At 42.8% G+C, this 260298-nt stretch overlaps 2 protein-coding genes across 3 annotated transcripts; one reads left to right on the top strand and one right to left on the bottom strand.

Moving 5' to 3' along the window:
• Nucleotides 1-14161: 14161 nt before the first annotated feature.
• Nucleotides 14162-46119, top strand: LOC137320971 (protein-lysine 6-oxidase-like). Its single transcript, XM_067983018.1, has 7 exons — nt 14162-15343; nt 15517-15625; nt 16606-16743; nt 29520-29676; nt 36711-36806; nt 36885-37000; nt 41526-46119. The coding sequence occupies exons 1-7, from the start codon at nt 14554-14556 to the stop codon at nt 41530-41532; spliced, it is 1413 nt and encodes a 470-aa protein (XP_067839119.1). The 5' UTR covers nt 14162-14553; the 3' UTR covers nt 41533-46119.
• A 1583-nt stretch (nt 46120-47702) lies between these two features.
• Nucleotides 47703-233835, bottom strand: srfbp1 (serum response factor binding protein 1). 2 transcript variants are annotated; one of them, XM_067983019.1, is made up of 8 exons: nt 233755-233835; nt 172197-172285; nt 165894-165966; nt 102886-102957; nt 60835-60916; nt 52021-52741; nt 51857-51891; nt 47703-50087 (listed from the first exon to the last, which is right to left on the bottom strand). In XM_067983019.1, exons 1-8 carry the CDS (start codon nt 233785-233787, stop codon nt 49903-49905), a joined length of 1290 nt encoding a protein of 429 aa, XP_067839120.1. In that variant the 5' UTR covers nt 233788-233835; the 3' UTR covers nt 47703-49902. The 2 variants fall into 2 exon arrangements, with proteins under 2 accessions (XP_067839120.1, XP_067839121.1); XM_067983020.1 differs by lacking the exon at nt 102886-102957.
• Nucleotides 233836-260298: the final 26463 nt, after the last annotated feature.

Genomic DNA, 260298 nt, shown 5'->3' with positions numbered 1-260298 from the left:
CGCTTCATCAGTGTCTTTATGATTGCAGGAATAGGAATCCCACAACCAAAGGGAGAGGCTAGCAACTGGTGGAAGCATATCCAATCTAAACCCCTAACCCACCTGGAAGAATTAACTTTGGAGATTGTGGGGTGACACCCTATAGATCCCATAGGAAAGGTTCATGCAAGTGGCCTATCAATATGTCACACTCTCAGACAGTCTGTCAACAATAAGCCCAACATAGCATGAAATATTTTAATTAGTGAAATGTGTTTTAAGGAGTGTCTCATTGATAGCAATAAATGCTGCTTCCCATTGTGTTTCCTGGCTGAGAAGCAGTACCTTGCAGGACCAGATGATGCAGAGGCTTCCACCTTAGCACACAGAAGCACTCACTCCACTGCTGCAAGCATCGATCCAGGACTATCCACTCTGGTGTTTCAGATTTTGTGTTAAATTAAAGCTGGGGACACCGGGTGAAAGACACAGCACAATTGAATAGGAACAAATACAGGTGGCAGCAGAAAACCAACTCGAAGCTCAGCTGTCAAGTTTCAGGATTGGTTTGAAAGAATCTGTTTTCTGAGCATTGTGTCCTGTACAAATCATCCTGTGAGGTTAGTACAGAGGAGTCCACTAACTGTATGTATGCAGCATTGTCTGGCCACTTCACAGACAGCAGTTTACTCTGAAATGTATGGTACCTCCAGCATCTGGAGCAGAAGGAGGCTAGGGTTGCTGTTTCTCAGGGCAACTTTCCATCCATGCCACCCAGCTGCCCCACTCAAATGACTCCTGCAGAAGCAGAAAGTGGGCCAGGAGCAGGTAGCCAACAAGTGGCAGACAAAGCATCAGCATTGCAAGGCCATATTATGAGCCAGCTAAAGGAGGAACAGAGGCACCATAATCCAGGGAATCACTCAGGGACATGCATTAATCATTTACCTCACTTTCTTCTACATTGAAGCACATAGGATGAGCACTAAAATAGGCAATAGAATACACAAAGGGAAAGCATCAGTGTTAGAGACACTTCCAATAATACATATTTGGATTTTGACTTTGTGCAGAGTTCATTTGTCCTGGCCTCCATTTCTGCATTAGGAGGTGAGTGAGGTGTAGTGCACGGTCATTATATTATTTGGGTTCAATGTACCAGTTCATTTGGAACATGAGACAAGAATAGGAATCCCACAACCAAAGGGAGAAGCTAGCAACCAAGTTTAAGTGAAATGGTTGTCCAATCAATGTTGTCAGATTTATCATCTGTGCTGCAGCTCCAGTGGAGCTGGCAACTGCTTGGTCTCAACCTCAGTCTCAGTCTCCACTCCAACTCCTGCATCATGACTCCTTCCCAGATAACATAATTGAAGAGCGTACAGCACATTGCTACCATTTTGGAGACTTTTTCAAGACAATAGAATACTCCAGATCTGTCCAGAGTAACAACCACAACCACAACAACAATTTGTATTTATATGGCACCTTTAATGTAGTAAAACATCCCAAGGTACTTCACAGGAGCTATTATCAAACAAAATTTGACACGAGCCACATAAGGGGATATTAGGACAGGTGACCAAAAGCTTGTTCAAAGAGGTAGGTTTTGAGTAGCGTCTTAAAGGAGAGAGAGGTGGAGAGGTTTAGGGAGGGAATTTGAGAGCTTAAGGCCTAGGCAGCTGAAGGCATGGCCGCCAATGGTGTAGCGATAAAAATCGGGGATGCGCAACAGGCCAGAGTTGGAGGTGCGCAGAGATCCAATGCCTATTGCTTGCTCATATTTGGTTCCTTATGGAGGCATGAGTCTTATTATATTTTCTTTCTGCTGCAGTTCTTAGATTCACCACTGGTGTCATCAACCATGGCTTGAGGAGGTATACACATTGCCCATCCATCTAGGGCAGAAAGCCTTGAAATAATGGTGGGACTGTTTACTGGCGTAGGATAAATGCATTGTGATAGCTTCCAGGGGACCTTACATATTCCTGCATAAATAATTCTGGTGATCAGATACAATCCAGACATTGACGGAAAGGAAGCCTTGCCTATTCATAAATGCCATAGCATTGGGGAAAAGAGCTACATGGCCACATGGCTTCCATCAGTTAGATTCTTGGACAGGCAGCCACTCTGAAAAAGTAAAGAGCTCTTTTTTGTTATCCTTAGGAAAAATTATGAAAGTCTTTGCCCTGGCACACGATGCATCGATAACCTGATGTATGCAGTGGTGCACAGCAGACTGGTTCATCTCTGACAGATATTACCTGAGGCAGTTTGATTGAAGCCATGCAAGTTCAAGGCAGTAGTGACTTTCATCTTCACAGGCAGAGCCGTCCCAGCTGGTGCCAAAATTTGGAGGTCTGACAGCAGGAGCTGCCACAGTTCCAATAATGCCTCCCTGGTGAACTGTAAGCAGCAAAGATGGACATGCCCAAGTAACAGTTAAATTGACTGTACACCTGCCTCATTGGGTTGGAGCGAGTTGGCTGAGCTGACCTCCACTGCAGCCCTGCTTGCCTGTAGAACTCTCTCTCATCCTCTAGCTCTCTGGGGACAGGGGGAATTCCCAAAGAAAATCCCACCCCAGGCATAGGGCAATTCCTTGAATGGTTGGTGCAGACTCAAAAATATAAGCAAAACTAACCAGTAAACTGAGAGCTAGCCTAAAAAGCAAGGAAACCTAAAAAGGGCAACAATAACTAACCCAAACATCCAGAAAACACAACATTCCTTGTCAATTGCAATTTCTTCTGCAGTCCAGGAAGTGGGTAAGCTCCGTTGCTGTTCTGCAATCCTCCCCAACCGATTTTCCTCTATACCCTCCACCCAGGTGATTATTTAACATGTGAGCACAAAAGTGGAAAATCTACTTGGTGGCCAGAGCCTGCACATTCTGTTGTACTTCATCAGTCCTGTGAGGAGGCTAACTGGTGGGTGGATGTGACAGAAACCACAATACGTGAGATCATGTTTACGTTGAATTCAGAGCCATAATGAGTCACGGGTGCTTTGGGGTACTAAATAGTGCATTGGATGAATAGGGTGTTGAGCAGATCTCAGGTTTTAGTGGCCCATAATGTGGGGAGCTGGTACCTGGTGTACATCAGTGCTACGGGTGAAGAGTATTACACCAGCAGAGCCTATAAAGTATTGTTTCTTCCAGAAAAATATACAAATCAAAGAAAGGTAAATTGAAATATGTAATATAATTGCTAATTTAAAATCCTTGCTATTTTAACATAATACTAATTTAATAGTTGATTTAAACCATGTCAAAAATATAGATGCCGATTTTCCAGACCTTCTCCCCCCAGGAAACACCTGTTTCCCGATGTAATGGTGAGGAAACAAAGGCAGGGATCAATTTTGCTGGTTCTCCACATCCTTTACATTACCTTAGGATTTCTGGGGCTTCCCCAGGGGGCGATGCTGGACTTGTGCCTGCAATAAGCACAGGTCTAGTATTATTATGGAAAAAGCTCCAGCATTATTATAGAAAAGAGACGGGAGGCGACGGACCAGGTACTTCCGCCTCACTTTCCTGCACGAGTGCCGATGGGGGGGCCAAGCAAAACAAGCACACCAAGAACAGACTGAAGATCTCCATCAGCAGTAAGAAGGCCTCTCTCAGACTGTAGTCAAATTTGAGGTCCAATCTCTAGGCGCAAGACTCAATCCTGAGCCTTTGGTGAACTGCTGCTGTCCAGTGCTGGGGCCAAGAAAATTGACGTGTTGTTTTCTTTCAGGCCCTTTACGGTATATATACAAAAAAAAAATCAAATAAATATTTGAATTAATGCCTAGAAATTCTTCCCCTTTTGGAGGTAGAAATCGTAATTCTTTCTTCCACCCATCTCCCCTCCACCCTGACGCCATTATCAGAGACATGACTGCCAGGATCCCGGGTTACTCCAAAAATCCCGCCAGTTATGCCTCCTGTACAGCATGTGATATGTGTGCCTGCATGAAGCAGGAAAGCTTGCTGTACTGGGCCATATGTGGGCCCCACAATAATGATTGTCATTTGAATATAGTATCCACTATATATATAGCAATATCGCATGTGAAAAGAAAATGTAGTCCATTTAAATCTTTAACCAGACCAGCCTGTTCCCTCCCCCACCCCCATGGAGTAGCGAGGTCTGTACAAAAAGCAGACAGCTGGCAACAATACTTACGGGTAAGTCAATGATTTCTGAAAAATTACGGGCTGGATTTTGCTCATAGAAACTCACAGACTTTCTATGGGCTTTTGCACAGCAAGTCGTTATCGACGGGACAGCCACATGTGTGGCGTCCTCTACAGGGCATCTGAGACCTGTGTGAACAGTGCAAGCAGCTGTGTATCTCCTTAACCAATCAGATCAAAGCATCAGAATAAGCCGTGAAGAGGATGAATCAGGAAGTGTAAGTTAGAAGAGTGAATTCAATGTCAAATCAGGTACAGAAAGCGAAATATAGGGCTCGAATTTAGCAGGCCTGCGGGTTCCCAGCGGGTGGTCCTCCGGGAGCGTCGAAAACGCGAACGGCGAAATTAGTGGGTTGCCCACGCGATCGTAGCAGGCAATCCACTAATAGGATCCAATTACCTGCTCCTCCGGGGTCCACGGCGCTGGCCTGCGCGTCGGGCGGGCTGCGCATGCGCAGTACGATCTGTCAGCTGGAGGCTCTCTAGTTAAAGGGGCAGTCCTCCACTGACAGATGCTGCAACCAATGGGACAAATTGCAGCATGGAGCAGCCCAGGGGGAAGGCTGCTCCCAGTTTAATGATGCCTCACCCCAGGTATCATCAGATGGGGTGAGGAGGAGGGGGAGGACACAGATCTTCCCCCCGGCGGGCGGGAGGAAGCGGCCTGCCTCTGCCACCAAGAAGGCCTGGCTCGAGGTGGCAGAGGGGGTCACCTGCGCCACCAACATATCGCCCACCTGCATACAGTGCAGGAGGCGCTGCAATGACCGCAGTAGGTCAGCCACAGTGAGAACACGAAGTCTTTCCCCTACACTCCGTCTGCCACAACACTGCCCCCACCCCAAATCTCCTTCGGCACCGCCAACACTATTCTGTCACATCACCCTTCATGCCCACTCACACCCCATCCTCATCTTACCTCCACCTACTCACCTCGCCAGTACTCATCCTGCCACTAACACGCGACCCAATCCTCATACAATCTCATGGCTCCATCCCATACTCACCCTCTCGTGCATCTCCCTCACGGCCAGCCTCACTCAACCTGCCACCACCTGTGCTGCAGCCACAGGGCATGCATCACATATGTGCAGTAGGCAGGGTAAGGCAAACGTCTCGTCAGCATGAAGGGGGTGCACAAGGGTGTCTGAGGGTTTGTCATGGGTGTTACCCATATTGAATTTCAGAGCCACAAACAGCACACATTATATTGACACCACCACTGCCATGTCTCCGCGAATCCTGTCCATTGTGTCCAATAATGCCCGCTCCTGGGTATCACTATGAGGACCCACCACTGATGCCACCCATCGTGTTACTGCAGAGTAGGTGCAGGTGTATTTGCAGGGCTCGTCCGCGCAGACAACTGAGAGACATCGGCGGTGTTGCCGGCTGCACCCTGGAAGGATGCGGAGGAGAAGGTGTGGAGGACAGTGGTGACTTTGCCAGCGACAGGTAAGCAGTTGGTGCTGGGGCCAGCCAGGAGCAGCTCGGCATGAAAGAGGCTGCAGATCTCCACGACTACATGTCGAGCGAATCTGCGCCTCCCTGTGCACTGCTGCTGGGAGAGGTCCGGGGAGCTGCGCCTCGGTCTGTGGACCCTGTGGCGAGGGTAGTGCCCTCTGCGACGCATCTCTCTCTGCGGTAGCCCTCCCTCCTGCTGTGCAGGTGGGCGTGCAACCACACCGTGTTGGGGGGATCCACGTCTCTGCGGCGGACGGCGTGGACTGCGAGGCTGCTGGTGGTGGTCATGCTCTTCGTCCTCCGAGGGTGTCCACACACCACCCAACTGGCAGGTGTTGGTCTGAGGGGTTGTGCAGGGTAGGTGTGTGGGTCCTCGGACTGGGGCTGCGGTTTCGTGTCGGTCTGTCCTCTGGCTTGGCCGGGGGGTGGTGGGGGGCAGGGGTTGCCCTATGTGACGCGGTGGCCTCCTGCGTGGGTGAGGGCGCTCCCCCGTGGAGCGCACCTTGGCACCTGCCACAGGCTGCTGGCTGCAACACGCCTGGTTTGAAGGGTCCTGTTTCCCCCAGTGTGGGAAACTGACTGCTTTGAACGTAAAATCCCACACTTCCTCTTTTGACAGCTGCTTCAGCTCATTAACTGACCACAACGAGCAAGTTAAGTACTCTCAAGTGGAACCCCGCTGGCTTTAATTGCCTGCGGGATTCCCACCAGCGGGGCTTGCGCGCGCAGCCCCGCACGTCAGCGCGGTACCCGGAAGTGGCCGGGATTTCGTCCGAATCCGGTCACGTGATCGGAGATCGGGATTTTCGGGGCCCCCCCGCTGGAAACCCGCAGGTAACCCGACCCTAAAATCGAGCCCATAGAGACGGAAAGAAAGATTGAATTAAGAGACAGAGATAAAAGAGACAAAAAGAAAAAGTAAAAAAAATGTATTTAATTTTTTTAAAAATCCAACTACAATTAAAATCTGAAGGAATGAGACTCCACACTTGTTAAAGTTAATTTTCAGTGCCAGAGAGGTTGTTTGGCAGCCATTAAGACTTACCTCACCATTAAAAGGGTACTTCCATCAGAATAGACAAGCCCTAACTTTTTCTGACGAGATTAGCCCCTATATACGATGTCAGTGCAGGAACTTCACGCTGTTCAATGTATTTGAATGGGAAGCCAGAAAGCGAGATGTCGCTTTTGCAGGGCTTACGGAGGAGGGTCGCATCCGGATTTTTGCGTTTAACTGCGCATGTGCGCTCGCCGGAAGTTGCTGTACGATTTGCACAGAAATTACGATGAGCGCTGTTAGCCTCACCTTATTCTTACTGTAAAATCCAGCACAATATATGTTAGAAATGTCTCTAACATAGAAAGGCACAAATATCTGATTCATTTCATGAAGGGATACTATTATTATAACCCCAAAAAATGCTATTGTGCAAGTGGTGAGTCAACTCCCATAAAAGTAAGATGCTCGGACAACTTACAGGAGGGACTGACACCACTGAACTTGATAAGGTATCTATGGCAAACCCTAATTTGTAACCATGATGTGGAGATGCCGGTGATGGACTGGGGTTGACAATTGTAAACAATTTTACAACACCAAGTTATAGTCCAGCAATTTTATTTTAAATTCACAAGCTTTCGGAGACTTCCTCCTTCCTCAGGTAAATGTTCAGGAGCTCCTCGAAGCCTACGCATTTATACATATAGAACAATACATGGTGTTTACAGAATGCCCCTGCAACTGCCCGTTGCCAAGGCAATCACCGTGTTCAGACAGAGAGGTGTCACCTGCAGAACCCCCGAATACACATTCAACAAAAAAACAAACAGGAAAAAAAACAGAGAGAGGCAGAAACATCCGGAAGGCAGAGAAAGCCAGCAAATGACCCATTATATTAAAAACAGATAACATTTGTTCGCTGGTGGGGTAACGTGTAGCGTGACATGAACCCAAGATCCCGGTTGAGGCCGTCCTCATGGGTGCGGAACTTGGCTATCAATTTCTGCTCGACGATTTTGCGTTGTCGTGTGTCTCGAAGGCCGCCTTGGAGTACGCTTACCCGAAGGTCGGTGGATGAATGTCCATGACTGCTGAAGTGTTCCCCGACTGGGAGGGAACCCTCCTATTTGGCGATTGTTGCGCGGTGTCCGTTCATCCGTTGTCGCAGCGTCTGCATGGTCTCGCCAATGTACCATGCTCTGGGGCATCCTTTCCTGCAACGTATGAGGTAGACAACGTTGGCCGAGTCACAGGAGTATGAACCATGCACCTGGTGGGTGGTATCCTCTCGTGTGATGGTGGTATCTGTGTCGATGATCTGGCATGTCTTGCAGAGGTTACCGTGGCAGGGTTGTGTGGTGTCGTGGACGCTGTTCTCTTGAAAGCTAGGTAATTTGCTGCGAACGATGGTCTGTTTGAGGTTGGGTGGCTGTTTAAAGGCGAGTAGTGGAGGTGTGGGGATGGCCATAGCGAGGTGTTTGTCCTCATTGATGACATGTTGAAGGCTGCGGAGAACATGGCGTAGTTTCTCCGCTCTGGGGAAGTACTGGACGACAAAGGGTACTCTGTTGGTTGCGTCCCGTGTTAGTCTCCTGAGGAGGTCTATGCGATTTTTTGCTGTGGCCCGTCGGAACTGTCGATCGATGAGTCGAGCGTCATATCCCGTTCTTACTAGGGCGTCTTTCAGCGTCTGTAGGTGTCCATCGCGTTCCTCCTCGTCTGAGCAGATCCTGTGTCTTCGCAGGGCCTGTCCATAGGGGATGGCCTCTTTGACGTGGTTAGGGTGGAAGCTGGAAAAGTGGAGCATCGTGAGGTTGTCCGTGGGCTTGCGGTAGAGTGAGGTGCTGAGGTGCCCATCTTTGATGGAGATTCGTGTGTCCAAGAAAGAAACTGATTCTGAGGAGTAGTCCATGGTGAGCTTGATGGTGGGATGGAACTTGTTGATGTTATCGTGTAGTCTCTTTAGTGATTCCTTGCCGTGGGTCCATAGAAAGAAAATGTCGTCGATGTATCTGGTGTATAGTGTTGGTTGGAGGTCTTGTGCAGTGAAGAAGTCCTGCTCGCACTTGTGCATGAAAATGTTGGCGTATTGGGGTGCGAATTTGGTCCCCATGGCTGTTCCGTGTGTTTGGGTAAAGAACTGGTTATCGAAGGTCTTTACCCAAACACACGGAACAGCCATGGGGACCAAATTCGCACCCCAATACGCCAACATTTTCATGCACAAGTTCGAGCACGACTTCTTCACTGCACAAGACCTCCAACCAACACTATACACCAGATACATAGACGACATTTTCTTTCTATGGACCCACGGCAAGGAATCACTAAAGAGACTACACGATAACATCAACAAGTTCCATCCCACCATCAAGCTCACCATGGACTACTCCTCAGAATCAGTTTCTTTCTTGGACACACGAATCTCCATCAAAGATGGGCACCTCAGCACCTCACTCTACCGCAAGCCCACGGACAACCTCACGATGCTCCACTTTTCCAGCTTCCACCCTAACCACGTCAAAGAGGCCATCCCCTATGGACAGGCCCTGCGAATACACAGGGTCTGCTCAGACGAGGAGGAACGCGATGGACACCTACAGACGCTGAAAGACGCCCTAGTAAGAACGGGATATGACGCTCGACTCATCGATCGACAGTTCCGACGGGCCACAGCAAAAAATCGCATTGACCTCCTCAGGAGACTAACACGGGACGCAACCAACAGAGTACCCTTTGTCGTCCAGTACTTCCCCGGAGCGGAGAAACTACGCCATGTTCTCCGCAGCCTTCAACATGTCATCAATGAGGACAAACACCTCGCTATGGCCATCCCCACACCTCCACTACTCGCCTTTAAACAGCCACCCAACCTCAAACAGACCATCGTTCGCAGCAAATTACCTAGCTTTCAAGAGAACAGCGTCCACGACACCACACAACCCTGCCACGGTAACCTCTGCAAGACATGCCAGATCATCGACACAGATACCACCATCACACGAGAGGACACCACCCACCAGGTGCATGGTTCATACTCCTGTGACTCGGCCAACGTTGTCTACCTCATACGTTGCAGGAAAGGATGCCCCAGAGCATGGTACATTGGCGAGACCATGCAGACGCTGCGACAACGGATGAACGGACACCGCGCAACAATCGCCAAACAGGAGGGTTCCCTCCCAGTCGGGGAACACTTCAGCAGTCATGGACATTCATCCACCGACCTTCGGGTAAGCGTACTCCAAGGCGGCCTTCGAGACACACGACAACGCAAAATCGTCGAGCAGAAATTGATAGCCAAGTTCCGCACCCATGAGGACGGCCTCAACCGGGATCTTGGGTTCATGTCACGCTACACGTTACCCCACCAGCGAACAAATGTTATCTGTTTTTAATATAATGGGTCATTTGCTGGCTTTCTCTGCCTTCCGGATGTTTCTGCCTCTCTCTGTTTTTTTTCCTGTTTGTTTTTTTGTTGAATGTGTATTCGGGGGTTCTGCAGGTGACACCTCTCTGTCTGAACACGGTGATTGCCTTGGCAACGGGCAGTTGCAGGGGCATTCTGTAAACACCATGTATTGTTCTATATGTATAAATGCGTAGGCTTCGAGGAGCTCCTGAACATTTACCTGAGGAAGGAGGAAGTCTCCGAAAGCTTGTGAATTTAAAATAAAATTGCTGGACTATAACTTGGTGTTGTAAAATTGTTTATAATTTGTAACCGTAAGCTTTCAACTTTGACTTAAATGTACCTTGAAATGGAGCTACTTGAGATTGATTTTACAGATGCAATACAATATTAAAATCAGAGAAAAAAAAGCTGGATTTTTCTGAACTAGAGACTGAAATTTACAAGCAGCTACAATTACCCAAATTTACTCATTTAAAGTGTCTGCCCATAGAGAGTGCTTGAGCAGTGGCCTTAAAGGGTCTGGCCAGATTAGCAGCTAAACATCACGACTTTTCTCCAGACCGTACGCTACTCATGAGCAATGCTCAGGTAGTAAGATAGTAATTGTCATAGGAAAGGTAAATCTGGAACATTACTTTAAATTAAACCATAACAATTGGACAAGAACACAAGTTCAAATGAGTAAAAGGCAAATTTAGAACTGATGTCAGGAAGTTCTTCACAAAGAGTGATCAACATGTGAAATAAGACTTCCAGGTTGGGTAGTGGAAACAAAATCCTTGGAATGATTTAAGAAACAGCTGGACTGTAAGATACTTATGTGAAATCAGATTAGGCAGTCTTAATCTAGTTCTTAGTGGCCATGTGTCTACAGCAATTGATTCCCCTCAATTCAGAACAAATTAGCAAATTTAGAGAGGCCACAGGACAGCTGGTGGATTGAGGTTGAGATTAAGGCATGCTGTTGGGGCAGATTGGTAGGTGCTTTACTCCTTATCTGATTATCCTATAGATAACCAGGGGCTGCTTGATGTTGACAGTGGGTCCTTTAAATGTGAAGAATTCCATTCCCTAGCATCAACATTCCTCACCTTGATGAATGTAAAAAAAAATTAAACAGTTGGATGCTGTGGTGGGGTAGCATAAAGACTTTTTGGAACATTGTGATGAGGTAACTGGCTTTCCTCATCTGTAACAATTTTATGATCTTGTGAACATACAAAAGATGTGTTTAATGATGGCATCCCCATATATTAATGGTTCTACCTAAGTATGACAACAGTGCAAGATTGTGAATGGAAGGCAAAAGGATAATATTTCCACATATCTTAAAATGTAAATGATGATATTTCATAATAGCAACATCATATCTAATAATGAGAGGTTTAGTTTGGTAGATTTTAAGATGCAGAGAGGTTAACTTCATGAACTTTAATGTAGTCAAAATATAATTTCAATTTAATGATTTTAGCGAAACAGTATATTAAAGTCATTGTTCCGAGCTTGGCACAAGAACCCCCAGGCTGACACTAGGAATCACCAACACACATAATCTCATAAAGTAGAAGCATTAATCAATTGGTCCTATGGGATTTATTTCCACCTAAAACTTGGCTGACAAGCACACCGCTCCTTCCAACACTAGATGGCACAACACACTAAACAGCAACGAAGTCGGATATCTCAAAGAAACAATGTAAAAAAGTGCTAAAATTACCAGCAGTGATAAACGAGTCGAAATCAACACCCAAAGTTGTTACATGCTACTACAACTGTTAACAGCAAAGGGCAACGCTAACCCTCAAATAGAAAGAAATATCTGCCGTCAGACATCTTTGCATAACACTCAACACTGTGGTATTTCCAAATGTTTCCGGAGTGTACAAATTCTATTGACAGCTGCGGATAATTTACCTGCCAGAATACCACAATTCCTTTGGGAATTATGTAAGGAACTACCAGAAGCAAAATCTGAAAAGGATAGTCTGTCTCCCTTCCTACTTGTCCTTATGTTTATTGTGGGTTTTTAAAATTTACTAGAGCAAATTACAAATAATAATGTATTTTTTTGAAGATGGATATTGAATAAGCACTGTTAGTGATCTATGGTGTAATAAACGTACGTTAAATCGCACATATGTAATCAAAGTGGTTGAAACAAAACAGATATTTTGGGCTAAAATATGTCCCTACAGATCGCAGAGCTGCGAAATGGAAACGCAACCAGTAGTGTATTACTGGCATTAAACATTGGGTGGCGTAAATGTGGATGGCAACATACTCACCGGTAAGAGAGAATGTGGAAATACAGAGTGAAGCTGAGGAAAGATACTGGTTGGAACTGGTTCAGATTTTCACTTCAAACCATATTAGATTAAAATTAAAAGATATTTTACTTCGTTCAGTCTACTTTAAAATCAGCACAGAGATGCTTTATCCTAGTGATTATTGGTGGTGGTTTTGGATAGATAGTGTTTCCGCAGTTAAGGGTTGAACACAACTAAGAGATGTTGCGTGATCATGTTTGAACAGGGATTATTTTTGCAGAAAATTGAGGGAATCACGGTAAGCATTTAACATTTTAATGAAAGGTCTCGAATTTCTTCTAACTGAAGCGAGGACTTGCCCGTCTAAATCCTTTCTACGGCAGAACACGTATCTCCCAAGATTTAACCTCTAAAATGCCGTTCAACGAGCGATCTAAGGATTGTGGATGTATTTTCTGTCAAGATTGATCTGATTTACACTGAAAATAATTGACAAAATCAACAATGACCGTATGGTTGGATTGCAAGAGTGGAGAAATATTGTATATTAAGTGTCATGCCTATTTGTATTATTGTTACATGGAAATATAGATGTTTCTGACAATATCGGTACCTCCATGCTTTGTTCCAGTCCTTATCTTTCGCCATGAATTTCCACACTTGAACCTGCACGGGTTTCCTAAACTTCACTTTACGACTTTCATAAAGGTTATTTTGGCGGTTCTTTTAACTGAATTACAATATTTAGATCATGAAGTAAAGACAAAAATATTGACCCCTTTTTCCAGGGATTGTTGTTTGTCCTGTCTATTTGCAGTGCAGATTCAGACGTAAACAGTAACCAATTATATTCCACATTTTGTAACTGATCATTTTCTATTCCTGTAGAAAGCAGGCACTCCCTTCAAAAACATGCAAATTCTAAAAATGGGGAACAACATTTAGATCATTTCGTCATAGGCGCCCATGTCTGAAAATGACAAATATCACCAAAAAGCAACAGATGATTTTTGCGAACATAAGAATTTATAATCACAGACCTACTTGAAAGGTAATTTTTTTAAATCCAGAATCACAATTTACAGATTTATTTACTTTCTTAACAAATATAAATGTAAGCAGACCATTAATTCGATATGAAGTTCCTCAGATCTGAAGTGGCCAGACATTAATTGTAACTGATGGGTGGTCTAATGTTTGCTTCGCGTGAGATTCCGTTCTGATTTCTCCAATTCAAAAACGAACATAGATCCAATCCAATCAATTTTAAAATCTGTTTAAAGATAAACCTATAGGTATCAAGGGAGTGTTTATTTTACATGGACTTAAAATATTTCTCTCTGTGTGTATATATATAGATAATCCATGTTTACGGTAAAATTAAGAGAATAAGAATATCAACAGCAGATAAGTCAAATTGGGGAAAGCCAGCGGACATTTATGAGGAGCTAAGTTCTTCAGTGAGACTAAACTTTCAATTATAGAACACAACCCTTCCCCTTAAAAATGGGTAAAACGGAGATTGCTTTAAAATTAAGGTACATGAACCACAAGACGACCACATACTGTTTTCCGTCTCTAATTTTCCCTGGCTGGTGTTCTGCTTTCTGATGGCAAGGCAACATAACATGGCACATGCAGCGATCAAACCTCAGCTACAGCCGCCCTGAGGCACCCCTTTAACTCCCTCAAACCTCCGCGCCATGTGTTATTAAGTTTTGCCTGGATCGGCATGCTGTTCCTCATGATGATCTAATTTTTTTTGTACATACTTTGGCACAACCCACCGGTTAGTTGGCGAGCCGCAAAACTAACGGATAGTTGTCTGGGGCCATGAAATTCCTTCGTGTCGGCTGGAGTGGAGGAAGGGAACGGGAATGGAGAGGAACTGTCAAACTGCACGTTCCTAGGCATTACGTGAACAAATAGCGAGTAGCCTGGGAGCAGGTTGTGTAACTTTGCTAAGGTGCCAGCAACTTTAAAATCCCTTCCTCCTTCTCCATTCCAGACAGTACCAAGAAAATGAGAGACACTCTATCCAGCTGCAACTTTTGGCAAGCCGGCTTTTGAATACTCTTTGGTATATTTTGTATACATAGATATATACACATATAATATTTAGAAGAATTACGTTGACTTTTACATTTAAAATATATTTGATGGAAATATAGACTTTTTGAAAATTATTTTCTGAGCAATTACACATTGCATTTTTCCTCGTTTGATTTAAAAGAAGATGAATTATCAAACGTTAATGTATTTAGTAAAACTGTTTGGTCTTTATTTGACTTGCCTGCTTCGAGACGTCGATGGACAGCAGCGGCAACGGCAACAACAGGAGCAGGAACAGGAGAGCTCGGCGGCCGCCGTTTGGCGCCAGCGAATTCAATGGAAAAACAACGGGCGCGTTTACAGTTTGCTGAGCCTGGGCTCCGAGTACCAGCCGCCCCAGGGCTCAAGCGGGAGCAACAGCCTCTTCCTGCTGAGTGATACCAACAACACAGCGGGCAGCGGCAGAGCAAGTGGTGCCAGGAGGAGACCTTCATCCTCAGCCCGGTCCCCCCCAGCCTCCTCCGGAGCCCGCGCAGCCCGACAACCGGGAGACTCCTCTTTATCCCCGTCCCAGCAGCGCCCGTCCGGTGCCAGGCAGGCAGGGGCCAGTCAATGGTGGCGGAGCACAAGCAGCGATAATCCTAGACCTTCCGGATCCCGGGAAAACTCGCAGCCTGCTAGGGCATCGGGAGCTCGGGGCAGTGGAGCCAGCGGGGCGCCTAGGCATGGGGCTCAGGTGACTCCGGCCGCTTCCTCCACCAACCAAGACACCGGAGAGCCACCTGCAACTCGCCAAAACACGTCGAGCCAGAGTAATGGCAGGGCTGGCAATGAGGATGTCATGGCTGGGGACGATCCCTACAACCCCTACAAGCAAACCGATGACAATCCCTACTACAATTACTACGATGCATACGAGAGACCCAGGACTCGGACCCGCAGACCCGGATACGGTACCAGGTACTTCCAACATGGTAAGCCGGTTGCTCAAAACTGTAATTTATTTTCTTAAAAAAAAATCGTAGTTTTTCTTTCTGAATATAGGAACAATTAATTGATTGGAAATAAACTCTTATGAACACCATGTTTGTTTTGATTACTAATACAGTACTGAATTAAATCCATGCATTGGTTTTTGAATCTGTAGGTTTACCAGATTTAGTCCCAGATCCATACTATATTCAAGTCTCAACGTACGTTCAGAAGATGCACATGTACAACCTTAGATGTGCCGCAGAGGAAAATTGCTTGGCAAGGTACAGTCTACATAATCAGAAACATGTGCAACTCATTCTTGCATCACCATTACATTCTTAACTCGTTTTCTTTCTTCGCGTTATAACTACCCCTGCAGCTTCTCATAACCCAAGATGTTTAAGCATTTAATTCCGTGTCCTACTCCACTTAGATTTCATGTACAAAACCGAAGATTGCAGACACTATAATTATAATGGAAACTATGTGAAACAATCTCAGAAATTGGTAATATGGCAGCTAAGGCTGCATTTACGCAACACTTGTAACATGGGTGCGAAGTGGTTTGGTATAAACGCTAAGAATGTGTGTCGTAAATTCGGAGTCAGGATCCTGCTTGATTCCAGAGCTAAGGAGTGATGCGAGAGTGAGATTGAGAGCGCTTGCTCCTATGCTATAGTTTAGAGGAAGTGCAGTCTTATAGGAATTACCGTGGGTCACTATTGTCTCCGCTGCCCGAATTGGATTAGTTTCTGAGTAATACCAGCTCCATTTTGGGATTTGTGGTGTGTATTCGTGTTGAGGGTTAGACTTCCCTCCCTATTTCGACAAATGTTATTAAACAAAAATCGCATTTCTATCAGATGGCTAAGAGAACGCCTGATACCCGAATGCATTTGGATAATTTCTTCTTTCTAACTTGTCTAAGTGACAGCAATGAAGAATTGAAGACATGAAAGAATGGGAATGTGCTTGGTTTTCCAAAAATCAGCTAATGAGAAAGTACAACTTAAAAAGTTATAATTGTAAACGTGGTAGCTTCAGACGTCGAAAGGTTTTGTTCTGCACAACTCTTGGTTTCCCGATTTAGCTTGCATCAGCTGCAGTGCTGCTGCAGCAGTTGTGGCTCAAAATGTCATTTTGTTCATCTGTTGAAGTTTGATAGAGATTTTGGGGCAAACACGATATAGAGGTTTATACTTTGTGTATACTTTCAGCGTGTGATGATGGTACAGTCTCTCTTTCAAATGTTACGTTGTAGTTCAGCCTATAGTGGGGACGTCAGAGACTATGATATGCGAGTGCTGCTGAGATTCCCACAGAGAGTGAAGAACCAAGGCACAGCTGACTTCTTACCAAGCCGACCTCGTTACTCATGGGAATGGCACAGTTGTCACCGGTAAGTGGGAACTGCAGCATTATGTTCACGCAGTGCCAGTATCATATTCTAAACACATTTGTTGATTTCTCGGCGGGATATTAATGGCATTTAATTGTTTTACTTTGCTTGCTTGATCTTATCCTTATATTTGTAAGGCAACTGCGACGCCATTATATTTTCCCCATCTCTTCCCCCTTTTCTTCTCCCTTCAGTTGGTCTCTTACAACTGTGCTCTTTGTTACTCCTCTGATGCAACTGGAGGCAAGTTTGAGGGATATGGCAAGGTCCTCAGCCATCACTTTTTCCATCTCTCTGGAATGACGTGCTGAGAATGGAGTGACTTCTCCTTTAGGACTGTCAATGTCAACCTACAACAGTGCAGAGCTTTATTAAGTATCCAAGATGGTAATGATGTTAGCAATGGCTTAACACACTCTGAGGACCCAGGACTGCAACATACAAATTCAACATAGTTTAAGTAACATGGATATGTAAAAAAAGAGAGCTCAGCTAATTGTGGTTTCGTGTTATTGTCCTTGATACATAGTATGATGTCACACTGCTCATGAGGTCACATCAAATTTATTAATGCATCAAAACAACAACTTGTGCAGAACTACATCACTATTGGAAATAAGCCACCTCCACCTAAGCAAGTATACACAATAACATTTGTTGGCAATTATGTATTTATTTTCCTTATTCCCAAGGCAGAGATCCAACTTACTCTATATAACCCTCATTGGTCTGAAAAATCTTTTCAACAAGTGCCTTTCTCACTGAATACAACAACCGCTCCTTCCTGATTCTCATTTGTGTGACCTTGCCATTTTTTTCTTCAGTCAAGTCACTGGTTATGAAAACTTGCATCATACTGATATGGAGTGAGATTACTCATTATTATATTTGCTTTATCAATAAATGTTAGACTATATGTTTCTTCATTATTCTCACCTTCACTGCTAGCAGGAGTGCTGACATTTCTTAGCACTTTAAGTATGAATGTTATTTACTTACCACCAAATTTTTCCACAACTAGTGACTCAGCTGAAGAGGAAAAGACATAGAAAGCTAAAGATATATAAACATGAATATAAAGATACCAGGAGAAGAAATTGAGAACCAGAGTGTGAGAAAACACAAGTATCATTGACACAAATATAGAGAACTAGGTTCATCCCTTCGTGACAATTTTAGGAAAAAGTGGACATCCCAAAACAGTAATGTATTTGTGGTAGAAAACACTAATGGACCATTAGTACCAGTTTAGTGCTTTGAAAATTGCTCCTGTCCAAAATGGGGCTTATGAAAATTAATAAAACATGGAGGGGGAAGCAGACTTTTGCTGATTAAGGCCTTGTTAAAGATCAATTATGAAAGAAACTTGTGCAGAATTACTTAAGAGTGGGAGAAAATTATAAACCGAATATTTAAGTTCAGTTCAGACCCAGAGTTACTGATCTTAAGGAATAGGACATTTTGAAGTATAATCCTGGGAACCAGGCCTGTAATATAGGAGTAGGGAGTGCCTTAGGGTAAGATATTCATATTTAGGGTGAGCCCAGACTCCCTTCCTAAATGCCCTTGTCATTTAAAACCAGATCACAAATGTAATCTGGGGAAAATTGATTTTAATAAACAAACATTATTTAAAAATTAACAATTTTTCAATCTTTTTAAAATATATTTTCATTGGGATGGGGATTTCCTGTCCCTGTGGTTGGGGTAAAGGTTACATTTTTTGAATGCTGCTTATGAGGCAGGTTCTGTCATAACACATTGTACTTCATTTTGATGGTTGCCTTGAATAATATTGCAGTGTAGGGATGGACTGACCATGAGTCCCCAGGGATGTGAGCTAAGTACTGAGGGAGAGAAGAGGGGACTTCTTCCCTTAATATAAACATTTTTAATAGGATTGTTTAACAACAATACAGGATAATTTACCCAGGTGTTCTTCAAGAGATCCAGTTGGGTGACAGGTAGAACTACAACTGAACTGAATGGTTTATATTATACTTCTGAGCAGCTCACCTGCTACTTGAGGTAGGGTTGACAATATTTTCAGTGTAAAATGGATGCTATTGAGCACTGTATGGAACTGAGCTGGATAGGGAGAAATTTTTAAAATGTATTTAGTTATTGATGTTTTTAAGAAGCAACTGTGGAATATCTCTGTATAACTGGCAGACATGGAGAATTCTCCCTATTATTTAAGGACTTGAATTACCTGCAGCATTTCCATTTATGGTTTTCTTGACTCTCAGAATATGATTCCATGTGTAAAATGTATATTGCATGGCAGTTCTCATTTTTACCACACATCGCACACACACTGCACTCCTGCACCCTCAAACCATCGCAGTTGCATCCCTCAATTCCATCTGTATGACTCTCTTTCTTTCCCTTCCTGTCACTCATTTTATGTATGTCTTTATCTGTTTGCTTGGTGTCTTTAACTATATGTGCCTGTCTCTCCCTATCTAAGCTCTGTATCCTCCCATGTCTTTCTCCGTCTGACACTATCTCTTGCACAAATACACTGTGATTTGCTTCATGTTTCGGCTTCTCGTGCAGACCTACAGCAACGATAGAAGGGTCTCATGGGCAAAGTGTTTTTTTTCTGCTAGCCATTTCACACACGTATTGTGCACTCTACCTTGAATTACTGGATTTTTACACTGGATGAACAGCACATTGGCTGGTTCAGAAGTATTAATGGATCAATATTATCAATGCATCATGATTGACTTTTTTTTGTTCCTGCTATCTTGAAATTGAATTAAACAGAAATGCACATTTTAATACAATGTGCATTTGAGATTAGGTTAGAGGTTAGCAGGTTGAATTTTTTTTTTAAATGGGCATTTAGCTCATTTATTGGTGAGAGGCAGTATGGACTTAGAAATCAAAGAAAAAAATACAAGCATTGGTTACCTGGATATTCTAGTGGTTACCAATTTATTGGCTGGATGAACATCAGGTAAAAAGTTAAGTCTTTCTCTGAGGCATTTGAAAAAATGTTGAAGAAAATTATATCTGCAAATTCAATCTGATTATATTATGCAGTATTCCATTATTTAGGTTGGTAACTATTAACATACTAGTGTAAAAATGCAGCAACAATTTTGATGGTTGGCTAAGGGGACAAATTAAATACAATATAGAAAACAATGGAAAATTGGATAATGAATTACTAATGCCTATACAGTCTCTCACTGGTTTTGGACTTGTATGTGCACTCGTGGCTTAGCTATTCTAGTTTGCTGATTGACAAAAAGCCTCCCACAGGGGGAGAAAGTAGTTTTCCCTTATATTTCCTAAATATTTAATCAGAATAAAATATTCCATGTGTGGGAACACTGGGAGACTAATTGTTCTGTAATAAAACTTCAACCACTAAAATTATAGCTTTTTGGATATAGCACCAGTTGGCACCTGCAATGGAAAAAAATCAGTTATGCACCAAAGATGAATCGTCTGATTTGGCAACGATGACAAAGAGGGTATTAATGTACTGAGGGTTTTAATATGGCAGCAGATTATTCTGGCATAAGTTGAAGCCAATCCCGCTTTAAAAAAAAATCAAGGTAAACTCCTTCCATTTTTGTTCCTATTGCGTCTTCCCAGCCCATATACCAGCTGTGGCCAAGATAGAGACTTACTTCCTGTGGACCAGAGGTTTTGTGGTGGTCCACAGGGCAGCATAAAGATTAAAGTAACAATTAACCTATTTTGAACTCTGCCACTCTTACTAGCTGCACAAACTAACTTCAGGTTGAGAACTCAGTGGCAAGTGGATTGAACTTGCATCACCCCACTTCGTGGCATCATGTGCTAGTGCTCCAGTATGCCACTATATCATCCAAACTAATCCATTAAAAAAATAATATTAAACTTGAAACTTTAACAATCATTATTTGCATTAACCAATGAGTAGAACATTTAAATGCTGGAACACAGATAGCTGAATTAAATATTGTAGGGTTGATTTACCTTACCTATAGCCTGGGAAACTCCCATTTCCTGGACGCAAATCAGCAAAAAGTGTGCAGTGACCTATTTCATTGGGTTTCTGCTCACTTTATGTTGCCCCAGAATTTTTGGGTCTTCCTCATTGTAGACATATAAATAAAGCAGGAGGAGGTGTTCCAAGACTCTCGCCTCACTTTTCCTCTTTGACAGCCCACGGGGTGCCTAAGTGGAAGAGTGCCTGAAGAAACCAAGATGTTCAGGCTTGCTCAGAATCCCTGTGGACCAGAGGGTTTGTGGTGGTCCACAGGGCAGCATAAAGATTGAAATGGCGAGTAGCAATTAACCTATTTTGACCTCTCCCTCTCATGATCTTAGCATCTCGGGGCCTCCAGCAGCAGCCAGAAGGCAATGACACTGGGGACCAAGAAATGCAGCTGCAGGCCTTTTGTCATTTCTACCCCCTACTAGGGGATGGGCCTCCGGGTGCCGGCGGGCCATGTTAATGGCTCAGGACATACCAGTGCTTCTGGGCCTGTTCATATGCAGTACATTTTGGGTGCACTGTCCCTATCCTATGCTAGGACAGGGCAGGAAATTAGCCCCTCTACTGCAACATTCTCAATTGATATACTTTTTACGATGGAGCGATAGCCAATTGCTGTACTGATACCGTATTTAATTTGATCTAATGGGCAGTAATTTAGCTTTTCTTACATGTGGTATTACACCACCACTACATAACATGTCATTGCTATACTGTATTATACAAACACATTATGAAAGAGAATCTCTTGATGTTGCAACTGTTGTCTTATGATCTCATAATGCAGCCTAACTACCATACACATGTTGTTGATAATCAAAAGTCATTCTGATCTGTCCTTATGCAATCTTGAAGGTGGTTACACATAGTGGAGTTGGGAGAGACTGAGGAACAGGTTGTTTGATCGGATCCTGTTTTGTGATTGCATAGCTGTAACTAAAACCAACACTACTGGGGGAAATGGCGTTCGGCAAGCTACAGGGGTGAATAATAACTGAAAGGGAAGATAAAAGAAATAATAGCCCCGATATTTACAGGGAGGGTGCATGGGAGGGTGAAAACGACCACGGAACACGTTGAGGCAGTGGAGATCCTGCTGAATTTAACAGCACGATTTCATTATCATTTCTTTTCTTCCAAAGGTGGCCGTCTGCCGGGCGGGAAAACCAGCGGCAGGAAGCCACAGCTAGGAACCCTTGGGGACGATTCCGTGCAATCGGGAGAAGAGGGAAGACCGGAGATCAGTGCCGGGGTTGGGGGGGGTGGGGGTTGGCCTGCTCCTTTTGGCCCATAAAGGAGTGCTGTAAAAGGCACTTAACTTCTTTAGCTTGCACCTCCCACCTCCCTTTTACTGCTGGGTTTCCTGGGACCTGGGAACCTCACGCGACAACTATTAAATTTAAACCAGTCCCTCAATTGCTCCCAGAGCTTGATTTAAATATGTTAATGAAGTGCTCCGCCTCTCCACGGCGGGACACTCGCACGCCACAAAACCCGCCGCCATGAAAACGAAGGCAGGCGCGTACACGGTGGGTTGGGGATGAGTTCTCCATTTTAAACATTTTATCCCCCTGCCCCCCGCCCTCTCCTGCCTGTTGTGGGGGGGGGGGGGGGGTGGGGTAATATTGAGGCCAATGTTTCAGTTATCTTAATTGACTGTTATATTATTTATCTAAATGTTTACACATGGCTTAATAAGAATACACAATTGGAAATAATAGGATAAGGGGATGTATTACTGGTTCTTTCTTAACTGAATGAATGTCTAGACCTCATTAACTTAAATGTAGGGGGCGTGATTAAGAAGTTTGCAGATGATACAAAAATTGGCCGTGTGGTTGATAGTAAGGAGGAAGGCTGTAGACTGCAGGAACATATCAATGGACTGGTCAGGTGGGCAGAAAAATGGCAAATGGAATTCAATCTGGAGAAGTGTGAAGTAATGCATTTGGGGAGGGCAAACAAGGCAGGGGAATACACAGTAAATGGGAGGATGCTGAAAGGTGTAGAGGAACAGAGGGACCTTGGAGTGCATGTCCACAGATCCCTGAAGGTAGCAGGACAAGTAGATAAGGTGGTTAAGAAGGCATACGAGATACTTTCCTTTATTAGCTGAGGAATAGAATGAAATAGCAGGGATGTTATGCTAGAACTGTATAAAACACTAGATAGGCCACAGCTTGAGTACTGTCTACAGTTCTGGTCACCAAATTACAGGAAAGATGTGATTGCACTAGAGAGGGTATAGAGGAGATTTACGAGGATGTTGCTGGGACTGGAGAATTTTAGCTATGAAGAAAGATTGGATCGGCTGGGGTTGTTTTCTTTGGAACAAAGGAGGCTGAGGGGAGATTTAATTGAGGTATATTAAATAATGAGGGACCTAGATAGAGTGGATAGGAAGGACCTATTTCCCCTAGCAGAGAGGTCAATAACCAGGGGCATAGATTTAAAGTAATTGGTAGAAGGATTAGAGGGGAGCTGAGGAGAATTTTTTTCACCTAGAGGTTGGTGGGGGTCTGGAACTCACTGCCTGAAAGTGTGGTAGAAACAGAAACCCTCATCGCATTTAAAAAGTACTTAGATATGCAATCTACAGACTACAGACCAAGTGCTGGAAAGTGGGGTTAGGCTGGATAGCTCTTTTCGGCCGGCACAGACATGTGGGCCGAATGGCCTCCTTCTATGCTGTAAATTTCTATGATTCTATTGCCACTGGCATGGTGCTCTTCTCATCTTATAGCTGTGTGGCTCTATAACGGTATGTTTATATAGATTCTGGAACACTCAGGCTTCTGATGTCAAGTGTTATTTCACATGCAAAATTGATTCTGGGAGCAGTAAAGTTACTGTTCCTACAGACAGGATAAATTGAGTTTATCCTACTCATTGGAAATACTTTTATGCTTCACATCTGCCTAAAGCACTGTTCCCAATTATGTAGAGTGTAAACAACAACTTGTATTTATATAGTGCCTTTAACAAAAGAAATACGTCTCAAGGCACTTCACAGAGGCATATGGAAAAAGGGATGCCAAGCTAAAGAAGGAAAATTAGGAGAAGTAACCAAAACCTTGATCAAAGATGTGGGTCTTAAAGCAGGCGAGGGAGGTGGAGAGTAGAGAAGTTTAGGGAGGGAATTCCAGAGCATGGAGCCTAGGTGGCTGAAATTATGGATATCAATGGTGGGTCCAAGGGAGTGGGAGGCACAAGAGACTGGAGTCAGAGGAATGGAGAGATGGGGAGGGGGTTTCTGGGGCTGGAGGAAGTTAGAGATAGAGAGGGGCGAAGCCATGAAGGAATTTAAATATGTAGGTGAAATTTTCAGAAGGCAGCCTCACCAAGCTGGACAGTGGTGGAGAGACGTGTGATCAATTGTGCCAAAGGCTGCAGGGAGGTCAATGAAGATGAGGAGGGCTACCGTAACATGGTCACAGCCACAGATAATGTCATACGTGACCAGTTAGGGATGTTTCAGTGCTGTGGGAAGGGTGGAAACCTGACTGAAGGGATTCAAACAGGGAACTGTGGGAAAGATAGGCATGGATTTGAGAGATGACAACCCATTTAAGGACCTTGGAGAGGAAAGGAAGGTTGGAGGTGGGGTGATAGTTAACGAGGACAGAGTGGGGTCATTGGTGGGTTTTTTTTGAGAGAGAGGTGATGGCGGTTTTCAAAGAGAAGGGACAGTATATTTACAATGTTGGCTAACAAGGGGCTCAGGAAGGGAAATTGTTTGATCAGCGGTTTAGTGGGAATGGGGTCGAGAGCATAGGAAAATAGGAATAGGAGTAGGCCATTTAGCCCCTCGAGCCATTTCCGCCGCCATTCAGTGAGATCATGGCTGTTCCGTGACTTAAGTCCATGTGGCCGCCGTAGCCCCATATCCCTTAATACCTTTGGTTAGCAAAAATATATCAATCTCAGATTTAAAATTAACAATTGAGCTAGCTGCTTGCAGAAGAGAGTGCCAAACTCCTAATACCCTTGGCGTATAGAAGTGGTTCCTAACTTCACTCCTGAAAGTCCTGGCTCTAATTTTTAGGCTATGTCCCCTAGTCCTAGACTCCCCAACCAGCGGAAATAATTTCTCTCTATCTAACCAGTTTCCCTTAATATCTTGAAAACTTTGATCAAATCATCCCTTAATCTTCTAAATTCCAGGAAATACAACCCTAGTTTGTGTAATCTTGCCTCGTAATTTAACCCTTGGAGTCCAGGTATCATTCTAGTAAATCTACTCTGCACTCCCTCCAAGGCCAATAGATCCTTCCTAAGGTGCAGTGCCCAGAACTGATCACAGTATTCCAGGTGTGGTCTAACCAGGGCTTTGTATAGCTGTAGCATAACTTCTACCCCCTTCTATTCTAGTTCTCTAGATATAAAGGCCAGCTTTCTATTAGCCTTTTTGATTATTTTCTGTACCTGTCAATGACATTTTAATGATCTATGTACATGGACCCCTAAGTCTCTTTGGACCTCCTCTGTTTTGAACTTTTTACCATTTAAAAAATACTCTGATCTATCCATTTCAGGTCCAAAGTGGATGACCTCACACTTGCCTATATTGAAATCCATTCGCCACAGTTTTGCCCATTCACTTAATCTATTAATATCTCTCTAATTTTATGCTTTCATCTACACTGCTTACAATGCTGCTTATCTTTGTGTCATCGGCAAACTCGGATATATAGCTCTCTATCCCGTCATCTAAGTTGTTAATAAATGCAGTGAATAGTTGAGGCCCCAACACAGATCCCTGTGGGACACCACTAGTCACATCCTGCCAATTTGAGTATCTGCCCATTATCCCTACTCTCTGCCTCCTGCCGCTCAGCTAATTGCCTAACCAGGTCAATAATTTGCCCGCAATTCCATGAACTTCAACTTTAGCTAACAATCTTTTATGAAGGACTTTATCAAATGCCTTCTGGAAGTCCATATAAACAACATCCGTAGACATTCTCCTGTCCACTACTTTAGTCACCTCTTCAAAAAATTCAATCTGGTTCGTCAGGCATGACTTATGTGTTGCAAATCTATGCTGGCGCTCTCTGATCAGCTGAAAATTTTTATGGTGTTCAGTCACTCTATCCTTAATTATAGACTCTAGTAATTTCCCGCCAACAGATGTTAGGCTAACTGGTCTATAATTCCCTGGTTTCCCTCTCTCACCTTTCTTAAATAGCGGAGTGACGTGCAATTTTCCAATCTAAAGGAATGGTTCCTGAATTAAGGGAACTTTGGAAGATTACAGTTAGGGCTTCTGCAATGTTCTCACCTACTTCCTTTAAAACCCTGGGATGGAAACATGCTGGTCCTGGGGATTTGTCACTCTTTAGTGCCATTATTTTCTTCATTACTGTTAATTTGCTTATGTTAATTATGGCGAGTCCCCATCCTTGATTCAAAATTAGTTTCCTTGGGCAGGCTAGTCCCATAGAATCATAGAATGGTTACAGCACAGAAGGAGGCCATTTGGCCCATCGAGCCTGTGCCGGGTCTCTGCAAGAGCAATTCAGTTAGTCCCACTCCCCTGCCCTTTCTCCATAGCCCTGCAAATTTTTTTCTTTCAAGTATTTATCCAATTCCCTTTTGAAAGCCATAATTGAATCCACTTCCACCACCCTTTCAGGCAGTGCATTCCAGATCATATCCATTCACTGTGTAAAAAAGTTTCTCCTCATGTCTTTGGTTCTTTTGCCAATTACCTTAAATCTATGCCCTCTGGTTCTCGACCCTTCTGCCAATGGGAACAGCTTCTATACTCTGTCTAGACTCCTCATGAATTTGAACACCTCTATCAAATCTCCTCTCAACCTTCTCTGTTCCAAGGAGAACAACCCCAGCTTCTCCAATCTATCCATGTAACTGAAGTTCCTCATCCCTGGAACCATTCTAGTAAATCTCCTCTGCACTCTCTCTAAGGCCTTCACATCTTTCCTAAAGTGCGGTGCCCAGAATTGGACACAATACTCCAGTTGTGGCTGAACCAGTGTTTTATAAAGGTTCATCATAGTCTCTTTACTTTTGTACTCTATGCCTCTATTTATAAAGCCCAGGACTCCATATGCTTTTTTAACCGCTTTCTCAACCTGCCCTGCCACCTTCAGTGATTTGCGCACATATACCCCCAGGTCTCTCTGTTCCTGCACCCCTTTAGTTTATATTGCCTCTCCTCGTTCTTCCAACCAAAATATATCACTTTGCACTTCTCTGCGCTAAGTTTCACCTGCCACGTGTCCACCAGCGAGTCTGTGCCCTCTTGAAGTCTATCACTATCCTCCTCACTGTTCACTATACTTCCAAGTTTTGTGTCATCTGCAGATTTTGAAATTGTGCCCTGTACACGCAAGTCCAAGTCATTAATATACACCAAGAAAAGCAGTGGTCCTAGTATCGACCTGGGGAACACCACTGTATCCAATCTGAAAAACAACCGTTCACCACTACTCTGTTTCCTGCCACTTAGCCAATTTCGTATCCATGCTCCCACTGCCCCTTTTATTCTGTGGGCTTCAATTCTGCTGACAAGCCTATTATGCGACACTTTATCAAACACCTTTTGAAAGTCCATATACACATTAATCGCATTGCCCTCATCAAACCTCTCTGCTACCTTGTCAAAAAACTCAATCAGGTTAGTTAAAACACAATTTGCCTTTAACAAATCCGTACTGGCTTTCCTTAATTAATCCACACTTGTCTGAGTGACTTGTTAATTTTGTCCCGGTTTCTAAAAGTTTCCCCACTACCGAGGTTAAACTGACTGGCCTGTAGTTGCCGGGTTTATCCTTACACCCTTTTTTGAACAAGGATGTAACATTTGCAATTCTCCAGGCCTCTGGCACCACCCCCATATCTAAGGATGATTGGAAGATTATGGCCAGTACTTCTGCAATTTCCAACCTTACTTCCCTCAGCAACCTAGGATGCATCTCATCCAGACCAGGTGACTTATCTACTTTAAGTACAGCCAGCCTTTCTAGTACCTCCTCTATCAATTTTTAGTCCATCCAGTATCTCAACTACCTCCTCTTTTATTGTGACTTTGGCAGCATCTTCTTCCTTGGTAAAGACAGATGCAAAGTACTCATTTAGTACCTCAGCTATGCCTTCTGCCTTCATGCATAGGTCTCCTTTATGGTCCTTAATCGGCCCCACCCCTCCTCTTACTACCCGTTTTCTATTTAAATGCCTGTAGAAGACTTTAGAATTCCCTTTTATATTAGTTGCCAGTCTATTCTCATACTCTCTCTTTGTCCCTCTTATTTTTCACTTCCCCTCTGGACTTTCTATATTCAGCCTGGTTCTCATGTATTATCAATCTGACATCTGTCATGGATGAGATGAAATTGGAGAAGGCATGGGGTAGGAGACAGACAGACAGACTGACACACACACAAACAGCATTCAGGGCTTGGGTAGGAGCGGGTCTGGTCATAGGTTTGTGTGGTGAGCAATGTGGTGGGGGGGGGGTGGGAAAGTAGCAGAGGCAGAAGAACAGATGGCCTCTATCTTGGTGACAGAGAAACTGTGAGCACCTCGTACTTGTTTTTGGAAGTGAGGATGGAAGGGGCAGGGAAGAGGGGTTTAAGGAGGTAGTTGTTTAGAAGAGATAGGGAACATGGGTTATCTTTGCCTTCCAGGATAATCCTAAAGTAGTGGGTGGTTTTGACAGAGATTGATAGATGCCCAGTAGATCCAAATGCAATTAAGCCAAATCTAACAATGGATGGTTAATCCAGTTGTGTGCCAGGTACACTCAAGTTTGCAACCCTTGGACTTGAGGGAGCAAAGATGGGGGTTGTACCAGGTGGAATGTCTGGGGTGGGAGACTGTAAATGGTTTTCCATGAATGAGGGCTTCGAAGGTGGAGGTGAACTACTGGTGAGCTAATCAACAGCAGCCATGATAGCATAGCAGATGGAAAGGCAAAGGCTAGGCAGTTGGGAATTAGCATTTGCAGTATACATTTAAGTGCATATGTGTCAAATAGATTCTTAATGTACCAGTTGTAGTCACAGAGGAGATTGTTATTATGAAAGATAATATGCACTTTGGTCTCCATATAATCACCCAAAAATAAGATATCACCATAGAAAAAAATATTGTTCTTGTATGAATGTTAAAGAAAAAAATTGATATAAAGTGCAAGGATTCAATATTATAACTGAATTGCTAAATGACTTAGGCTATGAATGTTTCTAGCCAATTACCAAATTGTTCAGTTGGCAAGCTATCTAGCCAAAGCAAATAGTGAAATTTTCCTTTCACAACTTAATTTGACATGCCCATGTGGCCTTACTTGCTAGATCACCATTACAAATCTGCCGTGTTATTCATCATTTCTGTTCTGCCTTACATCAATCCTCATTTTATCGACTTTCTTTGTATAGTCTTGAAGTTCAATGTGATTGCAAAGTCAACACTGTCACAACAGCTTTTATTTGGGTCAGCTGGATGCCTGACATACTCAGAAATCCATCACCAAGTTTAAGAGTCTCCAAACCAACCTACTGAAAAATCCACTTAGGTAGAGTTTCGGAGTGCCAGATACGGAGCGCGCACTCTCTCTCCATAGGGGCACATCCCACTAATTTAAACCTAGAGAGCTTAGCCACAGTTTGGCAGAGTCAAAGCTTAGGGATCCCCATGTGTATGCAGGAGTACTGCTGGAGTTTAACCAGCTAAAATCCCACAGCCAGAATACTGGTGAACTTCCTATCACAACTATTATAAGTGCAGTAGTAGTAAAATAAACTTTCTATCGCAGGCACTACCACAGCATGGACGAGTTTAGCCATTATGATCTCCTGGATGCCTCCACCCAAAGAAAAGTTGCTGAAGGACACAAAGCTAGTTTTTGCTTGGAGGATACCTCTTGTGACTATGGGTATTACAGAAGATATGCTTGCACAGCACATTCACAGGTACGTGAGAGCTAAATTAGTATCATACAGCAGCCAACCAATGTTTATAACACAAGTGAATTAGACTAAGCGGATCATACGGATATAAACACCACCGCCAAACGACTTGTTTCTGAGCTGTAGCATTCTATGATTCCATGAATCTGACGACATAACCAAAGAATGCTAAGTTGTTTTTGCAAGCATACCAATAATAGTAAATAAAGGGGCAAAGGGGAGGGAGGATCTAAAAGCAACCACTATCACTAGAGAAAAAGTACTAGGCAAACTAATGGGTCTGCAGGCTGACAAGTCCTCTGGACCCAATGGCTTGCATCCGAGGGTCTTAAACGAAGTAGCTACAGAGATAGTGGATGCATTGGTTGTAATCTTCCAAAATTCACTAGATTCTGGAAAGGTCCCAGTGGATTGGGAAACTGCAAATGTAACACCCCTATTCAAGAAAGGAGGGAGACAGAAAGCAGGTAACTGTAGACCAGTTAGCTTAACATCTGTCATTGGGAAAAAGCTAGAATCGATTATTGAGTTAGTAGTAGCAGGACATTTAGAGACTCAAAATAAAATCAAGGAGAGTAACATGGTTTTATGAAAGGGAAATCATGTTTGAGAAATTTATTGGAGTTCTTTGAGGGAGTAATGAGCAGGGTGGATAAAGGGGAACCAGTAGATGTTGTGCACCAATATTTGCATTTCCAAAAGGCATTCAATAAGGTGCCACATAAAAGGTTACTGCCCAAGGTAAGAGCTCATGGTGTTGGGGGTAATACATTAGCACGGATAGAGGATTGGCTAACAGAAAAGAGAGTTGGGATGAAGGTGTCATTTTCAGGATGGCAATCTGTAACTAGTGGGGTGCCGCAGGGATCAGTGCTGGGGCCTCAACTATTTACAATCTATATCAATGACTGTGGTGAAATTTGCTGATGATACAAAGATAAGTGGAAAAGTAAGTTGTGAGGAGGACACAAAGTGTCTGCAAAGGGATATCGATAGGTTAAGCGAGTGGGCAAACATTTGGCAGATGAATGAATGATTTTTATACAAATGTGATTATGTACTGTGCAGGCTAGGGGGCTCAAAACAAATAAATCATTAGAGGTAGATGGTACTTATCCCAGGGTACTAAAAAAAGACAGGGAGAAGATTTGAGAGTCATCATGAGAGAGTTAAACACTGGGGAGAAACCAGTAAGTTGAAATCTGGCTAACCTGATGCCCACTTTCAAAAAAAAAATCAGATGCAGGCAGCTACATACCCATTAGTCCTACTACTGTAATGGAATCAACCATCAGGAGTAAACCGGAGGATTATCTGCACTAGGTTAGCCTAGTAAACAACAGTCAGCTTGCATTCTTGACTTTTTTGAGGAAGCTGCATCTCAAGCGGACTGTTGAAAACCCTACGATTTAGTGTATCTAGACTTCCAAAAAGCATTTGACAAAGTTCTGCACAAAAACCTATCCGTTAAGCTCAATGCAATGAAGATTCAGAGTAAACTTTAGGAAAGGATAGAAATTTGCTGAAAGGTAGAAAATAGTAGGGACTTGTTTGAGGAGTTATGTCAGGTTGGAGGAGGGGTGCCGAGTTGGGTTCCCCAAGGATCAGTATCGGGACCACTATTGTTTCTAATTTACAATAATGTTTATTATCTTACTAACATATATAAGATAGCATAAGGTAGATCTGGAAAATTACATCAAACTAAATTGAGAGTAGGACAAGGAGACCAAGGTTCAAACTGGAAGAAGAAAATTTAGCAGGTAGAGTAGTAGAGGTGAAAATCTTGGAAATATTTAAGGAATAGTTGGATGCAGCAACTGTTACTGGGGAATAGGCTGTAAGGAACCTGGCCTGAGAAAGTGCTCAGTGGGAAGAAGTTGAACAGAGCAAAAGTCTAAGAAAAACTGCTAATTTGAACAACACACTGCAGAGTGAAACCACCTGAGGATTTGCAAGGTATCCAGGGAGGAGAGGGGGATTGCTGATTTTACTTCTTGCTTTTGAATTGCAGTATATTACTTGGAACTACCAAACTGCTCAATCACACCCTCACCTTTGATATACTGGTCCCCATTAAAACCATTACTCACTCTCACCCTGGTTGTTCCCCCTGGCATGGCCCTCATCTCCGCTCCCTGAAGTCCAAGGGACGCAGACTTGAACATTTATGGTGGAAAACTGGTTTAGCCATTCATTGCCAGATTTGGCTGGACCACAAAAAGCACTAACGGGTCCTGCTCTCCTCTGACAAAACTGCTGACTATTCCAGGACCATCCTGGAATGTAAAGATAATCCCCAGCTTCTCTACTACAAACCATCTTCTTAAACCCCTCTTCCCTGCCTCCCCCAACAAGTGCAAGGAGCTCATAGACTACTTTGTCACTGAGACCATCTGTTCAGCTGCCTCTGCTGTTTCCCTCCCTTCCCCTAGTTCACCAATCCAAACTTCCCCTATGGCTCCCCCCCACTCCCTGCCCTGAACTTACATCTTTCTCTAGTTTCTCTCCTATCTCCCCCTCAGGCCCTCTCCGAGCTCATCTTGACCAATGAGACCCGCTTCCTGCTCCCACGACCCAATTCCCACCAAACTGCTGGCCACTCAACTTCCTTTCCTGGCCCCCATGTTAGCTGATATTGTTAACGGTTCCCCCTCCCCTTCAAATCTGCCATCATCACCCCCCTCCTCAAAAACTCCACCCTTGACCCCTGTCTTTGCAAACTACTGCCACATCTCCAACCTCCCTTTCCTCTCAAGTCCTTGAACGTGTTGTTGCCTCCCAAATCCATGGCCATTTTTCCCACAACTCCGTGTTTGAATCCCTCCAATCAGGTTTCCGCCCCTTATCAAAGTCACAAATGACTTCCTACGTCACTGTGACCATGGTAAACTATCCCTCTTCAACCTTCTCAACCTGTCTGCAGCCTTTTGACATGGTTGACCACACCATCCTCCTCCAATGCCTCTTCTCCGTCGTCCAGCTGGTTGGGACTGCTCTCGCCTGGTTCCATTCTTATCTATCCAGTCCTAGCCAGAGAATCACCTGGAATGGTTTCTCTTCCCGCTCCTGCACTGTTACTTGAGTCTCTTGGGATCTATTCTTGGACCCCTCCTATTTCTCATCTACATGCTGCCCTTTGGTGACATCATCTGAAAACACGATGTCAGGTTCCACACGTACGCTGACGACATCCAGCTCTATCTCATCATCACCTCTGTCGACCCCTCCATTGTCTCTGATGTGTCATACTGCGTGGATGAGCAAAAATTTCCTCCAACTAAATATTGGGAAGACTGAAGCCATTGTCTTCAATTACTTTGCGTCAGTATTTACAGTCAAAAAAGAGGATAGCATGCCTGAAATCCCAAGAAAACTTATATTGAATCGGGGACAGGGACTCGATAAAATTAACATAAGTAAAGCAACAGTAATGAATAAAATAATAGCACTAAAGAGTGACAAATCCCCAGGACCAGATGGTTTCCATCCCAGGGTTTTAAAGGAAGTATGTGAGCACATTGCAGATGCCCTAACTATAATCTTTCAAAGTTCTCTAGATTCAGGAACTGTCCCTCTAGATTGGAAAATTGCACGTCACTCCGCTTTTTAAGAAAGGAGAGAGGGGGAAACCGGGGAATTATAGACCAGTTAGCTTAACATCTGTTGTGGGGAAAATGCTGGAGTCTATAATTAAGGACAGGGTGACTGAACACCTCAAGAATTTTCAGTTAATCAGAGAGAGCCAGCATGGATTTGTGAAAGGTAGGTCGTGCCTGACAAACCTGATTGAATTTTTTGAAAAGGTGACTAAAGTAGTGGACATGGGAATGTCAATGGATGTTATTTATATGGACTTCCAGAAGGCATTTGATAAGGTCCCACATAAGAGACTGTTAGCTAAGATAGAAGCCCATGGAATCGAGGGAAAAGTACGGACTTGGTTAGGAAGTTGGCTGAGCAAAAGGCGACAGAGAGTAGGGAGAATGGGTAGGTACTCACATTGGCAGGATGTGACTAGTGGAGTCCCACAGGGATCTGTCTTGGGGCCTCAATTATTCACCATATTTATTAACGACTTAGATGAAGGCATAGAAAGTCTCATATCTAAGTTTGCCAATGACACAAAGATTGGTGGCATTGTAAGCAGTGTAGATGAAAACATAAAATTACAAAGCGATATTGATAGATTAGGTGAATGGGCAAAACTGTGGCAAATGGAATTCAATGTAGACAATGGTGAGGTCATCCACTTTGGATCAAAAAAGGATACAACAGGGCACTTTCTAAATGGTAAAAAGTTAAAAACAGTGGATGTCCAAAAGGACTTAGGGGTTCAGGTACATAGATCATTGAAGTGTCATGAACAGGTGCAGAAAATAATCAATAAGGCTGGAATACTGGCCTTTATATCTAGAGGACGAGAGTACAAGGGGGCAGAAGTTATGCTGCAGCTATACAAAACCCTGGTTAGACCACACCTAGAGTACTGTGAGCAGTTCTGGGAACCACACCTTCGGAAGGACATAATGGCCTTGGAGGGAGTGCAGCGTAGGTTTACTAGAATGATACCCGGACTTCAAGGGTTAAGTTACGAGGAGAGATTACACAAATTGGGGTTGTATTCTCTGGAGTTTCGAAGTTTAAGAGGTGATCTGATCGAAGTTTATAAGATATTAAGGGGAACAGATAGGGTGGATAGAGAGAAACTATTTCAGCTGGTTGGGGATTTTAGGAGTAGGGGGCACAGTCTAAAAATTAGAGCCAGACCTTTCAGGAGCGAGATTAGAAATCATTTCTACACACAAAGGGTGGTAGAAGTTTGGAACTCTCTTCCGCAAACGGCAATTGATACTAGCTCAATTGCTAAATTTAAATCTGAGATAGCTTTTTGGCAACCAAAGGTACTAAGGGATATGGGCCAAAGGCAGGTATATGGAGTTAAATCACAGATCAGCCATGATCTTATCAAATGGCGGAGCAGGCACGAGGGACTGAATGGCCTACTCCTGTTCCTATGTATTTGCTGCTGTTTAAATTTTTATCTTTTACTTTTTATTGGTGTCCTAACGTTTTTGGTTATATTTTATGTGTATAGCATGAGATTTAGGTCAAAATAGTTAAGGAATTTAATTTTGAAATGTGTTTGGAATTCCTAGAATTAGTTTTGATGTGGAGATGCCGGTGATGGACTGGGGTTGACAATTGTAAACAATTTTACAACACCAAGTTATAGTCCAGCAATTTTATTTTAAATTCACAAGCTTTCACTGAAGCAATTCAAGGAGATCCTGAACATTTACCTGAGGAAGGAGGAAGTCTCCGAAAGCTTGTGAATTTAAAATAAAATTGCTGGACTATAACTTGGTGTTGTAAAATTGTTTAGAATTAGTTTGACTGAGGTAAAGCATTATGTTCTGTTGGTGGTACAGAATTGGGGCTGTTGTTTGAAGGTCTATTTATATTACAGACCTGCACTTCTGAAAGGCAGGCTTGCATTGCTGTCCTGATCTTGTATAAAACACCCCATTTATATTGTGGACCAACTTTTACAGCAGTGATTCACTTAATTTACACCATGTCATAGGGGTTTTCCACAAATCACATGGGATGTCACTTCCTCACAAAAATTGGAGAGATTAGTTAGGCAGGATCTTTCCATCTGAATTCATGTTGACTGCTTAAAGTATCTGGGTATGCACACGAATATTGTTTTCAGTTGTTTGCAACTATTTAGCCAGTGGTGGTATTTTCCTCAATGGCTGGTAAAGATCCATGCAAGTCAATAATTGCAAAATTGCTTCAGTTGCTTGTAGAGGCTTCAACCTATCAGCATGGCTGTAAGGAACCTGGCCTGATCAACTGTTCAGTTTAGTATATGGCAGTGGGAAGAAGTTGAAAACGGCAAACATCGGGGTCAACACCAGCAACTCTCCTTATTGCTGTTAAAGACAGCATTGCTATTGGAAGTGCCAACCAAAACTAGCTCTTCAGGTAGCAGCAAAGCGTTGTTTACTTGCCACTTCGCTGCCAACCCATGAGCAATCTTTGGTGTAAATGTTTGTGAAACCATGGTAAAGTACTTGATTATTGTAATAAATTTGAGTGTACACCATTGGCTGTTACATGTGGTCACCATTGAAACAAAACACCTCTGCAACATTGTAATCAGCAAGGATGATGCCAATGCTCTATAGATCAGACCATGATGTAAAAATAGAAAAGCTGTTTATATGAAATTTCTTTGCTTTGAACAAAACTTAACTGGTGAACAGTACAGAAGTCCCTTCTATAAATAGTTTTATTTAAGTGGCTGGATGAGGACTTTCTAAAACCAAATCCCTGGAAAACATGTATTTTACAGATTTAATGAGTTAAAATTTATTTTAGCTTCTTTAACTTTTGCTGTGGGAGAAGAAAAAAGTTTTAACATAAAAGGACCCTAACACGTTTGCCCTTGTATCATGCAGAGTCAGTGAAATAGATCAGACTACAGGGTGGCATAGCCAAGCATATAGGAGTTTCGTGGTTATGATACTGGACTAGCAATTCAGAGGTCATGAATACAAATCCCACCAAGTTGAGAATAAATCTGCGACTTGATAAAGTGGCTATGAAAGCTGCCAAATTGTTGTAAAAACCCAACTGGTTCACTAATGCCCTTCAGGGACAAGCCATCCTACTTAATCTGCCCCACATGACTTTAGTCCCACACTACGTGATTTACTTTTAATACCCTCAGGGCAACTAGGGATGGGCAATAAAACATCCAGAGAAGAAAAAGTGGCAGATTTGCTAATTCTACTGCTAACGAACCATCTCTGCAGGACAGTTGATTCAATGACAGAATTCTCCATAAGGCTGAAATTTGTCACAAGGCATAATTATTAAACTCCAAGACTCTGCTAAATACTTTCAGCTCTTAAAAATGGAATTAATTTAAAAAGGCAAATACAGGGAACCAAATACAAGGCATATTTATTAATTTGTTAATACAAATTGTACATTTTTCTCATACTGTTAACTATTGCTTGCAGGGACTGAGTCCAGGGTGTTACGATACCTACAATGCTGACATTGACTGCCAATGGATCGATATTACTGATGTTAAGGCAGGAAACTACATACTAAAGGTAAGTGATATTAAACAGTTATCACTGAAGAAAAATCACTTCATGGGAATTTTTACTGACATCTTTCTCATTCCACAGGTTGCAGTAAATCCCAGCTATTTGGTACCAGAATCAGACTACGGTAATAATGTTGTTCGTTGTGACCTTCGCTATACAGGCCATCATGCATATACCTCGGGCTGTAGAATTTCACAGTAAGTGCTCATGAAATTAAGTAAATCCTAGGTAATTTACCAATTTGAAGACAAAGCAAATTTTTGCATATGTAAAATGTCAAAGTTGGTATAAAATATGCCATTGCATATTACAACTTCAGTAAAAAGGTACTTATTGAATAAGGATTGCACTAATGCTTGACCTGTTTCATTTAAACTAATGATTCCTCTTCCTTGTGAATTATTGTAGACATAAAAGCAAGTGTTTATATCAAAGCAATAATATTTTTAAATCACCTTCCTTACAAAAAGGTAAAGTGAAAGATGATGAAACTAGTGAAACAGATTGCAGTACTTCAAAAATGTTTCTGAAGCTGCCGTTGTTAGTTTCATTGTAGTCAGTCAATCACCAAAGTATTCAATGACTACACAAAATTAGAACCATATGTATTTAACATTGGATCAGTTACATATATTTCTTTGGGTTAGTCTTAATAGATGAGACATTATAATATGCACATTTTACCAGCAACTTTCTGCACATTCCTTGAACACAGCCTAAAGAAACAAGTAAAATATATCACAGGCTTGGCTAACCGATGATTATTTTGTCACTTCATTCTCTGGCATTATAGTAACATTACAGATGTGAACAGAACTAGTTATTTAGTACTGTATTTTGAATGGAAAAGCAAACCAATCAAATCCACAGGATTGGGAACAATTAAAAACTCTGATATTCTGTTCCCTATAGTGACATTAACCTGACACTTTTGAATCTTGGTGATCCAATTTCTCTGCTAATTGTATTAAAATCCTGGATTCGTAGAATTAACTACTACTACTCATCTCCTAGTTATTGTAACAAATATTTCAGCGTGGCTTATGCTGGAATGGGGAGTCTCGGCTTTTTTCTTCGATCAGCTCTCTGTATCCCATGGGTGCCGGCGGGCATATACTATGTAGTTTTCTTCTGTAAGGGCTACACAGGGGATGTCCAATCCTTTGTACCAACGTTGCGCTGCTCCTCTCCCTCCCGATGTTGAAATGCTCCGCTCCCTCCCCTTGGCTCCAGATGTTACACTGCTGCTCTCCTCACCACCCCCAAACCCGGGTCCCGATGTTGAAATGCACCGCTCTCTCCCCCCAGCTCCTGATGTTGAAATGCTCCTCATTCTCCCCCAGATTCTGATGCTGTGCTGCTCCTCTCCTCCCTGTGTGTCAGTGTTGTAATGCTGCTTTTCCCAGCTGAATTCAAAATAAATGAATTTGATTTTTTTTAAAGTGTTTAAAACACCATGATGAAGTTACTGAACAGATTCTTTTATTTAAAAAAACATTCCTGCAATAATGAACTTTACGGAATGAATATCAGGGACAAAACTATGCATGTTGTCAATGCTATGAAGGAAGGTAATTGGTTATGTAGGATCAGTGGAGGAAGGGGGGAACAGGATAGCTGGGTGTGTATTTTTCTGACTACAGAACTACCGTTCGAGCAAAAAACACGCTGCAGCATTCATTAGAAGATCATGATCCCAATATAGCAGAGCTCCAGAGTTACGACAATCAAGAATATCAAATAACTTTATTTTATACTATATATATGTACAGAGATCTTACACTTGTTTTCTTACTTCTGGGCTTTACCCACCATCTCACATCTACCTCTTGTAGAATACCCTGCAAAAAAACACACACCGTAAACAAAATACGTCTTGTTTGGTACTGTAAATTAGGCAACAGGGATGGTCTTTTGAGAATCCTTTGCTGCTTTTCCCTGGTCCAACTACTACGTTTACTCATGTCTGGTGAAGTAACTGATGTTATTCTAGCTGGCATGAAAGGTTTCACGTCTCACTCTTCCACTTCCATCAGGTCTGCCACTACATTTTTATTCAGTAATGTTCCTAGTTCTGCTGTCTCTTGTAAACTTTATCCATCATACCTGGCATCTTGATCAGTATGAAAGCATGCTGAGCCAACTTTATCTCTACCGGGAACCTCCAAATCTGTTGTTGTGAACTATTAAACATAGCTTGATTGAAAAGTGTCAATTGTTGTTTTCTTTCCCCTCCCGCAGTTAATTCCTTCTGACCCTTTGCTAAAGGTCTCTTAAATTGTATGCAATGCCTCCATTCTATCCTTCTGGTGCTAGCTCTCCTAAAGAGCGAGCTGTCCTTTTTGGCTGTTTTTCTATTTCAGCTCTGATTTTGAATGATTTAGAACAAAATGCAGAGGACTTTTGCCACTCACTGACCAATATAAAGTTTTATTTGGTCTGTTGGATCCTCCACTCTCTCAGTGCCAATAAAAACTCTGGTCCTAATGGTATCTCATATTGTTCTCAAGATGTGTAACTCTCAATTTACCTCTATTTTATACTGTCTATAGTCTCTCCTATTCCCATTTCACGTGACCTTCTCTTTTGAACTTTTGCCATGTCCATCCTATCTCTAAGTAAGAGGATGCTTTTTGCCCTTACATGTATACTTTGTAAAGTTATGGAAGCTTCTGTCAACTTTCAAATTAACCATCACGTTGAAAGTTCTGGCCTAATTCATGATTAACAGTATGGAATTTCAGCATAGTCTTTGTATTGCTGATCTTCTTGCCTATGTTATATACATTTGGAACTTTAATCTTTTGTGATGCATTTGTCATTGCCACGGACATAACCAAATGTTTGGCAGAATCTGGCACTTTCTAAACAAATTCCAAAGCTATGTTCAGAGCTATGTAGTTTCCTTTCAAATTACTATCTGTGCTGTAGTTGATTGCTTATTTTTTTAATTTTGATCCAGGCCTCTTGATCTACTCCTTCAATGGACCAACAAACATCGCTTTTTCCAATTCTTCAAAAACACAATTTCTTCGTGTCTCTTGCATCTCAACTTTGATAGCTCCAACCTCAGTCTTTTTTCATCTATTGATACTCTTGGCCTCATTATCTTCTTTGATTTCAAATGAGACTTCCATATCTCATTCATTGCTTCATCACTAAAGCTGACTCCAAAAAGTTTGGTTTCCTCTTCTGTACAAACAATTTTCTATAAAACTTAAGCCTGTTTAAGACTCGGATACTGCTCCCACATCTGAGGACGCTCCACAAGGAAAAGTTTCTCATTTGATAGGTGATTTTCCTTTTGCCTCCAGCCTTTGTTAAAATAATTGCTCTTTCTGCGATTTTAACTCATTCCTTTCCTGGGATCTCAAATCAATGGAACACCTTATTTCCATTAGTTTGGGTGTAACTTAATCACAAATTCTTGATTTAACATGCTTTTTGTCCTATTTGTTTCAACCATTGCACTGCATATGGGCTAGTCAGTAAGAATCCCCACCCAGTATAGCTTTCTACATCAATTAAAACAAACAATTGCATCAAGTGAATCCCACACATTTAGAAATATAGGGTGGAACTTTCAACTTTGTTGGGGCACAATACAGGCAGCAGCAGATCAGCTGTCCATTATATACTCTGCTCGGAAAGGAAAATTGGGCAGGATGTACACGGGCAGGCAATCCGCTGCAGCCTGTTTTAAGCTCCCGCCAAAGTTGAACATTCTGGCTGCAGAATACTCTACCCAATGGGAAATGTTTTATGTTTAGCGAGGTCCACTGCTCTATAAGTATCACATCACAATATTGATAAAGGTCAAAACTTTGTCTAAATATTGTCAGTGTTAGTTTTAAAGAATGGTTTGTGTAACCACGTACTTTTGTAGAGGGAGACCACCACCAAGAATGCCATGTCGTGTTCGGATAGTTTCGTTTTTGATAAAATGCCAATCATGGTCATGATCACCTATTACTTTAACTGTAAATAATTAAAACATGCATTTCTTTACTGCAAAGTCCTCAATTGGATCTGCAGTGTCTTTGTCAAATTGCACCATATTTAAAAATCCAATCATAATTCAATTGGCATCTTGGGAATTTCAATTTTTCTTGATAAAATGCTTTCTGGAGCGCATTATAAATATATTGGTATGTAGAAGTGATTATTTGTAGTACTATATTCTAAATGTTGGCTAACAGTTTAGCAACAGAGTAAGATATCTTGTTTTGGAAACAGTTTTCATACAAAGCACTGCACTATGCTCCACTTAGAGATGCTGTGTATGTTGCATTAAACTTCCTCATTTCCCTTTTTTTAAATACTTTATTTGAGCTTCTTTGTCCAGCTGCGATAATGGGATGATCTGAGCAGTTTACTTTCCTACTGTTAATGCTGTGCCAGTTACTAGACTGCCACTGGCACCTATTCTTTGAAATCTTTAGAACGGAAGAACATAAAAAAGGTCGAGATTGACAAAAGGGCACTCAAACCATTGAAGTTCATTCCTTTGATACTCTATATCTTCCATCTTAACACCCAATCATTTTTAAAGATTACCAATGTTTTTTCTCTACTTCCCTGCAGATGAATTCAAAGATTTAAGACTGTTTGAATATAGAAGTTCCTCCTAATATCAGCTTCACACCTTTCATAGATCTTTGCTGTGGAAATAATGTGTTTGGGTCAGAGTGAAATTCACCTGAACTCAATTTTCCTTTTCAGATACTAACTTCACAAAGAACAAGATGTGTCAAAGAATGGATTGAATCAATAACATTTACAAGTCACAAAACAAGTCAAGCTTCAGTCTCCTTACCTGGCACCATTTCAATTTAAACAACCCAAAACAGGTATTATTTGCAGAAGATGTTGAAATCTGCGAGAACAAATTTTTCCATCTTAAAGTAACACTGTGTTTGGGGCCTCTGGAACCCAACAATACTATTGCAGCGGAATCAATTTTGATACTTTAACTCATTCACTACCCACTGCTATTGTGAAGGCACTTGCTACAGTTTACATCCATTCTGCATAGATGCATTCTCCCGGGACCAAGTACTGCAGTGGGAATAGGGTCAAATGGTACCTATTAGTGAATGAGTTAAGAAAAGTTTGGTGTGGTTAGACTATATGTAATCTGTTGTGATAGACATTTTATATTTTAAATTTATTAAACACATGACTATTCTAACTCATTCACCCCAAAGAAGGCTATATGATATGATAAAATATAGGACCAGGCTTGTATCATAAAAAAGTGGATGAGTTAAAAGACATGTGATTATGAATAATACTGTGTTTACATTTAACAGCGATGCAGTTACATTCCATTGTTTTCATCCAAACAATGAATCCTTTGTTTGTTATAGGATGATTGCCTGTTCCCTTGCACATTTGACTACACAAGTTATAATTACTGCTGAAACATGAGAATTATTTCTGTTAGTCATTGTGCATTATGTGCCAAGGAGGTGTAGAAATATTAATTTGCTATTGCAATGCATTCAAGATCATCAGCAGGGATCCTGTTAATATATATGTTTTATGCACTATTTGATCCCAAATAATACATTATTGAATGTCACTACATTCAATTGGTTAAGGATACGTGTGCCTTTTTGTAAATTTGTGCCTGACTCTTCATTGCAAGTTCCCCAATGACTGGTTAAAATTTATTCCTGTGGAATAAATTTTAACGGCATTTCATTTTTTTTGTTCTACGGTAACAGCTGAGCAGAATTACAAATCCAGGTTCTAAAATCTAACCATCATCATATCAAACTATGAAAATATGAATTTAAGCATTTAAGACTGAAATAACTTATGATTCAAGGCCCCTATTTCTAAAATTGATGCTCGAAGGACAGTTTGGTTTGATAACTACATTAGCTCTAAAGATATTTTGCTGTAGAAGAATATCCTTCCAAAAAAATAGCAACATTTAATTTAAGTGTGTAAAAAGTATTGATAGTAATGAAAATGAAATGTAACTGTCAAGTTGATGTAAATTTTCATTTTTACATTTAGTGCAATTTTTGCTCACTGAAAAAAATTAACAAAAGACATATCTACAAACAAATTGAACTTTTATTTAACATTGATTATAAATTTTACCAATGAAAGTTAGAGATGAAGATAAAAGATGAAGACTTAAAATAAAAATATAATAAAACTAATAATTAAATTCAGAAAAAAAGGATTAGATTTAAAAATCAATTCAACCATTAAAGACTGGGCCTTAAATTTGGGTCAAAGAACAGATTAAAACAAAATGGCTCATGTCTCTGGAATTAACATTTAAAACTGTATTGGGATCCCTGATGAGCTCCATATATATTTCAGGTTAAAATTAGTAGCAATTATGTAAATAAATGTGAAGAAAGAACACCAAAAACAGAGTAATAAAAAGTCTGAGGGTTTGATGTCACAATGATGTAAAACACCAGCATCTCAAAAGACAGTTCAAATCCAGACTAAGATAAAAGATTATCCTTCATTCCTATCTATTAAGTGCAGAGATAGTCATTAGAACATATATAAGAATGCATGGGTTACTTATACACATTGATGATTCAAACACAAAGGCAGCCGGTCTCACGTAGAATGGTGGGCATTTAGAAGTATCAGCAAACTTTCACCATACGTATTCAATGTGTGTTCTGTAGAAGTGGGTCGCTTAAATTCTCTGGTTTCAGAATAGTATAAATAGTCCACAGTACACTCTGATTTTAGTCTAGCATATTTAATTCCAAGAGGTCTGTGCTAAAGGCATTGAAAAATGGATCACACAGCAAAGATATGAAGTTGCTTAGTACTGTCAATAAAAATGACTCATAAAAATGATCCATTTTCTAGTTTAAAAAAATTACATTTGGATACTCCACCCAAATTACTAAGCATCCCCTCCTTCTAAAGTATTGTATAAATGATATAAACTGCAGCTTAGCTGACAACTGTATGACTGAAACACTGACAACAGTGACCTAACTTAATACATTTGCTACAATTAACATAATTGGTGGAAGATGGTGATGTTTGCTTCATTTACTGTATTTATTGCATATCAGCATGACGTGAACTGAGAACAATCTGAATTGTAAGGCCCAGCTATAAAGTGGATTGTACTACCAGTATTAATGTTCAAATGAAAACGAACAAGTCAGCTAAAGATTCATTAATATCATAGAATCACACAGCACAGATGGCGGCCGTTCAGCCCATCATACCTGTGCTAGCTCTTTAAAGAGCTATCCAATTAGTCCTGCTCTCCTGCTCTTTCCCCATAGCCCTGCAAATTTTTCCTTTTCAAGTATATATCCAATTCTTTTGTGAAAGTTACTATTTAATCTGCTTCCACCACCCTTTCAGGCAGTGCATTTCAGATCATATCAACTCGCTGTGTAAAAAAAATTCTCCTCATCTCTCCTCTGGTTCTTTTGGCAATTATCTTAATTCTGTGTCCTCTGGTTACCGACCCTTCTGCCACTGGAAATAGTTTCTCCTTATTTACTCTGTGAAAACCCCTCAATTTTGAACACCTCTATTAAATCTTCCCTTAACCTTCTCTGCTCTAAGGAGAACAATCCCAGCTTCTCTAGTCTCTCGACATAACTGAAGTCCCTCATCCCTGATAAATTTCTTCTGCGCTCTTTCTAAGGCTTTGACATCTTTCCTAAAGTGTGGTGCCCAGAATTGGACATAATACTTCAGCTGAGGCCTAACCAGTGATTTATGAAAGTTTTGCATAATTTCCTCGCTTTTGTACTCTTATGCCTCTACTTATAAAGCCAAGGATCCCGTACTCAGAAAAGCATTAGGGGGAATTATAGCCCACCCCACCCGGCATGATCGGGGTGGGTACACAGCTAAACTGGCTGTGCAAAGATATACCCGCCCCCACCTTGACTCCCATCTGTCACCTTTTTTTTTTTAGGTGGCCTAAATCTGATCTAAAGACGATCTGACCCCCCCATCCCTGCAACTTACCTTGGTGACAGGTAGGCGGCCTCTGCTGCCCTCAATTTTGACCCGCTTGAAGCCAGCCAGCTGCCTCTTTCCACCTGCTTTGGGTGGGCAGCTGGCCGGCAGGATGTAAATGAGGTCTAGCCTTTAAATTCAGCTGAGGCCTCCCATAGAGACTCTCAGGCAGGAAGTTAAAATCCATCTTGTTGTTTGTCTAAGTGCTGTTTCAAGAGGTTCAGTATTTTGAAAAATTTAACTTTTAATTCGCATACAAGATAAGCAATCTTTCAAATTGGTCACGGAAATTTCAACACAGATAATAGCCAGTAATAAATCTACACCTACACAATTCAATACTGTTAGACGAAATGGCACAAGAGATCTTGGCAGTACACTAAGCATTATTCTCTTTACACAACCAACTTAAATAGTCTATTCCAATCGCACAATCGTTATCTTTTCACTAGTATCAACAATGCACGGTTTGGCCAGTAGTAGTAGTAGTATCGCAATTACCTGTTAAATGCTGAAAACTACTCTGAAAAGCAGAGAAATTATCACTTTCGCACTGTCCATTAATCATGTGGTCTAGGTGTATTTTTTCCCGGTACAATGATATCAAAGCCTTTGGACAGAAAGCCGCAAAAAAAAATCACAATTTAGCGAAATATAATTTTCCTCCATTTGTGTGCTGATAGTGGATAAAGTTACATTAGTTACCGTTGTTAGGCTTATTCAGAGATCCTCATAGCTGAAGTGCAACATCATTATGGAAGACAATAAACAAGTACATTTATAACAATAAAAGTTATATTTACTGGCCTCTTGGGGAAATGTTTCATCATAAGCAGCCCCAGAATGAATGCAATAATTTTAGGCTAGTCAAAAATTAATGGTATAGGCTATGGTCTACAACTGAATAAAAGAACAACGTCCATTGTAATGGGTTTTATTCTCAAAGATTTTGTATAATTAATATGCATCTTAGAACAAAGGGTGCTATTTCAATTTGGAACTTGGAAAAAAAAACCTTAGTTTCATACAAAATGCAAAGAAAATGCTATTGCTGAAATAAGTTCAGTGGTAAGTAAAAAGTGAAATGCCACTAAGTTTACAAGCCTGTTTAGGTGCTTTTCACCATATGTATCTGCTTCATACTAAATTTCATAACTTTTAGCTGCAGGTAATTTTTATTTCTAGAAATCATTGTATCTGTACTTGAAGCTTATAGTTACTGTATAGAAATAATTTGTAGACAGTAGATATGTAATGGTTATTGCAGTTTTATTATCCAGAGTTATTTGCCTATATCAGATTGTGAGACCTAAACTTGAATAAAAATGTTTTCAACTAAGTGATATTGATTCATGATTTTACTTCGAGGCATCTAATTCACCTTCAAATATATCGCATAAAATTAGTGAAGTGATCTAAATAATGAGATCTTTGTAAATGTCTTACTTCATGTCCACTCTACATTCAGCAGTGATGGCAACACCAGTCACTTAATAATGATGGTTTGTCCATTGTTGTCAATGATGACAGCCTATGATTCATCTCCAATTTAATACAGGTTGTGGGTTCTCATATGATTGTAAAGTCTGGTTTTTCCGAGAAATGTTTTCCCAAACACAAAACATCGGATGTCAGATTGACCCAAGGACTGATCTTTCCTTGATTTCCATTGGGCTCTCTTTTCTTTGGCTAGCTGGATATGACTTGGTTCAAGAATCATCTTTTGGCACTTTTTCCTGTCACAAGCATCATGTTCCCATGTGTCAGTTGAAATACTACATTTTTTTTTAAAGACTGGTCCTTAGGTAATCCCTATATCTTTTGAGCTGATCACCATGAGAGCTTTTACCAAGCTTCAGCCCATATAGAATACCTTCTTGGGTAGTCCAGTATCAGGCATTCGGACTAGGTGAGCAGCCAAACTTAGCTGCGCCATTACTATCATTGCCTCTATGCCTGGCATATTTGCTCTTATGAGGACCTCAGTGTCAGGAATCTTGTGCCACCATCAAATTTTGTTGATAGGGAGACACCCACTTCCCTTTGTAGTGTACAAAATCTACCGTGGGGGGCCATGTGGACCCACAGATATGCTATTTTTTTCCGACTGAGAAAGCACAGTAACAAAGCTATGTTACTAGTCGAGGTCATCGGTACGGGTGCATTAGGTACCGTAGGCCATCCAATGCAGCTGACTTCATCTGCAGCTGCCTCGTCTCTGTCTTGGCAATGGGTCTAGATGAAGGAAGCAGAGAGCGTGAAGCAGACCCTGCGCAAATATTCCTCATTATAATCCAATTTACATGGTGTCATTTTCATCACAACACCATACTACTTCCCAAAGCCCTGTGACGATGGGCTAGTGGCAAAGCAACAGGTGTGAATTCACTGGAAGTTGCAGTTGCGAACTTGCACGCAGATGGCTCAAGGTATAGTCATTCCCCACTGGACCGAAGCAGCAGTGGAGTTCGGCAGCTCTGAGTGACTGAGTAGTCCTATTTAGGATCACGCTACTCACCTCCGTAGTATGAGGAAGGGTTTAGAAAAGGTGCCCTAAACAATGTTTGCTTCACTAACTCCTCGCCAGTTTATTGCAGCTGACAGGAATCCCACGCAAAGCGGTCGAAACAAAAGAACCAAACACTTAAATCTAGCAGCTTGGAATGTGAGAACACTTCTGGACACGGAGTCAAGTAAACCTGAAAGAAGCAGTGTGCTGATCGGTAGGTTAACTAAGACTGTACAATATCGACATCATTGTTCTCCACGAAACCTGATCCACTGAAAGAGGTTGTTGCAGGCTTCACCTTCTTCTGGATAGGGTGTTTCAAAGAGGATTGTTGAGAAGCTGGGGTTGGCTTTGCTGTGAAATACAACATGCTATCTAAGCTTGAAAGTCTTCCTAAAGGAGTCAGAGACTGCTTGATGTCTGAGAGTTTTATTGTCTGTCACCACTATTAGTACCTATGCACTGATGAAAACAAAAATAAATTCTATGAAGAAATAGAGCACGTCATCTCAGAGGTGCCAAGAAGGGACAAGCTCATTATCATGGGTGACTTCAATACATGTGTAGGAGCTGACCACCAGTCCTGAAAGGGAATCATCGGTAGACATGGCATAGGGAAGTACAACAGTAATGGAACACTGCTCCTTAGGATGTGTACAGAACACCATCTCACCATTTCAGTCATACTCTTCAGGCTTCAGGCAAATACAAAACTACATGGATGCACCCTCGTTCTAAACATTGGCACCTGATTAACATCCCTCTGGTGGACCATTATGTAGTCAAAGATGTAAACATCACACAAGTCATGAGGGGAGCCGAGTGTTGGATGGACCACAAACTTATCCGAATCACTCAATAATTATCATTATAAACATACCATCTTTGTGGTATTGTGGTGCAATGTTTTTTAATGTAAAGATAAACGTATTTATTTTGGGGAACTGTTTCCAATTGATGTGGTTCTGCAAAATGCAAGTGGTCCTGAATCTGCCTTGCTTAAATTGAGGGGTGGCAACAGGGAAATAAACACAGCTGTTGAAAATCTGTGACTAAGTTTCTGGCCATGAGCCTTCCTGAATGTTGGGGAAAGGTCGATATAGGCTCGCAATGCAAAAATCGCATTGCTGGGCTGTATGTTCAGCCCATCTGCAGCCAGATGCATTTCATGTCATTGACCATTTATGTTTTTCCATCAGTGGCATTGTGGTGTGGAGAAAATTCACTTCTTGAGGTGATAATCCATGCACCAGAGACACTGGCAATATCTCATTTATGTTAGAAAGTGCAGACACTAGCATTTAGGACTAAACAGGTCCTCCTATCAGGTGAATAAATAGAATCACAATTTAGATTTTCAGAACGGGAAGTATTCAAAGAGAATCCCGTTATATGACTATTGCAACCATGGCAACAGAATCTTATGGCACTGTTGTGTTGTGTTTTTTTATTATTCAAAATTCTGTGATGCAGAAACACAATGGGTGACATTATAGAATTTTGAATCAAAACACCAACAAAAAAACAAAACAAAGCAGTGGCATACGATTTTGTTGCCATAGTTATAATGATTACATAACAATCGAATATCTACAGTTCTGAGAATCTACATTACACCATTGTGGTTTAATGGAGTGAACTAATCTAATGGATGTGTAAGCAATGATGTTCCAGAGTCTAGATAATTTGCAAGTAACACTAAGCCAACATTCAGTCCGCGTAGTACTATAAATCACAAGATCAATAAAAAAGGCTATTCCGCCTAACTTAGTTCATGGCTGGCCCCAGGAATCTGAAATTCTTTGGAGCTGGCAGCATTCTAAGAGTTAATCAGCATTTGAAAATTAGAAATTCTCTACAGAAAAGTTCCTGGTCAGTATCCATGATTTTTGTTTTTGGTTTATAGTCAAGTATTAACCTTTCTGAGCACTCCAGTAAAAGGTTTGCATCAAATTGACTATTGGCAGAATTTATTCAGAGAACCCTGAGAAACACTATCCAGTTCTCTTGCTAACATTCATCATTACAAAAAAAAAGTGTCTTTCAATATTCAAGGTTAAAAGATTTTCCTGTTGTGGGAACAATTCACGAAAGATAAAGTAGGAAATTATGACATGGATGTGTTTTTACAACTTGACCAAAACAATGAATATCACAAATTTAAATAATTAACAAAAAGCTGGATGAGTGGATACACCAAATTATCATCTATAATTACAGAAATTATTTTAAAAATTTAATTCTACAGCCAGACTTCAACTGTTCTTTATTTGCATATCTTGAATATCTCCAGCCTGAAAAATATAAAGTTACAAGAACTCCTCATCCAAAAGCATTTCCCAGATTATGTATTTAATATTTAACAGATCTTGTATGTTAATATGATATTACTAAATGTTTAGTCATAAAGAGTACTTTTAAAAAAAAAACCTGAAAACTATCTTGTGATAAATAAACAGCACTAAAATGAACTCTGCAATTCCTTTTGGTATAAAAATACAAGACAGATGTTTGATAGCTATGTGATTACTGTCCTTACCTTTTAATGTGGTTTTAGAACTGTCTTTAATACAGAACAATGTAATACAATGTTATTTCCCTGTTTAAAAAAAACTAATCATCAAATCTGATCTTTTTTCCCTGAAATGCAAGGATCTGGGTCTGCTCTTTCCGCCTTCTACTTGCTTCCCAAGAGGGATGAAGTGATTGTTGTGGCTTTGGAATTGTAACTCCAGGCCTCCCACATGATCCCTCACGAAAGGGCAGGTTTTTGTTCTGGGGCTTTTTTTGTATAACAGCTGTACAGGCAAAAAAAACCACAAGAGTTACGAGTTGCAAGCAATCAGAACTCATTTACAGTACAATGCACTTATACCACACAAGAGATTTCAGATCCATGTGATAAGTTCATTATATTACTGTAGCAAAGGTATTATTACATTTTAGTATGAAATAATTCTTGTGTTGTATAGTCAACATGTCATTCTCTCCTAATGTTATATATTTTAAAATGTATCAGTTTTCACCTTTTAACAGTATGACATAAATAAGCATTCATTCTACTCTTGGGAAAAAGATGACCCTCTGCACAGCACCTGAATTTTTTTTGAAAAACATCTACGGGACCAGAAATAATAAAATTAAGCAATTTTGTGCGACTTACTGAGGGCAGGAAATTCTAAACTTAATTACAGTAGCAAGTAAAGTGGAATGTTCAGAGATACCAAATTGAGTGGGATGTTTGTTGTTTTAAAAATGATGTCTGAAGGCTATACAATGGTCCAATCCATTCTTCATAAAAATATTTCCCCACCTCCAAGGATTGGGTAGTGCAGTGAGTTAGCAATTTACCGTTTCACTTCTAAAATCTGCGTTAGAATCCAGACCAGGCTGATGGGATGAAAATTTATTTTGCCTGCCAGATTTAAGGGTTTTACATGGAATGAGCTGGGCAGTTTCAACCCAGGTCCTAATGAGCATGACTTTGTAGTTCATCAGTGGGGCCATGAAGATTGAGGTATGAAAAATTTACACTTATGCAATAGGGATGCTTTTCTCATTAAAACACATTTTTGAAGCACAGTAGAGAAATCCTTATTCTGCACCTGTCCTGTAACACATCTAATGAAAACATTGGATGACTGAAGTGAGAAAGTGTTTAATTTCCCAGCATGGATGGGCACTATTTTAAAAAAATGTGATGATTAAAAAAAATCTTAATAAAACGTAAAACATTTCATATTTTTTCTAGTGAAACCTGACCTGACAATGCTTATCCTCAGATATCTAGCACACCGCCTTGCTCTGATCATAGGAATCTCAAGGAATGCAATGCTTTAGGGTTCATTACTTGAAGGTGGATACCATGAAGATTTTTGCTTAATTACCCTCAAGGGCAGGGAAAATTTTCAGTTTTCATATTTTGGAAATCTGAGATTATTAACCTCCATCAGGAAACTGAACAAATTAGAGGGCAGTCCTTGAAGTGATCTGTTAGAAGAGACATAAGCATTGGGCTAATTGACCTTGCTTATTCTTTTCTTTTATGAAGATGTGACCCCTCTCTCTACAAAGTTATTTTCTTCCTCTTTTTTCCTGCTTTTCCCAGGTGACTCTGTAGTCTGCTGCTTTAAATAGGTCCTTAGGAGGTGCATGAGGGTAGCCTGGTTCCCCACATATTGCATAAGTGTAAATTTTTCATACCTCAATCTTCATGGCCCCACTGATGAACTACAAAGTCATGCTCATTAGGACTTGGGTTGAAACTGCCCAGCTCATTCCATGTAAAACCCTCTTCCCCCCTGCTTTGTTCAGCATTTTCCCACAAAGACACATGCCAACAGTTTATGGTGCCACAAATTGGTGATCCCAAGTACTCCACCATGCTGTATCCTCCTTACTTGCTTGCACACTTCTAATGGTGTGATACTCCTCGGTGCATTCACAACAAAGTATACAACAGCAGCATGAAATTCATTTTCAAAATTAGGGCAACAAATTGCTTAGATATATTTAAGAGATACTGATTGGAGTCAAAATGATCATAAAAAACAGTATCTACACTGACCTGATTTCTTGTTCTTGATATTTCCTTGAAAGTTGCTGAGAAAATATAGACAATGGTTTGAAACAGTTTATCTTGCTGTTGGGCAACAGTATTTACTTTTTATATTATTTATTACAATTTAATTTAAAAACATATTTGAAACTGAAATTAAACCTGGATCTTACCTCTTCTGCTTTGATGCATTTGAACCAGACAAACTATTACAAAATAAAGATTCAAATTTTGTTTTTGTGCTGGTGTTCTTTTTTCCACCAACACCAATGGGATCACTCTTTGCTGCCTTCATGCTATTTGGCACAATTTTTTCCTCTTCTTTCACAGTGTTGGTTTCAAGAGCTGGATCAAATTCTTGCTTTTTTTTCATTGTTCTTTTCACCTTTCCAATGAAGAAATCGTCATCCCCGCTGTCATCACTAGATATCTGATTGTAAAACCTCTCCTCAGTACTATCGTCAAAATATTCCTTTTTTTCATCACTGGAGACATCTAGATCACTAGCATCTGCTTCAGTGGGTTTTATGTTCTGCGACTTAATGAAAACTTGTAATTTTTTCTGTGTATTTGACAGGGTTGACTTTTTTTCTTCAATATCTTGAGAAGCCAATGACACTTCTGCAGCTTGGATTATGGAGGTGTCATCATGATTGAGATTCTCTTCATTCAAAGCTTCAGTTTCAGATTTATCTGCAGTTGCACTGGTTTGTTTGATGGCTGTTTTTTTGGTTCTCTCACCTGTAGTTTCATCCTCTTTTATCATATTTGTTTTATCGGGTGAATCTTCTTCTGGACTTGTCTGTTGTAATGATTCTGCTTCCAGATTAGACTCACTGTGCAATCTCTGCCCTTTTGTTTTTTGTCTAGCTTCTTTGAATGAATTTACAGCAGCTGGAAGAAAACATGCAAAAACCGTCACTTAAACACACTACTCTCATTTTTCCCAATAAACTTCTTTCACAAAACTGGTTTTAAAACTATTTTATATCACATTTACTTGCTCTTCAGAATTCCCACGTCAACTGTTATTCCTCAACGGAGCTTTTTAGAAGAGCTGGAAACCCATTAGTAGGAGTGTGCACTTAGAGAATATTTTGTCATTTGCTAGTGCCACATACAACTGGATAAACAGAATACTTTGCTTGCTATCAGGGTGTTCCCAAGTGGTGATTTCTATTTAGTTGTTTCGTGGTGGGAAGGAAGAGGAGAAATGTGTTAAGATAAAATCTTCTCAAGCCATTATCTTAAAACATTTTTACATTTTTTATAACATTTAGTACTTCTTTAATCCAGTCCTGACATTAAATTAAAAAATATAATACTTTATAAAAAGTTAGCAGTTGGTTACAGTAACACTTTTGTCTTTTTGCCTTTTGAAAATTGGAATGGGACACATACACCAGTATTTTAGTTCTTGTGATTGGAGGCTTTGAAAAATTAAGTATTGTGATCCCTAATCTCATCTAAACATTGTATTTTATAATTTCTAAATGTGTGCCTATTTTGTTCATATTCTGGCTCAGTTCAATGCGAGTGACATATGTAAAGACTATACATAACGTTTACTATAAGAATATTTGATTGCTTATTTCCTGTGCACCATATATAGCTTTAAGTGTAATCCAAATCTTAATGGTTCTTTAAGGCTGCAGTTATACTTGACTACCAGATTGAAACCTATGAAAGGGGAAGTACATCCAGCAAGACCCAAATCACCAGGAGAGAGCTCTATGCATGCCTGCTTACATGCAAACACATAACTACACAACCCTAGCAGGCTTTAAAAAAAAATAATCCACCCAATGCAAACTCAAACCTGTAAGAGTTGGTTTCTGGATGTGGGCCTCAGGTCTCCCAAGTCTAGTGTACTCAGGAGTCAGATCGGAGACTTGACTCCCAAGTTATACTGCCGCTGTTGCATTGATATTTCCTCCAACTGCTTTGCACTGATCTGAAATTGGCAGTTACGAATGGGATGGATAAGTAGTATCTCACCTGCCTGTGACCTTAGCCATTATAATCTTGGTCACTGTATCGGATAATGCAATATATATGCACAATACTTTGTATATTTTCATTTTAAATGTAAAGAATGTTTCTGAGTATGAATGGTTTTAGTGGTTTGTGATAATTTTTGCCTTTTTAGTGTGAAGATTTATTTTGAAGAGGGAAGGTCTTAATTTGCAAAAATGAGAAAATATCCCCATGAACCTCTGAATTTACCATTGTTGATCAACACTGCAAACATTTGTTTGAAAGCATAAAAAGGCAACAGATTAAGGGATGAACAGCAGCATTGAAGACGGATGGTAAATGTGAAAGAAAAAGCATGAATTTTAACTGCAAAGCCAAACAATAAAGCCTTCATAACACACTAAACATGTATCCTTTTAACACATTCTGTAAAACTAAAGTAGCTTTTGAAGTATATTCATTGCACAAGAGCTATGGATATTTACTTTTACAGTATGCAGCCACATTCTGTACATCCACTTGCAGGGTAGGGGGAATAAAAGAAAATTATCCAGCCATGCAGCCTACTAAAAAACTCCAAATACTCAAAGCAGAATTTGATACACTAATGTTGTGGGTTTGCAGCTGGTCACTAAACTGCAAACCTTTTTCAATACACTTTCTTGGCAGAATTTTTATCTGGAGTTAGATGAGACCAATTGCTCCCTCAATTTTACCTTCAGCTGAAAAAGCACCAAGGATCAGTGCAATTTGAGAGTGATAGAAATATATGATGGAAATGCCTCTTCCACTATATTGTTAGACAATCTACAACTACTACTTGCTGTAACAAAGAAATGCATAAACATTCCTGTTCTTGAAAGGTTATGTTAAATCTCCTTGTAGACGACCTAGTTATGTAGATGTACTGTGCTGCTGCAAGAATATTGTCCCTCTTCTTCGTGATCAGTGATCTTCCTATGCTATTATGAAATGTTCTTACAAAATCAGACATTATAACACTAGGGAGGCTATTCAACTCATTAGCCTTTATTTCTTGATACTGTAAACACCACTGTAGAGTAGTCTGTCCAAAACTGCAACTTAGTGATTTACAAAATTCTTCATCACGGGCTTGGTTAACAAATCCCTGCTTTCCAAACAACTTCTATGCCTTTCTCAAAAAATAAAATATCTTCATTGCTCTTATAGCAGACAATTACCAAACATTACAACCCACTCTGACGACCATACTCATTAACTGTACTGAAACGTTCATAGACTCTTAGTCTAGTTTACACAGAGCTTTCCTCTGAGTGATGAGTTCCCTGTTCTGTTACATCTTACAATGAACCTGCCTCACCAGAAGAACCTGAAGCAATAAAAGTATAATTTAGTGCAATATGCTACCATCATTCCAAGTATTGGAAATTTTGTTAATCTAATGACATCCATAAACCACAGTGCAGGAAAGAACTTTCTATTGTGTATGAAGGGTCCCAGTTTACGACAAGGTGTACAGAATATATGTGTGATCGCAATAGATTCTTGCCTGCTAGCCAACTCACTGCTCCACTTATTGGCCCCTCAGGTCCATTCTCACTGCTCCATTTATTTGCCCCTCAGGTCCATTCTCACTGCTCCTTTTATTGGCCCCTCAGGTCCGCTCTCACTGCTCCTTTTATTGGCCCCTCAGGTTTACTCTCACTGCTCCTTTTATTGGCCCTCAGGTCCGCTCTCGCCGTGCCTTTTATTGGCCCCCAGTGTGTGTGACCCGTGAGTTGTGGGTGTGCGGCCTGCAACAGTGGTAATGTGTGAGGGTGATTGGATGAGTTGAGTACTGATTGAAAGAGTTTGTTGGTAGGTGGGTGATGGGGGGGTGTAGTGTGTGGAACAGTGGATACAGTTGATAGGATATGCCACTTGACAGTTGAACTCACTCACCGTGGCCAATTGTGTCAAATCATTGCGCTTCTTCCTGCACTGCATCCATGTTTGTGATGCTATGCTCTGGCATTGACCTCATCCCCTACTGCCTCGGGAGCATATGTCTGGAGGGCCTCATGCCCCCCGACGGATATAACGGATGCCCTTCCTTCTGTCCACCTCTTGCATCATTAGAGAACCTTGGTGCACGCTCTCGTGCAAGCCCGGTACAAACTCAGATTGGCGGTGTCTGGCGTGCAGATTGGAGGATGTGGGATGTAGTTGTGAGCAACCTTTATTCAATGTTTTAAAATAACTCAACAGTTTGTATTAAGGGATATGGGCCAAAGGTGGATATACGGAGTTAGATCACAGATCAGCCATGATCTTATCAAATGGCGGAGCAGGCATGAGGGGCTGAATGGCCTACTCCTGTTCCTATGTTCCTATAAGGATGGGACCTGCATCTGCGTTTTGTGTGTGTGATTGTTGATCTCCGTTCAGACTCCATTCAGACCCGTATCTTATATTTTGAAAATATAAGAGTCCTTCAAACTTTGAGCAGTCAAGTTGTTGCTCATTAAAAATTCCAGAGTTCCCATCGTCAACAAGCTTCACAGATTCACTTCACCACTGACTTCCACCATTTCCTGCAGCCACACGGCACCTCCCCTTTAAGAGGTGTAGGCTGCTTTTAAGTGGTGCTAGCCACTCACAATATCTGGGTTCCCTGCAGGTGAGCAGCCACTCAACAGCGCAGGTAGTGCTGGCTGCACACAGCAATCATGCAAAACAGCATGTAGTATGAATGTTATGTGCTGCCTACATCTCACGACTGGGCCTGGGTTAATCACGCACCACGATCCCAGCACCCGTTTTCGGGGGTTCACTTCATTAGATATCACACACACCTTTGTACCAAATCCTGGAACTTAGACAAAAATTCTAACATTTTTTCTTAATGTACAATTATTTTGATGTATTTCTTATAGGAAATCAAGTCACTGTAGCCAATTGCAGCTTTTTCAACATTAGTTACTTCAAAAAAAAATATGCTTATATGTCTCAACTTGAGCGCAAACCAGATCGATGAAATTTACAGATTTCATCCACATAGGGGCCTGTTACAAAACTGGATTCAGTGTTTGAACTTGACATTGCTTGGGAACTGAGTGAAGTGGATTTTCACTTCGAGCACTTTGGTTTGAACCCAGGCATGAGATGAATGTCTCTCCTACTGGCTGAAAGGTTACAACATAAAATTAATTTGCACAGTCTTGACCCAGGTCCACAGCATAAAAGTTCCCAAATTGAACAAACATAAGGATGACTAGCGTGTAAAATGGAAAAATTCACAATGGGGAACTTTTCTGAGGCTGTGATAAAGGCACATTAACAAGGCAGAGTACAGAATTTTACTCAGTGTCTAATACATCCTGTACTTACACCTCAGAGTGTTTGACAGATACTGGATGTGAAAATGGAAAGATGTTCCATTCCACAGAATTGGCACTTGAGGCAATGATAAAAAGAGAACTGTAAGAAAACAGGATAAAGTATAGGAAAGGGATAATAACAAGAAAAAGACATGGAGAACAATAGAAAACTGGCATTGATTTACAAGCCTGAAATTTAAGTGAAGGGTTTGATGACATCAAGATGTCTTCTCCTTGAACCAATGCATTCCATGTGGTGATGGAGTTACCACAATGGTGTTAAATAGGGAATTCCTGGATTTTGACACGGCAATGATGAAGGAATAGTGGTAGATGTCCAGGTAAGGATGGTGTGTGTGAACGTGGAGGTGATGATACTCCCATGATGTTGCTGCTCATCTTTCTCAGTGACTAGAGTTTGCGTCGCTGGTAGGTGCTGTCAAAGTAAGCTTAGTAAGTTGCTGCAGTGCATCCTATTGATAGTATAAGAACATAAGAAATAGGAGCAGGAGTAGGCCAATCAGCCCTTCGAGCCTGTTCCGCCATTCAATAAGATCATGGCTGATCTGATCCTAACCTCAAATCTAAATTCATGTCCAATTTCCTGCCCGCTCCCCTAGTAGATGCTGCATCTACATTGCACATTGGAGGGACTGGATATCAAGTCCAGGGACAAAGGAGCGGATCAAGTGGTCCTGGATGGTGTCAAGCTGCTCGAGGGTTATTGCAGCTGCACCCATCCAGGCGACTGGTGAGTATTTCATCACGCTCTTGACTTCAGCCTTGTAGGTGGTGGAGAGGCATTTAGGGATTAGAGGGTGGGCCACTCATCGCAGACTACCCAGTCACTGGCATGCTCTTGTCGCCAAGGTGCTGATATTGCTGATCCAGTTAAACTTCTGGTAAATTGACGTGTGCCCCTCCCAAGATGTTGATGCCAGGAGACAGGACGATGATGCTGCTGTTGAAGGTCTGTGGGAATTGGCGGAGCTTTTTCTTGTTATAGATAGTTATTATTTGGTAATTAGGCGGGGCAATGGTCACGCACCATTTGTCAACCCAAGATTGGATGTTATCCAAGTCCTACAGTAGGCCAGCATGGGCTGCTTCCTTACTGGATGATTTGTGAATGGACCTGAACTCTGTGGAACCATCAATAAATAACTCTACTCCTGATCTTATGATGGAGGGAAGACCATAGATGAAGCAGCTGAAAATGGTCGGGCAGAGGAACAAATCCTGTAGCGATGTTGTGGGACGGGGATGATTGGCCTCTGACAAACACAACCATTTTCCTGTATGTCATAGGAACATGAGTAAGCCATTTAGCCCCTGGAGCCTGTTCCACCATTCAATGAGATCATGGCTGATCTGTGACCTAACTCCATATACCCGCCGTGGGCACATATCCCTTAATACCTTTGGTTAACAAAAATCTATCAATCTCAGATTTTAATGATCTATGTACATGGACCCCTAAGTCTTTTTGGACCTCCACTGTTTCAAGCTTTTCACGATTTAGAAAGTACTTTGATCTATCCTTTTTAGGTCCAAAGTGGATGACCTCACACTTGCCTACATTGAAATCCATTTGCCACAGTTTTGCCCATTCACTTAATCTATTAATATCTCGCTCTAATTTTATTCTTCCATCTACACTGCTTACAATGCTGCCTGTCTTTGTGTCATCGGCAAACTTGGATATGTGGCGCTCTGTCCCGTCATCTAAGTCATTAATAAATTCATTGAATAGTTGAGGCCCCAACACACATCCCTGTGGGACACCACTAGCCACATCCGGCCAATTTGAGTACCTGCCCATTATCCCTACTCTCTGTCTCCTGCTGTGTAGCCAAGTTCCTAACCAGGTCAATAATTTGCCCTCAATCCATGAGCTTCAACTTTAGCTAACAATCTCTTATGAGCGACTTTATCGAATGCCTTCTGAAAGTCCATATAAACAACATCCACGGACATTACTCTGTCCACTACTTTAGTCACCACTAAAAAAAAATTCAATTGGGTTTGTTGGGCATAACCCAACCGTTACAAATCCATGCTGGCTGTCTCTGATCGGCTGAAATTTTTCAAGGTGTTCAGTCACTCTACCCTTGATTATAGACTCTAGTAATTTCCTGACAACAGATGTTAGGCTAACTGGTCTGTAATTCCCTGGTTTCCCTCTCACCTTTCTTAAATAGCGGAGTGACATGTGCAATTTTCCAATCTAAAGGAACGATTCCTGAATCGAGAGAATTGGTGCCATACTCAATCAAATGTTGCCTTGATGTCGGGCACATTTGTTTAGGCACCACTTGATAGCACGATTGATGGCTTCTTCCATTTACTGATGATTGGGAGAATATATGATAGTAGTTAACTAGCTAGCCTTCCCACCATCTACAAGGCACAAGTCAGGAGTGTGATGAAATAGTCTCCACTTGCCTGGATGAGTGCAGCTCTAACAACACTCAAGAAGCTTGACACCATCCAGGACAAAGCAGCTCGCTTGATTGGCACCCCATACACCACCATAAACATTCACTCCGTTCATCACTAGCACACCGTGGCTGCAGTGTGTACCATCCACAGGATGCACTGCAGTAACTCGCCAAGGCTTCTTCGACAGCACCTCCCAAACCCGCTACCTCTACCACCTAGAAGGACAAGGGCAGCAGGCACATGGGAACAACACCACCTGCACGTTCCCCTCCAAGTCACACACCATCCCGACTTGGGATGAAGGACACCATTACTTCATCGTCGCAGAGTCAAAATCCTGGAACCCCCTACCTAACAACACTGTGGGGGAACCTTCACCACACGGACTGCAGCGGTTCAAGAAGGCGGCTCACCACCACCTTCTCAAGGGCAATTAGGGATGGGCAATAAATGCTGGCCTTGCCAGCGACGCCCACATACCATGAACAAATAAAAGCTAGGTTAGGTTTTTGGACAGGACATATCTAGGAAAGTTTCTTATTTGTCAGACACTGCACTGAAACAGACTATTGTCTATTCTTGTGCCATTTGAGTTAGGATTTTTGGGTCAAGCTGATCCAAATCTACAATAATTTCAGAAACAATCTCCTCCTCATAGTACATGAGGTATAGAGTGCAAGGAGTTTTCATCGGCTTGTGGAACCATATTAAGATATAATCAATAAGATCTATTTCCTTATTTATTGAGCATGCCCCAACTACAGTTGGGAGGACGAACAGTCTACCAAGGCTTGTGTCAGAACTGCTCATAGGCATGTGAACATGACCCCAAAACGATTATTGCTATAATTTTACTTCCTCTCATGCCAAAATCTCTTTAGAATAGCATGGCCAACATCAGAAACTCAAAACTGCATTTCACCATTCTATGACACCACTCTCAAGACTTCTTTCTCACTATAACTCTTCTAGTTGTTGATGTACAATATGAAAGTTCAGAATCCTGGCCACTGGCTGAAAATTCAATGAAACTAAATGATAAGCCAAAAAATCTTTTTGCTTGTAGACATTACAAATCATAATTCTTCAAGTTTAGCTTCTAAAGAATAGACAGCAATCTCACTAGAATGAGAAAAATGGGGTTCTTAAGTGGTAACAGATATGTAAATCATGAATACTGAATTTGTTTTCTTCACTACTTCTGTTTTACAGTAATCTTTATCTTACCTTTAATAGCTGCAATTTTGTTGCTCACTAGTGGATGTGAAGCTATTCGTGCAACTGCTCGTTCAGCTACTGTGGAGGAAGGCTGTCAAGATCAAATAATAAAGAAAACTATTAGTAAGTTGGTGAACAATCATTCAAGGATATTAATCGCTACAGCATAAACAAGTAAACACAGAAAATGCTGGAAATACTCAGCAAGTCAGGCAGTATCAGTGGAGAAAGAAACAGAGTTAATGTTTCAGGTCAATGACCCTTTGTCAGAACTGAAAGAAGTTGAAGGTTAAACAGTTTTTAAGCAAGTATAGAGCCAGGGGAAGTGGTGGGAGGAAGAGGAGGGGAGGAAAGAACTAAAGGGAAGGTTTCTGATAGAGTGGAGGGCAGGAGTGATTAAATGATAAAAGGGATGATGGTGGAAGGCAAGGAGGGCGGTAATGGGACACGTAAAGAAACAAAAGATGGGCCTAGACGATCATCTGGAGGATGGGTTAAGAATGCAAACATCAGCCTCAATGAAAGCAGATGGGTCGTGTGCTTTAATAAAAGCAGAAAATGCTGGAAATACTCAGCAAGTCAGGCAGCATCGGTGGAGAAAGAAACAGAGTTAATCTTTCAGGTTGATGACCTTTCGTCAGAACTGGAAGATGTTGAAGATTAAACAGTTTTTAAGCAAGTACAGAGCTAGGAAAAGGGCGGGGGGGTGGGGGGAAGAACAGGTGGGGAGGAAAGAGCAAAAGGGATGGAGGGCAGAAGTGATTAAGTGACAAAAGGCATGATGGTGCAATGCAAGGAGGGTGGTAATGGGACAAAGAAAGAAACAAAAGATGGGTCTAGAGGAGCTGTAAATGGCAACATCAGAACCATTAACAGCACCTGCTGTCCGACAAAATAGGAGCAGTGGTTATGACCTGACGTTACTGTAATCAATGTTGAGTTCAGAAGGTTGTAAAGTGCCAATCAAAAGATGAGGTGCTGTTCCTTGATCTTCCGGTGAACTTCATTGGAACAGTGTAGGAGGCCAAGGACAGAGAGGTTAGAGCGGGAGTGGGACGGGGAAAAAGGAAGACTTCCGATATATTTTCCTTTTTCCTTAACCAAGGAATCCCCTCCACTGTAGTTGACAGGGCTCTTGACTGTGTCCGTCCCATTTCCCACATTTCTGCCCTCACCCCTTCCCTCCCGTCCCAGAACCATGATAAGGTCCCCCTTGTCCTCACCTTCTACCCCACCAGCCTTTACGTTCAACCTATCCTCCTCCGCCATTTCAGTCACCCCCAGCGTGATGCCACCATCAAACACATCGTCATCTCCCCTTTCAGCATTCTGAAGAGACCGCTCCCTCCGCGACACCCTGGTCCACTCTTCCACCACCCCTAACATCTACTCTCCTCCCCATGGCACCTGCCCTTTCACCTCCTCCCTTCCCACCATCCAGGGCCCCAAACACTCCTTTCAGGTGAAACAGTGATTTACATGTACTTCTTTCAATTTAGGATACTGTATTCGCTGCTCACAATACAGTCTTCTCTACATTGGGGAGACCAAACACAGATTGGGTGATTGCTTTGCTGAACACCTCCGTTCAGTCCGCAAGCATGACCCTGACCTGGCGGTCACTTGCCATTTTAATTCCCCATTCCACTCTCGCTCTGACCTCTCTGTCCTCGGCCTCCTACACTGTTCCAATGAAGCTCAACGGAAGCTCGAGGAATAGCACCTCATCTTTTGATTGATCACTTTACTACCTTCTGAACTCAACACTGATTTCAATAACTTTATGTCATAACTACTGCTCCCAATTTACAGCTCCTCTAGACCCATCTTTTGCTCCTTTACTTGTCCCATTACCGCCCTCCTTGCCTCGCACCATTATCCCTTTTATCATTTAATCACTCCTGTCCTCCACCCTATCAGAGGCCTTCTCTTTTGTTCTTTCCTCCCCTCCTCTTCTTCCCCCCACCACCAGCCTTTCCCTGGCTCTGTACTTGTTTAAAAACTGTTTAATCTTCAACTTCTTCCAGTTCCGATGAAAGGTCATCGACCCGAAAGTTTAACTCTTTCTTTCTCCACAGATGTTGCCTGATTTGCTGAGTATTTCCAGCATTTTCTGTTTTTATTTCAGATTTCCAGCATTTGCAGTATTTTGCTTTTGATTTGGCATAAACAAGTAGCTGCCCCATCATAACAAACTTCCCCCACTTCCCCGTATAATAGGGAAATCATATAAAAAAAGCCTTTGCTATAGTGAATTGTTCCCTGAGATGTAGGTCAATCTCCAACAGTTGACTGCGCACATAGGAGTAGTGCATTCCAAGATCCTTCTGAAATCTGCTAGAAGTTCCCAAAGCAAAGCCTCAGGCAGTAACTTTGAGCAGCCCTCTCACAAGGGTTTCAGCAAGTGGACATGTGAACTTTTTGTGCCATGTCCACTGCAACTGTGAAAATACCCAGGAGTGTAAACATAGATGTTAGCCATTCAAATTTGAGTTGTTTCTTGGGAGAGTATTTTGAACTATATAACACTAGGGTGGAAGCAATTTACAGTGAATTAAAAGTATCATACAACATTTAAGTGTACTGTTTAAGTGCAATTTTTCCTCAAGTGCAGTAGTATCAATTTTATTATTGAACAAATAAGTCCAGTGGCCACACTTTTTGACAACCATCTGGTTTAATTTATACAGTCAGCTAAGTAAATTATAATCTTTAGTCGTGTTTTTAAAAATTAGAAAAGTTATTGCATTTGCTAGATTGAGGAAGGAGCTTGCATTTATTTCACTAAGAACAATGGGACTGTAGGAACATAGGAATTAGAGTAGGCCATTCAGCCCCTCGAGCCTATTCTGCCATTCAATTAGATTATGGCTGATCTGTATCTTAACTCCATCTTCCTGTCTTGGTTCCGTAACTCTTAACACCCTTGCCTAACAAAAATCTATCGAGCTGTGTTTTGAAATTTTCAATTGACTTAGTCTCAGCTGCTTTTTGAGGGAGAGAGTTCCAGATTTTGTGCGAAGAAGTGCTTTCTGACATCACCCCTGAATGGCCGAGGTCTAATTTTAAGGTTGTGCCCCCTTGTTCTGGACTCTCCCATTGGAGGAAATAGTTTCTCTCTAATGCACTCCATCAAATGCTTTAACCATCTTGAACACTTCAATTTGATCACCCCTTAATCTTCTGTATTCAAGGAAATACAAGCCTAGTCTATGTAACCTTTCCTCATAACTTAATCCTTTTAGCCCCAGTATCGTTCTGGTGAATCTGCTCTGCACCCCTTCCAGGGCCAACATATCCTTCCTGAGGTGTGGAGTCCAGAGCCGAATGCAGTACTCCAGGTGGGGTCTAACCAGAGCTCTGTACAGCTGTAACATCACTTCTACCCCTTTGTATTCAGCCCTCTCGAGATAAAGGCCAACATTCCATTCGCCTTTTAAATTATTTTTTGTACCTGTCCACTAGCTTTTAGTGATTTCTGTACTTGGACCCCTGACTCTCTCTGCTCATCCACAGTTCCTAGCTTCTCGCCATTTAGAAAATACTCTGATCTATCTTTCTTAGGTCCAAAGTGGATGACCTCACACTTTCCTACATTGAACTCCATCTGCCATAGTTTTGCCCATTCATTTAAGCTATCAATGTCCCTTTACAACTTTCTGCTCCCATTTACACTACTTACTGTGCCACCTAACTTAATGTCGTCAGCAAACTTAGATATACGACTCTCTATTCCTTCATCCAAGTCACTTATAAATAAAGTGAAAACCTGTGGTTCCAGTACAGATCGCTGGGGGACATCAATAGTCACATCCTGCCAATTTGAGTACATACCCATTATCCCTTCTCTCTGTCTCCTACCTCCTAGCCAAGTGTCTATACAAGCCAATAGGTTGCTCCAATTCCATGTGCTCTCATTTTTGTTAACAGTCTCTTATGTGGAACCTTGTTGAATGCCTTCTGGAAATCCTTATAAATAACATCCATAGACACTCCCTTACTTATCACATTAGTTACCTCCTCAAAAAATTCAACTAGGTTCGTTAAACATGACATGAATATGAAATGCCCACAAAATGAAGTTCCAGCAATACATGTGACGTTTGATAAAGGTGTCATCCTTGGCTCAGTGCTAGCACTCTTGCCTCAGTCAGAAGGTTGTGGGTTTAAGTTCCACTCCAGAGACTTGAGCACAAAATCTAGGCTGAAACTCCAGTGCAGTACTGAGGGAGAGCTGCACTTTCGGAGGTGCCGTCTTTCCGATGAGACGAGGAACTGAGTTTGCCCTCTCAGGTGAACGTAAAAGATCCCATCCTATGGCTTTATGTTGAAGAGCAGGGCAGTTCTCCCCATGTCCTGGCCAAAATTTATCCCTCAACCAACTTCACTAAAAAGAGATTATCTGGTCATTATCACATTGCTGTTTGTGGGACTTTACTGTGCACAAATTGGCTGCTGTGTTTGCCTACAAAACAAAAGTAATTTATCTTTCTTAGGTTCAAAGTGGATGACTTCACACTTTTCCACTTCAAAAGTAATTTATTGACTGCAAAGCACTTTGGGATGTCCTGAGGATGTGAAAGTTCTCTATAAATGTAAGTCTGTCTTCTTTTTATTTCTGTCCTCCTGCACTCCTTTAAATAATCAAGGCATGAATAATATGATGGGTTTCACTGGGTGTGGAGATTTCAGGTGTGTTCCTTAAGTTAAATGTGATCTACCATCTATTCCTCAGGCCTCACCCAGACTGCCACAACCTGGTCATAATCATACCAAGGATGTCTTGTTTGAAGTAGCAGGAAGACGTAATCATCAGCCAATAAAAATCATAGAGATAATGCTAAATTACTGTTAAAAGAACTAGTGTAACCGGCCTGGTGACTGTACCAAGGATTAAATCATGATTCATCACGAGTCAGCTTTACTGTCTGCATTTCTAAACAGCAGTCTGCACATTAATGCGGACAACTTATATCAGTTACTAGCACTTAAGATATACCTGCCTATACTAGTACTTAAGGTGTACCTGCCTATTGTTTATACTTTGCCATCTGTAGCAGGGCTGTCTAAACTTTTTGTCTTCATGGGCTGCTTAATGGCTGGGCTTTATGGGTCCGATTGGCAGGCTTACATCGTACATGGCCCACAGGAAATAGTTTGGACATCTCTGATTTACTGTATAGAATATTTCTTACTAGAGACACAGACAATGAGCTAACATAGAACTGCATGTTAAGTACTGTAACATGATACAATGAAGAACCAGCGGCATCTCCATAATACATGTACGTGATTTGTATTACTGGATAAATTGTAGAACAATTCAATCAGTTAATTTCTAATCGGAATAGAGCATGGTTTTTTCTTTCACACTCTCCGGCGGCTGAGGCACAAGTGATAGAGATGAAATTAAAGTGGTACTCTTCCGTTTTACCCTTTTTTATCTTCTCTTTCACTCCCTCCTTTTCCTATTTCTCCTTTCATTTATTTTTATGTTCTCTATTTTCCTGTTCATTGTGTTTTTTGTTTCCATCCCATGCCTTGATTCCCTTTGACATTTCCCTACCTGCCGTACTATTCTTTTTCTTTTGTAAACAATTTTACAACACCAAGTTATAGTCCAGCAATTTTATTTTAAATTCACAAGCTTTCGGAGGCTTCCTCCATCGTTCACCTGACGAAGGAGGAAGCCTCCGAAAGCTTGTGAATTTAAAATAAAATTGCTGGACTATAACTTGGTGTTGTAAAATTGTTTACAATTGTCAACCCCAGTCCATCACCGGCATCTCCACATCATTCTTTTTCTTGTTCTCTTTTGGATTTTCCTCTTTACTTACATTCCTCATTTGAGCAAAGAGGCACCATTTTGCGAGTAATATTCAGTTTTGGGTCCCTCAGTAGCTCCCTGCTATTGACTGTATAGATTTACATTTCCACTAAGTTCTAATGCTACATTTATTCTCTTGACTTGCAGCTAACAGTAATTGCCTGGAAGGTAAGAATTCTTTCACTCTCCCCAAAACTGGCACAAACCAGGATGGTTGCTAAAAAAAAGTGAAATTCTGAGCAAGTTTTCATGAATTCATACTTTGAGCAAATTTAGAAAAATAAAGTAATTTTAGGATGGCATCCTTTCACCAATAAACAAAGCCCATTTCTCTAATAAAAATATTTTTAAAAATGCACTTCTCTTCGATATATTAAAATCTTTCATACAATATTATTGGTCACTGTTGCATGTTGGAAGAACATTTTAGGTAATTCTACACCATCAGCCAATCAGAACAAAATATGCTGTGTATTTTAATGCCTAATAATAATAAAATTGTTCCACACATTTATGACATGACGACATCACCACAACTTGAAACACTTTCACTTCCTCAACATCCAATTCCATATATACAAACAGTAAAATTAAAAGTGAAATGAAATAAAATCAAGCAGTTAATGCTCTTCAAATCAACTGTTAAAAGGGTGATCAGATAAACTGGGTTATAAATAGCACCTTCCGTACTAACGTTTTATGATATCTTTATCTACAGAATATTTTCTTCTGCAATGAACTAGTAAACACAATTTAGCTCCCTTACACTCAGATAAAAACTGCCTTACAATTTGCCGCTTCTTGGATCTGACACTCAGTGGACCAACTTACACTCCAACATTCTGTTTGTCTTGGCAACTACTACTATACAACTCAACAACACTTTCAATGTCTGGTTCACTCACACAGTCAAACCTTTTTCCGTCTGCACTTTACTTAATGTTACAGTCACCACTAGGTAACCACATTTATTATTTTTAGCTCTAATAGGTAAAACTGAACATTTAACTTTAAATATCATTTGATATTTCACCTGCCAGGTTGCTAAGTGCCTGACTGATGATAATCTCTTTGGAACACCTCATATTCCCAAGTAATTTTTCATTGTCTACAAATTTAAAACATTCTATTTATGGCTGGTCTCAAAAATGAATACCTTTCAATTGCTCACTCACTCAATTATCTATCTTATTTTCTCCTAAATTTTCCACATGATCAGCCTCCCTGTGCAGCCTGATCCACTCATTCAACATCCTCTGTATAAAGAAATTAAATCTAAATTGTCTGTACACCTTCCATGTTCTAAGTTTAAGTGTATCATGGTTCTAGAGTTTATGGCAATCTCAAACATATCAGGATTCAATTTATCTATTCCCCAAGATCCTTGGAATACTAGTTTATCTCTCCTGAGCTTTCTCTTCAGAACAAACAACCCCAGGCTTTTCGACCTGTCCTCATAGCTCAGATACCTTATACTAGGTATCAGTTTGGTTGCCCTTTTCTGCACAACCTCCAGTGCCTGGATAGCCTTGATGTAAAACAGCGACCAGAACTGTACATAGTACACCAGCTGTGGCCATATCAGAGGTAAACTCTCATCTGCACACTCCCGGTGCAGAGCTTTGCATGCCAGAAGCGAATATTGGGAACTTGGGCACGTATGTCCCACGATTTTCCATCCAGATTGCTAATTTGTGCTCACCCAGAAAGTCTCAGCACTGGGAACTTGAAGACAAAAAATTACCCAATAACCATCTCCTGGAATTTGTGCTCTATCTCTCTGACTGTACATCCCAAGATCTGGTTAGCTTTCTTTACTGCTGCTGCACACTGTGCTGTTAGTTTTAATGAGTTAGTTCTCCCAGGTTGCTAGCAGCAGTGCCTGGGAGATTCATTCCCCATTCTGGGAGCAATTTGGAAGGGTTGGCAACCCTATCAGCACAGCTCTAATGTTCATGGATCACTTTTCCTGTAATCTATGTATTTTAAACCCTGTATTTTCTTGATTGCTTTATTGTTTATTTTCTTCCTTTTGCATCCACAGAACAAAAAGTATGCGGGGAGATAATTTTGTCAAAATTAAAGCTATACAATATTTACACTGGGTTTAGATTTGCATACCTTGTTCTTGGATATATACTACTTCACAACAGAAATTGCTTCCCCATTTTTCTCTCCATAGTTGTAGACATTTTTTTTAGTAAAATACAGAAAATGGGAATACTAAGCAGTTGCAGTCAACAAATTCATATTCACGAACATCAGAAGGGAAGCTCCAAGGTAAGTTGGTGGTTCCTGGGACTGTTCACCCAGGCAATTACCTCCCCACCCCCCCCAACCCAGCATAAAGCAGCTTTTAGGAATTCAGCATGTCTACCATTAGCTTTCCCATCCATATTCATGGCAAGATTGAGAGAGCGATCATCTCACGGTCTCTCTACTCCCATGGTCTTGATCACTGACAAGGCCATCACTGACCAATTCCTTGTATCCCTCACCACCCACATCTCCCTAACCTCTTTCCAACCCCACTTCCTTCTGTACCCATTCCTGGGAGGAAAAAACCCCACCATTTACAAATGCAGTTTCAAATTCCCAACTGCCTAGTCTTTAGATCTCCATTCACTGCAATACCTCTGCAGGAGTTGATTTGCTCAACCATTCTTTCGCCCCAACCTTTGATGTCCTCGTCACCAGCAAAACTCCCATCCTGATCGTTCCTCTCCATCTCCGCTCCCTCAAGCTCAAGGGGTGCAGACCTGAACGTATCTTCCACACAAATGCTTTAGCCAGTCATCACGCGATATGGCTGTACAAGGCCTCTGTGTCATCTTTGACACGGTTGAACATGGCTTCCTCCTCCAATGTTCAGCTCAGTAGGACTCCCCTTGCATGGTTCCACTATTATCTATCCGATCGTAGCCACAGCATCTTCAGCAATGGGTTTGCTTCCCATCCCACACACCATTACCTCCGGAGTCCCCACGTGGATATACCCTTGTCCCCCTCCTCCTCTTCATCTACATGCTGCCCCTTGGCAAGGAGTCAGTTTCCACCCGTATGTTGATGACCCAGCTCTACCTCCCCGCCACCTCTAACGACCCTTCACTGCTTGCCCGACATCCCGTCTTGGATGAGCCGCAATTTCCTCCAGCTAAACATTGGTGAGACCGAAGCCATCATTTGCCTCCACCACAAGCTCTGTATCCTCGCACTCAATACCATCCTCCTCCCGATCACTGTCTCAGGCTGAACCAGAATGTTCGCAACTTTAGCTTCTTATTTGACATTGAGCAAAGTTTCCAACCCCATACTCTCTGCATCATAAAGACTGTCTACTTCCACCTCCGTGAAATCACCTGCCTCCGCTTCTGCCAAGCTACTGTTGCAAATTTCATCCTTGCCAGCCATCTCCATACTTGTTTATTCCAATGCTTCCCTTGCTGGCATTCCATATGATGCTCTATAAACTTCAGCTCATCCGAAACTGCTGTCCACGTCATGTCAGAATCATCCATCACCCCTGTTCTCACTGACCTACATTGGTTCCTGATCCCACAACACCTCCAATTTAAAATTCTCATTCTTGTGTTTAAATTTCTTCTTTGGGCTCACCCCTCCGCCTCTCTGTAACCTCCTCCAGCCCTATAACTCCCTCCCACCCCCAACTCTCCATTCCTCTGATTGTGGCCTTTTATGTGTTTCCATGCCCCCCCCCCTCCCCCAGGCACGCCTTAAGCTGCCTAGGCCCCATATTCTGCAATTCCCTTCCTGAACCACTCCGTCTCTCTACCTTTGAGCCTTTTCTTAAAACCCAGCTCTTCAACCAAGCCTTTGATGACACTTCCTAACATCTCCTTCTTTGGCTCAACATTCATTTTTTTTGTTACATCCTCTATTTTTTTTCTATGTTAAAGGCAGTTTATAATGCAAGTTGTTGTTGTAATGATATTCTCCTGGTTTAATTAGTTTTATATATACCTTTGCTGAGCAATGATTTTGAAAATCTTCCTCGGAAAAATGAAACCAGACCTAAATCATGGCTTTTTCACAACCCACAAACCAATCAACCCCCACTGACAACAACACTCATATGCTCACAAGAGGCCCAGACTCTAATGAATTTTTATATATTTATTTTTAATCCATGAGCTAAGGATCAAGTAATTTAATTTGAACTCATAACCCAGTATAATTCATTTGTTTTGTATTTTCCCAGCATCTACTTTACTAGAAATACAAAAGGTATGCTGCAAGACGATGAATTCCTGTTATCAAAATAAAGTTCAGCTTTTACTGATCGCCTGCTGATTTTTATACAGTCTTAGCCTAGCAACAGTCTTGGCCAATCAGTACAGTGGGAGCCATAATAAGAAAAACATTTACTCACAAAAAATGAATGAAAACCCTAAATAGCGATAAATTAAAACTGAAAATTCCAGTATTTGATCAATTTGAAATTTTTGTTCCTCATGTACCAATACAACATCTTGGGGGTTAAATTGGATAACCCCCAAAAATGGGCACGGGGATCGAGATACACGATAAACCTGCGCTCATTCATTGCGTTGGAGGCAGCACGTTAATTCCGTGCTGCCTGCTGTTTTACATGATTGCTGCGTGCAGCCAGCACTACTTGTGCTGTTCATTGCCTGCACGCTTCAGCAGGGGGCCCGATATCGCGAGTGGCTAGCACTACTTAAAGGCAGCCTGCATTTCTTAATGGGGAAGTGCATTGTGGCTGCATGAAGTGGTGGGAGTCATTTGAAAACTGAATCTGTGCTGTGATACTCTGAGGAACGGCTGAAAATGTGAGAGAGCGTGCATCAAGGTTTTCTGATAATGCACTGGAGGCCTTGGTGCAGGAGGTGCAGAAGAGGAGAGACATCCTGTATCCGCAGGAGGGCAAGAGGCCCTCGAGACATATGCTCAGGAGGCAGTGGAAGGAAGTAGCAGTGGAGATCAATGCCAGGAGTATAGCTCCAAGAACATGGATGCAGCGCAGAAAGAAGTTTCACGATCTGATACAAGTTGTCGAGGTGAGTGAGCTCAATCTTCAAATGGAATATCTTACCAACTACACCACTATCCTCATCCACTGCTCAATTCACTACACGCCCATCACCCACCTACCAACAACCTACCTCAACCCTTCAATTCATATGCTTCACCTCACTCTCACACACTTAGCAATGTTGTAAACCTCACACACACTGGCAGCTATTCAACCATGACAGCCACATCACCTAAACATCTCGCAGGACACTCACTGACACACTTCACTCTTTCTTGCAGAAAAAGGTGGTGCATAACAGGAGGCAGCAAACAACTGGAGGAGGACAAGTGCGCCTATGCATTTAACCCCCATGGAGGAGACAGTGCTGGCCATCGTGGGATGGGGCATCGTTGAGGTCACTGGGGCGTTGGAGATATCAATGATGCAGGTCTCTGTTGTCCTAATCCTCCTTCTCTCTTCCCACTTTTCCCTTATGCCACAATCTTTTCTGACTCACAAGCTGTAGATGGTGTAAGCACCCACTTCTTAATTTCTCCACACCTCTCACCACAACCCAACCCTTGTCCCTTTTTTTATTTCAGATACCCAAGAACTGGACCCTTCCTAGTCAGGAGGAAGAGGAAGACGACAATGATGATGAAGAGACACTATCACTTGATCTTACACTCAGAGACTGACACTGTGTGTATTTTAGAGGATAGAGGAGGGATCTGTAAGTGGTGAGACACCAGGCAACATTGCGCAGGAGTCAGTGCTGGTGGGTGTACACAACTAAATGCTTGGTGCACTGGAAAGCCTGCACACAAAGTCAGGGAGCATGGAGGAGGCCACCTCCAACTTGGCACAGGGCTTTGCGCAGAGCTTGGAGCCCATCCTTTTCAACATGGAATGTTTGGTCATCTCCATCAGCATACCTGTGGAACCCACCATAATGCAGCGTCTGATGACTGATGTCACAGCTTCCATCGAAGCTCACACAGCTGCCATCATGGCTCTGGATACCACTGATGAAAGGGACTTCCAGGGCTTAACAGCAATTTGTTCTCTAACAGATCACCAGGATTGCTGAGGCGCCACCCCAAGAGAGTGGCAGTGACTCCATGAAACAGGAACCTGCTGCCCTCTCTCAAGGTGACAGCATTCCTGCTCTCACCCCTGCCACTCTGCCAGTCCCTTGCTATTGCCTGTCAGCCAGCCAGCCCAAGGCGAGATGGTGCAGGCAGAAGCCGGGCCCCCTCGGCCCAGAGCTGCTTGAGGCCATCCTCCAAGGCCATCTAAAGTTTCCTCAATTGAAAGACAGCAGCCTTCCACCTCCCATGCTGCAGCCACAGGAGCACTGGGAAAGGTAAAGGCACACATAAGACAAGCTCTAAGAGAATGCATATGGGTAATTAGTATCATTTTGTATTCATTATTTCATGATTGAATTGATAAATTTAGATTTGAATTTGCATTTGGTGGTGGTTTTTATTTCTGTGGTGAACTGAGGGAGGAACCAAATAAGTGTTGTCAGAAAGAGGACGATGTGATGGTCAGCGATAGAGGAAAAGCAAGGAGTGTGGGACTATTGGTGAATGGGGATGTGTAGTTGACGTTACTGGTATCGCTCATGAATAATCTGATCACGTAGAGCCTTGGCGGAAAGGGACTGTCTACATTGTAGCCTCCCTTCCTCTTCCTCCATTTCCTCTTGCATTCCCTCCTCAACTTTTCGCTTGATAGATGGTGTCAGGGAGTGTTCCCTCATAATGGCCAGGTTGTGCAGCAGACTGCACACTACCACAAATCTCGATACCAGGGCAGCTGAGTACTGCAGGGCTCCTCCAGAGCGGTCCAGGCAGCGGAATCATTGCTTGAGGACGCCGATGGGTGCTCTATGATGTTCCTTGTGGCAGCATGGCTCTCATTGTAGGCCTGCTGTCCTTGCCCTGCTTTGAGACCACAGTTGTGGCTGCAGCAGTCAACAGATTTCACTCATGACCTCGTTTGTGAACCGAAGATGTCTGATGCACTGGTCGTCGCTGAAGTTGAGGTAAGAGAATTGCTCCCTGAAAACCCTCCTGGTGAGTGCCCTGCTCCTCCTCCTCCTCCCTCTTCTAGCAGCTTGTCCTGCACTGCCTGGAGCCCTGGCAGAAAGGGACAGTGATCAGATTATTCATGAGTGATACCAGTAATGTCAACTACACTTCCATTCTTCATTCTCCCAGTCATGTTCAATTCTCAGAGGAAGCCCTACCAGGCCACCTATGTCTGGAAGCAACTTTTTTTCAGCACAATATTTGAAATGGCACAAAAAATACTGCAAGACTAGCCTGTAGAATACTTAAACTTTAGCCAAGTATAGGAAACCTCCAAAAACAGGTACAATTGCACCAGCAGCCAGAAGAAATAATCCAGCAACTAACCTGTAAGTACTTCATGATCCCTTTAAATAGCTTTGGTGAGGGGTCCTTCATGCATTTTAATGTCATGTTCAGTTGTGCGAGGTTAAGACGGGGAGTTGGCTGGAGTGAGGAGTTACAAAATGGCAGTGGTGGCTTCAAATCAGCAATGCGCACTGATTCGCGTCATGATCTCGCTGCTCTGCATTCTGCCAGCAATCATGAGGCGCGCGCAAACCCCTTTAATAAGATGGCGTCCTGTGCACTTCCCGTTGGAAGTGTGCGCGCACATCTTGGACCCCATTTTCGAGTCTTAGTTGGCCGCATAGCACCTGAAACACGGGCGCTACACGGCCCAATTTAACCACCAATTTCTCCTGGGTGCTTTCTTGTGCAGCAACATGTTTGTAGTTGCACATCATTCCTGTTCTCAGTTGCCTCCTTGAGAGATTGAAACTGTTTATCATAAATTTCAATTTCTAAGACAGTAGCTATCTTATTTTCTGTGCATTTACTCACATCTGTTATTCAAACTAAATTTGGCATGGCTTTTTTCACAAGCAAGGTGCCAACCTTTATTTTAATAACTTTTCTGCCTTGTTTCTAGTGTTAATGCATTGAACAATAGCTTTTATAGTATGAAATTTGGCACATCCCATTCATTTCATCATCTTGGGCATGTAATTTTATTTTTCAAAATTTTCTTAAGAGTAAAAAAAAATCTAAAGGTATTACTATACTACGACGTGCTACATAACTGGCCTAACAAGTTACAGTACTGTCAGTTTATTGCATTCTGCTCAGCAACACATTGGACTACTTGGGAACTCAAGTTTTACTGCAGCAAGAGTACCCCCAGAGGTGGCTGCTTATCACTTGCCTTTAGTGCACTCAGGAGTTGGAGTGCTGTTAAGAATCCTGAATTACACTGTCGTTTCCACATCAATGGATATCGGAAACCACCATGTGAAAGTAAAAGTATAATGATATGCAAAAATAAATAAGTGCAAATACTTAGTTAATTGTTACTGATCACAGAAACCTAGGCCAAAAAAGGTCACAACAGTGCAATTCTTTATGTAAAAAAAATGTATATTGACGAAGCTGTTGGAGATGGATAGCATGGGTTTGAAAACATTATACCTAGTTACTTTCTAATATGAAAAGCAAAAATAATAAGATCCATACTATCAGATGTGATTAATGTTAAAGCACACTCTGTTCTATTATTGATATGAGAACTGAAGAATTTCACAACATTCCAGCTTTGTTCCTTTGGCAGCCCATTTCACATTTTAAAAAAACTACTTTTAACTGTAGACCATCAGCAGAGCTTCCAGGAGGAAGGACACAAACCTAGCCATAAACTGAACATATCAAATTTCCACATATGAGTATGCCTCCATCTTTTCAGCAGTGTTAAGAGTTTAAACAGTTCAGTCTGTAAACTTAATAAGTGTTCTAACTGAAGGTCATACGATTTAAACTATTCAGATTGAACGTTACAACATTATTTAATGTCTAAACAAGCCCATTAGCATTTCCTTGGAAATATTTTAACAGCTGTGTTTAAATGAATCAAAATTTAACTTTACTTTCTTCAAGTTATTTTTTCACTAAAAAGGCAATTCAATGCAATATGGGTGGGGAATTGCAAATGAATGGTAGAAGGGGGCATGTTTCTAGAACCTCAAGACCATTAGTCTGTTCCTAAAAGCTCTCATGCTGCTGTGGTGGTTGGACACAAATTTCCAACCTCAGCTGTATCATGAGTGAAAATCAGCTAGGTGCTTGCTTAAAGGGTCAGTCACCTCGAGGGCACCATTAAGCAATGTTTTTAAATAAAAAGACGTATTTGTTAAAGGAAAAGGTGTGCGTGTGAGAGAAAGAAAAATAGTCACAAAACATCAACATTACATACCGGTTTCAATCTGCTCATTCCGCACACAGAAAAATATCGAGTCATCCCTTTTTACAGGATTGGTCCAAGTACTAAAATCTAAAAAAAATCAGTACTCAGGACAATCCTGACGGAGAACTGTTCAGGTCAAGCTGGCAAACCATTTTTTATTTATTCGTTCATGGGATGTGGGCGTCGCTGGCGAGGCCAGCATTTATTGCCCATCCCTAATTGCCCTTGAGAAGGTGGTGGTGAGCTGCCGTCTTGAACCATTGCAGTCCGTCTGGTGAAGGTTCTCCCACAGTGCTGTTAGGTAGGGAGTTCCAGGATTTTGACCCGGCGACGATGAAGGAACGGCGATATATTTCCAAGTCGGGATGGTGTGTGACTTGGAGGGGAACGTGCAGGTGGTGTTATTCCCATGTGCTTGCTGCCCTTGTTGTTCTAGGTGGTAGAGGTCATGGGTTTGGGAGGTGCTGTTGAAGAAGCCTTGGCCAGTTGCTGCAGTGCATGCTGTGGATGGTACACACTGCAGCCACTGTGCGCGGTGGTAAAGGGAGTGATTGTTTAGGGTGGTGGATGGGGTGTTAATCAAGCGGGCTGCTTTGTCATGGATGGTGTTGAGTTTCTTGAGTGTTGTTGGAGCTGCACTCATCCAGGCAAGTGGACAGTATTCCATCACACTCCTGACTTGTACCTTGTAGATGGTGGAAAGGCTTTGGGGAGTCAGGAGGTGAGCCACTCGCCACAGAATACCCAGCCTCTGACCTGCTCTTGTCGCCACAATATTTATATGGCTGGTCCAGTTAAGTTTTTGGTCAATGGTGACCCCCAGGATGTTGATGGTGGGGGATTCGACGATGGTAATGCCGTTGAATGTCAAGCGGAGGTGGTTAGACTCTCTTTTGTTGGAGATGGTCATTGCCTGGCACTTGTCTGGCGCGAATGTTACTTGCCACGTATCAGCCCACGCTTCGATGTTGTCCAGGTCTTGCGCATGCGGGCACGGACAGCTTCATTATCTGAGGGGTTGTGAATGGAACTGAACACAATCATCAGCGAACATCCCCATTTCTGACGTTATGATGGAGGGATGGTTATTGATGAAGCAGCTGAAGATGGTTGGGCCTAGGACACTGCCCTGAGAAACTCCTCAAGCAATGTCCTGGGGCTGAGATGATTGGCCTCCAACAACCACTGCCATCTTCCTTTGTGCTAGGTATGACTCCAACCACTGGAGAGTTTTCCCCCTAATTCCTTTTGACTTCAATTTTATTAGGGCTCCTTGGTGCCACACTCGGTCAAATGCTGCCTTGATGTCAAGGGCAGTCACTCTTACCTCACCCCTGGAATTCAGCTCTTTTGTCCATGTTTGGATCAAGGCTGTAATGAGGTCCGGAGCCGAGTGGTCCTGGCAGAACCCAAACTGAGCATCGGTGAGCAGGTTATTGGTGAGTAAGTGCCACTTGATAGCACTGTCGATGATACCTTCCATCACTTTGCTGATAATTAAGAGTGGACTGATGGGGCGGTAATTGGCCGGATTGGATTTGTCCTGCTTTTTGTGGACTGGACATACCTGGGCAATTTTCCACTTTGTCGGCTAGATGCCAGTGTTGTAGCAGTACTGGAACAGTTTGGCTAGAGGCGCGGCTAGTTCTGGAGCACGAGTCTTCAGCACTACAGCTGGGATGTTGTCAGGGCCCATAGCCTTTGCTGTATCCAGTGCACTTCGCCTTTTCTTGATATCACGTAGAGTGAATCGAATTGGATGAAGACTGGCTTCTGTGATGGTGGGGATATCGAGAGGAGGCTGAGATGGATCATCCACTCAGCACTTCTGGTTGAAGATGGTTGCAAACGCTTCAGCCTTGTTTTTTTGCACTCACGTGCTGGTCTCTGCCATCATTGAGGATTGTAAACAATTTTACAACACCAAGTTATAGTCCAGCAATTTTATTTTAAATTCACAAGCTTTCGGAGGCTACCTCCTTCCACATCGTTCACCTGAGGAAGGAGGTAGCCTCCGAAAGCTTGTGAATTTAAAATAAAATTGCTGGACTATAACTTGGTGTTGTAAAATTGTTTACAATTGTCAACCCCAGTCCATCACCGGCATCTCCACATCATCATTGAGGATGGGGATGTTTACAGAGCCTCCTCCGCCCAAAAGTTGTTCAATTGTCCACCACCATTCATGACTGGTGTGGCAGGACTGCAGAGCTTTGATCTGATCCATTGGTTGTGAAATCGCTTAGCTCTGTCTATAGCATGTTGCTTCCGCTGTTTAGCATGCATGTCGTCCTGAGTTGTAGCTTCACCAGGTTGGCACCTCATTTTCACCATCTCCAACAAGAGAGAGTCTAACCACCTCCCCTTGACATTCAACGGCATTACCATCGCCGAATCCCCCACCATCAACATTCTGGGGGTCACCATTGACCAGAAACTTAACTGGACCAGCCATATAAATATTGTGGCTACAAGAGCAGGGCAGAGGCTGGGTATTCTGTGGCGAGTGACTCACCTCCTGACTCCCCAAAGCCTTTCCACCATCTACAAGGCACAAGTCAGGAGTGTGATGGAATACTCTCCACTTGCCTGGATGAGCGCAGCTCCAACACTCAAGAAGCTCGACACCATCCAGGACAAAGCAGCCCGCTTGATTGGCACCCCTTCCACCACCATAAACATTCACTCCCTTCACCACCAGCGCACCGTGGCTGCAGTGTGTACCATCTACAGGATGCACTGCAGCAACTCGCCAAGGCTTCTTCGACAGCACCTCCCAAACCCGCGACCTCTACCACCTAGAAGGACAAGAGCAGCAGGCACATGGGAACAACACCACCTGCACCTTCCCCTCCAAGTCACACACCATCCCGACTTGGAAATATATCGCCGTTCCTTCATCGTCGCTGGGTCATAATCTGGAACTCCCTTCCTAACAGCACTGTGGGAGAACCTTCACCAGACGGACTGAAGTGGTTCAAGAAGGCGGCTCACCACCACCTTCTCGAGGGCAATTAGGGATGGGCAATAAATGCTGGCCTTGCCAGCGACGCCCACATCCCATGAACGAATAAAAAAAGTTATGACACTATTGCACTACTGGTGTAAGTCAGCCTTTGCTCTGTGATAGCACTCTCATCTTTGAGTCAGAAGGTCATGGGTTCAAGCCTCATTCCAGAACCACGAGCACATAATCTAGGCTGATACTTCAGTGCAGCACTGAGTGATTGTTGCACTGCCAGATTTGTCTTTCATATAAGACGTTAAACGCTTTGGGGCGCCCTGAGGTCAGGAAAGGCGTTATATAAATGCAAGTCTTCTCTTTATTTACTACATTTTTTTTAATCATGAGAAAAAGACCCAAAACTAACTGTCTCAGGGAAGTTGTCCTCTTTAACTTATAATAACTGACTGTGTTTAATCTGGTCTTCTAATTCTGTAGATTAGATTCAAATCTCCAAAATCACAGACCACCTCGAAGGCAAGAATCGGAAAAACCCAATTCACCTAGCTTACCCTTCCATTAAAGCCCCTGTATAGAAATAATAATAAAGTCGAACGAAAAAGAAGTTATCCAAATGGACTTTTGAATTCTGAAAGAAAACATTCATTTCATCATAACTGATCTGTTGCAGGCAAGCCTTCTGGAGCTAAAGATTGCAATAGCCTCAAGTCCACTGCCTGTATTATGGGATTTTGTTTGAAGACCAATGGAAAATTAGATAAATGCATTTCAGTGGTAGCACTCAGGACTGTTACTGATAGAAATCCAGTACTGTAATTGTACAGTAACCAAAGTGCTGAATAGCTAATGTCACTAGTCCAGGAAAGTCATCTGCGATTACGTATCAGCTGCTGCACTTTCCCCAATGGCTGCAGAGGATCTGAACAGGCTACAAAGTGCAAAACTGATTTGCTGACTTGTCCATGTGAACTGGAAAATATGTCTACTCTGAATTTGTTTAAGTTGCAGTCCAAAATGATACTGCCTTCAAAGATGCTCAGAAAGATTCCCCTTTGGTACTTTACAGTTGCAGTTCTAGTATCAGTGCAGTAAAATAAATATGCTATTGTGAGTTGCTATGTTAGTATGGTTTTTTAAATCTATCCTAAATATATAATATAGTTTACACCTGTTAAATTTAATTGAAAAAGTCACTTAAAATCTTCAAGGGCAAAGTGACAAAATATAAATATCATAAAAAAGTACACAACCCAAAAGCTAACTGCATTCAAAAACAACCAAAAAAAAAGTTATTTTTGCATTACTGAAAATTGTGTTTATCTGCGTGCCTTCTGGGACTCTAACAATCCTAAGGCTGCAATGGATTTACTCAAACCACAGCTTCCTGAGAATTTTACATTGTAAACATCAAGTGCTAACTTTAGCAACGAGAGCTGTGGTTTTCAACAAGATTGCAAGAAGAAAAGTTTCACGGAAAGATCAGTTTCAGTCTTTTTCTCTTCCCTCTGATGAGTAAAGAAATTCCAGAGTCCTAGAAATTATATTCCTGGGTTCTATTGAATGTGGATGCATGTCAGAGGACTGGAGATTGGCCAATGTAATATCCATTTTAAAAAAGGGAGACAGAGATAATCTGGGTAATTACAGGCTAGTTAGCTTAACATCTGTGATAGGGAAAATTTTTTGAGTCTTTAATTAAGGATGAAATTACCATGTGTCTAGATAAAGAGAAAATAGTTGAAGTAGGCAGCATGGATTTCAAAAGGGACGATCATGCTTGACAAACCTCATACAATTCTTTGAGGAGGTAACAGACACTGTTGACGGGAGAAATGTATTGAATGTAGTGTACATGGAGTTTAGAAAAGCCCTTCTCAAGGTACCACACAGGAGACTACTAGAGAAAATTAAGGCATATGAAATTAGGGGGAAAGATAGCAAATTGGATTCAAAATTGATTAGAAGGGGGTTGGAGTACAAAAGTAGGGAAGTCTTACTACAATTGTACAGGGCTTTGGTGAGACCTCACCTGGAGTACTGCGTACAGTTTTGGTTTCCTTATCTAAGGATGTACCTGCCTTAGAGGCAGTGCAGCGAAGGTTCACTAGATTAATTCCTGGGATGAGAAGGTTTTCCTATGAGGCGAGTTTGAGTAGAATGGGCCTATCCCCTCTGGAGTTTAGAAGAACGAGAGGTGATCTCATTGAAACATATAAGATTATGAGGGGGCTTGACAGGGTAGATACTGAGAGGTTGTTTCCCATGGCTGGAGAGTCTAGAACTAGGGGGGGGGGCATGGTCGCAGGATAAGGGGTCGGCCATTTAAGACTGAGATGAGGAGGAATTTCTTCACTCAGAGGGTTGTGAATCTTTGGAATTCTTTACCCCAGAGGGCTGTGGATGCTGAGTCGTTGAATATATTCAAGGCTGAGATGGACAGATTTCTGGACTCTAGGGGAAATCAAGGGATATGGGGATCAGGCAGGAAAGTGGAGTTGAGGTCGAAGATCAGCCATGATCAGATTGAATAGTGGAGCAGGCTTGAGGGGCCATGTGGCCTGCTCCTACTTCTTATGTTCTAGAAGGGAGAAAACAGAGAGGAGTTATGTGGCATTTTTCAGAGTGGTTGGAAGTGGGTGGTGGGTATCCCACAAGATTCAGTTCTGGGCCACTTTTGTTCTCTGTATATTTCAACGATTTGGATATCGGTCTAGAAGGACTAGTGTTGAAATTTGCAGATAATACCAAAATAGGAGGTCTGGTTAATTCTTTAGAAGATCAAAGGAAGCTGCAAAAGTATATTGAAAAGAAAGAGAAATGAGCTAAAAAGCAGCAGATGGAATTCAATGTCAGTAAGTGTGAGGTGATACATTTTGGTTAGAAAAGCAGCAGTAATTATATCTGAATGGAAACAGGCTCAGTGTTATGGAAGGTCAGAGGATTTTGAGGGTCCACGCTCACAGGGCATTAAAGGTGGCACCTCAGATTGATGTGGTTGTAAAAAAAAGCTAATGGAATTCTAGGTTTTATCACAAGCGGTATAGAATATAAAAACCAAGAGGTAATGAGCCTATATAAAACCTTGGTAAGACCTCACTTGGAGTACTGTATGCAGTATTGGGCTGTATTGGGGAAGTTGATGGAGGATTAAGCGGAGGATACTGGGATTGAGTGGGTAGTTCTGCAGGGGAAGAGGTAGAGGCAGTGACCAGAATAAGGACGTGTAGGAAAGGGAACGGGTGGTAGGAAGGGGAACGGCAGTAGGAAAGTGAATGGGTAGGGGACACAAAGTTGGCGAAAGGGGTAGGGGACATGAGTGATTGGAGGAGGACAAGGGAAGACAACGCTGAGGGCTGTAATTTCCCTGTAACCCTCACCCCAAATCCACACTGCAGTCATTGGCAGCTCCTTTCCCTGCCTCACAAAAGATAGGAAGAAAAGAAAAAGACAGAGAACCAAAAAGAGTCAGGGGCTAGAAGAGACGAGAAGGGGGGAGGGGAATAGAAAAGAGGGGGAGCGAGCGAGGGGAAAAGGAAGGGAGCGAGCGAGCGAGGGGAAAAGGAAGGGAGCGAGCGAGCGAGGGGAAAAGGAAGGGAGCGAGCGAGCGAGGGGAAAAGGAAGGGAGCGAGCGAGGGGAAAAGGAAGGGAGCGAGCGAGGGGAAAAGGAAGGGAGCGAGCGAGCGAGGGGAAAAGGAAGGGAGCGAGCGAGCGAGGGGAAAAGGAAGGGAGCGAGCGAGCGAGGGGAAAAGGAAGGGAGCGAGCGAGCGAGGGGAAAAGGAAGGGAGCGAGCGAGGGGAAAAGGAAGGGAGCGTGCGAGGGGAAAAGGAAGGGAGCGTGCGAGGGGAAAAGGAAGGGAGCGTGCGAGGGGAAAAGGAAGGGAGCGTGCGAGGGGAAAAGGAAGGGAGCGTGCGAGGGGAAAAGGAAGGGAGCGTGCGAGGGGAAAAGGAAGGGAGCGTGCGAGGGGAAAAGGAAGGGAGCGTGCGAGGGGAAAAGGAAGGGAGCGTGCGAGGGGAAAAGGAAGGGAGCAGAGGCTAGACAGAGAAATAGGAACTCAAAGACAACAGAGACATGTAAAACAGTGGCCATATCCTTCAACTTACCAAGTGCAACATCATTGTAGATTGATTACTAATAACAAAAATCTTATGTTTGCATGCACTTCCTGACAACATTTCCATTATAAATTCCTATGTCCACATTTATAATGCAAATTGCCTATATAAAATTGTCACGCTGTAATTACACCTTTGCGAACCACACCACCACAGACAGGAGGTTGCAATTACAGAGTGGCAAGTTTACATAGGCAATTTCCATTCTAAATGTGGACATAGGAACTTATAATGGAAATATAAAAATAAGGACAGAATGTATGACTTTAAATGGGAACTGAATTACATCAGTGGGCCCTCTTATTTCCTGCCCTCTAACTCCACTTGGTCACGACTCTCCAATGTGTTACCTCACAAGAAATCGACTGGCATTAGAAATAATTCAGCACCACTGAAAATGACAATACAAAAGTCAGAGCCCCAGCCAAAGTTCTTCGGATGATTCAGTGGGTAATCAGGCCAAATGGCATGCTAGAATCATACAGATCGGGAACATATATGGTCTGCTGAGTAGGTGATCTTAGCTCGGATGTTGGTGGGGATACAATTGAAGTCTTTGATGTGAGGCAGAGGGAGAAACATGGACAGATTTCCAATTCGGATTGCTACCAAATGGTCCCAATTGGAAGTGAGTGACCATGGACATCAGATGAGGACAGTCTCAGCTGTGAGGGCCCCAACATTGAATAGCCAATAGAGCCTGGTCACTGTCCAGGCTCACACATGAAGAATGGTCACTTGGATGAGGGCCACTGTGGGTCACTGCCTTTAGTAGAGGTAAGCAAAGAAAATCAGATAACAGAAAAAGAAATCTCAGACAGAAGTCTAGAACCAGGAACAGTGATGATCTGCATTCCTACAATAGCAGTTAACTATTGATAGACCAACAGCTCTTTTTCCTCGGTGACTGATCTGCTGTGCTGGGTGTTGAGTTCATTAATTTTTCTGCCCCCAAAAACTGTGCATGTTAAATCCAGAGATTACAACAAAGAAAATGATCTGAAAATCTGGAAATGTCTAGAGAAATGGGAGTTCAATGGAAACTTTTCTCTAAGTAGATAATAAATTCATTGAATAAGAGACCATAGCATTTTTTTTATTCGTTCATGGGATGTGGGCGTCGCTGGCAAGGTCAACATTTATTGCCCATCCCTAATTGCCCTTGAGAAGGTGCTGGCGAGCGCCTTCTTGAACCACTGAAGTCCGTGTGAAGGTTCTCCCAGTGCTGTTAGGTAGGGAGTTCCAGGATTTTGACCCAGCAACGATGAAGGAACGCCGATATATTTCCAAGTCGGGATGGTGTGAGACTTGGAGGGGAACGTGCAGGTGGTGTTGTTCCCATGTGCCTGCTGTCCTTGTCCTTGTAAGTGGTAGAGGTCGCGGGTTTGGGAGGTGCTGTCGAAGAAGCCTTGGCGAGTTGCTGCAGTGCATCCTGTAGATGGTGCACACTGCAGCCATGGTGCGCCGGTGGTGAAGGGAGTGAATGTTTATGGTGGTGGATGGGGTGCCAATCAAGCGAGCTTCTTGAGTGTCTCAGGCAGGAGCGGACCTGGGGGAGAGCACAGGACTCGGAGACTGCTAAAGGCTCAGACTCGAAGGTCCACCCGCACTCAGAGCGGAGCTACAGGCGGGAGCGGACCTGGGAGAGAGCGCAGGATTCGGAGACTACCAAAGGCCCACCCGTACTCGGAGCAGAGCTACAGGCGGGAGCGGACCTGGGAGAGAGCGCAGGATTCGGAGACTACCAAAGGCCCACCCGGACTCGGAGCAGAGCTACAGGCGGGAGCGGACCTGGGAGAGAGCGCAGGATTCGGAGACTACCAAAGGCCCACCCGTACTCGGAGCAGAGCTACAGGCGGGAGCGGACCTGGGAGAGAGCGCAGGACTCGGAGACTACCAAAGGCCCACCCGTACTCGGAGCAGAGCTACAGGCGGGAGCGGACCTGGGAGAGAGCGCAGGACTCGGAGACTACCAAAGGCCCACCCGGACTCGGAGCAGAGCTACAGGCGGGAGCGGACCTGGGAGAGAGCGCAGGACTCGGAGACTACCAAAGGCCCACCCGTACTCGGAGCAGAGCTACAGGCGGGAGCGGACCTGGGAGAGAGCGCAGGACTCGGAGACTACTAAAGGCCCAGGCTCGAAGGCCCGCCCGCACTCAGAGCGGCAGAGAGGCAATCTGTGAAAAAACAAGGAGTGACATCATAGGACAGCAGATAGGTGATTGGCTGGTGAGTATTAGTTTTTTTTCTCGAGTCAGGGAATTGGGTAAAATTGAATTAAAAGCTAGAAGCGTAAAACTACTGGTAGCTCATTAAAATTAAAGCTTAAACTACTTAACTAGAGTAATATAACCAAAAATAACTATTTAAGGCTTAATTTGTTTTTGCTTGGTTTAAGTTAATCTAATAAATTAAGGCATGGCAGGGCAGCTCAGACCCGTGGAATGCATGACCTGTGCCATGTGGGAACGAGAGGACGCTTCCCGTGTCCTGGCAACCACATGTGCAGGAAGTGTCGTCAGCTGGTGGAGCTCGAGGTCCGGGTTTCGGACCTTGAGCAGCAGCTGACGTCACTGCAGTGCATCCGCGAGGCTGAGAGTTTTGCGGATAGCACGTTTCAGGAGGTGGTCACCCCGCAGATTAAGAGACTGCAGGCAGAAAGGGACTGGGTGACCGCCAGACAGACAAGGACGACCAGGCAGGTAGTGCAGGAGACCCCTGAGGGCATCTCACTTTCCAATCAGTATTCAGTTCTGGGTACTGGTGGGGGAGAGGGTTCCTCTGTGGAGTGCAGCCAGAGCCAAATCCAAAGCACCATGGGTGACTCAGCTGTACGAGGGGGTGGAGGAGAAAGGTCAAGAGATCAATAGTGATAGGGGATTCTATAGTTAGGGGAGCAGGCAGGCGTTTCTGCGGCCGCAAACATGATTTCAGGATGGTATGTTGCCTCCCTGGTGCCAGGGTCATGGATGGTACATATCGGTACCAACGACCTAGATAAAAAGAGGGATGAGGTCCTGGAAGCAGAATATAAGGAGTTAGGAAATAAGTTAAAAAGCAGGGCCTCAAGGGTAGTAATCTCAGGATTACTCCCAGTGCCACGTGCTAGTGAGTACAGGAATAGGAGACTAGATCAGATGAATTCGTGGCTGGAGGGTTGGTGCAGGAGGGAGGGATTTAGATTCCTGAGGAATTGGGACCGAATCTGGTGAAGGTGGGACTTGTACAAGCCGGACGGGTTGCACCTCAACAGATCCGGGACTGATATCCTTGCAGGGAGGTTTGTTACTGCTGTTGGGGAGGGTTTAAACTAGAGTGGCAGGGGGATGGGAACTTGAGCTGGGAGTCAGAAGAGAGTAAAGTTGAGAGAAGCAAGAGAGGGGAGGACACAGGGGAAATGTACAATACAAATAGTTGTTCAAGAACAAGTGAAAGGGAAAAGCGTAGAGCAGCAGAAAGAAAGTATACTTTAAGCACTAGAGATAAAGTGAAAACTAGAAGGTGCAAAGTGATTAACCCAGCATCAAAGCTGAAGGTCAGGCTAGGGTGTGTGGCCCAACTAAGAGGTCTATATACAAACGCATGGAGTATAAAGAATAAATTAAATGAACTACAGGCACAAATTCAAATTGGAGGGTATGACATGATAGCTATTACTGAGACATGGCTGCAGGATGGTCAGGATTGGGAACTAAATATACCGGGTTATAAGGTCCACAGGAGAGATAGGGAAAATGGAAGAGGGGGAGGAGTAGCCTTAGTAATTAGAGATGAAATCACTTCAATGATAAAGGAGGATATAACGAGGGGTAAGTGGCCAACAGAGACATTATGGGTTGAATTGAGAAATAGGAAAGGATCTAAGACTATTGTGGGAGTTGTGTATAGGACCCCTGGCAGCAGCTCTGAAGTGCTAGATTGTATAAATGCAGAGATTAGACAAGCGTGTAACAAAGGCACAGTGGTCCTAATGGGGGACTTTAATCTTCACATAGATTGGGAAAAGCAGACTAGCAACTGTCGGAAAGGTAGTGAATTTCTTGAGTGTGTCCGGGATAGTTTTCTACAGCAGTATGTCCTAGAGGCAACAAGGGGGCAAGCCATACTAGATTTAGTAATGAGTAATGAACCAGATTTAGTTAACGGCTTAACTGTGCGTGAACATCTATTCAATAGCGATCATAACGTGATCGAGTTCAAGGTGGTGTTTGAAAGGGAAAAAAGTGAATCAGCTGCTAAGATTCTAGACTTGGGTACGGCCGACTTCAATAGGATGAAACAGAGACTGTCCACAGTAAACTGGGCAAATCTGTTAATGGGTAAAACGACTGACGATCAGTGGGAAATGTTTAAAGAAATATTTAACGTGATACAGAATCTGTTTATACCCGAGAGGCAAGAACTCTACTTGCCAAAAAAAACCCAGCCATGGACAACTAAAGAGGTAAGGGACAGTATAAGATAAGGAAAGGGCATACAAAAAGGCAAAAAATGGCACAGATCCTGGCAAAGGGGAAAGATACAAAGATCAACAAAGGGTCACAAAACAGATAGTAAGAGCTACAAAAAGAGAGTACGAAAAGAAACTTGCAAGGGATATCAAAACCAATACGAAGAACTTTTATAGTTATATTTGGAAAAAGAGGGTGGTCAGGAGCAGTGTTGGCCCCTTAAAAACTGAAAGTGGGGATATTGTCATTGACAATGGGGAAATGGCGTACATGTTGAATAATTACTTTGCGCCAGTATTTACAGTTGAAAAAGAGGATAGCATGCCGGAAATCCCAAGAAAACTAATATTGAATCGGGGACAGAGACTCAATAAAATTAACATAAGTGAAACAACAGTAATGAAGAAAATAATAGCACTAAAGAGTGACAAATCCCCAGGACCAGATGGTTTCCATCCCAGGGATTTAAAGGAAGTAGGTGAGCACATTGCAGATGCCCTAACTATAATCTTTCAAAGTTCTCTAGATTCAGGAACTGTCCCTCTAGATTGGAAAATTGCACATGTCACTCTGCTTTTTAAGAAAGGAGAGGGAGAGAAACCAGGGAATTATAGACCAGTTAGCTTAACATCTGTTGTGGGGAAAATGCTGGAGTCTATAATTAAGGATAGGGTGACTAAACACCTCGAGAATTTTCAGTTAATCAGGGAGAGCCAGCATGGATTTGTGAAAGGTAGGTCGCGCCTGACAAACCTGATTGAATTTTTTAAAGAAGTGACTGAAGTAGTGGACAGGGGAATGTCAATGGATGTTATTTATATGGACTTCCAGAAGGCATTTGAGAAAGTCCCACATAAAAGACTGTTAGCTAAGATAGAAGCCCATGGAATCGAGGGAAAAGTACGGACTTGGTTAGGAAGTTGGCTGAGCGAAAGGAGACAGAGTAGGGACTCACATTGGCAGGATGTGACTAGTGGAGTCCCGCAGGGATCTGTCTTGGGGCCTCAATTATTCACAATATTTATTAACGACTTAGATAAGGCATAGAAAGTCTCATATCTAAGTTTGCCGATGACACAAAGATTGGTGGCATTGTAAGTAGTGGAGGTGAAAACATAAAATTACAAAGGGATATTGATAGATTAGGTGAATGGGCAAATGGAATTCAATGTAGGCACTTTGTCATCCACTTTGAAACAAAAAAGGATAGTACAGGGTACTTTCTAAATTGTGTGATAAAGGGCAGTTCGAAAGATTATCTGTAATCACCAGGCATTGTTCTCTGACTATATATGCTGTGCCTTTATGCAACTCTTCACTCACCTGACGAAGGAGCAAAGCTCCGAAAGCTTGTGATTTCAAATAAAGCTGTTGGACTATAACCTGGTGTTGTGCGACTCCTTACATTTGTCCACCCCAGTCCATCACCGGCATCTCCACATCATTCTAGGAGTAGGGAGCACAGTCTAAAAATTAGAGCCAGACCTTTCAGGAGTGAGATTAGAAAACATTTCTACACACAAAGGGTGGTAGAAGTTTGGAGCTCAATTACTAAATTTAAATCTGAGATAGATAGCTCTTTGGCAAGCAAAGTTATTAAGGGATATGGGTCAAAGGCAGTTATATGGAGTTAGATCACAGATCAGCCATGATCTTATCAAATGGCGGAGCAGGCTCGAGGGGCTGAAGGGCCTATTCCTGTTCCTATATTCCTATGTTGTTGGAGCTGCACTCATCCAGGCAAGTGGAGAGTATTCCATCACAATCCTGACTTGTGCCTTGTAGATGGTGGAAAGGCTTTGGGGAGTCAGGAGGTGAGTCACTTGCCACAGAATATCCAGCCTCTGACCTGCTCTTGTAACTACAGTATTTATGTGGCTGGTCCAGTTAAGTTTCTGGTCAATGGTGACCCCCAGGACGTTGATGGTGGGGGATTTGGCAATGGTAATGCCGTTGAATGTCAAGGGGAGCTGGTTAGACTCTCTCTTGTTGGAGATGGTCATTGCCTGGCAGTTGTCTGGCGCAAATGTTACTTGCCACTTATCAGCCCAAGCTTGGATGTTGTCCAGGTCTTGCTGCATGCGGGCCTGGACTGCTTCATTATTTGAGGGGTTGCGAATGGAACTGAACACTGTGCAATCATCAGTGAACATCCGCATTTCTGACCTTATGATGGAGGAAAGGTCATTGATAAAGCAGGTGAAGATGGTTGGGCCTAGGACACTGCCCTGAGGAATTCCTGCAGCAATGTCCTGGGGCTGAGATGATTGGCCTCCAACAACCACTACCATCTTCCTTTGTGCTAAGTATGACTCCAGCCACTGGAGAGTTTTCCCCTTGATTCCCATTGACTTCAATTTTACTCGGGTTCCTTAGTGCCACACTCGGTCAAATGCTGCCTTGATGTCAAGGGCAGTCACTCTCACCTCACCTCTGGAATTCACTTCTTTCCTCCATGTTTGGACCAAGGCTGTAATGAGGTCTAGAGCAGAGTGGTGCTGGCGGAACCCAAACTGAGCATCGGTGAGCAGGTTATTGGTGAGCAGGTGCTGCTTGATAGCACTGTTGACGACACCTTTCATCACTTTGCTGATGATTGAGAGTAGACTGATGGGGCGGTAATTGGCCGGATTGGATTTGTCCTGCTTTTTGTGGACAGGACATACCTGGGCAATTTTCCACATTGTCGGCTAGATGCCAGTGTTGTCACTGTAGTGGAACAGTTTAGCTAGAGGCGCGGCTAGTTCTGGAGCACAAGTTTTTAGCCCTACAGCCGGGATGTTGTCGGGGCCCATAGCCTTTGTTGTATCTTGTCCACTTAACCATTTCTTGATATCACGTGGAGTGAATCGAATTGGCTGAAGACTGGCTTCTGTGTTGGTGGGGATATCGGGAGGAGGCAGAGATGGATCATCCACTCGGCACTTCTGGCTGAAGATGGTTGCAAATGCTTCAGCCTTGCCTTTTGCACTCATATGCTGAACTCTGCCATCATTGAGGATGGGGATGTCTACAGAGCCTCCTCCTCCCGTTTGTTGTTTAATTGTCCACCGCCATTCACGACTGGTTGCGGCAGGACTGCACAGCTTTGATCTGATACATTGGCTTTGCTCTGTCTGTACCATGTTGCTTCCGCTGTTTAGCATGCATGTAGTCCTGTGTTGTAGCTTCACCAGGTTGGCACCTCATTTTTAGATACTCCTGGTGCTGCTCCTGGCATGCTCTTCTACACTCCTCATTGAACCAGGGTTGATGATCTCCTGGTTTGTTGGTCATGGTAGAGTGAGGAATATGCTGGGCCATGAGGTTACAGATTGTGCTGGTATACAATTCTGTTGCTGCTGATGGCCCAAAGCGCCTCATGGATGCCCAGTTTTGAGCTGCTGGATCTGTTCTGAATCTATCCCATTTAGCACGGCGGTAGTGCCGCACAATACGTTGGATGGTGTCCACAGTGTGAAGACGGGACTTCGTCTCCACAAGGACTGTGCGGTGGTCGCTCCTACCAATACTGTCATGGACAGATGCATCTGTGACAGGTAGATTGGTGAGGATGAGGTCATGTCGGTTTTTCTCTCGTGTTGGTTCGGTCGGCCCAGTCTGGCAGCCACGTCCTTCAGGACTCAGCTAGCTCGGTCAGTTATGGTGCTACTGAGCCACTCTTTGTGATGGACATTGAAGTTCCCCACCCAGAGTACATTCTGTGACCTGGTGCAGTGAAAGTTTACAATGTTAAACTGATTAAAAAAGAGAGAAACTGGACAGGTTCTTGGATACGAGGTGAAAGATAGAAGCTTGTTCCACAGTAAACTATAAAATAGCACATTAACATCAGTACTGGGAAGAGCAGCTGTAGCAATGGTCCAAAGAAATGGATTACAAACAGCAGATGCTGGATGGCCTTTTCCCGTATATATTGATCTGCTATTGTTATTATAACTGCTTAGCAAAACCAGGTAAACATCTGCTGTGTAAAAGAAAAATGTATAATTAGTACGATGGTCAACTTGTGGCCTGACATTGGGTTGAACCTCACTGTCTTAAAAATGGTGCAGAGGCATATCTTGGTTTGGAGTAAAAGCATTATTTTTGGTGAATGTCAAACATGTGTTCTACCTATGGGATACATGTCTAATTTTATGCCAGATTCCCATTCCTTGAACCGCTACTGGGGATTTTTATGATGGATTGGTCCAGTGTTCCTGTCAATAGTCTCTCTGGATCATCGTACTTCTAAGAAAAATGTCTATGTTAAGAGCTGAAGATGATGTACAGTTGGGTTTCACCAGCCAAAATCAGTTAACTGCATCAACTTGTCTGGGTTGGTGTTTTTAATTTATAACTGATGGAAAGGTTCGAATTAGATACATTTATGACGACTAGCAGGAGACTTTTCTGAAGCTTAAGTGTTAGTCATGCTTGAAACATGTTTCAAAGTAACAAACAAAAGCTACTGAGTAATGATCCATCATTACTATGGCAATCAATTAGAGCTTTCTTTTATACTCTAGAAAAGTTTGCTATGCTAGATAAATCCTAACGTTGGGGGAAATAACCCACAAAAAACACAAGCCTCTTTCAAACAAATAAATAAGAAACAGATGGTGATTGTCAACGATATGCAACTGTTCAAAATAAGCCAACGTGTTGAGCATTTATGTCAGTGGATGGGGTGTGACTCTCATAATGATCATTTGGGTAGCCGGAATTGCACTATAGATTTATGGTCAGGCTAACTTTAGAGCTGTTTACCATTACTGAAAGGGAGATACTTTTTTTTTACTAAATTTGACATCCAATTTTCCTTTATTGAAAGTGGGATTTATGCTAATCAGATGACTTTTTAAAAAAAAGTCAATTTTAGCTTTAACCCACTAACTGTAATATCGCTGCGATTAGTGCTCATAATAGTGATGCCCTGTCATAACATTCCATTTTCCATGGAAATGTTCACACAGCAGCACTTCATTATACAGATAATTTCATAGCAATTAATAATTTTTGAGAGAAATTATCTCAGTAACACAGTAATGTGGCACAAGGTGATAAGACACAGACTTACGCCTGAGATTTTCCATTCAGCAAGTTCCCAATCTCAGTCATGCCATTAGAAAAGGATGCTGAGAAAAGGCCAAGTGCATTCCCACAAGAAGAAAAAGAAAATTGTGTGTCACTCGAGGCATTTCTGCACACTTCATAAAACCAGTTACAAAGCAATGGGATTACAGACTCGGGAACAAGTCTGTGTTCTTGACTGGGCAGTTATATCCCTTCCCACATACCATATTTTCTTATAAGATTTAATCTGAATTAACAAATGACTAAACAATAAAGTGCTAACCTATATTGTCAAAATTATTATACTGTATTCTATATATAGTTATCAATGGTTATGGGGACAGGAATTGCAGAAATTCCAAAAAGGATGCCACATTCTGGAAATTAGCATGAATCCAGTATCATTTTAAAACATTGAACACAATGTAAGAAAATGGTTTAGTTGATTTGGGGCTGAATATTCCTTCTAATGAAAATCAAGAGCATTACAGTCACTGATTATTAACTTGCTTGAAATGGTGAAACTGGTTTCCATCAACTTTCCAATTTTCCTAACGATAGGAGTAAGAAACCATCTCTCGAGCTTAGTGAGGCTCGTCTAGAAGCAAACAGGTTGACAGAACTAATGGTCTATATCCTGCTTTACCCATTTTCAGAAATGCATTTAAGGATGGTCTTAACTCTGCATTGTACTTATTGTGTTGTACTCTAAGGGAATCAAAGGATATGGGGATCAGGAGGGTAAGTGGAGTTGAGGTCGAAGATCAGCCATGATCTTATTGAATGGCAGAGCAGGCTCGAGAGGCCTATGGCCTACTCCTGCTCCTATTTCTTATGTGAACCTTCCCCTTCAGACAACGCAAGCCCTGATTACAGTACTGTAAAAAAGACCATCCAATTTTAAGAAAACACTGTTTATATATACAATCTGACAAACATGTGAGGCTTTGTGCCAGAGTGGAGTCTTGCTAGTAGCAATTCTGAGTCAGAAAATTACAGCTTTAGTACTAGGGCGATCATAGCCCGAACACTGACCTGTGTTTGCACCGAGTGAGGTTCTGCACCAGGAACTGAACCTCACAATTTCAGCCTTATAGTTGTGTGAACAGTTTAAATGAAAAAAGATTGCCTAATACAGCTTGCATTGCCTAAATTATCCCAATAAATGATTATCCTGAGGGAATTCATCTAATGAACAGCAAAAAAAAGCCACTGTGTAAACCTACCTAAACATCGCTCATATTTAAAGCATATTCCAAATACAGAATATGTTGGAAAACAAATGTGTTTGTATTTAGTATTTAGCATTAAGGTAATTGAAGTTACCTCGAGTTAAGACATGTAGACAGTCACGTAATGTTTGACATACAACCAGCTAGAAAATGGGAAAACATGTTTTTGAGCAAATCAGCTAGAACTGAAAGATAAGGTTAAGTAGCAGAGTAATAGAAATTAGTGGACAAAGAAAGAAATTAATTCAGTCCACAACTTTGAGAAAGCTCAGATAAGAATGAAGCCTTTGCAATAATTATAGGTCTACTTCCATGTTGTGAAAGGAAGTCATTGCGCCACAGCTGGCTGAAAAAGATAACAAGAATGATTGTATAAAGGAGAGGGAGCAGATTAGTTAGCTAGCACTTAGAGGGAACAGGATTTGGATTGGGAGTTGGATTCTAACCAGGGCGAGGTGTCCAGAGTTGTGAGTATGCAGTGGCTAGAAGGCTCATAACTTGGCAAACAATAGGTGCCATAGAATTGTAACCTATGAATGTAATGCTTAGTAAAGTTAGGGTGGACTTAAGACCTAATAAAGTTACACATTGAGCCAAGTGTCATGTGAGTTTCTTGAATCAAATAATGTGCCATTTGATGCAGTCAATACAATATAAAATAAATGGCAGAGTTGAAACAGACTGAGCATTGGACAAGTTTGAGATATCAAAGAGAGTCAGCATGGATTTGTGAAGGGTGGGTCATGTCTAACTAATCTAGTTGAATTTTTTGAGGAGGTCATTATGTAACGATCTAACTGAATGACGGTACAGGCTCGAGGGGCTGAATAGCCTACTCCTGTTCTTACGAAAGCATTTACAGCACATATCTCTGGGTCACATGACATTACATATTTACAGAATCTGTGCAACATCATGAGCCCAATCGTCTAGCTGCTTATTTCACTTTCAGCACATCTTTCTCCTATAGTATATGCATGGTACCATAGGGTTGTTTAGACATTGCATGCACAGCAACTGTAAACAGCTTTACAAAATAACTTTTTTTCACCAGATTATAATTGTAGTACCAAGAAAGATTAATATAAGTACGGTATTTGTAGTTCAAATATTTTTGAACCGCACACAACTGAAGATTGCAATGCTTATGGCAGTTTTTAAAAACAACTTCAAGACTGCGGTCAATTAAAGATATTGTAAGTTACTTAATACCGGTTTCAGTAGCATAGTGGTTATGTTACTGGACTAGTAATCCAGAGGCCTGGATTAATAATCCAGAGTCATGAGTTCAAATCCCACCACGGCAGCTGGGGAATTTAAATTCAATTAATTAAATAAAATCTGGAATTTAAAAAAAACTAGTATCAGTAATGGTGGTCATGAAATGACTGGATTGTCATAAAAACCCATCTGGTTCACTAATGTCCTCTTGGGAAGGAAACCTGCGTCCTTACCCGGTCTGGCCTATATATGACAGCAAGGTGGTTGATTCTCACTTGCCCTCTGAAATGGCCTAGCAAGCCACTCAGTTGTACAATCTTGCTACAAAAAGTCATACTAACAATAAAACCGGACAGACCACCAGGCACTGGACACGACAAAGGCAAACCAAGCCCAGTATACCCTGCCAATGTCCCAGATTCTTCCATCACTATCCCTGGGTATGTCCTGTCCCACTGGTAGGACAGACCAACTAGAGTGACAGTGCAGTCAGGAGGGAGTGGCCCTGGGAGTCCTCAACATTGATTCCAGACCCCATGAAATCTCATAGCATCAGGTCAAATATGGGCAAGGAAACCTTCTGCTGATGACCGTCCTCTCAGCTGATGAATCAGTCCTCCTCCATGTTGACCACCACTTGGAGGGCGCACTGAGGGTAGCAAGGGCACATAATGTACTCTGGGTGGGGGACTTCAATGTCCATCACCAAGAGTGGCTCGGTAGCACCACTACTGACCGAGTCCTGAAGGACATAGCTGCCAGATTGGGCCTGTGGCAGGTGGTGAGCAAACTAACACGAGTGAACCTACTTGACCTCGTCCTCACCAATCTACCTGTCGCAGATGCACCTGTCCATGACAGTATTGGTAGGAGTGACCACCGCACAGTCCTTGTGGAGACGAAGTCCCGTCTTCACACTGAGGACACCATCCAACGTGTTGTGTGGCACTACCACCGTGCTAAATGGGATAGATTCAGAACAGATCTAGCAGCTCAAAACTGGGCATCCACGTGGCGCTGGGAGCCCTCAGCAGCAGCAGAATTGTATTCCAGCACAATCTGTAACCTCATGGCCTGGCATATTCCTCACTCTACCATTACCAACAAACCAGGGGATCAACCCTGGTTCAATGAGGAGTGTAGAAGAGCATGCCAGGAGCAGCACCAGGCGTACCTAAAAATGAGGTGCCAACCTGGTGAAGCTACAACTCAGGACTACATGTTCGCTGATGATTGCACAGTGTTCAGTTCCATTCACAACCCCTCAGATGATGAAATAGTCCGTGCCCACTTGCAGTAAGACCTGGACAACATCCAGGCCTGGGCTGATAAGTGGCAAGTAACATTCGCGCCAGACAAGTGCCAGGCAATGACCATCTCCAACAAGGAGAGTCTAACCACCTCTCTTGACATTCAATGGCATTACAGTCACCGAATCCCCCACCATCAACAGCAACTGGGGGTCACCACTGACCAGAAACTTAACTGGACAAGCCATATAAATACTGTGGTTATAAGAGCAGGTCAGAGGCTGGGTATTCTGCAGCGAGCGACTCACCTCCTGACTCCCCAAAGCCTTTCCACCATCTACAAGGCACAAGTCAGGAGTGTGATGGAATACTCTCCACTTGCCTGGATGAGTGCAGCTCCAACAACACTCAAGAAGCTCGACATCATCCAGGACAAAGCAGCTCGCTTGATTGGCACCCCATCCACCACCCTAAACATTCACTCCCTTCACCACTGTTGCACTGTGGCTGCAGTGCGTACCATTCACAGATTGCACTGCAACAACTCGCCAAGGCTTCTTCAACAGCGCCTCCCAACCCCGCGACCTCTACCACCTAGAAGGACAAGGGCAGCAGGCACATGGGTACAACACCACCTGCACATTCCCCTCCAAGTCACACACCATCCCGACTTGGAAATATATTGCCGTTCCTTCATCGTTGCTGGGTCAAAATCCTGGAACTCCCTACCTAACAGCGCTGGGAGAACCTTCACCGCACTGACTTCAACGGTTCAAGAAGGCACTCGCCACCACCTTCTCAAGGGCAATTAGGGATGGGCAATAAATGCTGGCCTTGCCAGCGATGCCCACATCCCTGCAATGCTGTCCTTTAAACTTCATATTCATAATTGATTTATTCCTATCGTTTTCCTGCTCCTAGATGTGCACAGAAAAACTCGTAATGGAAAGGAAATTCCCAGTAGTTGGGAGGAATACCAATAAGCATCTTGTTTATTAACACATTCAAAGAGCTTACATCAATATTACAAAGAGTGTAAAAGCAGCTCACTTATAAATAATATAAATGTTTCCTTTGACTTCAAATATTTTGCATTTAAATCCTCATAATTAATGGCAACAAAGCAGACCAATGCAGTCATAAGAGGTAGCTTTATGTGACTATACATTTATGCTGTCAAATTGTTTCAAAGGTAGAAGGAATACTACAAGCAATCTCCAGTGACTGCTCTGGCACCAATGGAATAAACCAAAAATCAGAAACTACATGAAAAAAATTACCATAATCTGAAAATGATTTCAAGTTACATTAGTGCAAGAATTATGAATACTGTAATAAACCTAATATTGTGTTTGAATAATATATCAAGTTATATATCTAAGAAATTACCAGTGCATTTTCTGTAGTGTTATTCAGGGTAAGTCAGAAGATACTTTGTATCATAATTACTGGATTGTTATACCATGAAATGGAATATAGACAGTTGATCTCTCATTGCAATGCTTACAAAAAATTGCATCTCTTTTTCTATAGCTGTTGACTTGTCTTCCCGCCTTCCTTTGTTTATTTTCCATTTTTTCCCTGTATGCCTCTCTCAAACTTTCACGATGATCTCTGGCTCTCTCATTTACTCTCCCTTTGCGCTGACCTACTCTCTATTGTATGCCTGTTTTTTTCTTCGAATCTCTCTTTATTTAGCTCTGGTGTTCTATATGCTTTTAGCATATTCTCTCCCTCATTCGGCTTTTCGGTACCTTCTGTCTTCTGTATGTTTCATGTTCTCTCTTTTTCGTCTCACCTACCAGATAGATCTGGGATTCCATACCTCTGACAGCCACATAAATGATCTCATCTCTCACTCAGGCTCGGGTGCTAGGATTAAGCAGGAGGCTAGAGTTTGTGGCTAGAATAAGGCAGGTCTGGGGTTGCTGGTCTGGCTGTATTATTATTTTTGCTGTGCACTCTTATCTGTATTTATTTATGTCTGCAGGAGAGTTCTCCCCAGTGTCCTGGCCAATATTTCTACTTCAACTAACATCACTAAAACAGATTATCTGGTCATTATCACATTGCTGTTTGTGGGACCTTGCTGTGCACAAAATTGGCTGCCACATTTCCTACATTACAACAGTGACTACACTTCTAAAGTACTTCATTGGTGTAAATCGCTTTGGGACGTCCTGAGGTCGTGAATGGTGCTATAAGTGCAAGTCTGTCTTTCTTCTATTATTACTGGCTATGCACGGTTTTATAATTATTACAATATATATTGTCGGGAAGCAGTTTTTACTTGCATCTATTATTACTGTGGGCTGCTTACATTATAGTGCCATCAATTATTATTGCTGGCTGGAAGGGCTGGGTTCTGGGCTATGTCTGCATGGATCCAAAAGTTGAGACAAGTACAGCACCAAAAGTCAGGAGTCTATGAGGTCAAGGTTATGGAAAAGGCAGCAGGGTCTGTTGAAATAAATAAGTTAGGAGTTTGTGTTATAGTTTTCTTCCCAAACCACTGAACCAGACTGTTCACAACATCGGTGTACTATGACCCCAAGCTGAATTTCCAATCCCATACCCCCTCCATCACACAAACCATCTATTTGAACCTTTAACATCAACTGCCATTATACCTACATCTGCCATTAAAACCCTTACACATCACCTCCAAACTAGATTACTCCAGTTCTGTCCTGGCCAGCCTCCCATCTTCTACAAATGTTAGCTCATCCAAAACTCTGCCGTTCGTATCCTAAACTGCTCCAAGTCTCACTTGCTTAACACCCTTGTCTACAAAGGCATACAATAGCTCCAAATTTAAAATTCTTATCCCTATGTTTAAATCCTTCCATGGCCTCGCCATTCCCAATCTCCTTAACCTACAATACCCCTATGACCTCCCCTTTCTTCTGATTCCAGCCTTTTGTGTTCCCCCTCCTTCCTTCACCTCACCATTAGCAGCCATGCCTTCAGCCACCTAGGTTTCGCTCTCTGGAATTTCCTCCTTAAATGCCTGTCTACTGTCTGCTCAAGACCCTCCGTAACATACACTTCTTTGAACAAACTTTTGGTTATCTCTCCTAATTTCTCTGCGTTTAGCTCAGCGCCCTTTCCTCACACCTCCCTAAAGCATCTTGGGATATTTTTCTACATTAAAAGGTGCAAGTTGTTGCTGTTGCTACTCATTGCTAATTGGTAGCTTTTGCTACCTGCCTAGTGAATGGAACTTTCTTCAATTGGCTAAAAGTGAACAAATTGGATATCTGAGCCAATCAGCGTAGTAGTTTAATTTGCAAATCGTTCAGTAGTTATTTGAGCAAATCAGGATTTCTTTGGCTACAGACACATGATGCATTTGAAGTGCAATGCCTTTGAGAGGAGCAATGCTATAGACATAAGCTAAACACAAGAGTTTTAATTATATAAATATTAAAAGTTATGCAACTGAGAGGGATTCAACATAATAGAAGTTTAGCACCACAGGATATTGCTCCAGACCACAACTTTCCACTTCCTGTCAATTAGGTTTTGATTTCTGAAGTTCCTTTAGATGAAGCACATCAGTGATCATGTCTTTTTGTAGCAGGATTTTACAACCAAGTGGCTTACCAGGCCATTTCAGAGGGCAGTTAAGAATCAACCACATTGCAGTGGGTCTGGAGTCACACATAGGCCAGACCGGGTAAGGACGTCAGGTTTCCTTCCCTGAAGGACATTAGTGAACCAGATGGGTTTTTATGGCAATCCGGTAGTTTCATAGTCATCATTACTGATACTAGCTTTTTAATCCAGATTTTATTTTAATTAACTGAATTTAAATTCCCCAGCTGCTGTGGCGGGATTTGAATTCATGTCTCCGGATTACTAGTCCAGTAACATAACTATTATGCTACCATACCCATTCTTAGTCAAACTCCCTCTTTGCATTAACTATTTGGATCTTTTACTCACTCATATTTTTCTGGCCAGAGTTCATGGTTGAACTAATCTGTCTTTTGTGACATAATCTACAAAAAATTGAAAAGTCGATAAATCCCAATGACCTGATGATCAACATCCCAAGGTTTTGAAAGAGGTGGCTATAGAGATAGTGGATGCATTAGTTGTCACCTTCCAAAATTCTATAGATTCTGGAATGGTTCCTGCAGATTGGAGGGTAGCAAATTAAGAAAGGAGGGAGAAAGAAAACAGGGAACTACAGACCTGTTAGCCTGACATCAGTAGTAGGGAAAATGCTAGAATCTATTATAACGGATGTGATGACAGGGCACTTAGAAAATAATAATAGGATTTGGCAGAGTCAACATGGATTTATGAAAGGGAAATCATGTTTGACAAACCTATTGGAGTTCTTTGAGATTGTAACTAGTAGAATAGATGAGGGGGAGCCAGTGGATGTGGTATATTTGGATTTTCAGAAGGCTTTCGATAAGGTTCCACATAGCAGATTGGTGAACAAAGCTAGAGCATATGGAATTGGGGGTAATATACTGGCATGGATTGAGAATTGATTAACAGACAGTAGGAATAAACGGGTCTTTTTCAGTTTGGCAGACAGTGACTAGTGGGGTACCGCAGGGATCGGTGCTTGGGCCCCAGCTATTCATATTCTATATCAATGATTTGGATGAGGGGACCAAATGTAATATTTCCAAGTTTGCTTACGACACAAAACTAGGAGAGAGTGTGAGTTGTGAGGAGAATGCAAAGAGGCTTCAAGGGGATATAGACAGACTAAGTGAGTGGGCAAGAACATGGCAGATGGAATATAATGTGGAAAAATGTGAAGTTATCCACTTTGGTAGGAAAAACAAAAATGCAGTGTATTTTTTAAAATGGTGAAAGATTGGGAAAGGTTGATGTTCAAAGGGACCTGGGTGTCCTTGTACATGAGTCACTGAAAGCTAACATGCAGGTGCAGCAAGCAATTAGGAAGGCAAATGGTATGTTGGCCTTTATTACAAGATGATTTGAGTACAGGAGTAAAGATGTCTTACTGCAATTATATAGGGCCTTGGTGAGACCGTACCGGGAGTATTGTGTGCAATTTTGGTCTCCTTACCTAAGAAAGGATATACTTGCCATAGAGGGAGTGCAACAAAGGTTCACCAGACTGATTCCTGGGATGGCGGGATTGTCGTATGAGGAGAGATTGAGTAGACTAGGCCTGTATTCACTCGAGTTTAGATGAATGAGAAGTGATCTCATTGCAACATACAAAATTCTTACAAGGCTCGACAGGGTAAATGCAGGGAGGACATTTCCCCTGGCTGGGGAGTCTAGAACCAGGGGTCACAGTCTCAGAGTAAGGGGTAGGCCATTTAGGACTGATGATGAGAAATTTCTTTACTCAGAGGGTGGTGAATCTTTGGAATTCAAGACCCCAGAGGGCTGTGGAAGCTCAGTCATTGAGTACATTCAAAACAGAGATTGATAAATTTCTAGATATTAAAGGCGTCAAGGGATATGGGGACAGTGCAGGAAAATGGTGTTGAGGTAAAAGGTCAGCCATGATCTTGTTGAATGGTGGAACAAGCTCGAGGGGCCAGATGGCCTACTTCTGCTCCTATTTCTTACGTTCTTATTCTAGGGGCAGAGATTTCTTGGGTATTGAGTGGGGAGAAGGAAAATATCAGAGTAATTAAATTGAGGGGAAAATGTGAGTAACGTAGTAAGACAGTTCACCAGGTTGGGGGCGGGGGCTGGAGAAAATCAGGCAAGGTTTCCATTCATGATTGCTATCCAGTGATTACTTGCTGGATCGTGAATGCATTGTGGGTACCAGGTAGGTGATGCAATTGGTCTGACTGCAATGCCCTTCAACTGTCTCAGCTCCCAACACGAGGAATGGCCAACTTGCTGCGAGGTACCAGAGGCCCCCAAAGAGCCGTGGAAACTGTACTCCAGCGAGGAGGCAGCACCTTCAGCAGCAAAGGGAAGAAACTATCGAGAGATGACCGTTGCACTTTCTTTTTAAAACCGAGGGCTGAAATCGCTTCTGTTTTTCTTCTTCTCCAAGTAGAAGATCCAGTTCCTCCAACTGCCGAATGGATAACCTCATGCTAGGCATCCCCCCATCCCTCTCAGCCTGTTGCTGGGAGGCACACTTCAATCAATCCCAACAAAACCTCCCACTTGATATAACCTTAATACCTCCCCCAAGTATTGTGACTTAGGAATCGGGGTATTGATCTGTGTGAGAATCTACTCTGCCCCATATTTGGTGCTTTACATCTGCCCTCTCAGGCGGATGTAAAAGATCCCATGGCAATATTTCAAAGAAGAGCAGTGGAGGTCTCCTCAGAGTCCCGTCCAATATTTATCCCTCAACCAACAACACAAAAAGAAACAGATTAGCTGGTCATTTATCACATTGCTGCTTGTGGGACCTTGCTGTGCGCAAATTGGCTGCTGTATTTCCTACATTACCACAGTGACTACACTTCAAAAGTACTTCATTGGCTGTAAAGTGCTTTGGGACGTCCTGAGGTCATGAAAGACGCTAAATAAATGCAAGTCTTCCTTTTTCAGTTTTGTTGCCCTTTAAATATATGCACAAACTCGTAAATTTATAGACACACATCGGATCATTGCACTTTTTCCAACATGAACAGCTCCATTTATTCAGAAGTCTTACCTTTTTGCAGACTTTTTCAAAGTTGAGGTTTCTCTGAAGTGCAGTTTTTGAAACATAATCTGGTTTCAAATCCTATGCCAAAAATAAAATACATTTTAGTTTTGTCTTTAAAACTGTTATAGTCTTTACAGTAAAACACTAGATTATGAAACTCCATTGTCATTACAACATGCATCTCTTTTACTGTAATAAAAATACAACAGATCCTCTCCATAAGGCCTTGGCTGAAGTCTCCAGGGTCGATACTATAAGCACATTCAAATTTACTAAGGGTGATTAAAATAGTTTCTTTATTCACTCTTGGTGATGGACATCAATACAATTTACATTTCAGGGCTCTACTGAGTGTGGATGTGTGCTGGAGGACTGGAAAGTGGTCAATGTAGTATCTATTTTTAAAAAGGGAGCTGCAGCTAATCTGGGTAATTATAGGTCTGTTAACTTAACATCTGTGGTAGGGAAAATTTTAGTCTTTAATTAAAGATGAAACTACCATGCATGTGGATAAAAGAAAATAGTTAGAAGTAGCCTGTATGGATTCCAAAAGCGACAGTCATGCTTGACAAACCTCACACAATTCCTTGAGGAGATAATAGACAAGGTTGATGGGAGAAATGCAGCGGATGTAGTGTTTATGAAGTTTAGGAAATCTTTTGACAAGGTACCACACTGGACATTACAAGAGAAGATTAAGGGATACGGAGGATGACACCCTGATTTAAAATGGGAGAATGAGAGCATAAGAGTAAAGAGAAGCTTTTCAGAGTGGGTGGAAGTGAATAGTGGAGTCTCAGAGGGTTCAGTTCTCAGACCACTTCTGTTCACTGTGTATTTCAATGATTTGCATACAGGCCTAGAGGGAGTGGGGTTGAAATTCGCAGATGATATCAAAATAGGAGGTATAGTTCATTCTTTAGAAGACCACAGGAAGCTGCACAGGGATATTGATAAGTTGGAGAATGTGCTAAGAAGTGGCAGATGGAATTCAATGTCAGTAATTGTGAGTTCATGCATTTTGGTAAAATAAACATCAGAAATTAGACTCAATGGAAGTAGGCTCAGAGCTGTGGAACAGCAGAGTGATTGGGAGATAGTGAAGGATATTAAAGGCAGGAGGAGACAGTAGAGGTAAGAATGTTAACTGATGAAGGAGGACGAGGAGTGGAGTCTTCAAAAGTAAGCGATGATAGCTGTTGGTTGGATTTTTGATAGACAAGAATAAACTGTTGGTTTGAAATTAACTTAAGTGGTATCTTAACAGTTGCTAACTGCAGGTTAATGACCTTGTTAAAACAGCATACATAGGAATTTTATGCACTGCGTTAACCAGTGCACTAAAAATAGTGCTCAAAGGAACTTCAGTCAGTCTCCAAAGAATTGAAAAAAACATTGTCCAAAAAAATTGTTTTCATTGTCCCAAAGGCCTGGAAGTCTACGTGTAGTGATTTAACCTCTGTACTGTGAACAGAATTGAAGGTATGTACACTGGCAACATATGATCTTGAAGCAAGTTGATGAGTGTGGAGTGAATCATCTACATGAGTAGATAGGGTAGACTGATGAATATTCCTTTACAGCAAATAAATTACATTTAAAAAGCACCTGCCAAATTTGTATCATTTTGGGATACGTAGGACTGGATTTTCCTTTTTGGGGTGGTGTAACGGTGGAGCGGGACTTCTGCCAGACTCGCCAAATCTGCCCTCCGTTAGCAGAAATCGTGGCATTCCTGCTGCTACCTGAGGCCTACCACCATCTTTCTCCAGGCAGTCCTGGGGACTGACATGAAGATGGACAAAGAGGAAGAAAATCAGCCAGGAACCCAAGTCCCACCCCCTCGCCAGCATTTGAACATGGTGTGCAGGGAAGCAGCAGCTAGCAGAGGCAGGAAATAGAGGTCGGGCTGGGGAGGTGGCGGTAGACTTCAACATCCCAATTTCCCTCTGTTTACACTGCTATCCTGCCCGAATTCAGGCACAATAGCACAGGAAAGTTCACAATCTCTACGATGTACACAGTTATGGATAGTTCATAAAATACTGAATAATGAAAATTAGGACCATAAGACAACCAGCAGATCTTCTTAGCTTTCTCATCTGAAGCAATGGTTGACAGCATATGAGAAAATGTTTCACAGATTTAGAAAGTCACATCATGAGGTAGTAAAAAGTTTCATCCTACTATGTTCACATATCAGAAGGAGAACTCACCAAAACTTAGGACAACAACTAGAAATTTTGTTTTTTTATTTGTTCATGGGATGTGGGCATCGCTGGCATCCCAAAGTGCCCTCGAGAAGGTGGTGGTGAGCCACCTTCTTCAACTGCTGAAGTCAGTGTGAAGGTTCTCCCACAGTGCTGTTAGGAAGGGAGCTCCAGGATTTTGACCCAGCGATGACGAAGGAACGGGGATATATATCCAAGTCGGGATGGTGTGTGACTTGGAGGGGAGCGTGCAAGTGGTGTTGTTCCCATGTGCCTGCTGCCCTTGTCCTTGTCCTTCTAGGTGGTAGAGATCGCAGGGTTGGGGGGTGCTGTTGAAGAAGCCTTGGTGAGTTGCTGCAGTGCATCCTGTAGATGGTACACACTGCAGCCACTGTGCGCCGGTGGTGAAGGGAGTGAATGTTTAGGATCGTGGATGGGGTGCCAATCAAGCGGGCTGCTTTGTCCTGGATGGTGTCGAGCTTCTCGAGTGTTGTTGGAGCTGCACTCATCCAGGCAAGTGGACAGTATTCCATCACACTCCTGACTTGTGCCTTGTAGATGGTGGAAAGGCTTTGCGGAGTCAGGAGGTGAGTCACTCGCCGCAGAATACCCAGCCTCTGACCTGCTCTTGTAGCCACTCTCTCTTGTTGGAGATGGTCATTGCCTGGCACTTGTCTGGCGTGAATGTTACTTGCCACTTATTAGCCCAAGCCTGGATGTTATCCAGGTCTTGCGGAATGCGGGCACGGACAGCTTCATTATCTGAGGGGTTGGGAAAGGAACTGAACACCGTGCAATCATCAGCGAACATCCCCATTTCTGACCTTATGATGGAGGGAAGGTCATTGATGAAGCAGCTGAAGATGGTTGGGCCGAGGACACTGCCCTGAGGAACGCCTGCAGCAATGTCCTGGGGCCGAGATGATTGGCCTCCAACAACCACTACCATCTTCCTTTATGCTAGGTATGACTCCAGCCATTGGAGAGTTTTCCCCCCGATTCCCATTGACTTCAATTTTACTAGGGCTCCTTGGTGCCACACTCGGTCAAATGATGCCTTGATGTCAAGGGCAGTCACTCTCACCTCACCTCTGGAATTCAGCTCTTTTGTCTGTTTGGACCAAGGCTATAATGAGGACTTGAGCTGAGTGGTCCTGGCGAAACCCAAACTGAGCATTGGTGAGCAGGTTATTGGTGTATAAGTGCCGCTTGATAGCACTGTCGACCCACCTTCCCATCACTTTGCTGATGACTGAGTGTTGACTGATGCGGTGGTAATTGGCCGGATTGGATTTGTCCTGCTTTTTATGGACATGACATATCTGGGCAATTTTCCACATTGTCGGGTAGATGCCAGTGTTGTAGCTGTACTGGATCTGCTTGGCTAGAGGCATGGCTTGTTCTGGAGCACAAGTCTTCAACACCACAGCCGGGATGTTGTCGGGGCCCATAGCCTTTGCTGTATCCAATGCACTCAGCTGTTTCTTGATATCACGTGGAGTGAATCAAATTGGCTGAAGACTGGCTTCTGTGATGGTGGACATCTTGGAATAGGCCAAGATGGATCATCCACTCGGCACTTCTGGCTGAAGATGGTTGCAAACACTTCAGCCTTGTCTTTTGCACTCATGTGCTGGATTCTGCCATCTTTGAGGATGGGGATGTTTACAGAGCCTCCTCCTCCTGTTTGTTGTTTAGTTGTCCACCACCATTCACGACTGGATGTGGCAGGACTGCAGAGCTTTGATCTTATACATGGTTTGTGGAATCACTTAGCTCTGTCTATACCATGTTGCTTCCGCTGTTCAGCATGCTGTTGTTGCTTCACCAGGTTGGCACCTCAGTTTTAGGTATGCCTGGTGCTGCTCCTGGCATGCTCTTCTACACTCCTCATTGAACCAGGGTTGATCCCCTGGCTTGTTGGTAATGGTAGAGTGAGGAATATGCTGGGCCATGAGGTTACAGTTTGCGGTGGAATACAATTCTGCTGCTGCTGATGGCCCACAGCGCCTCATGGATGCCCAGTTTTGAGCTACTAGATCTGTTCTGAATCTATCCCATTTAGCACGGTGGTAGTGCCACACAACACGTTGGATGGTGTCCTCAGTGTGAAGACGGGACTTAGTCTCCACAAGGACTGTGCGGTGATCACTCCTACCAATACTGTCATGGACAGATGCATTTACGACAGGTAGATTGGTGAGGACAAGGTCAAGTAGGTTTTTCCCTCGTGTTAGTTCGCTCACCACCTGCCACAGGCCCAGTCTGGCAGCTATGTCCTTCAGGACTCGGCCAGCTTGGTCGGTGGTGCTACCGAGCTACTCTTGGTGATGGACATTGAAGTCCCCCACCCAGAGTACGTTCTGTGCCCTTGCTACCCTCAGTGCTTCCTCCAAGTTGCTCAACGTGGAGGAGGACTGATTCATCAGCTGAGGGAGTGCGGTCGGTGGTAATCAGCAGGAGGTTTCCGTGCCCATGTTTGGCCTGATGCCATGAGATTTCACGGGGTCCGGAGTCAATGTTGAGAACTCCCAGGGTCATTCCCTCCTGACTGTATACCACTGTACCACCACCTCTGGTGGGTCTCTGTCCTTCCATCACCAGGATGGTGATAGAAGAGTCTGGGAGATTGGCTGAAAAGTATGATTCTGTGAGTATGGCTACGTCAGGCTAGACTAGTCTATGGGTCAGCTGTCAATTTTGGCACAAGTCCTCAGATGTTAGTGAGGAGGACGTCGCAGGGTCGACTGGGCTTGGTTTGCATGTATATGCTAGGTTTTATTCTTACTGTGACTTTCTGTAGCGAGATTGTACAACTGAGTGGCTTGCTAGGCCATTTCAGAGGGCACATATAGACCAGACCGGGTAAGGACCGCAGGTTTCCTTCCCTGAAGGACATCAGTGAACCAGATGGGTTTTTACGACAATCCGGTAGTTTCATGGTCACCATTACTGATACTAGATTTTTTAAATTCCAGATTTTTATTTAATTAATTGAATTTAAATTCCCCAGTTGCCGTGGCGGGATGTGAACTCATGACTCTGGATTATTAATCCAGGCCTCCGGATTACTAGTCCAGTAACATAAACCTCTATGCTACCGTACCCGCTCTCTGCTTGTTCTCTCCCCATGAAAACCGAAAGTGATACTGGGGATCTATGTGGAAAACTTGAAAGGCTGATAGTGGTAATTTTATTTTTGTAGTCTTGGGGTGGAAGTTGCAAATCAGATTTTAAGCAGTAATGACCCCCTAATGCACAGATTTGCTTCAAGTAGAAATTGTTAGCCCAAATTCATGAATTTTCTTTAGGCCCTGATGGCTGGGGTTGGCTCATAAAATACATCGATGGGAAAACCGCATTTTTGGCCACTACGGGCAGCCTGAATACTCAGCCTGAACATGATTTTATCTAACTTGTATTAAAAGGATTTGAGCACATAATCTAGGTTGATATTCAATGCAGTACCGAGGGGGTGCTGACATTAAACTGTGGCATGATGAACCTGTTCTGATAGACATTAACAATCCAATGGCACTTTGCAATTTCTACATATTTCTAGTCAAAGATAATGAGAGAACTCTCCCAGTCTTCTGGTCAACATGCTTTTCTGAACAAATACCACCAATAAAAGATTAACTGGTCATTCTCCAGAGGACTGGGGAATTGCAAATGTTACAACCCTTGTTCAAAAAAGGGTGCAAGGATAAACCTGGAAACTACAAGCCAGTCAGTTTAATCTCGGTGGTGGTAAAGCTTTTAGAAACGATAATCCGGAACAAAATTAACAGTCACGTGGACAAGTGTGGATTAATTAAGGAAAGCCAGCATGGATTTGTTAAAGGCAAATCGGGTTTAGCTAACTTGACTAAGTTTTTTGATGAGGTAAAAGAGAGGGTTGATGAGAGCAATGCGGTTGGTGTGGTGTATATGGACCTCCAAAAGGAATTTGATAAAGTGCTACATAAATGGCTTGTCAGCAAAGCTGAAGCCCATGGAATAAAAGGGGCAGTGGCTGCATGGATACGAAATTGGCTAAGTGACAGGAAACAGAGGTTAGTGGTGAACGGCTGTTTTTCGGACTGGAGGAAGGTATACAGTGGTGTTCCCCAGGGGTCGGTACTAGAACCACTGCATTTTTTTGATATATATTAATGATTTGGACTTGGGTGTACAGGGCATAATTTCAAAATTTGCAGATGACAAAACTTGGAAGTGTACTAAACATTGAGTAGGACAGTAATAGACTTCAAGAGGACATAGACAGGCTGGTAGAATGGGCGGACACATGCAGAGAAGTGCAAAGTGATACATTTTCGCAGGAAGAACAAGGAGAGGCAATATAAACTAAATGGTACAAATCTAAAGGGGGTGCAGGAACAGAGAGACCTGGAGTTTTACATGCACAAATCTTTGAAGGTGGCTGGATCAAGTTGAGAAAAGAGTTAAAAAAGCATATGGGATCCTGGGCCTTATTAATAGAGGCATTGAGTACAAAAGCAAGGAAGTTATGTTGAAACTTTATAAAACACTGGTTTGGCCACAACAGGAGAATTGTGTCCAATTCTGGGCACCGCACTTTAGGAACGACGTGATGGCCTTCGAGAGAGTGCAGAAAAGATTTACTGGAATAGTACCAGGGATGAGGGACTTCAGTTACGTCGATAGTCCGGAGAAGCTGGGGTTGTTCTCCTTCGAGCAGAAAAGGTCGAGAGGAAATTTGATTGAAGTGTTCAAAATCATGAAGGGTTTAGATAAAGTAAATAAAGAGAAACTGTTCCCATTGGCGGAAGGGTCGAGAACCAGAGGACACAGATTTAAGGTGACTGGCAAAAGAAACAAAGGCGACGTAAGGAAAATCTTTTTTATGGAGCGAGTGGTTATGATCTGGAACGTACTGCCTGAAAGGGTGGTGGAGGCAGATTCAATCGTGGCTTTCAAAAGGGAATTGGATAAGTACTTGAAAGAAAGAAAAAGATTTGCATGGCTACGGGGAAAGGGTGGGAGAGTGGGACTAGCTGGATTGCTCTTGCAGAGAGATGGTACAGACTTGATGGGCCAAATGGCTTCCTTCTGTGCTGTAACCATTCTATGATTTTATTTCAGCAAAGCTGGTTATGTCACATAAAACATTTAAGCTGATGGAAAAGAAACCTGAGTCAGTGAAAAATATGAAGGCAATATGTGTTATATTCAGAACTCCAGCCAAAACTTTTAATAACTGCTTTGTATTGCAGCTTAATACAATGTACATGTTCCATATCATGGCCTAAAGGAGTTCCCATGGACACACATGGAATTTATTCCACTTTCAGTAAGTATCAATCAGTTGAAAAAACACATGTACATCCATCTTTCACTGCACGTTCTGACAATAAAATGACACCAGATGAATCTCTAAGCATTCTGGGGCAGCACCAAATACTACTTGTTACTGTTTTGTTGATTTATTTAACAATACCAAAATCACACACACATACCTAGTATCACACAACTAGAACACTACACATGCAATTTGTTTTTACTGTACATCATGAATTATGTAATGTCCTTTGTGCATAGAATAAATGCTGCATTTCGCAGCTTTATGTGTGGTTTCCTCCATTTTTCTGTTTTCTAATTACCACCTTCAGCCTCAAGCTGCCCACCATCTCTGATCATTAAAGCCAAGATAGTTACAAAAATTATTTGAGGATAAATTTCCTCTTTTCCCTCCCCTGTCATACACCAACTATGGTTGATATGGCAGTTAAGCAATCCACTCCCTTAGGACCCTGCAAATGCCACTCTATTACCAGCTGCTAGAAGCTGAGATCGGAAACTAAGTACGTGATTGCAAGTGTGAACCATGTCCCACTACAACAATAATGGGCAGGATTTAACTGTGAAAAACAGGTGGATTGGGTGCGGGCGGCATTGAAAATTGCAACAATTTCAGATCCGCCTCCAACCTGCCCATTTCTGGTTTTCACTGGGTGGGGGGGAAACGAGGGGCAGGCAACCAACCCGCTGCCAGGAGGTGGGTTGGTCACTAAAACCGTTCAAGGTGGCTGCGGGCCTCCATTTTTTCAGGTTTTGCGATTGCAACCCCTGGGGGCCAGAATTCCTGGGGCTTCTCCTTCACGCCATATCACAGGAGGCAAGAAGGCTCGAAACAGAAGTTAAGTGTCTTTCTGGCACAGCTTGTGGGACCGGAGGGGCATGAGTGCTTTCCCCAGGCCCAACAAGCCAACCTGCACCGATCCCCCCAACGATCGCGGACCCCGGATCCCGACCCCCTACCTTGGTGATTGACACCCAAGCCTCCACGTCCCGCCATTCCCATGCCGATCGGTGCATCTGTGCCCACCCATGCCCCACCCCCATCCATACAATCTAATACTTATCTGAAGCCTTACCTTTTTACGTCCTCTTCCTTGCCCTGCTCCCATTTGACTGAGACCAGCCTGTCAATCAGGCCGGCCTGTCGGGCAGCAAACCAACAAAAAAAATAAAAGACGTCCTTACGAACCCGTGCTTCCGGGTTTCCCTGCCGCGATTTGACCCCCCCCACCCCCCGAGTCAAAATTCTGCTTTACAACTTGCACTTATATAGCGCCTTTAACATAGTAAAACGTCCCAAAGCACTTCATAGGAACATTACCAAACAAAATGTGACACCGAGCTACAAAAGGAGATATTAGGACAGGTGACCAAAAGCTTGGTCAAAGAGGTAGGTTTTAAGGAGAGTCTTAAAGAAGGAGAGAGAGGTACAGAGGCGGAGAGGTATAGGGAGGGAATTCCAGAGCTTAGGGCCTAGGCAGCTGACGGTACGAACAGCAATGATGGAGCGATTAAAATCGGGGATGTGCAAGAGGCCAGAATTGGAGGAGCGCAGAGATCTCAAGAGGGTTGTAGGGGTGGAGGAGGCTGCAGAGATAGGGAGGGGTGAGGCCATGGAGGGATTTGAAAACAGCGATGAGAATTTTAAAATTGAGGCGTTGCCGGACCAAGAGCTAATATAGGTCAGCAAGCACAGGGGTGATGGGTGAATGGGACTTAGGATTCAGGCAGCAGAGTTTTGGATGAGCTCAAGTTTATGGAGGGTGGAACATGGGAGGCTGGCCAAGAGAGAATTGAAATAGCCCAGTCTGGAGGTAACAAAGGCACAGATGAGGGTTTCAGCAGCAGATGAGCTGAGGCAGGAGTGGAGACATGTGATGTTACGGAGGTGGATGTAGGTGGTCTTGATGATAGAGCGAATATGTGGTCGGAAACTCATCTCAGAGTCAAGGTTGTAAACGGTCTGGTTCAGCCTCAGACAGTGGCCAGGGAGAGGGATGTTGTTGGTGGCTAGGGATTGGAGTTTGCAGTGGGGACCAAAGACAGTTGCTTCTGCCTTCCCAATATTTAGGAGGAGGAAATTTCTGGTCATCCAGTACTGGATGTCGGACAAGCTACGTGACAAATTAGAGACAGTGGCAGGGTTGAGAGAGGTAGTGGTGAGGTAGAGCTGGGTGTCGTCAGCGTACATGTGGAACCTGACATTGTGTTTTCGGATGATGTTGCCGAGGGGCAGCATGCAGATGGGAAATAGGAGGGGGCCAAGGATAAATCCTTGGGGGATTCCAGAGTAATGGTGCGCGAGTGTGAAGAGAAGCCATTGCAGCTGATTTTCTGGCTATGACTGGATAGATAAGAATGGAACCAGGCGAGGGGAGTTCCACCCATCTGGACGACGGAGGAGATGCGTTGGAGGAGGATGGTGTGGTCAACCGTGTCAAAGGCTGCAGACAGGTTGAGAAGGATGAGGAGGGATAGTTTACCATGGTCACAGTCACATAGGATGTGACTTTGACACGAGCTGTTTCAATGCTGTGGCAGGGGCTGAAACCTTATTGGAGGGGTTCAAACATTGAGTTGCGGGAAAGATGGGCACGGATTTGGGAAGCGACAACATGTTCAAGGACTTGAGAGGAAAGCGAGTTTGGAGATGGAGTGGTAGTTTACAAAGATAGAGGGGTCAAGGGTGGGTTATGAGGAGGAGGGTGATGACTGCAGATTTGAAGGGGAGTGGGACTGTATCTGAGGAGAGGGAACCATTAACAATATCAGCTGAGATCAGGGCCAGGAAGGGAAGTTGGGTGGTCAGCAGTAATCAGTGAGTGCCTATGAAAGTTGCTAATTTTTTTTTGAGAAGCAGAAGTACCGAAGTCCATCCAGCACGGAGTGTATAGTTGATTGTTGCTATTGAGAGATTTTATTCTTGTTTATCTCCCACCCAAATTTTCTCATCTCTCTGAAGGCACAAAGACATGCTAGTTCCACAGACAGTACTTAAATAATTCGCCCACTGAGTTCGGCTACTCAGACTGATCCTGTCACCATGCAGCATTCACAAATGCATACTTTCTAGCAATCAGGAGTGGGAACCCGTGCTCATTTTTGCCCTCACCACCATCCCAGCTGAGGTCAGCTAACTGAGCCCAAACCGGGGAACGAACCCGGGGAATGATCGTAACTTTGCGATCTGTATAGCACATGGTACATTTTCTCACTGAGCAATTGGACGAGCCTGTTGAAGTATTAAAAAAAACGGAGTTAGCTACTAACAACGGAAAATGGAGTTTGCTACTAATAATTGAAAATGCCGATGGCAGTAATGTCCTTATCACCCACCCACTGCAAAATCCAGTTCTTGAAAATTTACTGCTACTTTTTCTTCAACTTATTTTTAGTTCACGCTGAAATTTCCACAATATAAATTAATGGTCAGATTCACTGGGTTTATATCTAGTCCAGAGTGACCCATTAAATGCCTCTCTGTAACAGCATGCAAAAATTTACACTGCTGCGGGATGTTATTCCGAGACTGTGATCAAGGCACGTGCAGGTGTATTTTTCTCCAGTCCCTAATAAAATGGGGAACCCTGTTTTTATACACTTAGCAATGTTCTTGCTTGCATTAATCACAGGAAAAAATATTTGGTAGTTGTGGAAATTGTTTTGAAGAAAATTTGCTCTTCCATGACTTGTGTTATATCTGATCTAAGGATACATGATATTGTCACTGGTGCAAAAAGTGTTCCATTCCCCAGCCCTGACATCTTGATGTGCAACACACCGGGGGCGGGGGGGGGGGGGAGGTTTGTTCAAGGTTTCTTCCCACCCTGTCCAAAAAAATTGCTAAACCTCTGATAACCCCTTTTCTGAACAATAATTATGTTTTTTTTTATGATGGGCATTTTGATTATAATATGTAATTTAATATGATTGAATTCAGAGGGTGAAATGTATAATAGTGATAAACAACCTTGTCCTAGGAATGAACTTGAAAAATCTTTTTCCTCCTCTTTACGAACTACACTGGGTGAAATGTTTACCACTTAATTACAACATTTACTGTAGAGTCTGCATGATAGTCATGCATTTGATTTCTACTGATTATTTTAAAAATGAAATGTCAGCCATAACTATTGATGTAATTAGACCCAGATGGTAGTAGGTGCTGCTTTGATGAGTTTCTGTTCCACACAGAATTTCAAAGCAGTGGAATATTATTACACAGAATGGAATATCTGAGTGGAAAATTAGTTTGATCTCTGAAGGGGAGCCTATTTACACTGTTCCATTGATCCATTTTTAATGTGGAATTGTGGAAAAATCACTTTTTACTATTTGTAATTGGCTATATTATAAAAAGTACCGTAGGGTAGTTCTGCTTGATAAACTTATAAAAGAACATTTTCCCCAGAAAATGTATGATAAATTGAATGAATAAAGGTGCAAGATGGAGTGAGCATGTACTTGAGGTTCCTCACATGGCAAGTTATGATGGTGAGTTCCTGGTCTGGGGTAGGTGGTGGGTTTAGGAGTGGGGGTGGGGGTGGGGGGGGGGGGAGTGGGGGTGGGGGGGGGGGGTGGGTGGGTGGAAGAGAAAGCGGGGGGTGCAGAACATAGACAGGGCATTTTCCCCAAACGATGAGCAAGAGAGGGAGGAAACAATCAGCCAAATCATCCCAAGGCAATCCGATGCAATTTCTATTTGCTATTTATAGGGTGAAATTGACAAAACCTGGGAGGGGGCTGTTTGCCTGCCTCTTGATCACAAAATAGTGTTTGCCACAGTGAGCCCTAAAATGAAATGGTGAAAATTATTTTAAAGCATGGAGAGGAGATATTTTTAATAAAATCAAATAAACTTGATTCAAAACCACCCTGTTTTGAGGTTCTAATGGGTTTAAAGCCAACATCTAAATAGATATGGGAAGACGTTATAGTTACTGATGATTGCCATCCAGACTTGAAAACCTGGTATAAATAAATCATGATGGTCTTTATTTCCACCCTGAACCTACTCATCATGGCTTCGCAGTTAAACCGATTTGAATTGGATTTTCCCCTCTTTTCCATTGTAATATGTCAAGAACAAGTGCACTATTTTCTAAATCAAATTGTCCTGTTAATGGGGCATTGTCTTTATTTTTAAAAAGTATTTGATAAACTGACAGGAAAAAATTACTACAGTCAAGAAAAGGCAATTGCAGCACAAAAAATGCTTCAGACTTTTCTGCTGTTCTCCATTTCCAGCAACTAAAGCATGAGCTTTTGGTTGTGTCAAACATTTAAACGACTGCTTTTTTGCTAGGTTTTGGATTCAGTAACATACCTACATAATGCCTAACAATGCCTCTTGTACCTCTCTAGAGGTGGTTAGCTCCAATCTTGAAAATAGCCTGAACAAATTAAATAAGATTGATATGGTAACAAATACTAATTTGATAATCTTGTCAATGAATTTGTATGTTCTACACCACCAAAAAAAAGTCTCTTACTGCTTCACTTCTGTACAGCAAGATGCAAGTGTGGGAATGTTATCATAAATCTGTCTTATTCAGGTGACTTAAAGCATTACACATTGAGTGACATAGAATTAGATAAGCTAGATTAGCCTCAGAAAAGCACTTTGGGACGTCCTGATGATGTAAAAGGTGCCAAATAAATAGAAGTCTTTCTACTTTCTTATGAGGAGATGGGGAGGAGGAGGACAAAATGGATCTGGACAAGTACTTGAAAGGAAAAAAATTTGCAGGGCTACGGAGATAGGGCGGGGAAGTGGGGCTAGCTGGATCGCTCTTGCATAGAGCCGGCACGGACTCAAAGGGCCGAATGGCCTCCTTCCATGCTGTAACCTTTCTATGATCATGGTGTGGTCCATAAACTTGAACCCACTGCCAAACTTCCCCCAAGGCTCCCCCCTGCTCTAGCCCCGAACTCTCAATTTTCTCACACCCTCTCCGAGCTCATATTGTCCATGAGACCCACCTCCTGCTCCCTTGATCATATTCCCAACAAATTGCTGACCACCCAACATCCCTTCCTGGCCCTCATGTTAATAGGGTCGAGGGAGCAGGAGGTGGGTCTCATGAACAAGATGAGCTCAGAGAGGGCATGAAGGGAGGGATGCGGTAGAGGCAGCTGAACGGATGGATGATTTTTTTCCATGAGCCGTCACAGAAGGAAGTGGGGTTGGAAGGGAGGTATGAGTGGTGAAATGGCCTTGTTTGTAATGGGAAGAGAAGCCACGTTAGATAGCAAGGTCAAGGAGGTGCCTGTGAATATGGCTAGGTGAGTTTATATCGATAGGGAGGTTAAAGGAGGACAGGAGAGCTGTGAACTCAGGAGAGGGCAAGGCGAGTTGAGATGGAGGTTGAAATCACTGAGGATGAGAAGTCACTCGGTCCAGAGGTTGAGGGAGGAAAGCAGTAATTCAACTTAATCCAACAAACAAAAGCAAGAAAATAGCACAGAATCACATTGCGAAAAGAAAATGCAACTTCAGCTGTTAATCATATTCTTGCGGTGTCCTTTGAAAATGGTGCATTCTAAATTGCTTCATCATCTAGTACATATTTTCTATGCACCATCACTCTCTCAATACCAGCCCCCAAAAAAAGACCAAAACAACTAGAGGGTGGCAAAGAAACAAATGTCTGCAAAATTATCATACAACCATTATATATGCTACTTAAAGTAGACGACCTGTACAAAATCTAGTAGGCACATTATAAAACAAATGACATGGTGGATCTGAACCCCCAAAATTATTCTGGCATCTGCAAAACCAAATAATTTAATCTAGATTAAGAGGTTTACCATACCCTACCATATCATTATCCCTCTGTAAACTCATCTTAATTTCTATTATCAAAGCCCTGCGTCTCCACTGCCAAACACTGATTACACAACACCAGACTATGAGATAGCAGAAATCAGTCAGAAAAACAGCCATTAGCTGTCAATTAGATCTTTTTTTAAAAAGTGTGAATAAATAGCTGGTCAATGACGGTGATATAATTAGATACATCACAAACAACTGCAGAAAAAATAGTTTATTCTTCAAGTTAATTGTATGGTCTTTCTCACAAGTTTAATAAGATGTGTGCTTAACCATTATGCATAGTTAAGCATATAGGCACACACATACTGATGTGAGTGATTTTAAAACAAGGAGGTAATAAGAACTAAGTTGTTTTTGTCTAACAGTCAATAGTTGACATCATCGAAAAGGTACAGACTGGAAACCCACGGGATGCATCATGTGGCAGGCCTAAAATGCAATGGCCTCTGCCTATCAAGTCTTGATAGTAGCAGCAATAAAGAGAGACTGAGATGTCGGCAAGTGGCAAAATCAAGATGGTGGGAAAATCATTACAGTGTCAACTATCACAAACTGAAGATTTTATGTACCCATTAAAAACACTCATGGAGAGCAGAAAATCTTTGGAAAAAATGGTACAATTCCTTAATTTTAAAAAAGTGTACTGTCTGGGAATCATTAGGTGCATGTTTTAATACTTTCTGTGAAGTCATGATGCACCTCCAGGTGGTCAGATAATCTTTTGAAACCCAGGCTATGTCTGTCATGCAGAGTGGATGGGCTCCAGGACAGAGGAAATTATTCATATTAAATTAACAGGGAACAAAAGTCTTTCTTTTCTATGCAGCTGCAGCCTTTCTAAAATAAAATAAAATTTAAAAAGTCGGTAATTTATGGATTAGAAAACCAGCAACAGGTGGTTCCAAACCTTTTTTCTACATGAAAATTAAAAAGTAATTATTTTACAAGAGATCTTTTTGTTGCATTTTCTATATATCAGGGGAAGGGGAAAAACCACATTGAGTTGTGATTTTATCACGGTTTAACTACATTCCATGCAACACTGCAAACGGACAGTTGTTTTTAAATCTACCTGCTGTACACAGGTCAAGAAAAATCAATAATCTGAAAAACTTCCCCAATCTCCATTTCTGTTTCCAATCAAGTTCCCCTCCAGCCTTTTTGGAAGTGTTTTCTCAACTGGAAGAGGTTAGCCATAAGATGGGTAACGTCAATATGCAGAAAAGTTAAAAAAAACACTTAACAGATTTAAATTGAGTACCTTTATTTTTTAAGCTGGAGGAGAGCATTTACTACTGGTAAACAAGGTGACTTGTATAAGCTTGTTAATAAAATAGGATGGTTGGCACAGAGATGATGTCATTCCATTTCAATATAGTCCAATGTTGTTTGTGATATACCCCATAAAAATAAGCCAAAGGGTTTCAAACCACAGTCCTAGGTCCACAAGAGGATCCCAGAGTTCCTTGAGGTGATCAGATTTCTGTATTTCAGCCTATTTCCGTTGCTGTGTACTACTAAAAAAAAATGTTTTCTGCAATGATGACCCTTTTCCTTCAGGTAGCAGACACTGTTCATCGGACATCCCTGGTGCGTGTGTCTCTATTTGCAGGGGGTCCCTCACTTGGGCAGGCTTGAAAACCACTCAGACAAACAGATAATTTGGATACCCGATTGCATATTAATTCCGTGAGAAAACTGAAAGTCCAATGAAATGATTCTATAGTAGTGTTTCTCCCCTCCTCTTATGCTGGCCAGGTTTTTCCCCTCTTGGAGACGGAAATTCCTTTTTGGTGTATAGTTCCACAGCGCTTGCGACACTCTCCAGTGGCTCACCCAACTGGCCATTGTTGATGCAAAAGCCTTGACAGGGAGTTTGTAAGTAGGCTGTTCAATCACTGGTTTCATCACAGCCAAGCACAATCCTGCTTCATCCAATCTTTGGGCACTTTTTTTTTTAAACACAGAATTACATAGAATGTACAGCACAGAAACAGGCCATTCAGCCCAACAGGTCTATATGCCCATATCCAACATTCACATTTCTGGTCATTAGATTGTGATCAGAAGCGGGAACCCTGGATGATTTTCCCTCCCTAATCCAGTGGCCCCGAGCCCAACTGTCCATCCTGGACAAGATCAACGCAAACTGAGAACTGTATCGGAGGCCTTTCTGGTGTGGAAGGCTCAGCTATTCATAGGCTTAACTCAATATATCATTGACGGAAGCCTCACAGCAGTGTTCTTGAAAACGGACAACTTGTAGCCCAGCTTTCCTTCAGCTGCCAAGTCACCCTATGTAACTCGGTTTACCAAAGTTCATTCACACTATATTGGCTCCAGAGCTTATTACGGGAGGAATTCATACAATCTGGTGTTATGTACACCGTTCCCTGTAAGCTGCGCACTTGAGTGACCTCGCAGCAGTCCGTTGAGCGCCGCACACTTCGGCACTACGTCCGTGCATGGCCAGGACCAAAAAGAACCTCGTGACATAAATTCCTAAATAAAAAAAACTCATGATCCAATGGAATTACTCCAGGTCGGCGACAAACTGGAAAAAACACTTGGGCCAGGCCTCCCAAGAGCTGGATCGTCATATTCGGCAGGAGCATGTGCTGGAGTTTCGTAGGCCCCGGTTGTTGTTCAGAATCGGATCCAGCTCTGTGCGCACCAGGGAACATCAGTTCAAGGTGGGTGTTTGGAGTTCGGGGGCACACGATGTAATAACGGAAGGAGCTGCGGTTTTGACCTCAGATCACCACTAGAAGAAGTTGTGTTTCTCTGTGTCGTTTTGTTGAGCAGCCTGTGTTGCATGACAAGCTTTTGTTCACACATTCTTTACTGTTGGTTTTATTTATTCCAAACAGTTACTGCATGCTGCTGAATGATGCATCTTAAGTGTAAATCATAGAATCATACCAGCATAGAATGAGTCCATTCGGCTCATCGTGCCCATGCCAGCTCTCGGAAAGTCCTACCAATTAGTCCCACTAGCTTGCTCTTTCTGCATAGACCTGTGAATTTTCCCTTTTTAAGCATATATCTAATTCCCTTTTGAAAGTTACTATTGAATCTGCTTCCACCACCCTTTCAGGCAGTGCATTCCAGATCACAACAAGTCACTGAGTAAAAATAATTCTCCTCATCTTTCCCCTGGCTTTTTTGCCAATTATCTTAAATCTATGCCCTCTGGTTACTGACCCTCCTGCCAGCGGAAACAGTCTCTCTCCATGTACTCTATCAAAACAGTTAATTTTGATCACCTCTATGAAATATCCTCTTGAACTTCTTTGTTTTAAGGAGAACAATCCCAGCTTCTCTAGCCCCTCCACATAACTGAATTTCCTCATCCCTGGAACCATTCTGGTAAATCTCCTCTGCACCCTCTCCAAAGCCTTGAAATCCTTTCGAAAGTGAGGCTCCGAGATTTGGACACAAAACGCTGTTTAGACCTCAGTTAGAGTATTATTAAGGTTTACCATAACTTCCTTGCCTTTGTACTCTATCCCTCTATTTAGAAAGCCAACGATTGTATTTGCTTTTTTTTTTAAACAGTTTTTCAACTTATCCTGCCATCTTCAAAGATTTGTGCACGTGAGCCCCCAGGTCCCTCTGTTCCTGCACTCCCTTTAAAACGTTGCCATTTAGTTTATACTGGGGGGGCCGGGCCTCTTTGTGGCTGGGCTGAGTTTTGCCCTTTGGTGATTCTTGTTGCGGTATGGTTTCACGTGTGTAAGCCTAACCGTTGGGGGCAATGATGGCTGCCTGACTGGGCTGAGTTTTGTTGGGGGCACTGATGGGTGCTTGGCTGGGCTGAATTTTATTGGAGGCACTATATCAATGATACATCGCTTGTGTGTGTCCACCAGCACCTACAGCTAACAAAGCCCCCTTCCCAACAGTGTGTGTGAATATAAAAAGTATAATAGGTATTTGATTCATGATTATCTGAATATCACTCTTGTAACTACAATCACTCCTGCTTCACTCTTGTAGATTACAGCATTTCATGAATTCTGAGGTACATTATTGGCATACAATCAACTTGGAGTTCCATTATTATTTTAGATTTTGTAATTTTAGAATTACCCATAGTGAAGTGTATGTGCTGTTTGTGTTTATGGGTACATGATTGCTTTTGCCCTTTGGTGTACTTAAGATGGTGATTCTTGCTGCGGTGCGGTGGCACTGGTGGCTGCGCTGAGCTTTGTTGGGAGCACTGGTTGGGCTGAGTTGGGTTGGGGCTTCGCAATGTGCATGACCAAACTGCTTCCTGACTTACATAGAGGCGGACAAAACTAATGAGATCTGCAAGATGTACAATTGCAATAATTTTTTTAAACCCTGTTGAGGATTCAATGGAGCGGGGAGGGGAGCTTTAATTAAACTATTCCCTATCCCCAAATTCACACTGACTGATTTAACAGCTGTTTTGTATTTGACTCAATTTACAAATTGTGATTACACACGATTTATTTCTGTTTCAATCAGAGTCATTAAGCTGATTCAAAAGCTCAGGAGTCGTGAGTCACTGCAACACCATACAGTCATGCCCATGTTTACGCAGAAGGCAATAGCATCAGCCAACAATGGAGCCAGAGCTAAGAAGAAATCGTGTCTTGCATTCATAGAACAGTGGCTAGATGAAATTGTAGAGGCGAAATCTCATGAATCAAGAAGCAAGGTCTGTGTACAACTGAAGGAGATATTACAATATAGTGCAGATATGGGCTTGATCTGCTAAATGTGTGCTGGAGCAAAAATATCAGGTGATTTCTCCACTAGCAAGAAATGGGAAGACAGATGGAAGTTAGACTATATGAAGAGGCATTTATCAAGCAAATCTCTTGAATTTGCTGAGTTTGTTCTTAAAAGCAGAATTCTTGCCCACTGGGATTCAGCTTGCAGAAAATGTGAACAAAAATTGCTGCTGCTGACAGAGAGAATAGAATGGACCTGACGGCGAGACCACGATCGAAGCCAGATGAAAAAGATTCTCGTAGACAATGTACTGCCTGGAGTAGAAATGAACAACTTCATGCACTCTGTGCAACGTACGCACGACTACATGGCTAAATATCTCCAGGTACCAACGAGCTGGCATAACAAAAACTATGGGCCCGATATTAGCACCCGCTATCGGGTGCGTTCCTGGCAAGGTGGGGGGGGCTCCGAAAATCGGGGAAACCTGGAGCGGGTCGGGAGCCCGGCTCCAACCCGCCCACTTCCGGGTTCCCCACAGGCACGCTGACGTATGCGCGCAGCCCCCGCATGTGGGACTCCCGCAGGCAATTAAAGCCGGCGGGGTGCCACTTGACAGTTTTTATTCAGGTATTTCCGGTCATTAACAGACCTGATTAAGGGAATATGTCAGGAGGGGTGGGATGTTAGAAACAACTGGGACTGTTTCCCATACTGGGGGAAACACTCCCAGTTGAAATGGACGTGTTGCAGCTATCAGCCTGTAGCAGCTGCAAAGGTCCATTTGACAGATTTGGGGTGGGGGGTGGGGGGTGGGGGGGTGGGGGGGTGGGGGGTGGGGGGGGGGGGGGAAGTCCTTCACTCATTGCAGGAGGCCACTCTATTACTTTGGACAAAGTTTGGCCTCCACCACCCTCCTCCTAACAATAAAATTCACCAACTTGCACACTTACCCCGATGTCCAGAGACATGTACCTACCTTGCGGACCCCCTCAGATGTACATCTTCTGGATGGGGGCCGCCGTAGCTGCAGTCATGACCTCCTCGGAGGGCGAACAGCATCACCAGCTTCGCCGGCCACCTCTGACATGTGGAGCTCCACAACACAGTGCTGTGACACATCCACCTGCACAGCAGGAGGGAGGGCAACCACAGAGAGAGATGCTTCACAGAGGGCACTACCCTCACCACAGGCTCCACAGACCGAGGCGCAGCTTCCTGGACCTCTGAGGAGCAGTGCACATGGAGGCTCAGAGTCACTCGACATGTAGTCATGGACATCTGCAGCCTCCTTCATGCCGAGCTGCTCCCGGTTGGCCCGAGCATCATCTTCTTACCTGTCGCTGTCAAAGTCACCACTGCCCTCAACAACTTCTCCTCCGCATCCTTCCAGGGTGCCACCGGGGACATCGCCGACGTCTCTCAGTCGTCTGCACAAGAGCCCTGCAAATATACCCACACCCACTCTGCAGTGACACAATGGGTGGCATCAGGTGTAGGTCTTCATTGTCATCCTCAGGAAAGGGCATTATTGCACAAACCAGACAAGATTCGCAAAGACGTGGCAGTAGTGGTGACAATATAATGTGATGTGAGTTGGTCAGAAATTAAATATAAGTAAAAACCATGACAAACCCTCAAACACCCTTGTGCATCCCCTTCATGCTCACGACACGTTTGCCTTACGCTTCCTACTGCATATATGTGATGCATGCCCTGTGGCTGCAGCACAGGTAGTGGCAGGTTGAGTGAGGCTGACCGTGAAAGAGATGCATGAGAGGGTGAGTATGAGATAGAACCATGAGATTGTATGAGGATTGGGTTGAGTGGTAGTGGCGGGATGAGTACTGGCGAGGTGAATAAGTGCAGGTAAGATGAGGATGAGGTTTGAGTGGGTGTGAGGGGTGATGTGACAGAGTCGTGTTGGCAGTGCTGAAGGAGATGTGGGGTGGGGGCGGTGATGTGGCAGATGGAGTGTAGGGGAATGAGTAAGTGTACTCACTTTGGCTGACCTACTTAGGTCATTGCAGCGCCTCCTGCACTGTATGCAGGTGCTTGATACGTTGGTGGTGCTGCTGACCGCCTCTGCCACCTCGAGCCAGGCCTTCTTGGTGGCAGAGGCAGGCAGCTTCCTCCCGCCAGCTGGGGGGGGGGGGGGGGGGGGGGGGGGGGAGATCTCTGTTCTCCCCCTCCTCCTCACCCCATCCAACGATACCTGGAGTGAGGCATCATTAAACCTGGGAGCAGCCTTCCCCCTGGGCTGCTCCATGCTGTACTTTTTCCTATTTCTTGCAGCATCAGTCAGTGGAGGACTGCCCCTTTAAATAGAGCTCCTCCAGCTGACAGACCTTACTGCACATGCGCAGTCAGCCCGACGCGCAGCTCAGCAGTAGGGGACCCAGAAGACCAGGTAAGTGGATCCAATTAGGCTGCGATCGCGCACGGGGGGCAGACTGATTTCACCGGGCGCGTTACCCACGCGCCCAGTCGCCCCCCCCCCCCAACTGCGAACCCGCAGCCCTGGTAATATCGAGCCCTGTGCCTTTGAATTTTTAGAATCAATCTACAGTGTCGCCCATGCAGAAATTATGTCAGAGATTCGCCAATCTTTATTTCATACACTAATTTTTGATGAGAGCACGGATATTTCAGTCAACAAGTTGATTATCATTTATTTCAAGTTCAGGGAAGCGGCTTCTGCCGTGCACAAGACAGTGTTTGGTGGAATTGTTAAATTAACTTCTTGCAATGCACTAGTTATTACAACAGCAATCAAAGACTTCTACGCTCTGAATCAGCTGGGCATGATGAAAATGGCGATGTTCACTTCAGATGGTAGTTCTGTCATGCTGGGAAAAAAACAATGGCTTTGCCACACGGCTTAAGCAGTCCATTCCACATTTAGTAGAGCAACACTGTGGTCCATCGAGAAGATTTGGGAATAGTTGATGCCTGGAACAAAGTACCACTGATAAAGGAAATAGAGACATTGCTGAGAACTATTTAAATAGTCTTTGCAGATCTTCAGTTCGAAAAGGACAATTTGAGGAAATTGCAAATGTCACAGAATGTGAAGCTGTGTCCTTTCGACCACTAAATGAAGTGAAATGGCTATCGAGACATTTTGCTGTTAGTGCTATGATGTGCAATTACGATACTCTTCTTCAATATTTTGAGCATGAAAAAAGAGAGAACAATGACCCAGTTGCCAAGTACTGCCTGAAGAAGCTCTCAGACTCTACTTATTGTATCACCATAGCGGCATTGAATAATATTCTGTTTGAGCTAGCAGAATTGTGCAAATGCTTTCAGAAGAGCTGTTTAATAACAACCGAAGCTGTACAGTTAACAAGGCCCAAGATCCGCAGGATCAGAGGATAGTATCTCGGCGAGACAGTTTTCTGGTGCAATAAAGTGAAAAATCTAATTGCATCATGCACAAGAGAGGTACAAGGGAGATTCCATTCTGACATTCATATCCCTACTCTGTGATCATCTGGAAAAAAGGTTCCCAGAAAATGAACTCAATGAATGGTCCGCTTTCGATTTTGCTTCACTTGCACCACAACAAATCAGCTTTGAAACATATAAACACTGGAAGACACGGAGAGACAGAAGAGAAAAACATCCAAAACAAAGACAGCCACCCTCTTCTCCATCATCTGGCCTGACATCTACAGACTCTGGATCTCAATCAGGATGTCCCCATTCCTCTGGTGACAGTGTTTACTTCTGAGATTTCTATAACCAGTTTTGTTTAATTAAAAATCCATGACAGCTCACCTTGTTATAATTATCCATTATTTTGATGTGGAGATGCCGGTGATGGACTGGGGTGGACAAATGTGAGGACTTGCACAACACCAGGTTATAGTCCAACAGTTTTGTACATTTGTTCTGTTTGTTATGTACCCTGATTAATGTTTTTGAAAAAGATCTTCTATTCAAAGTTGTGATTTTTTTTTTAAACAGTGCACAAACCCAAATTCATTCCGCACATGACCGAAAAAATGAGAGGACATTGGTTATATATCCTTTTGGCTACAGGTATGTTGATATGGCATAAATCTGGTACAAAATTGGTAGTATAGCAAGATATACCTCCAGTGAAGAGATTATTGAAGGAATGGGTTTCTAATATGCATGCATACAGAGTGAATTGGTCTTTAATGAATTTAGTGTAGAAGTTTCTCCGTATGGATGTCTATTAACGATCCAGTCTTAGATGACGAGATGTTTACAGCGAAACATTCTTTTTCCAACCCACACATTTAAATTTAATGCCAACTAGGGGATTCACCCATTATATCCAAAATCTATATATGGGTCACCACATTCCATTTCAAAATCCATTGCAAAGTATTCTCATTGAGAAAATCGATTATTAAAGTATCCACATTTACATGCAGCACCCACTACGCGAGTAGGTGGCACTATGATAGTGCTTTTCAATGTTAAGCGTGCTGCTTGTAATCTAATGTTACATGACTAGCTTTCTTTTTGGAGGTCTATTTCAGTGCTACCTTTGTTTAAGCAAGGCCAGTAAAAGCTAGAAAATACACGAGAAGCAGCAAAACCTATTTCGTAAGGGTCTGACTGGGAGCTGGGAGGATGATGACTCTCTTTTCCTCTGCTCCACCCTGAATGTAGAATGGGCAAATAGGAACATGTCTTCCCACATCCACCCGCTCATATAGTTTAATATCCCCATCTAATGAGAGGCTTTGTTAATACCTAGCCCCCAATGAGAGCTCCCCCTACCAAGACAGTCTGTACATCCCACCCCCCCTCCCCCAGATAGTGTTTGCTAAGCTCTTTTTTCCCTTACCGCCGCACAAACCCCAACAAGAGAATTCGTCAGGCCCTCTCCCCTTGGCTGGGGATGGGGGAGGAGGGCTGGTGAAGTATTTTGAGGTCAGTGAGGTGAAAGGTAACTATTTACTGACAAAGGGACAGAATTATAACATAAATTACCCACCCCTCTGCCACACATGCACGCATGTATGCGTACACCCGTTTTTTTCTAGCACAGTAAGAGAACAAAATTCCACATTACTACTCTGCAAGAAAAAAGGTTAACAGAATGTCTCTCCAAATGGATTTTTTGCCATGAATCTCAAAGCCAGAAAGCACAAATAGTGCTACAAATCGTAGAGTTTGAGATGGGAGTGTATCAAACATTCTTTGAGCTCTGTATAGAATGCTTTTTCTGTTTTAGTAAAGTATAAACAGATGAAGTGGGTTAATATTATTAATTTTCATCTTTTAGATGTAAAAGCTTTTATAATTCACTGGCACAAAGAGGTCAGATGCATTCCAAGTGCAGTATACTGTTCCGACGACGAAACTGCTCCTGCAAACAATTAACCCAATTCCTGTATCCACGTTGCTAGAATTCTTAACTGCTGTCATCCGCCACATACAACACAAGAAAGTAGCAGATTTCCAAATTCTGTTATAAAAAAAGTTTTAGGAAGTGTTCTAGGCTTTACTTGCTGAAGATGGTTATAGTTTTAATGGACTACTGCATTACCAAAACACACTAATCATCCCCAGAGATGATCATACATTCTAAATATTGTGCCAAACCACAAGCGTGTAAAGCACTTGATGGATAGCTCTTGGTAAACAAAATGTTCCCTAGGCCGTATGCCAGCTGCACATCTGCCCCAAAAATGACCCATATATTCTGTTAAATGTGAACAAGTGAAAAAACACTCAATATTGTTCAAGGGTCGCCTGGCAATGATTTATTCTTAACCTCTTTGAAGCTGAAAATCTTGAAACATCACACATTCTGAATTCTGTAGTTATTAACATTTAAAGAAATCCATTAGAAATAACAAAACAGTTTATATTAAACCCTGCATATGTTTATTTTTTTCTTTATTTTTACATTTTTTTTGTGCCTGAAGTGGGGAACATTGTTGCTGGGAAATATAATTGTTTCTTTTAATTTTGTCACTCAGAATTAGCATCAAGCATTTTCAGGTCAGGCACAAGCAGGGCCAGATGTAGAGTAAAGCTCTGCTCTTATAACGTGTTCTTAACACACCCTCGGGAGAGAATACCCTATTGTACCAGCATGACATTTTCCACTTTCTATCAGCCATGATCTTTGAGATTGCCAATTATGTGGCAGTTGAGTCTGTGGCCTTATGTTAATTTTAGTTTTGAATGGATAGGTTAGGCTGTCAAAAGATATAATTTTTTTTTACTATGTACTGCAAAATGAGCATTGTACCAAGAGAAGAATGCAACTACTGTCATTTGGAAGCAGCTTAAAATCTTTAAATTATATTTTCACCCCACAATTTAAATGACTATCATTCCACTGTCATAAATGGAGTGGCAGACAGGGGATATTGATGCCGTGCAAGCAATTTTTTTCAAATGTGCTCGCACAATGCATTGCTTCCCAACGGAAAGGTCGGACCAACCACTGTGAATGCTATTCTGTAACTGACCGTTAAGGAGCGAATATAAAAGCGCACTAGGGCAACTCTCTCCAGGCTGTTGTATGCTTGTTGAGAAATATCAGACCTCAGTTAAGCAACTTCACCCTTATGGCATAACAAAGATTGTTAACTCACTAGATACATATGAACCCACTTCTTTTCACCACACAGGAATACTGGAACATAAATATAATGTGCCACCCAACCAGTGCACCTTTATGTAAAACAAAATGTTAATTCTTAGTTCAGTTCCCCTCCACAATTGCAACTCTAAATCTATAACTAAACAAAGATTGGTCAAATTAATTAAAAAAAAATAAAGACTGTAGAATTAATGGAGATGGCAAAACAGTTAAAAAACATATTCAGGGTACTTGTTTGTGATTTAGAGTCCATATATATTACAAATTTTTGATCTTATTGATGCGAAATTGTGGAAGAGATGGATTTGCATATTTCAGTGCTACTTTTCTTTAAGGGCCAAAATCCCAAGCGGTGTTTTGCTTGATAGCCATTTTTATAAGCATTCCTATACTGTTTCACAGAGTAGTAGGGCACAGGCTTATGTCAAAAATGTCCCTATACAGTGAACTCCCAATAATAATTGCGCCACACAGGGGAGGAGCTACAGTTTTAATAGCCTCATCCATTGTACCATTGATGCTGGGCTAGCCCTGCATCTTAACAGCATTCCTTGTCTTGGTCGAGAGGGAGTAGTACTGAATCCCAGAACTGCAAACATCTAGCAGCCAGGTGGCCAGAAATAGACACAGACTGAATGGCAGGTTTGTCATTTGATGGTTTGGACTTGGCCTAGAATGTGATACAAGAGACTTGACGCAAAGTCAGCTACTGGTTGCCTGCATTCTGTACAAATATAGACTGGAAACGGAAAGCAAGTAAAAATAAAACGAGACTTGACTGTGAGTCACATTCCATTTGTGTTGACAATCCCAAACTCTATTTTCCCTCTCACTATTTTGTGTGTCTGACTTACTGTCAGCGTTTCTCACCATTTACTGATTTGTCCATGTTTCTGCGTTGTAATTTCTATGTAGATCTATTTCCTAGTTCTATCCCAGATCTATTTCTTCGCCTCTCTGTATCTTTCAGCTTCTACTTGTTCACTTATCATCTGGAATAAACCTCAGTTACTGAAAAGTCAACTGAGGTTTATTTCTTTTAAGGGAAAGGGTATGGGGAATGGAACTAAGTGGCTAGCTCTTTCAGAGGTAGCACTCTCACCTCTGTGACTCCAAGACTTGATCACTTCAGTGCAGTAGTGAGGGAGTGCTGCAATGCTGGATAAGACATTAAACCGAAGACCTGTCCGTCCACTCAAGTGGATGGAAAAGATCCTATGGCATTTTATTCGAAGAAGAATCAGGAAATTCGCCTCATGTCCTGGCCAACATTTATCCATCAACCAACACCACCAAAACAGATTAATTGGCCATTTATTTAATTGCTGTTTGTGTGACCTTGCTGTGTGAAAACTGATTGCCAGGCTTGCCTACAAAACCACAGTTCAAAAATAAATTGGCTGTGAAGCACTTTGGGACATCCATGTGAAAGGCGCTGTATAAATGCAAGTTCTTTTTCATGGCACCAATGCAACACTTACTGAAAAAATAATTAAAACCATTGAATAAATATTACAGTGCAGAAACAGGCCATTCAGCGTTTTAAGTATCCCCAGACTGTTTAATATTCCTCCTTTTCAAGCAACTAGTTAATTCCCTTTTAAAATAAATTATGGACTCTTCAACAGCTTGTGGGCGGGAATTCAACATTCTACGTACACTGTGTGTGAAGAACCTTTTCTCTAACCTCCCCTTCAATTCTCTGTGAATGGAGAAGATGGAGAAATTTTTTACGCAACGAGTTATGGTGATCTGGAATGCACTGCCTGAAAGGGTGGTGGAAATTCAAGAGTAACTTTCAAAAGGGAATTGGATATATACTTGAAAAGGAAAAATTTGCAGGGCAATGGGGAAAGAGCAGGGGAGTAGGACTAATTGGACAGTTCTTTCAAAGAGTTGGTACAGGCACAAAGGGCCAAATGGCCTCCTTCTGTGCTGTATGATTTTCTGATTATTTTAAATTTGTGTCCTCTCATTATTGTCTTGCCAACCAACAGAAACAATTCATCATTATTCACCTTATCAAATCCTTCTATAAACTTAAAGACATCTCTTGGATGGGAAGGTGTTATTTTTCCTTGAACTATCACTCAATTGATGTAACTTATTCAGGGGATTTTAGTCAACAAATAATACATGCAACTCCTGTTTAATCTCCGAAACAGAAAATGCCTACAATTCAAACAGCATACACTTCACCCCAGTTCTCAGCTTAAGTTTCCAAACAAAAACACTCATCCTGGAGATCTTGACAGGAGTGAAGAGGATCACCAATTCAAGTTCAGAAATTTAGGAAGGATAAAAACAATTCAGAAGGAAGACATTCACTGGCACCTACCAGTATTCCCTTAACTAAGATTCCAACTCTACAATTATAACATATATTAATCCACAGCATTAGTGAAAAGGACAGACCTCAAAGGGTTTCAATTAAATTTACTCTGGAAAGGTTTCCAAACAAAACACATTTTCATTGTCTAGCAATTCATTACTTCAACCTATCAGCTTCTGAACTATTTCAACCAGATAGCTAAGCCCACTGATTTAAAAATTGCAGAGGATCCCATGGGATGTCCAAGTTTCTAACAGCATAACCAGCCAGTGTAGGAGGTCATTTCCTTGCAATAATTCTAATCTGAATTTCACCATACCATAGTGAAACATTTGCTGATGAAAATTTCACAGAATTACACAGCTGTCTGACATCTACAGACTCTTTTAATGATGCAAACCTACATTTAAGTTTGAACACTCTACTTCATATAGTATTGACTTCCATTTTTAAAATTTATACTGCTACCTTTATTTGGTATTAATTACATAATACCATATCTGTTTAACAGATTGATGCACAGATAATTCTAACATATCTCAGTAATTAACAAGAAGAGAATTGGAAAATCAAAGCAACCAGAATGTAATGCTACAATGTGAATTCTGCATCACCATAACCGGTCAGTGAAAGGAATAGGATCACGCAGAATATTAGTATTGAAGCCTGAAATTTATATCCTCACAAATTGCACATGGAGAGTCAAGACTAAGCATAGTCTTCACGTGAAGCAGGGTTAGAAGGCATTGGGAGTGAGGGGGGGCAGGGGGGGGGGAAAGAGAGGGGCATGCAAATTTAATTTAGTCCCAAACTTAAAGTCAGAGATTCTGTCTTTATTTTTATATTTCCATTACAAATTCCTATGTCCCCATTTATAATGGAAGCTGCTTATGTAAACTTGTTACATGACAATGACACCCTCCCACCAGTTGTGGGGCTACAGCATCTCCACTGGGGGAGGGTTTAATTCAACACCCGTTGAATTTTGAAGCCAACTAACTATCTCCATCTATTTAAAGGGGAAGAAATAGAGGGAGTGAAGGGCTGGTAGGAAAGGGAATTGCGGTAGGGGACTCGGTGGAAGTGATGGGGTGGGGGGGAAGAATGAGAGATTGTAGGAAGGAATAGGAAGGTAGCCATTGAGATCCACATTTTTCCCATAGCCCCCAACCCAAATGCAGCCTGCAGCTGTTGGTGGTAGCTTCCCTGTCACACCATTTCATATCCCTGACCACATCCTACCCTAAAGGAAAGAAGGAAAATACTGAGAGAAGCAGAAGTGGACAGAGAAAGAAATATCCTACGTCCTATTGGAAAATGCCTATGTAAGCATATCAAACTGTAATTAAACCCTCCCCCAGTGGAGATGCTGTAGCCCCACAACTGGTGGGAGGGTGTAATTGTCATGTAACAAGTTTACATAAGCAGCTTCCATTATAAATGGGGACATAGGAATAGGACATAGGTCTCTCTTCTTCTTTCACTTTTTAAAGTTTACCGGTTGATCTCCTGTAACATTACACATGGGGAGTCAAGAGCTTTTTCCTTTTTTCAGTTCAAGCAGGTCAGAAGGTGGAGGCATGATAACCTATGTAGAGAAGAAAAAGAGGGATAAGGAGAGGGGAGGGAGTAGCGAAAGAGAGGAGGAGGAGGAGTGGGAGAGAAGAGAGGAAAGGAGGAATTCAAAGGGGAAAAGTGGAAGGAGTGATTTCCAATATTCCCCCTCTCCCCTTCCTTTTCACCCCTCTCCTGTCCCATTCCTCTCCCCCAAGCCCATGGGAGTGGGAAGGGGGAGGGGAAGAGAAGAAACAAAAGTGAAAAAGGAGAGGGAGGGGAGAAAGCAGAGGAGGGTGAAATGAGGGAGGAGATGGAGAAAGAAGAGTAAGGGGGAGAGCAGAGAGTCAGGGGAGGTGTCAAAAAAAATCAGTAGGGGTTGAGGACAGAATGTTCCTCATTGGGGGAGCCAAGAGATTCTTTGAAGTGGGGGAGGTGCTTTTACTGTTTTCTGGAACATCATCCTTAGTTCGTTTGCTTTACTGACTAGCCAAGAGTTCCAACAAGCATGATTCAGTGCGACAAGGGCCAATTTCTTTAATGCAGTGACTACACTGCTTTCCTTGTGCTAGAACACTTTAGGATTCACTTATGAAACATTTCCACAATGAAGGGGCCAATATTTTACACTGTGGATTCCTGATGTTAATGATATACTTATGTCTCCATTCAGTTAGGTCATCAGCCATTTAATTGCACAGAAACTGAAGGCTCTTCATGCCTGTACTTCTCAATTCAGAGGGGAAAAAAACTGAATTTGGGGACACTTGAATTTTTTTTTTGCTGGTTTAACAGAGTTTGTGCTAGTAGAAGAGTTTCTGAGGTCATTTGATGAAAGTTGGTTTATAAATAATGAGGTTAACTGGCATTTCTGGATTTCTGAAAGGGGTGGAAGATTACAGCAGCCGGTCACATAACATTAGGGACAGTCCCACTTTGTTAAATGGATCGTGTAACATTGTGCTCATAGTGCTATATAGAGGTGCATACTATTAGAATGTTGTGACAACTCACCCTTTTTAATGCATAATGGGTGAACAGGTCACAAAACAAAGGCTACAGCAGGTCAGCAAGCCAAATGACCAACTCTGGTTCAGCATGGAGTGTAGAAGAGCATGCCAGGAGCAGCACCAGGCGTACCTAAAAATGAGGTACCAACCAGGTGGAGCTACAACACAGGACGACATGCATGCAAAACAGCAGAAGCAGCATGCTACAGACAGAGCTAAGCAAACCTACAACCAATGGATCAGGTGAAATCTCTGCAGTCCTACCACATCCAGTCACGAATGGTGGTGGCCAGTTAAGCAATTAACAGGAGGAGGAGGAGGATCCATGAACATTACCATCCTCAACAAAGGTGCAGACCAGCATAAGTGCAAAAGACAAAGCTAAAGCGTTCACAACCATCTTCAGCCAGAAGTGTCGAGTGGATGATCCTTCTCAGCCTCCTCCCGTGATTCCCATCATCACAGAAGCCAATCTTCAGCCAATTTGATTCACTCCACGTGATATAAAGAAACAGCTGAGCACACTGGACACAACAAAGGCTACAGGCCCTGGTAACACCCTGGCTGCAGTGTTGAAGACCTGTGCTCCAGAACAAGCCGCACCTCTTGCCAAGCTGTTTCATTACAACTACAAAACTGGCATCTACCCGACAACGTGGAAAATTGCCCAGATAAGCCCTGTCCACAAAAAGCAGGAAAAAATCCAACCCGACCAATTACCACCCTTATCAGCCTACTCTCAATTATCAGCAAAGTGATGGAAGGAGTCATCAACAGTGCTGTCAAGCGGCACTTACTCACCAACAACCAGTTTGGATTCCTTCAAGACCATTCGGCTCCAGGCCTCATTATGGCCGAGGTCTAAACACAAGAGCTAAAAACTAGAGGTGAAGTAACAGTGACTGCTCATGACATCAAAGCAGCATCCAAACGAGTGTGGCACCAAGGAGCCCTAATAAAACTGAAGTCAATGCAGACCAGTGGTTAGTCATAACTGGCACAAAGATGGTTGTGGTTGTTGGAGGCCAATTATATCAGACCCAGGACATCAATGCAGGAGTTCCTTAGAGCAGCATCCTTGCTCCAACTATCTTCAGCTGCTTCATAAAGTAAGATGTGGGGCTGTACACTGATGATTGTAGTGTTCAGCTCCATTAGCAATTCCTCAGATAATGAAGCAGTCCATGGCTGCATGCAGAAAGACTTGGACAATGTCCAGGCTTGTGCTGATAGGTGGAAAGTAACATTCACGCCATATAGAAGTGTCAGGCAATAACCAGCTCCAACAAGAGGGAGCCTAACCACCTCCCCATGACCTTCAACCACCACCAAATCCCCCTCTATCAACATTCTGGGGGGGGGTTGCCACTGACCAGAAACTCAAGTGATGATGTGGAGATGCCGGTGATGGACTGGGGCGTACAAATGTAAGGAATCTTACAACACCAGGTTATAGTCCAACAGTTTTATTTGAAAATCACAAGCTTTCGGAGGCTTTCTCCTTCGTCAGGTGAGTGTCGAGATTCATTGAAAATCACCGCATATATGGTCATAGAACAATGCCTGGTGATTACAGATAATCTTTCCAACTGCCCGTTATCAAGGCCATCAAATGAATTGAATAGTGTTCAGACAGAGAAACCTTAGATACCCCAGACAACTGAATATACAAACGGCCAGAACCAAAGAAAGAGAGGGAGAGCGAGAGAGAAACATCTGAAAGGAAGAGAAAGAGAGAGACTGACCAGTTGTATTAAAAACAGATAACTTTTTCTTCCCTGGTGGGGTTACGTGCAGCACGACATGAACCCAAGATCCCGGTTAAGGCCGTCCTTGGCTATCAATTTCCGCTCGACGATTTTGCATTGTCTTGTGTCTCGAAGGCCGCCTTGGAGAACGCTTACCCGAAGATCGGTGGCTGAATGTCCTTGACTGATGAAGTGTTCCCCGACTGGGAGGGAACCCTCCTGTCTGGCAATTGTTGCGCGGTGTCAGTTCATCCGTTGTCGCAGCGTCTGCATGGTCTCGCCAAACTCAAGTGGACCAGCCACATAAATGCCACGGTTACTAAAGCAGGTCAGAGGCTGAGTAATCTGCGGTGAGTGGCTCACCTAATTTCCCAAACTTGTCCACCACCTACAAGGCACAGATCAGGAGTGTGATGGAATAATCTCCACTTGCTTGGATGGGTGCAGCAACAACAACACTCCCGAACTTTTGAAATTTGGCCCTAACTTTTCTTCAAATAATTGAAAAACTTTTCAGCACAAACTACCAGAAGCTAAAAACAATATTCATCAGTATAGCTGACTTAATGGTACTAATGCAGCATTGGAAATAGGTGTACTGCACAATCCAAATTCAATTTGGAGGAAGGAAGAGGAGTGTTCCCAATTTGCGATCAGAAGTTAAAACTCTGGCCAATATTGCCCCCAACCCAAGGGTATTGAGCTCAATTTTAACCCTGGTTGAGACCTGTTGTCTCAACACAGTTGGGAATTTAATGAGGATTCTTTCAGGTCTGTATGGCTCAACTACTGTCTTAACCACCAAAGCTACGGGGAGTGGGGACAAAGGTACGATTTGACAACTCCATTTGTCTTGAAGCAAGTTAGCTTTATTAACATTTAGTGCTTTACTGAAGTTTCACCACAAGACAAGTTTCACACACAACTTCTTGTCAAAATGGGAATTCCCCCTCCCACCCTCACCAAAACAACAGTGGAATTTTAAAGGGACCTGTATATCAGACATATTGAGTAAGATGGAAATAAATCAGGAGACTATCAAAACTACCGTTCTAGAGTTACTTTTTTTGGTAAGTTCTATTTTTTTCTGTTTGTGGGACTTTATCCAGCGACAATATTTAGTGTCTGTTGGTAATTATGAAATAAATATTCTGGATCAGTCGCTGTTCCCTACATTTTTTCCTCTTTTTACAACATTGCCACCGTGTCTTGTTAACTTTGTCCCACTATTAAAACAAAATAACCTTTCAGTCATTTTTTTCCCTCTCCCGTGGTGTTCCAGTTGCTCACTTGCCAAATTCATCTCCACATTTTTCACATTTGCAGTTTTGGTTTTATGCCCAATGCCAGCATTCCTGATTTCTGGACTCTAGCCACAGTGTGAACCATTTTGATCTGAAGGATTGGGTAACTTGCTATCCTTCGGAAAACAACATAACAAAAATAGGTAGCGGGACAACTGTGCAACATGCCAAATGAATGAACTGGATCAATGAAATGGATTTTTTTTAAAAAAGGTTGATCTGCCTTTTATTGGTAAACATGATAATATTTGTGAAACACTATGTTCTTTTCTAACCACTGGATGTCCTCTCAGTCTCGCCATCATAAACGCCAGATTTCAAAGAGAAAACAAAAAGGTAGATCATACTGTTCTCATGAATCACTCTGCATAGTCTTCACAAAAACCTTTTGTTCAAGGAAAGATGTGAAAGGATAAAGGATCTGCCCAGTTGCACTGTTTAGACTTTTACAAGATTTTCTTTTAGAATCACCAGCATTAGTTATCTTCTTTAATTACTTACCAAAATTGAAAAGGCAGGAGAAAAATTACTTTTTCTTTCCAAAAACGATGCTACAAATCAAAGGTTATGAAGGGGACTGACAAAACTCATCCAGGCAATTTCTTCAATATGGCGAAGGGTTCAAATATAAGGGGGCACGTTAAAAATTAGCAAGTCAAGAGTTATGAGAAGTTGGATATAATTTTTTCACCCAAAGGATAGGTAATTAAAATGAACAATATAATATTGAAGAGTTTGAGACACAAATAGGTTAATTTCTGGGGAAGAAAAGGATTAAGTGGCATGGTGAGAAGCTATGTTGGCACGTTAGAGGAGAAAGTGATGAGCTTCTTGGCCTAATAGCTTTTTTTGTGTTTCTTACCTTCTTAATTAAATGGAACCAAGGCCACGCATAAAACTAATGGGTAAATATTTACCTCTGGACCTTTGTTTTAATGTTTATATCATGCATGCCAGTAATTGGAACTATCTGGACTATAAATGCAAAACAAGTAGCTTGTTGCCATCTGAACCTCAAGATGTATTAAGGCTATCTATCTTCAGCCTATGTTGTTGTTTATAATGGGGTTTGTAGTGGTACTCATGCAACATTTGTTTGTTTGCTTTTTAAAAAAAATGGTAGTAATTGTCATGGTGGATAGCAGGCTCGTAAAATTAAATTATGTGATTTGAATTGCAGTGCTATTTCTCTGCTTGCCACAGGGGAATAGAAAGCTTTGTATCTAACTATCTTATTAAAAAACTTGCATCTGCCAGAGCGTATGACTGCAATGTTGTCTCTAACCTTAGAATCATAGAAATTCACGGCACAGGAGGCCGCCATTCAGCCCATCGTGTCTGTGCCGGCCAAAAAATAGCTATCCTGCCTAATCCCACTTTCCAGGACTCCGTCCGTAGCCTTGTAGGTTATGGCACTTCAAGTGCATATCCAAGTACTTTTTAAATGGGTTTCTGTCTCTTTCACCTTTTCAGGCAGTGAGTTCCAGACCCCCACCACCCTCAGGGTGAAAAAAATTCTCCTTAGCTCCCCTCTAATCCTTCTACCAATTACTTTAAATCTATGCCCCCTGGTCACTGACCCCTCTGCTAAGGGAAATAGGTCCTTCCTATCCACACTATCTAGGCCCCTCATAATTTTATACACCTGAATTAAATCTCCCCTCAGCCTCCTTTGTTCCAAAGAAAACAACCCCAGCCTACCTTTCCCCACAGCTAAAATCCTCCAGTCCTGGCAACATCCTCGTAAATCTCCTTTGTGCCCTCTCCAGTGCAATCACATATTTCCTGTAAGGTGGTGACCAGAACTGTACACAGTGCTCAAGCTGTGGCCTAACTGGTGTTTTATACAGTTCCAGCATAACCTCCCTGCCCATTCTATGCCTCCGCTAATAAGGGAAAGTATCCCGTATGCCTTCCTAACCACCTTATCTACCTGTCCTGCTACCTTCAGGGATCTGTGGACACGCACTCTAAGGTCCCTCACTTCTTCTACACCTCTTAGTATCCTCCCATTTATTGTGTATGCCCTTGCCTTGTTTGCCCTCCCCAAATGCATTACCTCACACTTCTCCAGATTGAATTCCATTTGCCATTTTCCTGGCCACCTGACCAGTCCACTGATATCTTCCTGCAGTCTACATCTTTCCTCCTCACTATCAACCACACGGCCAATTTTTGTATTATCTGCAAATTTCTTAATCATGCCTCCTATATTTAAGTCTAAATCATTAATATATACTGCAAAAAGCAAAGGACCTACTACTGAGCCCTGCGAAACAGCCTTCCAGTCACAAAAAATACCCATCAAGCATTACCCTTTGCTTCCGGTCATTGAGCCAATTTTGGATCCAACTTGCCACTTTCCCTTTGATTTCATGGGCTTTTACTTTTCTGACCAGTCTGCCATGTGGGACCTTGTCAAAAGCCACATCAAACACATTACCCTCATCGATCCCCTTGTTACCTCCTCATAACATTCAATCAAGTTAGTCAGACACGACCTTCCATTAACAAATTCATGCTGACTGTCCTTGATTAATCAGTGCCTTTCTAAATGACGATTAATACTGTCCATCAGAATTGTTTCCAATAATTTGCCCACCACCAAAGTTAGGCTGACAGGCCTGTAATTACTTGGTCTATCTCTTTCTCCCTTTTTAAACAACAGTACAACGATAGCAGTCCTCCAATCCTCTGGCACCACACCTGTAGCCAGGGAGGATTGGAAAATGGTGGTAAACCTCGTTGATTGGCATGGAACAAATCAGATACTGGGGAACATTTTCAACCCATTTTTGGTGATCACAATACTTTGCTGTCTCTCATCTGTTAATCCTCCTCCATAAGCACTTTACCCAATCAGGTGATCAAGAAGGCCAACGGAATGTTGGCTTTTATTGCTAGGGGGATAGAATATAAAAACAGGGAGGTATTGCTGCAGTTATATAAGGTATTGGTGAGACCGCACCTGGAATACTACATACAGTTTTGGTGTCCATACTTAAGAAAAGACATACTTGCTCTCGAGGCAGTACAAAGAAGGTTCACTCGGCTAATCCCGGGGATGAGGGGGTGGACACATGAGGAGAGGTTGAGTAGATTGGGACTCTACTCATTGGAGTTCAGAAGAATGAGAGGCGATCTTATTGAAACATAAAAGATTGTGAAGGGGCTTGATCGAGTGGATACGGTAAGGATGTTCCCAAGGATGGGTGAAACTAGAACGAGGGGGCATAATCTTAGAATAAGGGGCTGCTCTTTCAAAACTGAGATGAGGAGAAACTTCTTCACTCAGAGGGTAGTAGGTCTGTTGAATTTGCTGCCCCAGGAAGCTACATCATTAAATAAATTTAAAACAGAAATAGACAGTTTCCTAGAAGTAAAGGGAATTAGGGGTTACGGGGAGTGGGCAGGAAATTGGACATGAAGCTGAGTTCGGATCGGTCAAGGCCCTGTGGGTGGCGGAGCAGGCCCAGGGGCTGAGTGGCCGGGTCCTGTTCCTACTTCTTGTGTTCTTTAGATTTGAGGTTAGGATCAGATCAGCCATGATCTTATTGAATGGCGGAGCAGGCTCGAGGGGCCGATTGGCCTACTCCTGCTCCTATTTCTTATGTTTAGGTTTCTGTCCCTGCCACAGTACTGAAACGGCCCTTATCAAAGTCACAAATGACATGCTATGTGACTGTGACCATGGTAAGCTATCTCTCCACATCCTTCTCGACCTGCAGCCTTTGACACGGTTGACCACACCATCCTCCTCCAACGCCTCTCCTCCGTCATCCAGCTGGGTGAGACTGCATTCGCCTGGTTCCATTCTTATCTATCCAGTTATAGACAGAGAATCACATGCAATGGCTTCTCTTCCCGCTCCCTCACTGTTACCACTGGAGTCCCCCAAGGATCAATCCTCGGCCCCCTCCTATTTCTCATCTACCTGATGCCCCTCGGCGACATCATCCGAAAACACAATGTCAGAGATGTTGACGACACCCAGCTCTAGTTCACAACCACCTCCCTCGACCTCTTCACTGTGCCTCATTTGTCACATTGCTTGTCCGACTGGATGAGCAAAAATTTCCTCCAGCTAAATATTGTCATTGGTCCCCACCGCAAATTCCGTTCCCTAGCCACCGACTCCATCCCTCTCCCTGGCTGCTGGCTGAAGCTGAACCAGACCGTTCGCAACCTATTCGACCTTGAGATGAGCTTCTGACCACAGATGCGTTCCATTACCAAGACCACCTACTTCCACCCCCGCAACATCACCCGTCTCCGCCCCGCCTCAGTTCATTTGCTACTGAAACCCACATCCATGCCATTGTTACCTCCAGACTAAACTATTCCAGTGCTCTCCTGGCTGGCCTCTCATCTTCCACCCTCCATAAACTTGAGCTCATCCAAAATTCTGCTGCTAGTATCCTAACTTACGCCAAGTCCCGTTTACCCATCACCCCTATGCTCGCTGACCTACATTGACTCCCGATCCAGAAACGCTTCAATTTTAAAATTCTCATCCTTGTTTTTAAATTCCTCCATGGCCTCTCCTCTCCTTATTTCTGTAATCTCCTCCAGCCCTACAACCCTCCGAGATCTCGGCGCTCCTCCAATTCTTGCCTCTTGCGCATCCCCGATTTTAATCGCTCCACTATTGGCAGCTGTGCCTTCAGCTGCCTAGGCCCTAAGCTCTGGAATTCCCTTCCTAAACCTCTCTACCTCTCTCTCCTCCTTTAACACGTTCCTTAAAACCTAACTCTTTGACCAAGCTTTTGGTCATCAGTCCTAATACCTCCTTACGTGGCTTGGTGCCAAATTTCATTTGATAACGCTCCTGTGAAGTGCCTTGGAACGTTTTACTACGTTAAAGGCATGATACAAATGTAAGTTGTTGTTTAGCCTGACCACCCCTCCCTTTCAAGAGTGCCCTGGGTACTCTGGCTCTAGTTCTACTCCCACTACTCTCCCGCTCTCAGCACTTTCCTCAAACCATCTCTGCAGCCTATGCTAGGACCGCTCTGGCAATGTAGACTTCCTTGCCCTCTCAGAACCCACATTGATAGCCCCACTTCTACTAGCTACCTGTGCCTCCCCACTCAGTCCTGCTCTCACTCTCTGCCTCAATCCAAGTTCTCTGCTCAACTGCAGCCCTCGTCTCAGAATTCTTGCTGTCTCCCAGCCCGTCCTCCAATTCCCACACTCAGAACCCACAAAATGCCTCCATCTTTCCTTAAGTGAGCAGTTATTTCAGAACCAACGAAGCAAGGGTCAACTGCATACATTGAGACTAATCCATGTCCTTCTTGTATGCATTAATTCAAAAAGGCTGTGATAGATAAATAAACAGATAAGGGGAGATGTTCCTCAGGTGAGCCGGAGTGCATGCCTGTGAAAGAATCACCTGATTTTCTTACAGTTAAATTGATGGAGGAAAATCAGGTGGGTTGCTTTACAGGCATGTGGTACAGCCCACTCTACTTTCCGATAGTCACAGTGTCTAGAAGATCCAGCGCACCTGGACGCGGACCCAGGAAAATCTACCTCACAATTCTCTCTTTGAACCACATCAATAATAGTTTCTTTCATGCTGAGTGAGATGGCATTGCTACCTGATTCCAGAGAACTGCAACCACTCTGACATGCAGTAATTATAATAGAATTTTCCCTTTTGTAGTCCAAAAATAACCCCATTGGCTGTTATAACAGCTTAAATCTGATCCGTGAACATCCATCACATACAGTAGAATCTAAGTCAATCCCAAAAAACTGAAATTAGGAAATAATTGATGAAATGAATAAATGGTAAGAATATACATTCTGAAGCTTAACTGAGACCAAGAAAGTAGGAAATTAGTCCATTTATTCAAGGTCTTGATTTTACTCCCCACCCCCAACCATCCCACTGATGTAAGCAATTTTACAACACCAAGTTATAGTCCAACAATTTTATTTGAAAATCACAAGCTTTCGGAGGCTTCCTCCTTCCTCAGGTGAATGTCAAGAAATCCTCGAACCTTTCGCATTTATAAATCACAGAACAATACCTGGTGATGACAGATAATCTTTCCAACTGCCCGTTGCCAAGGCAATCAAAGTGTTCAGACAGAGAGGTGTTACCTACAGTACCACCGAATATACAAACAACCAAAAAAAAAACAAACAAACAGAGAGAGAGGCAGAAACATAGAAACATCCGGAAGGAAGACAAAGACAGCAAATGACCCGTTATATTAAAAACAGATAACTTTTGTTCGCTGGTGGACCCACAATTCGCTGGTGGACCCACCAGCGAACAAAAGTTATCTGTTTTTAATATAACGGGTCATTTGCTGTCTTTCTCTTCCTTCCGGATGTTTCTATGTTTCTGCCTCTCTCTCTCTGTTTGTTTGTGTTTTTTTTGGTTGTTTGTATATTCGGTGGTACTGTAGGTAACACCTCTCTGTCTCAACACTTTGATTGCCTTGGCAACGGGCAGTTGGAAAGATTATCTGTAATCACCAGGTATTGTTCTGTGATTTATAAATGCAAAAGGTTCGAGGATTTCTTGACATTCACCTGAGGAAGAAGGAAGCCTCCGAAAGCTTGTGATTTTCAAATAAAATTGTTGGACTATAACTTGGTGTTGTAAAATTGTTTACAATTGTCAACCCCAATCCATTACCGGCATCTCCACATCACCCCACTGATGGGCAGTAGAGGGGGTGAAAAATATAGGGATCGAGTAACCTGACCACAAACCGACCCCATTCCCGGCTGTTTAAATTTTAACAAACAGAAATCAGGCCATCCCGCAAAAGGTAGGCGGGGGCCTAATTAACATTCCAAAGTTGTGGCAAAGGTGCATTTATTGCCTATCCCTAGTTATCCTGAAAATGTAGCTGTGGGTCTTCTCCTTGAACTGCTACAATTCTTATGGCGGTGATGCTCCCATAGTGGTGTTGTATGCTGGAAATACATATGTCATGTTTCTGCCACAATTTGCTTGGCCTTGGCCCCCGCCAATGAGGTCTAATGTCAATGGTGTTATCTTATTGTCTTCAGAGGTTGCTGTCCAATAACTTCTTTTCAGATCAAACTCAGTGACTTGAAGAGAGGCAGACTGATAAATCTCTCCAAACAGTAACTGAAGTTTTGTGAATTTAATAACTGTCTGTTTAACTCAAAAATCTGACTAGAGACAGATCTGAACAAATCAAAACACACATTTATATTTGAATGGACTAAGTTACACCTTCCCTAAAGTAAATTGCACAGAGGCCAACTAAACAATCCTTGCAACTTTGTATTCGGTTAAAAGCAGATTTCTGGTTGTTAACCCCTTATGTCCTAAGACAGAAATGAAAGAAGTTAAAACTTAAAACAAAAATGTATAATTTTTGTCATAGAAAATATGGTCTAAATAGTGAAATGTTAGTGGGTAGATGAATAAATGTTTTTAGTGATCCAACAACAACTTGCATTTATATAGTGCCTTTAACATAGTAAATAGTGCCTTTAACATAGTAAAACGTTCTAAGACGCTTCACAGGAGAGTTATCGAACAAAATTTGACACCGAGCCACATAAGGAGATATTAGGGCAGGTGACCAAAAGCTTGGTCAAAGAGGTAGGTTTTAAGGAGCGTTTTAAAGGAGGAGAGAGAGGTAGAGAGGCGGAGAGCTTTAGGGAGGGAATTCCAGGGCTTAGGGCCAAGGCAGCTGAAGGCACAGCCACCAATGGTGGAACGATTAAAATCAGGGATGCGCAAGAGGCAAGAATTGGAGGAGCGCCGAGATCGCGGAGGGTTGTAGGGCTAGAGGAGATTACAGTGATAGGGAAGGGTGAGGCCATGGAGGAATTTAAAAACAAGGATGAGAATTTTAAAATCGAGGTGTTCCCACACCAGGAGCCAATGTAGCACTGGGGTGATGGGGAACGGGACTTGGTGAGAATTAGGATACAGGCAGCAGAGTTTTGGATGAGCTCAAGTTTATGGAGGGTAGAAGATGGGAAGCTGGCCAGGAGAGTATTGAAATAGTTAAGTATAGAGGAAACAAAGGCATGGATGAGGGCTTTAGCAGCAGATGAGCTGAGGCAGGGGCGGAGACAGGCGATAATACGAAGATGGAAGTAGGCGGTCTTGGTAACGGAGCAGTTATGTAGTCAGAAGCTCATCTCAGGGTCAAATAGGATGCCAAGGTTGTGAATGGTCTGGTTCAGCCTCAGACAGTGGCCAGGGAGAGGGATGGAGTCGGTGGTTAGGAAACGGAGTTTGTGGTGGGGACTGAAGCCACTGTCTTAGGTCTTCCCAATATTTAGTACGTAGATATCCAAGTATATAAATCAATCAAAGCTAGCTTAGAGGCGGTGATCAAAAAGGCCAATAGGGTGCTAAATTGCATTAGAAGAGGTTAATTACACGGAGCTCTGGTTAGACTTCATTTGCAATATTGTATACATTTTGGGTGTCTCGCCTCAGAAAGGATATATTGCCCTTGCAGAAGATCCAATGATGATTCACCAGGGTGTCATGTGGGCTGGAGGGACCAATTTATGACAAGAAACTGGGTACATATGATGTTGCATCATTGGGTTTTTCCTGCCCTTCTTATTCTAGATACTTCAGCTTCTATGTGTTAAATTACTCTCAAAAAGGTGAGTATTAGCTCCCGACAGTCTTAGGAGTATCATCATTAGCCGTGTTAACTGGGTAGATTTCTGACATTGAGCCCAAGTTAACGAACAGGAAAACTTTTGTATAAATTGCTTCAGCTACTGAATCTGTCCTGTATCTCCACTTGACCATCTTCCGATTTTGAGAAAGGGTAGAGCATCACAAAATCAAATCTTGTTTTAGACTTCAACTAACAAGCACATTTATTGAACAAAAGGTGAATAAACAAATATATAAATCACAATGCATATATTTACAGTAGATATTATACTAACCAGCTCTTTGAACAAAAAGTAAATGGCTGTAACATGAAGACTAAGCTGTTATCTTGTAGATTGTGTTCTTTTTGACTGCAGGAGCTGATTGACCTAACCTCTCTCACTTTAAAGGTTTCAACTAACTTAACACAACTTGTTGAATTCCTGCTCATTGAGTACCCCCAAAACACAGCATCTGAGGCTTCTTGGATTTAAATAACTGTCAGCTACATTTCAAAGTAGCTGCCAGTCAAACATAACTAAACAAATCATATGGTATTTGTTTGACTGTGGCTTGGCTCCACCCTCCAAGCTTTGGAGACAAATACATGCAACATTTATAACAAGTAAGGTGGAGGACATAATTCTGACTGCAGCTGATTTTTAAACTCATTGCGTCTTGCGGCTGACTTAGAGGGTCCAGTACAGAGCTGATTTGACAAAAATGCTCCATTGTGGTCACACTTGGGTTATCAAATGAATTTTAACATCCCCGCTCCCTCCCCCCCACAACCCAGCAGAAAGTGGTCAGGGCGGCGGTTAAAATGGAGCAGGAGACTTTTCTGCTGGCCTCTCGCCTGGATCTGGCCGACTTCAATTTTAAATTGCAGGTGCCAAGGGCACCCACGTGAAGCTGGTGGGGTCCCTCTTTAAATATGCAGATCGGGCTCCAATTACATCAGGGCCCAATAGAACTGAACTGCAGGAGTGCTCCTCCGGACCCTACAAGGAAACCTTGGACTTCCCCGCCCCTCCCCCGACCGCAATCCCCACCCAAACTTCTTCCTGACCACTTACTTCAGTGCCGGGGACCGTTCCCTCTGGTCTCCAGTTGATTTTAATTGCTGGGCATCCGAATTCCCAACGTTTTGGTTGGGAAATCGGCAGCAGCATGTTAATGAGGCCCGATTGAGCTGGCTGCTCACTTGGCCAGGGAGTTAACATCAACCCCATATTCCCTGGAGATAAGGGGTGATCCCACTGAGCGATTTATAATAATGAAGGGAATTCCCAGCGTAGATAGGAAATGACTCTTCCCTCTAATTGGGGAATCCAGAACAAAGGTACATTATCTTAGAATTTGAGCTGTCCGTTAAAAGTGAATCCAGGAAAAACGCTCTCATTCAAAGGTTGGTGAGAATGTAGATCTTATTGCCTTAGAAGGCCATAAATGCAAAGTCAGTTGAGGTATTTAAAATGGGGGTAGATACATACTGAGGAAGTGGAGAAAAAGCAAGGAAACAGAACTGCTACAGTTAACAAAAATGGCACTGCAGGCTCAATGGGATGAATTGAATGGTCTTTTTCAGTTCCTATAGAACAATCATGTCGAATACACTCCAGCATACAGGGGAGTGTGAACAAGAAACAGGGATAATTTAATTTCCTTGCCTGTTGTTCGGATTCATCGAATGTCCGAGTGGCATGAGTGCTGGTGGCCAGTGATGTTCTCACTTTTATTGAGGCCAACATATTTACTAAAACAAGGAACCTGTTGTAGAAAAGCAGAAATTAAGCTGCAACGTAATCTTACAATTCAGATGACGTTAAAAACTGTTGGGTTTCACTCTTATGGTTTAGGCTGTCAGAACCCCGCAATTAAACTACACCCTTATTACTCACTCCTAACCACCCATAATTTTACTTTTTTTAAACTTAAAATAAAGTAATATGAATGGTTGTAATTTTAAAGCAATACAGGAATTTGGAGTAATAGGGCACAACTTCAAGGTCTGTGGAAGATAGATGGAAGATATTCATGGTTGCTTGGGAATATATAGTTCCTGAACTATGCAACATGGTTGTGGGGCAGTGCTGGGCTCAAAACAGCAGTACTGCAAGAATATATTGCTGAATACTCCGATCTTAAAAATTACTGAAAAGCATTTGCGTGAGATTTTGCTTCAGCATTACTTGAAGTTAAATGATGTAACAAGATGAGAAGCAACCACATACTATTGTAATATCCCCCTTTATTTACTGTGATAGAAATGGATAAGGAATATGATTCTTTACTATGTACAATTGAACTGAACTTGCAATTTGATACAGTTTTAATCTGGATTTAGTCAAACCAGCAGAAAATGCGGAAACAGCATAGATGCACTAAGGAGTTGGTCATTATCATAGTAGGTACAGCACAGGAGGAGACTATTTGGCCCATTGTGCCTGTGCAGGCTCTATGAAAGAGCCCTCCAATTAGTCCCACTCCCCTGCTCTTTCCCCAAAAGCCCTGCAAAGTTTGTCCCTTCAAGTAATTATGTAATTCCCTTTTGAGAGTTACTACTGAATCTGCTTCCATCACTCTTTCAGGCAGTGCATTCCAGATCATTAAAACTCACTGTGTAAAAAAGGTTTCCTCATGTTGCCTCTGGCTCTTTTGCCAATCACCTTAAATCTGCGTCCTCTGGTTAACGACCCTTATGCCACTGAAAATACTTTCTCCTTACTTACTCTATCAAAACCCTCCATGATTTTGAACACCTCTATCAAATCTCCTCTTAACCTTCTCTGTTCCAAGGAGAACAACCCCAGCTTCTCCAGTCTCTCCACATAACTGAAGTTCCTTATCCCTGGTACCATTCGAGTAAGTCGCTTCTGCACCCTCTGCATATCCTTGACATCCTTCCTAAAGTGTGGTGCCCAGAATCGAATACAATCTCCAGCTGAGGCTTAACCAGTGTTTTATAAAGTGCTTTTGTACTCTATGCCTCTATTAATAAAGCCCAGGATCCCATATGCTTTTTCAACAGCCTTCTCAACTTGTCCTGCCAACTTCAAAGATTTGTGAATGTGCACCCCCAGGTCTCTCTGTTCCTGCACTCCCTTTAAAATTGTACCACTTAGTTTATATTGCCTCTTCTCTCGTCCTACCAAAATGTATTACTTCACACTTCTCGGTGTTAAATTTCATCTGTCATATGTCTGCCCATTTCACCAGGTTGTTTATGTCCTCTTGAAGTCTGTTCCTTTCCTCCACGTTGTTTACTACATTTCCGAGTTTCGAGTCATCTGCAAACTTAGAAATTATACCCAAGTCCAGGTAATTAATATATATCAAAAAGAGCAGTGGTCCTAATTCTGACCCCTGAGGAACACCACTGTATACTTCCCTCCAGTCTAAAAAAACATTCACCACTACTTTCCCTAAGCCAATTTTGTATTCACGCTGCCACTGTCCCTTTAATCCCATGGGCTTTAATTTTGCTAATACATCTATTATGTGATACTTTATCAAATGCCTTTTGAAAGTCCATATACACAACATCAACCATACTACCTTCATCAACCCTCTCCATTACTTCATCAAAGAACTCAATCAAGTTAGTCAAACGTGATTTTCCTTTAACAAATCCATGCTGACATTCATTTATTAGCCCATACTTTTCCAAATGCCAATTAATTTTGTCCTGGGATTATTGTCTCTAAAAGCTTACCCACCACCGACGTTAGGCTGACTGGCCTGTAATTGCCGAGTTTAACCCTCTCCCTTTTTTTGAACAGGGTTTTAACATTTGCAATCCTCTGGCACGGTGCCCATATCTAAGGAGGATTGGAGGTTTGTGGCCAGAGCTTCTGCAATTTCCACCCTTACTTCCCTCAGTAACCTAGGATGCATCCCATCTGGATTGGGTGACTTTTCTACTTTGGGGGTACTGCCATTCTTTTAAGTACCTCCTCTTTATCTATTTTTATCCTATCCAATATCGCTACTACCTCCTTTACTGCTACAATGGCAGCATCCTCTTCTCTAGTGGTCCCATCCTTTCTTTGACTACCCTTTTACTATTTATATTTTTATAAAAGACTTTTGGGTTCCCTTTTATGTTAGCTGCTAATCTATTCTCATACTCTCTCATTCCCATTTTTTAGATCTCCTCTGTACTTTCTGTATTCCAGCCTGGTTCTCTACTGTATTATGAACCTTACATTTGTCATAAGCCTCCTTTTTCTGTTGCATTTTAATCTCTATTTCTTTAGTCATTCAGGGAGCTCTAGCTTTGAATAGCCTTCCTTCTCCCCATCCCCCGTAGGAATGTGTCTACCCTGTACCCGAACCAACTGCTCCTTGAAGGCCTCCCATTGTTCAATTTCTGTTTCGCCTGCCAATTTTTGATTACAATCCACCTGGGCAAGATCCCTTCAGTAGCAAAATACTGCGGGTGCTGGAAATCTAAAAAAACCAGAAATGCTGGAAACAGAGTTAATGTTTCAGGTCAAAGACCTCTCGTCAGAACTAGAAGAAGTTAAAGAGTTACAGTTTTTAAGTAAGTACAGAGCCAGGGAAAGGGGGTGGGGGGAAGGAAAGAACAAAAGGGAAGGGGTGCGACAGGGTGGAGGACAAGAATGATTAAATGACAAAAGCGATGATGATGCAAGGCAAGGAGGGTGATAATGGGACAAATAAAGAAACAAAAGATGGGTCCAGAGGAGCTGTAAATAGCAACAGCAGAACTATGACCAGCACCTGCAGACCCACCAAAAAAAAATGGGAGCAGTGGATATGATCTGAAGTTATTGAAATCAATGTTGATTGACTTTAGCAGTTTCCAGTTTGCCAGCCCTAACCGTCTCCTTTTCACCATGGACGTCCAGTCCCTCTACACGTCCATGTCCCACCAGGATGGCCTGTGGGCCCTCCGCTTCTTCCTTGAATGGAGCCCCAACTAGTTCCCATCCATCACCACCCTCCTCCGCCTGGCTGAACTTGTTCTTACGTTGAACAACCTCTCCTTTGACTCCACTCACTACCTCCAAATAAAAGGTGTCACGACGAGAATCAGTATAGGTCTTAGCTGTGCCTGCCTTTTTGTGGGATACGTGGAACATTCTTTATTCCAGTCCCACTCAGGTCCCCTCCCTCACATCTTCTTCCGGTACATCGATGACTGTATCGATGCCATTTCCTGCTCTTGCCCCGAAATGGAAAATTTCATCAACTTTGCTTCCAATTTCCACCTTTCCTTCCAATTTCCACCTTTCCCTCACCTTCACATGGTCCATCTCCAACTCTTCCCTTCCTCAACTTCTCTATCTCCATTTCTGGGGATAGGTTGTCCACCAATATCTACTATAGACCCATTGACTACCACAGCTACCTCAATTACACTTCCTCCCATCTCACTTCCTGTAAGGACTCTATTCCCTTCTCCCAGTTTCTCTGTCTCCATTGTATCTGTTCTGACGTTGCCACCTTCTACACCAGTGCTTCCGATATGTCTTCCTTTTCCCTCAACCGAGGATTCCCCTCCACAGTGGTTGAGAGGGCCCTCGACTGTGTCCGTCCCATTTCCCGCACTTCTGCCTTCACCCCTTCCCCTCCCTCCCGGAACCATGATAGGGTCTCCTTGTCCTCATCTTCCACCCTACCAGCCTCCACATTCAACATATCATCCTCCGTCATTTCCGCCATCTCCAACGCGATGCCACCACGAAACACATCTTCCTCTCCCCTCCCAGCATTCCAAAGGGACCATTCCCTCCGCTTCACCCTGGTCCACTCTTCCATCACCCCCAACACCTGATCTCCTTCCCATGCGAGCGCAGGAGATGCAATACCTGCCCTTTCACCTCCTCCCTTCCCACCGTCCAGGGACACAAACATTCATTCTAGGTGAAACAGCGATTTACTTGTACTTCATTCAATTTAGTATACCATATTCACGGCTCATGATGCGGTCTCCTCTACACTGGGGAGACCATACGCAGATTGGGAGATCGCTTTTCTGAACATCTCCGCTCAGTCCGCAAGTGTGAGCCTGACCTTCCGGGCGCTTGCCATTTTATTTCTCCGTCCCACTCTGACCTCGGCCTCTTAGACTGTTCCAATGAAGCTCAACAGAAGCTTGAGGAACAGTACCTCATCTTTCAATTAGGCACCTTACAACCTTGCGGACTCAACATTAATTTCAATAACTTCAGATCATAACCACTGCTCCTATTTTTTTTTGGTGGAACTGCAGGTGCTGGTCATGGTTCTGCTGTTGCCATTTACAGCTCCTCTAGACCCATCTTTTGTTTCTTTTCTTTTTAAAAAAAAATTCGTTCATGTGGGCGTCGCTGGAAAGGCCAGCATTTATGGCCCATTCCTAATTGCCCTTGAGAAGGTGGTGGTGAGCCTCCTTCTTGAACCTCTGCAGTCCAAGTGGTGAAGGTTCTCCCACAGTGCTGTTAGATAGGGAGTTTCAGGATTTTGATCCAGCGACGATGAAGGAACGGTGATATATTTCCAAGTCGGGATGGTGTGTGACTTGGAGGGGATCGTGCAGGTGGTGTTTTTCCCACGTGCCTGCTGACGTTATCCTTCTAGGTGGTAGAGCTCCCGGGTTTGGAAGGTGCTGTCGAAGAAGCCTTGGTGAGTTGCTGCAGTGCATCCTGTGGATGGTACACACTGCAGCCACAGTGCGCCGGTGGTGAAGGGAGTGAATGTTTAGGGTGGTGGATGGAGCACCAATCAAGCAAGCTGCTTTGTCCTGGATGGTGTCGAACTTCGTGAGTGTTCTTGGAGCTGCACTCATCCAAGCAAGTGGAGAGTATTCCATCACACTCCTGACTTGCGCCTTCTAGATGGTGGAAAGGCCATTACCACTCTCGTTGCCTTGCACCATCATCTGTTTGTCATTTAATCATTCTTGCCCTCTACCCTATCAAAGACCTTCCTTTTTGTTCTTTCCTCCCCACCCTTCCCTGGCTCTGGACTTGCTTAAAAACTGTTAACTCTTCAACTTCTTCCAGTTCTAACAAAAGGTCTTTGACCTGAATCGTTAACTGTGTTTCTTTCTCTACAGATGCTGCCTGACTTGCAGAGTATTTCAAGCATTTTCTGTTTTTAGTGGGCAAGATCCCTCCTTCGCTCCCTGAAATTAGCCCTCCTCCAGTTAACTATTTTCACATTTGATTGTTCCTTGTCCTTTTCCATAACTATTCTAAACCTAATGATATTTTGATCACTGTTCCTCAAATGCTCCCCCACTGAAACATGCTCCACCTGGCCACTTCATTCCCCAGAACTAGATCCAGCACTGCTTCCTTCCTGGTTGGGCTGGAAATATACTATTCCAGAAAGTTCTTATACACATTTCAGGAATACCTCCCCCTCTTTGCCCTTTACACTGTTACTGTCCAGCCTATATTGGGATAATTGAAATCCCCCATTATCACTATGCTGTAGTTCTTGCATTTTCTGTAATTTGATTGCAAATTTGCTCCTCCCTCTTTCCCACTATTTGATGGCCTATATGATACACCCAGTAATAGGTCCTCTATTGTTCCTTAATTCTAACCAAATAGATTGTGTCTTTGACCCCCTCAACTACATCATCCCTTTCCAGGGCTATAATGGTTTCTTTGATCAATAATGCTAACCCCCTTCCTTTCTTTCCTTCCCCATCTTTCCTGAACACCTGGTAGCCAGGGATATTCAGCAGGTGGGGGGGGGGGGGGGGGAAGAGAAGAGAGAGAGGGGCGCCGAGGAGGGGGGGATAAAGAGAGAGAGAGAGGGGCGTCGAGGAGGGGGGAAAAAAGAGAGAGAGGGGCGTCGAGGAGGGGGGGGAAAAAGAGAGGGGCGTCGAGGAGGGGGGGGAAAAAGAGAGGGGCGTCGGGGAGGGGGGGAAAAAGAGAGGGGCACCGAGGAGGGGGGGAAAAAGAGAGAGAGAGAGAGGGGGAAAAAGAGAGAGAGAGAGGGGGAAAAAGAGAGAGAGAGAGGGGGAAAAAGAGAGAGAGAGAGGGGGAAAAAGAGAGAGAGAGAGGGGGAAAAAGAGAGAGAGAGAGGGGGAAAAAGAGAGAGAGAGAGGGGGAAAAAGAGAGAGAGAGAGGGGGAAAAAGAGAGAGAGAGAGGGGGAAAAAGAGAGAGAGAGGGGGGAAAAAGAGAGAGAGAGGGGGGAAAAAGAGAGAGAGAGGGGGGAAAAAGAGAGAGAGAGAGGGGAAAAAGAGAGAGAGAGAGGGAAAAAGAGAGAGAGAGAGGGAAAAAGAGAGAGAGAGAGGGAAAGAGAGAGAGGGGGAAAGAGAGAGAGAGAGGGGGAAAAAGAGAGAGAGAGAGGGGGGGAAAAAGAGAGAGAGAGAGAGGGGGGGAAAAAGAGAGAGAGAGAGAGGGGAAAAAGAGAGAGAGAGAGGGGGAAAAAGAGAGAGAGAGAGGGGGGAAAAAGAGAGAGAGAGAGGGGGGAAAAAGAGAGAGAGAGGGGGGAAAAGAGAGAGAGAGGGGGAAAAAGAGAGGGGCGTCGGGGAGGGGGGGAAAAAGAGAGGGGCACCGAGGAGGGGGGGAAAAAGAGAGAGAGAGAGAGGGGGAAAAAGAGAGAGAGAGAGGGGGAAAAAGAGAGAGAGAGAGGGGGAAAAAGAGAGAGAGAGAGGGGGAAAAAGAGAGAGAGAGAGGGGGAAAAAGAGAGAGAGAGAGGGGGAAAAAGAGAGAGAGAGGGGGGAAAAAGAGAGAGAGAGGGGGGAAAAAGAGAGAGAGAGGGGGGAAAAAGAGAGAGAGAGAGGGAAAAAGAGAGAGAGAGAGGGAAAAAGAGAGAGAGAGGGGGAAAGAGAGAGAGGGGGAAAGAGAGAGAGAGAGGGGGGGAAAAAGAGAGAGAGAGAGAGGGGGGGAAAAAGAGAGAGAGAGAGAGAGGGGGGGAAAAAGAGAGAGAGAGAGAGGGGAAAAAGAGAGAGAGAGAGGGGGAAAAAGAGAGAGAGAGGGGGGAAAAAGAGAGAGAGAGAGGGGGGAAAAAGAGAGAGAGAGGGGGAAAAAGAGAGAGAGAGAGGGAAAAAGAGAGAGAGAGAGGGGGAAAGAGAGAGAGAGAGAGGGGGAAAGAGAGAGAGAGGGGGGGAAAGAGAGAGAGAGGGGGGGAAAAAGAGAGAGAGAGGGGGGGAAAGAGAGAGAGGGGGAAAAAGAGAGAGAGAGGGGGAAAAAGAGAGAGAGAGAGGGGGAAAAAGAGAGAGAGAGAGGGGGAAAAAGAGAGAGAGAGAGGGGGAAAAAGAGAGAGAGAGAGGGGGAAAAAGAGAGAGAGAGAGGGGGAAAAAGAGAGAGAGAGGGGGGAAAAAGAGAGAGAGAGGGGGGAAAAAGAGAGAGAGAGGGGGGAAAAAGAGAGAGAGAGAGGGGAAAAAGAGAGAGAGAGAGGGAAAAAGAGAGAGAGAGAGGGAAAGAGAGAGAGAGAGGGGGAAAGAGAGAGAGAGAGGGGGAAAAAGAGAGAGAGAGAGGGGGGGAAAAAGAGAGAGAGAGAGAGGGGGGAAAAAGAGAGAGAGAGAGAGGGGAAAAAGAGAGAGAGAGAGGGGGAAAAAGAGAGAGAGAGAGGGGGGAAAAAGAGAGAGAGAGAGGGGGGAAAAAGAGAGAGAGAGGGGGGAAAAGAGAGAGAGAGGGGGGAAAAGAGAGAGAGAGAGGGAAAAAGAGAGAGAGAGAGGGGGAAAGAGAGAGAGAGAGAGGGGGAAAGAGAGAGAGAGGGGGGGAAAGAGAGAGAGAGGGGGGGAAAAAGAGAGAGAGAGGGGGGGAAAGAGAGAGAGAGGGGGAAAAAGAGAGAGAGAGGGGGAAAAAGAGAGAGAGAGGGAGGGGGAAAAAGAGAGAGAGAGAGGGGGAAAAAGAGAGAGAGAGGGGGAAAAAGAGAGAGAGAGAGGGGGAAAAAGAGAGAGAGAGAGGGGGAAAAAGAGAGAGAGAGAGGGGGAAAGAGGGGGAAAAAGAGAGAGAGAGGGGGAAAAAAGAGAGAGAGAGGGGGAAAAAAGAGAGAGAGGGGGGGGGAAAGAGAGAGAGAGGGGGGAAAAAGAGAGAGAGAGGGGGGAAAGAGAGAGAGAGAGAGGGGGAAAAAGAGAGAGAGAGAGGGGGAAAAAGAGAGAGAGAGGGGGAAAAAGAGAGAGAGAGGGGGAAAAAGAGAGAGAGAGGGGGAAAAAGAGAGAGAGAGGGGGAAAAAGAGAGAGAGAGGGGGAAAAAGAGAGAGAGAGGGGGAAAAAGAAAGAGAGGGGGAAAAAGAGAGAGAGGGGGAAAAAGAGAGAGAGGGGGAAAGAGAGAGAGAGAGGGGGAAAAAGAGAGAGAGAGGGGGGAAAAAGAGAGAGAGAGGGGAAAAAGAGAGAGAGAGGGGGGGAAAGAGAGAGAGAGGGGGGAAAAAGAGAGAGAGAGGGGGGAAAAAGAGAGAGAGAGGGGGGAAAAAGAGAGAGAGAGGGGGGGAAAGAGAGAGAGAGAGAGGGGGAAAAAGAGAGAGAGAGGGGGAAAAAGAGAGAGAGAGAGAGGGGGAAAAAGAGAGAGAGGGGGAAAAAGAGAGAGAGAGAGGGGGGGAAAAGAGAGAGAGGGGGGGGAAAAGAGAGAGAGGGGGGGGAAAAAGAGAGAGAGAGGGGGGAAAGAGAGAGAGAGAGAGGGGGAAAAAGAGAGAGAGAGAGGGGGAAAAAGAGAGAGAGAGGGGGAAAAAGAGAGAGAGAGGGGGAAAAAGAGAGAGGGGGAAAAAGAGAGAGAGAGGGGGAAAAAGAGAGAGAGAGGGGGAAAAAGAAAGAGAGGGGGAAAAAGAGAGAGAGGGGGAAAAAGAGAGAGAGGGGGAAAGAGAGAGAGAGAGGGGGAAAAAGAGAGAGAGAGGGGGGAAAAAGAGAGAGAGAGAGGGGGGAAAAAGAGAGAGAGAGGGGGGGAAAGAGAGAGAGAGGGGGGAAAAAGAGAGAGAGAGGGGGGAAAAAGAGAGAGAGAGGGGGGAAAAAGAGAGAGAGAGGGGGGGAAAGAGAGAGAGAGAGAGGGGGAAAAAGAGAGAGAGAGAGAGAGGGGGAAAAAGAGAGAGAGAGAGAGGGGGAAAAAGAGAGAGAGGGGGAAAAAGAGAGAGAGAGAGGGGGGGAAAAAGAGAGAGAGGGGGAAAAAGAGAGAGAGGGGGAAAAAGAGAGAGAGGGGGAAAAAGAGAGAGAGAGAGGGGGAAAAAGAGAGAGAGAGAGGGGGAAAAAGAGAGAGAGAGAGGGGGAAAAAGAGAGAGAGAGAGAGGGGGAAAAAGAGAGAGAGAGGGGCGCCGAGGAGGGGGGGAAAAAGAGAGAGAGGGGCGCCGAGGAGGGGGGGAAAAAGAGAGAGAGGGGCGCCGAGGAGGGGGGGAAAAAAGAGAGAGAGGGGCGCCGAGGAGGGGGGGGGAAAGAGAGAGAGGGGCATCGAGGAGGGGGGAAAAAGAGAGGGGCGCCGAGGAGGGGGGGGAAAAGAGAGGGGCGCCGAGGAGGGGGGGGAAAAGAGAGGGGCGCCGAGGAGGGGGGGAAAAGAGAGGGGCGCTGAGGAGGGGGGGAAAAGAGAGAGGGGGAAAAAGAGAGAGAGGGGCACCGAGGAGGGGGGAAAAAGAGAGAGAGAGAGAGAGAGAGAGGAAAAAAGAGAGAGAGAGAGAGGGGGGAAAAAGAGAGAGAGAGGGGGAAAAAGAGAGAGAGAGAGGGGAAAAAGAGAGAGAGAGAGGGGGAAAAGAGAGAGAGAGGGAAAGAGAGAGAGAGGGGGAAAAGAGAGAGAGAGGGGGAAAAAGTGAGAGGGGGGAAAAGAGAGAGAGGGGGAAAAAGAGAGAGAGGGGGAAAAAGAGAGAGAGGGGGAAAAAGAGAGAGAGGGGGAAAAAGAGAGAGAGGGGGAAAAAGAGAGAGAGGGGGAAAAAGAGAGAGAGAGGGGGAAAAAGAGAGAGAGAGGGGGAAAAAGAGAGAGAGAGGGGGAAAAAGAGAGAGAGAGGGGAAAAAGAGAGAGAGAGGGGAAAAAGAGAGAGAGGGGGAAAAAGAGAGAGAGGGGGAAAAAGAGAGAGAGAGGGGGAAAAAGAGAGAGAGAGGGGGAAAAAGAGAGAGAGAGGGGGAAAAAGAGAGAGAGAGGGGGAAAAAGAGAGAGAGAGGGGGAAAAAGAGAGAGAGAGGGGGAAAAAGAGAGAGAGAGGGGGAAAAAGAGAGAGAGAGGGGGAAAAAGAGAGAGAGAGGGGGAAAAAGAGAGAGAGAGGGGGAAAAAAGAGAGAGAGAGGGGGAAAAGAGAGAGAGAGAGGGGGGGAAAAAGAGAGAGAGGGGGAAAAAGAGAGAGAGGGGGAAAAAGAGAGAGAGGGGGAAAAAGAGAGAGAGGGGGAAAAAGAGAGAGGGGGAAAAAGAGAGAGAGAGGGGGAAAAAGAGAGAGAGAGGGGGAAAAAGAGAGAGAGAGGGGGGAAAAGAGAGAGAGGGGGGAAAAAGAGAGAGGGGGGAAAGAGAGAGAGGGGGGAAAGAGAGAGAGGGGGGAAAAAAGAGAGAGAGGGGGAAAAAGAGAGAGAGGGGGAAAAAGAGAGAGAGGGGGAAAAAGAGAGAGAGGGGGAAAAAGAGAGAGAGGGGGAAAAAGAGAGAGAGGGGGAAAAAGAGAGAGAGGGGGGAAAAAGAGAGAGAGGGGGGAAAAAGAGAGAGAGGGGGGAAAAAGAGAGAGGGGGGAAAAAAGAGAGAGAGGGGGAAAGAGAGAGAGAGGGGGGAAAGAGAGAGAGAGGGGGGAAAGAGAGAGAGAGGGGGGAAAGAGAGAGAGAGGGGGGAAAAAGAGAGAGAGGGGGGAAAAGAGAGAGAGGGGGGAAAAAGAGAGAGAGGGGGGAAAAGAGAGAGAGGGGGGAAAAAGAGAGAGAGGGGGAAAAAAGAGAGAGAGGGGGGGAAAGAGAGAGAGAGGGGGAAAAAGAGAGAGAGGGGGAAAAAGAGAGAGAGGGGCGCCGAGGAGGGGGGGAAAAAAGAGAGAGAGGGGCGCCGAGGAGGGGGGGGGGGAAGAGAGAGAGGGGCGCCGAGGAGGGGGGGGGAAAGAGAGAGAGGGGCGCCGAGGAGGGGGGGGGGAAAGAGAGAGAGGGGCGCCGAGGAGGGGGGGGGGGGGAAGAGAGAGAGGGGCGCCGAGGAGGGGGGGGGGAAGAGAGAGAGGGGCGCCGAGGAGGGGGGGGGAAAGAGAGAGAGGGGCGCCGAGGAGGGGGGGGGGAAAGAGAGAGAGGGGCGCCGAGGAGGGGGGGGGGGGGAAGAGAGAGAGGGGCGCCGAGGAGGGGGGGGGGAAGAGAGAGAGGGGCGCCGAGGAGGGGGGGGGGGGGAAGAGAGAGAGGGGCGCCGAGGAGGGGGGAAAAGAGAGAGAGGGGCACCGAGGAGGGGGGGGGGAAAGAGAGGGGCGCAGAAGCGAGGGAGAGCAATTAAGATTATTTTTCATCTATGTCTGGAAACTAACATTTATTGTGTCGGAGATAAATGTTCACTGTTGTGAACTATTCCAGAAAGTTCTTATACACATTTCAGGAAATACTCCCCCCCTCTTTGCCTTTTACACTGTTACTGTGTCCCAGCCTATATTGGGATAATTGAAATCCCCCATTATCACTATGCTGTAGTTCTGTGATTGCCTCATTTTCTGTCTTGGTTCTAACATGAAATAATTTTATTATTGAGCACAGTTTCTGCCAGCAGTATTGACTATTTAACAACAGACTGGAAAAGAAACCAAATAGTAACCCAACAAACTTCACTTCTGTAAAATATCTCTTAAATTGTAATGCTGCTCACAAGACTTAAAATTACAAACACAATGCTGTTCAACAAGGACAGTGCTTATCACAGTTGCTTTGGTAACAGAAAAAAGATAATAAAGGCAGATAACACTGCAGGAATTTGTTGTGTTGGCAGAAGGCAGAGTATGAAGTCATCCTCTTCTACATTTGCCAGAGTAGAATCAAACAGCACATCATTTTTCATGCGATATTTACCATCCCTCAAAATGTAAAGTTGCAAATGCACAGTGTCTCACAACTGTGCTTTTAATTTGGCTGTTAACATGGAGTTTAAATAGCCCTGTTCCCTTAATATGCACAACAGTTGAAATGGAAAATGTAACGAGGATGAGACTGGAGTTTTGAACATTCCAGATATATCAAAACAGTGTTCAAACTCAACTGAAGTGTATTTTTTTGTTGGTTTGCTTCCATTCTGGTGTTTATTTTGAGTTGTACCATAGACAAAAGTAGTCTGGAGGATGAGTTCATGGAATGCATTCGAGACAGTTTCCTAGAACAATACGTCATGGAACCAACCAGGGAACAGGCAATTTTAGATCTTGTATTGTGTAATGTGACAGGGTTAATTAATAATCTTAGTAAAGGATTATCTGGGGAAGAGTGATCATAATATGATAGACTTTCACATTGAGTTTGAGAGTGACATCCAAAAATCCAAAACTAGAGTCTTCTACTTAAATAAGCCATTATATAGGTATGAGGGGCAAGTTGGCTAGGGTAGATTGGGAAATTAGATTAAAAGGTATGACGGTAGTTAAGCAATGGCAAACATTTGAAGAAATATTTCAACATTCTCCAAGAATATACATTCCATTGAGAAATAAAAATTCCACAGGAAAAGTAATCCATCCGTGGCTAACTAAAGAAATCAAGGATAGTATTAGATTAAATGTTGCGAAGAAAAGTAGTAAGCCTGAGGATTGGAAAAGTTTTAGAAACCAGCAAAGGATGACCAAAAAATTGATAAAAAGTGAGAAAGCAGAATATGAGAGAAAACTAATAAGAAATATAAAAACATTGTAAGAGCTTCCACAAATATGTAAAAAGGAAGAGAGTAGCAAAAGTAAACGTTGGTCCCCTAGAAGCTGAGACAGGAAAAATTATATAATGGGAAATGGCAGAGACTTTTATCAAACATTTTGGCCCCGATATTAGCAGAGAGGCAGGATGGCAGCAGGGGGGAGTGCGATTGGGCCCGTGGGTAATCCGCCCAATAAAATCTGTCCATTCCTCACGCAATCACTGATAAATTGGAACCACTTAACGTGGCTTCCAGGTTTGGCGTCTGAAGCCTGCGCAGCTGGCCGACTGCGCACCCGCATCACAGGCTGTCAGTTGGAGGAGCTCTATTTAAAGGGGCAGTCCTCCAATGGCTGCTCCTGGAAAAAACACCCAAATAGAAAATGGAGCAGCCCAGGGGAAAGGCTGCTCCTAGATTCAATGATGCCTCACTCCAAGTGCTACTGGATGGGGTGAGGAGGAGAAGGAGTGTGTTCTACCTGGCGGACGGGAGGAAGTGGCCTGCCTCTGCCACCACCAAGAAGGCCTGGCTCGAGGTGGCAGAGGAGGTCACCAGCAGCAGCAATGTCTCCCGCACCTGGATCCAGTGCAGGAAGTGCTTCAATGACCTAGAGTTCAGCCAAAGTGAGTACACTTACTGATTCTCCTACATTCCGTCTTCCACATCACCGCCCCCACCCCCCAACTCATTGTGCACTGCCAACACTACTCTATCACATCACTCCTCACACCCACTCAAACCTCATCCTCAACTTACCTGCACTTCCTCATCTCCCCAGTGCTCACCCTACCACTACCACTCAACCCAATCCTGAAATAACGTCACGGCACTGTCTCACACTCACCCTCTGATGCATCTCTTTCATGGTCAGCCGCACCCAAACCAATGCATTCAGCGGTTGGCCACGTTACTATCCCACATTCACGCGTCTGTACTTTCTCCCCTTATAGAAGAGAGCCCAGAATACATGGGAGAGGACGAGGACCGGAGAGGGGCCACAACAGATAGTCGTGCTCACAGACGCGGAGCAGGAGGCGCTGGAGCTCAGCCGCACCCTCGAGTGCCTGTCCGTCGGGAACACCGTGATTGGCACGCGACAAACGTTTGGTGACAGAACTTTAACATTCAACACATACAATATGAATTGATGTTAACATGACTAGTCATCTTCAGCACCTCAACATCTGTCATATTGCCTTCTGTTCTCATACAGGGCCTTCAGCGACCGCTGTTATGGCGGAGGGCGATTCCTCAGAGGACCTGCCGGCCTCAGAGAGCCATCCACCAGCGCAGATACACGCACCTCGGTGGGACCCCGTCCGCAGTTAGTTGGGGTCGTGCATGGTGAGTTACCACACACGTGAGCATGAGCAGACACTAGTGGCAGGGGCAGCTGTGGAGAGTCCGCGTCGGTGGGAGCACTCTTCTCCAGTCTCTGCTCAGCTGGACACAGTTGCTGAACCCTGGGGGCCATCCATGAAAAGGAGAATGATCGAGGGGCAGCAGCATATTTGCAAGGTGCTGGAACAGGTGCCACGCGCACTCTCCACAATCGCACGGAGGATGGAGGAGTCCAACTCCTGCATGAGTGGAGATAGTGTCACGGGTAAGTGCGGGAATGTCTGCGATGGAGGGAAGGCTAGCCTCCATGGAGCTTCAAGCATGGCTCACAAACGAGCCCATTCAGGCCCTGACAACGGTCGTTCGGACTCAGGGTGAACAACATCCTGCCGCCTTAAACAGGCGGGCAGATATACTAGCACTGGCCTTACAAGGCTTCACGCATGTCCTCCAAACTGTCATCCAGCACAATGGTGGGAGTGGTGTGGGCCTGGCCCAGTGGAGGGATGATGGCGAAAGGGGGCAAGGATGTGGGAACGCCACTCAAAGCGTCTCCATGTCTTACCGTTGTCCCCTTCTCAACCAGTAATGCTGCCTCCTATCCAGGTTGCCGAGTCTGTCCCTGCACAGGTGCAGGTGGAGCAGTCATTGGAGGGGCCCTCATGGGCACCGAAACCCAGAGGGCGTAGAGCCAAAGCATCGAATCGGTCAGGGCATGAACAAGAGCAATCTGCCACTATCTCTGCTGCAGCCACAGGGGATGCACCATGTAGAAGTAGTCGGAAGCGAAAGGCGAAGGTTTTGTAAGCACAAAGGGAATGCACAAGGGTGTTTGACGGCTGTTCATGTTTATTTATATTTGCTTTTTGTTAAACGCGCATTAAATATTATTATTGTCACCACTACTGCTACGTCTTGGCCATTCTTGACTGGCTTCTGTAATAAGGCACTTTCATGAGGTTCACCATCAACGCTCACACTTGATGCCACTCATTGGGTCACTCTACAGTGGGCATATGTGTAGTTGCAGGACTATTTTGTGCAGGGAGGAGGGGGGGGGGTGGGTGGGCTGGGCTGGTGTGGCCACTGCTCTATCCAAGTGGTGAGAGGACTGGACTCTTCACGCTGTCTGATGTTAGGAGAACACATATCAGTGATTCCCTGGCCTCACGTGCAGCCAGGTAAGCCCCTGTTCTGCCCATGGGTTGCTCCTCCTCCTCAATGTGGGTGGCAGATGTGGATGGGGCCTCAAGCGGCACCCTCTCTTTTATGCCATGTTGAGCAGGGCACAACATACGACTATAATGCACCCCATTCTGTCTGGTGTGTATTGAAGCGCTCCCCCACAACGATCAAGGCACCTGAAGCACATCTTGAGCAGCCCCATAGCATGCTCAATTGTAGACCTGGTAGCAATGTGGCTATCGTTAAATCAACACTGTTGCTTGGTGGTGGGGTTCCTCAGAGGTGTCATGAGCCACGTGTGCAAGGGGTATCCCTTGTCCCCGAGGAGCCAGCCCTCAAGGGTGTTCAGTGCTTGGAAGAGGGGCGGGATGTTGGACTCCCGGAGGATGAAGTAATCGTGGCAGCTACCAGGATATCTGGCACAAACGTGAAGGAATCTCTTGCGGTGGTCACAAATGAGTTGAGTGTTGATGGAGTGATAGCCATTCCTGTTGATGAACAGTCCTGGCTCGTGTGGAGGTGCTCGTATTGCTATATGGGTGCAATCTATTACACCCTGCACCAGTGGGAAGCCAGCCACAGCGTGGAATCCCACTGCCCTCTCCGTCTAGCTGCGGTCGTCCGTCGGGAAGTTGGTGTAGTGCAAGGCCCTGCAAAACAAGCTGTTGGTGACCTGCCTTATGCACTTGTGTGCAGACGCCCGAGACACCCTGGCGATGTCCCCGGTGGCACCCTGGAATGATCCGGAGGTGAAGAAGTTGAGGGCAGTGGTGACTTTGACAGCGACAGGTAAGGAGATGCTGCTCGGCCCTGCCGGGAGCAGCTCGGCATGAAGGAGGCTGCGATGTCTGCGACTACCTGGCGGCTGACTGAGCCTCCGTATGCACTGCTCCTCAGAGAGGTCCAGGAAACTGAGCCTCTGTCTGTAGACCCTGTTGCAAGGGTAGTGCCTCCTGCGATGTCGCTCTCTGTTGTTGCCCTCCGTGCTCTTGTGCAGGTGCCTGTGGCGCAGCACTGTTGTGGAGCTCCACATGGCGGAGGTGGATGCCATGCCTGGCGAGGCTGGTGATGTTGCTCGTCCTCGGATGAAGTAACGAACGCAGCCATGGCGCCCACCCCACCATCTTGACTGTGTGAGTTTGAGAGGGTCCGCAAAGTAGGTAAATATGTTTGCACAGCAGAGTTTTGGGTGGAAAGTAAGAATTTTGAGTGAAAACACAAAGGTCTTGCAGCCAAAACTTTGTCTGAAGTGACAGAGTGCCCTGCTGCAATAAATGAGGTTTTCTCCCCACCTGTCAAATAATCGATGCAAATCATCAAAAATCAGCCACTAGCTGAAACACCTCTGTTGCAACAGGGAGTGTTTCCCACAGCATGGGAAACACGCTGAGGATCCTTCAAAATTGTAACCCTGCCAAAATGTCTACCGCAATCAGGTATCTCAAGTACTTTAACTATGTGTAAAAGTATGTAAATTATCATTCCGCCGGCTTCAATTGCTGGTGGGACTTCCGCATTTGGGAGGCGTGCGCGTAACCGAACGAGTCACTGGGGAACCCGGAAGTCAGCGGGTTGGAGCCGGGTTCCAAACCCGCTCTGGGTTTGCACAATTTTAGGAGCCTCCCCCGCCCCCGCTCCGCCATCCGAAAATCGGCCCCTTTGTATCTGTCTTCACAGTGGAAGACACAAAAAGCATACCTGCGATAGTGGGGAACCAAGGGGCAAATGAGAGTGAGGAACTTAATGTAATTAATATCAGGTGAGAAAAAGTCCATCATGGGACTAAAAGCCAACAAATCCCCTGGACCTGATGGCCTACATCCTCGAGTTCTAAAAGAGGTGGCTGCAGAGATAGTGGATGCATTGGTTGCGATCTTCCAAAATTCTCTAGATTCTACAACGGTTCCAGCGGATTGGAAGGTAGCAAATGTAACACCGCTATTCAAGAAAGGAGGGAAAGAGAAAACAGGAAACTACAGGCCAGTTAGCCTGACATCAATCGTCAGGAAAATGCTGGAATCCATTATTAAAGAAGTGGTAACAGGGCACTTAGAAAATCATAATATGATTAGGCAGAGTCGACATCGTTTTATGAAAGGGAAATTGTGTTTGACAAATTTGAGAGATTTTTGAGGATGTAGCTAGCAGGGTAGATAAAGGGGAACCAGTGGATGTGGTATATTTGGATTTTCAAAAGGCAATCAATAAAATGCCACATAAAAGGTTGTTACGCAAGATAAGGGCTCATGGGTTTGGGGATAATATATTAGCACAGATAGAGGATTGGTTAACAGACAGGAAGCAGAGAGTCGGGATAAACAGGTCACTTTCATCTTGGCAGGCTGAAACTAGCGGGGTGCCACAAGGATCGGTCCTTGGGCCTCAGCTATTTACAATCTATGGTAATGACTTAGATGAAGGGACCGAGTGTAATGTATCCAAGTTTGCTGACGATACAAAGCTAGGTGGGAAAGTAAGTTGTGAGGAGGACACAAAGAGTCTGCCACGGGATATAGACAGGTTAAGTGAGTAAGCAAGAAGGTGGCAGATGGAGTATAATGTAGGGAAATGTGAGGTTATTCACTTTGGTAGGAAGAATGGAAAAACAGAATATTTTTTAAATGGTGATTTTCAAAGCTGCTTGGGTGTCCTCGTACAAGAAACACAGAAAGTTAGCATGCAGGTACAGCAAGTAATTAGGAAGGCAAATGCCATGTTGTCCTTTATTGCAAGGGGGTTGGACTATAAGAGTAAGGAAGTCTTGCGACAATTGTACAGGGCTTTGGTCGGACCACACCCGGAGTACTGAGTACAGTTTTGGTCTCCTTACTTAAGGAAGGATATACTTGCCTTAGAGACAGTGCAACGAAGGTTTACTAGATTCATTTCTGGGATGAGAGGGTTGTCCTATGAGGAGAGATTGAATAGAATGGTCCTATACTCTCTGGAGTTTAGAAGAATGAGAGGTGATCTCATTGAAACATACAAGATTCTGAGGGGGCTTGACAGGGAAGATGCTGAGAGGTTGTTTCCTCTGGCTGGAGAGTCTAGAACTAGGGGGTATAGTCTCAGGATAAGGGGTCAACCATTTAAGACTGAGATGAGGAGGAATTTCTTCACTCAGAGGGTTGTGAATCTTCAGAATGCTCTACCCCAGAGAGCTGTGGATGTTGAGTAGTTGAATATATTCAAAGCTGATTTATATCGATTTTTGGACTGTATCAAGGAATATGGGGATCGGGCGAGAAAGTGGAATTGAGGTCGAAGATCAGTCATGATCTTACTGAATGGCGGAACAGGCTCGAAGGACGTATGGCCTACTCCTGCTCCTATTTCTGATGCTCTTGTGTTATAAAAGCACATTTTAAAAAGCCCTCCACATCTGAACACCACAAGCAATCATTTTACAAACTTCCTTCTGCAACAAATCTATCTGTTGAGTGTCCTCAAACCAAGGTTTGAGCAATCATGAAACAAAAACATTTCTGGCTTGGGGATGGTTCTACATAAATGTATAATGCAATACCTTCATTGTGTGGATATCCTCTAGTAGTCTTTCTGCACGTCGCTGATTCTTCAAGATGGCATCCTGTGTTCCCCTGCAGACACACCCAGAATAAAATATTAGTTCAGTTTGTTTATGTCGACTTGTCTCAATTAGGCAAAATTATCTTCTGCTACACTGATTTCCCTCCCAAAAAAACTGAACGGCCACACCAATGTCACAGTTGGTAACTGAAATTATTTTCTGCAAGGCCAGAATGCTTCCAATATTATTATAAAAATCAGGTGATTCTATCACAACAGAATCATGTACCACCCTCTCAGTAACCTAGTCAAGTGCCATAACACTCATCAAAACATATATATCTGATTAAAACGTTTTTTTAAAAAAAATCCTAAAGGTACCATTTCCAGACAAATTCTTGTTTGAACGTATCTAAATTTTGGGGAAAAAATTGCTAAAATTTGGTTTATCACTTGAAGCTTCTAAACGTGATGTTTGTAGTTGACTAATGTTAGGCCACTGATTGATTCATTGGGTTATATATACAAATCACAAATAGCAACACTACAAGAAAGTTTCATTTTACTACAGGTATTGTAGCATTGTAATTTTGTTACTATTTGAGGATACATTGTGGTATTTTAGGTATGGTTCAATTTGTAATCAACAACTTTCAATCGGAATCCAGGGGAATGTGTGTCGGTTCTCTGCCCATTCTCATCAAATGGCAGTTGAGAATTCAAACCTTCAATTCACCTACCAAAAACCACTGATTGACACTGTTGCAGACAGCACTTTGAAAGACAAGTTCCAGGAAACAAAAGTCCATGTAACAATTCTGGATTAGTACTGAAAACAAAACATCCAGAGCAAATTCAAAGTAGAAAAGTCACCCGGCCCAGATGGGATGCATCCTAGGTTGCTGAAAGAAGTAAGGGTGGAAATTCCAGAGCTCTGGCCACAGTCTTCCAATCCTCCTTAGATATGGGAGTGGTGCCAAAGGACTGGAGGATTGCAAATATTACATCCTTGATCAAAAAAGGGGAGAGGGATAAACCTGGCAGTCAGCCTAACATCAGTGGTGGGGAAACTTTTAGAGACAATAAACTGGCACAAAATTAATTGGCACTTGGAAAAGTATGGGTTAATAAATGAATGTGCTGTCTGCAACAGTGTCAATCAGTGGTTTTTGGTAGGTGAATTGAAGGTTTGAATTCTCAACTGCCATTTGATGAGAATGGGCAGAGAACCGACACACATTCCCCTGGATTCCGATTGAAAGTTGTTGATTACAAATTGAACCATACCTAAAATACCACAATGTATCCTCAAGTATGGGTTAATAAATGAAAATCGTGTTTGACTAACATGAATGAGTTCTTTGATGAAATAACGGAGTGGGTTGATGAGGGGAGTGCAGTTGGTGTTGTGTTTATGGATTTTCAAAAGGCATTTGATAAAGTACCACATAATAGATGTTAGCAAAATTAAAGCCCATGGGATTAAAGGGGTTATTGGCAGCGTGGATACAAAATTGACTAAGGAACAGAAAGCAAAGAGCAGTGGTGAACGGTTGTTTTTCAGACCAGAGGGAAGTATACAGTGGTGTTCCCCAGGGGTCAGTATTAGGTCCACTGCTCTTTTTGATATATATTAATGACCTGGATTTGGGTATACAGGGTATAATTTCAAAGTTTGCAAGTTATGCTAAACCTTTATAAAACATTGGTTAGGCCTCAGCTGGAGTATTGCGTTCAATTCTGGGCACCACACTTTAGGAAGGATGTCAAGGCCTTAGAGAGGGTGCAGAAGAAATTTACTGAGGAACTAATGGTACCAGGGATGAGGGACTTCAGTTATGTGGAGAGACTGGAGAAGCTGGGGCTGTTCTCCTTAAAGCAGAGAAGGTTAAGGGGAGATTTGATCGAGGTGTTAAAATCATGAACCGTTTTGATAGAGGAAATAAGGAGAAACTGTTTCTGGTGGCAGAAGGGTCAGTAACCTGAGGACACAGATTTAAGGTGATTGGCAAAAAAACCAGAGGTGATAAGAGGAAACATTTTTTTTTATGTAGCGAGTTTTAATGATCTGGAATGCACTGCCTGAAAGGGCAGTGGAAGCAAATTCAATAGTAACTTTCAAAAGGGAATTGGATAAATACTTGAAGGGAAAAAAATTACAGGGCTATGGGGAAATAGCAGGGGAGTGGGACTAATTGGATAGCTTTTTCAAAGAGCCGACACATGAATGATGGGCCGAATGCCTCCTTCTGTGCTGTATCATACTATCACTATGATAACAATTGAAAATGTGATTTCTTTCGTGACAACCTAATTATACAAGAAAAATTTCTCTTAGCTGACCTTTAAAACAAAAGAGCAGAACTATCTGAGTACCAACCCTGCATTTGAGGGCTACAAATAACAACTGACCTTTAACCTCAATAAACACAGGTCTATTTTACTGGTAATGTAGTTTTTTAAAGAAACAAACATACATTTGTGTAGTTTTATTTATGTTATGTAAGTATTTATATTTTTCATGGTATACTGGAGGGGTGACAAGGGAAAGCACTACAGATCGTATCAGACCAGACACGAAAAACCAAGGAACTTAAATTACACTGTGGAGGACTAATAAATGAACATTCTGCTCTCAACTATTTTAACACCTCCACTTAAATGTCAGTTAGAGGAATTTCAAACTTGTTAATTGTCGTCCACCAATATTCCATAGAGGAATTTCAGGACCTATGCGCAACTGCAAGACAGAAAGAAAGACTTGGATTTATATAGGGCATTTCATGATCTCAACATCCCAAAGCACTTTACAACCAATTAACTACTTTTGAAGTGTAGTCACCGTTGTAATGTAGGAAATAGGGCAGCCAATTTGCGCACAGCAAGGTCCCACAAGCAAAATGTGATAATGATCAGATAATCTGTTTTAGTGACGTTGATTGAAGGATAAATGTTGGCCAGGACCGAGGAGAACTCCCCTGCTCTTCTTCAAAACAGTGACTTGGGACCTTTCACATCAACCTGAGGGGGCAGATGGGGCCTCAGTTTACCATCTCATCCGAATGACGGCACCTCCAACAGTGTTGCACTTCCGCAGTACTGCACTAAAGTGTCAGCCTAGATTTTGTGCTCAAGACCTCGGATGGGGACTTGTCTCTGAGTCAGAAGGTTGTAGTTTCAAGAGTGCTACACCGTGAAAGAGGCACAGAATTGGATTTTGAGAGAATCTCAAAAATGATTTCTGAAAATTGTGTGGGTTGTCGGTTAACATTCAGGATAAGTTGCTGACTTTCACCTAAAACAGTTTTAATTTTCAGGAATTTAGCTGCGAAAGTCAGCAAAAACTGAAAATCTAACATACGTTAAATTAAAAATATTTCTTTTTAAAAAAAAGTTCATAGGATGTGTGTTGCTGGTAAGGCCAGGATTTATTGCCCATCCCTAATTGCCCTTGAGAAGGAGGTAGTGAGCCACCTTCTTGAACCGCTGCAGTCCGTGTGGTGAAGGTTCTCCCACAGTGCTGTTACGTAGGGAGTTCCAGGATTTTGACCTAGCGATGATGAAGGAACAGCGATATATTTTCAAGTCAGGATGGTGTGTTACTTGGAGGGGAACGTGCAGGTGGTGTTGTTGCCATGTGCCTGTTGCCCTTGTCCTTCTAGGTGGGTAGAGCTCCCGGGTTTGGGAGGCATTGTTGAAGAAGCCTTGGCAAGTTGCTGCAGTACATCCTGTAGATGGTACACAATGCAGCCACGTTGCGCCGGTGGTGAAGGGAGTGAATGTTTAGGGTGGTGGATGGGGTGCCAATCAAGAGGGCTGCTGTGTCCTTAGTGTTGAGCTTCTCGAGTGTTGTTGGAGCTGCGCTCATCCAGGCAAGTGGAGAGTATTCCATCACACTCCTGACTTGTGCCTTGTAGATGGTGGAAAGGCTTTGGGGAGTCAGGTGGTGAGTCGCGGCAGAATACCCAGCCTCTGACCTGCTCTTGATAGAGATGGTCATTGCCTGGCACTTGTCTGGCGCAAATGTTACTTGCCACTTATCAGCCCAAGCCTGGATGTTGTCCAGGTCTGCCTGCATGCGGGTATGGACTGCTTCAATATCTGAGGGGTTTTGAATGGAACTGAACACTGTGCAATCATCAGCAAACATTCCCATTTCTGACCTTATGATGGAGGGAAGGTCATTGATGAAGCAGCTGAAGGTGGTTGGACCTAGGACACTGCCATGAGGAACTCCTACAGCAATGTCCTGGGGCTGAGATGATTGGCCTCCAACAACCACTACCATCTTCCTATGTGCTAGGTATGACTCCAGCCACTGGAGAGTTCCCGCCACCTCCCCCCGCAAGTTCTCATTGACTTCAATTTTACTAGGGATCCTTGGTGCCACACTTGGTCAAATGCTGCATTGATGTCAAGCGCGGTCACTCTCACCTCACCTCTGGAATTCAGCTCTTTTTTCCATGTTTGGACCAAGGCTGTAATGAGGTCTGGAGCAGAGTGGTCCTGGCAGAACCCAATCTGAGCATCGGTGAGCAGGTTATTAGTGAGTAAGTGCCACTTGATAGCACTGTCGACGACACCTTCCATCGCTTGCTGATGATTGAGAGTAGACTGATGGGGTGGTAATTGGCCGGATTGGATTTGTCCTGCTTTTTGTGGACAGGACCTTCCTGGACAATTTTCCACATTGTCAGGTAGATGCCAGTGTTGCAGCTGTACTGGAACAGTTTGGCTAGAGGCGTGGCCAGTTCTGGAACACAAGTCTTCAGCACTACAGCTGGGATGTTGTCTGGGCCCATAGCCTTTGCTGTATCCAGTGCACTCAGCCGTTTCTTGATATCACGTGGAGTGAATCGAATTGGCTGAAGACTGGCTTCTGTGATGGTGGGGATATGGGGTGGAGGCAGAGGTGGATCGTCCACACGGCACTTCTGGCTGAAGCTGGTTGCAAACGCTTCAGCCTTGTCTTTTGCACTCACGTGCTGGATTCTGCCATCATTGAGGATGGTGATGTTCACGGAGCCTCCTCCTCCCGTTAGTTGTTTAATTGTCCACCACCATTCACGACTGGATGTGGCAGGTCTGCAGAGCTTTGATCTGATCCGTTGGTTGTGGAATTGGTTAGCTCTGTCTATAGCATGCTGTTTCCACTGTTTAGCATGCATGTAGTCGTGTGTTGTACCTTCACCAGGTTGGCACCTCATTTTTAGTTACGCCTGGTGCTGTAAAGGCTTTGGGATATTGAGGTCGTGAAAGACGCGATATAAATGTAAGTTCTCTCTCTCTCTGAATGCTTGTTCTTTTAAATTTAATTTCATTCTTGGTAAAAATACACACGTCAGTGTAAACATTCTGTGAAGTATTTGTTAAAGAAGTCATTCCAAAATTAATCTAAAACACCTAAACATCCATGTCCAAGTGTGCAGAAATTTTAAAAAGACCCTACTGCAACAATAAGATCAGAGTAAAATATTCTATTTCCAAGAACTGTAACACCAGTGTTTAACACTTCACCAAGACCCTTAAAACAGACAGCAGGCAATTTGGCCTTGATATTAACACCCCACCCACGATGGTCAGGAGAGGGTCAATAGGGTGGTTATAAATGAAAAAGAAGGAACGTGTTTCCATCCCACCACATACGTTGCCGTTCTTACGGTGGGTGGATTTCTAGGTGTCCAAGTGCCCCGCCGTGGAGAAGCGGAAAACTTCATTAACATATTCAAATCGGGATCCCACAATGCAATTGGGAGCCAGATTTAAATTTTACAGTTGTCAAGCAGGTTTCCTGGGGTCGGGAAATCCGGCAGTGAAAGGGAGGGGGAAGCTGCCGACTCCACAAGGTGTGCCTTGTACAGCACTCCTTGTGGGCCAGGAGGACCCTTTGGCCTCCCCTCTGCCGATCGCAGCCCCTCTCTTCCCTCGCTGCCATCTCTGACCTCCCCCAAGTCCCGATGGCTTCGATCTCTATGCCGCAATCACGGCCGTTGCCCCTCCCCCCAAACCCCAAACTCTGACCTTCCTCCCTACCGATTGCTGGGGACCGTCCCCAAGGGTCCCCGACTGCAGCCTCCTGACATCGGATCTCCCGTCCCGCAGCCGGTCAGGCTGTCAATTTGGCCGGCTGCCAGGCAGGAAACGGAAGATAAAAATGATGTGGTCCTGCCGTTAAATTCGGCAGGACCTCCACGTCCCTGGTCTTGCAGGGTTTTCCCTGCGCTACCGCACTCCCTCCCCACCTCCCCATAAATATCGGAGTCATTAAGTTTCAAATAAAAGGAAGACTTCAGATACCAACTTTTTTGCTTTTAGCTGGGCGATGTTTCTTGTTAGTTTCCGGATGATTAAAGCTCTTGCTTTCTTTACATCTTTTCTCAATTTAACAACCTAAAAATGAAAGATGATTTGGTTAATATTTTCAGTTTTATAATAGTTTGGAGAAGTTTGAAGAATGCAAACATGTCTGATTTTTTTTTCTGTCTGAACATTCACAATAGCTATTAAATGTAACAGCTTATACTTCAGTATCAAATAGTACATTACCAGGCCCAATTCCAAGAACCTTTCTAATGGCTAAAAAGAAACAGGCTTTGTAGGCATAAGCATGCCTATCCAGTTATGTTTTGAATGTTATTCTTGGATCTTCTATGACAAAATGCAGAACATAAGTCAAAAGTTATAATATTATTTTAAAAATTTATAAATTTGTTAAAATTACTGACAAATACTGTGTTAGAAATGCAAATTTTGCTCTAAAGTTTCAAACATAATGTGTGATGCTTCAAACATATTTTATTACAAAGATTCAGCCACTCAAAATGTTTTAGAGTAGTTAGGCCAAATCGACAAAATTGCCATTCAAGTGAAAGAACATTAAGCAAACTAAGCAACTTCATTTATTTCACACCACTAACCTTCAGTAACAACTTAGTCGACACTTTTTGCTGCTAAATGGCCCTCCCTTTGCACCATCATTGGTGCTGAGTCTTCCTGCTGCCTTGGTTCCAATCTGGAACTTCCTCCCCAAACCCATCCACCACTCTCTACCTTTAAAATCCACCTCAAAATTAACTTCTTTGACCAAGCTTTGCTCACCTAATTTCTTCCTTCCTGTTCCGATGTCAGTTTTCTTAAGCCTAGTTGTGAAGCAGCTCGGGATATTTCTTTATATTAAAAGGTGCTCTTTAATTGCAAGTTGTGTTTACGGTAGACCGTTCTTTACATTCTCAACATAATATACTCAGAGTAATGCAAGCACCTTTGCCTTAAATATCTGACGCCCATATACTCATAACCCTACTTCAAGTTTCATCCACCCAGCAGTAAAATGCATAATTCGTTAAAATCTTAAGTACTGTATGTAGGAAATTTTGCTGCACTGAACATTGTTTGTAGACATCTGTTTTGGCACACCCCACTTTAAACTCATTAAATATACAAGTAGTGTATTTCAACTAATCATATTTACTAAACTATCTGTTTCTATCTAGTCTTGCATCTGGTGTCAAAAATATGTATAGAGAGAAAGAACGGCAGTCCTGCGTTTTAGTTTTCTTCTAATCGTGAACTAAAAATTTAGCAACACCTGCCAACTCAAAAGCTTACCCTCACTGACAGCATGGGGGTGATTTTAAACCCCAAGAACGGGTGGGTGAGAGTTGAAAACAGTTGTTTTTTTGGGTCGCAACCGCAAAATTTTCGGACTTGGTATTCCCAGTGGGAAGCCTGTACTTTTACGCGCCGACTATAAACCCGGAAATAAGGCCGGCTTGTGGTCTTAACCCAAAAAACAACTATTTTCAACTCCCACCCGCCCCCAACCCACCCATTCTTGAGGTTTAAAATCACCCCCATATGTCTAGTTACTTCCCTTTCCTCTCCAAAGTCCTTGAACGTGTTGTTACTTCCCAAATCTGTTCCCATCTTTCCCACAACTCCATGTTTGAATCCCTTCAATCAGGTTTCCGCCCTGCCACAGTACTGAAACGGCCCTCATCGAAGTCACAAATGACATTCTATGTGACTGTGAAGGTGGTAAACTATCCCTCCTCATCCTTCTCCACCTGTCTGCGGCCTTTGACACGGTTGACCACACCATCCTCCAACGCCTCTCCATCGTCCAACTGGGTGGGACTACACTCATCTGGTTCCATTCTTATCTATCCGGTCATAGCCAGAGAATCACCTGCAATGGCTTTTCTTTCCGCTCCCGCTCTGTTACCTCTGGAGTCCCCCAAGGACCTATCCTTGGCCTTCTCCTTTTTCTCATCTACATAATGCCCCTTGGCAACATCATCCAAAAACACAATATCAGATTCCACGTGTAGGCTGACGACACCCGGCTCTACCTCACAACCACCTCCCTTGACCCCCCCCCACCACCCCACCTCACTGTCTCTGATTTGTCACAATCCAGTACTGGATGAGCAAAAATTTCCTTCAACTAAATATCGGGAAGACCGAAGCCATTGTCTTTGGTCCCCGCCACAAACTCCCGAGGCACCGACTCCAACCCTCTCCCTGACCACTGTCTGAGGCTGAACCAGACCATTCGCAACCTTGGCGTCCTATCTGACCCGGATATGAGCTCCAGACCACATATCTGCTCCATCACCAAGACTACCTACTTCCACCTCCGTAACATCGCCCGTCTCTGCCCCTGCCTCAAGCTCATCTGCTGCTGTTTCTATAAACTCAAGCTCATTCAAAACTCTGCTGCCCGTATCCTAATTAGCACCAAGTCCTGTTCTCCCATCACCCTGTGCTCGCTGACCTACATTGGCTCCCGGTGCAGGAACACCTCGATTTTAGAATTCCCATCCTTGTTTTCAAACTCCTCCATGGCCTCACCCCTCCCTATCACTGTAACCTCCTCCAGCCCATCAAACCTCAGAGATCTCTGCGCTCCTCCAATTCTTGCCTCTTGTGCATCCCTGATTTTAATCGCTCCACCATTGGCAACCGTGCCTTCAGCTGTCTAGATCCTAAGCTCTAGAATTCCCTCCCTAAACTTCTCCACCCCTCTATCCTCCTTTGAGACGCTCCTTAAAACCTACCTCTTTGACCAAGCTTGTAGTCACCTATCCTAATACTTCCTTATGTGGCTCGGTATCAAGTTTAATTTGAAAACGCTCCTGTGAAGCGCCTTGGGACGTTTTACTAACTTAAAGGTGCTAAATATATGCAAGTTGTTGTTGTTGTTGTTTAGAGCAATTAGACTTTGTATCTATAAATACTACAGTGGGTCCCTCATAACGTCGGAGGGGACAGGCCAATTGAAATATAGCTCCACCTTTGCAACAGAATTATCACATTTTACATTACTTGGTACGTGGTTGTTGGAGGCTAATCATCTCAGCTCCAGGCCATTACTGCAGGAGTTCCTCAGGGCAGTGTCCTAGGCCCAACCATCTTCAGCTGCTTCATCAATGACCTTCCCTCCATCATAACGTCAGAAATGGGGATGTTCGCTGATGATTGCACAGTGTTCAGTTCCATTCGCACCCCCCCTGATAATGAAGCAGTCTGTGCCGGCATGCAGCAAGACCCGGACAACATCCAGGCTTGGGCTGGTAAGTGGCAAGTGACATTCACACCAGACAATGACCATCTCCAACAAGAGAGAGTCTAACCACCTCCCCATGACAGTCAATGGCATTACCATCACCAAAGCTCCCTACCAGCAACATCCTGGGGGTCACCATTGACCAGAAACTTAACTGGATCAGCCACATAAATAATGTGGCTACAAGGGGTCAGAGGCTGGGTATTCTGTGGCGAGTGACTCACCTCCTGACTCCCCAAAGCCTTTCCACCATCTACAAGGCACAAGTCAGGAGTGTGATGGAATACTCTCCACTTGCCTGGATGAGTGCAGCTCCAACAACACTCAAGAAGCTCGACACCATCCAGGACAAAGCAGCCCGTTTGGTACCCCATCCAGCACCCTAAACATTCACTCCCTTCACCAACAGCATACCATGGCTGCAGTGTGTACCATCCACAGGATGCACTGCAGCAACTCGCCAAGGCTTCTTCAACAGCACCTCCCAAACCGTGACCTCTACCACCTAGAAGGACAAGGGCAGCAGGCACATGGGAATACCACCACCTGCACGTTCCCCTCCAAGTCATACACCATCCCGACTTGAAAACATATCGCCGCTCCTTCATTGTCGCTGGGTCAAAATCCTTGAACTCCCTATCTAACAGCACTGTGGGAGAACCCTCACCACACGGACTGCAGCGGTTCAAGGCAGCGGCTCACCTCCACCTTCTCAATGGCAATTAGGGATGGACAATAAATGCTGGCCTTGCCAGTGACACCCACATCCCACGATCAAAAAAAAAATTGGAAATAGCAGAAAGATCAAGGATAAATACATATATAAATATGCAGCATCAATTTTATTTTGCACATTAGGTTGCATAAGACTATGATGATGCCCAAAAGCACAAAAAGTCCTAAAGAAAGCAGTGTGGAGGCAACAATAGACAAATCAAAATTTCTGCTAATTTAGCTCCCTCGATGGCCAAGTTGATAAAGGCAGTAGAAGGTTCCAAAATCGACTTCTGGTGTGTGCTGAGTTAGCTTGATCTCAGTAGGGTGATATTTAGGGTTGGCCTTAGAGTTCCTGGTTCCTGAGGTAAAAGGCCAGTATCAAATCTACTCCCCACACCATCCTCCTATTTTATGAATTATGCACCTTTTACAGTAATTACTCGACAGAAAGTTACCCATCCTCAATTTAAAAAAAAAATCCGGCCTCCCTAATGACGCCAATACGTGGATATGCATTTTTTTTAAACTGCATTTTAAGCCAAGACAATAAGTAATGTCTACACTCAAAATATGGCTGAAAATTGTTAGTTTGCACCGTTCACTGAGTCCGTTGATAACCAGAAATTTTAAAAGAAAAATCTTTATCTAAGTTGTACACTGTTGTTGGCTCATGCAAAACGTGGTGCTGAACTACAAGGCTTCTGGACCAATATGCTTATCTCTAAAAATGCAAGTAATTTAGTGAGCTTGCCTGCCTGGAACACTCATTATGTTTACTGGGGCTTTCAAGTATCCTTTGATCATTTTCAGGAAGAACAATATTTCATCTCAAAAAACTAGTCTTGTTGTAAGAATCAGCAAGTCAGCACAGACCAGTAGTAAAACCTGGAACCTTCTTGGTCTATAAAACTTAACTGTATGTATACATTGATTTTACACTTTAGATTTACTAGAATGAATCCAGGGATGAGGGACTTTAGTTATGTGGATGGACTGGAGAAGCTGGGGTTGTTCTCCTTGAAACAGAGACAGTTGCGAGGAGATTTGATAGAGGTATTCAAAATCATGAAGCGTCTAGACAGAGTAGATAGAGAGAAACTGTTCCCATTGGCGGAAGGGTCAAGAACCAAGAGCCGCGTGGACTCGATGGGCCGAATGGCCTCCTTCCGTGTTGTAACCTATGATTCTATTTCTATGATTCCATGTTTCTCTTTTTAAAAAAATGTGTACAATGTCTATTTATTGATCACATAATTAGCTTTTATTACCCTTATCTCCCCATTATCCCTTCATGCCCATGATATTTGCTGTCAGTCAGAAAAAAGGGGTGAACCTTTTTGTAAATGCATATCCTCAATATATCCCTTATGTTGTGCTTAAGAAGATACAGATTTTTTTTTAAATTACACAATCCCTAATGATTCAGTAGATAATAATCAAGAAGATCATAAGTTCGGTCCCTGGTCTGTGCTGGGGGTGCTACAAAGTTTTTTTTGAGGGGAGTGGTGGGTGGGGAGGAGGGAAAGAGAAAGAGAACGAATGAAAGTGAAAAAAAGTTTCTGTTTCTGACCGCTTTCCAGATTACCATGCTGGAAAATGCACGTGTGGACATCATGAGAACATGTTTGGAACTGACCAAAATGATCCCTATGCCAATAGCCTGATACATTTACTTCATTTTTTATACTGAGAAACCAAGGCAAAGGGCTAACCCATATCACAGCAACGGTTGAAACGAATAAATCAGGAAGTTACAATTGGGGGACTGCCAATCAGGTTTTAAAAACCTGAAGATAATAGGAAGAGAAAAATACCGAGGTCGGTGTTAGGGGAAGAAGAGTTAGTAAAGAAATACATTTTGTAAATGTAGAATTCATTTTATACTAAGTCCCTAAAGTTAAAAGCCTGTAGAACTCTGCAGATAGTGCAGTCCTCACAGAGGTCACAAGCAGCTTGATCTAGAGGTTGGGTTACGCATCGATTACATTTAGATCTGTACTCTTTTTGCATGTCAACAGACTTGCGTATCTGTAGTGTAGTTGTGATAGTACTTTCTAAACCTTACTAACCCTATACAACAGCAGCGTCTGTTAGCCTTCGGGACCATGGACATCAGAAAGAAATGCTTTGGGTGACATGTTTAGAGAACCTGAAACTTCTTGATCAAGACTGGTACAAGCTGGTACAGTGTGTGTAAAAGTTATATAATGTATATGGATTAATAGTTAGAAAAGGGTACAAAAACAGCAAGATCATAGTCAGAAGTTAGAAGAAGAAACAGAAGGACGAGATCTAGAAAGTTGAGCTCAACGACTGTAACTTGTGATCTTCTACAGCAAAGCATCGCCGTGTGTTCCGGGGGTGTTGTCTATGTGAGCATGTTCATGTAAACCTTAATAAACTTACAAGTGTTTGACACCTGCATCTAATTTCCAGTACATGGACAAGGACTGTAGACCTGACTATCATCACAGTAGGTAAGGACTTCCACAATATTAAGATCCTGGAAAAAAATGAGTTTAAATGAAGGGAGAAGGATTGTGTGGGGTGGCTTTGTTGGAATTTGCTAGAGACGACAGGAATGTTCAGAAGTGCACTGAATAAAGCAGTTATTGACAGAATGAAGAATAGAAAAAGACAAGAACAGCTCAAGGGAGAGCAAAAGGTTGTGGACCAGAAACAAGAGATATTACCTGCCTAATATGGACTTGTTCCATCTCCAAATGAAATGCATCCTTCATATACTAACCACCCAAATCTACAGGAATGGATGGAAGAATCGTGTTGTGTGGAACGTGCAAGTCATTCAAAGGATGTAGACAACCCTACCAGGTAAGTTATCCATCTTTCCGCTTGATTCTATAACCTCCATACATCATGGGAACATACCACAGTAGCACAAATTTAGGAGGGGGAACCCTGCATGGTAGCTATTACATTAGCCATCAGGACAGATCTGTTAAAGGCATGATTATGCGTTTCAGTCAAATCGAGAAGTAAAGTTTAATAATTTTGGGGAGAATGGTTTATATGGCAGGCTTGCAAAGGCTCTCAATTGGAACTGGATTGAGAGATGTCCTGGAAGCAGAAGTGGAATGACTCTTAACTTGCTGCATGGGCTTCTGTGCGAGATGGCAGACCTTCCATTTGAGTGTGAACTGTGAGACAACTTAGTGTCTGCTGCTATGTTGTCTAACATAGCTAAATGTTGAATAAACAATTTTACCTCATGATCCAGACACCTATTTACCAGCAGGAGCTTACCAACCAGAATATAAGCATGTCCCCTTTGCTCGTTGATGTAGTAGACAGCGCAGTGTTGTCCGGCCACCACATTGTGGCTCTCTTTGTATTTATGGTCTTAGCTGTGCCTTTAGTTCCAATTGCTTGATGTGCCAGGTAGACTGCTCTATCATTTATTTGTCTCGAGCCCAGCTCCCTCTCAAATAGATGCTCCAATCTATCAGATATGTATCTGCTACAACTGTCAACTATGTCACAAGGAATTGAGTGGTCATTCTTTACTGATTGGGAAAGGAAAGCTCTGCAGGGAGACCATTAGCTGAGCAGAACCAACTGAAGTGGTCACGTATAAAATTAGGCAACAGGAACTACAAAAATGGCTATTGCCACCAGGGCTTGAATTCCTAAATAAATTGTTGCTAGGATCCACAACCCTTCTTGTACAAGAGATATCAGATCCCAGAGTACGGTAAACCGATCTGACGGCAGAAATAAGTCCTGCTTTGTAGTTCAAAGCAATAGCTTTGAGACCATTCGCTCTTAAATGGGTTAAAGCTAGGATTTCTCATAATAGATTGAATCCCTGCTCTTGGACAGTATGGAGTGTCTGCCATGTAGCTGTGCTGATAAACTAATCATCAACATATGGATATATACAGATGATGTATTCTGACCATGGATAGATATGTTATGAAAATCTGGGGTGCGGATAAGAGACAGAAGGGGAGTATATGACAGTATGGAAATATGCATTTTTAGTTCTATCACAGCTAATCAGTACTTTGGGCATACTGTGGTATTGTGACAATCTTAAATTTCTCCTATTTTAGCAATTAGTTTAAGGCTCTGTGGTCTAGTATTGGGAATATGCCCTGTCTTTTAGGCAACTAAAAAAATCTCATTAGGATGAGCAACTTCTTGGGCTCAGTAATGCTCAGGCTGTTCCAGGATTAGAAACTGATGACTTGCATATATAGGCACACCTTTGTGATTATGGTCCATAAGAATGTGACCATAAAGAAGTCCATGAAAACCACCGGAAATATCTATTAAGTATTTAACCTTGGGGTCAGGGAGTCTTGGAGCCACCACATACTGGCTCGCTTTGTATTATGGTCTTAAAGTGTTCCAGAGCTAGCTGTGCCTTTAGTTCCAATTGCTTGATGTCCCAGCTAGATCACGAACCTTTGGGTAACTCTAATATTAAATGCAGCTATGTATTTGGAGCTTTGGTTTAACAATGCAATCTCAGGCAATTTGGTCATAAGTCTCCCTCCCCCACGTCTACCCCCTCTTGCCAACCTGCATCTGAACTCTCTGAAGTTAGAAAATGAAGAGCAAGTGTACCTCATATCAAGTAAACAAAAATTCTCTCTGTGGATTTCTTAGTAGCCATCTTTAGAGATTCTTAAGCATGGTAATGGGTTTCAGTATGCGTCAGACACCTGGCTGGCCAAAATAACACGTCTGTGGATGGTCTCAGAGGGAGAAGCCCCAGTGAAAAAGATGTGAACTAGAATTGTACCCATGCTGGGGTGGTAGGCTGAGAGCAAATACTGAAGACACTTTTGAGTTATGATTTGGAAGCCCTCCTGTGTGTTTCAAAAAGAAACCCTCATGTTCAATGGCATTTTAAGCAACTTTGTCTGCAGGTGCACTGGAAGACGCAAAATGGGTAGCTAAGAACGCCAATGATAGCAGTCTATGCTCTTAAATCTAGGGCATTCACCGTTTCACAGTGATTCCTTGAAACAACAGGGATGAGTTCCTTATCTCATAAGAGACACTATGGGGTAATTTTCCCTTTCACCGCCTGGGTGGTAATCTGGAGGAGAGGTTCACCCGCGCATTGTAGAACCCACCCGATTTTCATCCCATTGACTTTTTGAGGCGGTGAAGGTGAAAATTATGTACTATTATGCCATCCATAGCATTGAGTATAATTGGTAGTACATCAATTGCATCTGGAGTGAGAAGACTTTCTATGCCATCAAACATAACATTTTGGTCCTTGACTGGGTAAATCGATTTCTTAAGTTCAAGTAGTATCCTGGAAAAATGATTGCCACCAAAATTCTACTTTAAAGCATAAAAATATCAAATTTTAAGACCATACATTTAAGAACATTTGAAATTTGCACAGCAATAAAATGAATTGTCTTTTTTCTACACAAAGTTTTGAAATGCTTGAAATTCCGATGGCTCAAGCATTGTTTGTATTATACAGTAATAGATTACAGTAAAAATACTAACCAAAAAATAGGAATGAAGCAGAATTCCATTACAAAGTCAAATGGAATGTTACAATATATGGGAATCTGAAAAGTTTCCTAGAACTTAATCCTTTACAGCTTAACCATATTTGTTTTCAGTGACCTTATATTTTCTGCCATACAAGGAAATAGTCCTGTTTGAATTTATAATCTATTTGGATCTGTCAACTCATCAATCAACACTTTCCAGCTATCAAAACATATTCATACAGAGCTTGTTTTTAAATCTATATAGTTGCACATTTTAAACAAATAATAATTGCAGCATGCTAATAAGACAAATAGTTGGACAATATTACTGATCTCACCATACAGTTACCATACTTTTTAGGCAAAGAAGAAATGACTCCTCAATAAGCATAGTTACTGCATGATGTAACATAGACCACTTACACAAACTACTGAAACTAAATAAAAACATACCAACTTCAGTAGCTTAACTATCACACTGTCTTTAGCTCTTCATAAATCAATTGTAAAATATCCTATTGCTGGTCAGTATTTCACATGTGGTTAAGAATGTGTTTGTATTTCAGGCTATTAGCATCAAAGGATCACTGTGAGCAAAGGAATGAGATGCTAGCTGTTCATTTAGCACAGGTTACAAAACATCCTCCTGGTAGCTCTTTGTAGAAAACTAACAGGAATGTGTTACAGCATCGAGGGTATTTAGTCCAGACTTCTCAGGAAGAAGCAGACAATTATCAGGAATATAGATAGTACAGACCATGCTAATTATAGAGAGGTAACAGTTGGAAAGTAGTCAAATCCACAGGAAAACACAATGCAGGTATAGCTAATTTTTTTTTACTAAGTCCCAACTTGTAACCCAAGTAATGTATTTTTATGGATCGGTGTACATATCAATAACACACAGTTTTTCCTAATGATATGAAACTTGAGGACCAATAACAGATTGCAAAGACAAAAGTCTACAGTCGCTTTACTAATTCACTGCACAGTTTCTACAATATATACTGTAGAATTTCTGTAGTTACTTCTATTGAAGACATTTTAAGATATAAAACTTGAGGACTAAAAACAAGCTAATCACAGCCTGTTATTAATCATCGACTTACATACCATACAATTGCTTTAATAGAAGTATTTCAGAATTGTTTTACATAAGAACATAAGAAATAGGAGCAGGAGTAGGCCAATCGGCCCCTCGAGCTATGATTAATGCACTTAAAAGCTGATAGGGGTAAATGGAATTGGGTCTTGCAGTACTAAGTGTTAGGGAAAGTTGAGGCTTTATATGAGCCACTGGCTCAAGTATTCAATGGCTCATTGAAATCTTGGTTGGTTCCTTTGGATTGAGGGGTGGTCCCATGAGGTCGCATTTTTTTTTAAGAAGGGGAAGAAATCAGAATATTTTTTATTATAGGCCCATTGAGTGTGATATTGGTTTAGGAATGCTGTTGGGAAGCATTGTATGGATGAGATTTATGATCACTTGGACCTCAATGAGCTAATGAATCATTTGGAGTGTTCAATGTTTATTAGGGATTCACAGAATGTCTTTAGGAAGTGTAGGTCCTGCTTCATGAATTTGATTGAACACTTTGAGGAAATGACCAGAATGGTGGATGAAGGTAGTTCCAGTGATGTTGCATACATTGACCTCCAAAAAGTATTCAATAAAGTTTGAGGTAAATCTGCACCACATACAATACTGCAACTAACCAATAAAGATTACCAATGTGCTGGAGGGAGGAACTTTGTTCAGGATCTGAGCAACATCTTGGATACTTTAGTTCTCATTTCACACAGACATTCCACAAAAGTTCCTTGCTAAATCATTTGCAAAATTATGACCAATCAGAATGATAAGTTGGTACTTTCCTCTCCTCAACCTCCCTATTATTTTCTTTTACATTTGTTAAACAGTATTTATTGGGTCGCTTCAGCGATTACTAAACACAGAATGCGTACACAGGCAGTTCTTGGCAAGCCTGTTTTTAAAAAGCACATCACCTGGCAAGAGGAAATCATTTATAAAGGTTGGCTCAAAAGTTGATGAAGCATGTTTAAGTTTATGGAAGGGACAAACAGAATATGGATAATCAATAAACAGAAGTACAGCATTATAATAGTGTCATAGATCAGTTTTTCTGAAATAGGTCACAAATAATTGCCAAAAGAGCACAGGTGCTGACTAACGACTCTTTAAAGTAGCCTTATGGCACCAATTTTCTTCATCACATCAACATATATGGGCACTGCCCATATTACCCATTAGAATTCTATGAAAGTTGTCCAAGTTGAGGAAGGAGTAACAGGAATACATAATAAAACATTTTAATTAACATCTGAATTAAAACCTATATATAGATGCTGTCTTGCTGATTTTGGCACATCAAATTTGCAGTTTCAGCAGCAGAAAGCAGACATAACTTTAAAAAGATAACATAATACAAAGATTTGGTACCAATGTTAATTTAACAAAAAGGGACCAAATTCTTTGAAGTAATACTACCCATAGCAACCCGACGGCTCAGTGGCTAAACTGCCCCACACATTATGGCAACGGACCATAGAAACCAGGAAGGTTCCAAGTTAGGTTCCTAGTTTGTTTTGGCTTTGCTGATCAGACAGCACTGCAGCACCAAGAAAGAAGATATATACTTTTTTAAAAAAAAAACAGTACCAAGCTGGTTAATTCCAATTAAAGAATTTACATTTACAGCCTTTCATGACTTCTGAACGTTATGTCTGCTTTCTGCTGCTGAAAGTGTGCAAATTTGATGTCCCAAAATCAGCAAGACAGCATCTATATATAAGTTTTAATTCAGATGTTAATTAAAATGTGGTGTCATTATGTATTCCTATTACTCCTTCCTCAACTTGGACAACTTTCATATACTGACAATGAAGTACTTTTGAAGTGCAGTCACTGCAATACAATGTAGATATAATAGGCAAATTAAAGCCTGCATGCAGCACTACATGCTCCACTTCTGCTGCTCTCTTATTGAACTACTCCACACGTTGTTTGCGGCCATTTTGAACAGAAGCTAAACAGGAGAGCAGCAAATATGTCACTTTCAGCATGAGTACATTTGCTGTGTTTGTTAAGTGCATAGGTACAGAAGGCAGACTCTACAGAACCCTCACCGTCCCCGGCATTAGATACCTACCAGACCGTCCCCGGCATTAGATACCTACCAGTGTGTCTCCACTGTTTCAGGGCCAATTCTATGGATAAGTTGAATCATCTCTTGACACCTGATCAGCAGAGGCATATAGCTTTAAAAATAACTATTTATGCTTCTGGTTTCTTCCAAGCCGCCATGGAGTATTGGATAGGAATTAGCTGACCTTGGTACAGCAAAGTATTAACAATGTCACCAAGGATCTGCTGAGGCATGCAACCTGCTATGTGCACAGCACTCATCTGCTTAGCAGAAATGCAGGCAGCAAGACTTGTTTGATATCAACAGTTTCTCAAGGCTGCAAGGCATCGATTGCACATCAGTGCCTACTTGGGCTCCATCAAGCCAACCAGTTCACCACAAAAAAAACAGAAAAAAAGCTATTACACAGTCAACATGCAGATAGTTTGTGATGTCAACATCAACATCCTATACATTAATGTCAAGGATCTGGGGAACTGCTATGACTCTTATTTATGGCGACAATCCAATATTCAGAATCTCTTCCACAGAGATGACAAGCTGGATAGATGGGTACTGGGTGATTCAGGTGTAACTACTTTTACCGTAGCTGATGACATCAATCGCTGTGGCATCCAATATGGCCGACAAGTGTGAAATAAGGCCTGTGCCAAAATCAGGGTGTTCACTGAGCAGTATATTGGGGTTTTGAAGTGAAGATTTCATTCTCTGAAATCACTTACGAGTGCCTTGGTGTGCACAGGCGTTGTGCAAAATAGTGATGGTATGCTGTATGCTGTATATTATATATAAGCTGTATAAGCTTTTTTCATCCCATCATTGCAATAACACTTCTGATCATCTCTCCTAATTCTTCAACTTCTGTTCAGTTCATTATCTACTTGAAGGCCCCTGAGACATTTTATTCAAGTGAAAAGGCGCTAAAAAAAGTCAGTACTGTAGAAGTGGTTTTTGAAGGGGGACCCAAAGATGTGGCTGTTGTGGATGAGGTTTTGTTGCCAAGCATCCGGTCGTAAGAGACACTTGCCATATTGTTCTGCTGACGCCACAATACCTCAGGCCCGGGAGTGTAATCCAAGATGCTGTCAAATGTGCTGCAGCCTGATGGCTGCCAGAATGAAAGAGAGACTGCTGCCTCTGTGCATAAACAACTCCGAGGGCCTTTCACTCAGTCCTGGCCAGGGATGCCTCTTCTTGCAAGGAAAAAGCTATCCAGACAGTGATTCAGAATTTCAGGACTGCACAGGAGGTTCACCAGTATAAGTGCAAATGTGACATCCTGTGATCTGCCCTGGATACACACCATGACCTTGTGCTGTGCTATCATCTTGCTCAAGAAGTGATGTGCTCATGTAGCTAGGACCAAAGGAGGTGCTCTGTGAAAGGGACTGCAAAAGTGACTGTGTGGGGTCAGTGGATATATAAGGCTCTTCCATGCCCCTGTGTCACATGCACTGGATACATCTCCAGCTTAAAATGGGGAAAAATAAACTGGTGATCCATAGCATTATTACTGATATAGAAGCAACCTTTACCAACACCTGACACCTTTCCTGCAAAAGCAGTTTGATAGCAAAGTTGCTTTTATACATGTAACACACATTATACTTGCCATATGCTTAGTTACAAATCTGCTGCTTTGGTTAAGCGGCCTTCAACTTCTCTCAAAGTTCAATTTTCCAATCTATAATTCTGCAGTAGCTGTATTGACATTTACAATTTAGCAACCCATGCCCAATTGTATCATTACATCAGCTATTTTTCTCCTTGGGAGGCATACTATATTTGTCAGCTATGGCTATGTAACAACATGTGACTTTTCTAAGTGCATTGACTACAATGTAAAAGGAATAGTTGTGAATGTTGTAAATGACAGCATTTAGCAGCAAAAGCAAACACTTTTTTAGCAGTGGGGGGTGGGGGGAGAAGAAACTTGGTAGAGTTCTTTGTATTATTGGCAAATTTAATTTTTAACATGGAACCTGAAATGTATATTTTTTTAAAATTAGATCTCTATCCCTCTCCCTTTTCTCTCAAAAGAACAACAGTATTTACTCAATGAAAGTGCTGACAACTGAGTAAATGTGGAACTTAGTGACAAACTGCTTCACCCTGTGTGAAATGCTATAGTCAATAGTGACTAACTGTTATAGAGCTCCTAGTTCTTGTTCAATCTTTTACCAAAATGCTTCTAAGTGGTACTGTTTAGCTGTGAACATCTTCCTGTGAACTTTCCTTGTGTGCAGTTAAAACATATGCAGTCTAAAATGATAGAGAAAACACTGCACTTTGCTGCTGTAATAGTGAATAATAAATATCACCCATTTCCTATCAAGTTATCATTTCACGGCTAATTTATACTGGAAGTCCTCGCCCCCTTTATCTGGAGCCCAATGCTCCTGTATTAGGAATGCTTGCATCTGCTGAGACAGGATAGGTCTGCATCAACAGCACAGTATTTGTTCTGGGCAGCAAGTGAGGCTTTGCTATGCGCACAGGAATCACTCTGCTATCTGAGATTCCTGCAGTAACTATATTTAGCAACAATTTAGTGTCACACAGAATAGTCTGCGGTATGTTCTGTTAAAAAAAAGTCGGGGTGAAAGGGTTGAAAAAAAAGTTTGTGCACTTTAAATACAGGTTGTTTTTTTTCTGTAATGGTTCTCACATCCCTCTCCCAAACCCAAGCTACAGTTTATTTGTAATTTTATAAATTATGCATGTTCAACATATATTTAGCTGAAAATATACCATTAGACTGCAATCTGATCATTTTGGCGGTCAGTAAATTGACCATGTCCATCAGAATATAAAATGCAAGGCATGTTGTTCAAACCCAACTGGTTGTAAAAAGTCTAAAATGTACAGTAGTATTGGCTTTGAGAATATCATAAAAGGTTACATTTATATGGCACGTTTCATGACCACTGAACATTCAAAGCACTTCACAGCCAATGAATTACTTCTGAAGTGTAGGGACTGTTGTTTTATAGGCAAATGCAGCAGCCAGTTTGAACACAAAGATCCCATGAACAGTAACAAACTGAATGACCAGTTAACCTTGTTTGATGGTATTGGTCGAGGGATGAACGTTGGCCAGAACACTGGGAGAGATCCCTGCTCTTCTTTAACAAAGTGCCATTGGATCTTTTACATCCAGTGAGCAGGCAGACAGGGCCTCAGATTAACATCTCATCCCAATGACAGCACCCCATCAATACAGCACTGAAGTATTAGCCTAAATTGTGTGCTCAAGTCCTAGAGTGGGGATTTGAAACCACAATATTCTGATTCAGAAGCAAAAGTGTTACAAACAGAACCAAGCTTACACTTAGCACAGGCTTTTCAAAAGAATTACAAAAGATCCTAACCAAGCAAAAGGATTAGCTGGTCAATCTAATTTCTACACCAATTCCTGACAAGGGAACCTCTGACTAAATAATTTTTGTAAGGAGTCGCACAACACCAGGTTATAGTCCAACAGCTTTATTTGAAATCACAAGCTATCGGAGCTTTGCTCCTTCGTCAGGTCAAGCTTGTGATTTCAAATAAAGCTGTTGGACTATAACCTGGTGTTGTGCGACTCCTTACGTTTGTCCACCCCAGTCCATCACCGGCATCTCCACATCACAAATAATTTTTGTTACTTTTGATTTATGACTAAAAAATGTGAATTTTTCACCATTAGATTTCTTCTTTTAAAAGATTTGCTGATGCTCATTTGAAACTGCAAGGACTTAAATTAAACCAGACATCAGCTTATCATTTAAAGTGTAAAGCAAACTGAAAGAATACTGATTACACTGTTCACGTGGAGTATGGTCGAAATTTAGCTCACCATGAAACTAATTGGACATCGTAATTAGTATCCATTTTGAAAGAAAAATGAACTTTTTAAGCCTAATTTCAGACAGCATGCAGCAATAAGAAACATAAATCACATCTGTGATCCCGCACATTTGATTTGCAAATATACAGGTTTTGTGAAAATGTTAACAATCTCATATATACTTTATGCATCACATGTGGAGGACTATAAATGAATTACAGTGTTTGTGTTACATGGCTAATTGTAGTTTTGATTGTAAATAAAAAATGAGACACAGTCGTTGGGCATGTGGTCTCAATACTCATATTTACATGGTGTATGCATGCATACTTGTAACTTTTGTGTGTAATTGTTGGTAAAATGGTAAGACAAAAAGCAGTGTGAGAGTGTATTTCGATCATTGTGTGCACTTTTCTTCCTTGGTTACTGCTTATTGGTTATCTGCTAAAATGATGTGCAATACAGGTGAAAACGCCAGACTTCAACACCATGGAAACACCAGCAACATTGTATAGAGAGGGGAGCTGTCATCGTGCTCAGCTCGATCAATCGGAATAATCGCTCCATGCCAGTAGAAGAAAGTAAACCCAACCTATAACGAGCAACTCCAACAAGGCACATCATGGCAAAGGTCAAGCAGCATCCAATCATATTCAGGACAGGGAGCCCGGGGGGGGGGGGGGGGGGGCGGTTCTGGAGCATCTTGTGTGAGTCAACAATCTCAGCAATCACTCTGCTGAAGTCAAAGACTGCTCGCAACTGCTGGTCAAAAACCTAGAAGTTGCACTAAGATTAGTTGTTATCTGATGAATTCATGCCAGAATTCCAAACTTCGGTGAAAGAAAAGGACTGCAAAGTTTCATACTGAATGGTAGTAGTTGTCTGTTATGTAAATATACACACAAAGTACATTTACCAGAAGTGTGTGCAAGGTGTTCTCTGCTAAAATTAGTGCATATGGCTAAAGTGGTGTCACCATAGCCACCCCTGTGCCTAGTCAGCAATTTCTATCAAACAACACTGATCTAAATTAGGGAATCCTGAACTAATGCTGCAAAATTTACATCAACATACTCTTTAAACCAGGTATGCAAATGCCAAGTTCTGTAACCAATTCCGCTGCAAAACACAATCTTTGGCAGAAACGTTGTTTAACTTCATCGCTTTAAAATGGCTTCAGTTAATTTATGGAACACTGCGGTTTTCCCAAGTAAATCTTTTAGAATTTTAATAAATATTTTCCAAACAGGTCAGCCTGGACAGCTTAAATCATTTAGCTGGCGCTAAATCATTCTTCAGCATAGCAGAATTACTTCGAGGAATTATGCTGCTAGCAGATGAATAGAACTACATGGATTTTAGATAAATCACGGAAAGTTCAGTTGAATCTGTACAATAGGTGCATCTTTGCCCACCAGCGCATGCACCAGAAACACTTACCTGGGGATGCCTTATATTAGTGAGAAAGCCATAAACAACAAATGGTGCATTGGTGCCAATAGTATTCCAGTCTTTAGAAAGGGTGTCTACTATGATATTACAGCAGTGAAGAAATCAAAATTGTAGCTGGCCAAAACATTTATGATACTGTATTGCAAGAGCTATTACAAGAGCAAACTGCTCTGTGTTAATTGCGAATTGGGGTGGGAAAGATTGAAACTAACATAGCTAACATAATTTGCTGATGGATTAAGACCTTCCAGTAATATTTTTAAAGCAAGCCAATTGAGTATATTTGTGAGGAATAGAAAGGAGTGTATTTACTGAGTAGCTTCCAGTGAACACTTCCACACACACTTCTAAAATACGCATATAAAATATACACCATCCTAAGTTCAATATACCTCCCCTCGCTAAAATTCACTAACATGCCTGCCCTCCTAACTGGACTGATACTCTGTGTGGTCACAATTTTGAAATATGGCTTACTGTGTATCCTGAGTTTTTAGCATTCCCTCTCCATTACTTATGATTTGATTCTCCCCTCACTTGTGCTGATACTGACACCCACTCTATAAACCAAAAGACTTGATGTATCCAGAAGCCACAAACCCTAAACAATGTTCCTATCATGAATGGAAATGGGTAGTGTGGTTTGAAGAAAGGTGAATAATTTAATTTTTTAGACTAAGTGAGCATTCAACTTTACACAAAGTTTCGTTGAATTCACTACCAACCTTAGCTTAATGGTATCACTCTTGCCGTAGGCGGATGTGGGTTCAAGCCCCACTCCAGGACTTGAGCACATAATTTTAGCTGGCACTTCAGAGCATTAATGAGGGAGCACTGCACTGTTGAAAGCATCACCTTTTAGATGAGACATTAAACAGAGGCCCAATCTGCCAGCTCAGATGAACGTAAAAGATCAGATCACATTATTTAAAGTGATGTCCCTCAACCAATACCACCAGTTAGCAGTTTCATTTATCTCACTGTCATTATGTAGGCTCAGCAAGATGCCACAAACAGCACTTCTAATACAATTTAATTGGTTGCAAACTACTGTATGACCCCCTAAAAGGTGTTAAGTAAATGGAAGTTCTCTTCTTTTTTCTATCTCACAGGAATTTAAAATTAGGTTTTTATGAGAATAGAGAACATGAGAAATGAGAGGGAAAAAAAGGAAAGAAAAAAGGTGCCTTTCATGACCTCAGGACATGCCAAAGCAAATAAAGAACTTTTGAAGTGTAGTCATTGTTGTAATGTAAGTAACGCAGCAGCCAATTTGCACACAGCAAAGTCCCACAGACAGCAATGTGATAATGTCCAGATAATCTGTTTTTAAGTGATGTTGGTTGAGGGATAAATATTGGCCAGGACTCTTCTTCGAATAGTGCCATGGGGTCTTTTACGTCCAAAGAGCGCCGGAGATCTCAGATTAACAGCTCATCCGAAAGATGGTACTTCCAACAGTGCAGAACTTGCTCGGCACCGCACTGGAGTGGCAGCCTAGATTTTGTGCTCAAGACTCTGGAGTGGGACTTTAACCCACAACCCACTGAGCCATGGCTAAAAAGTATAAGGAAAGCAAAGAGGGAGTATGAGGAAAGAATCTGAAAAAATATTAAAACGAATATTGAAGTATTCTACAAATAGATCAGTAAAAAGAGAATCGTTAAATGTGAAATGGGACCCTGAGACGAGAGAGCAGTGAGTTAGTAGAGGTTAAATGGAAATTGGCAGGAACTCCATCACCATCCCCTATAAAGCCTGGTCCAAGTTCGGCAGCGCCTTCAGCAAGTACGCCGAGGAGATGAAGGAGATCCAGGACAAACATCGGGACAAAAAGGAAAAAGCAGGAACTAAGTGTCACAAAACATATTTGAAAGTTCTTTATCTGAATGCACGTAGCATTCGTAACAAAATGGACGAGTTAACGGCACAAATAACTACGTATGGGTATGATCTTGTGGCCATTACAGAAACATGGCTGCAGGGTGACAACGACTGGGAATTAAATATGCCAGGGTATTTAACAATCAGGAAGGACAGGCAGGAAGGAAGGGGAGGTGGGGTGGCTATGTTAATAAAGGAAGGAATCACTGTAATACAGATAAATGATATTGGGACAAAGCATCAAGATAATGAAACAGTTTGGGTAGAGATAAGGAATAATAAGGGGAAAAAAACTAGTGGGCGTAGTATATAGGTCTCCTAATATTTGCAACTCTGCTGGAAGAAGTATTAATCAGGAAATAGTCGGGGCATGTAATAAGGGAACAGCTATAATTATGGGGGATTTTAACTATCATATTAACTGGACAAATCAAATTGGGCAGGGCAGCCTTGAGGAAGAGTTTATTGAGTGTATTGGGGATGGATTTCTTGAGCAGTATGTAACTGAACCTACAAGGGGGCAAGCAACCTTGGACCTGGTCCTGTGTAATGAGCCAGGATTAATTAATAATGTCCTAGTTAAGGATCCCCTTGGAATGAGTGACCATAACATGGTTACATTCCATATCCAATTAGAGGGTGAGAAGGTTGGTTCTCAAACAAGCGTACTGAGCTTGAATAAAGGAGACTATGATGGTATGAGAGCGGAATTGATCAAAGTGGACTGGAAAAATAGATTAAAGGGTAAGACGGTACATGAGCAGTGGTGTTCATTTAAGGAGTTATTTTACAACTTTCAAAACAAATATATTCCACTGAGGAAAAAAGGGTGTAAAAGAAATGACAGCCATCCGTGGCTAAGTAAAGAAATTAAGGATAGTATCCGACTAAAAACCAAGGACATATAAGGCAGCCAAACTTAGTGGGAGGATAGAAGATTGGGAAGTCTTCAAAAGACAGCAAAAAGTAACGAAAGGATTGATTAAGAAAGGGAAGATAGATTATGAAAATAAATTAGCAAAAAATATAAAAACAGATAGCAAGAGATTCTATAGTTATATAAAAAGAAAAAGGGTGACTAAGGCAAACGTAGGTCCCTTAGAGGATGAGACCGGGAAATTAATGGTGGGAAACATGGAGAAGGCAAAAATGCTGAACAAATATTTTGTTTCAGTCTTTACGGTAGAGGACACTAAGAATATCCCAACACTGGACAAACAGGGGGCTCTACGGGGGGAGGAGCTAAATACGATTAAAATCACTAAGGAATTGGTCCTCAGTAAATTAATGGGACTCAAGGCGGATAAATCCCCTGGACCTGATGGCTTACATCCTAGGGTCTTGAGGGAAGTGGCAGTAGGGATTGTGGATGCTTTGGTAATAATTTTCCAAAATTCTCTGGACTCGGCAAAGGTCCCGGCAGATTGGAAAACTGCTAATGTAACACCCTTATTTAAAAAGGGTAGTAGGCAGAAGGCTGGAAATTATAGACCAGTTAGCCTAACATCTGTGGTGGGTAAAATTTTGGAGTCTATTATTAAGGAGACAGTAGCGGAACATTTGGATAAACATAATTAAATAGGACTAAGTCAGCATGGCTTTATGAAGGGGAAGTCATGTCTGACACATTTGCTTGAGTTCTTTGAGGACATAACATACAGGGTAGATAAAGGGGAACCAGTGGACATAGTGTATTTAGACTTCCAGAAGGCATTCGACAAGGTGCCACATAAAAGATTATTGCTCAAGATAAAGAATCACTGGATTGGGAGTAATATTCTGGCATGGGTGGAGGATTGGTTATCTAACAGGAAGCAGAGTGTTGGGATAAATGGTTCATTCTCGGACTGGCAACCGGTGGCCAGTGGTGTTCCGCAGGGGTCGGTGCTGGGTCCCCAACTCTTTACAATCTATATTAACGATTTGGAGGAGGGGACCAAGTGTAACATATCAAAGTTTGCAGATGATACAAAGATGGGAGGGAAAGTAGAGAGTGAGGAGGACATAAAAAACTTACAAGGGGATATTGACAGGCTGGGTGAGTGGGTGGAGATTTAGCAGATGCAATACAATATCGGAAAATGTGAGGTTATGCGCTTTGGCAGGAAAAATCAGAGAGCAAGTTATCATCTTAATGGCAAGAGACTGGAAAGTACTGCAGTACAAAGGGATCTGGGGGTCCTAGTGCAAGAAAATCAAAAAGTTAGTATGCAGGTGCAGCAGGTGATCAAGAAGGCCAACGGAATGTTGGCGTTTATTGCTAGGGGGATAGAATATAAAAACAGGGAGGTATTGCTGCAGTTATATAAGGTATTGGTGAGACCGCACCTGGAATACTGCACACAGTTTTGGTGTCCATACTTTAGAAAAGACATACTTGCTCTCGAGGCAGTACAAAGAAGGTTCACTCGGTTAATCCCGGGGATGAGGGGGCGGACATATGAGGAGAGGTTGAGTAGATTGGGACTCCACTCATTGGAGTTCAGAACATATAAGATTGTGAAGGGGCTTGATCGGGTGGATGCGGTGAGTATGTTCCCAAGGATGGGTGAAACTAGAACTAGAGGGCATAATCTTAGAATAAGGGGCTGCTCCTTCAAAACTGAGATGAGGGGAAACTTCTTCACTCAGAGGGTAGTAGGTCTGTGGAATTTGCTGCCCCAGGAAGCTGTGGAAGCTACATCATTGAATAAATTTAAAACAGAAATAGACAGTTTCCTAGAAGTAAAGGGAATTAGGGGTTACAGGGAGTGGGCAGGAAATTGGACATGAATTTAGATTTGAGGTTAGGATCAGATCAGATTATTAAATGGCGGAGCAGGCTCGAAGGGCCGAATGGCTTACTCCTGCTCCTATTTCTTATGTTCTAAGTACTTCGCTTCAATGTTTACAAAAAAGAATGATGGGAAGGAGGTCAATCCTGAAATGGTTAAAAGCTAGATAAGAGGTATTATAATAAATAAAAAGGAAAGTATTTGAGAAGTTAGTTAAGCTAAAGGATGACAAAGTGCCAGAACCTGACAGGATATATCCGACAATCATGAGGGAATTGGCGGATGAAATAGTGGAGTTCCTAGAAATTATATTTCAATGTTCTAATAAGAATGGATTTGTGCTGGAGGGCTGGAAAGTGGCCAACGTAATAACCATTTTCAAAAAGCGAGACAGAGCTAACCCAATTAATCACAGGCCAGTCACTTTAGCATCTGTGATAGGTAAACTTTAGATTAAAATTACTAAATACCTAGATGAAGAGAAAACAATTAGAAGCAGCCAACACAGATTTAAGAAAGGAAGATCATGCTTGACAAACCTGATAAGAGTTCTTTGAGGTGGTAGTAAGATATGCTGGATGGGGAAAATACAGAGGATGTGTTGTACAAGGAGTTTCAGAAAGCCTTTGACAATGTACCACACTGACAATGTACCACACAGAAGACTATTGGAGAAGATTAAGGGGTATGGAATTAGGGGGGAGGTTAGAAAAGAAGAAACAGAGTTAAGGGCAGATTCTCAGAATGATTGGAAGTAGATAGCGGTGACCAACAGCGTTCTATTCTGGGACCACTTCTGTTCAATGTGTACATCAATAATTTGGATAAAGGGCTAGAGGGAATGGTTTCCAAATTTGCAGATGATACTAAAGTCGGAAGCATAGTACATAATTCTGAGGAGCTAAGGAAGCTGCAAAAAGATATTGATAAAAATGGTGGAATGGGCAAAAAAGTGGCAAATGGAATTCAGTATTAGTAAAAGTGAGATGGTTAAAAATATAAAAGTAATAATTATATTTTGAATGGGGGAAATCTGGGTGATGTAGGAAAGCAAGAGGGATTTGGGGATTCAGGTTCACGACATTAAAAGCTGCAACTCAAGTGGAAATGGCTATTAAAAAATAGCTAATGGAATACTGGATTTTATGACAAGAGGTCTCGAATATACAAGTTGAGATGCATTGGTGAATCTATATAAAATACTAGTAAAACTGCAGTTGGAGTATTGTGCGCAGTTTTGGGCTCCACACTGTAGGAATGATGTTGAGGCAATAGAATTGGATACAGTGCAGATTCACTAGAATGCTGCCCGATATGAGCAAATACAAATGTAAAGAAAAGCCGGGAAAACTGGTGCTGTTTTAAAAGAACAGAGGATATTACAGGGTGGTTTCAGTTTCCAGTGATTGAAAAGTCTAGAATGAGGATACATAGATATAATATCAAATACATAGACATAAAATTAAGTACAAAGAGATTTCGGACTGACAGCAGGAGAAACTTTTTTTTGACACAGATGGCTGGGAAGCTGTGGAATGAAGCAGACGCCATGTCAACATTTAAGAATAGGCTGGCTTGGTGGTTGATGGTTAGGGGAATAAAGTGATATGGGAGCAGCTCAGGCTCATGGGATTGGGACTATTGCTCATGTGGAGGATAATTACCAACACAGACTGGTTGGGCCAGATGGCCTGTTTCCATCTTGTAATTTCTAGGTAATTCTATGTAGTAACTTTGTATAAATGAACGAATGTTTGTTGGAAAATATTTACATTTGTAGACTGTCCATGAAATAAAAAGTACTTGGTCCAGTTATTGTAACTTTTCATATTGAACATTTATCACTTTATATTGAATAAAAGAGCTTAAAGTAGTATGTATTAGTTTTAAAAATATTTACAAAAACAAACCAGTGCACAGATAACATACATTACAGTCCAACAAAAAAATGGGTGCAAACCTAGATGCGCAAAATACAAACAATGATGTGAAAAATGATAGTATCGAAAATTAACTTCTTTTCTGGGGCACGTGCTTTTTTTCAGTATTGAATTCATAGCTCAAAAAAATCATGACTGAATAAACAAAGTGTCCTCAGTAGTCATGGGACCTCTATATAGATGGTTGATAGGTTCACATGAAGAAGGCACTAAAGCCCCTTTGATCTCACCCTTCCAGCAGTTTTCCTTTTACAGCATAGTCAGCCATATCTTAAGTAATTCTAGTAACCTGGCCTCAATTATTCTTGCTGGCAACCCATCCCAGTTGTTGCTTACCTCCTACATAAAGAAATATTTCCTCTGACATCAGTCCTATATTCACCATTCACAGCTCTGAACCTGTGCCTTCTTATCCCACCATCCGGGGATATCAGAGTACACTTTCAGGTTTACTAGTCTATCTGGTCCAGACACATCCAATGCTAAATGACACAAAATCTCTCTTACTCTTTCGTAGGTGTTCACAAACAATTACAGTAATCAATCTTAACCCAAAAATGATTTGTCCTGATCTGGAAATGAAAGGCTGTGTCTTTGAGGAACCAGATGGGATATAGTGAGATTGCACATTTTTGCTCATAAAATGGCTTCCAAATGGATGGAACTAAACATTACAAGAAATCCCTGCAATGAATTTTGCACAAGTTCTGCAGGGCTGAAAATCATACAAGGATAGACATTATGTTTGTTGGCAGCTGCAAAAGATGCATGGCATTTGATATCAATCTTCAAGCAGGCATCAAATCGAAACCAATCCATCCAACATAAATCCTTAGTATGCTGGAACATGTAATCGAAGGCCACCAGGTAAGTAAGGCAAAGGTGTTGTTGACTAAACAAAACTAAGACTTAATTTACATCGTTTTTTAAAAAAATTCTAACATCTGGAAATCCAAGAACCTTGAAAAACTACACTAGAAACAGTGCAAATGTAAGAAGTTTTTTTTGCGCATACACAACAGCACACAACTGCTGTCAACAGAGAAGAGGAGGAGGAAGAAGTGATTAACACCGAAGCCTTCTATAAGGAGATAGGAAAGTGTAGGTGGGTTCACATTTTCCAGTACTTTGCTGCATTCATCGCCCAGGCTGCATGAATAGCGACCACTTGGGCAATGTCCGGCTTTGGAGACTTCACTTTCGAACAAAGCTTGATCACTCAATATTCACACACGTACAAGCACTTTCCAACAGGATAGTGATTAGGATCAGGCACTCTGGCTGATTACATCCTTCCCCCCACTGCAGGGGGACACAACCTAAGAACAACTGTAAACAGTTGCCAGTTTAGTTGATAGTCCTTCACATAACATTACCAGTAACACACAATTTAGTACAAATATTTCCATTGTACAATGCCGAATCTAGTTTAAAGCTTGCCTGACATCACCATTTTGGCTGAGCTGTAACAGTATTTTGAACCCAAGCCATATTTGTTGTAGTTTATTGTGATTAAAGATCAAAGTGTGGGCCATTTTACAGTACCCCAAAGAATGTTCTATAAAGTTCTGCATTGATCATCCAATTCAATTAGTTACAGCTGTCTTCCATAATTCTCACTGCCCTATGCTTCAATCATTTAATTACCATCTATAATGAGCGAATACTCCGCAGGAATTCATTCTTGCTGGAAGCGCTCCACAGTCAATTGCTTGTACCCTCAATTCACCTGGCAACAGACAATGTAAAACTAATGTACTATTAAACTTGAACCAGTATATTGGAAAAGGCACTTTAGTTTGATACCATCACATCTGACATATTTAAGCAAAAACAACTCTTTCTTCCATGATACAATATAGTGCGACATATGTTAAAGGCCAGTTAAACACATTGGATTGTACATTAATTGGAATTCTGATTTTTTAAAAATTCAATTAGTAACAGAGTTGAACAAAATGAAAATAAAACTATTGTAATCAGAAACCTCAGAATCCTTCAACTGTTTTACAAGAGGGATTGAGCAGTGAGCTACACATGTGAAAAAGGTCTAATTTTCTCACATAGAAGTGAGTTATGCTGCTACACCAAGCAGCCACAGATGTTTTATTTTACTGTGCAGCTGTAACCAGTGGCTACGTGGCTTATGACACGCCTTCACATTAAGCATAGACTTTTGATTCTGACAAAAGCTAATTAAAAGCCAGATTTTTTCTCAACATGGTGTACTGTTACCTGTCTACAGTTAATTGCACTTAACAGCAAGTAGAGTTTTCTCAACTTCTTGCAACTGAAGTGCTGTTTCTGTAGTTCGCTGCAAAATTGGTCTCAACCCACTTGGTTTTAAAGCTGTTATGTTTCATGGTATACGCCAAAAATATTCAACATCTGTGGCTGCTTGGTGTAGCAGCATAAATACTCAACATACTGTAATTTCAAATAAAGCAGGTTTTGTAACTCTAGTACTTTTGACATTTTCTGATGACTGCTTCAACATTGGCAACACCCTCAATATAGCCAAACTCAAGGCCAAGTCACATTTAAGAAACAAAAATAAAACAAACAAAAAGGCTCAGTTCTACCATGTAACCTTTAAAAAAAAATGCAACTGGGTATCCCCACTGGAAATCGATCTGCCTGTTCTGAAAATGGCAGTTTAGCAATGTCCTGCCTATCGTTTACATTCCATTTTTTCCTCCAACTTCTCGCACTGGGATTAAGTGAATGATTGTATTCATTTTTATTTTGTGTTGGTGTGCCCACATGTCAGCTTCTTTAACTTTGGCAGGAGTAGGAAAGAACGCCAGCCAAAGTATCAACTTCCTTGACATTCATGGGCAGGTTCAAATGTAAAATGGTCAACCTTACTTCTCAAGCAAGCTTGGCATCGAGAGATAGCTGCATCTGAAGAATATTGCTGCTACCCATTTGTGGAGAACAATTCCTCCCTGATCTCTTCCTTTTGTGTGCCCATCTTTTAAATCTCATTTTGTCTATAATTTCTATACAGAATATTCCAATTTATTCCTCAATACATTTTAATTTGGGTATTTAAATGCCGATTCATGAAGCTGTTGTCAGAAGCAAAAAAAGTCTCTTAAAAGCCAGATTTGTTCCGAATATAGCTGCCATGGGGAAATGGAGGTAATTATATATTTGAACTGAACGTAAGGGAAGACTAAAAACAAGAGATTTTCTTTTGTGTACCATGACTTCAAGGCCCACATCCAGGCTGTACCACCCAAATAAAATTTAGAATCATAGAAAGTTACAGCACAGAGGGAGCCCATTTAGCCCATCATGTCCGTGCCGGTATTGAGTGTAATGCAATGAGACACCCCAGAGTGTCATGAACTGTAATTATGTACAATGTGTTCATTGAACTGTACTTGATGTAACCTACAAATTGTATAATCTGTATTGTGTACGTTTGGAATGTGATATGACAACTGTATTGTATGTTTTGCTGCAAATTTTATGAATAAAGTATATTTTTTGAAAAGAAAATCATGTCCGTGCCGGCCGAAAGTGTTATCCAGCTTAATCCCACTTTCCAGCACTTGGTCCGTAGCACTGTAGGTTACGACACTTCAAGTGCACATCTGAATAATTTTTAAATGAGTTGAGGATTTCTGCCTTTACCACCCTTTCAGGCAGTGAGTTCCAGACCCTCACCCTCTGGGTGAAAAATTTCTCCTCAGCTCCCCTCTAATCCTTCTACCAATTACTTTAAATCTATGCCCTCTGGTCACTGACCCCTCTCTGCTAAGGGAAATAGGTCCTTCCTATCCACTCTATCTAGTCCCGTCATAATTTTATATACCTCAATTAAATCTTCTCTCAGCCTCTTCTGTTCCAAAGAAAACAGCCCCAGCCGATCCAATCTTTTCTCATAGCTAAAATTCTCCAGACCTGGCAACATCCTCGTAAATCTCCTCTGTACTCCCTCTAATGCAATCACATCTTTCCTGTAATGTGGTGACCAGAACTGTACGCAGTACTCAAGCTGTGGCCTAACCAATGTTTTATACAGATCTAGCATAACCTCCCTGCTCTTATAGTCTATGCCTAGGCTAATAAAGGAAAGTATCCCGTATGCCTTTTTAACCACCTTATCTACCTGTCCTGCTACCTTCAGGGATTTGTGGCCATGCACTCCAAGGTCCCTTTGTTCCCCATCACCTCTCAGTATCCTCCCATTTATTTTGATGTGAATCGTCCGGGAGCGGCTCCTTTGTAAATAGTGGGGGGCATGACTTCATACTGGGTCAAGCGTCCCTTTGAAGTTGCTGGACCCTGCAATACCATGCTACCATTTGAGACAATTAAGAAAAATGGCAGAGCATCCTCAATGGGCTGAATATCCTATTCTTGTGCATATGGGATAGATGGTACATTGTTATTAGTCTACAAGAGGAGTCCACAAACGTTCAAATCTGCAGAGCCAGGAAAATAAATTGTATCTGACACTGACTCAGAGGTTGGGTAATTTATGTTCAGCAGTTATGTCATCGATGGTGAAAGAACCAAAGTCAATACCACTCTGTTGTAAAAAAATCTTCCCCCAGTTTTAATTCTACATGTATAATTATTATTCAAATTGTTAATGAAAATTTTCCTTTTCCCACTTAATACTTGCCATAGAATACAGTGATTGTCTGATCAGTTTCTTGCTGCTAGACCAATGTTGTCCAATACATTAGCTACTAGTCACGTGTCTAATTGGGAATCTAGATGTGGCTAATTGCATTTGATTAGTAAATAAAAATGAGTAACAGACAGATTGTAGGGCATGTGATCTCAATATTCATATTCACACGGCATATGCATGTGTACTTTAATCTTTTTGTTCATTTGTTGGTAAGACAAAAAGAATGAGAGTGTTTTTTGATCGTTGAATGCTTTACTTCCTTGGTTAGTGAATCTTGGTAGATGTTTGTTAAGTAAATATACACATGTAAGGTACATTTACCTGTATTGTGTGAGTGTATGTAAGGTGTATTCTACTAAAATTAGTGCATTTGGCTAAAAATGTATCACCGTAGCCTGTGGCTAGTCAGTGAGGTTACACTCCCCACTGCTTTACCCAATTTGATACTTCTCATTGGATGTTGCTCTCTTGAAGCGGCTTCTTCCGCACACACGCATGCTGCCTACACAGCAGCAGGTGATGACAGCAGTTGAACTAATCAGGAGAGGTGCACCACTACTGGCAGTTTCAATACAGGGAAAGAGACACAGGAATAGAAGAGCCACATGTAGTTGGCAGCCATGGGTTGGCCACTCCTGCTCTACAATTAATTCATCTAAACACAAGTAGAGTTACGTCTCTCAACCAAAATGACTTTTGCTAGAATACAGCTTTTTAAAAAATGAATACATTTGAATACTGAAAGTAATATAGTTTTAAGTTGGCCCATTTGCTGTTGCTCCATATGTATATGTTATTTAAAAGCCAGGATACTGAAGCTATAAAAGGAAAAATAGTCCAAAAATGCAGGAACTCTGCATTCAGGGAAATAAAGGAGGCACATATTTGCAAAGATAAAAACATTGATCAGATTTTAATGTCTACTAAAATTTTGCACATTATCTTAAAAAGTAATTTTGAATGTACTAACTTTTGATATTGAACATAAGAATTGTATCTAAATGGTAACAAAGCATTGGTATTCTATCACAATGCATCACAAAATGGTAGGATGTGAATTATTCCACAGTATTCTCCACAAACTGAATGGTGTATGGGAGATTCAAGCAGAAGCATCTCACTTTCCCAAATTGGAAGACAAAATTGGAAGTCAATCTGCACTACACCACACCTGCCCAGCTTAGAGCTTGGAACAGTCAATGGATCACAGTAGCTTTCTGCGGCCTAGAAGAACACTATACAGTAACAGTATAGCTTTCTGGAATTCTGCTTTGTAACTATGGGCATATTGAAGTTCCCAATTCCACTCTTCAGCCCCAATTCACAGTTCTCCAAACTACAGTTGCAGCTGCTTCCAGCCAGCTCCACTTAAAAAGAAGCTTGAAGACTCTACTACCCCACTGCAATAAAGTTCCGAGATAGAATATACAGAACCACCTTGACTATACACCAGTTCATAACAGAATAGCACTTTTGTACAGGCTACACAGAAAAGGTTTTGCAAGAATTTAGTGCAATCTAAAAGTGAATGGGACAAACAATCTACACATGGATCAAACCTACTCTTATTGAATTTGCTCTTAAATGGACCGTAATCTATCCCTTTCATTCCCAAAAATGAAATTGCAGCAATAAAACTTAAGTGGTTTAAAGGCAGCTCATTAGAGAGGCAGTACAACAGAGACTTTTTCCCTGTTGGTGATGCTACAAAAAGCACGTTTCAACAAAATGCATTTTAACAGGTTAATGTAAATTTACCCAAAATAAACAGACGGAGGGTGTGCCCATCAAATTATTGGGTGAATCACAAGTGAACTACTTCAGGCTCTCACTGCACTGTATGTAATTTTAGCCTATGGCAACAGTGAAATAGATAGCAACAACCACTTTGTGGCTGTTGCTAAAGTAAAATACTAAAATTACCTATGCTGTACGTGCCCTTCGTTATGACAGAAACATCACATTTCTAACATTGCATCATTGGTGCCAAGAAGTTGTAAGAAATCTTTCACAGCAATGCCCCTACTTTTTTTCTTCCTGTTCTCTCTTGAAACTGGCGACATCACAGCCAAGCCCAATCATGTCCTTGCCCAACATGTGCAAACATGCGCTTTCCAGCATAGGTCACTGGACAGAGGAAATTACGACTTATTTTCTCCTTATTTTCTGTATGTGCCATCTTCCATGTAATCTAGTATTCCATCTAAGTGCTATTTGGAAGGAACGAAAGCTACAATGGCAACTTTTTGACACACTTGTGATGCTATAACTGTGTGCTGGGGCGAGATGACCCGGCAACTACTGTCAACACTTTGGTGTTGACTGGCTGCTCCTCCCTGTTAAATGCCACTTCTTTAGTCCTCTGAGGGGTTGCTAGTTTAGGCACACATGGTATTGCCTTGTGAGAGAGCACCGCCTCATGCGTACCACTTTCAGTCATACCCCATGCGAGTGACTAAGGTTCTGTGGGAACAGACCCTTGGCCATCACTTAGGAGTAGGAAGCCCACCATAAAAGTTCCTTTCAAGCTGATTCTCCAAGTCAGAAGTGAGAGCCTCCTGTAAATTGGAGCTCGAGGTCCCAATAGACATAATCACAGCAGCTGCAAGAAAAACTGCAACTGTGTTTTGAACCTCTATCCTTGGTGGTTCCACTGAAAATGGTCATAGAGTCGCCACTCGCTCCATGGTGGAGTGTAGGTTTTCCAAACCCTCTCGCATGTCTGCACATGTCAATTTGCACTTTTACATATTTTCTGACATACCGTACAAGGAGTTTAGAACGTGGGAGTACTTCCTCTTTGATGAGTTCCTCTCTATGTAACCCCCATAAGGTATGAATCCTGCATCAGAGCAATGTCTGGCCTTAGTTCTCCCCCTTCAAGTTGTTGCTGCTCTTCTGTTGCCGGACCACCTTGTTCCTCACCTAAAATTATGCTTCACCAGATGCTCCCTCCTGAACCTTTCTTTCTGATTCTCTGAAGCCGATGAACCAGATGGAGGAGATAATCCCTGTACAAATGCATATATCCCGAGATTATTGTTGTCTTTTTTTCCTTCCAAAGGAACTCACTTAAGAATATGGTTGAAGCCAATTTTTTAATTCATTATATTTTCTCTGGCTACAGTCATATAAAAATATAACAGATATATCACTGGTTGAGGCATGGTGGAACTTCAGCAGGTTCAGTAAATGGCACCATTGTGTGGTTGGGCTAAAGGCACATTGATGAAGCAGAAGACAAAGTAACCCCACAAATATCTTCATCAAGATAGATATTCAGAAACAGAACATAAAGGTTAAAATATGGTTATTTCTCAGTATGAGCTTCTGAAGTTACTACAATTAGATTGCTATTTTGCACCTTCAAGAATAATTTACAATATATAAATAAGAATCATGAAGCAATGTGTACAGACACAAATCAAGGCAGTCTCATTGGTCAAAGCTATATTGAACTCATTGCCAACTCCACTTTCTTTGCGAGCAATTTAATTCATTTCCTTCTGCCTTCCAGTGATTTCTGCATATATATTTTTGCTGGCTGAAATGGGATAAGGTTAGAAACTGTCTTCTTGTCCCACCAATGCTGCTCTACACCCAGGCACTACCAGATATGCGAAATCAGCCAGGATTGACAGACCCTCCATTTTTTCTTCCCTCTCTATTGACAAGTGCCTAGCCACTGGTCAGTACTTTTCAATGATAGTGCAGTTGAGGTAGAGAACTCACTACAGGGGAAGATTTCATCTGTGTGTTAGGTGTCATGAAAATGCAAACATTTATGAAGAATGGGTCTACAATTTTGCTTCACTTACTAGAGCAAATTTTCTTCATAGGTTGCATAAAAGAAAATAACGTGACTCTTTGCAACGTAACTCATCCCTGTGGGTTCTGCTCTCAGCACTGCTTTTCAGGTTATCGGAGTCGCACAAATTCCTACCCTCAGCCACATCTGTTCCTTGGGTGCGATTCAGATATTAGGGAAATGGGCCAAATCATAGCTGGCTTTGACTACTTGGAAATGTACCATTAACTTTCCCAAGGTCCAGAAGCCAGAGGATTTTGAATCTCTCCTGGGTATTGATACCTCAAACAGATTGAACATATATACTCAGCACCGCAAAAGCAGCTTCACAGGGAAAGAGAGACGGTCTGCAAGATTGAACATCTGTCCTTTATACTAATTCAATTTTTAAAATGTCCTAGCAACCAAGCTCATATTGCAAAATCTGTCATTACTCTACTTTCTGATTTATTTCACTCCCCCATACTTTCTTTTAGCAAGCCTGGAAATGGCAGGCCTTAACTGAGCAGTAGGAAACAAAGAGACCAACAAAATAAGATCAGAAAAGGATGTAGAAAAATATTGCAAAGGTGGAAATTAGTGAAAAGACACAACAAAAATGAAGCAGACCGAACACAATACATATACAGGATTTTTCCTTTTAGGGGTTGCCGGGCAGATCACGTGAACATTGGTGGCATTCAGGTAACAAATATAATCCAGCACATTAGTTTACTTGGAATTTTGAAGACAATACATCATCATTGACAGTACAATGAATGAAATTATTCATCGAGGATTTATATAAAAGAATGTTTCTTGAGAGGACAAAACAAGTGTTGAATTAATGAAGTATAACATTACCAATCTGCCAGGGGAAGGGGGGGGGGGTCGGAATAGGTTTGGTTTGGTTTACCTGCCTTTATATTGAGCAAAAATATGTGAATACCTGACGTAGTCATGCATTACAACTAAAGTGGCATTATTTGTTTGCCACTACTTGTTGCTGTGTTTGTTTTCTAAAATGCTGCAATCATGAAAATAAAGAACTCAATTCAATCCTACACAACATAACTATTTCAGCACTTCCATGCAGATATTAAAGCTTTAATTACCCTACTTAAATTTTGCTACAGAAACCATCTGTTACAACCAATTGCCCCAAATATAATGGGAAAGAATGCAGGGGGGAAAAGTACGGTTTTCACCATTAGCAGTACTCCAAATAAAGCAGTTCACCTCAGGACTCAAAACTTTTTCACGGCAACATGTTTGTCAGCAATTACTGGCAACAAGAAACCAAATCAGAACCAACGCAAGACTATGATGGGCAGCATGACTCATATAAACTGAGCAGACAACCAGACTCGCTGTGGTTCTCATGGGCAAACAAAATACGCAAGCAACAAGGATGTTGACTAGTAAAGCTAAGAAACCCACCCGTTTTCCAAGCTAGCTGGTACTCAACAGGAACTCTTGCTTTTCTCTCACAAATCCTCCTTTACTTGGGAGAAATGTAAGGAATCTTACAACACCAGGTTATAGTCCAACAAATTTATTTTAAAATCACAAACTTTCGGAGATTATCCCCTTCGTCAGATGAATGAGTGAAAAGGTTCTCAAATCGCATATCTTATACTAGGCTGGGACAGCATCACACCAATCAAAAGGTGTCGTTGTTATTCAAACAGGCCAGTCACGGAGAACAGCACGTCCCAGTACACTGGATATACATTGTGTCAATTGCAGACAGGCAGAAAGAAACCCAAAATGGCAGAGAGAGAGAGAGAGAATATTAAAAAACATAATTTTTTCCCCCTTTTTGCTGGTGGGGTTACGTGTAGCGTGACATGAACCCAAGATCCCGGTTGAGGCCGTCCTCATGGGTGCGGAACTTGGCTATCAACTTCTGCTCGACGATTTTGCGTTGTCGTGTGTCTCGAAGGCCGCCTTGGAGAACGCTTACCCCCCCACCCCTTCCCCTGGCTTCTCTTACTTGGGAGAGTCAGTGAATGAATGTAGTTTTCTATAACCATCTGAAACTAATATGGTCCATGACTTAGTCAACTAAGTAACTATAGTACACTAGCAAAATTTTAGCTCTCTTCCCAAGGTGCTAGGGATGGTCTGGTTCTGCCAAATGTCTTGGCTTATGTTTGTCATGAACAGATTTAATTTGCCACATATAGGATTGGTAGAAATGCTAAGCGTTGCCTATTAAAGATTGAGGCATACCAAGTCTCATGGAACTTTATACAGTATGTATTTCCAGATTTTTTTTGAAAAGTTACACTTGGACTTGTAAATCTGTTGGACTTATAACTCTCATTTAAAAGGATCATAATAACATTACTTTCATTAATTGCAGGACAAAGTAAACAAAGCCAAAAATGAAATAATTATCCTGAGAGCATACGATTCAAATGTAATTTAGGTATAGGTCATAATATTAAGATCACAAAAAACATAGGTCATAAAGTATTGTACTATCAACTATTACCACTTGAAAACCCTCAATTATTGATGAGAACCTTTAGGTTACAAAAACAATTTTTTAAGAATAGGTGCTACTTGACAATAGGGAGACACTTACTATTATAACTCAAACATGATCTCTGAATCAGTCCTTTTGTGTCATAAAAGTAGTTGGCACCGAACATGGAAAGCAGGAGTATCCCACACGATCTGCTAGTAAATTCCTCAAATGAAAGTTTTAAATTGGTGGCATCCTTTCATTTAAAAAAAATCATAAGCAAGCTGGTATTTTAGGCATCAGATTTGTAGGGTTGTGTTTTTGTCATGTCTTTTAAAAGCACTTGCTCTTCAGGCAATCAGCCAGTGATGGTAATTTGCCCAAATGTCCTTGACAAAATATATCACATGTGGCAGGCAGATTTAATCACACAGTAGCATGCAGATACACTGTAATGAATAGTCAGATAAAGTCGCCATCTTACTACAGGCCAAAATACCCACAAAATTATAAAATATATAATTTTCTTAATCTATGCACAGTTTAAAAAATTTCATAAAAGTTACTTTGAATAAACTACTTCAGTCTGATCATCCCCAAAAATAGGGCAATGGAAATAAAATACATATTTTAAGCATGGAATTGTCATTTGAAGGAAAAGTTCAGTTCAAATATAAATGTTAGATGCAAACTTAAAGTCTGGAGTTTTACCTTAGCTTTGGGGTGGAGGTTACCAGGGAGAAACGTTGAACATTCTCAGAACATTACAAATGAATTGGGTAGAATCCACGATACAAGAAACTGTATATGGTGTATAGAAGCAATGGTCTTGGCTTATTTCAAGCTTTTTTTTTTAAAAAAGTGTTTTAAATCAGATACAACTTCCAGGAAATAATCCACAGCATGTGTGGGTTCGCTGGTAAGTGGCAACACTAAGAGGCATTATTTCCTCCGACATGTCTCGATTGCATGCATCTGCCTTTTAGCCCACATTATTAGGATCCCCATCATTATTACATTCTTCCAGGGAAACTGGACAACATGAGGCTAGGCATTTGGGCAGAAAAAGCTGATAGGCTACTTTGTCTTTCTCCTCCCCACCTCTCACCCACCAAAAACAAAATGTTAAAATGTAAAGTAACACTTATTTTAGGATGAGAACCTTCAACTTATAACAAATATTGGTTGCACCCACAAGCAGCGGCAGCTTGTATTGAGGAGGGAACACCTAAACAATGAAATGTGATTTAATTTGACTAGCCGCGCCTCTAGCCAAACTGTTCCAGTACAGCTAGAACACTGACATCTACCCGACAATGTGGAAAATTGGCCAGGTGTGTCCTGTCCACAAAAAGCAGGACAAATCCAATCCGGCCAATTACCGCCCCATCAGCCTACTCTCAATCATCAGCAAAGTGATGGAAGGTGTCGTCGACAGTGCTTTCAAACAGTACTCACTCACCAATAACCTGCTCACCGATGCTCAGTTTGGGTTTGCCAAGACCACTCGGCTCCAGACTTCATTACAGCCCTGGTCCAAACATGGACAAAAGAGGTGAATTCCAGAGGTGAGGTGAGAGTCACTGCCCTTTACATCAATGCAGCATTTGACTGAGTGTGGCACCAAGGAGCCCTAGTAAAATTGAAGTCAATGGGAATCAGGGGGATAACTCTCCAGTGGCTGGAGTCATACCTAGCACAAAGGAAGATGGTAGTGGTTGTTGGAGGCCAATCATCTCAGCCCCAAGACAAGCTGCTGGAGTTCCTCAGGGCAGTGTCCTAGGCCCAACCATCTTCAGCTGCTTCATCAATGACCTTCCCTCCATCATAAGGTCAGAAATGGGGATGTTCGCTGATGATTGCACAGTGTTCAGTTGCATTTGCAACCCCTTAGATAATGAAGCAGTCCGTGCCCACATGCAGCAAGACCTGGACAACATCCAAGCTTGGGCTGATAAGTGGCAAGTAACATTCACGCCAGACAAGTGCCAGGCAATGACCATCTCCAATAAGAGAGAGTCTAACCACTTCCCCTTGACATTCAACGGCATTACCATCGCCGAATCCCCCACCATCAACATCCTGGGGGTCACCATTGACCAGAAACTTAACTGGACCAGCCATATAAATACTGTGGCTACAAGAGCAGTTCAGAGGCTGGGTATTCTGCGGCGAGTGACTCACCTCCTGACTCCCCAAAGCCTTTCCACCATCTACAAGGCACAAGTCAGGAGTGTGATGGAATACTCTCCACTTGCCTGGATGAGTGCAGCTCCAACACTCAAGAAGCTCGACACCATCCAGGACAAAGCAGCCCGTTTGATTGGCACCCCATCCACCACCCTAAACATTCACTCCCTTCACCACCGGCGTACTGCGGCTGCTGTGTGTACTATCCACAGGATGCACTGCAGCAACTCACCAAGGCTTCTTCGACAGCACCTCCCAAACCCGCGACCTCTACCACCTAGAAGGACAAGGGCAGCAGGCACGTGGGAACAACACCACCTGCATGTTCCCCTCCAAGTCACACATCATCCCGACTTGGAAAGATATCGCCGTTCCTTCATCGTCGCTGGGTCAAAATCCTGGAACTCCCTTCCGAACAGCACTGTGGGAGAACCTTCACCACACGGACTGCAGCGGTTCAAGGCGGCGGCTCACCATCACCTTCTCAAGGGCAATTAGGGATGGGCAATAAATGCTGGCCTTGCCAGCAACGCCCACATCCCTTCAACAAATAAAAAATTACCTACTTCTAATAGTCAGTAAAACTGCTGCATATTCAATTTTTCTGTGGAAATTCTACCCTATAGACTTTACTGATCAAAGACATGAACAAACTACACATTCTCCCCACATAAAATCTACAAAGAAAGCTGAAGGGAGATACTTAGGAATGCGAAGGAAATAGGCTGATGAAGAAAAGGTGAGAGATGTCTCAGCGTCAGTTACATGACATTGTGTACAACAGGCCCCTCTGTCAAAAAGACCACCAACTTCCACTTTCAACATCACCCGCTTCTGGGCTGAATTCAGCCCATTTGCTGCTGAAACCCTCTTCCATACCATTGTCACTTCTAGACATGACTACTCCCTTGTTCTCCTGGCCAGCCTCCCATCCTTCACCTTTCATAAACTTCAGTTCATCCAAAACTCTGCTACCCACATCCTATCTGACACCAAGTCCCACTCACCCATTACCCCTGTCCTCACTGATCTACAATGGCCCAGGTCCCTTAATGGCTCAAATTTAAAATTCTTATCTGTGTGTTTAAATCCTTTCACGGCTTCACCCATCCCTATTCTCTGTAGCCTCCCACAGCCATACAACCCCCATACACCCACAGAACTCCCAATTCCTCCAACTCTGGCCTCATGTGCATTCCCCTAGCTTTGCACATCTGCCAATGTTGTAGCAATCAACTGCTTAGACCTCATGCTCTGGAATTCCCTAACTAAACCCTTCCATCTCCCTCTCTTCCTTTAAGGCCTTCCTTAAATTCCACCTCTTTGACGAAGCATTTGGTCACCCCACCTAATATCTCCTTTGACTCATCGGCTTTTTTTTCTAATTAAGAACGAACAAACTTGCATTTATATAGTGCCTTTCACGACCTCAGGTCGTCCCAAAGCGCTTTACAGCCAATGAAGTACTTTTGAAGTGTAGCCACTGTTGTATTGCAGGGAAACGCGGCAGCCAATTTGCACACAGGAAGTTCCTACAAACCGCAATGAGATCATGACCAGATAGTCTGTTATAGTCTAATTGTGCCTCTGTGTCGTGCCTTAGGACATCTTCTACGTTAAATGTAAATTGTTGTTGTTGACTTGATCAGTACTCTGGTGAAGAGCAGTTTTACCAATAACTACAATCTCTTCCTATGTCCAACAACCTAGACTGCTTCTGCATCTTAGATTTGAATCAAATTTCAAAGTTTCACTTGCAGAATAAGGGAACCTATCTTTTGAAGATTGCTTTGCTACAATCGAAGTCTTAAAGGAACCCTTTCAGCATTGGCAAGCTTTAATCTCTTCTAAAAGTTACTTTGACAGAAGGTGATAGACAGAGGTGAGTGACTACTGCTAGAAGCACTCCATGACAAGATAACAGAATTAAAAACTCACTGCAAGCAAGTTTCAATCCAACCAAAACACATCAAGGAAAAACGCAAATGCCCTATTTTGTAGGGAAAATCTGAACTTATTAAACCAATGTATAGGGAAAATAGATATGAAAAACACAAATTTGCAGCTTCAATCCCAAATTAACAATGAATTCTAAAGAGCAACAACAAGGCACTGCTTCTAAGAGAAAAACAACAGAGGGCAATCATGTAAAGGTTTTTTTTATATTCATTCACGGGATGTGAGCGTCGCTGGCAAGGCCAGCATTTATTGCCCATCCCTAATTGCCCTCGAGAAAGTGGTGGCGAGCCGCCTTCTTGAACCGCTGCAGTCCGTGTGTTGAAGGTACTCCCACACGGATTATCATACAGGAGTGGGAGAGAGGACAGCAAACAAAGTTCTTTTTTAAATAAAAGATGCTGCCCGATGCTTTTCACCCTTTGGCAATAAATCTGAATCTCAAACATGTTGTGTAAAGCATTCCTTTGGGATATTTTTAGATAATCTTCAAAATAATCAATCTTTGAAGAACCCATACTGATTGAAAGATTAAAATATTACTGTCTAAAGACACTGTACCGAATTGTTCACTGGATTGAAGAGTGTGAAAATTAAGTCACTAACGAACATCTACTGTGACAGCTCAGAGGCTCCAAACAGGAAATAATCCAGGACCCTAAAGTAATTGGATATATTCCTCTCACTTCAATACAAGCGATAGCAGCATCTTAGTCTACATCTAGAAGTTGATAACTCAGAGTGGGAGTGAAACAAGCACAACAGGATAAAAGCAGGGATGCCGTAAGTGATGGTGTGGGTGAGGGCAAGAGAGAGGTATGGGGTGGGGGGGGGGGGGTTGCTCTCAGCGATGGTGTGGGTAAGCGTAAGAGAGAGCTCGGGAAATGCCGACCACAAAGTGATGCAATTGCCACAAGGAAGTTGCATACAATGATAATCAAAAAAGACATTTCTACAGAAAATCATGAATGTGAACCATCCCTGTAGCCGCTATTAAACTTTGGAATATCTTATCAGCAGACTCAGAACAAAAACTTAACTTCTGCAGCAATTGAGAATTTCAATCATGACTTGTTCACAGTACAGTATTTAAAAACACACAACTTTAATTATAAAATGAAGGGACAATTTAGAAGAAGATAGTTCTTTCAGGTTTAGTTGCCTTGAGGTGAAAATTAGGAGATACATCCCACCAATTTGGCCCAGTAGTAGAATAGGAGCACAGAAAGACTTCAAAAATTTGTACTGGGGTACCAATGGGGGAACATAACAAACTTCTCATATGTGCTGGGAGCCCTGGGACTTCAGTCAATGCTTCAAAGTTTCATTTACAGTGACAGCCAACAAATTCGTAGCAGGGGCGGGGGGGGGGGGGGGGGGGGGGGGAGGGAGGGAGGGAGGGAGGGAAGAGGAGGTTCAATTTATAGATAAAGCAAAATGAAAATATTTGATGGGAGATTTCACTTGTAAATGAGAAACATGATTAAAAAAAACCTAAATTATAAAACTGAAATTTTGGAAACGATTTTTCAGTCTGCATTTTAAATGCATGAACTCAAAGAAACAAGCATGTTCATTCGACAGTTAGCTATTTAGAATGGACTCAATCCACTTTACACATTGCTGGAGCCAAGAACTGCACACAATGTAAGTGTCCAACATTCTTGAATTTATATCCAAGGAGATTCTTATGATCTCACACTTATTATTGGCTTGGAAAGGTATTTCAGTCGTAGGGTTGCCAAAATGTTCATAAAGGCATAGCCCCATCTCAACACAATCATCAGCTGTCTAATGACCAATCGATTACCTTCCTCTGGGGGAAGGGGAGCAAGCAGTCTCATCATAGTTAATCTGGCCAGAGAGGGCATGCTTGGTGATGGAAAACTGGAACTCAGCCAACCCTCTGTGGCAAACGCAATGGGGGAGAAATTAGACCTTGTTACTCAAGTTTATCGGGCATGAAACAGAGGTAAAAAGGGTCCAATTTTGCAGGACTAAGTCCTGCACCCCAAGGGTGCCTGAAACATATCTGATGCCATTTTGGCATGTGTGATATTTAGGCATCCCTGGCGGTACCTTGAACTGGCATTACGCCCCTTGCATATGCTAATATGGGCCCTAATGTCCGTTTAAGAACCCTTCTCCAAAATTGCTCAGCGTTGAGTGGAGCATTCACCAGACGTGCGCCACTCAGGTTTTCCTGTTCTTGCTGCAGTCTAACCAAAGGTCCTTAAAGGGAAAACTGGAGGCCGCCAACTAAAAAGTTAGTTTCTTCTTTTTAAAAAACTTATCTTCATGTAGAGCCAGGAGCAGCAGCGTTCGTCCTGGCTCCACAGCATGCCTGAGGTCCGCTGCCGGCCACGCATCTCTCTCCTGTTCTCCCAGAACTTACCCGAGAGTAACCGCCTGCATCGCAGCAGTCCCAAATCGGTGGGGAACCAACCGGTGAGCTACCTCCGGACATTCAACTGGCAGCCGCACCTCGCTGGAATTATGCTGATAAGGCCCAAGTCCCAATTTTGGACTAGCCTTGGGGCTCTGGCTACTGGTGCGCAGTCCAGTAATCCAGCCAGTCAGGTCCACAGTACTCTGAAGCACAGTTGAAGATTGACAGATCAGTTCCAGATAACCCTGCAAACAAATGTCTTAATGGATAGGGTGGTCTTATCTGGACAAGCAGCAAAAAAGTTTACCTGTGCTATGTCCTGCTAAGCTGCATGGTTTTAGCAGATTAAATTTGAGGAGCAGCCCTGTGCACACTTCGGGGTCCCTGAATTTTTGCTGTTGCCAACTTGTATCTAAGCTCTTTGGACTTAGGTAAGTCAGGAGTGTCCCTTTTTGGAGGGCGGGGGCGGAAAGAAAGGAGAAAAAAGTGTGCACTCTGTGTTGTCAAACAGAAACCCTACTCCTGAGAATTTCCCAGCAGTTTGGTTTGTAAACTTTTAAGCATGATCATAGTTTCCGCACCTATCAGATAGACAAGTCAAAAATAAACTTCTGAACACAAGATTGAAAAAAAGCATTATTGATTGCTTTTTCTTGCAGCGACGCACAGAATTTTTTTTTATTCGTTCATGGGATGTAGGCGTCGCTGGCAAGGTGAGCATTTATTGGCCATCCCTAATTGCCCTGGAGAAGGTGGTGGTGAGCCGCCTTCTTGAACCGCTGCAGTCCGTGTGGTGAAGGTTCTCCCACAGTGCTGTTTGGAAGGGAGTTCCAGGATTTTGACCCAGCAACGGTGATTTATTTCCAAGTCGGGATGGTGTGTGAATTGGAGGGGAATGTGCAGGTGGCGTGGTTCCCATGTGCCTGTTGCCCTTGCCTTTCTAGGCGGTAGAGGTCGTGGTTTGGGAGGTGCTGTCGAAGAAGCCTTGGCGAGTTGCTGCAGTGCATCCTGTGGATGGTACACACTGCAGCCACTGTGCACCGGTGGTGGAGGGAGTGAATGTTTAGGGTGGTGGATGGGGTGCCAATAAAGCGGGCTGCTTTGTCCTGGATGGTGTCGAGCTTCATGAGTGTTGTTGGAGCTGCACTCATCCAGGCAAGTAGAGTGTATTCCATCACACTCCTGACTTGTGCCTTGTAGATGGTTGAAAGGCTTTGCGGAGTCAGGAGGTGAATCACTTGCTGCAGAATACCCAGCCTCCGACCTGCTCTTGTAGCCACAGTATTTATGTGGCTGGTCCAGTTAAATTTCTGATCAATCGTGACCCCCAGGATGTTGATGGTGGGGGATTCGGCGATGGTAATGCCGTTGAATGTCAAGGGGAAGTGGTTAGACTGTCTCTTGTTGGAGATGGTCATTGCCTGGTATTTGTCTGGCGCAAATGTTACTTGCCACTTATGAGCCCAAGCCTGGATGTTGTCCAGGTCTTGCTGCACGCGGGCATGGACTACTTCATTATCTGAGGGGTTGCGAATGGAACTGAACACTGTGCAATCATCAGCAAACATCCCCATTTCTGACCTCATGATGGAGGGAAGGTCATTGATGAAAGCAGCTGAAGATGGTTGGGCCTAGGACACTGCCCTGAGGAACTCCGGCAGCAATGTCCTGGGGCTGAGATGATTGGCCCCCAACAACCACTACCATCTTCCTTTGTGCTAGGTATGACTCCAGTCACTGGAGAGTTTTCCCCGATTCCCATTAACTTCAATTTTACTAGGGCTCCTTGGTGCCACACTCGGTCAAATGCTACCTTGATGTCAAGGGCAGTTACTCTCACCTCACCTCTGGAATTCAGCTCTTTTGTCCATGTTTGAACCAAGGCTGTAATGAGGTCTGGAGCAGAGTGGTCCTGGCGGAACCCAAACCGAGCATCGGTGAGCAGGTTATTGGTGCGTGCCGCTTGATAGCACTGTCGACGACACCTTCCATCACGTTGCTGATGATTGAGAGTAGACTGATGGGGTGGTAATTGGCTGGATTGGATTTGTCCTGCTGTTTGTGGACAAGACATACCTGGGCAATTTTCCACATTGTCGGGTAGATGCCAGTGTTGTAGCTGTACTGGAACAGCTTGGCTACAGGCGCGGCCAGTTCTGGAGCACAAGTCTTCAGCACTACAGCCGGTATGTTGTCAGGGCCCCTAGCCTTTCTTGTATCCAGTGCACTCAGCCGTTTCTGGATATCACGTGGAGTGAATCGAATTGGCTGAAGACTGGCTTCTGTAATGGTAGGGATATCAAGAGGAAGCCGAGATGGATCGTCCACTCAACACTTCTGGCTGAAGATGGTTGCAAACACTTCAGCCTTGTCTTTAGCACTCACGTGCTGGACTCCGCCATCATTGAGGATGGAGATGTTCACCGAGCCGCCTCTTCCCTTTAGTTGTTTAATTGTCCACCACCATTCACGACTGGATGTGGCAGGACTGCAGAGCTTCGATCTGATCTGTTGGTTGTGGAATCGCTTAGCTCTGTCTATAGCATGTTGCTTCCGCTGTTTAGCATGCATGTAGTCCTGTGTTGTAGCTTCACCAAGTTGGCACCTCATTTTTAAGTATGCCTGGTGCTGCTCCTGGCATGCTTTGTCTTGACTAACAATTTCACCAGATTTGTTTTCAAGCTACCATTAACAGCTTTTATGCATCATAAAATAAAATCAAGAGTGGATGGCCACTAAAGCATTAACAGGGTTCTTATGCAGTGCTGTTCTCATATGGAAACAACTATGAAAACAACAGATTTGGATTGGCAACTACGTGGCTAATTTCCACTGAAGAACTATTAACCACTGCTCAATGATGTCTCAAGTGTAAAGATGGAGTGAAAACAACTCTCTAAAGAACTGTATGAACTAAATGCCTGTATGCAGATAGCAGTCATAAAGAATTCAAAATTTTGCTCCCAGAGAATTCTTTGTTAATAGTATAAGTTGAAGTCAACGATCCTTAAAGCAGCTGATTGTGTTTGTTTTAAAAAAGAATATTTTTTTCAGATTTATGAATTACTGTGGTTTAATTAAAAATGATTTTACAAACTTGCAACAATCCAGAAATAACTTCTACAATTTTTTTATATATATATATATATATTATATTATATTATATATGATATATGTATATACATATACTATCTCTCTCAGTAATGCAAGGCAATTTCCTTCCCCTAACACACCTCCAGAATTCTGCTGGACTGACTCACCAGAAATCTATTCAAATAACACTATGAATAATTAGCTTTTTGTCACTGTTTAAAGTGGTGCAATGCCATGGGAAAATCACATCCACACACTTAAAACACAAAATTCTGCTCAAATGGTTGATTAAAAGTTTAGTTACAGGATTTCTTCTTCGGATCAGGTGAAATGAAATGTAAATAGTAGACTTGTAAAAACAATTTTAAACCAGAGGATGTTCCAATGGCCTTTGTTCCATTTATGGGTTTCAGCACATGAAAATGTCTTACTATGAACTGTTTGAAGCTGTTAATTTTAAAATGGTTGAATACCATACTTCATTCTGGTTGCCAATATTCTCAATTTAAAACACCTTGGACACCATTGCGTTTATTTCAGATAATGTAGAACATCTCTCAGAACCACATAATCTGGAAGACAAGTCCAAGAATTTTTTTGAAGAGGTTACTAAAGTCGTGGACAGAGGAATGTCTATGGATGTTGTTTATGTGGACGTCCAGAAGGCATTCGATAAAGTCCCTCATAAGAGATTGTTAGCTAAAGTTGAAGCTCATGGAATTGAGGGAAAATTATTGACCTGGTTGGGAAATTGGCTGAGTGGCAGGAGGCAGAAAGTAGGGATAATGGACAGGTACTCAAATTGGCAGGATGCGACTAGTGGTGTCCCACAGGGATCTGTGTTGGGGCCTCAACTATTCACTGTATTTATTAACAACTTAGATGACAGGATAGAGAGCCACATATCTAAGTTTGCCGAAAACAAAGATAGGCAGCATTGTAGATGGAAGCATAAAATTACAGAGAGATATTAATAGATTAAGTGAATGGGCAAAACTGTAGAAAATGGATTTCAATTTAGGCAAGTGTGAGATCATCCACTTTGGACCTAAAAAGGATAGATCAGAGTACTTTCTAAATGGTGAAAAGCTTGAGACAGTGGAGGCCCAAAGAGACTTAGGAGTCCATGTACATAGATCATTAAAATGTGATGGGCAGGTACAGAAAATAATCAAAAAGGCTAATGGAATGCTGGGCATTTTATAGAGGACTAGAATACAAGGGGGTAGAGGTTATGCTACAGCTATACAAAGCCCTGGTTAGAGCACACCTGGAGTACTGTGTTCAGTTCTGGGCACCGCACCTTAGGAAGGATATATTGGCCTTGGAGGGAGTAGATTTACTAGAATGAAACCTGGACTCTAAGGGTTAAATTACGAGGAGAGATTACACAAACTGGGGTCGCAATCCCTGGAATTTAGAAGATTAAGGGGTGATTTGATTCAAGTTTTCAAGAAATTAAAGGGAACTGATAGGGTAGTTAGAGAGAAACTATTTCCACTGGTTGCGGAGTCTAAGACTAGGGGACATAGCCTAAAAATTAGAGCCAGGACTTTCAGGCATGAAGTTAGGAAACACTTCTACATGCAAAGGGTGGAGGAAGTTTGGAACTCTCTTCCGCAAATGGCAGTTGATGCTAGCTCAATTGTTAATTTTAAACCTGAGATTGATAGATTTTTGTTAACCAAAGATATTAGGAACATAGGAACAGGAGTAGGCCATTCAGCCCCTCGTGCCTGCTCCGCCATTTGATAAGATCATGGCTGATCTGTGATCTAACTCCATATTCCTGCCTATGGCCCATATCCCTTAATACCTTTGGTTGCCAAAAAGCTATCTATCTCATTTAAATTTAGCAATTGAGCTAGTATCAATTGCTGTTTGCGGAAGAAAGTTCCAAACTTCTACCACCCTTCGTGTGTAGAAATGTTTTCTAATCTCGCTCCTGAAAGGTCTGGCTCTATTAAGGGAAATGGGGCTAAGGTGGGTATATGGAGTTAGGTCACAGATCAACCACGATCTCATTGGATGGTGGAACAGACTCGAGGGGCGAAATGGCTTACTCCTGTTCCTATGATCAGTGAGTAGAAATTTTATTTTATTAAACCTATGCTATTTTGTCTTTTGCAGGTGAGGCTGTGTGTAATGATTCTGATTAAAATTAAACTTTACAAGTTACAGCATTCTTATTGATTATATATAGGGTATTGAACTTATATGAGGACTAAAAACATTTCAAGAAAGGCCAGTTTGTGTATTTTCTTCCGATTCTGAAGTTGTTGATTTCCTTTAAAATAAATTAGTTCATCAATACTGCCCATTGTTCTCAGTCAAAATTCCTATCTTACCCTATACTGTCATCAATATTGATGCAACATCAGCCGCTTTTAAGAACAGAATAAAATATACAGAGGATGAGTAAAAGCAAGCTTGCAGGTCGGAGTACAGACTGATGCAAAAAGCAACATAGGACAGCATATACTTTTAGTGATGTACCCAGGTCATTGATCATTCTCTATGAAATGATACTATGTCAACAAGTTCTTTTGAAGTTTTCTACATTTATAAAATTACTAATAGATCTCCCATGGGGTTGTATATGGTAAGGCATGAAATATGGTCTCTCTCTTACTTCTGATGTCTTTTATGTTGATGCTTTCTGTTTCTCCTCTCTGTAACTGTTGTTTTTGTTTCTCTCTCTCTCTCTCTCTCTCTATCTATCCTCCTGCTTTTTTGTTCTTTTCTTCCAGGTGGTGGGTGGTATGTCATGGTGTAGCAGGGAAAGGAGCCACCAGCAGCTGCAGGCTGCATTTGGGGTACGGAATGCGGGGAAAATGTGACCCTCAGCAGCTTCCTTCCAATCCCCTCCCCCGTGATTTATGCTTCCACATACCCCCTTGCATCACCATCACATTACCCTTCCTACCATCCTCTCACTCTCATCATTATCCCTACCTATTCCTCTTTGAATGGCCCATTCAACTCCTTGCTCCGCTGGCATTCACCTCACTTAACTCCATCTATTTTCCCCCACTCTCCAGGTTTTGTTTGCTTTCAAAATTAAACTTTGATAAAATCAAATTAGAACGAGGAACACCACTATCTCATTGTGTTTGAAATCAGAATCTCTGTCTCACAGATGTACGTGATTAGCATTGACCTTTTCTAACTGACAGGTGGGGATGGTCAGTTGGCTTCAAAATTAAACCAGCATTATTTTTGAAAACTGAAGTAACATTAAATTAAGCATTCTCTTGCTCTCTCTCCCTAGTTTAATAGACTCTAATAGATCAAACACAAAAGTTGCAACAGGTGTATTATCAGAACAAATGTTTTTTTTAAAATTCTCACATACACACAAAAACACAATGTAAATTTTACCTTTATGGCTTTTGAAATTGTTCTCATGTTTTTCAATATTTGAAGAAAAGCTATTGGCAGAAAGTATTGAGAGGTAGAGAAAAACATCCAATCACTACAGCTGACTGCTACATCCTGGAAAATGAAATACACTGAACATGCTCAGACTGCACAATCCAAATTCACTCAGTCACAGCTCTAAGTAAAAATATCAAGTCCAAGCCAAGGCTTTTGAGATGCTGAGGCCTTCAAGTAGAAACTTTAATACAGGCAATTAAAAGACACAATGGATACATTTAATCATGTTATTCCAAAATATGTAATTTGCAAATAAAAATTAGACCCATATTTTGAATATTATAAATTTTAGTTATTAAGGAACAAAGATCACACTGAAAAAAATTCAGAAAGCATTGAGTGATTTATGGGAACCTGGTGGCCAGATTATGCAATCTTAAAGTAGTGTGCTCTCATTATTCTGTGACATCTTTAAGATTGAAAATATCTGTGACAGCACCACCCACAGGAGTAACAAATACCAAAGATGAGTTTTCAATAAAACACATGCTCATGTGCTAAATTTAATATAATAGATACAAATATCGATTGACCAATTATCACTTGTTTAAATCCAGTGTCACGGCGTGTTAAGTCACGTAGCAGTACTGCATGTATACTATCTGTTTGAAGTTAGATCTTGTCTTGTCTAATGAGACAGGGTTAATTAGTAATCTCATAGTAAGGAATCCTCTGGGGAAGAGTGATCATAATATGGTAGAATTTCACATTGAGTTTGAGAGTGACATACTTAAGTCAGAAACTAGAGATTTAAACTTAAATAAAGCCAATTACATAGGTATGAGGGGCGAGTTGACGGAGGTAGATTGGGAAATTAGATTAAAAAGTATGACAGTAGATAAGCAATGGCAAACAAATAAAGAAATATTTAATAATTCTCAACAAACATACATTCATTGAGAAATAAAAACTCCAGAAGGAAAGTGATCCATCGTGGCTAACTAAAGAAGTTAAGGATAGTATTAGATTAAAAGAGGCTTATAATGTTGCCAAGAGTAGTAAGCCTGAGGAGTGGGAGAGTTTTAGAAATCAGCAAAGGATGACCAAAAAATTGATAAAAGGAAGAAAATAGAATGAGAGTAAACTAACAAGAAATATAAACACAGACTGTAAAAACTTCTACAAGTAGTAAAAAGGAAGAGAGTAGCGAAAGTAAACATGGGTCCCTTAAAAGCTGAGACGGGAGAAATTATAATGGGAAATAAGGAAATGGCAGAGACATTAAACAAGTATTTTGCATCTGTTTTCACAGTAGAATTCACAAAAAGCATACCAGAAATAGTGGAGAACCAAATGTCTAATGAGAGTGAGGAACTTAAAGTAATTAATATTAGTGAAGAAAAAGTACTGGAGAAATTAAGGGGACTAAAAGCCGACAAATCCACTGGACCTGATGGGCTACATCCGAGGGTTTTAAAAGAAGTGGCTGCAGAGATAATGGATGCATTGGTTGTGATCGTCCAAAATTCCCTGGATTCTAGAAAGGTCCCAGTGGATTGGAAGGTAGCAAATGTAACACCGCTATTCAAGAAAGGAGGAAGAGAGAAAACAGGGAACTATAGGCCAGTTAGCCTGACATCGGTCGTCGGGAAAATGCTGGAATCCATTATTAAGGAAGTGGTAACAGGACACTTAGAAAATCATAATATGATTAGGCAGAGTCAACATCGTTTTATGAAAGGGAAATCATGTTTGACAAATCTATGAGAGTTTTTTGAGGATGTAACTAGCAGGGTAGATAAAGAGGAACCAGTGGATGTGGTATATTTGGATTTTCAAAAGGCGTTCGATAAGGTGCTACATAAAAGGTTGTTACACAAGATAAGGGCGCATGGGGTTGGAAGTAATATATTAGCATGGATTGAGGACTGGTTAACAGACTGAAAACAGAGAGTTGGAATAAACAAGTCATTTTCGGGTTGGCAGGATGTAACTAGCGGGGTGCCACAAGGATCAGTGCTTGGGCCTCAGCTGTTTACAATATATATCAATGACTTAAATGAGGGAACGAGTGTAATGTATCCAAATTTGCTGACGATACAAAGCTAGGTGGGTAAATAAGCTGTGAGGAAGACACAGAGTCTGCAAAGGGATGTAGACAGGTTAAGTGGGTGGGCAAGAAGGTGGTAGATGGAGTATAATGTGGGGAAATGTGAGGTTTTTCACTTTGGTCGGAAGAACAGAAAAACAGAATATTTTTTTAATGGTGAGAAACTATTAAATGTTGGTGTTCAGAGAGATTTGGATGTCCTTGTCCATGAAACACAGAAAGTTAACATGCAGGTACAACAGCAAATAATTAGGAAGGCAAATGGTATGTTGGCCTTTAATGCAAGAGGGTTGGAGTACAAGAATAAGGAAGTCTTGCCACAATTATACAGAGCTTTGGTGAGACAACATCTGGTGAATTGTGTACAGTTTTGGTCTACTTACGTTATGAAGGACATACTTGCCTTTGAGGCGGTGCAGCGAAGGTTCACTCGATTGATCCCTGGGATGAGAGGGCTGTCCTATGAGGAGAGGTTGAGTAGAATGGGCCTATACTCTCTGGAGTTTAGAAGAATGAGAGGTGATCTCATTGAAACATACAAGATTCTGAGGGGGCTTGACAGGGTAGATGCTGAGAGGTTGTTCCCTCTGGCTGGAGTCTAGAACTAGAGGGCATAGCCACAGGAAAAGGGGTCGGCCATTTAAGAATGAGATGAGGAGGAATTTCTTCACTCAGAGGGTGGTGAATCTTTGGAATTCTCTACCCCAGAGGGTTGCGGTTGTTCAGACATTGAGTATATTCAAGACTGAGATCGATTGATTTTTGGGCTCTCTGGGAATCAAGGGATATGGGGATCAGGCGGGAAAGTGGAGCTGAGGTCGAAGATCAGCCATGGTCTGAACGTATGGTGGAGCAGGCTCGAGGGGCTGTATGGCTTACTCCTGCTCCTGTTTCTTATGTTCTGAAGTTGTGATGTTAAGAAATTAAGTTTGTAGAGTTATATGCAGCACACTTCAAGCCAACAACACATCTTTGCTCTTGCAGTTCATGATGTAAGATTCAATAAAATTGTATGCCTTATAGCGCATTACAGATTGTGCAATCCTAGATCTATTGGGGATCTAGACTGGTCTTACAGTATGGTGCCATTGCAAAGTCTTGTTCTCTCCTGCCACCTAGTGGACATAATATTAAGGGAAAAAGAAAAAAAACTACTGGTACCTCTTATTTTTGTTTTCGTTCTTTTTCTTGTCATTTTCCCCACACCCCTTTGCCTTGCTCTTCTGAATGCACTCAATTCTTGCTGGGGTACAATGTCATAGATGCTAGTCCTGGTATCTCACCCAAGTAACCATTGGATATTAAACCACTGAGGGCACCATTGGCAAACAAGATCCTGTCCTCATGCAAAGTTCCTAGATATTGATCAGGACAGGGAACTCAAGCTAATTCTCCCCATCCTAACCTCGGGTGCTGGGCCCAATTATTGGACCCCTATCAGCACACCTGCTGAGATCAGCTAACTCAGCACTGCCCACGAATTGAATCTAGAACCTTCTGGTTCTGTATGGCTCAGCTCGACATTGGATAAATTTGATATATGAGAGAGCTTATTTATAGGTATTTCATTAAATTTTGGAATTGAAAGAGATTCCCATTTAGTATGTAAATATATAGTGCCCAGTTGAACATGATGTTGCAGGTAAATCATGGCAAAAATGTGAATGGAAAGGATAGGTCTGTTTTCCTTTCTTTTCACAGTCAGGATTCTGTTTGAAGTATAAATTTAACTGCTATGTATTAAAGCTATACATAATTCCATTGTGGATACTGAAACTTGTATAATTACCACAATAATCAAACCAAAACATAAATATATGTATCTCTACAATTAAGATAATCAGATACTAAGATTCAGCTGAGGCCAAAATATTTGATGAACTTTTATAATGGAAAATTATCAACACTCCACTCTGCCTTTGCTTAATTACACTGTCAACTCCATTTAAGAAAGGTAGATTCAGAGTGTTGGTTATAACTTGCTAGATTAAAATGTTGAACACAGTGTCAATAAAATACATGCCCATTCAACAACTAACATTTTAATTAGACAACAACGAAGAGGATGAAACAGGTTCAAATTGAACATCCTGTTAATATAGCAAAATAAGAGGCAGAAGACATCTGAGGCAGAACGTAATGACTGCACCCAGGTCTCCATTAAAGTTCTGAGAAATACAGAGGACCATATTAAACAATCTTAAATGTATGTCTGAGTTCAAAATAGCACACAATAGAAGTGTTCTTCAGAGGAAAACAGAGCCACATTGCTACCAAAGATATGAAAAAAAACCAAAATCCTTAAATCTGGTGGGAAAGAGCGCTACCAAATCCCCCTCATCAGCCATCGTCTCAGGCTGAACCAGACTGGTCATAACCTTGGCGCTCTATTCAACCTTACCCAAGTTTCGAACCCCACATCCTCTCCATCACAAAGACCACATAACCTCCACCTCCATAACATTGACTACCTCTGCCCCTGCCTCAGCCCATCTTCAGCTGAAACCTTCATCAATGCCTCCGTCACATCCAGACTTGACTATTTCAATGCTCTCCTGGTCAGCCTCCCATCCACTACCCTCCGTAAACTTCAGCTGTATCCCATCCTACACGTCTTTTACAAATATTTCCCAGCGATCAAGACCATGTTGCCCTACTTGAATATGCTGTATGGCTCAACTGACATGACATTGCTGTACCACTCCATCCCCAATTTAAAGTGACCCATTCCAGCCTACAGTGCCCATCCCCCCATCTGTTGTTACTTACTCGATCTTTGGACTGTACTCCAGTGATCCTCAGCCTTACTCTGTGAATTGAGCCCAGGGCAGAAGTCTGCTTTTTCCTGAGATGAAACCAGTTTCTCTACTGGACAGCCAACTCTCTGCTAAACTGCCTCTTCACGACCTGCTCCTGCAGGCTCAGTTTCTGCTGGGAATTTTCCACTGTGCTGGGCTAGCCCTAATCTGTTCCCAGCCTGCACTAGATTCTACTCCCATGCAGCTGAATGATCTCTGCTTTGCTGTTATTCACTTGCCTGCCATGGACAATAACTTCACCCTGTTCATTCATCCTCCATCACCCTTCGGTGTATTGGGGTTAGACGAGCTCAAGACCTTGCTGCTTCTCCCGATCTTGTTTCTCACCATTCCACATTTGTTCCTTAGGCCAGCTCTCTTATTTGCACTGATCTCATGGATTTACACTTCACCCTCCCGTTTCCTTGGTCTTTGCTACTCCTGGTCCTTGAGTTTCACACCCGTTGCTACTCATTCTTCCACTGGTCCACCACATCTGCTGGTGCAAACTCCTAACACCCAAGGCCACTACGCACCTTCGCTGGACCCAGGATGAACCTCTAATGGCTCATCATCGCCCCTCCCTCCTCCTCCTCGGCCGTCTGATTCCACCATGCAATTTCCACCAGCATTTCAGCTGATGGCCTATTCATCGAACGGCTTCTGGATCCACCCCTTTCCACAACTGACTCCAAACCTGGACATTGGTTTGTGGTTCCTCCAATCAAGGAGCTCATCACTGCTTCCCTACTAGCAGCAACTCCAACTACCTCACCTTTGGCCGACCTTCCCGCCTAGTGTGCCTGCTGGGATAGCTCACTAATGAACCACCTTCCCATCCTCCTTACCCCAAAATCTCGAACTCAGCCAGTGGATCAACAATCATTGCCCCTCTTTACATTTCTCTCCAGGATGTCCATTCACTTGAACAAAGCCCTTGCCACCCACAACTATATTGTGGATAATTCTATTGACTGGCTTTGACCGAAATTTGGCTCACAGGTGACAACCTTTTGGTCCTTACCAAAACCTCCCTGCCCAGCTTTATTTTCCACCACCTGCCCTGCCCGAACCACCATGGTGTCAGCATGGCCCTGATCAAGTCACACTTTGTATTTCCTTCCTAATCCTCTGAAACCACTTATTCGTCAAGCAACTCATCCTGTTCCATCACTACCCCATCCCTCCTTTTCCTCTCCAAAGTCTTTGAATGCATTGTCACCTCCTCAATCTATTTTCATCTCCCCTACTTGAACCTTTGGAATCAGGTTTCCACCTTTCCAGTATACTAAAATGGCCCTAAACAATGTCACGAACAACATTGTCTATGATTGTGACTATGGTGCATTATCCTTCCTTTGGCACACAGAAAACTAGAAAATGAAGTTCAAATGCTTTAATCCAATAAAGGTAATATTGAGAATGTATTTTTTTTAAATGGTTAGATATGAGCAGGAGAGTGAAAGAAAGAGGCTTAATATATACATATATGACAAACAGAAATGATTACAAAACAGTGGTTCCTTTTGTTTTATCTTTCAATTACAAACAATTTATATTTTCTCTATGGAAAATTCAAATTATTTGTACAACATTGTATCAGTTTGTGTGTTTTTGAAAATGTTTTGAATACAACGTAAACAATGAAAACTTACTTAAATTCAACTATGTTTTATTTTAGAAAGCGTGCCAAACAGAGAGAGACACAGAGTCAGAGATAAACACTGTCACATTGTTTACATTTGGCAATTCAAGAACAAATCACTGTTTACAACAGATTTGATGTTTAGCAGCACTGGAACACGGCCTTGGGTTTGGCTGAAATGGGGTGGGAGTGCTAGAGTTTGGCAATGCTGGAGTGGGAGAAACCTGTTTTTTTTGGCAGAACTGGAAGGTAGTCCAGACTGAGAAAAATAAGGTGAAAACTGGGATGTGGGGCTGGAGAATTTGCAGATATGTTGAAGAATAGCCATCGAGACAATTGTAACTGATGAACATTTTGAAATCGATGCGCTGATAGATGGACGCTAATGCATGGCAACAAACACTGTGTGATGGCTGAACTTGGCAGTGGGGCGAGATACAGGCAGTGAGTGGGGTTCTAGGCAAGTTACATTTTGTGTAAGGTGCAGCACAAGAGGTCACTTAAGAATGCGTTGACAAATTTGAGCCTTGAAGTGATGCAAAGTATCCAGTACATGTCTTGCAGTGGGTTTCTACAGCTGCACCTCTGGTGTGCCCAAAGTTCCAACCGTGGCTCCCTATTCCTCATTGGTTTCATCATCAGTGGGGGTAACATGAGAACCGAGGCAAGCGATGTTCTGGAGGTGAAAATAGACTGCCTTGGTATTGGACTGGATGTGAGGTTTGAAGCTCAGCTCAGCTCACTGTGATCGCATACAGTTCCACTCAAGTGAGATGGATGGAATGGGAGGCAAGAACTGAAGAGAATGGCTTTGATTTTACTAGTGTTTACTTGCAGGAAGTTCTGGCCCATCCATGACTTGAGGAATAGTGAGCCAAGGCTGTAAACTTGAGCACACTAGAGGTGACCATGCAGGTGTAGTAAGCCACTGCAAGACATATACTGGATACATTGCAAGATATAGGAATGGAAACATGAGAGTGCAGTGCCAAAGGTGTAGCATGGAGAGTTCAACCTATCAAAGGCTGCAAAGAGGCTGTTCACAAGGAGGGATAAGGAGTCATGGTCATAATTATAAATAAGTAACATTCATGCTGTTTTTAACTTGACAAATATTTATATATTTTAGTTTCTCTTGCTACAAGCTGTTCCAGTACAGCTACAACATTGGCATCTACCCGACAATGTGGAAAATTGCCCAGGTATGTCCTGTCCACAAAAAAAAGCAGGACAAATCCAATCCGGCCAATTACCACCCCATCAGTCTACTCTCAATCATCAGCAAAGTGATGGAAGGTGTCGTCGACAGTGCTATCAAGCGGCACTTACTCACCAATAACCTACTCACTGATGCTCAGTTTGGGTTCCGCCAGGACCACTCGGCTCCAGACCTCATTACAGCCTTGGTCTAAACATAGACGAAAGAGCTGAATTCCGGAGGTGAGGTGAGAGTGACTGCCCTTGACATCAAGGCAGCATTTGACCGAGTGTGGCACCAAGGAGCCCTAGTAAAACTGAAATCAATGGGAATCAGGGGGAAAACTCTCCAGTGGCTGGAGTCATACCTAGCACAAAGGAAGATGGTAGTGGTTGTTGGAGGCCAATCATTTCAGCCCCAGGACATTGCTGCAGGAGTTCCTCAAGGCAGTGTCCTAGGCCCAACCATCTTCAGCTGCTTCATCAATGACCTTCCCTCCATCATAAGGTCAGAAATGGGGATGTTCGCTGATGATTGCACAGTGTTCAGTTCCATTCACAACCCCTCAGATAATGAAGCAGTCCAAGCCCACATGCAGCAAGACCTGGACAACATCCAGGCTTGGGCTCATAAGTGGCAAGTAACATTTGCGCCAGACAAGTGCCAGGCAATGACCATCTCCAACAAAAGAGAGTGTCTAACCACCTCCTCTTGACATTCAATGGCATTACCATCACCAAATCCCCCACATATCAACATCCTGGGGGTCACCACTGACCAGAAACTTAACTGGACCAGCCATATAAATACTGTGGCTACAAGAGCAGATCAGAGGCTGGGTATTCTGTGGCGAGTGACTCACCTCCTGACTCCCCAAAGCCTTTCCACCATCTACAAGGCACAAGTCAGGAGTGTGATGGAATACTCTCCACTTGCCTGGATGAGTGCAGCTCCAACAACACTCAAGAAGCTCGACACCATCCAGGACAAAGCAGCCCGCTTGATTGGCACCCCATCCACCACCCTAAACATTCACTTCCTTCACCACCGGCGCACAGTGGCTGCAGTGTGTACCATCCACAGGATGCACTGCATCAACTCGCCAAGGCTTCTTCGACAACATCTCCCAAACCCACGACCTCTACCACCTAGAAGGACAAGAGCAGCAGGTACATGGGAACAACACCACCTGCACGTTCCCCTCCAAGTCACACACCATCCCGACTTGGAAATATATCGCCGTTCCTTCATCGTCGCTGGGTCAAAATCCTGGAACTCCCTTCCTAACAGCTCTGTGGGAGAACCTTCACCACACAGACTGCAGCGGTTCAACAAGGTGGCTCACCACCACCTTCGAGGGCAATTAGGGATGGGCAATAAATGCCGGTCTCGCCAGCGACGCCCACATCCCATGAACGAATAAAAAAAACATGCCACTTGAACAATCTGCTTATTTTTATAAAAATAAACAGATAAGAACAACGCATGCAGTTTATAAAAATAAATCCCCAGAGTGCTGCTTCTCCTTCAAATCACTTTAGCAGTGTTGTTATAGGATTTTAGTGTATCAACCATGTCCTCTTGAATTGTTCAACAGTCAGAAGTACAATGATAGATTTATCCATCTAAACATGGATTTGCATTTTGAGAAAGCAATTTGAGCTCAACACTAGGGTGAAGTACTAGTATTTAAAGCTCAGTCACTAGTGAGGTCAGTATAGGGAGCATTTTGAGGTAACAAAGGTGATTAAGATCATCCAAGAAGAGTATTACTTTATGTACTTGAGTTGAAGCTATCTGTTATGGTCAAACAGAGGAGCAACTAGATTGGTCATAATTCAAAGCTGGTTCCTAGAGTCAGCGGTGTAGATTTTTAACTTGCCGCCAGGTGTAAGACTGACGTTATGAATCGGCCGCCCCTTATAGTAACTACCTGATTTTCATTTCCATTGATTTTATAACAAAATTTCATGACTGATGTCACCATTCTCAATCATCCAATTGTTTCACTGATTCAGTCACAGTTACAGACAGCGTACAATATAGGCGCATGTTCACTTAAGTACTTTCAGACATTCCCCCATCCCTTCAGTGCTGTAACCTTTCTATGAAACCCATCCATGGCTGGCATACCGGAGTCATCTGGCGTGGGCTCGCCGATTAATAGTACTCAGGCAGCTTTGTTCACCAATTCTGATGAGTGATTGACATGTTATCTCAGGGGCACCATTATCTTTGCTGTCAACTGGAAGGCACTTGATGGTTCATTACAGATGGTCTGCTATGCTAGATGACATTGTAAATGATTCTCTCTCCTCAGGTACTGTCTCCCTCCCTTTCAAACCAAAAGTCATTTTCTATAGTGACCCAGAAATGGCAATAATCAAACTGCCATGCAAAAAAAGAGTAGGCAGAGGAAAAAAAGACAAGAGATCATAAACTTATTAGGACTTTGAGTGACTGGTCTCTATCAAAATTATTTTAAGGTGATATCTAACTAACAGTCATGTATCAAATCTTCCATTTGTTTCCTATCCAGAATGTAAATTCTTCTGTAATTAAGCTTCTTTCAGAAAATGCCTTGAAATAAACAACAGGTCCCTCAGCATCTGCAAAGAGGAGACAGATTAACATTTCAAAATATTACATTCTTTCTCCTTACAGATGCTGACAAACCTGCTGTGCACTTCATGCAATTTCTGTATTTACTTCTGATTTCCAGTTTCTTTTTAATTCAAGTTTGTTTTTTTTAAACCACTTATAAAACAAGATAAGTACAAACCTCAAGAGGTCCATCAAGAAATAAAACTTCAGCAATGCCCAAAGATCAAGGGGCTTAAGGTAGGCCCAATTCACAAGTGGTTTATTTAGGTGAACAAGATCAACATATTATTTGAAATACGTAAATATATTTTTCACAGCTTTATCATTAAAATACAACTTACAAATTAATTTATATTTCTACTCAAAGTCAAGATTTTGTCACCCATAAGGTTACTGGTCATCCTGAAGCATCAGCCTTGGCTCAATGGTAACACTCTCACCTCGAGTCAGAAGATCATGGGTTCGAGCCCCACTCCAGAGACTTTAACACACAATCCAGACTTCACTGCAGTACTGAGGGAATGCTGCACTGTTGGAGGCACCGTTTTTCAAATGAGACGTTAAACCGGGGCCCTATCTGTTCTCTCAGGTCGATGTACAAAAACCCCATGGCACTATTTGAAGGAAGCAGGGCTGTTATCCTGATATCTGGGCCAATGCCTATCCCTCAAGTACCACTAAAATAAATCATCTGGTTTTTTAATCTCACTGCAGTTTGTGGAACTTTGCTGCCACGTTTCCCGAGTGACTAAAATGCAGATGTATCTCGTTGGCTGTGATGCACTTTGGGACATCCTGAGAATATGAAAGATGCTATATAAATGCAATTTTTTTTCCCCACTCAGTTATTTATCTCACTGAAAATACATCTGTTCACACCTATTAACAGCTGGAGCACAGGAGGAATAATGCATGCCACTTTCAACAGAATGATAGTCAGGCCATTTTTAATAAGGGCCATACTGCATCCTGCCTCCTTAATACAACTTTCTACTCAAACTAAACCAAAATACCAAAGAAACAATGTGTTCATTTGAAAAATAAAGTTTGATGATCATGATCACTATGTTTCATCCTTAGAAAAACAAATCTTATTCGTTGTTTTTGAAGGGTGTATCTAGAAAAGATGCCTGAACGTCTTCATTGTATTCAAGGTGGATGAGAATTGAACATTATTTATTGATGTGGAGATGCCGGTGATGGACTGGGGTTGACAATTGTAAACAATTTTACAACACCAAGTTATAGTCCAGCAATTTTATTTTAAATTCACAAGCTTTCGGAGGCTTCCCCCTTCGTCACCCATAAGGTTACTGGTCATACTGCTGTGCACTTCATGCAATTTCTGTATTTACTTCTGATTTCCAGTTTCTTTTTAATTCAAGTTTGTTTTTTTTAAACCACTTATAAAACAAGATAAGTAGCAAACCTCAAGAGGTCCATCAAGAAATAAAACTTCAGCAATGCCCAAAGATCAAGGGGCTTAAGGTAGGCCCAATTCACAAGTGGTTTATTTAGGTGAACAAGATCAACATATTATTTGAAATACATAAATATATTTTTCACAGCTTTATCATTAAAATACAACTTACAAATTAATTTATATTTCTACTCAAAGTCAACAGTGCAGCATTCCCTCAGTACTGCAGTGAAGTCTGGATTGTGTGTTAAAGTCTCTGGAGTGGGGCTCGAACCCATGATCTTCTGACTCGAGGTGAGAGTGTTACCATTGAGCCAAGGCTGATGCTTCAGGATGACCAGTAACCTTATGGGTGACACATCGTTCACCTGACGAAGGGGGAAGCCTCCGAAAGCTTGTGAATTTAAAATAAAATTGCTGGACTATAACTTGGTGTTGTAAAATTGTTTACAATTATTTATTGAACCACTGGATCTCACTCAAGTCAGGTGGTTTACAGTTTCCACCAGATAAATACTGGTGAGTTTTAAGGTACTTTCACGCTTTAAAAATAGAGACCGAAGCAAGCAGGTGGCACTTGGAAATATAAATGTGCCAGCCGACAAGTCCAGGTGATGATACAGCGGGAGAGGGGCGGGAGAGGGGAGAGGGGAGAGGGGAGAGGGAGGGGAGAGGGGAGAGGGGGGGGAGAGGGGAGAGGGGAGAGGGGGGGGAGAGGGGAGAGGGGAGAGGGGCGGGAGAGGGGAGGGGAGAGGGGAGAGGGGAGAGGGGCGGGAGAGGGGAGAGGGGCGGGAGAGGGGAGAGGGGCGGGAGAGGGGAGAGGGGCGGGAGAGGGGAGAGGGGCGGGAGAGGGGAGAGGGGAGGAGGGAGAGGGGGGAGAGGGGGGGGGGGGAAGAGGGGGGGGGGGGAGAGGGGGGGGGGGGGAGAGGGGGGGGGGGGGAGAGGGTGAGGGGGGGAGAGGGGAGGGGGGGAGAGGGGAGGGGGGGAGAGGGGAGGGGGGGAGAGGGGAGGGGGGAGGTGGGGGGGGGAGGGGGGGGGAGGGGGGAGGAGAGGGGCGGGAGAGGGGTGAGGTGTGAGGGGGAGAGAGGTGGGGGGGGAGAGAGGTGGGGAGAGAGGTGGTGGGGGGGGGGGGAGAGAGGTGGTGGGGGGGGGGGGGAGAGAGGTGGTGGGGGGTGGGGGGGGGGGGGGAGAGAGGTGGTGGGGGGGGGGGGGGGGAGAGAGGTGGTGGGGGGGGGGGGGGGGAGAGAGGTGAGGAGGGGGGAGAGGGGGGGGTGAGGGGGGCGGGAGAGGGGGTGAGGGGGAGGTGAAGAGGGGAGAGCGGGGGGTAGGAGGGTCGGGCCGGTCACTCACCTCATTGTTGACGTTGACCGGCGGTTCCGCCATGCTGCCGGCCTCGCGCTGCTTCGCTCAAAACGCTCGGCTCCGCTCCCAACTTCCACGCGTACGGCAGCCGAGAGGGTCAATAAGAACCGTACCGCTTTCCTGGCGCTGTCAAAATAATAGACTTTTAGGAGGATGAGGGGAGAGGGAAACTTTAACAACAGAGAAAAAAGTTAACCTACGATTTTAAAATATTTAATTTTTTATTCACTCGAATTAGAAGTACACTTCTTCACGGTTTCCCTCCTGTTTGTAAAATATTTAGTTTTTATAGCAAAATAGCTGCTATCACGCCTCATTTTTTTTCTGATATCAGTCCTCAGATTTATTGAGTTTAATTTCACGATTTACTGGGGTGGAATTTAAATTATTACCTTTAGGTTGGTAGTCCAGTACCATAACATTACACTATCAAAACTAACTGTTTACTTATTGTCACAGTAAGCTTTTCTGTTCTATTAATGCATATTAACTGGAGGCCTGGCTAATGATGTAATCTCTTTAAGGAAACATTTCCTCAAGCACCAATGTATTTGAAAGACTATTGATGAGATTCTGCTTTATTGGGAAGAAATGGAGAAATTGGATTTTTTTTATTTACAACTGAACAATAAGAACAATACCAACTTGCATTTATAAAGCACATTTAAGGTAGAAAAGCATCCCACAGGCAAAATCATAGAGGCAAAATCAAACAAAAAGGGTGCCAAGCCAAAGAAGCAAGTATTCAGAGGATAAAAAGGTATGTTTTAAGGAGGGTCTAAAAGGAGACGAAGGAGATGGTGATTTGGAGGGGTTTAGAGAGAGAATTTCAGAGTGTGGGGCATAGGTAGCTGCAGGCACAGCTGCCAATAGGGGTGTGAAAGGAGGAGGGATGGAAAAGAAGCCAGAGTCTGAGGAACATCGAATTCGGGGAGTGGGGGGGGGGGAGGATGTAGGGTATGCGGAGGTTACAGAGATAGAGAGGGGCAAGGCCATTATGGGATTTTAAGGATGAGAATTTTAAATTGGAGGACTTGGGGAATCGAGAGCCAGTGAGCATAGGGGTGATGGGTGAGAGGGACTTGGTGCAGGGTAGAATATGGGCAACAGAGATTTGGATGAGCTGAAGTTCATTGAGAGTGGAGGATAGGAGGCCAACCAGGGAAGCATGGAATAGTGAAGGTGAAAAAGGCATTGATGAGGGTTTCAGCAGCAATTGATACTAGCTCAATTGCTAAATTTAAATGTGACATAGATAGCTTTTTGGCAACCAAAGGCATTAAGGGATATGGGCCAAAGGCAGGTATATGGAGCTAGATCACAGATCAGCCATGATCTTATCAAATGGCGGAGCAGGCACGAGGGGCTGAATGGCCTACTCCTGTTCCTATGTTCCTAGATGGTCAGTGGTAGTAACAGATTAGAATCACATCTTAACATTGTTACATTATTTAATAAAATCTGGTTTACTGTAAGCGAAGGCAGCATAGAACAGTTTTTTGCAGTTGGAAAAAAATCTAATAGGCTACAAACTAGAATATAAGTACCTAGTTATTTGAGGATTTTAAATTTTGAAGCAGTGTAAATTTAAAGCAGGAATTTCAGTTAAGCTTATGTATGAGTATAACTTCAGTTTATGAACTGGGAGAGTTAGTAGGTATTAGCTTGTACTTAACTATCAGTGTTACAGTGCAACATGTTGCTGTATAAATATACTGAATCATTGAATGGTGGAATGCAGGTTACCTCTGATTCCTCACAAAATGATTTTCACAAGATGGATGTATTATCTATAGAGGTCAGATATATTCTCATGGTACGGAGGAGTTGAGTCAGTCCACTTTCAAGTGGCTAATAACAGGATGTCGTTGGCAGGCCATCTGCTCACCTTCTCAACAAGGAGCAGAGAACATGAGGGGAGGAAATAGCTAAAGAATATTGGGTCCAAAATAAATGATAAAAATTGTCATACATAGATGTGTAAAGTGTGTAAAGACAGTTCCTAAAAATATGAAATAATTTAGTTTTTTATTGCCAAATTCTCCAGTCTCTGTCCAAACTATATTTTTAATCAGTGAGTGGGTAATATGCTACAGGGCTACCCAGCCACAATATTTATTAGTATACATGTTTTAGTGGTTAATGAAATATTGATCCTTATGTTCATATGTATATTCTCATCTACATGTTACCTTGATTGCAACATAATTGTACTAGAATATCTAACATGTCAGAGCCATGATATTCCATGGCTATACCAATGTGAAAATGCTTAAAGGGAAATATTTTTACACCATCTTCTAATTGATAGATGCTAATTCAATAAATTGCAAATGAAATCTACAAAACCAAATTGTATCCCCTATGAGTACAAAGTGATCACTGACTTGATACTTGCTTAGAGTAAATAATATTCTTGTCCCTATTTGAGAATTTTGCATTTTAGTTTACTATTTGGATTTTTTAAAATTGGTTTGTAGCCAATGTTTATTACACATCCCTAACTTGCCCTGAGGGCATTACAAGTCAACCAGATAGTGTGGGACAGGAGTTATGTGTAGGCCAGACCAGCCAGGTAAATTCCATTCCCTGAAGGACATTGGTGAACCAGCTAGGTTTTTATAACAGTCCAGCAATTTTCATGGTCATTTTTTCCTGGTGCTAGCCCACAGATTCCCACATTTATTAAATTCAATTACCCTAATTGCAATGGTGGGGTGTGAACTTATGACTACTGGATTGCTAGTTCAGTACAATAACCACTAGACTACCATACCCTATATGTAACAGTTTTACTCTTTCAGATGTTGTTATTTGATTGTTTGACACCTAGAAATGGGTGCTGTGAAATGTAGATTGAGTGATCAAACTTAAAATATTGGTTAATTTCTGTTTCACAAACATATGCCAGAATAACTAGATGGTTTGGAAGAGAGTGTAGTGTTTCTTTCCACTTCACCATGAGTTATGGGCAGTGAGCTAACTTTATCTATCCAATTAAATAAAACTACATAAAATCTAGGGAACATTCATTTATGTAATTCTAACTAAGCAAAACTAACTGAAAGTATCATGTTTGACTTGAGAAAGGTCTTGCAATGTTGTAGGAGAGATAGTAATAATTGTTCTGCTAAAACAGATTATTAACAGTGTTCTAGTTAATTAGAAGTCCCTGTTCAGATTTGGCATGGTATCTCTTGGTTTGGGGCTGGGATTGGCTGGGGTTCCTCTCCACTGCACTTGTGCTGGTTGAGTTGGCCACGAGGAATTTCAAAGCCTCTGATTCTATGATTTAAAATGAGAGAGAAAATATGAAATAGATGGTAGTCTTACAGACGATTGAGAGACAATACAAAATACCAATATTGTAAATTAAATGGACCACGAGTAACTGCTATACAGTAAAATCAATGAAAAACGTTAAATAGCATGGTTGAGAAACAAACTGATGAGCTACAAATAATAAAACAGATGAGATACAAATATTGAACGAGATATTAAACAGTGTCACTGTATGATAAAACTGATGAATAATCTCACAAATGAAGCTGCTAATAGGAAAAGAAACTGTGCAAAATGCCTAATAAGATGGAATACTGCAACAAACGGGTGTGGAGGTATGAAATACACAGGAGCAACAAATGATACATATGAAATTTTCGGTGATGCGAGATCTAACTGGTTAAAAGTTTGTCTTCAGTGCTCCTGACATGGAGCTTATCACACCAGGAACACATATTGGGAATTTATGCATACGCTCCCACTTCTATGTGATTTGCTTATCATTCATGTTAATGGATGGAAAATCATGGGTGCACCCCTATTCCCTAAATGTGCTTCCTGCATGTACAAGAGCACTGAAGTTAAAAATTTACCCCAGTAGGTGGTGATGTAGAGTGAGTAATCAAGTAATGGGCTGAGGTAGCACATTTCAAAATTTATTAGTAGGTAGTCTTGTAGTGATACAGCACACCTGTCCATCAACATAAGGTGCCACAGAGAGCTAAATGTGACGAAAATAGCAATTTCTGTCGTTAGTTGTGTGCAGTTTCAAATTGCTTGGGCCTAAATTAGAGGCTGTTCCTTTGCTAGGTATCAAGCAGAAGACAGGTAAAAGTCAGATTGCTCTTTCAGTAGGAACAAAATGGAAAACAGGAGACAGATTGCAAGAAAGGGGAAATTCATTTTTCATCAGGAATCAGTTAAGATAGAGGTGCTTTGATCTTTGCAAATTGAATCATATAACCTAAGGGTTATAGTCTTTAATGGGTGCTTGGCTCTCAGACAGTGGGGCCCTGATTTTCTTGTCGGGGAAATTTAGGCTGGTGTGGTTGTAAATGCCTTCCCACCATTCAGTAGCACTTCTGAGATTTTCTGCTGGAAGTAATGTCACGTGTATAATCTTGCATGTTGTAATGGCACAGAAATGACAAGATGATGTGATACAGTGCATGGCCCATCATTTGTTGGCTTAGCAATGCTGGACACAAAGGATTCCTCTGCATCTCTGGCATCCAGCATTGCTGGTTAAAATTTAAATAGCCGGTTTGCTTAGTGCAATCGCTTTGACTGCATTATGCAAAGTGCCAATTTCAAAAATATTGAGATTTAAAAACATCGCCAGCCAACCTATCCTCCGTGTCCGCCCCCCCCCACCCGGCCCACCTGGCCCCAGCACCCACTCTCAATATGTTAGTGGCCCTGATGCCAGGAAATGTGCTAGGGTCAGAGATGCAGTGAATGAGTGGGCAGAAGTCCTGACCTGCTGAAGATCTGCTCCCACTGGGGCTGGGAGGAAAAACCAGGCTTAGATTTTTAACTTATTAACATTACATGCAATTATATTGATGTTATTCCTTTGATCAAAATTGATTTGACAGCACTCTCTTCAAAGGGAAAAAAAGTAGAAGAGAGACAAATTTTTCAGTGTTCATTAGTTCTGGCAAATATGTACCAGGCTGTGTGAGTACTGGCAGCTCACTTATTCAATGTGTAACATAATATCCTGAAAAATACATTTAGAGAGTGCAGACCGTATACCAAGAAAAGAGAAGGCTAAGTTGTTTCTTCCAAAGAAACTGTTACATTCCAACAAACTATAAAAGTCAGCTTCTGAAAAGAGGATATTAATCCCTTGTGAACCAATTCCAGTACTCTCAAAGAAGGATTGTGCTGCTTAATACTTTGCTTATATCTTTTGCTTGATTCTGTGTACCATTTTCTATGTAAATAAATCAAGATTAGAAGTTTAACTTGCATAAAATGGTATATTAATGTGATATTTTCCATCTTCCATCTTTCAGCTTGAAAGGAATGAAATGGATATTTTACGTGTTCTCCAGTTTAAAAAAAGGATGTAAGATGGGCGAGGCCTTTAGCAGGTAAGTATCTGTGGCCGACTGGAAGGAGAAGAGGCTGCTACAAGGGCCTTTATCAGCGTTTCCTGCGACCTACTGCCACCTTCCACATGGGGGCCCTGAGAAGTGGTGGTAAGTGGAGTGGAAAGAAAGAAAATCCACTGGGGACTAGGCCCTGCCACCATTTGCATGCAGCAGACAGGGAAGGAGCAGGTAGCGGCAGTCCTGACAGGGGCAGGGGATGGAAATCCCAATCAGGGATATAATATTGTGGTCACACATATGCCTTCTTCTTGGAATAGCATTTTTTGATATAACTGAGTGTCTTGCTAGGCCACTTCAGAGGGCAATTAAGAGTCAACTACATTGGTGTGAGACTGGAGTCACATATAGGCCAGACCAGGTAAGGACGTTAGTGAACCAATTGAGTTTTTACAACAATACAACAGTTTCATGGTCACTTTTACTGATACCAGCTTTTCATTTCCAGATTTCTAAAACTGAATTCAAATTCTCAAACTTTCACGGTGGGATTTGAACTCACATTCTCTACATTACTAGTCCAGTAACATAACCACTAAACTACTGTACCTCTTATTCCATTGAAATGAAGAAACAGCACATAATACCAGAAAGAGATTGTTGATTAGTACTGGACCCCCAAACCCCTGCCTTCCCACCCCTACAAGGAGGAAGGAATAGAGCTCCTGGGAGGAAGTCAATAGAGGAGTTGGAGATGCGGAAGTAGGATGGCAGATGCCAGCTACAGATTCATCATGACACTTTGCTTCTCCTCCTCATCCTACCGTACGTCGCATTACCTGTTACCTAACTAGATCATGAAACCCTCAAGCGACTCCTACTGAAAGTGACATGTGAATTGTGCTCCTCAGCCATCCATTATAACCTCTCTTCTTCCTCTAAAAGAAGAAGAAGCAGCGGAAGAAGAAAAAATAGGCATTGCTGCATCCAGCCCTGTCAGCACTTCAAAGCATGCACCGTCGCTCACTCCTTCCCTCTCAAGCACCAGCCCAGAGACACCCACACCGGGAGAATTAGAGAGTGAGGCAGAGGGGAGTATACTTGACGAAACATAAAGCACAAGGAAACAGGAGCAGCTGATGGCAGAACATAAGGAGGAAGACGTTGCTGGCCATAGGGTCAGGAGATGTTGCCCTTTGTTTGAAGAGCCTGGTAATTAAGATCTCATTGATTCTGTTTTTTTTTTAAATGGATACTTGCAGAGATTCAAATGTATGTGCAGGCACTGGGGATTTGCCGCTGACACTATGCAGCAGATGGGGTCTATGGTATCTCGGCAGAAGTCTTCTCAGCATTGCAGTCCACCCTGGTGCTTGTGGTAGCTGCAGGCAGATTTGCAGCAGAGGTCCCCATGCAGAGGCCCTAAGGGCAGTCTGTGCATTCTCAATGCTCAGATTGCTGCCATAGATGTCTAAAGTGCCAGATTAGATTGGGGCTGGGATATACACAAGAATCTCACAGAGTTTCATTAATCACATTGGAACCATCAGATCTCTGTCCTGCAGATCAGTGGCCATGTGGAAACAGTACCTAGTACTAGTTATATGGCAGGAATATGTTCACACTATTGTATTGTCTCTCAGGATTGCAGCACATGTATGCCTTCTCACAGAAAGGAGGCAGGACCAGGCTGCCTAGAAAGTAACACAAGAGATACAGCCTGCTGTGAGGTGAAAGCCACCTCAGTTTCAAGAGGCTTATATCAACACCCAGCAGCCAGCCACCTCATGAACTCCTGTCACTCATGCAGAGACCTAGGATATGCACAAAACGATGGTTAAGAGCTCACCCTTCAGATATTGGCACCAAGTGGATGCACATTGGTGTGAAGCACCAGGACAATTTTGTGGCAAAAATGAATCATTTTTTTGTGATACTTTATCAATTAGCTTCTTTATTGTTAGTCATAGTTCACAAAGGCTCACTTGACAGTTTCTGCAAGATACAGTATTATACACTTCAGTCAGCCAGACTGAAAGCTAATTACAATGCATATGTAAATTAATGTTTCTGTAGCAGTTCCTGACACATAATAAATGTTAATTGTTTAATTGGCCAAGCCTTTTATTTAAAAACTTCTGAACCATGGAGGTTTCTTCCACAAGCATTTTTTAAGATTAAGAATAGGAGTCTGCACCTGCACTAACTGACTGCCAAAGTGAGGTATGCTCACCTCTTTCTGCAGATCCTAATGTGTGGGTATTGACTGGTGAACACAGAGCATCTGTTGTGTAAACTTAACTGCCTTGCATCCTTCATTAGCCTCATTCTTCTTCCAAACACCTTAAATAGGGAGATTCCCATCGGGAAATTAATTGGTGCTGTTAATGGTGTGGTGGGGAAAAAATAATTTGCAACAATTAGCATAAAGACTCAAGAGAACCTAAATGCTAATAAGAAAAAATAATAGAATTTAGAAATGGCGGAAATAACTTAACATTACTGTGTCCGTCCTTTGACCTTCTTCATAAACCCTGGATGCCCATTTCACATGGGCATGACTTAGGCCTGTCGTTCTGCAGGTGAGAATGGTAGGAAAAGGTGCGCAGAATAGGCATGCTCCAAATTAATATTTAAATGAAACAACACTGCCCATGTCCAACTTCCCTTTCCTCTCCAAAGTTCTTAAATGTGTTGTCGCCTCCCAAATCTGTGCCCCTTTTTCCCACAACTCCATATTTGAACTTCTCCAATCAGGTTTCTACCCCTGCCACAGCTCTGAAACTGCCCTAATTGAAGCTATAAATGACATCCTCTGTGACTGACCATGATGCACTATCCCTCCTCATCCTTTTCGACCTCTTTACACTCGGTCGACTACACCATTCTCCTCCAATGCCTCTCCTCAATTGCCCAGCTGAATGGGTCTGTCCATGCTTGGTTCCACTCTTCCCTATCCAATCGTAGCCAGAGATTCTCCAGCAATGACTTTTCTTCCCGCCCCCACACTATTACTTCTGGAGTCTCTCAAGGATGTATTCCTGGTCTCCTCCTATTCCTCATCTACATTCTGCCCCTCAGCAACATCATGCAAAGACATGCAGCCAGGGTCCACATGTATGCTGAAGACACCCAGTTGTACCCCTTCACATCTTCTCTCAAACCCTCCACTGCCTCTAAGTTGTCAGACTGCTTGTCTGACATCCAGTCCTGGATAAGCCGCAGTTTTCTCCAGTTAAACATTGCGAAGACCGAAGCCATTGTCTTTGGGCCCCACCACAAACTCTGTTCCCTCACTACCGATTCCATCCCCATCCCCACCCATTGTCTCAGGCTGAACTAGACTGTTCACAACCTCGGCGTCCTATTTAACCCTGAGCTGAACTTCCGACCCCATATCCTTTCTATCTACCTCTGTAACATCGCCTGTCTCCACCTTGCCTCAGTCCATTTGCTGCTGAAATGCTCATCCATGCCTTTGTCATCTCCAGACTCGACTATTCCAATGCTCTCATGGCTGACCTCCCAACTTCCACCCTCCATTAACTTGAGGTCATCCAAAGCTCTGCTGCCCAAATCTTAACTCACACTAAGTCCCACTCACCCATCGCCCCTGTGCTCACTGACCTAGATTGGCTTCTGCTCCACCAACACCTCCAATTTAAAATTCACATCCTTGTGTTTAAATCTCTTCATGGCCTCACCCCTCTCTATCTCTGTATTCTCCTCCAGCCCTACAATCTTCAGAGAACTCTGTGTCCCTCCAACACTGGTCTCTTACGCATTCCCCACTCTCCTCGCCCCACCACTGATGGCCATGCCTTCAGCCATCAAGTCCCTAACTTTAGAATTCCTCCCTAATCCTCTCCTCCTTTAAGACCCTCCTTAAAACCTACTCCTTTGAGCAAGCCTTTAGTCACTCCTCCTAATATCTTCTTCTTTGGCTCAGTGTCTGATTTTACGTCTGTGAAGCATTTTGGAATGTTTTCCAATATTAAAGACACGATATAAATGCAAGTTTTTGTTGTGGTTACCAACGCATAGCTAAGGTAGATACATTTGTTGCAATTACCTGCTGCCTTCCAGCCTTAATTATTAACTATTCATTTTTCTCCAGTTCATTGGGGTAGATTTTCAACTTGCTGTCCCAGTGTAAAACTGGCATTGTAGATCAGCTGTCCATTATAGAAGCAGACCCGATTATTTCCATTAACATCAAAGGAAATTAAAATCATGCATAACACCAGTTTTACGACCAGGCTGCAAATTGAAAATCTACCCCATTGAGTCAATTAAATCTTCATGGTTTCTGTTGAAAGGAAACAAATAATTATTCTGCTGTGACTAGTTCAATTTTAGAATTTGTGAAGGCAGAAGATGAATCTGGATTTTATATGGTAAATTGAACACAAGGTGTCACTGTTGGACCAAAGCACGATTATGAGAGCTGTTTTTTAACAGTGGGATGAGAGGATTATATATTGTAAGAATAATTATAATAGTAAATGTGTGTGTATATATATATATATATATGTTTGTGTACACTATATACAGACAGACAGAAAGAGAGAAATTCAAGAGACATGGAGCACATGGGACCATAGAGGGAGTATAGGGCAAAAAATATTGCAGCACGGTGTGAAGAGGGGGATTAAGCAAAAACAAAATCAGGAAGGCAATGGGGAGAGAGGGAAGGGGCAATCATTGGAAGTGGAGGTAATGGCATGATATGAGGATGCGTAAAGGCAGCGGGAAAATTGACAATCTGTGATACACCTAATCTAGAAGGGATATTAGGGTAAGTTTTATAAAGGTGTGTTCTCGTTGTAGAATGCACCCACCAGGTGCACATATGAAGAATTCAATTATGGGCCCCTACGATTTTCCATCCAGTAAAATTAATGGATGGAAAATCATTGTGGGGAAGGGTGTATGAATTCCCAATAAGCACTCTGGCAGGCAAAGCTCTGCCCTGGCCTAACATCTGTCATGTTCTTTCAGCTTTTCAAATGTTTGCTTAGTGAGGGGGATAGGGTGAAGAGAGAAAGATTTCATGTAGAGTAGCATTTTCCAAAATTTTCCTTCCTATGAATTGTGTTATTATTTGCTAATGTGCTATCAAGGTGTCTCTTGGGATGGCCCATTACCTGTTCTACTCCTTGCCATGTTCATTGCTACTTTATGTTTTAAACATAAGAGCAGTGTGAATTAATAAAACAAGCTTATGTGCCACTTGTTGTTTAATTCATTTGACTGTAAAATTCCTTTATTTCATTGATATTTTTAACAAGTAAGAGCTAAAAGGATCCCCATTGCCCATATTAAGATGCTGTTATATGCCAGATGTCATTGCATCGATTAATTTGGTAGTATGAGTAGTTCCTATGGTTCATTGAAATGTTTAGCATGTCAAAGTCAAATGCATATCCGTATATGTCCTCCATGTCCATATTAAGACAGAGTGATATATTCTTGCCTTACCTTGAAGCCGTTTTTCAAGTCACAAAACGTTTTGCACATCTCTTCCTAGTGGTCAACTCTAAGTTGATCTGGTCAATGACATAATGTCATGCCCTTTGAGCCCAATGCAGGCTTGTGGGGCATTCTTGACACATTAAAATGTGTTGCATATTTCAAGCAAGCTGTCAATCAGAAATTCAGAACTCTGAAATGGATTTTAATCCATCTTGTGCTATTTTTCTAAAGATTTGTGTACTTTAGTGGTTAAGTAGCAATTCTGCTGCTTGAGAAGTATGAAAGAAGCATATTACAGGTGTGTCCTAATAGGCCAGTTTTCTTTCATTACCACTAACAAATTTGGATTGCATGAAAAGTTTGGAAGCAAAATCGCACATACCCGTCATCTTAATTTCTTTTCATTATTTTCCACCATACAAAGGCATTTAACTCTTTATGCATGGAAAGAGAAAAATATACCTCTAAATCTATGATTATTAAAATGTAAGCTACTTGTAAAAGACTGTTATCATTAATGATTAACCCTAACATTATCAATGTTTGTAATATGAAATATTAGTTGTACACAATGCGATATTTTGAGTTGGCTAAGGGATTTTTCTTGGAGGCAGACCGTATTGTCATCAGGACTTCTGGCATCAGCTTCCAACGATGGATTCTACCTGGAGCTACAAACCATCAAGCAGTAATTTGCTATCATCTTCGCTGCATGTAAGTTTTTGAAATGCGATGATTAGAATATCCTAGGCTAAATTATAGTACTTCTTCAATGTATCAATACAAATTACAATATGTATTGCAAATTTATGCATTTGAATCTTTTAGTAATAACGTTATACGTTTATTATTTCATTCTGTTTTTAGGTACAGATAATGCTAGGAAACATCCTAAAATGATAGCTGATCAAATGCATTATATTAATGAGTCACAGTGTCACATGTAATAAATGTAAATAATACACACAGAAAAATAAGTAGATTGATTATTAGATTGAGACAGAGAACCTATATTTTGCTCATGATGTGAACCATAATGAAAAAGGTGTAGTATGAGGAGATATGAGGGATCATTTTGTGCTCCCTTGCTCTCAGCAGGAGCTATGCTCAAAGAGTGTATGAGACAGAGATGGGGCTATAGCCCCATTGGCTGGAAACACGGAATCACAAAATCACTCCATGTTCATTCTTAACATTCCCTTCAAACTGTTGTTATTGCCTAAAAGTGACTGTGATGAAAGTAAAGTTTTCCACCTGAGACCCTGTATGTTGTTAAAAATACATATACAATATTCTGTTATCTTCAAGATGGAGGCCAACTGCTTCTTTGGAAAATTGTTGGGTAAATTTAATGGATGCAAAATCATCAGAGACTTGTTCCTGAATTCCTGATATGTATTCCTGGTGTATTAGATGACACAAATTTACCCTTGCAATGGCTGCTACAGATAGTGGGGCTGAAAATCTCCTGAGCAAGGCATCCCAACGTAAATGCCGAAATATTCAGAGTCAGAGAGAATTTCCTTAATTAACATCCCAATGGCAGGCACCTGCAGGTACCCGCTTGTTGAAAAGGCTGTGTTCTATGTCATAATGTGTTGGGGAGGGTATCGCAGGTCCTCCAAGAAAGGTTACTTGCCCCCTCATTCCCCTTTTATAAAAGGGCTGTTTTAAAACTTTAAAAGAATTTCACTTGCCTCAAATGTTCAGGGGTCAAGGCCACAATCCTTAGCCTGGAAAGCCAAGTGGGCCAAACATCCACCGGTTGGTGGCCTGGTACGCCTGGTCTCTGTGAGGATGGGAACAAGGGAACTTTCTTTTTTAATTCATTCTCAGGATGTGGGCATTGCTCAACTTTAGTTGCCCTTGAGAAAGTGGTTGTGGGCCTTTTCTTGACCTGCTGCAGTCCTTGTGGTAAACGTGCTTCCACAATGCTATTAGGTAGGGAGATCCAGGATTTTGATTCAGCAACGATGAAGGAACAACAATATATGTCTAAGTCAAGGCAGTGTGTGACTTGGAGGGGCACTTGGAGGTGATGGTGTTCCCATGCACCTGCTGCCCTTGTCTTTCTAAGTGGTTTGGGAGGTGCTGCTGAAGAAACCTTGGCAAGTTACTGCAGTGCATTCTGTAGATAGTACACACTGCAGCCATGGTACACTGATGGTGGATATTTAGACTTGTGGATGGGGTGCAGATCAATCAGACTGCTTTGTCCTGGATGGAGTCAAGCTTCTGGAGCATTGTTGCAGCTACACACATCAAGGCAAGTGGAGAGTATTCCATCACACTCCTGAATTGTGCCTTGTAGGTGGTGGGGAGGCTTTGGGGAATCAGGTGGTGATCCACTGTCACAGAATATCCAGTCTCTCACCTGCTCTACTAGCCAGGGCATTTATGTGGCTGGTCCAATTGTGTTTCAGATCAGTGGTGATTCCCAGCACGTTGATGGCGATGGTAATGCCGTCAAGGGGAGGTGGTTAGACTCTCTCTTGTTGGAAATGGTCATTGTCTGGCACTTGTGTAGCACGAATATTACTTGCCATTTATCAGCCCAAGCCTGGATGTTGCCCAGGTCTTGCTGGAGGTAGGCATGGACTGTTTCATGGATACTGTGAAATCATCAGCAAACAGCCCCACTTCTGACCTTACGAAGGTCATTGATGAAGCAGCTGAAGAAAGTGGGGCCTAGGATGCTACCCTGGGAAGCTCCTGCTGTGATGTCCTGAGGCTGAGATGATTGGCCTCCAACAATCATAATCAGCTTCCTTTGTGCCATGCATGACTCTAGCCAGTGGTGAGTTTTCCCCCGATCCCCATTGACTCTACTTTTACTAGGGCTTCTTGGTGCCACACTCGTTTGAATGATGTCAAGGGCAATCACTGTCACCTCAGCTCTTGTGTCCATGTTTGGACCAAGGCTGTAAAGAGCTCTGGAGTTAAGTGTTCTTGGCAGAACCCAAACTGAGCATCGATGAGCAGGTTATTGGTGGGTAAGTGCTGCTTAATGGCACTGTTGGCAACTCCTTCCATCACTTTTCTGATGATTGGGTGTAGACTGATAGAGCAGTAATTGGCCGGTTGCATTTGTCCAGCTTTTTGTGCACAGGACATACCTGGGCAATTTTCCACATCATTGGGTATTTGCCACTATTGCAGGTGTAGTGAAAACTACAACTTGGCTAGGGGCGCAGCTGGTTCTGGAGCACAGGACTTCAGTACTACAGCTGGGATGTTGTCAGGGCTTGTAGCCTTTACTGTGTCCAGTGTTCTCAGCCGTTTCTTGATGTCATGTGGAGTGAATTGAATTGGCTGAAGACTGGCATCTGTGATGGTGGGAACCTGAGAAGGAGGCTGAGAAGGATCTTCCATTTATCACTTCTGGCTGAAGATGGTTGCATTGGGAGTTCTCACCCTCAGCCCAGCTCCCTCCTTTGCTAATGGTCTTTTACGGGGCGAATGGAGGCTCCTTACAAAGTCTGCCCAAAGTAATTCCATAGTGTGTACTACAGACCCCCAAATAGTCAACGGGAAATTGAGGAGCAAATATGTAAGGAGATTACAGACAGCTGCAAGAAAAATAGGGTGGTAATAGTAGGGGACTTTAACTTTCCCAACATTGACTGGGACAGCCATAGCATTAGGGGCTTGGATGGAGAGAAATTTGTTGAGTGTATTCAGGAGGAATTTCTCATTCAGTATGTGGATGGCCCGACTAGAGAGGGGGCAAAACTTGACCTCCTCTTGGGAAATAAGGAAGGGCAGGTGACAGAAATGTTAGTGAGGGATCACTTTGGGACCAGTGATCATAATTCCATTAGTTTTAAGATAGCTATGGAGAATGATAGGTCTGGCCCAAAAGTTAAAATTCTAAATTGGGGAAAGGCCAATTTTGATGGTATTAGACAGGAACTTTCAGAAGTTGATTGGGAGAGTCTGTTGGCAGGCAAAGGGACGTCTGGTAAGTGGGAGGCTTTCAAAAGTGTGTTAACCAGGGTTCAGGGTAAGCACATTCCTTATAAAGTGAAGGGCAAGGCTGGTAGAAGTAGGGAACCTTGGATGACTCGGGAGATTGAGGCCCTTGTCAGAAAGAAGAAGGAGGCATATGACATGCATAGACAGCTGGGATCAAGTGGATCCCTTGAAGAGTATAGAGATTGCCGGAGTAGAGTTAAGAGAGAAATCAGGAGGGCAAAAAGGGGACATGAGATTGCTTTGGCAGATAAGGCAAAGGAGAATCCAAAGAGCTTCTACAAATACATAAAGGGCAAAAGAGTAACTAGGGAGAGAGTAGGGCCTCTTAAGGATCAACAAGGTCATCTATGTGTGAAACCACAAGAGATGGGTGAGATCCTGAATGAATATTTCACATCGGTATTTACGGTTGAGAAAGGCATGGATGTTAGGGAACTTGGGGAAATAAATAGTGATGTCTTGAGGAGTGTACATATTACAGAGAGGGAGGTGCTGGACGTCTTAACGCGCATCAAGGTAGATAAATCTCCGGGACCTGATGAAATGTATCCCAGGACGTTATGGGAGGTTCGGGAGGAAATTGCGGGTCCCCTAGCAAAGATTTTTGAATCATCGACAGCTACAGGTGAGGTGCCTGAAGATTGGAGGGTAGCAAATGTTGTGCCTTTGTTTAAGAAGGGCGGCAGGGAAAAGCCTGGGAACTACAGACCGGTGAGCCTGACATCTGTAGTGGGTAAGTTGTTAGTGGGTATTCTGAGAGACAGGATCTACAGGCATTTGGAAAGGCAGGGACTGATTAGGAACAGTCAGCATGGTTTTGTGAAAGGAAAATCATGTCTCACGAATTTGATTGAGTTTTTCGAAGGGGTAACCAAGAAGATAGATGAGGGCTGTGCAGTAGACGTGGTCTACATGGACTTTAGCAAAGCGTTTCACAAGGTACCACATGGCAGGTTGTTACATAAGGTTAAATCTCACGGGATCCAAGAAGAGGTAGCCAATTGGATACAAAATTGGCTTGACGACAGAAGACAGAGGGTGGTTGTAGAGGGTTGTTTTTCAAACTGGAGGCCTGTGACCAGCGGTGTGCCTCAGGGATCGGTGCTGGGTCCGCTGTTGTTTGTTATTTATATTAATGATTTGGATGAGAATTTAAGAGGCATGGTTAGTAAGTTTGCAGATGACACCAAGATTGGTGGCATTGTGGACAGTGAAGAAGGTTATCTAGGATTGCAACGGGATCTTGATAAATTGGGCCAGTGGGCCGATGAATGGCAGATGGAGTTTAATTTAGATAAATGTGAGGTGATGCATTTTGGTAGATCGAATCGGGCCAGGACCTACTCCGTTAATGATAGGGCGTTGGGGAGAGTTATAGAACAAAGAGATCTGGGAGTACAGGTTCATAGCTCCTTGAAAGTGGAGTCACAGGTGGATAGGGTGGTGAAGAAGGCATTCGGCATGCTTGGTTTCATTGGTCAGAACATTGAATACAGGAGTTGGGATGCTTTGTTGAAGTTGTACAGGAGATTAGTAAGGCCACACTTGGAATACTGTGTACAGTTCTGGTCACCCTATTATAGAAAGGATATTATTAAACTAGAAAGAGTGCAGAAAAGATTTACTAGGATGCTACCGGGACTTGATGGTTTGACTTATAGGGAGAGGTTGGATAGACTGGGACTTTTTTCCCTGGAGAGTAGGAGGTTAAGGGGTGATCTTATAGAAGTCTATAAAATAATGAGGGGCATAGATAAGGTAGATAGTCAAAATCTTTCTCCAAAGGTAGGGGAGTCTATAACGAGGGGACATAGATTTAAGGTGAGAGGGGAGAGATACAAAAAGGTCCAGAGGGGCAATTTTTTCACTCAAAGGGTGGTGAGTGTCTGGAACGAGCTGCCAGAGGCAGTAGTAGAGGCGGGTACAATTTTGTCTTTTAAAAAGCATTTGAACAGTTACATGGGTAAGATGGGTATAGAGGGATATGGGCCAAGTGCAGGCAATTGGGACTAGCTTAGTGGTATAAACTGGGCGACATGGACATGTTGGGCCGAAGGGCCTGTTTCCATGTTGTAAACTTCTATGACTCTATGACTCTATCTGGATCCTAGCCTAATTTCCAGTCCTTCTGATGAAATGTTACTGGAGGTATGGCAGGAGTATGCTGGAAGAGCCACACATTTTCAGTCCCACTGTCTCTGGTTCAAAGCCACAACTTTATCCTAAGTTAAACAAACTATAGGTTCATTGAAGAACAAAGGGTATTTCATTTTGCTGATTCCACTTCAACCACAGAGATGGATGTGTTTTCAACTTGCTGTTAGGCATCAGAAACAAATTATTAGGTCACCTGTAAGCCTCAGTTCACAGCTTATCCACCTAATTGTTAAAGATGGGCCATGACCCATTTTAGCTCTGAGTATATGTGTGAGTGAATGAACATGTACCTAGATTTTATTAGAAGATTGCTTGTGAGCTTAGCTTTACAGATATAAGTGTAACAATCATTCCAGCTAGAAAATATGCTCTGCTGCAGTAGGGGAATGAATGTCAAGCAATGAAAGAGTTGTAAGGTTGTCTGCAGCATAGAAAATTCAATTTCTCCCTCACACCCTCCTAAGTCCTCTCGGTTTCTAAGCCAGCATTGATATACTCATTAATACACTTCCAAGCATTCTGGACCTGAATTTGTTTAGTGGGCCAGTCTTTGGTCCTGAGAAGGTCGTGCATCCTGTGAAGAAGGACAATGAGACCTAGTTCAGGAAACCAGGGTTTTGGAGGGTTGTGAGATGTCTGTGCATTCTAATTTGCTCACTACACAGCTGTATTTATGGTTGTTCGGAAGTACTGGTGATTAAGCAACTTGAGAAGTTAATTGAGAAGTGTAAAAATCAGCATCAGCGGAACTATATGCTCATTAAGCAGTTTTGGCTGGAGGTTATTATTGAATTTCTGAAGCACGAATCCAACCCAAGGGCAGCCATGAGTTTAGTTGACAAATGAAAGTCACATACAGAAATGGGTGAACTTTATGTTCAGTTGACTATATTCTTTTTACCAAGATTTCCCTTATACAGTAACATAGAAGAATTTCCATCTTAAATCCTACCTAAAATGTAATCATTTTTAAAAAACCTTTCTGTGGCGTCAGGAGGAGCAGGAGTGATCCCCTGACGCCACAGTCCTCATGATCGCACCGCACCATCCCCCCCCCCCACCCCCGGCCATTGCCTGCTCCAACCCCCTCTCCTAAGACTTGTCTTTGAGATGCTGAATTTTTAGATACTAGTTATTAGATATGACATACTGTCTGCTTGCCAGTGTTTCTTACCATGGTGCTATCCCTTGGTGCCAGCATATGAAGGACATGCTCATAACTGTAGTATTGAGCTTCTCCTAGGCACTACCTCAGGGGCAGGAGTGTAAGAGGTGACTATTGTATTTCAATGCCCCTGTGCTCGCTGACCTACATTGGCTCACAGTCTGCCAACGCCTCAAATTTAAAATTCTTATCCTTGTGTTCACATCCCTCCATGGTCTCGCCCCTCCGTATCTCTATAATCTCCTCCAGCCCTATAACTCTTCGAGAACTCTGCGTTCCTTCAGTTCTTGCCTCTTGTACATCCCCGATTTCCTTCGCCCCACCATTGACGGCCGTGCATTCAGCTGTCCAGACTCTAAGCTCTAGAATTCCCTCCTTGAACCTCTCCAGCTCTCCCCATCTTCTCCTTTAACATGCTTCTTAAAACCTACCTGTTTGACCAATCTTTTGGTCACCTATCCTAATGTTGCCTTCCTTGGCTCGGTGTCAATTTTTTTGGCTGTTTACGCTCCCGTGACGTGCCTTGGGACGTTTTACTATGTTAAAGTTGCTATATAAATAAATGCAAGTTGTTGTTGCTATCCTGAGAGACAATGCCATCATCTGTGCTGCAGTGGACACTGGCTGAGCATCGACACTGACATGCAGGAAAACCAGCGTACTAGTACTGATGAGATCAGTGAAGCTTTACCTCATGCCAACGAGTTGCCAAACCTTTCAAAGCTGGAGGAGACAGCCCTCTCCAATCTGGCACCCCAGATTTCTACAACAGCAGTATGAGCATCTTTGGAAGAAGCAAAGCTTGTCCCTGAAATTCCGTGGGGGTTCGCCTAGTTTCCTGCTGTAACTCTGGCGGGATACTGGCAGAATCCTTAAAAAATTAGCGGAGACTTGGGTTTTCTGGTCACACCTTCTTGCAGTGTCTGATGCTAAAATTGGAATTTCCAATTCTTTCTTGATAAGAGCAGAAGCTATCTATTTTATGGGATTGGCATTATGTCTTTAAAGGAATGGCGACATTCCTTTAGCCTCCAATTGAATCCATGATATTGCAACAGTTTTGAAGACAACTATCTGAAAAATGACTTGTTCTCAAACAGCTTCAGACTAGATTTTTCTCATGAGAGTTGGAAGTATGTTTGTTGCCAGGAAGTTGGCAGTAAATCTAATGATTTATGCCAAAGTTCTAACACAATATTTTCTACTCTCAATATTGTGGTAAATCTGCTGCCAGTAAATGCAACTCTCCAATCAAATCCAAGTTGAAATCTTGCAAATTAATCAGCTTAACATCAATTTCATGAATCACTTGGCCTTTGAAAATGAGAGTCGTGTTTTATTCTCCACTGGTAGCAAGCCCTTGACAGCAGGAGAGAAACGAAAGAGAGCTATATTTTGAAGAAAAGGAAGTAGAGCTGGTAGGAGAAATTATAAAATGTTCTGAAGCAGCATCTGGGAGAATGAACTAAATATTCATCCCCGATAAGCATTAAGATGTAGAGATAGAAATGACCAAATTGATTAATAAAGTTTGAAACACCAAACAATATGGTGACACATGAAGAAAAGATCAGCATAATGGGAGAAAGACTGCCAAAGAAAAAATACCCCCTCACATGGTTGCCTTGTTTCCCCTCACTGCAGCTTGAAGTTGATAGTTGATAAATCTCAGGGCTTCCTTTCACTCATGGAACTGTACCATATTAATATTGCTAAGTCCCCCACCATCAACATTATGGGGGTCACCAGTGACCAGAAACTCAACTGGACTTGCCACACAAGTGCCATCACTACCAGAGCAGGACAGAGGCTGGGTATTCCGCACTGAGCGGCTCATTTCCTGACTCACCAAAGGTTCTCCACCATCTACAAGGCAAAAGTCAGGAGTGTGATGGAATACTCTCCAATTGTTTGGATAAATGCAGCTGCAACAACACTGAAGAATTTCGACACCATCCAGGACAAAGCAGTCCGCTTGATTGGCACTCCATCTACCTGCTTTAACATCCACTCTCTCCACCAATGGCGTACTGTAGCTGCAGTGTGTACTACCTACAGGATGCACTTTTTTTTTGTTCGTTCATGAGATGCGGGCGTCACTGGCAATGCCAGCATTTAACGCCCATCCCTAATTGCCCTTGAGAAGGTGGTGGTGAGCCACCTTCTTGAACCGCTGCAGTCCATGTGGTGAAGGTTCTCCCACAGTGTTGTTAGGTAGGGAGTTCCAGGATTTTGACCCAGCGACGATGAAGGAACGGCGATATATTTCCAAGTCGGGATGGTGTCTGACTTGCAGGGGAAGGTGCAGGTGGTGTTGTTCCCATGTGCCTGCTGCCCTTGTCCTTCTAGATGGTAGAGGTCGCAGGTTTGGGAGATGCTGTCGAAGAAGCCTTGGCGAGTTGCTGCAGTGCATCCTGTAGATAGTACACACTGCAGCCACTGTGCGCCGGTGGTGGATGGGGTGCCAATCAAACAGGCTGCTTTGTCCTGGATGGTGTCAAACTTCTTGAGTGTTGTTGGAGCTGCACTCATCCAGGCAAGTGGAGAGTATTCCATCACACTCCTGACTTGTGCCTTGTAGATGGTGGAAAGGCTTTGGGGAGTCAGGAGGTGAGTCACTCGCCACAGAATACCCAGCCTCTGAACTGCTGTTTAAGTATTTATGTGGCTGGTCCAGTTAATGGTAACCCCAGGATGTTGATGGTGGGGATTCGGCGATGGTAATGTCGTTGAATGTCAAGGGGAGGTAGTTAGACTCTCTCTTGTTGGAGATGGTCATTGTCTGGCACGAATGTTACTTGCCACTTATGAGCCCAAGCCTGGATGTTGTCCAGGTCTTGCTGCATGTGGGCACGGACTGCTTCATTATCTAATGGGTTGCGAATGGTACTGAACACTGTGCAATCATCAGCAAACATCCCCATTTCTGACCTTATGATGGAGGGAAGATCATTGATGAAGCAGCTGAAGATGGTTGGGTCTAGGCCACTGCCCTGAGGAACTCCTGCAGCAATGTCCTGGGGCTGAGATGATTGGCCTCCAACAACCACTACCATCTTCCTTTGTGCGATATGACTCCAGCCATTGGAGAGTTTTCCCCCTGATTCCCATTGACTTCAATTTTACTAGGGCTCCTTGGTGCCACACTCGATCAAATGCTGCCTTGATATCAAGGGCAGTCACTCTCACCTCACCTCTGGAATTCAGCTCTTTTGTCCATGTTTGGACCAAGGCACTGCAGCACCTCCCAAATCCATGACCTCCACCACCTAGAAGGACAAGGTTAGCAGGCGCATGGGAACATCACCACTTTCAAGTCACACACTATCCTGACTTGGACATTTATCACCGTTTCTTCATTATTGCTGGTCAAAATCTTGGAATTTTCTACCGAACAGCATTCTGGGAGTACCTTCACCATACAGACCGCAGCGGTTCAAGAAGTTGGCCCATCACCACCTTCTATGGGCAACTAGGAATGGGCAATAAATGCCAGCCTTGCCAGTGACGCAACATCCTGACAATAAAAACAAAGATGGGTGATGTTATGGAGGTGGTGTAGGCGGTTTTTGTGATGGAGAGGATATGGGGTTGGGAACTCATTCGAGGTCAAAAAGGACACCGTGATTGTGAACAGTCTGGTTCAGCCTGAGACAGCAGCTGGGGAGGGGAATGGAATCAGTATAGACAGGGGCCGAAGACGATGGCTTCAGTCTTTCCGCTGTTTCATTTGAGGAAATTATGGCTCATCCAAGACTGGATGTCAGACAAGCAGTCTTATAACACGAAGGCAGTGGAGGAGTCGAGAGGTGGTGGAGAGGTAGAACTGGATGTCGTCAGTGTACATATGGAATCTGACCCCATGCTGTGGATGATGTCACTTAGGGGCTGCATGTAGATGAGGAAGAGGTGAGGGGCAAGGGCAGACCCTTGGGGGACGCTTGAGGTAATGTTATGGGGCGGGAAGAAAAGCCATTGCTGGAGATGATCTGGTTATGATCGGATAGGTTAGAGTAGAAACAAGTGAGGACAGTCCCATTGAGCTGGACAATGAAGGAAAGCATTGGAGGAGGATAGCATTCGTGATCATATCAAAGACTGCGGAGAGATCGAGGAGGGATAATGTACCAATATGACAGTCACAGAGAATGTAATGTGTGACTTTGGTTAGAGCCGTTTAGGTTTGGAATTCGGTTTAATGTTCATTTTTAGCTCATGCCGTAAATCATTTTAAAGATAAAATTAATAGTTAGATTGAAGAATTTTGGAGTATCTTACATTTAAACCACCCATATTAACCTGCCAAACATATTACGCATGGACAGAAATTGTTAATGGCAATTTCATATTTTAGCAGAGAAAGGTTCATTATTTTAGTGCAATATTTTGCTCCAGAAAAATATATATTAATAATAACCACAGGGATTTCACTTCACAAATGCGAATTTGCCACTATGAATGCTCCAAGACCAAACAAAATCACAGAGGTTTAACAGTTGTGCATTTCCTTAACATTGAAATTGTTGTAATGTTTTGGTGTGAGAACTCTGGCACATATGTTTTCCTATTGCCACATGTTTGTCTTGGCTTTAGTAGAACTGACACGATATATGCACATAATTAAAAGTTTTCTCTGTTGCACCATATTTATGGTCATTTTACCACAGCTGCTCAACCATTAAAATTCTGGAATTTCACAGGATATAGTTCAACACTAGGACATAAATTGGTTTACCCCACAAAACAGGCGTAGGCATTGCATTGCACGATTAACCCGCACCCGGTTGACCTGTCGCAGGTAGCACGTGCTACCAGAGAACGTACCTCGTGCATGTGAAAGAAACTAGGCCTTCACACGAGGATTCCATGACATTCGTACTTTCCGCCAGCAGGGGAGCCCAAATCTCTTAAAGGCAGGCTGTATATCTGACAGGCAGCCTGCATTTCTTAAAGGTAGTTGGTACCTGTTATTTGCTAAAAAATAAGACACGGGTCTGCACGGAGTCTGAACGGAGATCAGACATTGCACACATAAAACACAGATGCAGGTCCCGTCCCTATATTTACAAACGGTTGAGTTATGTTAAGACATTGAATGGAGGTTGCGCATCCTCCAATTTGCATGCCAGACCTCACCAATCTGCCGGTCTAAGTTTGTACCAGGCCTGCAAGAGTGCGTGCACTAAGGTTCTCTGCTGATCCACTAGAGGCCTTGGTGCAAGAGGTGGACAGAAGGAGGAACATCCTATATCCTCTGTGTGGGGGAGCGGGGGGGGCAAGAGGCCCTCCAGACTATTGTTCAAAAGGCAGTGGGAGGCAATAGGAGACGCAGTCAATGCCAGGCGCATAGCACCACGAATATGGATGCAGTGCAGGAAGAAGTTCAATGCTTTGACACGAGTGGTCAAGGTGAGTGAGGTCAACTGTCAAGTGGCATCTCCTACCAACTGCACAACTAGCCTCATCCAATGCTCCACGCACTACACCCCCTAACACCCATATACCAACAAACGCGTTCAATCAGTACTTAACTCTTCCAATCAGATACTTCCTCTCACCCTCACACATTACCACTGTTGCAAGCTGCACACCCACAACTCACAGGCCACACACACTGGCAGCTATAAACTGAACCCATCCCCACTCCTCTCCTCCACAACGAATTTGTTGGCTGCCAATGTAAGTGAAACTTTGAAGCATTAACTGAAGTCCCAGGGCTCCCAGAACATAAGAGAAGTTTGTACGGTTCCCCCATTGGTACCCCAGTACACATTTTTAAAGTCTTTCTGTGCTCCTCTTCTACTATTGGATCAAATTGATGAGAGGCATTTAATAATTTTCTCCTAAAGTCAATTAAACCTGAAAGAACAATCTTCTTCTAAATTTCATTTTAAAGTTAAAGTTGTATGATTTTTTAATACTGCAATGTGTACAGATCATGATTGAAATTCTCATCTGCTGCAGAAGTTAAGTTTTTGTTTTGATTATCCTGGTAGGATGTTCCAAAGCTTAATAGCGGCTATAGGGATGGTTCACAGTCATAATTTCCTGTATAGAATCATAGCACAGAAGGAGGCCATTTGGCCCATCATGCCTGTGCCAGCTTTTTGAAAGAGCTATCCAATTAGTCCCACTCCTCTGCTCTTTCCCTATTGTCCTGCAATTTTTCCCCTTTCAAGTATTTATCTAATTCCCTTTTGAAAGTCACTTTCAAATCTGCTTCCACCACCCTTTCAAGCAGTGCATTCCAGATAAGAACAATTCGCTACGTTAAAAAAATTCTCCTCTGGTTCTTTTGCCAATTATCTTAAATCTGTGTCCTCTGGCTACTGACCCTTCTGCCACTGGAAACAGTTTCTCCCTATTTACTCTTATCAAAACCCCTCAAAATTTTGAGCACCTCTATTAAATCTCCCCTTAACCTTCTCTGCTCTAAGGAGAACAATCACAGCATGTTTAGTGTCTCCACATAACTGAAGTCCCTCATCCCTGATACCTTTGTAGTAAATCTCTTCTGTACACTCTCCAAGGCCTTGACATCCTTCCTAAAGTGTGGTGCCCAGAATTGGACACAATACTCCAGCTGAGGCCTAACCAGTGATTTATTGAGATCTAGCATAACTTCCTTGCTTTTATACTCTATGCCTCTATTTATAAATGTAACGAGTCACATAACACCAGGTTATAGTCCAACAGCTTTATTTGAAATCACAAGCTTTCGGAGCTTTGCTCCTTCGTCAGGTGAAGTGAAGAGTTCACTTCTTCACTTCACTTCACCTGACGAAGGAGCAAAGCTCCGAAAGCTTGTGATTTCAAATAAAGCTGTTGGACTATAACCTGGTGTTGTGCGACTCCTTACATTTGTCCACCCCAGTCCATCACCGGCATCTCCACATCACCTCTATTTATAAAGCCAAGGATCCTGTATGCTTTTTTAACAGCCTTCTCAACTGTCCTGCCAGATCAGCCATGATCTTATTGAATGGCGGAGCAGGCTCGAGGGGCCGATTGGCCTACTCCTGCTCCTATTTCTTATGTTCTTATGTTCAAAGATTTCTGTACTTAACCCTCAGGTCTCTCTGTTCCTGCGCCCCCTTGAAAATTGTACCATTTATTTTATATTGCCTCTCTTCATTCTTCCTTCCAAAATGCATCACTTCACACTTCTCTGCATTAAATTTCATCTGCCATGTGTCTGCCCATTTCACCAGTCTGTCTATGTCCTCCTGAAGTCTGTTACTATCTTCCTCACTCTTTACTACACTTCCGAGTCTTGTGTCATCTGCAAACTCTGAAATTATGCCCTTTATACCCAAGTCCAGGTCATTAATATATATTAAAAAGAGCAGTAGTCCTAATACCAACGCTGGGGGACACCACTGTATACTTCCTTCCAGTCTGAAAAACAACCGTTCACCACTTACTCTCTGCTTAGCCAATTTTGTATCCACGCAGCCACTGCCTCTTTAATCCCATGGGCTTCAATTTTGCTAACAAGTCTATTATGTGACACTTTATCAAACGCCTTATGAAAACACCATGATTCATTTTAATATCCTTTTATTTTCTCTATTTTTGTTCATTTTATAAAACTATTAACATCAGAGGAATTGACTTAAATAGAAAACTAAGCTCAGTTATAAGAAACATGAACAAGGATAATGAGCTGAAATTATATAAATGCTGAAACATCTCAAGGTTTATGATTGTGTCTTTGCTGATGTTGATTTTGCTTCCTCTCATTATCTGACTCAATCCCCTCCCAGCAACTTTTGCAGAATGAAGTAGTTCATTTAAATCAAGTCATCAGTGCTCACCGTTTCAACTGAAATATTTTTAAAAGGTCAAAAGTAATGCAGAAACAAACAGTTATATTTTTGCTAAATGATAAGGGCATTTTCATGTCTTCTGGGATGGCATGCCTAAGATCAGGAACTCGAGGGAATGACGTTCTTTTACTTATTTTAAAATGTACACCACCTGGTAAATTTTGTGTTTTGATCTGAAAGTAGATTTCCACTCTCCATTTCCTCAACTCCCTATGGATAGGACAAGTGATTTGTTGCTGCCAAGGATTTGTTATCACTCAGGTCTGCTCCAAATGTGTTATTTTTACTGCCTCGGGGACTTTTAATGTAAAATTGCGATGCTCAGGCAGCAACTTGTGTTACATATTGCAAATTAGAAATTTGTAATATTTGTCACAGGGCATCACACTGCACCAAATCACTTGTCCTACTCTTAGCCTGCACCAGCTACAGCCAAGAGGGTTGGCAAGTAACCGACTCCGGCTTGGTCCACTATTTAATACAAATTGGCAGTATTCACTAACAGAGCCCTTTAGGACTGCAGACATGGGAAAAAGAAAAAGAAAATCTCACAGGTGCAGGAAAGGGGTGGAGTGAAGTGTGGTGCAGTTTA

Source organism: Heptranchias perlo, chromosome 4, assembly GCF_035084215.1.
Source record: "Heptranchias perlo isolate sHepPer1 chromosome 4, sHepPer1.hap1, whole genome shotgun sequence".
Lineage (NCBI taxonomy): Eukaryota > Metazoa > Chordata > Chondrichthyes > Hexanchiformes > Hexanchidae > Heptranchias > Heptranchias perlo.
This window is presented reverse-complemented; position numbering and strand designations above follow the sequence as displayed.

Excerpts from the sequence above, each read along its gene's own strand:
- LOC137320971 (XM_067983018.1), top strand. The coding sequence starts at position 14,554 with ATGAATTATCAAACGTTAATGTATTTAGTAAAACTGTTTGGTCTTTAT. Across the intron at positions 16,744-29,519 it reads GAATGGCACAGTTGTCACCG|GCACTACCACAGCATGGACG; the intron begins GTAAGTGGGAAC and ends TTTCTATCGCAG. Across the intron at positions 29,677-36,710 it reads CTTGCACAGCACATTCACAG|GGACTGAGTCCAGGGTGTTA; the intron begins GTACGTGAGAGC and ends TATTGCTTGCAG.
- srfbp1 (XM_067983019.1), bottom strand. The coding sequence starts at position 233,787 with ATGGCGGAACCGCCGGTCAACGTCAACAATGAG. Across the intron at positions 102,958-165,893 it reads AGGATATCCACACAATGAAG|GATTTGAAACCAGATTATGT; the intron begins GTATTGCATTAT and ends TTTTTGGCATAG. Across the intron at positions 60,917-102,885 it reads TTGAAAAAGTCTGCAAAAAG|CCTTCCTCCACAGTAGCTGA; the intron begins GTAAGACTTCTG and ends TGATCTTGACAG.